Below are 288,358 nucleotides of genomic sequence, written 5' to 3'. Positions count from 1 at the left end.
CATCATCGTTTAAATTAACACGTTCAACTCGACAAGGTTATCAATTGTCACCAGCCCTGTTTGCATTGGCTATTGAACTGTTAGCTCAAACAATAAGGCAGAACGAACAGATAAGAGGGATGAGAGTTATGGATTAAGAGTATAAGATTAATTTGTTTGCAGATGATGTTTTGATATATTTAACAAACCTAGAACAATCATTGCCACATTTACGGGAATGTTTATTACATTATGGAACATTATCTGGATATAAAGTTAATTAGGATAAAAGTGAAATTTTACCAGTTGAAGAAGGAGATTATTCAGAGTATAAAAATATTTAAAAATTGAAATGGTCTGATAAAATTAAATATTTAGGAATAATTGTAAATACTGAGTATCAATCTTTATATAAGTTAAATTATGTTCCATTATTTAAAAAGATTAAAGCAGATCTAATTAAGTGGAAAGATCTTCCGTTAACTTTAATTGGTTGAGTTAATTGTATTAAGATTAATATTTTTCCTCGTATTCAATATTTATTTCAATCAATACCATGTTCTCTTTCAAAGAGTTTATTTCAGGATTTAAATAGTTACAAGAGAATTTTTATGGAAAGGTAAATTACCATGGGTAGCATTAAATAAACTTACTTGGAAGTATGCATTAGGTGGGCTTCAATTACCTCATTTTCAGAATTATTATGAAGCAGCCCAGTTGAAATTTATTAGTAGATTGAGGGATTTGGACCAGCCTCTAAGTTGTGCTAAAGTTGAGATGGCCTGTATTCCTGAAGTTGAGGTGTATCGATTTATATTTCAATGGAATGTAAATTTGTTGAGGGAATATGAAATGCCAATATTAAAACATTTATTAAAATTATGGATTAAAAAAAATAAGATTTTAGGATCAAAAGGTAAATTGTCAATTTCAACTCCATTATATAATAATCAGCTTATTTCTTTTTCAATGTTTAATAGTCATTTAAAGAGTTGGGATTTAAGAGTATAAAAACATATCAGGATTGTTTTGTAGAAGGTCAGTTTCTTTCTTTTACTCAATTGAAAGAGCATTTTGATATTGCTGAAAATTCTTTATTTGTTTATTATCAACTTTGATCTTTAGTGAAAAATATGTATGGCAGAGAGATGATTTTACCTGTATTGACAGAATTCGAGTCTTTGATTTCTTCTATACCAAAAAGGAGTTATATTTCTGTTATGTATCAAGTATAGCAAGACAATATGGATAAGTCAGAATGGGAGAAATCTAAGCCTAAATGGGAAAATGATTTAGCCTTTGTTTTTCCTGAAGATTACTGGGCAGATATGTGTCATGACAGTGTTACTAAATTGACAAATGTATGCTATGGAATGGTTAATTATAATTTTTTACATCAATTGTATTTAACACCAGAGAAATTGAAAAAAATATGGTTTTAGTCATTTGGATTCTTATTTTAGATATGGTGTATGTACTGGAACTTTTTACATGCTGTCTGGTCCTGTATGTATGTACAACCATTCTGGAATGAAATTAAGTTAATTTTGGAAAAATTATATAATTTTAAGTTACAATTAGATCTGTCTATTTTTTAAATGGGTTATATGATTCTTTTAATGGGATTAGGGTTGGGTAAATTTCAAATTGCATTTATATATTTAGCATTGTCTGTAGCTCAAAAATATGTAGCAAGTACATGGAAAGATAATATAGTGATTAATATAATGCAATGGCATAATGAATTGAAAGCTTGTATTGTTATGGTAAAAAATACATATAATTTACATGACAATTATTCTTTTTTTGTTAATGTGGTTACCATATTTGGAATATATGCATTTAGATATATTTTGATTTATTATATACTTTTAGTTTCTGTTTATATATTTTTAGCTCTCCTTAAGAGAGTTGGCTGATGGGGTGGGAAAGGGGTGGGGATTTAATTTTTTTTTTAGTTGTCTTGTTTTTTTAAATTTTATTTTTTTTAATATATACTCATAACATTTTCTTTATGGAAAAAAAGAGATAATGAACATAACTTTGTGAGGGCAGGTCATGCTTCACAAGCCTAACAGTTTTTTGAGGAGAAGAAAAAAGAAATTGATGTATGTAAGATGGTGAATGTGGTGTTTAAGGATTTTAGTCAGGAATTGACAAGGTTCCTGGTGGTAGGCTCATTCAGAAAATCATCTGGCATGAGATCCCTGAAACCTTGGCTGCCTGCAGAAAGCAGCAGATGGAACATTTTCTGGCTGGAAGTCGGTGACTAGTGGCGATATGCAAGGATTTAATTTGAGACCCCTACTCTTTCTGATTTTTATAAATTACTTGGATAAAAAAGTGGAGGGGTGCATCAGTAGGTTTGCAGATGATACAAAGGTTGGAGGTGTTGTGGAAAGTGTAGAGTAGCCATTCTCAACATTGTTTTGACAATGGTCCCCTCAGGACTCGGCTCAAAGCTTATGGGTCCCCTTCCTTGTAAAACAGTCAAGTATTTTTTTCAATTTTTCTCTCAAAATGACTACATAAGAACATTAAAAATATTTATGTCATGTGAGGTGAAAAGAAAACAAGGCTTTTACTTAAATGTGCTGTTGTCCCCAGTGTGGGGAAGGGGGGGGAGGTTGCAGGGAGTGGCATAGGGCCCCTGTTGAGAATGGGTGGCATATTGTCATATATAGGTGGGATTCAGAGCTGGGCAGAGAAATGGCAGATGGCGTTCAATCCAGTTAAATGTGAAGTAATGCATTTTGGAAGGTTAAACTTGAAGGTGAAGTATGGCAAGATTCTTAACAGTGTGGAGGAACAGAGAGATTTTGGGTCCAGGTCCACAGATCTCTCAAGGTTTCTGCATAAGTTGATAGGGTGGTTGTTAGATTAGGAACAAGTTCAACATGTCCAAGAAGCACCAAATCTGGAAATTCACTACAGGAAACCACAATCAATCACACAGAGTACGTACAACAATCACATTGGACACAATTAAATGAGCAAAAACTATAAACCATGCTAGATATAGATGTAAGGTAGAGGAAGACATAACAGTACCCACCACCCCTCAACCTAGTGCAGGTATGGCACTAAAATTCAATGATAAGAAGAAGCATGGTGCACCACACCTGTTACTGGCACACACCTTGATAGCGATACTCCAGTTTCGGTTTATGACCTGGAGTGGAGATTGAGTCCATTCCTTGTGGAAAAATAGACCCTGTTGCTCCATGCATTGGGCTTTATAACCTTCTGTTTCATTAGTTAGGAATTGAATCAATTGAAGTACATTGCATATTCCAGCTCTATAAAACTCTGGTTAGACGACACTTGGTGTATTGTGTTCAGTTCTGGTCACCTCATTACAGGAAGGATGTAAAAGGTTGTGTGAAGGTGGAGAGGAGTTTACCAGGAAGAACATATATTAGGAAGAAAACTTGTCACTTCAAGTTAAAAGTGACAAAGGATGAGGGGTGACTTAATAGAGACATGGCAAGGTAGGGTAGTAGCCAACACCTTTTTGCCTCGGCAATAATAGCAATACCAGAGGATATCTGTTTCATGTATGTGTAGGAAAGTTTAGGGGAGATGTTGGAAGTAAGGTTTTTACACTGAAAGTAGTGGGTGGCTGGAATGCATTGCTGAAGGTGATAGTGGAAGCTGGTACAATAGGGACATTGAAAATAATTTAGATAGGCACATGGATATAACAAAAGTGGAGGTTATGATTGTGAGTTAGAGGAGGATTAAATCGTTGTGGAATAGATTTACATAGGTCGGCACAACATCATGAGCTGAAGGGTCCGTACTGTGCTGTTCTATGTTCTCAAATGACCAAAATCACTGGCCAATAACTGGCTCAGAAAACTGAAATTAGACAGGGAAAAAGAGTTTTGCATGAATTTTGAAAATTACACTTGGATGGCACAGTTGACATAGCAGTCAGCGCAACACCTTGACAGCACCGGTGATCGGGACCCGACCTGCGCTGAATCCCATGCTGTCTGTAAGGAGTTTGTACTTCTCCCCATGTCTGCATGGTTTTCTCCGGGGGCTCCAGTTTCCTCCCTCCCTTCAAAAACGTAAATGTAAATTTGGCAACACCGACTCTTCAGGCTGAATTGGCCTGTTAAAGTGATGTATGTCTAATTTTTTTTAAATTAATGGAAAGTAAGATGCGATATTCCAAAATGCTTCTATTTATAATTGTTGGTCATAATCCCCATATCAGCATCAAGCCAGAAGCAGGATTCAAAATTCCTTAATATTGTGCACAAAATACACAAAATTTATTTTCTTTTGTTTGCCCTGTAAGGGCAATGTATTGTAAATTCAGTTTATTGTAACCCAATTAATTACTTTATACTATAATCCAATTTACTATAAATGTTGACCTGTCTTATATGCCTTGACAGACCCAATGGAAGAAGAATTAGGTTAATAAGAACAAATAGTGCTGGTGAAGACAAACCAAAGAGATGTGGCAGCCCTAATAATAATTGTTACTATTCAACTTCTCGATAATTATAAGGTGACACAGAAGTAGACAGTCGACAATAAGCAATATTCACTCTTACTTCACAGCAATGTACAAGAAGAATTGAAAGTTTTCCCCAAGCTCAGTCTGTCGGGTGCATTAGCTTAACTTAATGCGGATGAGAAGCCAGCAATATTTAACAATTAATACAATGAATGTGCCTTACAATGCCAAATCCTTATCACAAATTTTTCAGGCTACAATGAATAAGATATTACAAAGGACATGAGAGTTCAGCGAAAGCATGGAGGGGCACTTATCCAGCCTGCAACTGTTGGGTCATCAGTAAAGATAGTGAGGAAGTTAAGAGATCAATTGGAAATATTAATGGGGAAATGACAGATGGAGTTTAATCTACGCCTGTGTGAGTGGTGTTCTTTGCAAGGTCAAATGTAAAAGGAAAGTATACAGTAAATGACAGGATCCTTGGGAACATTGCCCCCTGAAAGTGGCTGCACAAATAGGGAGGGTGATGGCATGCTTGCCTCTGTCGGTCAAGTGTTGAGTATAACACTGGGGAAGTCATTGCTTCTGCCTCATTTGGAGTATTGTGTAGCAATTTTAATCACATGCTAATTACAGGATGGATGCACAGGTTTGGAGAAGTTTGCCTAAATGTTGCCTGATTTGGTGAAAGAAAGAAGTTGATCAAATCTGATAAAAGTGCATGAGTTTATGAGAGGCAACGATATGGTTGTCAGTCTTCTTCTCAGGGTGGAAATGTCAAATACTGGAAGGCAAGTGAGAGGAAGAAAGTTTAAAGGAGATTGTGAGGCAATTTTTTTGCACAGAAAAAGATAGATGCCTGGAACTTGCTGCCGAAATTCTGAGGTGGGGAAAGGAATGGGGGTGGTGGTGGGTGGAAGCCCATGCAATAGTAACATTTAAGAGGCATTTTGATTGGCAAGGGATCTAGATCCTGTGTAGATGGAATTACTTTAAATTGGCATCATTGTAAGTACAGACATAGTGGGCTGAATGGCCTATTCCTGTTCTGTACTGTTTTCAGTTCTCCATTGTTTCTGCCATACAATTTCTAATCATGTAATCCTTTTCAATTTAGTGATGACATCTCTTGGCCTATTTTTCATTAGTTGCTTGTGTGAGATGAGCAGATTTTTTTAATGGCTGGGGCCATTTTCATTCCTGTTCTATTGCACAGGCCAAGTCAAGGAGCTCAGCTAGCTCTGTAGGGAGCTGTCTCTTTTTGCTGACACTGTTAATCCAGTATAAAATGCTGTTCACTTGTTCTGGGATGCCATGTGCACAGCATCTGACTCGCTCTGACAGATGCATCTGACACACACATGTTAGTATCAATGAAAATGGATCAAATGTGGAGAACTAAAGTTGAGGTTTAGATTCGCCACATCTAATTAATTGATGGAAAACCTGAGGATCTAATTAATCTGTTTCTTCTCCCAAGTTTTTTTGTGATAACTATCTGGTTTGTTAATTATATTGTGGTGGTTATAGATTATTAGGATTTGAAAGTTTAGTACTATTCCTTGATTATAACATAACTACAAACATCTATGTCTGTTATTGCCAATTAAATACATGCCCTAAGCTGCATAACTGAACTACAAGCCTGATGATAATTAAGCTACAGTATTTTGAAAGAAAAAGTACATATTTAATTTTTAGACCTTTAAAAGAAGAAAGTCAGGTTTGCCTTTACTAAGCAAAGCTGATTGTGATTCAGGAACTAACACATTAAAGTGAAGAAAATATTAGAACAGAACCTTCCCCACTTGCCAGAAAAAAACGATATAATTCTCAACAGATCTTTGAAATTCAGTCTTTATAATATATATTGCAGGTCATTACTGATAGGATCTGTGGTTAAATTATAAGTGCTCTTATGGAGTAATGGAGGAAGAATTTAAAATTGTCGTCTGGATATTCAATGGTACTGAGGAACAGCCACCTGTTATAGAAACCATCTGATGCTCATTTTCATTGAAAACAATAGAAATCAAAATTGGTAGGTTCTATAATTAGCTCTGATCTGCAACCCTGGCTGTAAGCTTTCTTTTATAAATAATCTACCTCATGATACTTAGGAAAAACAGGTCCTTGATTTACATCACTAAAGTGGTTTTAAAATAAATATTTTCATTTTTAGTGAATCTAAGTGAAATGTGCACATAGCAAATACAAAATATCTGTTATTCTTTCATGCAATTTTTAAGTGGGTAGAATTTAGAAGTTCATCACATTTAATATGCACAAGTTAATTAATCTGGAAATCGTCTAGGATTCAAGTGTTTTAGATGTAAATTGATTGGACATGGCAATGATACATTAATAGATATGAAGAACTCAACATAGTCAATTTTCAGCATTTCACGCAATAAACCTTGCTATTTCCATATTCCTTAGCTTAACTTCTTACATCTGAGTCAAATGATGGTGTTCAATCTCTATTGAAGCACCCAGCTATCTATTTCAGTGTAGTACTGCAGGTACGTAGCATTTTCAGAGGTTCTGTCATCTGGACTGTTTGAAAATAGGGATCCATCATAGGACAACCTTTTTACCATTCATAAAACCACACTGGCTTAGTTTGATTATGTTCATCTTTCCTAAATGACTGTTTTTGATTATTCCCTTATCAACTCCTATCTTCTCTGCCTTACCCTTTCAACATTCTGAAGGGACTGTTTGCTTGTGACTCTGTGATCCTCCCTTCCATCTCCACTGTCACTTCTCTTATCATGGCAATGTTAAGAGAGGTAATACCTGCTTTTTAAAAATTTCCCATGTTCCAGAAAGCAAAATGGCTTTTGCAGATGAAGCAGTAAATCATCTACACTTCTTCTAAATAATATTATTGTTTCAGTACAGTACTGTAAATGAAGTCTCTGTGTTGGATAAGAACATAAGAACACAAGAAAATAGGAGGAAGAGTCGGCCATCCAGCCCATCGAGCTTGCTCCACCATTCAATGAAAACATGGCTGATCTGATGATAGGCTCATCTCCACCTACCTCCCTTTCCCCCATATCTCTTAATTCCCCTAATTTGTAAAAATCTATCCAACCTTGTCTTAAATATATTAACTGAAATCGCCTCCACTGCTTTAATGGGCAGCAAATTTCATAGTTTCAACACCCTTTGGGGAAAAAACAGTTCCGCCTCATCTCTGTCCTAAATTTACTACCCTAGATCTTTCAGCTATGTCCCCTTGTTCTAGTCTCCCCCACCAAAGGGGACAACTTGCCTACCTCTATCTTATCCATGCCTTTCATAATTCTGTACATTTCTGTACATATACGATCTCCTCTTCTTCTAAATTTCAGCTAGTACAGCTCCAGCCCACTCAATTTCTCCTCTTAGGTTAACCCTCTTATCTCTGGACTCAACCTGGAATCAACCTGGTGAACCTCCTCTGAACTGCCTCCAGAGCTCAAGTAAGAAGACCAGAACTGCACGCCATACACCAGATGCAGCCTCGCTACTACCTTGTACAGTTGCAGCATAACTTCCCTGCTCCTAAATTCATTCCCTCTAGCAATGAAGGTCTACATTCCATTTGCTTCTTGATAGCCTGGTGTACTTGCAAACCAACCTTTTGCAATTCAGGCACAAGCACTCTCAAGTCCTTCTGCATGGCAGCAGGCTGCAATCGCTTACCATTTAAATAATAATCTGATCTTCCATTTTTCCTTCTAATGTGGGTAACCTTACATTTTCCAACATTATTCTCCATCTGCCAGACTCTTGCCCACTCATTTAACCTCTCTATATCTCTCTGCAGGCTCTCCGTGTCCTCTGCACTATTAAAGATTAATTTAAGATAACAAGATAAACCAAATGTAGATGAATGACTATTTTGCAGAGCAACTTCTCTTTGGACTGACCCTAAGCTTTAATTTGCCTCTTACACTTTCCCAGTTCTGATGAAGGGTATTTGATTTGAAACATTAACTCTGTTTCCTATTTCCACAAATGCAACCTAGTCTTTGTGAGTGTGTCCATTTTGATTAATCCTCCTTGTTACTTCATCAAAAAATCTCTATCTAGTTTTTTTTTAATTTAATTTTTTATTTTTCACACCATAAATCACATTAGCCATGATATACACTATTTCTTTTTCACACATATACAGTGACTTTTTCTTCCCCCCCCCCCTCCTCCCAAGCCACCCCCCCCACCCCCCCCCTCATCCATTTTAGGTCTACAATCTAGGTTGCATTAAGCCAGTCAGACAATGTTGTCATTCAACAAAAATACACCAGAAATTCTACTGAGTCCATTCTTTTCTTTCCTTCTCCTTCCATCAACTTAGGTAATGTTTGTCCCCGGTAGGTTTTCGCTATTGTATTTAATGTAAGGCTCCTATACTTGTTCGAATATTTCAATATTATTTCTTAACCTATATGTTATTTTTTCTAATGGAATACATTTATTCATTTAAATTTAGTAGTTTCTTCCTTTTAATTTGGTTATGTATTCCATTAATATTTAAAGTCATATAGTTCAGCGTAGCCCTTTTATATTTTGTTTATCTTCTCTTTCCGTTTTTCCATCATTACCTTTCCTCCTTTTCCATTTCTGTTTTCTTATTTTCAACTCTTTATAAGACAACATTCCTACAACATCCAACATTTTCCTTATTCTCCTATTTCTATCTTATTTATCCCCAATCTCCCATTCCCCTCCTGAGTTGTCCTTTATCCCTTGTCGGACAACCACATCTCCCCTCTCCATTTGGATTTGCGAATCCACTCGCAAGCGTCAACTGATTTTGCAGTGACCGCTATTTCCCCTCACCCCGCCCCCCCCAGAAAAGATTTCACTTTTCATATGTCACAAAGGTCACTCTTTTAATTCCCTCCTTATTCTCTCTATTCCATTACCTTCCCTTATTAATTCTTGTCTATACTATCTATATTTTCCTCTAAGTACAGATACATTCACGTATGCACATTGTCTCTATTCACTCTTATACCTCTTTACCCGCATACATATCAATCGTGATCATTTTTACTCTCATTACCCGTCTTCATCCCTCAGTCTATTTTTGTCTTTACCCACATACATATCAATCGTGATCATTTTTACTCTCATTACCCGTCTATTTTTGTAATTGTTCTGCAAATTTTCGTGCTTCTTCTGGATCCGAGAATAGTCTGTTTTGTTGTCCTGGAATAAATATTTTCAATACCGCTGGATGCTTTAGTATAAATTTATACCCTTTCTTCCATAAAATCGCCTTTGCTGTATTGAACTCTTTTCTCTTCTTTAGGAGTTCAAAACTTATATCTGGATAAATGAAGATTTTTTGCCCTTTATACTCCAGTGGTTTGTTGCCCTCTCTTACTTTTTCCATTGTCTTCTCCAGTACCTTTTCTCTTGTAGTATATCTTAGGAATTTTACTACAATAGATCTTGGTTTTTGTTGTGGTTGTGGTTTAGAGGCCAATACTCTATGTGCCCTTTCTATTTCCATTTCTTGCTGTAGTTCTGGACATCCTAGGGTCTTAGGGATCCACTCTTTTATAAACTCCCTCATATTCTTGCCTTCTTCATCTTCCTTAAGGCCCACTATCTTTATGTTATTTCTTCTGTTATAATTTTCCATTGTATCTATTTTTTGAGCTAGTAGTTCTTGTGTCTCTTTAGTTTTTTTATTAGATTCCTCCAATTTCTTTTTTAAGTCTTCTACCTCCATTTCTGCTGCTACTGCCCGCTCTTCCATCTTGTCCATTTTCTTTCCCATTTCTGTTAAGGTCATCTCTATTTTATTCATTTTCTCTTCTGTGTTGTTTATTCTTTTTCTTAAATCCTTAAATTCCTGTGTTTGCCATTCTTTAAATGACTCCATGTATCCTTTAATAAGAGAAAGTATATCCTTTATCTTGCCTTTCTTTTCTTCTTCTATTTCACTGTACTCTTCCTCTTCCTCTTCTTCTTCCTCTGGGTTGGCCATCTGTTGTTTCTTTGGTGCCCTTTCCTTCTCTTCTTTCTTGTTTCTATTGTCTTCTGTGGTCTCTTCTTGCTGCAGGTGTTCTGCAGCTGTCGTTGCCGGCTGTGGAGATCGACTCCCCAGCTGGTCCCCCCTCCCGTCGGTGTGTTTTTTTTCATTCGCATCGCGCATGCGCGATGCCTCGCGCATGAGCTGCTGCGCACTTTTACTCGGCTCAGCGAGCCATTTTTGTCGTCCATTATTTACCGACCTGAGGGAGCGGGTTTCTCTCTCCGCAGCGGGCCTCTTCGGACAGGTAAGGCCTTCACCTTTTTCCTCCTTTGTCTTCTCTTCCTCTCTTCTTACCGTTGCTTTCGATTTTTCTTTTTTTGTCGCCATCTTCTTTCCACCTTTATACTCACTTTTCTTTAACTTTTATTTCTGTGCCTTTGTGTTTTCCTTTGTTTTTCCCGACTTTTCTGGAGAGGGCTGGAGTTCACCGTCCGGCCACTACTCCATCACGTGACTCCTCTAAAAATCTCTATCTAGTTAATGGGACACAAACTACCCCTAATAAATCCATTCTGGCGGTTTCTAATCAATCCACATTTGTCAAAGTGATTTACAACTCTACAAATTAATGTTTATAAAAGTTTCTCTGACATACTTTTTACAATAAGTATGTGATTAGATTCATATCTACCCAGATTAACAACTTGACAGACAATCTGCTATTACATTATCCATCCCCTTTATGTGTGTGATAATTAAATCATACTCTTGTAACATTAAGCTCCAGTTCAATAAACATCTGTTCTTATTTTTCATTTTAGAGAGAAAAACTAATTGATTATGATCAGTATATATTATTAACAGTTTTTGAGCAGTACAAATATACACATCAAAATGTTGCAATGCTAAAACAAGCGTTAATAACTCCTTCTCAATGGTTGAATAATTTTGTTGATGGTCGTTAAATTTTTTTGAGAAATACGAAATAGGATGTTCTACTCCATCACCATCCTTCTTCTGTAACAGTACAGCACCAACCACTTTGCCACTGGCATCCACGGCTAAAAAGGATGGCTTTTCAAAGTTAGAGGACAAAAGTACAGGCTGATGGCATAAAATGGCATTTAACCTCAGAAACGCTTCCTGGCATGCATCTGACCAGATAATTTTTTTCTTTCTTTCCAAGTAGTTTGCAATTGTCCAAGTAGAGTGCAATTTCTGCAAAGTTTTTATAAAATCTACAATAGTAGCAAATCATACCTAAAAATTTCTGAAGAGCTTTCTTATTACCAGGGATAGGAAATGCAGTGATAGCCAATACTTTCGCTCCAACTGGTGCCACCTGTCTCTGTCCTACCACATAACCCAGATAAATTACAGTGGCATGTCCAAACTCACTCTTGTGCAAATTCACTGTGAGGTGTACTTCCACCAGTCTCTGAAATAATTGCTCTAATTCAAGCATGTCTTCTTCCCATGTATCTGTACTAATTACTAAATCATTGATATAGGCTTCTGTGTGCTCTAACCCCTGAATTATTGCATTAATCATTCTCTGAAATGTACCAGGTGCATTCTTCATCCCGAAAGGCATAACATTATACTCATACAATCCCAAAGGTGTAACAAATGCAGAAATCTCCCTGCCTTTCTCTGTCAAAGGAACACATCAGTATCCTTTTAAGAGATCAATCTTTGTAAGAAACTTAGCCTTTCCCACATTATCTATACAATCATCTATTCTGGGAATAGGGAACACATCAGTCTTTGTCACCATGTTTACCTTTCAATAATATGTACAAAACATAATTGACCCATCTTCCTTAGGCACCAGAACACAGGGTGAACTCCAATTTGAAATTAATTTTTGGATGGTGTCATTTTTGAGCATATAATCCACCTCTTGATCCAACAATCTGCTCTTTTCCTGATTAACTCAGTAAGGACGCTGCTTCATAGGCTTAGCATCACTAACCTCCACATCCTGACAAACCACAGTAGTTCTTCTTGGAACATCTGGGAATATATCCTTAAATTTCATAAGTAATGTCCTCATTTCTTCCCTTTCTGATTTAGTGAAATGCATTAATTTGGTGTCTAAGTTTGGCAAAACTATAGAATATTTCACCCTGGGGCTTATCACTTTCAGTGCTCCATGACCTTCCCTGAAACTTATCTCCTCCTTACTTTCCTCTATGACTAGCATCTTGGTTGGAATCCTAGTCTCCTCTTCAGTCATTTTCTCAAAATATAGTTTAAGCATGTTCACGTGACAGACCCGTGTCTCTCTTCGATGATCAGGCATCTCAATGACATAGGTGACCTGGTTCATTTTTGATTTCACCTTAAATGGTCCTGAAAATTGAGTTCTCAAAGGGTTTGACTGCATTGGAAACAAAACCAATACTTTGTCGCCAGTTTTAATGTCCCTAGTTTTTGCTTTTTGATCATACCGAATTTTCATTTCTCTCTGAGCAGTTTTTAAATTTTTGCTTGCCATCTCGCAAACCTGATGTAATCTGTTTTTAAATTTGAAAACATGATCCAACAGATTTGATTGTATATCATTATGTATCCACTGTTCCTTCAACAATAGTAATGGACCCCTGACTTCATGACCAAACATCAACTCAAATGGACTAAAGCCAAGAGACTCCTGAGTTACCTCTCTAACAGCAAACAATAACAAAAGGATTCCTTCATCCCAATCTTTTTTGCTTTCCACGCAATAAGCCCTCATCATATTTTTCACAGTTAAATGGAACCTTTCCAAGGCCCCTTGACTTTCAGGATGATAGGCAGACGACACAATTTGATGGGCTCCCAATTCATACACCACTTGTTGAAATATTCCAGACATAAAATTACTCCTTTGGTCTGATTGAATTTCCCTTGGTAGGCCAAACAGTGTGAAAAATTTTAGTATAGCCTTCACAATCGTCTTTGCTTTAATGTTTCTCAGGGGAATAGCCTCTGGAAACCTTGAAGCTGTGCACATGAGTGTTAACAAATATTTATTTCCCACCTTGTTTTTGGCAATGGGCCAATACAATCCACTATCACTTTTGAGAAGGGCTCCCCAAAAGCAGGGATGGGTTGTAAAGATGCCACTGGTGGTCCTTGATTAGGCTTGCCCACCAGTTGACAAGTGTGACAGGTTCTACAAAAGTTCACACATCCTTTCTTAATTTTGGCCAGTAAAACTGTTTCCTTATCTTTTCTACCATCTTCTTCACTCCAATATGACCTCCCAAAGGTGTTCTATGAGCCAACTTTAATATTTCATTCCTGTAAGTTTTGGGAATTACAACTTGCCTTATTACTGCCCGTTTTCTCTCATAGGTATCACTTGTGGTCTCCACTTTCTCATCCATATTTCATCCTGAACAAAGTAACCTACTAGCAGAGTTTCAATTTCATGGTTAGACAGAATCTTATCTCTTATCCCAGCAAAATCAGGATCATGCCTTTGTCTGGCTATTAATTATTCTCTTGACAATAGCAAAGCTGGATCCTTAGGTTTGTCCTCAATGCTTGCCTCCACTGCAGGATCATCACAGACTTTCTCTACCTCTACTTTTTTCTAGATATGGCTCTAGTAGTGGCACTCGCAGGGTAGATTTCCAAATCCTTTTCAGACTTATAAACCAATGGCTTACTTGTGAGTTTCACCACAGGTATGACTTTACACTCTGCTAAATCATTCCCTAACAAAAGGGAAACTCCATCCACTGGCAGACTTGATCTTATCCCTATCGTAACCGAGCCATTAACTAAATCTGATTTCATCACTATTCTATGCAAAGGTATAGGCTCTGCTTCATCACCAATGCCTTTATTTAAATTCACATCTCCAGTATCGGTCTCCTCACCAAAATTCAAAACGTTGCTTAATACAAGCGATTGAGCTGCTCCAGTATCCCGTAGGATTTTAAACAACACTTGATTGGATTCTTCTTTAACTGAAATGAAACCTTCAGTCATGAATGGTTTAAAAATATCCCTAACTTTCTCACTCTGAACACAGGTAGTTGGTACCACCCCTTTCTCTTTCTTCCTTTTCAGTACAGGACAATTTGCTATTATTTCCCTGGCTTCTTACAATAGTGGCAAATAACACTCGAAAATTTTTCCTTCACCCATTTCTCTTCCTCTCTTCCTTTAACCTCACTTCTAGGTTTACTTTCTACTCTACTTGGATTATCAGCAGTATTCCTTTGAAAGGTTTTCCCTGGTGTCCACTTAGGCTTGTGGGTTAAAGCATATTCCTCTGCAAATTTAGCCAATTCTTGCCAAGTTTTTATATTTTTCTCTGCCAAGTACACTTGAATATCGTCAGGAACACAATTTTTAATCTCCTCAATCAGAATGATTTCCCTCAATAAATCAAAGTTATTTTCTACTTCCATTGCGGCACACCACCGATCAAAACACACAACCTTCCTATAAGCAAAATCCAGGTAAGATTGGGCTGCTGCTTTTTTTAAACTCCTGAACTTTTGTCTATAAGCCTCTGCAACTAGTTCATGATCAGAGTATAGCCTGCTTTACAAATTCGTAATCAGCTGCTTGTTGTGCCGTGAGACATGAATACACCTGTTGGGCTTTCCCTTTAAGAACACTTTGTAGCAGGAGTGACCACTGGTCTGGTGGCCATTTAAAATTTACAGCTACTTTCTCAAAATGCTAAAAATACTGGTCTATTTCAGCTTCTTCAAATGGAGGAATTAACTTCACTTCTCTACTGACCAGAAACCTCTCCTCCTGACCAGCAGGTTGGTTTTGGCTTCTCCATCTCCTTGCATTAGGTTCAGCTTTAATTTAGCTAGTTTTAGCTCATGCTTTTGCTCTTTCTCTCTCTCTCTTCCATTTCTACCTTATTGCTTCCCGTTCGGCTTTCCTTTCTGCCTCTCTTTTTTCCTCTAACCTTAGTTTTCTCAAAGCCAACTTTACTTCCTCTGAAGTTTTCTCCTTTGGAAGCTGTTCCAATGCAGCTTCTTAAAATACCCCCTTTCCTACATAGTGCTTAACAATTTTTTGGGCAATTTCCTTCTTTTTCATCCCAGTTTTTACTGTAAGAAGTTTTAACTTGCCAACTATAACCATCAGTGCTGACTTTTTAGCCATTTTTAAATTAACCACTGAAGGATTAGCAATGAACTGGTCAATATTCATAGTTGGTGGTTTTTCTGCTGGTGATTTATACACTCACCGTTTATTTTTGATTTCAAGCTGGAGATTGAGTCAAACTCAGACGACTGATAACTAAGCACAAGTCAATCGCCCCTAAAGCTTCCAAATTGGTTTGATCCTGGACGATGCCCCCAAGTTATGTTACAAGATCAAACCAGCAACCACAAAGAAGGCATATCACGCAGGGGTAAAGATGAACAATTACTTTATTAACAAAAAAATTCACCTTCAAACTTTAATTAAAAATCCCCACTTTTATAACAATGCCCACTGGTTACTATGCAAATTTCTATAACAGTGTAAAACTAATAAATTCCCCAGCCTAAATATAACATATGTAATTAAAGTCTAAGTTATATTTCCAACCAGCCCACAGAAAAACTTCGACACAAAACAAACACAAAGCACACAAGATTCACAAAACTTTGATCTCAACTGAAGCAAAGATCATAAACAAAATTCAGTTTGTTTGGTAAACTGAAGCCAAAAGATCTTTGAGAGAGAGAGAGAGAGAGAGAAAGAGAGAGAGAGAGAGAGAGAGAGAGAGAGAGAGAGAGAGAGAGAGAGAGAGAGAGAGAGAGAGAGAGAGAAAGAGAGCACAAAATTCAAAGTTGTCTTGTGTTGCTTGCAGAGAGATGAACCACTGGCTTGGTCTGGATCCTTCTGACTGCCTTCAGAATGTTCATCCTTTTTGAAATCCCAACATTCTAAACTGTCCTCCAGACCATGACTCATGCTCTGGGCTTTCTTCCACTCCACAGCACCCCCAGTGGTGGTTTATCTTCTAAGTTCAGAAATTTTTAGATCATTTTCTGCACATGCTCAGTCCATCCCCCACTCTCTCAGCAGTCCACCTTCACCTTGGCTCGCTTAGGCAAACTGTCACTTTTTAACATAAAACCACACAACATATAGGCCAATACACAACACAGAACTCTGTAACACAGGTTAGATGTGGGGAGAATGCTTTCCCACATTAACAAATCTAGAACTGGTGGTCAAAGTCTCAAGATAAAGTATGTGTCATTAAGGATTGAAACATACAGAATTTTCTTGACAGCAGATAGTGAATCTTTGCAATTTTCTGTCTCGAGTGATGAATTTCTGGATAATAGTGGAATCAAGAATATGGAGATAGGGCATGAAAATGTTATTGATGTAAAATATCAGCCATGATGCTGGTAAATGTTGGAGCAGGCTTGTGGAGCCAAATCACTTCATCTCCTCCTTCTATTACATTCTTCTGTTCTTATTGTGTCCAGATGAACATCAACAGATGGAAGCAAAGAAGTGAAATGAAATATAATGGAGAATCAGGATTAATCTTTTTGAAGCTGCACCTTGATTAATTGGTCATGACTCGCATGAAAGAGTCTTCATATGTTTCCTCCTCCCTTCCTCTTCTACATCCATTTCCTCTTTATGGCAATAATTGACGTGTACAACATCCTACATGTGTCCACAATATATTTACCTGCTCAGATGTGCACTGTAGTCTCCTGCAGTGCAGTGCAGAATGATAAAGCAGTATTTGAATGCAAATGTTTTCTTAAAACTTCATTTACAGGATATGAACGTTGGCAACCCCAGCATGTATTGCTGATTCCTAATTCCCTTCAGAAGTTGGTGCTGGGCTGGCTTTTAAAATTGTTGCCATCCTTCTGGTGCTGAAGTGCTACAGTGTTCGTGGGTTGGGCTTTTGAGGGTTTAGATGCAGCGAATGATGAAGAAATCTAAATATATTTCTATTGAAGGATGGTGTGTAATTTGGAGATAATCTATAAATGATGATATTCCCATGGATTTACTGGAGGTGTCTCAGAGTTAAGAGGCTGAAGGCAAGTAACTGCAGTGCATTTTGTAGACAGCAAAGAAAGTGTGAATATTTATGATGGTTGGCCATGCTTGTTTTGACTTGTATTGGAGCTGTTCTCATCATGACAAGTGAAGAAACACATTATAGACATGCTTGGATTTATGTTGGAATTTCAGGTGAATGTTTGATAGCTGCGGCAGGGTGCACACCATCACATCCTGTAGAAGGCAAAGAAAGGGAGTATCGTTAACCATGAAGCATCTCTTCTGGATGAGCTCAATGCCTTTTATGCTCCCTTTGAAAGGGAAAATATTGATGCATACTCATGAGCCCCACACCCCTGGTGATTCTGTGCACTCAGTTTTCCATTGCTGATGTAAAAAGAACCTTCAGGAGTGTGAACCATTGGATAGTATTGGACCCAGACACTGTATCTTGCTGCATCCTTAAAATATGTGCAAACAACAGGCTGGAGCTTCTGCAGACATTTTCAATTTCTCACCGCTGTGATCTGCTTCAAAACGACATCCATCATACTGGTGACCAAGAAGAGCTCAGTGACCTGCCTCACTCTGATGAAGTGCTTTGAGAGGTCAATATGGGGCACATCAACTCTCGCCTTAGGATGGACGTGGATCCATTCCAATTTACTTATCGTCACAACAGGTTGACAGTGGATGCCATTTCTCTGGCACTTTACTTTGCATTAGATCACCTGGATGACAAGAACACTTATTGTCAACAGGTTATTGTTATTGACTGCAGTTCAGCATTTAACACCATAATTCCAGCAAAACGAATGATCAGGCTCAGAGATCTGGAATTCTTTTCATCCCTCTGCAACTGGATCCTCATTTAATCGTTGGCAGACTCTAATCAATGCGGATTGGCAACATCACCTCCTCCTTGTTGACCATCAACACATGGGCACCTCAAGGCTGTGTCCTCAGTCCCCTGCTCTGTTCCCTCTATACTCATGATTGTGAAGCCAAGGTTGGCTCTGATGCAATGTATAAATTTGCCAATGACACCACCTTTGTTGGGTGAAAAATGGGAAATAATGAAGCAGAATATAGGAAGGAGATCAAAAATCTGGTTGTGCCAGATTGATAATCTTAGCCAGGAGAGTGTACTGGCTGGCTGCATCACTGTGAGGTACGTTGTTGCAGAGAAATGAATTGGAGGTCAATCCACAGATTGACAGATAAGCGCGGCAGAGAGGATCTCTGGAGTCTCCCTCCCACCCCATCGATGTGATCTACCGGGATTGTTGTCTGAAGAGGGCGTGCAAAACCATTGAATAATCCTTCCACCCTATACATAGCATCTTTCAGCTGCTCTTGTCAGGGAAGAAAAACAGGAGGATCAGAGCCAGGACCACCAGACTGAGAAACAGCTTCTTCCCATGGTCAGTGAGAATGCTGAACAACCAAAGGAGCTGCTCACACTAACCATCCGAGACTCTCATATTTATGAAAAATATATTTCTTTATTCATTTGTATATATGAATATTTTTCCTACATATGTATTGTTTATGCTTGTGTTATGTCTGGTTGTATGTCTGTATGTCTTCTCAGAGGACCGGAGAATGCTGTCTTGTCAGGTTGTACTTATGCAATCAGATGACAATAACCTTGATTTGACTTGTCTTGAATATCGGCAAGTCCAAGGAGCTTCTTGTGTACTTTACAAAGGGACCATGCACCTGACTTCATTGAGAAGGTTAATACCTTCAAATTCCTATGAGTACACATATTGCAGGACCTCTCCTGCACATCGAGGCATCTATGAAGAAGGCACTTTCTAATTTGTCTGAGGAGATTTGGGATGTAATTGAGAACTGTATCAGAGTTCTTTATGTGTACCATGGAATGTATACTGATTGGTTGTCTCATGGGTTGGTTTGAAAATTCGAGTCCTCAGGAACACAGGCTTCAAAAATTGGTGAACATAGGGGACAGAGGAGAAGGCAAAGAGAGATGGAGAGAGAGAGAACCAGGCAGAGACAGAGCTATGGGGTCTGATAGAAGGGATGTTCCAGTGGCAACCCATTTCAATTCACTGCCCTATTCCCATGGCAACGTGTCTGGCCCCCCTCCAAATGGATGAATTAACATCAACTTCTCCAGAGTTCTTTAACCCCCCCCACCCCTTACCCCATCTCTCTCCTATTCCTATTTCTCCTTTCCTCCCTTTCTCTCTCTCTCTCCTTTCCTCCAGTTCTGCATTCACAGAGCCACCCCTTCCCCAATTTTCACCTTTCCTCTCCTGTCCTCCTATCCTTGTCCAATTACCACCTGTTGTCTGTTGGCCTGTGCTCTTCCCACTGCCCTTTGTTCCCATCTCCCCAGCATTTTTAATCAGGCAACTGCCTAATATTTTGCTCGTACCTTGAAGAAGGGCTCAGACCCAAACCATTGGTTATACATCTTTACTCCCTATGGATAGAGTGAGACCTTCTGAGTCCTCCAGCATTTCTGTGTTTTTACTACGATCACAGGGTCTGCAGAGTTTTGTGTTTCACTCCAGGGCCATGAAAAGATCTACTGAAATGTCACTTTCTTTTATTCTATTAATTGTAACTGTGAATATTTATTCATCTATCCTTTGATATTTATTATCTTTTTCTGTCTTGTCTTTGTGGTCATTTAAATTTTAACTATTGTAGTTGGTGTGTCTTACATATCTGTTTGGCTAAAGGAAGTAAGAATTTTGGTGCATCTGTACATTGAACTTATGCATATAACAGTATAATAGTGTTGAAATTCTCACTGCAGGATACTCCGTTTCTGACTGCTTCTGTAGCCGCAAATTATGTCATAGGTCCAATTACAATCCTCTTCAATGATGAGGACAGGGTATTGATGATGGGGTTTCAACAATAATAATAATGGTATTCAGGATCAAGGTTCAGTGGTTAGACTCTCTCTTGTTGGAGCTGGTCATTATCTAAGGCACTGAGGCACGAGAGTAATTTGACACTTATCAATCATAGAACCATAGAACCACAGAATGCTACAGCACAGAAAGCAGGCCATTTGACCCTTCTAGTCTTTGCTGATCATCCATAACCCTCCAGACCTCTCCCATACAAGTATTTATCTAATTCATTCTTAAAACTTAACATTGAGTCCACATTCATCATATCTGATGGCAGCTCATTCCACGTTCCCATCACTCTCTGAATGAAGAACTTTCCCCTAATGTTCCCCCTAGATCTTTCCCCTTTCAGCTTAAAACTATGACCTCTCGTATTTAGCTCCCCCAATCTAAGTGGAAAAAGGCTATTCGCATCCAGTCTCTTATAATCTTGTTTGTTACTTCTGGCTATCCATCCCATAAGTTGATGACGGTTCCTTTCAGTCAGTTTGTGGGGGTTGTAATACCCCACTCCTCAGAAAGGAACAATGTGTGCATGAATAGATTTAGGTGAGTAGGAGTTTCATAGGTCCTGTCCCACCCTCTTGACATCCCCTCCCAGATCCAAAGGCATAGTAAGGTCCAAGACAGATGGGGGAAGTTCTGTAGAGTGAATGGCCAGACCAAGCTTTGATGCAAAGGATGCCCTTTCTGCGTTTCATGGCCTAATGCAACAAAACCCGGCCTGTCTTGCCATTCACCGTCTGACAGAACTAAAGGTTTACTCACCTGGCTACCCACTGCCTCACCCTTTGATGGAGTTAGGGTCAGATTGGTCCAACAGGCCCACTCACTGCCCTATGCAGCAAGACCCAACTTCTCCGGCCATCACTGCCCGGGTGAACTGAAGGTTCTAATCACCTGTTTACTTACCTGCTTACAGCTTGAAGGGAGTGGACCCACGATGCCAGACCAGACATTACTTAGCCAGGCTAGACCAGATTTCCCCCTCTACTCACCATCTCGAACAGATTGAACCCGACCACCCGCAACCATGTTACTCCGTCCCCCAACGCTAGAGATGAGTTAGGAAATGGAGAAAATGTGTTGGCATCTCAGTTAAGCTGAAAAGATTTACCTATGTAAATCAGTGGCGAGGAGCCACTGACTCAAGAAGCTCCACCATTCTAATTCTCCTCAACCTTAGTGCAGCATTTGATATGGTGGATTACGCTATTTTAATAGATCTCTTCTGGCAGAGGGTCGGTGTCGACAGTATGGCCCTGAATTAGTTTAAATTTTATCGCAGCGATAGGGCAAAATGGGCACATTTTCATCCTTGTCAGCTACCCTTTCCTGTGGAGTCCATAAGGGTCTATTCTGGGTCCCATTCTCTTCTCCTTATACATGTTTTCCCTCGGCCTCATTATCCAAAAATGTGGCATCTTCTTCCACTGCTATGTTAATGACACTCAGGTCTATATGCCCCTGAAGCCCAATCCTCAAGCAAAGATAACCAACCTCATCGACTGTCTGGAGGACATAAGGTGTTAGATGTCTCAAAACATCCTGCAGCTAAACAAAGGCAAATCTGAGATCATTCTATTTGGCTCCCCCAACTCCACCAAAGTTTTTGCCAATACTCTTGTCAACTTAGTCACTCTCATTAAACCACACACCAAGTCCCTCAGTGTGATATTTGATTCCAACTTCAAGTTTGACAAACAAGTCAATGCAGTAGTAAAAGCTAGCTTTTTCCAGCTCCACACTATTGCCAAAATCAAATAATTTTTTGTCACTGAGCCACACCCTCATTTTCTCCCTTTTAGATTACTCTAACTCTCTTTACACGGAATTAGTGAGTCATCATTATCGAATCCTCAACTGGATCAGAATGCGAGAGCAAGAGTCCTGACAGAAGCCAAGGGACCATATCACCCCTATTCACACCTCCCTTCACTGGTTGCCAGTACAGCTCAGGATAGATTTTAAAGTTCTCCAGTTTGTTTACAAAGCCATCAATGGACTAGACCCCTCTTACATCACCTAAATGCCCTCAAGACCCCTCAGATCAGCTAATTTAGGGCCCTTGGTTGCTCCACGTTCAAATCACAAACTCAGGAGAGACCGTGCTTTCGCAATAGCAGCCGCCAAACTATGGAACAATATTCCTCTATGCGTCAAATCAGCCCTTTCCTTTAACTTTTTAAAATCCAAGCTGAAGTTGTACTTCTACTCACAAGCATTTTGAAGTGATGTTGTATGTGCAATTCTAAACCTTGGGTGCCCATTTTATACTTAGCCTTAAACAGCTGTTTAAGATGTAATTTATGATCTGTATGGCAATTTGGTCAACGTGAGTTGTTTTAAATGTGCTATATAAATAAACTAAACTAATCTTGTAAACCTCTATCAAATTTCCAATCATTCTTCTTCGCTCCAGGGAATAAAGTCCTTGCAGAATATTAACCAGCTCTCAGTTCATGTAGGTTTTATTTTTTTTGAGAAGTTGTGACTGAAAGTGAATGTTGTGAAAATTTCAACTTCTGATTTTATTATGAGAGGAAAGTCATTGATCAAATCAAAACACAAAGCTGAGGAAAGTCCTACAGCGGTGACCTGGGATTCAAACATCTGGCCTCGCAAGAATCACAGTCAATTTTTTAATGCTCCAAATAGTGAAGAATTTTCCCCTTAATTATTTCACTTTAACAGGACTATTTGTTAAATGGTACCTTGATGCCAATTGCAGTCATTCTGAACTTATCTTAAATTCAGTTCAATGATGTATGTTTGGACTAAAACTGTAAATGAGGTCTGGTGCTGAATTTCTAAACTTGATTACCATATGTTGCACATGGTAGAACTGTTACATTCTCATATGTGGTGTTTAGATGGTGAGAAAATAGTTGTTGTCTCCCAAGAGCAAGGGTTTAGTTTGCTATTCTTTGGCTTGGCTTCGCGGACGAAGATTTATGGAGGGGTAATGTTTGCTCAATGTAAAAATGATTTAATTGGTAACTGGATATTTATGAATCTCTCTGATTATGATCATGGATCAGTAATGTGATTTAATTGGTAACTGGATATTTATGAATCTCTCTGATTATGATCATGGATCAGTAATGAATGGAAGAAAACTTTGATTACCAACTACAGTATCCACACATTCAAATATGACATGAATGAGACCCTACATCACTGAAAAGTCTGCAAGCCTACCAAATGCACTCGTTCCTGCCGCTTGCTGCTCTCTGCAGAGGAAGGAACATTTAGAGAATCACCTTCTCCTGGAACAAGGTCCATAACCTCCCTGTGTGATCTGTGCAATGTGGCAGCTAGCCCCTGGCTAGAAAGATTGAGAAGATGAATGGACAACGATTTTACTTGGCCAAAGGCAACGACGCAAGTAGAAGGTTGGCCATTGGTGAGAGCGGAGTCAAAGCATGCTGCAATTCTCATTTAAGGAATGAATGCATTAGAAGTAGTCCACAAGTGGTTGGCACACCGGTAGCAATCCATGAAACTGAGCATTTTGCCTACTTATTTTCAGAGATAATGGCCAGAAATTTGGGGCAGGCCACCAAAAGAATATGAAACTAGTGGAGAGTGTGAGGGAGACCTTCTGCCAGAGTGATACCTGTGGGGTGTCAGCAGAGCACAATGGAATAAAGTAATATTGCCTGCACCTATCTGTTTTCTTTTCCAAGTTGCTGGAAATGCAGTTGAAACGATCGCAGAGGAGAGGCGCTGGAAGGCGTTCGCCATTGCCCACCCCAATGGCAACTGGGGAAGCATCAGGAGCAGCTGCAACATTTAGTTCCAGATTTTAAAGTTCACCCTCGTTCCGAACTTCCTGTTGTGCTTCTGGACGACTGCAGGTGGGCGGCTCTTCAACCAAAATAGGGCATTTCAACGACAGGATGCGCTGGGTATAATTAGAAGCCAATGCGGGGAGCGGGCCTGACCTCACCGAATAATTGCTGGGCTTTGACGTCAGGGCGAGCCGGAACGAGGCGGGCGAGTCAGAGGTGGGTGACGGCGCCACGTGATGACGCGCTGACGTCTATTTAAAAGGTCCGGTGCGCTGCGGATGGACGGGGAGAAGGAAAGTGGGACCGGTGCGCGCGGGCTCGTGGACGGCGAAGGGGTGGAAGGCAGCGCCGTCGCCCAGTGATTGGAGCCTTGACCGGGGGGGAGGGGAGAGGAGAGGAGCGGAGCTCGCGCAGTCACCCTCCCTCTCTCTAGCTGCTCCAGCCGCCGGCCTCCCTTCGATCCCCACTCCCCTCCACTCCACCACCATTCCCCTCGTCCATCTCCTCCTTCCAGTCACTGAAACCGGGGAGGAGGAGGGTGGAGCGAGGACCGGGACCGTCGTCTTTCTCTGGTGCTGGGATGGCATCGGTGTCCTTCTGAGGTGGAGGTCGGATCCGCCGCCAGCGCAAGCAACTCCGCGTGAGCGAAGGATCGGCGTGGCTTCAGCCGGAGGGGAAAAATGGGGTGAGCCGCTCGGTTTCACGTTGCCTTCGGCATTTAATTCAGCGATGCTTGCAATCAGTGAGGTTCTTTCCCCCCCCCGCCCCGACGACCCCTTCCAACGGGGAAAGTCCTCTCGGGGTGATGTGGAGTCGCTGGCGCATGTGAGTGAGGCGTTTGACACTTTTGCAGCCGAGCGCAGCCCCCTCAAACTCCTGATGAGCTCCATTCCCAATCAACCCTCCCGCCTCTTATCCCCCCCGGCCTCTTATCCCCCCCCGGCCTCTTATCCCCCCCCGGCCTCTTATCCCCCCCCGGCCTCTTATCCCCCCCCGGCCTCTTATCCCCCCCCGGCCTCTTATCCCCCCCGGCCTCTTATCCCCCCCGGCCTCTTATCCCCCCCCGGCCTCTTATCCCCCCCCGGCCTCTTATCCCCCCCGGCCTCTTATCCCCCCCCGGCCTCTTATCCCCCCCGGCCTCTTATCCCCCCCGGCCTCTTATCCCCCCCCGGCCTCTTATCCCCCCCCGGCCTCTTATCCCCCCGGCCTCTTATCCCCCCCCGGCCTCTTATCCCCCCCGGCCTCTTATCCCCCCCCGGCCTCTTATCCCCCCCCGGCCTCTTATCCCCCCCGGCCTCTTATCCCCCCCGGCCTCTTATCCCCCCGGCCTCTTATCCCCCCGGCCTCTTATCCCCCCGGCCTCTTATCCCCCCCCGGCCTCTTATCCCCCCCCGGCCTCTTATCCCCCCCCGGCCTCTTATCCCCCCCCGGCCTCTTATCCCCCCCCGGCCTCTTATCCCCCCCCCGGCCTCTTATTCCCCCCCGGCCTCTTATTCCCCCCCGGCCTCTTATTCCCCCCCGGCCTCTTATTCCCCCCCGGCCTCTTATTCCCCCCCGGCCTCTTATCCCCCCCGGCCTCTTATCCCCCCCGGCCTCTTATCCCCCCCGGCCTCTTATCCCCCCCGGCCTCTTATCCCCCCCGGCCTCTTATCCCCCCCGGCCTCTTATCCCCCCCGGCCTCTTATCCCCCCCGGCCTCTTATCCCCCCCGGCCTCTTATCCCCCCCGGCCTCTTATCCCCCCCCGGCCTCTTATCCCCCCCCGGCCTCTTATCCCCCCCCGGCCTCTTATCCCCCCCCGGCCTCTTATCCCCCCCCGGCCTCTTATCCCCCCCCGGCCTCTTATCCCCCCCCGGCCTCTTATCCCCCCCCGGCCTCTTATCCCCCCCCGGCCTCTTATCCCCCCCCGGCCTCTTATCCCCCCCCGGCCTCTTATCCCCCCCCGGCCTCTTATCCCCCCCCGGCCTCTTATCCCCCCCCGGCCTCTTATCCCCCCCCGGCCTCTTATCCCCCCCCGGCCTCTTATCCCCCCCCGGCCTCTTATCCCCCCCCCGGCCTCTTATCCCCCCCCCGGCCTCTTATCCCCCCCCGGCCTCTTATCCCCCCCCGGCCTCTTATCCCCCCCCGGCCTCTTATCCCCCCCCGGCCTCTTATCCCCCCCCGGCCTCTTATCCCCCCCCGGCCTCTTATCCCCCCCCGGCCTCTTATCCCCCCCCGGCCTCTTATCCCCCCCCGGCCTCTTATCCCCCCCCGGCCTCTTATCCCCCCCCCGGCCTCTTATCCCCCCCCCCCGGCCTCTTATCCCCCCCCCCGGCCTCTTATCCCCCCCCCCCCGGCCTCTTATCCCCCCCCCCCCGGCCTCTTATCCCCCCCCCCCGGCCTCTTATCCCCCCCCCCCGGCCTCTTATCCCCCCCCCCCCGGCCTCTTATCCCCCCCCCCCCGGCCTCTTATCCCCCCCCCCCCGGCCTCTTATCCCCCCCCCCCCGGCCTCTTATCCCCCCCCCCCCGGCCTCTTATCCCCCCCCCCGGCCTCTTATCCCCCCCCCGGCCTCTTATCCCCCCCGGCCTCTTATCCCCCCCGGCCTCTTATCCCCCCCGGCCTCTTATCCCCCCCCGGCCTCTTATCCCCCCCCGGCCTCTTATCCCCCCCCGGCCTCTTATCCCCCCCCGGCCTCTTATCCCCCCCCGGCCTCTTATCCCCCCCCCGGCCTCTTATCCCCCCCCCGGCCTCTTATCCCCCCCCCGGCCTCTTATCCCCCCCCCGGCCTCTTATCCCCCCCCCGGCCTCTTATCCCCCCCCCGGCCTCTTATCCCCCCCCGGCCTCTTATCCCCCCCCGGCCTCTTATCCCCCCCCGGCCTCTTATCCCCCCCCGGCCTCTTATCCCCCCCCGGCCTCTTATCCCCCCCCGGCCTCTTATCCCCCCCCGGCCTCTTATCCCCCCCCGGCCTCTTATCCCCCCCCGGCCTCTTATCCCCCCCCGGCCTCTTATCCCCCCCCGGCCTCTTATCCCCCCCCGGCCTCTTATCCCCCCCCGGCCTCTTATCCCCCCCCGGCCTCTTATCCCCCCCCGGCCTCTTATCCCCCCCCGGCCTCTTATCCCCCCCCGGCCTCTTATCCCCCCCCGGCCTCTTATCCCCCCCCGGCCTCTTATCCCCCCCCGGCCTCTTATCCCCCCCCGGCCTCTTATCCCCCCCCCCGGCCTCTTATCCCCCCCCCCCGGCCTCTTATCCCCCCCCCCCGGCCTCTTATCCCCCCCCCCCGGCCTCTTATCCCCCCCCCCCGGCCTCTTATCCCCCCCCCCCCGGCCTCTTATCCCCCCCCCCCCGGCCTCTTATCCCCCCCCCCCGGCCTCTTATCCCCCCCCCCCGGCCTCTTATCCCCCCCCCCCGGCCTCTTATCCCCCCCCCCGGCCTCTTATCCCCCCCCCGGCCTCTTATCCCCCCCCCGGCCTCTTATCCCCCCCCCGGCCTCTTATCCCCCCCCCCCGGCCTCTTATCCCCCCCCCCCGGCCTCTTATCCCCCCCCCCCGGCCTCTTATCCCCCCCCCCCGGCCTCTTATCCCCCCCCCCCGGCCTCTTATCCCCCCCCCCCGGCCTCTTATCCCCCCCCCCCGGCCTCTTATCCCCCCCCCCGGCCTCTTATCCCCCCCCCCGGCCTCTTATCCCCCCCCCCCGGCCTCTTATCCCCCCCCCCGGCCTCTTATCCCCCCCCCCGGCCTCTTATCCCCCCCCCCGGCCTCTTATCCCCCCCCCCGGCCTCTTATCCCCCCCCCCGGCCTCTTATCCCCCCCCCCGGCCTCTTATCCCCCCCCCCGGCCTCTTATCCCCCCCCCCGGCCTCTTATCCCCCCCCCCGGCCTCTTATCCCCCCCCCCGGCCTCTTATCCCCCCCCCCGGCCTCTTATCCCCCCCCCCGGCCTCTTATCCCCCCCCCCGGCCTCTTATCCCCCCCCCCGGCCTCTTATCCCCCCCCCCGGCCTCTTATCCCCCCCCCCGGCCTCTTATCCCCCCCCCCGGCCTCTTATCCCCCCCCCCGGCCTCTTATCCCCCCCCCCGGCCTCTTATCCCCCCCCCCGGCCTCTTATCCCCCCCCCCGGCCTCTTATCCCCCCCCCCGGCCTCTTATCCCCCCCCCCGGCCTCTTATCCCCCCCCCCGGCCTCTTATCCCCCCCCCCGGCCTCTTATCCCCCCCCCCGGCCTCTTATCCCCCCCCCCGGCCTCTTATCCCCCCCCCCGGCCTCTTATCCCCCCCCCCGGCCTCTTATCCCCCCCCCCGGCCTCTTATCCCCCCCCCCGGCCTCTTATCCCCCCCCCCGGCCTCTTATCCCCCCCCCCGGCCTCTTATCCCCCCCCCCGGCCTCTTATCCCCCCCCCCGGCCTCTTATCCCCCCCCCCGGCCTCTTATCCCCCCCCCCGGCCTCTTATCCCCCCCCCCGGCCTCTTATCCCCCCCCCCCCTGCATATGATATCGACTGCGCCAAGTCCGAGCAGCCACCAGGTCTGCCGCACGGCGTCGATCTCACCCACCTTTCCAATCATTTGGATTGGGGAAATGAACCCGAGTTTTGGGTGGCCAAGAAAGTTCAGGCACCGTCCTGACTCGTATAAACTCCACAAGTTGTTACCTTGGTCGGCATTCACTCTGTCGTGTGAAACTCTCTTGCTTAAAACGAAAAGTAACCTTGCGTTGTAAGTATTCATTGCAGTTTGTTAGCATAGCTTGCAAATTAACTTTAAAGAATGGAGTGAGGTTTCAAATATTTTATGAATGACATTATGAAATCCCAAATTGATTGCATTTTTATGGCCTCAGAGGGCACAGAATTTGGCAGAAACAGCTGCATTTTAACGGTTGCTGTCCAATATGTTTCATTATTACCCCCCTCCAACAACAAAAAACCATCCTCCTTGACTAATTCCCAAAGGTTGAAAAGTCAGTGAGAGTCTGCTGCTTTGCTTAATTCTTGACTACATATTCTTAAAAGGAACATTTATCCACAATTTTCGAGATTAATTTAAAGTCGCTGAGTGATTTGTATCAAGCCAACTTGAACTGTATTATATTGCTGTTAATTTAGTCTACAAGCTTTTTGTGGTGTATTGAGATTTCAAATCCTGGCTGAATTTTATGGTTTGACACTGGGTTTTAGATTAGGCTTGATTTTTTTAAAAAAGGAATCAAGATGAGATGAATCAAAGCAAAAACCAGGTACAGGTGTGATGAAATTAAATGCATTGGTCTTGTCTCAAAGTGAATTTCTACATTTTAAAGTGGAATGGTTAACTTTGTTCTCAGCACAAATTGATGTTGCCCATTTTTCGTTAACTTGTTCTCTTGCAAAATTTTCTTATCGTCAATAGTTAAAACAATTTGGCGTGGGTTTATTTTGTTTTTTGTACAGGTGATTGGAATAGTTCTTTAAATAACTTGGCAACCCATCACAGTTTTTCTTGCATAATGAACTTTTACAGCTTGCTATTGAATTTGTGCTTGTTCTTCATATAAGAGCGGTCATGTATATTAGGCAAAGAAGTGAGCCACATGGCCCCTCAAGCCTCTTGGCTGATCTGGTTGTGACCTCAAAACTGCAATCTTGAAATTCCCTGTAAAAATTGCATTCCTTTGTTTATCGAGAATTTATTTTCTTTAACCTTGATAGTCAAAGGTTCTGCTTCCATCATCCTTTAAGATGTCTAATTATTAATGTCTCAGAATTTGAGGGGGGTATGGGTGGTGGTGGAATTGATCTCACCTGTTTTGCACCAGCAGCCATTTTTTTTAGAAAGTGCTAAATTCTTCCTCTGAGGAAATATCCTTTTTAGTTTCACTGTATCAAGATCTTCAGTTTCCATTAAATCACCCCTTCCTCAACTAAACTCTAACTTATTCAGCCTTTCCTCATGTGCCAACCATTTGTGGACTACTTCTAATGCATTCATTCCTTAAATGAGAATTGCAGTATGCTTTGAATCTGCTCTCACCAATGCCCAACATGGATCATAACCTCTTACTTGCGTAGTCCCTTAGTAATAAACAGTAATATTCTGTTAGCTTTTCTAATTGTTTGTATCTGGATCCTAGTCTTTTGAGAATTACTGTATGCCCAAGAATGCACTGAATCTCCTGCATATTTGGAATCTGCAGTGTCATAGAATATGCAGCTTTATTTTTCCTACCAAATGGAGATTTCACTTTTTCCAGCATTGCACTCAATTTGTCAGAATTTTGCTAATTCACTTAACCTATCTATATCCCTTTGTAGTCTCTTTACTCTCTTCACAGCCTACTTGCCAAATCTCAGTGCTTTCATCCAAGACATTTAACTAGCTTGTAAAAGATAATGCCCTGAACCCATTATTTGTGGTTCTTGCAACATTTTCCAAGACTCCATCTTCTATCCATGCCTAAATATTACTAACTATGCCAGAGCTTTTATTTTCCTTGGTAACTTTTTTATGCTCAACCATAATGTTCAAAAATGTACAAAGATTATAGGTTAATGGTGGCACAGACATGTGGACAGGGAGGGCCTGTCACTGGGCTGTGTCTGAATTAAACCTCCAACTGTCTAACAGTTCTTTATCTACAGCACATGTTACACTTTCAAAGGATTCCACCTTATTAGTTCCATAGTTCCACTAAGATGAGCTTTCCCAATTCTTTTGAATTTAATTCAGTGTCTTGCATCATAGTCTGTCACATTTTAAAGCCATGGAATCAGAGGTTCAACACAGAAGCTGGCTTTTCATCCCACTAAGTCCATATCCACCAACAATCACCTATTTACACTAATCTTACATTGATTCTATTTTTGTACTCTCTTCAGTTCTCAGGTTCTACAAACTAGGTGCAATTTATTAGTGTCATTTTAGCAACCTCGTGTCTTTGGGATGTGGAAGAAATCTGGAGGAAGCCCAAGGGGTTGGTTACAGGTCATGTAAACTCCATACAGCCCACAAATTCAGCAGTGAACCTGGGTCTCTGGCTCTGTGAGGAAGTGGCTTCACTGTGTTACTTATTTTCTCTACCGTATAATGAAAGTGTGGGCAGATCAATTTTGTTTGAAGCGACCTCACATTTTCCAGAACTGTGCATGTGACCATCTAAAATAGTTTCTCAATGTAATCCAATTAAGATTTGAGTTTGATTTGGGAAAAACTTCAGTTTCTTTTTAATTTTTAAAGAATAAAAAAATAATTTTATTATTTACCTTTGTATGTCTTCTGTGGAGCTTAAATTTGCCCCCAAATTAATAATTTAACTCTGCCTTAGGTTGGACTGATTTATCTTTATACATTTGACTTTCACAGCTGTATATTAGTTGTTTTTCAAAGTGATGATCTCTCTGGGAAGTGGAGGGAAGTTGTTTAGTTGGAATCCTACAACTATAAAACATTATAATTGTTTTGATTGTGTAATGCTTGAGGCAGGGAGTCCCTTGTTAGTCATGTTGCCAGTGTTTTCAATGCACCTACTAACTGGATCACACACGATTACCTGGATTTATGTGCGTTTTGTTTTTGTCCTCTGGTCAGGAGCATCCATAAAGCTGGTCTTTTCCATCAAAGTCATTCTGACTGAGGAAAAACCTCTTGGATGAAAATTCCATAAAATAAACGATCAAATATTAATCTGAAAGATACAGTCAATTTGCAGATTTTTCTGTTTAAAAAAAAACAAACAATTCTCTCACTCCTTAAATAGTGTAAAATGTGTAAGATTATTTGATTTTTTTTTTGCAGTTTAACAAGAGAATTGCTGATCTTGTTTTAGTTTGAAATACTTCCTGAGTTGTGCATATTATGTATTTAACAGAACATAGAACGTATGTGATGACATAATATATAACATTTGCATATTTTGTTCAGAAAGCCAAAACTCCATAATATTTGGGATATTACTCAGGTTGTAAAAATAGTTTAAAATCTGAATTAAATTTGACTAATAATGGAATAGATATGTGTATAGAGTTTGTTTACTTAGAGGTTACAAAGCCCAAGGTAGCAAAGTTTGTAGTGTAGTTTTCACAATTAATAAAGAATATACTTTTGTTTTACAAATTGTTTAATATCTCTATTTCTGAAAATGTTATAATTGAGGCATGTTTTGTAGTTTATCTAATTTGTCTGCTGTGGCTAATTTTTTTCTTTTTGCTTTGTTATATGCAAGCTGCATCTTTAGCTGATTTCTGAGCAGTAAAGTTAATATGCAACAGGATACCAAAAGATTTCTAATTATTCAGAATACTTTTTTAAAAGAATATAGCTTTTAAAGTGCTTCTTACAACTTGTTTAAATTTGTCCCATGAATTATTATTTACAACTGCCTTATGGATGTCTATCTAATCTTTGCAGCTAGAGATGCTTAAGATGCAATTAATTACTCTCGCCGTGCAAATTTAATCTGGAAACCATACAGTAATAACAATTTCCAAAATTATTTCTCAGATAATTTGCTTGGGCTGAAGATCTTCTCCAAAATAGACTTGGTGTGTGGTTATCACCAAGTACTGGTAGAGCCCTTCTGGCCCTCAAGTCTGTGCCAAATATGATGCCCAAATGAAAACACTACTGCTTGCCTCTTAAACATTACCATCTTATCTGCTTCCGGCACTACTGCTGGCATGACGCATATGCTCTCACACTCTTAAATGGTTGTCCTCTGGTATGTTGTATTTTTACTCTGCAAACCAATTCTGACTGTCTGCCCAATCAATGCCTTTTAGAATTTTATGAACTTCTATTGGTCATCCCTGATCTTCCATTCCAGAGAAAACAGCCCATTTGTCCAACCTCTCATCATCTTTCATATCCTCCAATTTGGACAACATCCTGGTAAATCTCTTCTGTATCCTTTTCGAAACCTCCACGTACTTCCTGCAATGGTCCAAGGAAAAGCAGAATTTTTGAATGACCCAAATATTTAATTTTATGCCATGCAAAATTGAAAATCTTTAACTAAAGATCTTTTGTCATCAAATCATTTTTTAAACAATTTCTTGTGGCCTTCTCACATTCAACATCTTTATCTAAATTTAGTTACACTCTGCAGATTACTAGTTTTACACTTGTCCTTCCAAATGCAATGAATTATTTTTGAGATCTCCCTTGTAGTTTTGATGGATTGATTGGTGGATTGAGCCACAAACAGTAATGCTGAAGGAATATAAAAGCTTAAACTGCACAAACATTATATTCATCTTAACTGCACCCACTTAGTCAAACAGTAGTCAAATCATGTGTTGCTTTGGAATGAAATGAAGAACAATACAGATTCTATTTTTCCTTTACCCAATTTAACCTTTTCCATCCAACTGCACATTCCAACTTCTACCCACCCTCTGCCCTGCACCATCATCATTCTTCTCTTATTTTTAAGTTTCTCGTTCTTTGCAATTTGTAATATAATGATTTTTTTTTGGTGGCGACAACAAAAGTTTGTATTGATAAAAACATTTAACATGGTTAAAAAAATTCTATGATAATTTACCAAGTGCAGTTAAATTATGGAGCCAGCTAAAAAGATGATAGAATTATTACAAGGCAGGTTCTAAATTTTGTAGGAAGGAGATGGAGAGATTTGGGGTGGGAATTGTATTTATTTTTTTTAAAAGAAAAGCTGTGTTAAATGAATATTACCTGTCATATTTTATACTCTTGGCAGACACTTGTTCTGGCCAATAGCGAATTGCATCCTTGAAGTTTCCACCTAAAAATGGAGTGCCTTATTCCACATATGCACATGACAGCCAGCTCTACCTTGCTGGCTCTTGACTCCTCTAAAGCACCTAAGCTTTCAAATTGCTTCACATTTCAGCCCTGGATATCTAAAGATTTTCTAAATTAAATGAGAAGATTTGTTCCTACCTCAAACTCCTTCCAAGCCACTGACTAACCCCTTCCATCTTCAATTTATTTCTGATTTTAAACTTCTCAGTCAGTATCCTATTTCACACAGTTAAGTTTCAGATGCCATGATATCTCCATTAACAAGGCCAATGTTCTAATTTTGAGTTTCATCGCTTTGGCTCATCAAAAATAAATCCAGACTTTTCCCAAGTCACAATTGATGTTGAATTTGTCATTATTTCAAACTGATGTAATTTAATATCTACAATATTGTAGTTAGTTTATCCTGCATATCTTCTTTACAGCAGAAAGCAAGAATTTAGTGCATATACCTTCAATCATGTACATACATTTTTCTATATGAAAAGTGATCATAAATAAAAGGATGAATAAATATTCCCAGTTAGTGCAAGAAAAGGTGGAGCTTCAATTGTGTTTTGTGGTCCCAGAGTAGCCAGGGTCGTCAGTGGAGGTTTGAGTGCCTGATAAATATGGCATTAAAAACTATTATCGAACCTAGATGCTGGACTTAATTTCTTTGCCTTGTGGTTGAAGGTAGCAGGGAAAAGAGGTTGTGACCAGGGTGATGAAGGTCCTTTATGATGTAGGCTGCATGTGGCAGTGTCTTGTCAAGATGTCTTGGCTATATTTGCTACTTTCGGGAGTCTTCTGGGTTTGCATTATCAAACATGGCTGTTATGCAACCAATCAGTGTATTTTCCACAGTACAAGTAAAGAATTTTGATAATCATTTATGCCCAGTCATAGAATTAAATGTTTTTCCCTAATGCAATGCTATCATTAGTCTCCACATGGAATTTAACCACAAGTGCAAAGCCATTATGATTCAGGAAGTCTGAAACATCTGCATTTACCAGCACAAGACTCACAGCTGGTGAAAATTGAAATTTTCTATTGAAAATGACAATGGAGGCCAGCAAGATTTGTTTCATAGTATAACTAGCCTATGAATTAGATTATAATCCTAAAACATTAATTTTTCATCAAAGCTGTCAATCACATGCTCAAATGTTAGTTTTCTCACTATCCACAGGTGCCTTGAGTATTTTCAGTGTTGTTTTGATTTCAAATTCCAGCAATTGCAGATTTTAGCTTTGACAGTTCGGATTGGCCAGAAGTATAAACAATGGGCAGCTTGAATGGTAAGATTATTATATCAGAAGATGTGCTGTGAAAATTTTAACAGTGTGGAGTGACTCTCAAAATGCAACATTGGTTTCATGGAAGTCTCTGCGATGTTTTGCCTGTAGGAAAAATAAATGGAAAATGCCATTTCAAGAATTGACCTCTTGATTAGTTGTACAATATTGCTCAACAAACTGAGTGCAGCTCAAGATGTTAGAAGTGGTGCTGAACAAGGGAACTTGGTCAAAAACAAATTGTTTAGAAGAGAAGATTTCAGGAATTGTTTCTTTCATTTCTAACACAATAATAAACTTGTTCGAGATTTGTATACAGAAGCTTTTATGACTTAATTTAAATGACACAACAAAGTAATTTCCTCCAGTTATTTACTGTTTAAGGTTTTAACTTGTATATGCCTGCCTCACCATAATTTCTAAACTAGTGCACCATTATTATAAACAATATAAATGTAGTACATACACTGTAAATTAATTTAGTGTTGATTGAAAGAATTTGCAGTCCAGTCAGCCCATGCATGTGCTGGCATTTTAAAGGGATTGTCCAATTTTCCTTGACACCCAACAAATGTATCCCTGAGTACACACAAGTTTATTACTGATTTATTTTTGATTCTGCTTTCATCATACTTAACGAAAATGCTTTCCAGATCAGATTACTGTTGAGGGATTTTTAAAAATTATTTTTATCTGTTTCCTTAGACAGTTGTCTTAAATCTGTATCCTTTGGTTATCTGCCCATTGTAAGATGTCAATGTTTCTCAGCAGATCATTGATTACATTATATCTGAACCTATGGAAAGATGATTTCAATGTAGCATTTAATATAGAACCTTGGTCTTTTGATCTTGTATATAACTTTTGCATCAAGTCATTCAGTAGTTACCTTTTGGACTGCTTATGAATGTATTGGGTTACCCCACTCCATGCTTCCAACTCTCGTCTCCTTTTAATTTTGCTCTGTTATCTGTTTTCTATTCATTTGTGAAGTCGGGTACTCAAATGAATTATTAATTCTGTTCTGCCACCAGTTTGCTATCTCAAATGTAGCAAGATGAATTTCTTCTTGGGTATCTACCCTAGAACACAATTTGTCTAATTTTTGCAGAAAGTTATTTGTACAAGTGGTATAAATGGTGATATCTTAATTCCTTAACAATGTGATGCATGCTTTCCACCAATAGCCTCACAAGCAGGAGTAGTCTAAATGGGAATCTTTCCATCTATGGACTTTTAATAGAGACCAATTATTGCACTCTTAATTTGTTACATAACCCCTGTCAAAACCTTGCATAAATCTAATTTGGACACATTTTGTAATTAAAATTCCCTTGGAACTTTCAAGTTTCAGAGAGCAATCCCAGTCCCTCTAACCTTTCAGTCTTTCAACTCGTATACTAGAATGTACAACAGCATAATTGGAAGAAATATCTAATATGGATCAGCCTGCTGCAACAGTAGCTGCCACATACAATGATCTGAATGCACAGGAGGAATCATTGCATTGTTAGACTTGGTTAGAGTTTGACTTAATTTTGTCACCTTGAAACGTGAAATGCTGGTCACGTTTGAACTTTAGTTGATCCCATGTTATTTCAGATGCCTGAGTTGTAATTTCCTACATTATTATAAAGTTGATCTTTTGCTTTTAAATTCAAGTATTTCTATAATGTCTGGAATGGTGGAGAAAAATGTTTCATAATTTATGACCCATCAGATTTTTTGCCTTTTCCTTTTGTAGAACATCTTGGTGGGAATAGACATTTTTAAATAAGTAATAAAACATTGTGCCACTTAACCATTGAGATAATTAGATATTTGGAAGGAATAAATTACATAAGCTAAGTTTTAGTCAAGTCTTGTACAAGCTTGTGCCCGGATGATTTTCTTTCCACTTGCTATTACTCTTGAACTTCTCATTGGTACATTAATCAAAGTTCAAATTTATTGTTGGTGAATGTATGTGAAATATCACAACCCTGAGATTTTTTTTACTGCAGGCCAGGCAGAAAAGTGTAGTTTACCTATTTGTTGGTCACTGTAAACTATATGAAGATGATGTGTATACAAAAGAGAAATGTAAACAAAAACTGTGCAATACAGAATAAAGATATTCAGTAATCTTTAAAGTAAGAGTTCTTAAATGAATCTGTTGAGGGGTAACAACTGTTCCTTAACCTGGTGGTATGAGTTTCCCTGGACTGTCTGCATTATTGCAAGTTACTTTTTGCACCAGGAATAGTGTATTGCCTGTTTTAATTTAATTCAATTAGTTTACTATTGAAGTTTTTAAGTACTTGATCAGTTGCAGCATATACGTATTGTACAATGTGTATGACATTAAACTCATTATCATTATTAAGATTCTGGCTGTGCATTTCAGATGATATTATGTGGCAGCTGCTGTTGCACCAGGTTGGTCTATAAAATCAGGAAATGTTGGTTACACTTAACTTCCCATAGATCTGCAGAATTTCTCCAGCGCATTTGTGCATTGTATTCATCCCCAGTGTCTGCAGAATTTACGGTTGAAGGAAATATTTAAATTCAGAACTAAACAATTATAAAATTATTTCCTTTTGCCATGTTATTTTCAAGCTGTAAAATGTAAAAAAAATTCAACTTTTCAATTTGAAATTTCTAGTTTGTAGGAATAAAGGTTTATATGCTAAAGTTTTAAAAAATTTAACAAGTACACACTGGGGAGACTACTCTAAAGTATAACTATTGCTTCTAATAATTTTGGGAAGAGCCCAGGAAAGAATATAATGTCAAAAGAAATGATCCTTCTGAGAAGTGACCAAAGCACTTTTAACAATTTTTGGAGTAGAATGCCTGCCATTATGCAAGTCAATATTGTAGTATTTTGGACAGAAGAACATTTGTGTTCATGATTTAGAAACATGAACCAAGATGCTGAAAGACGAGACTTTATTTGTGAATGGTGCCATCTTGTCTTGTACATCCATCAGAATTGTTTTAGGCCTTAATTAAATATATCACCAATTATGCTACTGCACTGGATTATAAAGTTGTGTGTAAATAGTAAAGATCTTTACTACTTTGTCTTCCAATTCAAAAGTGAAGATGTGATCAATTGAATCAAATTGGCCCATCTTTACTAAATGGCATTACAACTAATTAGAAACCCAGTTTAAAAAAAAAATAATAATTTTTTTTAGCAATGTGTTATCTTTGACATCCTTGGGTATCTCAAGAGAAAATAATTATCAATTTGCAGCAGTGCTATGGCGACACTACAATTCCCAGAAGGCACCGAACCAGCCATGTAACGTCAGTGCGTGATGTGTGTGGTGTGTGATTCGGACTTTTTAAAAAGTTGTGCGGGTTTTGAAGTGTAAATCTGTTTGATTCACTCTAAAAATGCATTGTGTGGTTATTTCATCGTATCCACTGTGATTCAAGTGGCCACAATTGGTGACCCTGATGAGTCCAAAAATGGTGCTGTGAAGCTGCCACCTTTCTGAACAACTGTGGTTCAAACAGGCTGAAGCACAATTTCATCTTCTCAAAGTTGAGTTGGACACCACTCGTTATTACCATCTCATCAGTGCCCTGGACCAGGCTGTCTCTCAGATGGTCGGCAACTTCCTATGGGATCCACAATGCACCAGCAAGTATGATGCTTTAAAAGCACATTATTACAGGTACATAGTATTTCCATAGGGAAATGGCAGCCAAACTACTACATCTTGATAGGTTAGGAGGGCGTGCCCCTTCAGAACTAATGGGATGAAATGCTGTTCCTGGCATCTGGCGAAAGTTCCAATGTGCTCTTCGTGCAGCTTTTTTTAGAGTGAATGCCAGATGATATTAGGTTCTTGTTATCCCAAGTCTTCATTTGAAGACCCAAGGGCTGTAGCAGCAGAGGCAGACATTTTATAGCTGGCTAAAAAGGACAGCAAGGAAAGACAAATCTACGCAATCAACCCCTCCACTCTTGACCCCATGTCACACTCTAGTTCTCTTAGCACATCACTTCCTACAAGCACACAACATCCCAAAATGGGCAAGCATCTTGATGTTATTATCACAGGCATTGGGAATAAATGCCTACAAGTGCCTTCCACCCTGCTTATTTGCAGGAAATGCCCAGGCCAACTGCCAGTAAGGGCTGCAGCAGTTGGCGAAAAACCTGCAAGCCTACTGAATGTATTGCAGTGAAAACTTCTGGGGTACATGGGTTCAGAAATTAGTGTATTTCCACCCACCAGTTTTTTCTCACACCATCCTACCCTGAACCTGCAACTATGAGCAGTTAACAATTCCAACGTTCCGACCTTTGGCACCAGGAATATGAATATTAAGTTCGAATAATCTTTACACTTTGCCATTTATTATAACAACAGTATCCTGACCCTTGCTTGGTGCATATTCTCTTCGGGCTCATTCATTCCTCATTGACTTAAAAGGGTGTCAGCTAATAGATGGAACTACTTTTCAGATCATTCTTCTGGCAGATGGCTATACCTCTGCTCTGTGCCCCCAAACATTAAGTAAACCAGTGGATGAATTCTCCAAGCTGTTTAAAGATTTCCCTGAGATTACAATTTGCTGCCTCTATTACAAAGCACAGTGTTACTTCATTTGTACTAAGGGCCCACCTATCCATACTAAAGCAAATCGCTTGCCTCCAGAGAAGCTACATTTAACTAAAGAAGGGTTTGCCAAGATGGAGGAACTGGGTACCCTGGATATCTCCATTATATATGGTCCCGAAACACAATGGAGGTTGGCGACAATGTAGAGATTATGACACCACCATTCTGGATTGTTATTTGATACCTCGTATTCAGGATTTCTCAGCTAATTTGCATGGAGCGAAGATCTTCTCCAAAATAGACGGTGCGTGGCCATCACCAAGTACTGGTAGAGCCAGAAGACATTCCAAAAACAACAATAATTACCCATTTGAGGTAACTTTTACAAATGCCATTCAGATTAAAGAATGCTGGTCAATCATTTCAATGGGTGATGGATGCTTTAGGACATGGTATGACCAAAGGCTTCATTTACCTCGATGACATTTTAGTGGCCAGTACCACCAAGGAAGGACATTTGGAACATCTTAATACATTTTTTTATTTTTCTTCAAGAATTTGGACTGACCATCAATCCAGATAAATGTAGTTTTGGAGAATAAACAATGGATTTCTTGGGATATAGGATTACTTTGGAAAGTGTGACCCCACTGCCATACAAAGTTGAGGCCATTACCAAATACTCAAAACCTGCTACAGGTAAAAGCCTAAAGAAATTCTTGGGACTAGAAAATTTTATGGTTGGTTTCTTCTGAGAACAGCTCATATCATGAAGACTTTTCGATTTACTGTCTGGAAATGCCAGAACTATCCTTTGGACTGAAGAGGGAAACGATGCCTTTTTGAAGACAAAAGATTTGCTGACTCATGCCACTATGCTCAGCTACCCAGTTTTAAATGCAGCCACCACCCTTTCTACAGACGCTTCCAATATGGCCAGAGGAGGTGTACTTCAATATGTTGACGGCCAATGGAAACTTAGCATTCTTCAGCTGCCATCTTCATGAGGCAGAGAAGAAATATAGTGCTTTTAATAAGGAGCTTTTGGCCATTTACTTGTCTATTCGATACGTTATTTTTTTTGGAGGGCAGAGATTTTACTATGTACACCGTACCGACCACAAGCCATTAACATTTGTGTTTTCCAAGGTTGCAGAGCCCTGGTCAGCTCAACAACAACGGCAATCATCATTCATTTCATAATTTTCCACAAAAGTACTACATATTTCCAGAAAGGACAGTGTAGTAGTTGATGCACTTTCCTGCTCTGCTCCACTTGAGGTTTCTTCTGTAGATCAAGATATTGACTACACAGCTTTGGCCGCGAACATGACCATGAGACAAATGTTTATCGGACTGCAATCACAAACCTGCAATTGAAGGATGTCCAGCTTGGAGCTCGTGACAAACTACTCTTATGCGATCTATCAACGGGACACCCACGCACTGTAGTTCTGGCATAATGGAAACATCGAGTATTCGATGGTCTCTCACATCCTTCAATTAGGTTGACCGTCTGTATGGTTTCTGACAGGTTGGTGTGGCGCAGCCTTAAAAAAGGCGTTGCACAAATGGCGAGGTCCTGCATTGCCTGACAGAAACCTAAAATTCAGCAGCAATCTAAGTCCTTCCCAGCAGTTACTGGTCATTTTGCGCATGTCCATGTGGACATTGTTGGTCAGTTTCCTGTTTCAAGAGGATACAATTATCATTTTATCGTAATGGACAAGTTTATGCGATGGTCCAAGGCCATAGCTATGGTAGATTTGACTTCAGGCACTTGTGCTTGGGGATTCCTCAGTTTCTGGGAATCTTGTTTTGGTTTACTGGCACATGTTACTTTGGATAGAGGACCACAATTTACTTCCTCACTGTGGATAGCCTTGTCTCGCTTGCACGGTGCAACCATTCATCATATAAATGCCTATCATCCCCAGGCTAATAGAATGGTGGAAAGATTTCAGCGACATCTCAAGTCAGCCTTGATGACTTGATTAGAGGGTCTGAACTGGGCTGATGAGCTGCCCTGGGAATTACTGGGCATTAGAAAACCTCCAAAGGAGGACCTCCAAGCTTCATCTGCGGAGCTAGTGTATGGCAGACCGTTGGTGGTCCCAGGGGAGTTCGTCCCGTACCATTTCCAACTCCAATAATGATCCTAAGGAGCTGTTGACCAGGCTAAGTGAGACTGGGGGAAAATTGACCCCTATACCACCATCTTCACATGGAGAACACTCTTCCTTTGTTCCCAAATACCTCAAAAACTGCAGATATCTTCATCCATAGAGGAACACTTGGCCAACCTTTGCAGACACCTTACGAAGGACTGTATAGGATACTCAGACAAATTAGGTCGACCTGTGTTTTGGACATTGGTGGGAAGCCGCAGTCTTTCACTATTGACAGGCATAAACCAGCTTGTGTGGACTGGTCTTCCCTACTGTAGCAGCCAACAGTTCAGCAAAGAGGCCAACCACCTAAAAGACAGACAAACCTTTCTGTTGATTTTGGAGGGAGGGGCCCATGTAGCGGTGCTCTGGCCACACTACAATTCCAAGAAGGCATCGAACCGGCTGTGACGTCAGTGCATGATGACATCAGCGCGTGTCGGGCACATGATTTAGGCTTTTAAAAGGTTCCACGGGCTTTAAAGGGTAAATCAGCTTGATTCACTCTAAAATACTTTGTGTGGTTATTTCATTATGTCTACTGTGATTCCAGTGGCCACAAATATTTTTGTGCAGGACATTCATTTTCCTAGCAGAGGTTCTGATTACATATCCAGTGCAGTTATTAATGCACAACCATTATCATAAATGCCACAGCCCACATTTCAATGAGCTTTATTTCAATATTCTTAATGAAAGACACTTCTGTATACTGTCTTTCAGTGTACTGTGGACTAAATAAGAAATGCAGAAGAATATTCATTGTCTGATGCATAAAGATTAGAATCTTCTGAACATGTATGGTAACATGTGAAAAGATACGAAATATTGACAAGCCTTGCATGCAAAATTGTTTTCAATGTAATGAAAACAGTTTTAAGAAAAGTGGTGGTTGATAATTTTGTCAATAATAAACAGTGCTGAAATAACCTTTTAAGCTTGCCTGAATGTCGAGCACTCAAATAACTTTACCTGATAAGTATTAAAGCTACAGTTGGGTTTCACTTCAAATATTGAAATAAGTGTTTGCAAAATCCAGCAAAGGTTTTGTAAAACAGTTTGATCAATCATTCTTCCAAACAATTTCCACATTTTGTGAAGTGTCAGAACTGTTGGTCTTTTTTAAGTTCATTCTTTGGCTTGGCTTCGCGGACGAAGATTTATGGAGGGGGTAAATGTCCACGTCAGCTGCAGGCTCGTTTGTGGCTGACAAGTCCGATGCTGGACAGGCAGACACGGTTGCAGGGGAAAATTGGTTGGGTGTTGGGTTTTTCCTCCTTTGCCTTTTGTCAGTGAGGTGGGCTCTGCGGTCTTCTTCAAAGGAGGTTGCTGCCCGCCAAACTGTGAGGCGCCAAGATGCACAGTTTGAGGCGATATCAGCCCACTGGCGGTGGTCAATGTGGCAGGCACCAAGAGATTTCTTTAGGCAGTCCTTGTACCTTTTCTTTGGTGCACCTCTGTCACGGTGGCCAGTGGAGAGCTCGCCATATAACACGATCTTGGGAAGGCGATGGTCCTCTATTCTGGAGACGTGACCTACTCAGCGCAGTTGGATCTTCAGCAGCGTGGATTCGATGCTGTTGGCCTCTGCCATCTCGAGTACTTCGACGTTAGGGAATGAAAGCGCTCCAATGAATGTTGAGGATGGAGCGGAGACAACGCTGGTGGAAGCGTTCTAGGAGCCGTAGGTGATGCCGGTAGAGGACCCATGATTCATTACTCTGCTAGTAAATGGCTTTCTTCTGTACTGCTGTGCAGTAAAACTGGAAGTTTCAAGATTCACTACCTGATTTTGAGGTGCTATATATAATTGGCTTGAATTCGGGATTTGCAAAGGTACAAAAATAGTCGGTTAGCTAATCTTGGCTATGAATCTTTTTGTAATTTTTTTAAATTGTCTTGGATTTTGTTGCAGTTTCTGTCTGCCTCTTTCCTCTCTCTACAGCAAATTCAGTTTAGGTTTTGTGGAATCATTCCCAGAGTTGGCTGGTAACTCCAAAAGAGGGAAAGACTTATTGAAAAGGAGAACGAGTTAACAGCAATGGTGCTTTAGCTGCTACTTGGATAGAATTTGTACCTGTGATGCAGATTTAGGTTCGTATGTTGTCGGAACAGATGCCCACTTATTTAAACTTGATTCCATTGGGATAGCATGATTAATGTAACAGTTAGCACAATGCAATTACAGTGCCAGCAGCCCTGGGGTTGGAATCTGGTATTGTCTAGGCAGTTTATGTTCTCCCTGTGACTACGTGGGTTTCCACTAAGTGCTCTGGTTTCCTCCTGCCTTCAAAACGTATGGGGGTTGTAGGTCAGTTGGGTGTAATTTGGCAGCACGGGCTCATGGGTGGAAGGGCCTGATACCGTGCTGCATCCCTCAACTTAAGAATTTAAATTAAAAAATATTAGTCATATTTTCAGTAACAGTAAATGTTAATAAAATGTAAAAAAAAAGATGGGTTTTTATTATAATATGCCATAATGTTGTTCATTTAAGTCTGTGATAAATTTAATTGAGTAACTGATGGTGTCTTTGCAGAATATTTCTTTTGGAGGATAATTTTGGTGGCTTATTTTGTGTTTGGAATTTTTTTTGCATGGCAGCAATAAGAGAAATTGGCATTTTAGTGCTGAGAAATGACAATTTGATACTGAAATTTACAACTGATAGTATGCATGTGTTGAGTTGAACACAATCGCAGATGTTGCGATTGTAGTAAAACAAATGCTTGAGGAACTCGGCAGGTCTCGCAGCATTCATAGGAGGTACAGATGTATAATCAAAACGTTTCAGGCCTAGTATATTGTTTGCTTCAAAGCAGACTTGTCACTCAAATTCCAATGTTAACTAATTTACAAATAATCATGTCCAGACTTTAAGCAATGTTGAATATTCAGTAAAAGTGGCAATTGGGTTTTCACTTAGATGATCAATTTAGAGTGGCCTGATAATGCAGGAATCAGATTTTGTTGAGGAGGAATGGGGAAAAGTGAACTTTCTGATGATTTTTAAAAATGTAACTGTGTAAATAAGACACATCTGAGTTAATAAAAGCTTCAATTTGCTGAATGACTTGATCCTAATCAAATATAACCTCGAGCACTCTTGTGCACATTTGTAACAGCATTGTTAAATCTTCATTTTTAATTAATTTTTAATAATGTCCTTGAGTTTCAACAGCTTGCTTATCCCCAGATATTTTATAAGCCAGGAAGATGGAATTGGCATGTTAACTAATTTTATCTTGCTCTTTAGGGGCCTTTCCAGGGTTGCATCCGGTTTTATTTATAGCTCTTATTCTCAACTAGCAGAATATGGAATCTGTTTATTTTTCAAATACTTTAAGAGTTGGTTAATTAGATTGTAGTCTCAAGTCAGTTTTCATTTTTGCTTTTTTGTCTGCAGTATCACTAATTCTATTTATTATAGGAGATTTAAAAAGTTTCAATTTATCTTTGTAATTTCTTCAATTTTTTTTAGTGTTGAGCCATGAGAAAATGTAGTCTTTTGATTCCATAGAATTTGAGTTTCTTCAGTTTATTCCCGTGGCTTAAAACCTCTTGAAGATGAGAAGATACAACTTAACGAAGTCTGATAGCCTCATTCTGTTCAATTGGCATCTTTAATTCTGCATTCAGATACAAATTTATTTTAACTTTATGTACTGCAATACTTTTGTAACTATTTATCATCAATTTTGTACAATCTCTTCTACAGGTTGTCTGAACCTAAAGAGCTCACTTTAGTTTTGAAACATGTTCCTCAGAACTAAATTTTGATCTAATAAAGGTAACTGCCAGTAATAAACCATGCACAAACTTAAGTTCCTTAATGAGAATGGTTTAAATTAAGCGATTTGCTGTGGCTTGGTAATTACCAATGACTAAAGTAAATTGGGGGTTAGATTTGGTGATTGTGGGATATTAAATCTGTGCCAAATGAGCATCCACTAACTTGCATAATTTTTTAAAGTTGTATTTCTTGCTGAATCTGAATTAGATTTACATAGAAGAGGAGATCTGTCAAAATAAAGGTACCAGCAAATAAAATCATTTGTATCAGATTCCATTATTTCATGCCTTCATAATCATTCTCGAGATGCTTCAAATCTGAGATGGGGAAAGAACATTTTCTTGAGAAATTCAGAAAAAAATAGATTGATGGGGTTGAATAGTATATGAAAAATTTGTGACCCATTAAATTGTTAGTAGCCTTGCTTTAATATCTTTAGCAGAAGCCAACAAGTTTGGTTTGTAGCATAACAATGAACATTCAGGTAGGCAGTGAAATTATTAGGTGGAGCTACAAGTTCCGACAAAACTATTTTCCTTTGTCTTCATTTGTCCCCTTGTTCCTTCATTCAAATTTCCTTAATTTTCTCATTTTCCACCTGATTTGGCCAGCTCTTCTGTTGATTTTTTTCTTCTTCAACTGTTGTATTTCCTCAGCCAATACGATCGCTTCTCGATTCCAAACTTCAAATCACACATTTGGCCAGTAGCAGTATAAATTGTATTGGAGCTAAAGTCGGAAGAAAAGGTTAAACTGCAACTTGCAGAATGCTTCACTTAAGCAAGATTTAGTTCAAAGTTTAAATTTATTGTCCAAGTATATGCATGACATTGCATACAACCCTTAAACAAGTCTGAGTTCATTGTTGAGGAGTCTGATGGTAGAGGGATAGCAACTGTTTCTAAACTTGGTGGTGAATTCCTTCCCTACAGCTACCAGACTCCTGAATGAAGCCCATGTTCTTGTGGTGCCCTTGGTGTTGATTGATCTTCATTTTTGTTGTAATCCTATACTCTTCTCTACCCAGCTTTAGGTAATGCTTGATAACATTTCTTCACAGAAGAATCCTCATTGTACTGGGTAGTTGTGACAAATAAATGATACTACAACTTGAATTCCTGTCTTCAAAGCTTATTCTTGCTTTATACAATTAAATGGAATTGTCTGAACTTGATAAATGCTGATTAGAATTTTGAGAATGAATCAGTATTAAGATGAGCTGGTTCAAAACGCAATGTGATTCTGTTCCATATATAGTTCATGATCCTGCTGTGTCTGAGCCCAAAGTGGAACATTTGTAGTTGCCATCTATTTAAAGTACTTGACGTCCTGTTAGTTAATAATCTCCATCAGTAAATCCTTAGTTTCTGGCATCAAAAAATATCTGGTAATAAAATTAGTAGAACTTTTTGCAGAAGAGGCCTCTGAGTTGGTTACCCACCAACTAGTTCCAGCTCCCTTTCTTGTCCTTATTCATACCCAATTCTTTAGTTCTTGTTGAGTATATTGTTCTAAGGAAAAATTGCTTTAAATGTCTGAAGAGTTTACTAAGCTTGCATGCTTTTTAATACTGAAAGGAATTCCAATTTGAACGGAAGTATTTAATATTGGTTTTATTATTGATATGAATTGGGACAGATGGAACGTGCGCAATTTAATTAGTGCCAGTTCTTTTGAGCAATCCAGTCAGTCTCATTTACTCCATCTCCCAATATTTTTGACACTTGTTTATCCAGTTCCATGATACTGAACTCATTTTTCTCAGCATAATTCTAAAATTAGAAGATTTTCCCTTTGTGGGCCCTGGATCGTTACCAGTTATCGACAAGTTGTATTTTCTGCTCATCAAACATCCAGTCATTAGAAATAATTTATTTAGTCTTTATTTATTTTATCTTAACCCTTCATTTCAAATAGTTCACTCTCCATATAAAAAAAGGTCATTCGCTGAAATCTATCCACTAAATGTTAATCTTCTATCTCCCCCTCCCCCTGTTTACAGTAATCCTACCAATTCTGTGAAAAGCTGCTTGTGTTCACGATCATTTGGTACCTGGAAATGAGCAATATTCTCCAGTTCAGGCCACACTTTCGAATTGTACCGTCCATTGTATTTTGTTTTATTGTCTACCTTTTCAACCCTGTTCTGGCACCTTCAAAGATGTCTTCAGTAGGCCAGCACACAACTGAAAAGTGGCAAAGCAGCAGGTATGGATGGAATCCCCCCAGAGGTCTGGAAGGCTGGCGGCAAAACTCTGCATGTCAAACTGCATGAGTTTTTCAAGCTTTGTTGGGACCAAGGAAAGCTGCCTCAGGACCTTCGTGATGCCATCATCACCCTGTACAAAAACAAAAGCGAGAAATCAGACTGCTCAAACTACAAGGGAATCACGCTGCTCTCCATTGCAGGCAAAATCTTCGCTAGGATTCTCCTAAATAGAATAATACCTAGTGTCGCTGAGAATATTCTCCCAGAATCACAGTGCGGCTTTCGCGCAAACAGAGGAACCACTGACATGGTCTTTGCCCTCAGACAGCTCCAAGAAAACTGCAGAGAACAAAACAAAGGACTCTACATCACCTTTGTTGACCTCACCAAAGCCTTCGACACCGTGAGCAGGAAAGGGCTTTGGCAAATACTAGAGCGCATCGGATGTCCCCCAAAGTTCCTCAACATGATTATCCAACTGCACGAAAACCAACAAGGTCGGGTCAGATACAGAAATGAGCTCTCTGAACCCTTCTCCATTAACAATGGCGTGAAGCAAGGCTGTGTTCTCACACCAACCCTCTTTTCAATCTTCTTCAGCATGATGCTGAACCAAGCCATGAAAGACCTCAACAATGAAGACGCTGTTTACATCCGGTACCGCACGGATGGCAGCCTCTTCAATCTGAGGCGCCTGCAAGCCCACACCAAGACACAAGAGAAACTTGTCCGTGAACTACTCTTTGCAGACTATGCCGCTTTAGTTGCCCATTCAGAGCCAGCTCTTCAGCGCTTGACGTCCTGTTTTGCGGAAACTGCCAAAATGTTTGGCCTGGAAGTCAGCCTGAAGAAAACTGAGGTCCTCCATCAGCCAGCTCCCCACCATGACTACCAGCCCCCCCCCCCCCATCTCCATTGGGCACACAAAACTCAAAACGGTCAACCAGTTTACCTATCTCGGCTGCACCATTTCATCAGATGCAAGGATCGACAATGAGATAGACAACAGACTCGCCAAGGCCAATAGCGCCTTTGGAAGACTACACAAGAGTCTGGAAAAACAACCAACTGAAAAACGTATACAGAGCCTTTGGAAGACTACACAAGAGTGTGGAAAAACAACCAACTGAAAAACGTATACAGAGCCGTTGTCATACCCACACTCCTGTTCGGCTCCGAATCATGGGTCCTCTACCGGCATCACCTACGGCTCCTAGAACGCTTCCACCAGCGTTGTCTCTGCTCCATCCTCAACATTCATTGGAGCGCTTTCATTCCCTAACGTCGAAGTACTCGAGATGGCAGAGGTCGACAGCATCGAGTCCACGCTGCTGAAGATCCAGCTGCGCTGGGTGGGTCACGTCTCCAGAATGGAGGACCATCGCCTTCCCAAGATCGTGTTATATGGCGAGCTCTCCACTGGCCACCGTGACAGAGGTGCACCAAAGAAAAGGTACAAGGACTGCCTAAAGAAATCTCTTGGTGCCTGCCACATTGACCACCGCCAGTGGGCTGATATCGCCTCAAACTGTGCATCTTGGCGCCTCACAGTTCGGCGGGCAGCAACCTTCTTTGAAGAAGACCGCAGAGCCCACCTCACTGACAAAAGGCAAAGGAGGAAAAACCCAACACCCAACCCCAACCAACCAGTTTTCCCCTGCAACCGTGTCTGCCTGTCCCGCATCGGACTTGTCAGCCACAAACGAGCCTGCAGCTGACGTGGACATTTACCCCCTCCATAAATCTTCGTCCGCGAAGCCAAGCTAAAGATTACAGGTTTGAATCCTGTAAGGAGTTTGTTTTACCAGTGTCTGCATGGGTTTTCTCTGGGCTCTTCCTTCCATCCTCCAAAACTTGGGGGTTGTGTAGGTTAATTAGTGTATTTGGGTACCCTTGCTGTATCTCTAAATATAAAATTTTAAAAAGTGATTTTTATCTCTTTAATGCCTTAAAGAGCAGTTTTACTGGAGGAGAAACAAATACAGTACAACTCCGATGATCCGAAATAGGATTGTACCTATGTTGGATAAAGCTTTTTTGGAGAACTGGTCATTTTTCTAAAAAAAACAGCCCAGTAGCAACAGCAAATCACTTGTATAAATGTTTAAACAACAACCAACAACAAGGGAAGACTTTTTAAAGCATTAAGATGTTTAATTCTTACCAAAAATTGCTGGCTGCAGCCAATGCCCAACCACTGCTGCTGATGCTCTGGAGGGTTCCCGGGCCGGTGGAATATTCACTAGCGAGTCAGCAGGCACCTTTCTCCCCAGTCACCAGAGCTCCCGACCCTGATGCCTGACTCCAGATTCTCCCATAAGCCTACCACACGCACACCGAGGAGAGAGGGAAGGGTTGGAACTGCCACTGAGCCACACTGTTAACGCTGGCATTTGTGGCCAACTGGAAGCTAATGATCTCAATAGCTTGCTAGACCACTTTTGTGTGGTTTTAAATTTTTTGTTCTTTTTTTTTAAAAAAAGTTTCCCCAAACCCTTGAGTCAGTGTTAGTTATGTGGATCATAAATTACAAAACAAAAGATAAACTTATCCATTAAATAGAAACATGGAAAAAAATATAAATATAATAACCATGTGTCTATTTAGACCTCTAATAGCAAAAAAAAACTAACTGCTGTTCATATGCTTCACCACAACATCCATCACTATTTCCACCAGGAAACCCATGTCCAATTTATCAAACTGTTTGTAAGACCTGCGTTCAATCGCTGCCAATTTGGCCCTTTCTAAGGTATACTCCTGAAATGATGGTCCCCCAAATTCTTACAATCTCTAAGTATAATTTGTCTTGCTACCATTATACTTCTCTGAATCCAATTTTGAGAGTATTTATCCCCAAATAATCCGAGTGTGTCTCTTGAGACAGTGTCTGGAGCAAAAAGGAATTTGAGTAGCTGAAACTTCACCAATAAACTTAAGTATTATAATCTAAAAATTTTGAATTCTGGGATAAGACCAAAGAACATTAACTAAGTCCCCTTTATCTGCCTCACAGTGGCAGTTTTCAGGGGGTATTTTTCAATGCTAGACCACTTCTAAGGATATTGAACTAAGAATACAATCCAGGCCAGACTGGATAAGAATGGCAGATTTCTTCCCCCATAGGATAACAAACATGTTTTTAAATGACTATCTGATTTTTTTTGTGGTCATCATTAAAATTAGTTTTATAAATTTCAGGTTATTAAATTTAAATTCCACAGTGCTAGATTGAGGTTTGAGTTCTGGAAAGCAGATTGGTCCAAGCCTCCATGTTACAAGTCAAGTCATGCAAAAGCAACACTTTTTTTCTGTTCATAGTTAGACCACACTTAAAGTATTGTGTTCTGTTCCAGTTGCTTCATAATAGGAAGGGTGTTGAAGCTTTAGAGTGAGTGCACTTGAGATTTAGTAGGAGACCTGCTTGGAATGGACATTTCTTATGAGGATTTTCTCTTTTGAGTGACAGACTAGCGTATGAGAGGTGACTGACTAGAGGTGTATGAGAGTTTGAGACACCACCTTTTCCCTCGGGTGGCAATGGTCAATGCTAGAAGACATCTGTTTGAGGACAGTGGGGGGGGGGGGAACGTTTAGGGGAGATGTCAGTAGGTTTTTTTAGTGGTAGGTACTTGGAACACATTGCTAAAGGTGGTGGTGTGGGAGGCTGATAAAACAGGGATATTTAAAAGACTTATTCTTCCTGCCCCCCCCCCCCACAACATTATTTGGGTATCTGCCTGATTTTTGACATTACTGAAGGACTATGGTGCAAATGTCAACTGCCCATATTGCTTTCCATGGATGCTGTCTGATCTACTGAGTTCCTTGAGTATATTTGTGTGCTGCAACTGTTACAATTTGTTGCTTCAAATCCCCAGAGACCTGAATTCAATCATAATCTCTGGTACTGCTTGCATGGAATTGCATATTTTGTGACTGTGTGGATTTCCTCATTGTAAATGTGTGCTTGATGGTCTATAGTAAAACACAAAGGTCTGCAAACACTGCAGATGAAGTAAAAACACAATGTTGGAGAATCTCAGCAAGTCAAACAGTGTACTTTATTTTTTTTCTTTGGCTTGGCTTCGCGGACAAAGATTTATGGAGGGGTAATGTCCACGTCAGCTGCAGGCTCGTTTGTGGCTGACAAGTCCGATGCGGGACAGGCAGACACGGTTGCAAGGGAAAATTGGTTGGTTGGGGTTGGGTGTTGGGTTTTTCCTCCTTTGTCTTTTGTCAGAGAGGTGGGCTCTGCAGTCTTCTTCAAAGGAGGTTGCTGCCCGCCGAACTGTGAGGCGCCAAGATACACGGTTTGAGACTATATCAGCCCACTGGCGGTGGTCAATGTGGCAGGCACCAAGAAATTTCTTTAGGCAGTCCTTGTACCTCTTCTTTGGTGCACCTCTGTCATGGTGGCCAGTGGAGAGCTCGCTATATAACACGATCTTGGGAAGGTGATGGTCCTCCATTCTGGAGACGTGACCTACTCAGCGCAGTTGGATCTTCAGCAGCGTGGATTCGATGCTGTTGGCCTCTGCCATCTCGAGTACTTCAATGTTGGAGATGAAGTCGCTCCAATGAATGTTGAAGATGGAGCGGAGACAACGCTGGTGGAAGTGTTCTAGGAGCCGTAGGTGATGCCGTTAGAGGACCCATGATTCAGGCTGAAGCTGGAAACGTTGGTGATGTACCTTTATCGTTGCTATATAAAGTACACTGTTTGACTTGCTGAGATTCTCCAGCACTGTTTTTACTTGGTCAGTCTTGACTTGGTGTAACAGAGGCAGTTTCATGCTCTGTCTGTAAACAAATGAGAAATCAAAGTATTTTGCATTGGTAGTTTTGTAATCTACCAGAAAAATAAATGAGCTTGAAAACTGAAACCCCATGGATTTCTTAATCTATGTTCAAGATATTGGAGGGATAGCTTTAGAAATGGGGAACCTAGAATTCCACAGATTTTGGAGTGGTTCTTGAAGATTGGTGGATAGCATGTGTGTTCCTACTTGGAAGAGAAGGTGAGAGCATACTGGTGACTTGTTATCCTGACATTTTTAATGGGAAAACTGTAGTAAAAGATTGGATATTGGGTCACTTTGAAATACAATTAAATAGAATCAACAAACTTGTGAAAGGGAAAGCACATTTAATTAATCGGATTGCACCTGTAAGATTTACCCTATAAAGTAGATGTGGAAAATCAGTGAATGTATTGTTTGTAGATTTTCAGTGGGTTTTCAAGAAGTTTAGGAATTGAGCAGTTAACTAAATTTGTTGTTTATAACAATAAATTCTGATTCTGAATTTGAATTCCTGGGAGTCACCATCTCAGAGGTCCTTCCCTGGACATAACACTCCTGTATCCCCTTTTCCACTAGCACCTTGTCCCAGGAATTGATGCCTCTCCCCCTACTCATATCCCTGGCATCAACTGACGCTGGCATGCTGATTAAACCAGTGGAGAAAGGACAACTTCCATCAATTCCATTCTAAGGTAGACTCTCCGATCCCAGGTGGTGAGTGTGTTCAATGGAACAGCAGTCAGTGTCCGAGTTAAAGGTAGACCAGTGGAAACAGCGCACATGGCTTCCTATCCTGAGACACTGTGCAGCCAATTAACTGGAATGCCAGTGGAAAAATAACTAATGATTTTTGTGAAGAAAACATGTCAGCACCTCTTCTGCCTCAGGAGTTTGCAGAGGTTTGATATGACATCGGAAACCTTGGCAAACTTCTACAGATGTGTAATGGAAAGTGTGCTGACTGGCTGCATCATGGCCTCGTATTTGTTCACCCTCTTCACCTCTGATTTCCTTTCCCACCCCATTTCCCACAAAGTGATCATTGGATCATGCATCTCTGGTTTTCCCTTCCTTAAATCCACAATCAGCACCTTGTTTTAGGTGACATTGAGTGCAAGATTGTTCTGCCAAGTTTCCAGTCTCCCTCGTGCATGCTGACTCAGCGCTCCCTTTTATAAAACCCACTACCGTGGATTTGTCAGAAAATTTGTAGATGATGTTGTCATTCTGAAATACTTGGGTGTAAAATGAGTAAAGCAGAGGGCTAAGAACAAAGCTTTGGTGTTCTAATACTGATGGAAATTATGGAGATGTTCTCTCTGATTGGAGTCTGCAGATGAGGAAGCCCAGAATTCAGTTCCTCAACTAATGAAGGCCTACACACTATACAACATTTTAGCCGCTATCAATTTGATCAACAACCTCGAGAGATATATGAACCTTGTCCCCAAGATTTCTCTGTTTCTCCGTACTTAAGAATCCTGCTGTTAACTACTTACTCTGCCTTCCAGTTCGGCCTTCCAAAATATATCCACTTGATACTTGTCTGCATTGAAGTTCCAATGATAGAATTAATCTACTCTTTGAAAGAATCTTTCTTCATTGTCTGAAGTCTAATTTGCAAGAAATGTGCTATGTAGAAAACTTTCTTGTGGGAGTAATTGTTCAAAATATGGTTCAAATTTCATTGTAGAATTTCAAAATCTTGTTTTAAAGTACAAGCAAGTCTTTTGTGTTCCAGAATATTTTTATCAAATACAGTAAAACCCCTGGAATCTGGCACCTATGAGGATTATTAGATGAATTTACTGGTTGGTTGAGCTTGCATGGTGAACTCACTGCGAGGGAGCATCAATTTTAATCTTTTGTATTTTTTTTAACCTATTTATTTTCGGCAAGTTTTTGCCAGTTGCTTGAATTCCAGATAACGGGGATTTTACTATCTTGCTGCAATATGTATTTTTGTACAATATACTTTAAGTGTTGGACTGTACAACTCTGATTACTGAAGATTTCGGAAAATCCGATTTCAGATAATCTGAAATGTTAAAAAAAATTCAGATAAATGAGGATATCTGAAATTTTTTCGGTGGTGAACTGACCGGGGATCTCAGGCTGCTGGCACTAGTGGGGCCTTGGTGGGGAAGTGTCTGGTGATCTGTTTTTTTGAAGAGAATTAAACATTATTTTAAAGCTTAAAAAGCCTTACCTTGTTGTTTATTGCTATTTAAAACACTGTTACAAGTGATTTGTTGCTGCTACTGGGCTGTTTTTTTTTAAAAAAAAAAGACCAGTTCTCTGAAAAAATGCTTATCCGAAATAGGCCCTGTCCTGACCATTTTGGATAATCAGAATTGTACTGTATTTTGGAGTAGTTCAAAATAACACATGAATTGAAAATTCATTATGGCGCTTTCTCATATTTTGGATGAAAGCAAGAATGATCTTGATTTTTTTTCTTACGACTTTTCCAACCCCCCTACTAATGTCTCTCTGCTGACCAATAAATTGCCAATTGTGCAAACCATTTTTACTGTGTGGTAACCTTTTATTGTGAATCCTGTGGTTTGATTTAAGTAAATTTGTACTGAGGTCAGCAACTAGTATGCAAATTGTGCGCAAGATGATCAGTAATTGCTTGTTGGCATTCAGTGCAATTTCCCACTTTACTGAACCGACACTTTCAGCGTTTAATATAACTATGCAGAGAAAATGGATTGCAGAGCCCAGATTAACCCAGTCATTTCATATCTGTCAATGGCAGCCTTATGATGACAGATGATATTTGCATGGAAACCTTCTAGTTTTTTTCCCCCATAGCACAAACTTTTACATGCTTAGAAATGCATCTGGCTTATTAATTTTATTTAAAATGAGCTACCTTTGAAAAATTTAATCAGAATTTTAAACTATTAAAGTTTTATGATCCTATTTCATTTAGATGCAACTTTGTTAAATAAATTGTATTGCAAAATTAACCAACGATACTTAAATTTTAAATACAAAATTATTCTTGCGATTCAAGTAAGGAAGGTTGATGCATTTTGTCCTTCATTCCTGTCATTTGTTTAGATGGAACTCAAGTTATATGCATCTTTTTGAAGAGTTTTTTAAAATCTGTTAAAGCTGGGGTTTTCATCTTGCTGGGAATAAATTGTTTTTAGAGGTTAATTTCTCTCTGGAGAGGAGGGACAGAGTTGTGGTAGTGACAGGATTTGATTTTAATGAGGAATAGATGCAACTTAATCTTAAGTTTCATCAATTTTTGCATTAAGTATATGGAAATTATTTGTAGTCAAGACTTTAAGATCATTCATTATTGAAGCTACTTTTCGTTGTTACCATGTTTTGCTTTTGTTTTCAGATCCACATATTTTATTTCTCCACATCTAAATCATAGCATTATCACTTGTACACTGTTTATTGCACGCTCTGGTCTCTTGCTAGATCCTAGCATGTGGTTTCCCAGTAGATGGTGTATATTACTTCCAGTGGAAATAATGACCCTGCACTCAAGGGATTTGATTACGTTCTCCTTTACTCTCCCAGGCTATTCCTACCCATGTTTCTGGTCTTGGTTATAGGTCTTTGGTGGCATGGTTGCTGTGAATTTTTATAGGTTGGCAATTGTGGAACAATTCTCAGTGGGGGAGTCATGGGGAGTGGATACTAACAGCTGGAGGGAGGAGGTGGGGTGTGTGGAATGGAGGTGATGGCATGCAAGGGAGATGAAAGGGGTCAGATAGAGGCTGAGAGGGGAATGGGGAGGGGGTGTGCTGAAGGAGAAGAGCTGAGGGAAGTATGTGTCCTTGATGAGTTAGGTGTTGGAATACTGTATATCTGTACTATGTGCATTTGCTTGTGTGTACTGAATCTGTGCAGAGCATGGGCTCCAGTGATCGGCCTCCTGACCATAAGGCATAAATCACACTATGTCAAGATGCCGTGGTAAATGATGTACTGTAGCGGCAGCTACTCTGCTCCTTGAAGAACACGCACAACCAGTCGGGTTGAGCTCATTGAGCAGACTAGTTTATTGCAGGCTGCTGGGCTGTACTTGTACTCCCAGCCCAGACCTGGCTGAGAACCGTGCTGGAGGGCACTGATGTCACCCGGGCGTCACGTGGTCCCCCAGCGCGGGCTTCAGAGCCCCGTGCTGGGAGGAAGGGAACACCCCCAACGGTGCCATTTTGGCCAGCTGCCCCGCTGCGTGGCTTACAAGCGGGACTGGTTCGCCTGCCTAGTGGTGAGCCGCCACAGTACACTATTTGCCACACATTGAAATAAATCCGTCTCAGTGGCAGCAAGTTGTTGTTGATCCCAAGAGAAAAAAATGAAACTTAAAACATCTGAATAATTAACTGCTTGAATTAAATAAACAATTTAATTTCTAAAGTTTCAAAATCTGCATGTAAGTAAATGTGAGATATTAATTATCAAATGGATTCATTGAGATGAAACTCTAGAAATGTTAATTGCTGAATTGCAATTGGGAAGTGCAGAAAGGAATGGCTTCAAGTAGCTACTGAAGTGATGTGAACATTAAAATTAACAAATGATAGAAAAATAATTCTCCAAGTCTTCCATCTGGAATAGGGAAAGTAAATGGATCAGTTTCTAAGATTTAAATAAAAATGCTTCAGGATGTGCTTTAAATCACAACTTTAAGGATTAGCCTGAAAGGTATTCTAAATTAAATGGGCTTCTAAAGTGAGACCTCCTGACTTCCATGAGAAGTTCCAGGAGCTTTGATTGTAGTAATTTGTGCTACAGCTGTGTTGCAGTCACCTGTAGTAATTTTACAGAATTGAATGAAAATCTTGTCTTTTTGTTTAGCTGCAATTTTCTGCAGTGAATTGAATGGATAAAGAAAGCCATGCTGTTTCTAAATATCCTTACCAGCTAAGTAGTTGTAAATGATATTTTATGGTCAAATGCATTGTCGAATGTATATGTGCACAAGTATCTTGCTGCAACTGAACTGATACTTTGTTTTTATAATGTGTATTTTTTTTACAATTACAATAGTATCTTAATTGAATGAAAGAGAAAAGTACAAAAAAGTGATAAATGTTAATGCAATTTGTCGATATAGTGGAAGTTGAACATGGCTATGTAGTTTCATTTCAAGAATTTTGGTTTACTTTAAAATTATATTCGGAAGGTGGGAAAGCCAAAATGGTATCCTAAAATTAATTGCAATAATTTCCAAATCAATGTGAAACTATTTTATTCTATTGGTTTGATTTTTTTTTTGCATGAATTTGCAGGATCATTGTACTGCTAATAAGCAACATTTACAACTCATCTTATTGTCCTTCAAGGTGTTTCTTCACTGTTGCTCTTGTCCCTGTGGAGAGAGAGGGTGAATGTTTTTGCAGCGTACAGTTAAATGGAAAGCTTTGGAAATGTGATTCAATGAGGTTTTGGAGGCACAAGAGGCTGAGAATTAATTCCCAGTCTCTTCACTGTTCTTATCACTGTAGCATTTGTTCCTGATCCAATTAATTTTCTGTTCCTTTGAAGTACTAAAGATGTTGATAATGGTGGTGGATTCAGCATCTGCAAGTGGTCAAGGTGGGCGGTGGTGGTGGCAGTAGTGAGGGACTCATTAGAGATTTGGGAATTTGCCTGGTATAGATATGGTTGAGATTTATTTCATGCCAGTTATCTACTCAGGCTTGAATTGTTGTGGATGTCATCAATACTGGAAGAATTGCAAATTAAATTGAATTGAGCACTTCAATGAATGTTGAATGATACATTGTCACGGCCTATAACCATTATGTACCAAATTACCTGGACTGTTGCATCTGATAAGAAATGCTATCTTATGAATCAAAGTAAAGATTTTTTTTCATTTTGGGAAAAACTACAGTCAAAAGTCTCAAATACACAATTGTACATTATTTTTCAATGCTCAGTACTTTGATATACCTTGAATGATGATTTGGATCAAAAGTTTACTTAATTCACTGACTTTGTTACTGGTTAGTTTTCTATTATTACATTTTTTTGAAAGTGGTGCCAACTAAAAGTCATTATAAACGGAAAATGTTGGAAATACTCAACAAGTCGAGCAGCACTTAGAGAGCAATGATTAAGATTTCAGGACAGTGACATTTTTCAGAACTGGTAACATTTAGAAAAGTAGCACGTTTAAGCTGCTCTGCTGGTTTATAGAGAATAAAGGATAGAATGAGACCAAGATTTAAAAAATGGGACTGTTACTGATTAAGTCATTGTGGAGAAAATACGATTGTACATGTTTGTCATATGTAAATGGCCTGACCTTTCCTGGTTGCCCCTGCTCTCACTGGCTGGCTCGTAAACTCCTCCCCTTCCCCATAAAGGCTGTCATTGCCACAAGCCTGCCCCCAGTTCGAGTTCGGGTCAGTGTGAGCAACCAACGCAAGGATGCTGTCCATCTCTTGCAAAAAAGCCTTCAGTTTTGGCAACTTCAGTCTTTGTGTAATTGTGCATCAGTCATGAATGGTGCCTAATCTTTGTGAAGATTGGAGAACAACAAGAATAAAAATAAACAGCATGTGCTGCATAAATATGGGACAGAGCAGTTGCAGATGATATGAAATGAAAAGTGACTGCTAGGAAGGTCCAGCAGGTCAGGTGACATTTGAGGCAAAACAAAAGTTATATCAGAACTGATCTGAAATTACAAAACTACAGATGCTGGAAATCTGAATAAAAGAAAATTGCTGAATAACCTGATAGGCCAGACAATGTTTGCTGAAAGAAATAAAACCAACCTCAGACTTGAGACCTCTTTCCTACCCCACCATCACTTCAGCAATTCATCGCCTTAAAATTCCAATATTGATAACCACCATTGATGACCAGCCATGTTTTCTCTGCTGATCAGTCAGATCTCCAGAGATCTGTTAAGGTTGGCAATATGAAGTGGATGAATTCTGAGTGGGGCAGTAAACTCCAGTCTGTCTGGACAGATATTGCTCCTTGAACAAAATAGGAGGTCAAAGAGCATCCACAATTCTTTGCATTTTAATATCAAGTCATGTTAGAATATCTAATAATTTCATACCTCGCCATGATAAATAAACTAATTAGATGGATAATTGCTGGAATATTGTTGGCCAAAACTTTGAGGAACTGGTTGTGAAATAATGCATATTGAATAAGTGTTCTGTAGCTTTAACAGCTGGTTTAGTAAGTAACTTGGGTGATGAAATGAATTACATATGTTTGTATGAAGTCAAAATCGGTATGGATGTTGATTAGAACTTGAGTACTGTGGTGATCTGACAGGAGCTTGCAGAAGGACTTAAAGAAATTGCGAAGTGCTGTTCCATCTCTTGGCTTTTTGGCTAAGATCAAGTGTAGTAACTTGGTATGATATGAAATTAAATCCAAGGTTTTCTTAAATGTTTAACACTGAGTGATTGTCCAGATGATTTGGAGAAAATTGATGAACGTAAGTGCTGATGTATCTGTACAAATTTTGCATTGCTAACTTTTATAACAATTTAAAAATAAGACACCTATTTATTCAATCAAAGAATCCTCATTAACCAGACTGCAGTTTTTGACACAATAGAGGACACCAAGTTGCTTCAATTACCACTCAGCTTCCCCCATCACATCACTTCTTCTCTTTCCCTTACCACCACAACTGCGTTCACCTATTTTGTTTGTCCATGTAATCACAGCCATGGAATTGCTAGCTCTTCTTCCTGCAAAGATCTAATCTTGTCCCTTCAGTTCCCCATCCATTTTAAATTTTAGAAGATTGATTCACACCCAGCTCTAACTCTTAGCTTTTCCAGTTTTCAGTTTTTCGGATTACTTGTTTGAACAGAAATATTCTCCAAGTAAATATTGGAAAGACCAAAGCCATTGTCTTATTATTAAAAAAAAATATTTTGAGGTTTAATTAATTGGAACCATTTTTGTATGGTCATGAGAACACATTCCTAAATATCAATGAGAAACATTGATAAGGTACACAATTGCATATGGTTGAGTTTTATTCTGGCAAGTCTCTAGTTATTAAATGTGCTGTTTGCCAAGCTGAGCAGTGTAATTGAGCAGACAATTAAAGTTTTCATTAATTTTATTTGATGTCAATAGAAAAAATGAATTGATTTAACTTGTTTTACTTTTCAGGGAACAGCCCATTTTCAGCACACGAGCCCATGTCTTCCAGATTGATCCCACTACAAAGAAGAACTGGGTTCCCACCAGCAAACATGCTGTTACAGTGTCCTACTTCTATGACAGTACAAGAAATGTCTACAGAATAATCAGCCTTGATGGGTCAAAGGTACAATTCCTAATACTTTCATAGCCTGGGGCTCCCTGTATCTCCATCAATCAATTCAAGTGCATAAGAAATTAAGAACATAAAATCTAGGAGTAGGCCATCTGGCCCATTCATTTCGATCATGGCTGATCTGAATGTAAACTTGGCTCCACTTACTGGTATGTTCTCCATGACCCTATATTAACTTGATCTTAAAATCTATCTGTATCTCAAACATATTGAGATTGCCTCCTGTTGCTTCCTAGACAGAATTTCACATTTTCATTATCCTCTGGCAGAACCAGTTCCTCTTTCAATTTGCTTCTATGTACCTTGGGGCAATGTCCCCTTGTTCGTCTTATCTGCCAGTGGAATTGACTTTCCTAATCCTATCTTGCCTATTCCTTTCATAATTTTTTTTAAATCTGAGATTCTCTCTCCTCTCTCTCGTTTCTTATAAAATCCAATGAATATGGCCCCAGGCAACTAAATTTATGAAATCGACCTGGTTAACCTCTGTTCTGCCTTGAAAACTAGTATCTCCTTTCAAGTAAGGAGACCCAAACAATGCACAATACTCCTCATGTATTCTCACCTGTACCCTGCACAGTTGTTAAATTCAATCCCTCTTGCATTGGAGGCCAACATTCCATTCACCTGCAAATAAACTTTATGAATTCATGCAAAAGCACTTTTAAGTGTTACTGCACAACAGCATTCCACAATTTTACACCATTTATATAATTAGCTGATCTGATATTTTTTCTAAAGTGAATGACTGTTTATTGATGTACTCCCATCTGTCAGATTCTTGCTCACTTGTTACATCTTCAAAGAACTGCAGTGTAATTAGTTTAAAAATGACCTGTCCATCCTGTGTTTGCTTGAAGGAAAATCCAGATAAAACTATCTCATTATTTCTTAATGATAGCTTAAAGCATTCTTCTCAACTCTGGACATTAAACTAACTGGCCATGGTCAGTCTACCTTTGATCAACCTTTTTTGCCCAAACAGTGGTGTGACATATGCTGTGGTCACATCTGACTGGATCTGTCCAGAGAATTTTCGTGAACTACCACAATGCATCTGCTATAACTTTTTTTCAGTGCCCTAGGCCGCACTCCATCAGAACCAGATGATTTGTCTAATTTTTTAGGTCCATTAGTTTGCCCAGCACTACCACTTCAGTTATTGTATTGAAGTTGTTGTCTCCTTAACATCAATCTTTGGCATGTTGTCAATGCTAACCATTGTGAAGACTTGACACCAAATTGCTTGTTCAAGGCCTCAGCCATTTCCACATTATCCATTATTAATTCCCATTTTGTTCTAAGGGACCCATGTTTATTTTAGCTATTCTTTTTACTAAAGCTTCTCCTCAGCCTCTGCTCGAGAGAAGACTACTCAGTTTGTCCAACTTGCTCATGACTTCCAATCCAGGCAGTTCTGTCCTTTCCAAAGCTTCCACATCCTTAATGTAAAGGGCAACCAGAATTGCACTGAAAGTACTCCGTGTAGCCTCGTCAAAATTTTGTATAACTGCAACGTGACTTCCTTAATCTTGTACTCAGTGCTGTGATGAATAAAGGTAAGCTTGCTGTATGCTGCCTTTACCACTCTATCTACGGTAATTGTGTGCCACTTTCAGGGACCTATGGACCTGATCCCCAAGCACATCAAGGGGTTTTAGAGTCCTACCATTAATGGAATCCTTTCCCTTTGTGAAATATCTCACATTTGTGCAGTGTTGTATTCTTTGAAATCTGAGTGGTTTGGGTTTTATGATCAGTATACACAAGATTATTAATGGAGAAATATGATTCTTTAAGCATCCTTTTCATTTGTATGATTTTTAAAAGGTGTATTTTTCTCTTTCAGGCAATAATAAACAGCACAATTACTCCAAACATGACGTTTACAAAAACATCTCAGAAGTTTGGTCAATGGCCGGACAGCCGTGCAAATACAGTCTATGGTCTAGGCTTTTCTTCGGAGCATCATCTGACAAAAGTATGTAAAACTATGTATTATGGTTTTTTGTTGTTTGATGTATATTGTTTACAAACTGCATTATTTGCAGGAAAATTTTGAATGTTTATACTCATCTAGTTGTAATTGAAATAGAATTACATTTAAGATATGGAAAAGTTGAGTGCAATTTCCAGCAAAAAAAAATCAATGTCAAAAATAGATGGTTCTAAATGAATTAGAAACATTTTTGGATAGTTTGGTAAGTTGTATTTGTATAGTAAGTTGTTACAGGTTATTTTATGTATATGTATGTTTGTATACCGGGCTCAAATGCTGATAAAGATCTTTCAACGATTGGGTTTGGAGCCTTGGGAGAAGTTGATTTTTACAAGCAGAGAGAGGAAAGAAAAAACAGATTTCTCTTGGAGCGAGAGAGAAGTCAGTTCTGCAGTACCTTTTGAGGCTACAACATGGCAAGCTGGCAGGCTTGTTGAAATCCCCATTTTGAAGACAAGTCCTGTTCAAAACCCTTGTAGTCCTTACAAGAGAAAATGGCTGGCTAGAGTGTTTCTCCTGAAATAAGGGAAACCGGAGGAACTCTGTGGTGACCTAGAAGAAGAGGTTATCATTTAGAAAATCCATGATGGGGCAAGTTTCTTTGGCAAGATACTGAAGTGACTGATTGGAGGAAATCAGTTTGTGTGTCCAACAAGCAACAAATCTCTCTCTGAAACCAACAAGAACATTCCTGAGTGGTAACCATTTACCTTCCAGCATCAGAGCCTGGTGAAAATTCATAAATGTTAAATTCTGTGCACAGTATCAGAATTGCCTGATGCTGGTGAACTTGGAAAAGTGAATGATTGGGACTATTAAAGCCAATAACTCCCTGAACATGTGCACATTACATACATGTGCGCTTAGAATTTGAAGGGTGTTAAGTTGATAGTAATAAGTTGGTTTGATCCTTTTTTTTAATGTTTAAAAAAAATTAAAAGCAACTTTTGTTTAAGTAACCATTTGTCTCGGTGAATTTCTATTGCTGCTGGGTTTTGGGGTCCACTGGGCTCATAACAAAGTTAATATTTGACCTCATTTATCCAGGATGTTGAATTGCATTTTGTGATTTAGCAATCGACTTCAGGACATCAATAATTTGATGCCCCTGTTGCTCCAATCAACTGATCTTTATTTAGAAATACAGCACGGTAACAAACCCTTTTGGTCTATGAGACAGTGCCACCCAAATACAGTCAATTAACCTACAACTTCCAGTATACTTTGAACGGTGAGATGAAACTGGAGGAAATCCATGAGGAGAATGTACAAACTCTGTAGATGGCACAGGATTCAAATCCTGATTGTTGCTGCTATAACAGTGTTCCATTGACCACTATGCTTACTGTGCGGCCATGTAAAATATGAAGCATTTTTACCAACTCTCTTAAACCAGTCTGGACTATTTCTTTAGCTCATAGATGATGCAAAACTCGGTAGAAAGTTTATTGGTGAAATTACTTTGTTTGTTCTGCATCATCTTGATAAGACATGAATTACAAGTTCTTCACTTAATCCACACCTTTTGGGAATAGAATAAACAGCTTGTCAAATCAAGATGATATTTGTCTTTTAATATTATAAATTAATGAATTAGAAAGCAGTAGTTTGGGCAGCATATTTAGTGTAGTAGTTGGTGTTTTGCTATTACAACGCCAACGACCTGGATTCAAATCCAGCACCTCCTGTGCAGATGTGGGTTTCCTCCAGGTGCTCTGATTTCCTCCCACCCTTCAAAAATTTAGGGGGTTTGTAGGCTCATGGGCTCGAAGGGTGTATGTCTTAAATTTTTTAAATTGTTACAGTAGGAATCCACACACAAATGATTTTGCAAATTGTTGATTCAAAATGGTGTCCTCTTGCTCTTCTCACTACTTGTATTTGTTTTTTGCCGAGATAGTGTAAATACCCTTACAAATAATTGAAAATGTGATTGATGGATGGAGAAGGTGCAGCAATTGTGCTGTGGCTCATTGAAAAGAAGGAAATGGTGACTGGTGCTTTGTAACAGGAAGCTCCCAATTCATCGGGGCTCTTTGTAATGTATGTCAATTAATTGTATAGAAGCCATGATAAAGAAATGATAAATGAAACAAAAAATGAGCCATGTGGTGACTGAAGAGGAAAGGTTAAACTGCAAAAAGATGTGAATGTTCAATTAATTTGAAAGAAATGGGAAATTCTGGAGAAATTAAGGAGCTTCTGGAGTCTTCAAGGCAAGAAGGGTTTAAAAAGGCTTTGGGGATACTTTCCATCTGAAATGCAGAATAATGAGGACAGTTAGGTTATGCTAGAACAGTGCTTGATGCTAGTTGAGCATCAGCTTGAGTGAAGAACACCACATTGCAGGAAAGAAGTGACTGGACTAGAGATTTACAGGTATATTGCCAGACTTGTAGTTCTGAGGAGACTTAATTTGACATGTTGTCTTAGTATTTGAATAAAAATCTTCTGCATCACCATGACAAGACACAACAGTTCTTCATTTAAATTTGGTTGATGTGCATTTAAAAGCCAGGTGCAGGGAGATGTGTTTAAACTAGCAGAACTTTTTTTTAACTGGCATTAATTAATTGGGCCAAATGGCTTGTCATAAACTAATTTAGTGTGAAAAGTTGTGTACAGTAGTTCAAGGTTTAATGGTGTCTTAAACCATTGGACTCTGTGTCCCAGTTTCAGTACTTTAATTCTGTAAAGGTTGACCCATGGACTCCATCTAGTCTAGCATATATTTATTTTACATATGGTTTAAAACGCTGGAGTCTGAAGAATTAATAATTTGAGGGAGGGGAGGAAGATGGAGATTTTACGTTGGTTGTGGGAGAGAGGAAAGGGTTGTCTTTGAACTCCAGCACAGATGGGCAGCAGAATAGAGCTGAAGGCAATTAATTTTTAATTCTACTGGTTCACCGTTGACTTGGGTCAATGACACAGGAGAAATGTTTAAGAATAGACATTTTTCCTAACTTGCACATATCCCAAGCCCTTCATTAATAATGTACTTGCATTAGCTAAGTAAAGTTTATCTGGAGAAGCTATTGATGGCAGAACCTAATTAAAGTGAATGTAATAGAGAAAGTTTATTGAACCAGCTTTGAAAAAGAAATGTATAATGGTGCCTCTGGTGGTAATCTGAGATTTTAAGATCTAGTTTATTCATATTGATGAGAAAATTAAATCTGATGCAAGTAGATGAGCAACAAAACTGCTTCATCTAGTAACAATTATTTTTCCTTGTCATTTGGTTTATCAGAAAAAATATTTGGGTTTTGCTAATGCACAAATATACTTTCTTGACCGTATATTTGTAGCCAGTTGTTTTCTTTTGTAGTTTTTGTATCCTGATTAGCAGATTACCTTTTTTAAAAGAAAACCCCTCTCCAATATAGTTTGCAGAGAAATTCCAGGAATTTAAAGATGCAGCTCGAATCGCAAAGGAGAAAATGCAAGAAAAAATGGAATTAACTAGTACACCTTCTCAGGTGAGTACCACTGTGTACAGTGGTCGTTTAATGAGAGCCGTATGTTGAATTCTAATGGTGGTAATAAAGATGCGGTATGCTGTTGCATGTTTATCCCTAGAACGTCGATTTGTGCTATTGGCTCAAACTAAGGAATCCTTGGCAAAAATAAGTTTGAGCAAATTGAGGGCTGCGATCTTAACCTTTTGAACAACCATTTAGACACTGGTATCTTTGAGTACATCAGTACTAAATAACAATTGTGCTTGATTGGTAAAGGAAGCACAAATCAAAATAACTACAGATGCTCCTCAAAGAACACCACACTTACCATTTTTTGATCATTACATTTGAATACCACTCTGAAAAAGCCAATAAGTTACACAGCTGGATGCACACTGGTCATGAAGAATGTTTGAAGCATTGAACTAAAATTAATTGGTGGATTCCCAGCATCGCGAGATATTAGTGTACCACATCTCAAGCATGGGAACAGATCAGAATTTGAAATTGAAAGTATGGATTTGAACCATCATAACTTTGAAAAATCGTAAGTAGGGGACCACCTGTATTCAAACACTTCTGGACAATGAAGTTGAAAAAGAAAATGCAAGCCTGCTTTAATAAATTTTAGCCATTTAAAAAAAAAAAAAAAAAATTCTCAATCCAAGTGCAAGCTTGTCGAAAGGACATATCCTAGGATTTTGAGAGCTTAATGTTGACATTTTATATGTCACATTTTGAGATGCCACATTTTATAAAATGCCACAAAATCTCCTGTATTATAGTAGAGAAAGTAAAGATAAGAAGGGTGATGGCTGCAACAAATTTTAAAGTTGTGGCAGGAGGATCTTTCTCACTGTTCTGGCCTGATGAGGGTTACTGCAGATGATGGATTTGGGTGAGCAATCAGTTAATCACAAAACATAGGAGCAGAAGTCGTCCCACTGGCCCATTGTCTGCTCCATGATTAAACAGTAAAACAGTGAGCAAATCAATCCTTGATGGTTTTAAAAAAAACCTTGCATAGCTAACTGAGTGTACTGGTACTCAATTTCCTCACAAATATATTGAGGCGTAGGGCACTCAGCCTTTGAAGTTGTGGAACCCCCCCCCCCCCCCCCAAAGATCTGATTGTAATCTTAAATTCACACTGTTATCAATCCCCAAGAATCTGTTTGGCCTCTGCTTTAAAAATGATCAAAAACTCTTCTTGAATTGTGGCAGAAAGTTTCAAAAACTTGCCTCCCCGAGTCTTGGAAGTGACCCCTTAGTTCTAAATTCTCCCACAGAAGAAACATCCATGTCCATACTGTCAAAAGGTTTCAATAAAGTCCATTCCAAGTGCCTTAACTTCAATCGTGTCTGCCTGTCCCACATCGGACTTGTCAGCCACAAACGAGCCTGCAGCTGACGTGGACTTTTTACCCCCTCCATAAATCTTCGTCCGCGAAGCCAAGCCAAAGAGAAGAACTTCAATTGATACAGCAGAGCTGATCTAATTTCTATCCTCCAAGGCATCAGTCCAATAGATATCCTCCAAACTGTTTTCATTGCGTTAAGATTGATCCTTAAAAGAGTAGACTAATACAGTGGCAATGTACTCTGAACGGATCTCGTCAATGACCTATGTAGCTGAACTTGTTTATGTATTCAATTTTCTTTGCATTAAGTGACATTCTAAGCCTTCCTAATTACGTTACAAAGTAGATTTTTGTAAATTGTGCAAGATGACACCAGGATCTTTTCACACCAAAAACTCTGCGGTCTCACTAGGTAATGTACTTCATAGTGGACATTTTCATGTGGATTTTGAATAAAGTTAAATGCTTCAGCAAACGTGTTAATGTGACATTATAAATAAAATGATTTTCTACAACATGGGAGCAGCTGATACCTGCCATTTAAACCCATGCTGCCCAATTAACCTATAACCATGCATCCAATGTATCACAGAATGTGTAAAATAGTTCTGGAGACTAAATTGAAAATTTATTTTAAAACTATGATAAAGAACATCAAAATTCATGTAATACTGCTTGAGAAAATTGAAGTGTTAATCAAAATGGTAAAAGCAAATGATAAATGTAACCTACTTTTGACATTCAAAATGAGGCTACTTAAAATTTGGATGTATGATGTAATGATTCAGACATGTCTTGCATGGAAATTTCTTCTAATGCAGAATGTTTTTTGTCATTATTATAGCAACATCTGAAGGAAACTACATTAAGAGCTGCATTGTGTGTTTAAATTAAAAATATTCTGCAAATTGACCTAAAGCCTTGTTCTCACAGCACATGCTAAGATTCTAGGCTCTGAATACACAATCAGTGTTAGTAAGTGAGAGATATGTATCTGACCTGATCTGGGTTTTGATTGTGGGAAGAGGGCATGACCTTGTGAGGGTCCTTCAGGACAGGCTGCTTTCTTGAGACACTGCCTCTTGTAGATGTCCTTAATGGAATGAAGACTGATGCCCGTGATGGTGCTGGCCGAGTTCACAATTCTGTTGTCTTTTCCTGTCCTGTGCATTGGCACCTCCATACCAGACAGTGATGTAACCAGTCAGAAAGCTCTCCACAGTACATCTGGAGAAATTTAAGTCTTTTGAGGAGATTAGCACCTCACCAAGCTACAGCTGTGGGCAAACCGCCTTTGTGATTGCATTGACATGGAGGCCCCAGCATACATCTTCAGAGATGTTGACACCCAAGAAATTGAAGTTCTTGATCCTTTCCACTGTTGACCCCTCTGAGGACTGATTTGTTTTCTCCTAGTTTCCCCCTCATGAAGTCCACAATCAGTTCCATAGTTTTGCTAACATTGAGTGCAGGTTTGTTGTGACACCACTCACCACTCCTGTACGCTTCCTCATTGCTGTCTGTGATTCTGCTGACAACCATGGTGTCATCAGCAAATTTGTAGCTGGCATTTGAATTGTGTTAAAGCCACACAGTTATGTGTGTAGAGCAGTGGGCTAAGTACACATTCTTAAGGTACACTTGTGTTGATTGACAGCAAGGAGGAGACATCATTTCTGATTCATACTGGCTGTGGTCTTCCGTTGAAGTTAGAAATCCAGTAGCAGAGAGAAGTGCAGAGGCCCAGCTTTTGAACCTTGCTGATCAGTGTTGAGGGTATAATGGTGTTCAAAGCTTAGCTGTAGTTGATGAAAAGTAGCCTGATTTGTGTGTTACTGCTGTCTTGGTGATCCAGAGCTGAGTGGAGAATTGGTGAGATTCCATTTGCTGTAGAGTGATTCAGTAGATGAATTGCAGTGGGTCCAGATGTTGGGCAAGTTGATTCTGGTCACGATCAACCTGTCGAAGCAGTTGATCACAGTAGATGAGTGGTACTGGGTGATGGTCATTGAGGCAGCTTATTCTGCTTTTGGCACTGGTATGATTAATGCCTTTTTGAAGCAGGTGGGACCCTCTGGTTGCAGCAATGGGAGATTGAAAAAGTCTGTACACTGCATCTAGTTTCCACAGGTTTTCAGTACCCTGGCAGGTATGCCATTGGGGCCTGAGGCCTTGAGGGTTCATCTTCTAGAAATGTCCTGTTAGTCTCAGATATCACAGGGTTTCCAGCTTCTGTATAAGTATTGGCTCTTTGAACATGTGAAAGTTTTACAATTACTGTAAAATCTGAATTTAGGAACCGAATTGAACACAGAATGGATGTAAAACAAAGTACTATACATCATATTATTTAACTTTTTCCTTTGGATCAGAACATAATATCTCATAATTCCAGAATACAATGAAAATGGAAACCTCTGTTTATGATGTAAAGAAAAATATTTCTTTTGCCTTTGTAAACTGGATCACTTAAACCTCATTCGATGGTTGAAATTGACTGTCTAAAATAGTGGGATAATTAAGTCAGTTTTTATTCTTGTGGTAAATTGACTCTATTCCAGTTGCATGTCTAAAATTTTCTTTAAAAAAAAACCACAAATAATTCCCTGAGCAAGACTTCATTTCACAAATAATTCCCTGAGCAAGACTTCATTTTCATGAGGAGAGAGGTATGAATTTAAATTCAGTTCTGTGTTAAAGGAAAACTGTCTTGAATAGAATATTTTTCTTTTCCGTGGGACTGTTTGAACCTTTGTTTTCGTATCATACCAAAAGACTCACTGAATGACTTGGAGAATACTTCTGCTTTACAGGAGTCTGCTGGTGGTGACTTGCAGTCACCTCTGACACCAGAGAGCATCAATGGGACAGATGATGAAAGGTCTATTCAGGATGTGCCACATGAATCTGATGCACGGGCTGAAATTAACCAGAGTTCTCTGCCCTTCACTCACAGGTAAATGTGAAAGGATTTTGTTAGTCCCATGGGCATTACTATTTTGCTCTGGCTTAACACAAGATCTGTCATTAAGTAAAATGTTGTGACTTTTTATGCAACACTATTTTGTATTCTTGCGTTTAATATTAGTGTACTGTTAGGTTTAAATGAAGAAATGAAAGCAGAGTTGAGTTTATAAGGATGTTCATCATCAAACAGGAATCATTTCTGCAATGTGTTGGCATTGTAATGGTCCTGAGGTTACGGTTACACAGGGATGCAAATAATTAGCTGCTGTCTCAACTTTAGCACTGGAGGTCAAGATGAAATTCAGATCACTATCTGTGGGGAGTTTGCACAGTCTCCCTGTGAGTGTGTGGTTTCCCTTGGGAACTCTGGTTTATTCCGACAATGCAAAGATGTGCAGATTGGTAGGTTAATGGACTACCATAAACTACCTCTAGTGTGTAAGTGAATGTTAGAATCTGATAGTTGATGGAGAAGGCGATGTTGATGAGAAAATTAGTGTGGGAATGAGATTGAACTATGAGCTGATGTAGACAATTTGGCCAAAATAGCCTCTTGTGTTGTAAGGAAATGTGCTAAATGGTAAATGTAATGAGTTACAGTGCTTGCTGCCAAATCAAAATAAATTATCCTTTTTTAAAAAAAAAATTAAGATATCTATGGTTTGACTTTATCTAGTTCCATTGCCATCAGGCACTTTTCAAAATTATTCCTGGCACTTTGAGCTTGTGTTGCCCAGCTCATTGAATTCTCAATCAACAGTCAAAAGCAAAACACCCAATATTTAACATAATTCAATATTAAATAAAGGAGAGTGTTCATATGTGATTTTTAAATAAAGCTGAAATATCAACATTGAAGAAACAGATTTCAAATTTGTCGGAGTACATACATGATATCCCATACAACCCTGAGATTCCTTTTCTTGCAGGCGCAGCAGAATTACCACTAATTGGTAGTGCAAAAAATAAACTGTACACAGCACAAAACATGTAAACAAAGAACAGTAAACAAACTGCAATACAGAGAGAAACAATCAATACAAGTGCACAAGAGTCCTTAAGTGATTCTGAATTTGTCGTTGACTCTGATGGTGGAAGGAGGGTAGCTGTTCCTGAAGCTGATGGTGAGTCACATGGGACCTATACCTCTCTCCTGATGGCAGCAGCGAGAATAGTGTGTGTGCTGGGTAGTGAGGGTCTTCGATGATGCTGCTCTCCAACGGTAGTACTCCATTTAGATATGCTCATTAGTGGGGAGGCTTTTGTTGGATATCCTGGGCTGTGTCCACTATTTAGAGGACTTTACACTCTGGGGTATTGGTGTTTCCATACCAGACCATGATGCAGCTGGTCAACACACTTTCTACCACACCTCTGTAGAAATTTGCCAAGGTTTCTGATGTCATACCCAACCTCTGCAAACTCCTGAGGAAAGAGAAGTGCTGACGTCTTTCTTCACAATGCCATTGGTGTGTTGGGTCCAGGAAAGATCCTCTCAAGATATGACTTACAAGAACTTAAATTGCTCACCCTCTCCATCTCTGATTTTCCCCCAGTGATCACTGGATTATATACTGCTGGCTTTCCTTTCCTGAAGTCAACAATCAGCTCCTAGTTTTGGTGATGTTGACTGTTGGTGCACCATTTAGCCAAGTTTTCAATCTCCATCCTGTTAGCTGACTCATCTCCTTCCTTTATACAACCCACTACCATGGTACCATCAGCAAATTTGTAGATGGTGTTGTTGTCGTACTGAGCTGCAGTTGTAGGTGTAAAGTGAGTAGAGCAGGGGGCTAAGAAACATAATGTAAGTGGAGAAATGATAGTACACAATATTCTCGAAAGACCCATATAGTGACTTAGGCCACCACTTCAAAACAGGAACTCCTGAAAATCCACAAAGTGCAAGTATTTTGTGCTAAAGTTAGTTTGTAAATAGCTTAACTTTTCACCTGTGATAGATCTTCCTTTTTTCCAGTGAAGAAGGTTGCAAAAAATACTGTTTGTGGAGGAATACTGAATCACTGGCAGTAATGAAAGGGTTTCCATATTAAAATGTATGTGTGGAGATCCTAAGATGGTGTTGGTGTCATAGGATGACATTGGATAGGTTAGTTCTACTGGCAAAATAGGCTTGGACTTTTCTACCTTTAGTGTTGGAGACTGAAGTGGGGGGGGGGGGGGGGGGGTGGGTGGAACCATAGATAAGGTAAATAGTCATAATTTTTTCCCCCAGAGGAATATAAAACTAGAGGGCATAGATATGAGGTGAAGGGTAAGATTTCAGATTAATTTTAAGATTCAAATTGTTTGAAATAATTTAATTGGGGAAGCACAAGACAAGTTTTGCACTTGTAGGACACTTGCCTTAGTATTTGAGAAATAAGAGAGAGATTCTTGAGTGAAGTTGCTTGTTAGAATATTGTGAAGGAGAATAAATAGTGGATCCATTTATTGGAGTGGGATTTTTGACTTCCCTCTTGTGAAATACGGAAAATATTCAGAAGAGAATCTAAAAAAAAATGTTAATCTTAAATATTGAATTGGTTAAGTCATTAACTCTTTGTCTACGTGTAGATTAGAAATGTTGCGCTAGTTTGCCACAGAAGTATTTAGCTTTGAGGTTAACAAAAATGTCAGTCAGGAGGCTAAGGATTGGTTCGAACCATCAGACCATGGAAAAGTCGGTGACTAATTCAGAAACAGCAATGATTAGAACTTTGTGAGCGAGATCTATGAATATGGATGCATCTCTTCAACATGCATCATTACCAAAAACTGTTGGTTCTTGTTTGTTTAGAAGAACTGATGACACCTTCATAAAAGACATGATTCCAAAGTTGTGATAAAACTAGGGTTCCAGGAGATGGAAATCTTTCCATATAAAGGCCATACTATACAGGTTTGTCGTAGTAAGTGCAAAAAGGGAAGAAAGTGGATACCATGTTTGCTTTTTTCATTTTAAATCCTTCTGCTGCACCATCTTAGTACTTGTACTGCTTTCCCATTGTCACCTTGGATGTATGCATTAGTACTGTAAAGTAGTGATGACTTAAATATACCAGTGTTGTTTGTGTACATGTATTGTTCTGATTGAGGATGATGTTATCCACCGCCTAAATGAATCAAAATAGTTCCTTCCTTTCGCATCTGTATTGTCTTATTTCTGCAGATGTAAAATCACAAACTTCAGATTTAAAAAAAAAATAACCCACTTAGTTCGGCATTGAAATATTTTGAGTTCAGGTCACAGATGGTCAAATTGCAGGCAATAGACCTGACTTGACCCAATTTGAAATGCTAATGCATGATTTAAAAACTTCCAAGCATTTATTGCTAATACTGAAAAGTTGAAAGATGCTTTTTATCCCTGCGTTGTGGGCCTGACTGAGCAGATGAAGAAGCAGAAGAACTATCCCACTTCCCCAATAACAGCAACAACTTTCATTAATGTCCCCTCAATTGTGAACAAATTCCTTTGTGGAGAAAATGAGAATTGCCAAAGAAGTTGGAACAGTTGCTCAAAAGCTAGATTACAATGTTGAATTTTATTTTAGTTGATTCTGAATAAAGTATGGGCTGAGCAACTAAATGCCCAGCTGCTAAGTTTGGGCCAAATGTGGGAGCCAAGAAGTGTGAGAAATGGAGTTGAGTGGAATGATGACCTGCATCCAGTGCAATCGTCAAGTCAGCAATGTATCCAAACCTATTAGAATGAAAGGGAGATGGGCTTTGGCATCTTTTACAGGGACTGTGTGAGACCTTGTGGAACAAGGTATTGATAGCTATTTTGATGGATAGCTGGAAGGAGAATTTTTCTGTGTTCAATGTCAAAGAGAAACTTTTAAGTCCTTGAAGTTTTGTTTGGTGCCTTGAACTAAGTTTATTTCTTTCTGCAGCATTACAGTAGGAAAACACTGGGAATCCGAACTAGCAACATTAAAATCCAACAATGCTAAACTTACAGCAGCACTCCTGGAATCTACTGCCAACGTTAAGCAATGGAAGCAACAACTCACTGCTTACCAGGACGAGGCAGAGCGATTGCACAAAAGAGTACGTAGTGATATGGTAAAGTCATTGTCAGGAGTTCAATAAAGTAGTTGCATTTGAAGGTGTGGCAGAATTATAGTTCACTTATTTCAAAAGCAGTTTTATTTTCTGTTTTATTCCTATTCCTTTCTAGAAAGGTGATTTTTGAATTTTTTGTGCAAGTGAACGTTTGATACACTGTAGTTCTCCGTCTAGTTCTAGGCTTGCAGAATGAGTAAAGATTGCATATCTGATGAAACAAAACATTTGTATGTGAACGTGCATTTTCATTCATGTTTTGGTTAGATATCCAAATCCTCCTATGAAGGATTTATGGTTTAAAAACTGAAACCTGCTTCCTGGGGGGGGGGGAGAAAAAATAATATTCTGTATTAGTTTTCACCTTTATCTAGAAGCTATACTTGCCTGCAGCTTTTTTTTTGAAGGATCCACAAACTGTTTCTTTGTGGATTAAAACAAGTTATTCTCTGCAGTAGTCATTGCTAAAGCTAAATGTATGAAATGAACATTTGAAAATTTGAGTTTGATATGTTTAAAACGTGCATCAATTAAAGTTGTACTGAATGGCATTCCTTGTAGAATACATCTATTAAATTTACTGAGCATAGACTAAATTTTTAGAATTGGTATGTCAGAGTTGTGTTTTTAAATTTAGGGGGAGGGACATTAATTAGCATGCAAATCTAGGTTATGACTAAATCTTGGGTTGCGTTGGACAATTTCACATCACAGACGTGGCCTTCAGAGCGGGAGAAAAGGCATTCACAGCAAGGACACATGACGCATGTGGAAGGGGATCTGCAAGACTACACTATATACAAGGGTTAGTGATGCCTCCCTCCCAGATAAACTGAACAACTTCCTACGCACAGTTTGAGGTGAAAAACGATGTGGCAACAGAGAAGGCCACTCCTCTTCCAAGCAATCAGGTGCTGTGTCTTACAGTGCCCGACGTTGAGAGAACTAGACAAAGTCAACCCAAGGAAAGCTGCTGGACCAGATAACATTCCTGGCAATGTTCGGGGGTTGTGTGGCTCAGCTAGCAGGTGTTCACACTGACAACTTTATCATCTCCCTGAGTAGTGTTGTGGTCCATATGTGCTTCAAAGCTGTCACCATTTTCCCTGTGCTAGAGAAGTCATCTTTGTCCTGCCTCAACGATTACTGCCCTGTCACACTCACATCTATTGTCATGAAGTGTTTCGAGAGGGTCATCATGGGGCACATCAAGCATCTGCTTCTTACCCCACCCCCCTCACTAGACCCCCTGCAATTTGCATATAGATTCAACTGCTCCACTGATGATACTATCACTGCCACCCTACATCTCGCCTTCACCCACCTGGAAAATAAAGATTCTTGTATTCGAATGCTGTTTATTGACCAATTCGGCATTCAACACTATTGTACCTCAGTACCTATAAGGAAGTTAGGCCTGCTGGGTCTAAACACCTCCTTCTGCAATTGGATTCGGAAACCAAAGGCATTCCAGATTGGAAAGAGCACCACCAAGACCATCACACTGCGCGCGGCCCCCTCCTTCTACCACCCCCCCCCCCCTGCCCCGGCCTGGGCTGTGGTGTGTTCAATCTACTGCTGGTCACTCTGCTGACCCATGATTGTGCAGCCCAACGTAGCTCAAACCACGTCATTGTTCGCTGATGACATTACAGTGGTGGGTCTTATCAGTAAGAACGAGGAGGCAGCATACAGAGATGAAGTGCAGACAGTAATGAACTGGTAGAGAGCAAACAACCTGTATCTGAATGCTAAAAATACAAGAAATGGTTGTCGACTTCAGGGGTCCCAGGGAGATCACACTCCCCTGACCATTGATGGCTGTATTGTTGATGTAGAATATCAAGTTCCTTGGAGTGCACCTGGTGGAGAATCTCTCCTGGTCTCTTAACACCAACTCTAGAGCCAAGAAAGCCCAGCAGTGCCTCTACTTCCTGCGAAGGCTGAGGAAAGTCCATCTCCCACCCTCCGTCCTCACTACATTCTACAGAGGATGTATTGACAGCATCCTGTGCAACTGTATCACCACCTGGTTTGGAATCTGTACCACCTCGGACCACAAGAACCTGCAGGGGATAGTGAAGTCAGCAGAAAAAAACATTGGGGAACCTCTTCCTAGCACAAAGGACCTCTACTACACTTGATGCAGACAGAAAGTAATAAACATTGTGAATGACTCCACACATCCTGCATGTAAACTGTTCTTCCTTCTGCCATCTGGCAGGAGGTTCTGTAGCATTCGGGCCCTTGCGTCCAGAGTGGAAACAGCTTTATCCTCCAAGCCAACAGGCTTCTGAACTCCCAGTACAAATGTGGATAGGGTGCTGTAGACCTTCAGTATATACATCTTAATACCTTAATATTGTAATGTGTTAACTGCTTTCTTCACTTACATCTACGGAAATAGGCTCCGTGGTCCCAGAGAAAAACTATCTCATCCTACCATGCGAGCATGGAATAAACAATAAAGCTGACTTGACATTTAGTATATGGGAACTTTTGGAGGGAAGTTAATAATGCAGTGTGAATTGTGAAATGTTCATTGTACATTATCGCATCCAGTGGTAAAGTTGAGATTGTAAAGCCAAGGTTTTCTATTTTATTTTGAATGTGTAGTACTGAAAAAAATTACAAGTTGCAGCAATTTGTTGGAGCTCCAGTAAAAATAAATTATTGGATTAGCTCCCCTATCAGTGCTGTTAAATTGACAGTCCACAGTCCTGGCATGAAGACAGATGCCTTCATAAGAAAGCTAATTTAGCTTCAGGGTTCAGATGGCATAGTTTTTAGCACTCTCTGCCAAGAGGCTAGGTTGCTAATCTTCTGCATGTTGCAACTGATGTGGATTGGAAAGGCGTATTGTCTTCGAAACACAGTAGGGTGCATCGTATTAAAAGATAAATTGGGTGAACTTTGATAGGCTTGGAAAAGAAGTGAAATAATCACATTCAAATTCTTTGCCAAAATTCAAAACCATGCAATGTGCATATCTTAATTTGCAAGATAGAATGGAAGATGATTAATGTTCGACTTGGTGGAAAAAAACTTTGAGATGGGACTTTTTGGTGACTGCCTACTTGCATGTTGCTTTGTATTGTGACTTGTTTCATCTTGTAGTTTGACTTGAGCTGGTGCTATGCTTTTAATTTTTAAGTCTTTCTTTTAAAATAATCGTCTACAAAAAAATTTTTGAAGTAAATTGCTTCTTCCCAAATCAATTCATCTTTTAATGAACTGTAAGGACAATTATAGGACTTGAGTAGAAAACAAGCCGATTATGGCATGGTTTGTTAAGTGCTGAAAGGGCAAGTTTGTTTTTGACATTATAAATTTAATTTTGATATGCAGCACGGTAAGTAACAGGTCCTTTCGACCCATGAGTCTGTGCACAAATACAGTATGCTAATTAACCTTCAACCTTGAAAGTTTTGAAGGATGGGAGGAAACCCATACAGACATGGGGATCGTACAAACCCATGACAGGCGACGCCAGATTCAAACCTGGGTTGCTGCCGCTGTAATAGCTTTACTCCACCCGCCACACTAACCGTTCTAACTGCTTATGGGATATTTGTCTTTTATGTAAAAGATGATGAAAGCTATAAAATCATTAATCTTGATGTGATTGCAATGAAGAATGCGTAATTCTAGATTTGTATTGATGAGTTTGTATGCATCAGGTTGGAAATTATTTGAAATGTACTGGGGGTTAATTGGGTGGCATGGACTTGTGGACCAAAATGGACAGTTACCATGCTGTATGTATAAATTTTAAAAATTAAATTTAAAGAAAATATTAGTTTGAATAAGCTCCATTTTTTAAAAATATAGGATGATTGCCTGAAGTTATACAACCATAACTGAATTTGTTTAGTTTTTTTTAAGTTAAATGTGTTCTGGAGTACAGTACTCTTTGTGTGGCATCAGCTGACCTAGAGACCAGCTAATTAATTGTAGGTTGAGCATTTGTCATTAGTAAGAGTTCGTGTGTTTTGAGTAGCTATTTCCTGAAGACAATTTGGGAAGAAGCAGATTTGAATGTCTGATTTTTATATATTTTTATATATTTATATTTATATATGTGTGTGTATGTTTTGTTGGTCTGCCCTCTTGTGTCAAAATTATCTCCACTTGAATGAACAAGAAAACACAGTTTTGTATTTGCACACTGAGGTAAAAGTACAGTGGAATCCTGCTATAATGCAATGGTTTGGGTCCAAAAATTTGGATCGCGATAAAAGCGGGGCTGTGTTAAATTGGGGTCACAAAAACAGCATTTTTAAAAAAAGATAATAAAGAACATGTAGAATACCTGCATTTGCAATCATCATTTTATTTAAAATAGCAATCGTGTGTTTGTTCGTTGCCTGAACGCAGCGTGTCGCAGCGTGTTTCTGAGCTGGAGGATTTTTGTGGTCCACATCCTGGGTCTCCAGCCAACATAGGCTGGCCTCGAGATACTCAATGGCTTCCGACACTTTCAGGGGAGGAGGCTCCTCATTGTCATCCTCCTGTGGTTTGGGAACCGGTGCTATAGTAATGTTATGGATGATCTGAGTCTGTCAGATGCACATATGTCGGGCATTTGTCATTGGCAGAGAAGAGAACCACTGGTGAAAATCCTATTTGCTCATTTGAAACAGTCTTCTGCACCTCACCCATCTTTTCATCTGTGAAGCTGCAGAATTCTTGCTCATCTTCTTTGCTGGATTTTTGTGATGAACCCAGACCCTTCTCCCAGCATTTTTCCACACAAGGAGCTGACTGCTGCCTAACCTTTCCCACCCAAGTGGCAAGCAAACTGCTTTATAGATAGTCTTCCAGCATTGTTGATTTGTCTACACTTCTGTGAATTCATTCACACCTGTAGCTCTGCTTGAACTAGCATCTGAATCTTCAATGTAATGTTCTTTGGGAAGTAAGAAACTCTAATCTTTCCATCACTGCTTAATAGGTTGGCAGCTGGCGGGTGGGTAGGACAGTTGTCAAGCAAAAGAAGAGTTTTAGGTTCTAGCTTTTGCTTACACAAATGAGAACAGATATCAGGGTCAAAAATTATATAAAACCAATTCTCAAAGATGACACTGGACATTCAAGCATTGCTGCTATGCATGTACTCGAACGGTAACAACTTCACATCCATATGGTGGAAACAGCAGGGCAATCTAAATTTGCCAATCATGAGTGGTTTTAACGTGTTCCAGTCTTAACACAAAACAACAATGTCACATGGTCTTTGTGTTGTTTGAAAACCTTGCATCAATGGATGTTTGCTAGACTGTGTGCGGTCTGGGATCATCTTGTAGCAGAGGCCTGTTTTATCACCGTTGTACACTTGTTCTTTGACGTAGCCACCTTCTAAGAGTTTTTGGTTCTGCTGGGTGAATTTTTCCAGACACTAACACTTGAGAAATCCCATGAAGGTGTTTAAACTGGTCCAACCATTCATTGCTAGTTTTGAGCTAAGGTTTCTCTGTTGATCAGCTGGTCAAACTTCTCGGCTTGAGCTTTGAGAATAGGTCCGGACATTGGAAGGCCTTCTGAGCGTGCTTGAATGAACCACTCGTACAACGAATCATTGAGGCTGACATCTTTATCTGTCTTCATGCATTTGGCCTTTCGTCCTGTCTCTTCCTTAACTTTCCAAAGCGACGCATATGACTTGTCTTCCTGAGATTTGCAGCCACGAAGTGTTGATTCAGATATGCCAAGTTCATGTGCAACTTGGGTTTGACTTTTATTCTTGATTGCATCAAGTGCGTGAAGTTTTTATTCACTGAAAAAGATTTTTTTCTTTGAATGGTGTTCCATTTTGATCTGGAAAACCATTTCAATTCTGTAAAGAGGGAAAAAGGAGTCCACTGGCAAATTGCGTTATATCCAGGTATGCGTTAAATTGGACTTAGTACAATGCAATATTAGAAATGTGAGTTGAATTGGAGAGTTTGTAACTATTCACTTGTTTATCTTACTAAAGAATTAAAGTACTGTATAAGGTTTGTGATTTGGTCATTTCTCCTATCTCCTCCCACATAACCATCCAAATAGTTTTGCAATGAATTGTTTATGGTTTTGAATCTTCAGTTAGGTTTTTACACTTTTTAAACCTCAGTTGACTATTCAAGGTGGGGTAATCTATTTTCTGAATTGATCAGTTATCCTAATTGTACTGTATGGTAAATCAGTGTTACAGCTTTTCAATAATACATTTATTAGAAATCATCACTGTTCTTCGAAAAAGAAACTTAATCTGGAAAGTTATTGCAGTATACTAATGATATAAAGAATCTGAATTTATTGTCACGAATGTGTCATAATGTTGCTTTAACATTTTGGACATTTAACCAGAAACTCACCCAACATTTTAAGTTTTAAGAGTTTAGGCTTTATTTTCTTTTATTGATAACTACCGTCTACTTGCACATAATCCATTTTATGGTACAAACTTAAATATCTTCGTAATATGCCATTTATTGATTGCCAGTCAGACGAAGAGGTAATATCTGCTTTTATCATGTTAATAGCAAGGGATATTCATTACACTTTCAGTTCCTACTTTTGGAGTTGAACGCCAAATTCATTTGTATATTTATCTTTTTGTAAATTCAGGTTTCTGAACTTGAATGTCTCAGTGGGCAGGCAAATGTACTCAAGACACACAAAACTGAATTGAACAGAACAATAGAAGAATTAGAGGCACAAATGAAAGACAAAGAAGAGGTAAATGCACTACAGTTTCTTCCAACCTTGTGGATTAAAACTGGGATTACATTCCACCATTATAAATTGAATTCTCTGCAAATAGTGAACCCATTGATCAATTAAGTATGTAATCAGTGTTTTGTGCGTCCATGGCCCTGAACGTGTATGACTATTTCAGAGTATTTTAAAATTAAAAAAAAATAGTTGTGTATCAAATTAGCAGAAAATAATAGATTTTGCAATTATAAATCAAATTTGCTTGTACATGCATATTACTGTACAATAGAGCTATTTTGATTAAATGAATTTCAAAGTTTTTCATTGACAGTGGTAAACAAACCACTGTCATTAAATTTTGAATAAGTATTGACTGCAAATGTGGTATTTAAAATTTTGAATTGGAACAGTAATATTCTTCTGTTAATTGATCTATCTTTTAGTATATTTTGAAGGATTTGGAAATTGGCCATTTTGGTGTTGCCTGTCACAAGCAAACAGTTCTAATCCTATTTACCCATCAGCTTCCCATATTCTATTTTTCTTATCTTTTAGAATATAGCATTGTTCCGTCTAGATGACTGACCTTCTGAGTGAATTTAACAATTTTGATGCATCTCCTATATCTCTAAATCTCTTGGCATGTTTAATCTTGTACTGACAACACCACTGCCTCATTCTTCAATATCCATATTGACTATGATAAAACTTCTTACACTTTTAAAACTTGTATTAAATAGCTCTATGATGTAGCTTACCGTAGAGGGCCAAATGAATTGATTGCCATTATGTTGGTATAGCCTCATAAGTCTCGTGTAACTGCACTATATATAGGTCTAAAACCACCTTGCTCTACTTGATATGGCATCCAGGCTGTCTCCCTGATTACCTTTTATCGTGCTTGTTTGCTTAAACTGTTTTAAAAATGGTTAAATGTTTGGAGATTACAGCAGATTTGTGGTTTATCAAAAAAAAATCTGCTGTAGCAACTCAACAGGTCAAGTACCATTAGTTGGAGATAAAATATTTTTACTCCTCCTGTTTTAGCTCCAGTTTCCATCATAATAGTCTATCGGGTGTTTCTATTATATTTTTTGTGCTGCGGCTTCTTTTTGATTTCTATAAAGTGTACCAGCATTAAACTTGAAACTTGTTATAAATTGAAGCCCTGCATCTTGTCAAACAATGGCAAGTGTATATCTTTTATCTGTCAGGATTTGTGATTGAGATTGCATTGAATATTTTAGGGGACTAAATCGAGATGGAACCAAATGACATGGAAATAGATATGTTACAAGCTCAGAAGACCCCAAAACCCAGCAGCAATAGAAATTCACCAAGACAAATTATTACTTAAACAAAAGTTGCTTTTAATTTTCTTGAAACATAAAAACAGGATCAAACTTTAACTTATTACTATTGACTTAACCTCTTTCTAATTCTAAGCACGTGTATATGTTCAGTAAAGTTCTTTGCTTTTATAGTACAGTTATTCATTCCCCACTTCTCCAAGTTTCCCAGTATCAGACAGTTCTTGTACTGTGCATAGAATTTAACATTTATGAATTTTCACCAGGCTCTGGTGCTTAGAGTTAAATGGTTACCACTCAGAAAAGTTCTTGTTGGTTTCAGAGAGATTTATTTGTTGGACACAAACTGATTCCCTCCAATCAGTCACTTCACTGTCTTGCTGAAGAAAGCCATCACAGATTTTTTTCAAATGATAGCCTCTTCTTCCAGGTCACCGCAGAGTTCCTCTTGTTTCCCCTTATTTCATGAGAAACACTTACCTGCCATGTCCTCTTGTAAGGACTACAAAGGTTTTAAAGCCCCCTCCCCGCTCCAAATACAATCCTTGAAAGATCTTTATCAGCACTTGAACCCGGACTTTGTTCCATTTGCACCTACTTCTGAAGTTGCCTACCATTGTCTTTTGCTTCAGCAAAGTTCTTGCATTTTAAATGAGATGTGAAGTATAAATATGTTTGTGGGGAGTTCAATCTAGGTCACTTCACAAGCAATCTCTTTTAAAAAAACTATATAATCCATAAAAGAATTGTAGCTAAGCAAGGAAGGTTGTCCTAGGATAAAATGAGATGGACCAGTGGTAAATTGGAGTGGGAAAAATGGCAGATGGCATTGAATCTGGACAACTGAAGTAATTACATTTGCAAAATCAAATAAATGGCAGGACACTGAGGAGCTTTGGGCAAAGGACTCTTGGGTTGCAGATCCATTAGCTCCCTGAAAGTAGCAACACATGGATAGGGTATGATAAAGGTGTATGTACAGCATGCTTTCCTTCAGTCAGGGCATTAAGTATAAAAATTTAGCAAGTCATGTTACAGCTGTATAAAAAAAATTGGATAAGGCCACACTTGGAGGATGAATTGTTCTATTTGCCACACTACAAAAATGATATGAAGGTTTTAGAGGTTGTGTGCAGAAAAGATTCACCAGGATGTGCCTGGATTAGAAGGTATTAACTATAAGGAAAGGTTGGGTGAGTGCTTTCTCTGAAGCATCAGAGATTAAGGTGTAACCTAATAGTGTATTAAATTATTGGCCTAGGTTGGGTAAATGGTCTTTTTTTGTGTGTGTGTGGAGTTCTAAAGGATACAGGTTAAGGAGATTTGAGCCAATTTTTTTTGCTTGTAGAGTGATAGGTGCCTGGAACTCAATGTCACAGGAGGTGATAGAAGCAGATATGGTATTTGAGGGATTTAGACGGGCAGGGAATGAAGGATACAGACCATGTCTTTTTAAATGTTACAGCTATATCTGCCTCTATCCCTTTGACAGTTTGGTCCAACATCCATCACCTCTGGAAAATATGCCCTTTAAGTCCCTCCCACCCCCACCCCCCCCCAATAGAACACTACAGAAGCAGAGCCTTTGGCCCATCTTGATCATGCTTCACTATTATTCTGCTGAGTCCGTTGACCTGCATCTAGAAGGCCGTAGCCCACCATACCCTTCTCACCTTCAACGTGTGACCTCTAGTTTTAGATTCCCTTGTCCTGTTTATTTAAAAAAAAACAATCTGTGCCCTCCATGATTTTGTAAAGTCTACCTATCAGCTTCCTATGCTCCAGGGAGAAAAGTCCCAACTTCTACCAACTGCAACAGTGTTTCCTATTTTTTCTGCATCCTTTCCAGCTTAATAGTATCTACCCTACATCTGGGTAAACTGAACTGCACACAATATTCCAAGTGTGGTCTTACCAATGTCTTGTAATGTTGATGTCCCTGCTTTCTGTACTTAATGCCCAAAAGGTAATTTGATCCCGTCTGGTCTGACAGGCAAAATATCACAGTAGCAGAATCCCCAATATACAATGCAGAATATTTCCCTACAATCAACAAATTTGGCAGTCATTGATGGTAGAAAAAAAATGTTTGCATGTTTTATAAGCTGTTCCATGAAGTTTCAGCTCATGGTTAAATGAGCTTATGAGGTCTTTGTGAATCCCCAAATCCTCATGTGTTCTTGGTAAAAAGAGGCAGCCATTTGGCCCATTGAGCCCATTTTAAGATGATCCTCTCAGTTTCTTTCTTCCATTTATTTATCTTTAATCTTTCTCTCATATATCCAACTTTCCCAAAATCTTCTGTCGCTTGCTGAATGATAGGCTTATTAGTGACCAATTCATATATCAATCAATTCATATATCAATCAGTGTGTCTCAGATAGGAGGAGACTGTAGCACCTGGAGGAAATGTACATAGTAAAAGGGAGAACCAGCAAAACTCCACATAGCATTAGAGGTCAGGATCAAACCTGGAACACAGAAGAGCTACCCTCTCTGTAGCATTCTGGGTTGGATGATCCTTTGTGAACCAAACATTTAATAAGGTGCTAGTACTAGGCAACAAAATAGTTCATGTAGACACAGACTGCAGTTGCTGGAATTTAGAACAAAAAGCAAACTGCTGGAGTATCTCTAATCTACTAAATTCAGTGTATTTCGAGTAGCCTCTTCTACATTGTTGAGACCAAACATAGATTGGGTAACTGGTTCAAACACCCAAGCTTTGTTTGTGCTTCTCAACTTGAACTGACTGTAACCAACTATTTTAACTCCCAACCAACTACTCAGATAGACATCTTTCTTTCCTTAACCTCATTCTTTGTCAGTGTGAGGCCAAATGTAAACTTGTGGAATAACATGTGTTCTTCCTGGAACATTAATTTGTTTCTAATTTTAGGTAACTCCATCTGGTTCCACTGTTTCCATCTCTTTACCAACTTTTGTACTTTTTTCCTCTATTTTCTTTTCTTTCTTCCTTCCTCTTCCCTTATGTTCTTCCTTATCTTTTTCTCCAACTCGCCTTCTGTCCCATACCCTATCACCTGTGTGTGTGTGTGTGTACATTTTGTCAGAAATAAAACTTCTCACACATGAGTCTCTTTAAAACTGATGACACGACAAGCTTTATTTACAAGTCTGCAGAGTTGGACTCAACTGGTTTCTCACCAGTTAAGCCCCGATACATACAGTGCATTGATTTTTATACCTTTATTATTTGCCCTTCCCCTTCTTATTAATACTGTTTTAATTGGTTAGTATTACAAAAACATTCTAAGTATAACTGCATTATTAATTATCACGTTCGTTACGTACGCTGTGAACTCTACATTCACTGAATTCTGTTTCTCACACTTCTTATCAATCCTTTGTCTCCTGCATGTCTCTCACTATGACCATGAAAAGATAGGTTTAAAAAAACATATTCAGCAGCTCCTTCTGTCCTTGACTGCTAGTAAACTCTCTGTCCGTTCTGGCTTCCCTGTTTATGATTAATCATCACATTTTAACTTAAGTCTTTTTAACCTAAATTCTCTATATCACAATCCACCCCTTTCTCTCTTTAAAATGTGTTGAATATATGTATAGATATGAATGGGGATTCTAAGCTAGGGAAGAGAAATGTTTTATGATACATTAATCTCACGCTGAAATAAAAGTCTTACAGGGTCTCCCATCCCCCCTGGTTGCATAGCTTGTTCGACCATGGAAATCACCAGGCTGCGTAGACAGGGAATAATACAGGGCAAAATAAGTAGGAGGAATAAAATACCTCCGATGACCCACAAGAAGGTACGCCACCAGGTTCCTCCAAACCATTTGTCCATCCAATTAAATTGTGGGAAAGGATGCCAGGTTTGAACCTGTACATGGGACAATGTACGAATATTATCAGCGATTTTACGAATGGCTTTTCCATTATCATCAATCTGTAAGCAGCAGTTAGTCAAATTAAGTTTGCCACATACACCTCCTTCCGTGGCTAGGAGATAGTCTAGGGCTAGACGGTTCTGATATATAGCAGAGCGCATTTGACCTTGCTGGTATGCAAGTAATTGCAGGGCTATAGCTGTTTGATTTGTAACAATTTCAAGCACTGCTTGTAAGCGAATTATGCGATTCAACATATATATAGGAGTACGATAACCCCAAGATCCATCTTGAGCCCATGTAGCGGGACCATAATATTGAATTATGCGCTCTGGAGGCCAATCATCTCTCCATTCTCCCAAATGTACCGTGGTAGAGCGGGGTTCACGATGTAATGTATCAAAGACCTTCACGCCTAATTTATGACCGTGATCGTGGGGTAGAAGGAAAAATTCTGGGCGGATTATTCCTAGGAAACAAGTTCCACTCCACTGTGAGGGAAGACGAGTATAAGCTTTATTACCACATACCCAGAATAATCCATTTGGGGATACTCCATACCCCCTTTCCCAAACTCTTTTAAGAACAGGATTTGATTGGTATGGTCCTGTGATGGTGGAAGTGGTACAATTCCAAAATTGAATACTGCTATTAGACAGGGGTAGGCAATTAGTTTTAAAAACAGTGGATAAGAACCAAGTCTGAGGTTTAGGAAACCAAGTGAAAACACCAGGCGAAATGCGAATCCATACAGCCTTGCAGGGACTTTCTCCTACTGGGTATTTGCCGGCTCATGAGAGACAATAAAAACCAGAGGGGACATTAGAGAGAGAGACCAGGTTTCTCTTGATCTCGTTCGGTTAGTTGTCCAAATGCGGGAAATCATGGTCAATGAATTGAGAGGTTCTCCCCACCAAGGCCATTGTTCTGACATCCGTGGACCCCCGCAGACCCAACAATTAGTTACATTAAAAGTTCCTGCAATTTTAGTTGCCAGATCTACAAAAAGGTTATCTCCCCCAATTACATTACCGAAACTTACATGGTTATTTGGATGGACTCGAACTAAGTCCGGCTGTCTTAAAGGGACAGGCAATTTCGAGTGTGGAGTGTAACTTCTCATTGGAACAGTACGTTGGTGTATGCAAAACCAGAGTCCATCAGGGCATGGTGGGCTTGAGTCACCTTTCCAACCGTTAAGAGGGAAAGGAGTGGTATTAGGAATCTGTATATAATGACCCATATTATTTCCTTCTTTTTCCACACAAGGGGTATATGGATGTTGGGTGGTATTTTCTGCCCAACATTTCTCAGGAACTGAGGTATGGGAAATGAAATTACCTTCCTTTCTTCCCCAAATGTGGTCCTGAAACAGGACCACTGTATCTCTGCATTTCTTACATTTCACACCTGATAAAGACATAGGCAAACTAAGAAAAATCAAAGAACATAACAATAACATTGTGAATTAAGTCTTTTTGCGAAATCGTAAGGTAAGAGGTTTTTCTCCAGGAATACAAGTCCAATCTGAGTTCGTATCAGGGTCCTGTGGCGCCTCTACAGGTCCCTTAAATCTGGATGCGTGTGTCCACCCCTTCTCTCTTGTTCGTGCTGCAGCTTCTGTAGTTAAGAGAACTTGGTATGGACCTTCCCACTGGGGCTGGAGTTTTTCAGTCTTCCAGGTCTTGATAAGAATCCAGTCTCCTGGTTCCACTTTGTGTAAAGAAAAGTCTAGTGGCGGTGTTTGTGCCAATAGTCCTCTCTTTCGTAAATCTGTAAGAGAGCGTGACAGTGCCTGTAAATAGTTCCTAACAAATATATCCCCTTCCCCCAAGGTGGGACACCCCTCAACTGTACTCCAGAAGGGAAGCCCAAACATCATTTCATAAGGGGACAGCCCTACATCTTTTCGTGGGGCAGTACGAATTCTCAATAAGGCTAGGGGCAGACACTTTATCCAAGGCATTTTAGTTTCCACCATTAACTTTGTCAATTGGATTTTTAGTGTTCCATTCATACGCTCGACCTTCCCTGAGCTTTGTGGATGCCAAGGGGTATGTAATTTCCAAGAGACCTGTAATGCATCACAAATCAATTGCTGGATTTTTGAAGAAAAATGTGGACCCCTGTCTGAGTCTATAGAATCCATTATACCATATCTGGGGATTATCTGCTCTAGGAGGAGGCGAGCTACTGTAGAGGCTGTAGTATTTATTGTTGGGAAGGCTTCTACCCATCGGGTAAAGTGATCTATTATCACCAACAGATATTTCCATCTTTGAACTTGAGGTAACTCTGTGAAGTCGATCTGGATACGTTGAAAAGGGCGTATGGCTAATGGTTGACCTCCCATGGTCCCTGTCCTCATTATCTTCTTATTAATTTTTGTGCATAGGTAACAATTTTGCACCTCTTGTTGGGCCAAGGTGTAGATTCCCTTACACACATATTCTCGAAGCACTGTGTCACATAAGGCTTGGGTGCCCCAGTGGCTCTGTTGATGCAGGTGTTTTAAAATATTGCGAGTTATTTCTTTATTTAGAACAATTCTTCCATCTGGTGTTTTCCATGTTCCATCAGGTAACTGGCTTGCGCCCAGCTGATCCATGTTCTTTTCTTCTTTAGCAGTGAAAATGGGAGCTGTCTTTATGCCTTGCCTTATTGGGATTAAAGTCAGCAAACGGACTTCTTGTTGCATGGCTGCTCTTTTGGCTTCTTCATCAGCCAGTCTGTTTCCAATTGCTGTCGGGTTATCTCCCCTTTGATGGCTTGGTATGTAGACCACTGCTATTTCTTGGGGTAATGTTAAGGCTTCTAGAGTCAGAGTAATCATCTGTTCGTGTGCCAATTCCTTTCCTCTTGATGTAATTAGACCACGCTCCTTCCAGATCTTACCAAAGGTATGCACTACTCCGTATGCGTATTTGGAATCTGTGTAAATCGTTCCAATTTTCTTTGCCAGTATTTTGAGGGCTCTCTGCAAGGCATATAGTTCACAGGATTGTGCTGACCAGCTTCCGGGTAGTCTCGTGGATTCTACTACTTTCCAAGTATTTCCTTCTATTATAGCATACCCATTTCTTCTCATTCCGTCAACACATCTGGCGGAGCCATCAATGTAGAATTCATATCCTTCTCCCAGCGGAGTATCGCAAAGGTCTTCTCGGGTCTTGGTCTGAAGATCTGTCAACTCGACACAGTCATGCTCCACCTCTTTCTCTGTTTCACTGCCGTATAAAAATTGAGCTGGGTTGCAGCTATTAATTTTTGCAAACTGTAAATCTTCTCCAACCATTAAAATGGTTTCATACTTTAATATGCGAGAATCAGTCAGCCATCGATGGGCAGTTTGTGTTAATAAAACACTCACAGAATGGGAGGTGTACACAGTCATCTTTCCTCCAAAAGTAAGTTTACGTGCTTCCTCTACCAACAGAGCAGCAGCCGCTACTCCCTGGATACACGTCGGCCATCCGCGAGACACTGGGTCCATCATTTTGGAAAGGAAAGCTACTGGGTGTCGCTGACCGCCTTTTTCTTGTGTTAAAACTCCCACAGCTGTTCCTTGGTTATGAGTGACAAATAGCTGGAAGGGCTGTTTTAAAGAGGGCAGAGTGAGCACTGGGGCTCGTGTTAGGCGATGTTTCAAGTCCTCGAACCATCCCTCCTCCTCCTGGGTCCATTTCAATGGATAGTCATTTTCATTTGTCAGTTTATCATACATAAACTTCACCAAAACTGAGTAGTCCTCTATCCATAACCTACAGTATCCTAAGAGTCCCAGGAATTGTCTTATTTCCTTCTTATTACGGGGTAAAGGCATTCTAGTGATTCCCGCAATTCGTTCAGGGGTAATCCGTTTCTGTCCTTTACTTATCTGGTGTCCCAGATATATCACAGTTTTCTCAACAAACTGTAACTTGTTTCTGGACACTCGTAGACCCTTTTTCCCCAGATAATTCAAGAGTCTAATGGTCTCTCTCCTCATTTCTTGTTCCTTGGGTCCTGATAATAGTAAATCATCCACATACTGCATTAGTTGGGAATCATCAGATTGTGGATAGTCCATCAGGATTTGTTCTAGCATTTGTCCAAACAGGTTTGGAGATTCAGTGAACCCTTGGGGCAATACAGTCCACCGAAACTGTCTCCGTCTACCTGTCCATGGATTTTCCCATTCAAACGCAAACATATCTCTACTTTCCTCTTCTAACGGACAAGTCCAGAAGGCATCCTTCAAGTCGATAACACTAAACCACTCATGGTCTGGGGGAATCCGACTCATAATAGTATAGGGATTAGGCACCACTGGGTGGCGGGTCTGAACAATAGCATTCAAACTTCTTAGATCCTGAACTAGGCGATAGGATCCATCTGACTTTTTTACTGGGAGTATAGGGGTGTTATAAGGTGACATGCATTCTTCTAATAGTCCGTCTCGTATTAAAGTCTCAATTACCGGCTGTAGCCCTTTTCTCCCTTCCAAAGAAATAGGATACTGACGTTTCCTTACCGGCTGATGACCTGGTATTAATGTGACATGTAAAGGTGGGATGTCCAGACCTCCTCGATTTCCCTCCTTATACCAGACTCTCTCGTCAATCTGCCGTTCATCCTCTTCCTTTAAAGCGCAGAGGTGGACTCGCACTTCTCCGTCCACAGGGAGAGCACCCAAACCTAGGAGAGCCTGTAAGTCCCTTCCTAGGAGGTTAAATCCAGCCGAAGGTAATAACAAGAGGTCTTATACCCCTTCTCTTTCTTCCAGTTTCACTGTTACTTGGGGAATTATTGATACCATTCTGGGAGCTCCTTCTATCCCAGAAATTGTCAAATTACTTTTTATAGGCTCAGTTCCGATTGGCACAGTTATTACACTACTTCGTTCCGCTCCTGTGTCCACCATAAACACCACCTCTTCTCCCTTGGGACCAATTTTTAGTTTTACCAGGGGTTCCCTCTTATATTTGGTCCCTAACATTTGGAACCCCTGACACCCCTAATCTTCTTCCATAAGTTCGAGGGCACGCAATTCCCTCTTGTATCGGGGGCATTCCCTCTTAAAGTGTCCTTCCTCATTGCAGTAATAGCACTTAACGAATCTCCGGGGTCTTCCCTCTCTTGGATATTTTGGATTGTTTAGAGGAAGGTTTTGTTTTCTTTCCCCTCTGGATTCAGCATTCATCTGTCAGATAGTCTGTACCATAACCTTTGTCGCCTTCTTTTGATCTTCTTCTCTCTGCACATATACTTTTTGTGCCTTTTTTAACAGTTCACTTAGGGGTTTTTCACTCCAGTCCTCCTCCTTTTCTAGTTTCTTTCTAATGTCTTGCCATGATTTGGAAACAAATTCAATTCGAATAAGCTGTTCACCCATTGGTGTACTAGGGTCCACACCAGCATACTGTTGGACATTCTTTCTCACCCTCTCCAAAAAATCAGTAGGGGACTCGTCTTTCCCCTGGTGGTTCCCAAATGCCTTGGTAAAATTGTGACCCTTTGGCACAGCCTCCCGTATCCCTTTAATTGTCCACTCTCTATATTGTCTCATACTTGCCAATCCCTCGGGTGTTCGTTTGTCCCACCTGGGTTCATTTAGGGGATATTTTTGTTCATGGGGTCTAGGGTCCCCAGGTTGTTCATATTCCCACATGAGGAGGGCAGCCCGTCGAATCATCTGCCTCTCCTGGGGTGAAAATAATGTTCCCATTATTGCCTGCATCTCTTCCCACGTATATGTGTTTGGTCCCAAGAATTGGTCAAGCTGTTCAGCCAGTCCTATAGGATCTTCCAATAACTTTTTCATTTCTTTCTTAAATCCCCACACCTCTGTACTAGTTAGGGGAACATTCACATATCCCGTTCCCCCTCCCGGTCCTCCCATAGGAACTTCTCTCAGGGGATTTAGGTTTATTGAAAACTTTGATGGTCCTGGACCAGTCTGGGATCTTGTCCAGGGTCGGTTTACCGGTGGAAGTTTAGGGTCCGACTCCCTTAATTCATCCTTTTTATCCCGGCCCCCTTGGGGGCAATCAGATTCATCACCTTTCCCCTCCGGTAATAAGCTTTCCTCGGGCGCAGTAGGCACCGGGGGAATATAAGGAGGGGGAAGGTTGTCCAGAGGTTCCCATTTCTTTTCTCCTGCCACTCTCAATTTAAAACATTCTGTTAAGGATCCTGGCCAGGGAACCCAACAAAATGCATATGCTGACTCTTCTTGATTCACCTTTGGTCTCGAATTTACATATATGTTTAATGTTTGTCTAACCCAATCCTCATCAGATCCAAATTTCGGCCACCAGACCGAGGAACCTTTAATAGGTTGTTTTGACCAAAGGAGACAATATTGGACCATCTTTTTCTTGTTTTTGTCCCGATATCTATTACTATCCCAATTTTCAAACATTCTCCCCAAAGGGCTGTCAAGGGGTACTCCCAGGAATTGTCCTGAATTTTCAGACGAGCCCTTAGATTTTGATCCTCCCATTTTCCCACCTAGATCTGTTTATCGTTGCTGAGGACCCTCTCGCTCTGGACCCTACTCCCTTCCTCTCAGACGCCTCGTCGGAGGTGCTGTCCCTCCTTCGGTTACCGCTGAGGTTTTCCTGGGGTTGACCCCTCTCTTCTCGGCACTTCGTCGGAGGTGCTGTCCCTCCTTCGGTTACCGCCGAGGTTTCCCTGGGGTCTATCCTAGAGTCCCGCGACAGGGTCCTCACACAACGACAAAAGATCTATACTTAATCTATTCCGTTAGGTTTTTATCCAAACAGGTGTATCCCGTTACACCTGTTACCCAATCCCCACACCACAATCGTAAGTCGTCACTTACCGGTGTCTTCCCGGGGATTGAACCGTCACCCTTCTCCTCTCCGTCTTGTCGTGTCACCCTGTCCGGATACCACTCGCTCAAGCCGCCCGAAGTGACGAGCAAGGGACTAGGAGCCGCTGAACTCAGCGGGGTGCACCGCCTCCGATGTCCCTCTTCTCGCCTCCCCTCACGGCCGGAGTGTAGATCCCGGACGAGCCCCCATTTGTCAGAAATAAAACTTCTCACACATGAGTCTCTTTAAAACTGATGACACGACAAGCTTTATTTACAAGTCTGCAGAGTTGGACTCAACTGGTTTCTCACCAGTTAAGCCCCGATACATACAGTGCATTGATTTTTATACCTTTATTATTTGCCCTTCCCCTTCTTATTAATACTGTTTTAATTGGTTAGTATTACAAAAACATTCTAAGTATAACTGCATTATTAATTATCACGTTCGTTACGTACGCTGTGAACTCTGCATTCACTGAATTCTGTTTCTCACACTTCTTATCAATCCTTTGTCTCCTGCATGTCTCTCACTATGACCATGAAAAGATAGGTTTAAAAAAACATATTCAGCAGCTCCTTCTGTCCTTGACTGCTAGTAAACTCTCTGTCCGTTCTGGCTTCCCTGTTTATGATTAATCATCACATTTTAACTTAAGTCTTTTTAACCTAAATTCTCTATATCACACATTTTTCCCTTGATCTTCAAGTCTTAAGTGTCCCAACACAAAACTTTGACCATTTGTATCCATGGATGTTCTTTGACTTGCTAAGTTGCTGCAGCAATTCTTAGTTTGCTGGAATAACTCAAAAGTCACACAGCAACATTGAATAATTAGAACAATGTAATCCAAAGGGGGAAGTCTGCTATTTCCCTAAAAATGGCTTTTTTTGTCAGTAAAAGATGTAGAGTATAGTTTGATTCCAAAAATTGCAGCTAGACCTAGGTTCTTGTGTAAATAGTCTTGGGGAAATTGTCCTGGTCAGCTCAACACATTACTCAAGAGGCAGGATGTGGTATGGTTTTGGGGACAATTAAGCTCTCCTTTTATCTCAGGATTGTCAGAAGTTGGAGATTAATCTCCACACAATGCAACAGGAAAATCCAATGGCCAAGAAAGCCTTTCAGTCCCTGGTGCCTGCTCTGCCTTTCAATTTAATCATGACTGATCTGTCTATAACATTAACTCTGCATTCTTTTTCATCCCTTGTTTATTTATCTCCAGTTTTAAAATAGTCAAAGATTCTGCCTCTGCTTCCATCTAAAGTAGTATCAAAGGCCAACTTCTGAGAATAAAAAAAATTGCCTCATCTCTGCTTCAAAGGGTGATCCCACATTTTTAAACAATGTCCCCCGAGTTCTAGATTTTCCCATAGGAGAGAAACATCTGCTTCTCATCTGCCATATCAAGTTCCCTGAAGAAGCATCTTTTATATTTCAATAATTCATTCATTATTAAATGGAGCAAAATGGGAGTAAAGCTTTTTAAACTGGCAGCAAAAATTAAATCGGATAATAAGAGCTTAATCCTTTTGCAATTGCCTATACCACTTTTAAGACCAATTGTGATGTAGCCATTTTGTTCACATTGTGCAATTTTGTCAATGCAGGACTTTCTTAACACTGTTTCCAGGTCAAATCATGAGGTATAAATTTACAATATTCTAATTTGGAAGCAAGAACACGATCAACTAAATAAAGATGAATTCAATGCCAATTGTAGCCAAAAATTGTGCTGCTTGAATATTTTTGGTTAATTTATCTCATCATTCTGATTTGGGGAAAATGTGATTCTTGAAGAAAATACAGAGAACTGAATAATAACTTGATTTATCCTCTTGATCACTGATGGTTAATGTCTTTTTTTAGGAAATTGAGCGACTAAAGAAGGATATTGAAGGAGCTAGGGAGCTGGGGGCACAGAGAGACACACTGTCACAACAATTGCAGGTAAAAGTTGCTGCTGGTCCCCCACCATTCAGATTCCTTGGTCACTCATGCATAACTCCTCTATAGTACCTGACTATACTGTATTTCACCTTATGGTCAGAAGTGTGCACAACCTCGATTGTAGAATTTTCTGTAACTTTATAAATTTCTAGACAATCGATAGTGCCTTCTGTTAACAAAATAACTACATTCCAAGGTGGTTCTTTCTTGATCAATGAAAACTGATTCTGGGAGAGAAAGTTAAAAATGGTTGGTTCTGAAATGAATATCTTGTAGATGGAAATATTTATACACAAACTTTAACCTCCAAAAAGCATTAATTTTTCAAGAAAATACCACCATATATGGCTCAATGTGGGGTTAACACATTTTTCTAAAATTTAACCTACTTTTCTAAGGCTGAGTAATCTGCTTGCATTGAGGGAGCTTTTAAAAGGTAGCAAACGCTCCAAAGAAACTGAACTGGTATTTCCACTCACTTGCAACTTAAATTTTAGAATGGAAGATGTCTTGTGTCTACATTGTGACCAAATGAAAACTTTTACAGTTGATCTAGTCATCCATTTGCCACGTCTTATAAACCATAATTGGCAGTGTTTCTACTTTTATTCAAATTTGGAATTGAAGGGAACTGAAAAAAGTGACTTTTAAATTAGAAATTAGACATACAGCATGGTAACAGACCATTTGGGCCCACAAGCCAGTGCTGCCCAATTAACCTACACCCCTGGTATATTTTGAAGAGTTGGAGGAAACCAGAGCCCCTGGGGGAAATCCATGCAGACACAGGGAGAATGTACAAATTCCTTACAGACAGCACGGAATTCGAACCCTCGTCACTGTAACAGCATTGCGCTAACCATGCCGCCTTAACCACTATTATTATTTGCCCTCGTAAACCATCCTTGAAAAAATGTAAAATCATTTCAAAGTTGCCATAAATTTAACTATATTTATCGGTCATGTGTAGATATTTTATAAATCTTTCCTGAGTGTCCAAATATTTCTTGCATCTTATGCAGAATCTAACCAGTGCACAGAATAAAGCAACGAGAAATGGGTTTTTTTGTGACAAAGCATGGATGATCATTTTTAATTTTATGGTTAATGTTGTAAGTTCAGAGGAGTTGGAAGCAAAATTTTAATCTCTAAGATTCAAAAAATGCTATGAATATTGTTTCAGTAACACTTTGAAAAGTATGGCAGCAAAATCTAGTTTGTATAGTAAAACAAGTCAATACTGCTATTTGTGAGTCCACTTTCTTCTGCTCTGTCTGCTGGATAATGTGACTTGAGAATAGGTTCAGTCTCCAATGAGTGTTTAAGATACATTTAACTGTTTTGTTTTCTAAAGAAAACCTTTTGTTTCTTAGTGCTTTGATTTAAAAGTCAGCTGGGATCATTATTCTGAATCCAATGTTTGGTTGGACTTGTTCTTCCATTTCCTTGTTATTGCTGTAGAACCTTCCAATTGGGGAAGGAATTCTCAATAAAATGCAAGTGGATCTTGTTCTGATTGGGAGAAGTTGCTGGATCAAGTTCACACGAGCATTTTAAAACCGTCTCTTGAATTATTTTGGACTGAGTGAAATCAATACTTGTGAAAACCTTGGCTTTTAAAGAATTCAAAAGTCATTGTTGTAAAATAATTATTTGTGAAGATGCTTTTGTAACCAAGTATCTCCAAAACACTAACCAAATCCGGCTAATTCAATTTTAAAAGAATAATAATAATGAAGCAATGTTAAATAAGTCTGCATGCATTCAATTTCTGTTGTAAACACAGTATTTGAGGTCAAACCAGAACACAGTTCAAATTAGGGAATTATTTCATTTTATAAATTTAACTGTTTAATCTTGGGTAATGTAAATGTAATCATCAATATTTTTTATTTCATTGCTGGTGCTAACATGTAACATACTGGATCAAAAACCTTTAAAACTTCGTTTGAGTTGTAATGTTGTAAGTTGAATGTTCTTCAATAATTCAAACTTCCACAAACCTTTAACTTTGGTCCAATGCTATATTTGGAATGCAATGCCAAAATTGAAGATGTTTCTGTTCCAAGTGTAGAAACTACTTGAAGGACCATATAATGTATAAAATTGCCTTGAAGTACAAAGGCAAATGAAGTTTGTTTCATTGAATTAATTGGCTCACTTTTGAAAGTGAAAACAAAATGCTGGAGAAATTCAGCAGGTCAAACAGTGTCCTTTATATAGCAAAGAGAAAAATAATTGAGCCCTTAATCAAGGTAATGAAAAAGTCAGCAGGTGTCTGAATAAAAAGGTATGATCACAAAGGCAGATAATAGGTGGAATGACCATTCACTTTGCTGCCAACTTTCACCCTGATCTCACTCAACTGGTCCATCTCTGACAACACTATTCCCTTTCTGGATTTCTGTCTCCCTCTCAGGAGATGAGCTTTCCACTGACGTATGTTACAAACCAACCAATTTCATCAACTACCTTAACTACAATTCCTCAAACCCTGTCCCTGCAAGGATTCTATTCCCTTCTTGCAATTTCTCTGTCATTCATGTTACCAAGATGAAGTCTTCCAGTCCAGATCATCTGAAATGTCATCCTCCTTTCACGAATATGGCTTCCCCTCCACCACCATCATCTCGGCCCTCACCAGCATCTCCTCCATTTCCACTCATCTGCCCTGGCCACCTTTGCCTCTTTGCTCAAGGATTCCTTTTTCCTTACCTACCACCCCACCAGCCTCTGCATCCAACACATTATCCTCAGCACTTATCAGACAATCTCCTTCCCTCTCTGCCTTCTTCAGGGACTCCCTCGTACATTCATCCCTCCATACCAATTGTCCTACACCACCTCCCTCACCACAGTTAAGGGCCCCAAACAGGCCTTTCAAGTGAAGCAACACTTGCATATCTGCAGGAATGATTTATTGTATCTGGTGGTCCATTTGTGGCCCTCTACATCAGAGAGACTGGGCTCAGACTGGGAGTTTGCTTCGGTGAGCACCTTCAGTCTGTCCACATCAGGGACCTCCCAGTGGCCAACCCTTACATTTCTATTTTCTGCTCCCATATTTGCAGTCTGTCCATGGCCTTGTACCTATCCCTCCAAAACCACCTGTAAATTGGAAGAACACCTAATTTTCTGTCTGAGCACTCTCCAGCCAGATGGCATTAACGTCAATTTTTCTGGTTTCTGCTGACCTGTTCTCTTCCCTTCCTTTGTTTACCTTACCCCTTCTTTCCCTCCGCTCTCCACCCCTTCCCTTTCTATTCATCTAGCCATCCCTTGCTACTGTGTCCTCCCTCTTCTCCACCTATTACTTCCTGCCTTTGTGACCATGCCCCTTCCCATGCGTCCCCGTTACCCTTTTATTAAGACGCCTGCCAACATTTTTCCATACCTTGAAAGAATCCAGCTTGAAATGTCAGTTGCGTTTTTTCTTTGCTATATAAAGAAGACTGTTTGACTTGCTGAGCTTCTTCAGCATTCTGTTTTTACTTCGACCACAGTGTCTGAAGTGAAAATGGTTTAAAAGTTGTAGAAGGATGTTAATAATGAACTTGTTTAAGTACTAATATTGATGTTGATGCTAGGCATTAATCTTGAAGTTGCTTGAAAGAAATACCTGAAGTAGAAATACCTAAAGTAGTTGCTGACATTCATTTCACTTTGCTAACTATTGGAAATAATCCAGGTTTGGTAAAGTAACAGAATGGCAAATTATCTGATTTTTTTTTTTTAAAAAGTATATTCAGCAATAACCACCATATGAGATACAAGATATTGGTACACCTTTTTCCGAACCTTTAGTCAATGAGCACACTTTCAATAAAAAAAATAAAGGGAAGGAAAGGCTCCCCTGCAAGGAAATTACCACACCACCTAAATAATTACAAGTCCTAAAGAATTGTGCTTGCAACTGTGATGTATTGCAAGGGCAAAGTTTTACTGGAAGTGTGATTCCTGGAAGTGAATTGCTGTAAGATGGCAATGATATATCAATTCATACTTTTTCCACTGAAGTTTTGAAAACTCATGGATGAAGAATAATGTTACTGACCCATTCTGATGTACTTTGCTTCATGAAAACTTTGGAGCTTCAGCATACCGCAAGAGAAGTTTTACTTCTTTTGCAAAACAAAATGGATCTGAAAGCAGAAAAAGCATTGCTACACTGGACAATGTCGCCACTTGCTCATGAAGGCACAGCATTTGGAACAAATGAACTGGATAGTAAAGATGCCATTACTGAGTGGCTTGAGTTGGGAATCAAGATGGATTTTGTGGATTTTTTTTAAATGTAAAATTGACAAATTCTTGGATTTTTACTGTTAAATAATTGTATGTTTAAATTCAATAATGTTAAAATATAGCCTAGTCCAAGATAAGTGTTATTCTAAAAATGAATGTGTTTAACTAGATTTTGTCTATAAATCTTGCTATTCCAAATGGGAACAATTTTAAAAAGATACAAGCAAATAAATATGGTGATTAGTTTTTTGCAAGTCCTTTGGTTAGTCTGACTTTTTCCAAATACCCATTTGCCGCTATACATTGGCATTAATATAGAAGTACAGCTTCTGACAGCTTGTTCCCTATACACATTACCCTCTGTGTGAGAAGAGGGGAAAAAAGAGTCCCTATTTAATTTCCCCTCTCACCTTAAACCTACGTGTCTAGTTCAACTCCCTTTCCTTCGTAAAGCGTCTGACCATTCACCTTTTCCAGCCACTCATGGCTTTGTACATCTCCTTAAGGTCACCCTCTGCTTCCTACACTTGGAGAAAGATCAGTCTCTCCTTAAACTTGATCCTTCCAATTCTGGGAACATTTGCATTGTTTATGGCTTAATGACATCCTTTGTATAGTTGTGAGACCAAACATGGGCACTGCTCCACCAATATCTTGTTTAGCTGTAATATTGTCCCAAATCCTGTACTCAGCGCCATGACTGTTGAAGGCAAGTAGGCCAAACTCCCTGCCAATCTATATTGCCTCTCTCAATGAACTAGTTACCTGTACCTTGAGTTTCTCTATTCTTCAACACTAAATTCCTACTGTACAAGACCTGCCTTGTCCAACTTGCCAATTGTCTTGATTTCAACAAAATGAAAAGCTGGTCACTGATTTCAGAAACTGGGTGAAGCACATTCCAATCTATTTCAAGAATACTGAGGTGGAGATGATAAGGTTTTAAAGTTTTTGGGTGTAACTATCAATAATCTATGCTGCTCCAACCACTGTTACAACAAGAAAGTGCAAAAATGGCATACCATTTTTTAATCGATGCTTTAGAGAAAGCATCCAGTATAGATGCATCACAGCTTAGTACAGAAGCTGGTCTACCCTGACCACAACAAATCGCATAGAATTGTCATGCAGCTCAAGCCATCAAGTAAACCAACCTCTCGTATATTGAGTTTGATTTGCACTTCCCACTGCCTCAGGAAAGCAGCTAATATTAAAAGAACCATCCCACGCCAGATACATTCTCTTCCCTGTGACATTGTATTGAGCAGAGGACGAGTTTGAAAACGTGCACCACCAAATTCAAAGACAGTTTCTTCCCTGCTGATGTCAGGCTTGAATTGAGCTCCATTAGTAAAATGATGGTGCCCTTGCATGTTTCATCTGAACCTTTCCCAGTACTTTTATTTTGTATTGCCTGTGGTACTCAGGGGTGGGTTGACTTGATAGCATGCGAAAAAGGTGTGTTCCATTGTACCTTGGTACATGTGACAGTAAATAATTCAAATACAATACCTCTCACCTTGGGCATTAAATTCCATTTGCTATTCAATGGGTGACAGTGGACCCTGCTCTGATCCCTGTAGCACGCCATTGGTCAAAAGCCTCCAATCAGTTTAAAAAGAAATCTCCACTGCCAACTGCCGCCTTCTAACTCCTTCCATCATGCAAATTTTGAATCCACTTGGCCAGCTCATGAGGGTTGCAGCAATTTCTTGTTTTAGTTTATTTGTCTTGGAGTTTGAGCATTTGAAAAAAAATCCCAGTGTTTAAGGATATAACTTGGTCTTTGTATTTCAATTTAGTTGATATGGATGAAAGACATCAGTGGGAGATCCTTTTAGAATGTGAAACCAGTTAATTTTTTTTAAAAAAGCAGGTGAGGAAGTTGACTCAAGCTTCTGGACCGCTTAACTTGTTGCACTCAAACATTTGCAAACCTTGAATGTGGTCCTGGAGGTTTTTTTGGGTGTTCTGAATGAAGAGCTGCATTGGACAGTGAAGCCTTAAGAAGAGTTTAAATTTTGGAAGCATGCTTGGATGATACATGCAGGATAGCCATATTTGCTATCATTTGAGATTCTTCATTCTGATTGAGATTATGATCCTCCACTTAAACTTGGTCTGGTGAAGCTTCTCTGTTATGTTGGAATTTCCTGGATCTAGACCAAATGACAATAAAGGAACAGTGGCATTTTCACAATCATTTGTGTCTTGAAAGAGAAGATGGAGGGGGTTGTATTTCTCCGTCATGCTGCCCTCTTGCTCAAGCTGCCTGAAGTCCAACTGCCCAATGACTCTTGTTCATCTGAGCTGAGCTTCAGTCCCTTTGACCTGCAGATCACAAAGGCTGCCTGCTTCCTATTTGGATAAGCCTTTGTTTCTTAACTGTTGTCTGTAGTTACAGTCTCTTTGTACATTGAATATACAGCACTGTGATCTTGTAGGGTCCAGCATCTACTTTGCATAAACTTCCTTTTCCATGTCCTTATTTTTCAAAAGCTCTCTCCTTTGTACTTTGAGAGCTAGTGACATGTTACCCTAACACAAATAGAAAGTAAAATGCTGCAATGAAGCACGTAATAACACTGTGCAAAGAATAGTAGGATTAAGTGGAATAAGCCTAAAAAATATGAAAGGGAAATCGTGCTTGCTGTTTGGGGAAGTGACCAATAGAATAGATGAGAGGAAGCCAATGAGTTTTGATAAGTCAAACACTGGGGTTTGATATATAAGTTGGAAGTATTTCTTAAAATATTTTATTAATGTTTTACAATTTAAGCAATCGTGCAATGCAATTAGGCAATGAGCTACAAGATCTGAGAATTAAAAAAATAAATTATAAAATAGTATATCAGGAAATCCTGAGCTCAATCATAAAAAAATAAGATTTAATAACTTCTATAATTTATCAATGTTAACATTATTTGGAATTGAACAAAACTGTTATCTATAATTATAAAAAAAAAGAAAAACCTGAAAAAATCTTGTAGGTCAAAACCCTGACCACTAAAGCAAGGTTTTTAAAAAACATGGGAATCAGGTGACACCAACTTGGAACGAGACAGCACAGCACCAGAGCATCTAAACACCCTCATTCTTTAGGTTAGGATACCACATCTTTTGGAAGTTAATATTTGAATCTTTAATCACATTTCTAATTTTTTCTCGACTTGGATAAGTCAATATATCACTTAAACCATTGTGTGTAGGTGGTGTATTTTCTTTCCACTTAATCAAAATTGTATGGGAAACATTTGAGTTGTGTATTGTGGATGGAGAATTTGTTGGCAAGTGTAGCAAATTGTGGGCCCCACTTCCACTTCAATCTACATCACTGTTCTATTTGAATTTGCTGCTGATACAAATGTGGTGGTGAGAGTAGAAAGGAGGCTGTAGAGTGGTTTGGAGTTGGGAAGTTGGTGGGTATAGATAAGTCGGTGAGTGATATGATTAAACATAAATGTGAGGAAAATTGGCTCATCCAGTTCACAAACTAGAAAAGTAGTGTTTAAATAGTGTGAGAATAGGAAATGTTTTTCAAAGAAACTTAGATATCCTTGGTCACAAATCAAAGCTACATGCAGGTGCCTAATTATACAAAGTGATGACATTACACATGAAGTATTATCTACAGTATTAGTCTCCTAAAATTAAAAATATATAATCCTCATGGAGGGAGTATAGAGAAGATTCACAAGACTTATTCCTTAGCTCGGTTTGCTATAAGAGGAGAGGTTGAATGGACCGGGTTGAAATTCTCAGGTTTAGAAGAATGTGTGGTTAACTCTAAAAGTTGTAAAATTTTTAAAAAAAAAGTGGCTGCAAAGGGGTTTCCCTAGTTAAGGAATTCCCTGTGAATAGTAAGGGATTACACAAGGTGGTACGTGAGTAGAAAGAAAAATTTTGAAAACCACAAAGGCGTGGGAGTTTCAGGACTGAGATGAGGAATTTCTTAAGTTGATTAATGCTTGTAATTCTTCAGATTTCTGAATGTTAATGGAATGAGTGTCAGGGATTGTCCAAGGTAGATTGTTGAGGTAGAAAATCAGCCATGATCTAGAATGCCAAACAAGCTTGAAGGGGCCAGGTGGCCTATTTCTATTCCCAAGTATGATCCCGTGTACTCTGCTACCATGAATTCTATGCTGGTTTCACTTTTAAAGTATTTGTTAATTGCCTTATTTCCTGTGATAAGTTTAAGCCCTGGGTGTTTTTTTAAGTAGCTATCTTAAGGGAGAATACAGAACTAGTGGCTGAGTTGGAGTAGAAAATTAAAAATGCCTGTTTGTTCAATTATTTCTAATCTCACAGTTGATCATTTGCACTTTTCCCAATATTTCTGGCACCTTTTGAGAGTATGAAAACCATAAATGTGAGGAGTGCATCAAATTCAGGTTGATTGGGTTCTTGCACAAACTTCATGGAACTCGAAAGATTGGGTAGAGCTACTTCTGTATTTTCTTAGAGTCCCTCGCCTCCTTTGATCCAATGAAATGTGGTCTGAGCAGATAATTAATCCTTATCATGACACCTTATTTCTGATCCAGCATCATGTTTACAATTGTCCTTTAAAAATCTTTGTTATTACCTCTTTCAATTGGACATCTTCACTCCTCTTCTCCCCCCACCCTGGTGACTTATTGAGCTTATTTGTCTCCTCTACCATTCCGCTCCAGCCACAATTACTTGGGATATGCTGCTCACAGCTATATACTTGTTCCTTTTAATACTTTTCACTATTTCATTGATGGAACAGCCATTTATGTCACCTAGATAATCATTCAAAGGCCAGTTTCGTTTATCGGTTTGAAATGTTCTGTTTTTCCCTTTTTATGTCAAAATATTTCAGAAAGGATGGAGAGGAAAAATAGGAAACCATTGTTCAATTAGCCTGGAAACTGTCAGGAGCAAAAAGCTAGAATCTAGTATTCAGAATGTAATTTGGTCATGAGAATTGTTTTATGAATGAAATGTTGTGCTTGTTAAGTAAAATGGGGATATTTGAGAATGTAATTTTATTTTCCCTTTGGAAAATCCATATATACTCACAAGCTGATTGTGTAATAAGGTTTAGGGGTAAGCTATCAGCCTCAAAGGCAGATAAGTTTCAAATAGATTTCTTTCAGGATGGCAGATTACTTAATGGTGTGCTGCAGGAGACTCATCTAAACCCTTGTCCATTAATAACTTAATGTCTTCAATAAAATAATAGCAAAAGAATTAGCTAACATATTGGCTCAATATTTGCCAAAATTGGTTAAATCTGATCAATCAGGATTTATTAAAAATGACAATCTTCAGATAATATTGGCAGATAACCTTTAGCCAAGATAAAGGTGGACTAGAGGATTGCAGTGACTTTGGAAGCTGAAAAGGCTTTTGATAGGCTTGAATGTGTTTTTTTTTATAATTTAAAACGATGGTAAAATTCAATTTGGGCCAAATTTTTATTAATTGGGTAAGAGCACTTTAGTCAAAAGCTTAAAAAAAAAATTGCTAATGGACAGATTTCATCAGTCTTTTCATTTATATAGATTGAGTAGACAAGGTTGTCTGCTATCTCCATCTCTATTTGTTATGGCAATAGAACCATTGGCTGAAGCTTTCAGAAGGAATCTAGACACAAACGGGTTTAAAGTGGACCAGGAAGAATATAAATGTATTTACTGATGATCTATTTGACTGACCCGGCCAGCTCCCTGGTTAGACTTAAAACCATACTTACATGGGAAAGTCGGGATATAAAATAAACTGGGACAGGAGTGAGATTTTACCTTTAGGTGAAGGAGACTATACCTAATATCAATATGGCAGTCAGTTTCATGGGGCCAAATCCAATATGAAGTATTTTAATAGCAATTTGAATGATCTATACAAAATTAATCATCTTCCCTAGCTGCGGAAAATTGAGGAGGACCTACGTAGGTGGTTAAACCTGCCCGTCACATTATTGAGCAGAGTAAATTTTGTAAAAATGAAGATGATGCCGAATATTCAATACTTTTTTAATCCTTACTTATCCCACTACCTAATCATTAAAATAAAATCTTAATGGACATATTCATTCATTCCTTTGGTCTTTTTTAAAATTTCCATGATAAATTGATCTGGGATATTAAATTGGTAGGGTTAAAATTACCAGATTTTTAAAAATATTATTTAGCTGCACAAATTCATTGTATTGCTGCTTTTTTTAAAAAAAAAAATGAGGCGATTCCTTCCTGGACTGTAATTGGCTTCCACATGGTAAGAGAGAAGGCAGAAAAATGTATTTATAAATGGAATTTTAAATTAATTAACAGGAAAATGAATACACCATTATTGAAAAATGTAATTTTTATTTGGGATAAAATTAAACAATTTGTGTGATTAAGAGGGATTATCCTCAAAGATGCCTCTAACTCAAAACAGTTTAATATCCACTATTTTGTGCAATGGAATCTTGGCCACTTGGTACCAGCACGGTATCAGGTGCATCGAAGATTATGATCAAGAGGCAATTTATGACTTTTGAGGGACTTAAAAATAAATATTATTTACCCAACAACACATCCTGCTCTCTCCAATTGCGATCTTTTTTGAGGAAAAAGTGGGGACAACTAATGGTCGACCAATGTGCTCAGAGATGGAAATTCTCATTCGAAAGGGGCATGCAACCAAATTTATCTCTAATATATATGCTCTAATCCAAAATCTGGACTACACATCTCGAGGGAGAGATGGGAATCGGATTTGGGCATTGTAATCGATCCACAATGCTGGTCAGATCTATTTGTAGATAGTATGACCACCTTAATTCTAGATAAATAGACTGATTCATCATCATTTTCTGCACCAATAATATCTCACACCTCGAAGGATACATAAAAATAAAGCAAAATTTTCTGATAGGTGTTTTAGATATGGTATCGATGTTGGTACCTTTTTACATTCCACTTGGTTATGCACAAATTAAGACCCTTTTGGATCGAATTGGGGGAAGTGTTGACAAAAATTGTGGGGGTGAACTTCCCTCTAGACCTGGAATTTTCTTTTGGGGAATTTGGCAGTTATAAAATTTAACTTCAGAAGTAAATCTAAATTTATTAAAACTGCATTGTCAATAGTCAGGAAATGTATAGTGGTAAATATGGAAATCCGATTCCCTACTTCACATTGATCAATGGAACATGGAAGTGCAAAGTTGATTTCCCCTTGAGTATATTACTTATAGTCTTAGGACTAGATCTTCGTCAAAATTTGGCAACCTTGTTTAGATTACTTAAATGCCCTGATTATATAAATTTATTTTGATATTTGTCATTTAATATACTCCTTATTAGAAATGTAATACTTTTAAAATACGACTCTGAGATGTCAAACTTTGCTCTGGTTGCTTTTTCCTTTCTATTTTCTTTATCTCCCTCGATTTCCTGCTGTCTCTCCCCTCTTCTTTCGATTCTGGGGAGGGGGCACAGGGAGAAGAGAGACTTTTATTTTTTGGACATTCTGATTATTTTTCTATGATTTTTGTATTCAGTGTATTATATTAATTGGGTCCTATATTCTGTATTTTCTTAAAACTTGAATAAAATTTTCCAAAAAAAGTAATGTCTTAAATAGGAAAAAAAAAGGGGAGATACTCACTTAAGCAGCCTTCGGACCATCTTGCCTTGTTCTACACATTTGCTAGTGTTGTAGGGTTTTGGAGAATCTGTTATAATGGCATGGTGTATTTTGATTGATTTGAAATTGTAGAAGGTTTTGAAGGAGGGTTGCACTGAATTAGCTTGAGAGAATTCGAATTTTGAAAGTGAGTTTGTTAGTGAAACGAGTGGTCCAATTTGATTTGGTACTGAATCTAAGGGTTTTCATCTCAAAGGTCAACTTAAATTTACTAATGTTGCAACTATGTTACTTGAGCAGTTTGATTTTGTTCTGGATTGGTGGAAAATCAATTTAGTGGTGTCTGTTACCAGGAAGGAGCAGATAGGATTCTTGGGCTCCAGTCCTGACCACCTGTTCTTGGTAATACTTGTAAAGTATTACCAAGTATGTAAAGTATGGTACTTAAAATTCCCTTTCATTTAAATCAATTTTAATTATAAAATGCATTGAACACTTAAAATGGGTAAATAGAAGTAGAAAGTTGCACATGATTTTTGGTTCTGTTCACTGAATATATCCACTTCACGTTTTTTTTTAAATTGATAAATTTTAAAGCCCCAAAAGAACTGCATCTTTATTTCAAAATGTTTAATCTGTTGGAAGTTCAGAACAAAGTAATTGAATGGACTGAAGATATTACTGTAATATTTTCACAAAGTAGTTAATTGGAAGCTTGATATGTTTTTAATTTTGAGGTGTGGTTTAAAAATCTAATTTTATTATCTCAAGCTAAATTATGTTCATTGATCACATTTTTTTTATAAAATGGTAATTTTTAGCTGAAAGTTGACAATAAACAAAAGCTCATTCTTAGCAAAATACTTGGAACTGTGAAAGAAAATTTAACTTCTCGAATGTACCAAGATGCAATGCTAGATATGGTGGGTTTATTAGCAGCAAATTAACGTGTGGTGTCGCGAAAGGGAGCTAAGCTTCTTGATGGCAGCATTTAATGAAATTTTCAGTTGAGAGTGAAGGAAATTAAGCCAGGATTTTCAGTGAAAATTTTGGGGTGAAGTCCTCAAAACAGTCACAAGGCCATTGAAGCTTTGATTCCTGAGAACCTTGAGAATCAAACAGAGAATAAGTGGTGTTAACCACTCCACTGAACCAGATACAAATTCAACCATTGCATATTATTAGGATGAGATCAGGCATGATAAAACCTGAATATGGAAAACTAAAAGATTGGATCGGGTTGGTAAATTGCATGTAAAAGCAGAAATGAATAGAAATGGAATAATTCTAGCTACATTTGAGTGGGACCAGAAGCCAGGGCAACTAAATTTGCTAGTTTGCTATGTAACCAATAAGGTAAAGAGGATTTGGTAGATGTAATCTATTAAATTTTCAGACTTTGCTTATACAGGGACAGAGCTCAAAGGTTTGGGAGTGATGCAGTGCACAGATAGAGTAGTGATCCACTGAAGATGGGCAGGATAAATGGATCATTTCCAGATTTGCAATCTGTAAATGATGGGATTTCATAAGGATCCTTGTTGTGGCGTTAAATATTTATAATCTATATTCATGACTAGGATGAAAGGACAATGTGTGTAACTGAATATAATACTGATTCCAAACTAGTGGTGTAGACAAGTTGTAGGATGGGTAGGATATTGGCAGATTGGGTGTAATGAGGGAAAAATGAAAAAAAAAATTATTAAATGGAGAGAGATGACAAAATGTTGCTGTCTGCGCAGTGGTTAGTGCTTTGCCTTTACATCGCCAGTGATCGGGCCTGGGGTTCGAATCCCACACTGTCTGTAAGGAGTTTGTATATTCTCCCCATGGCTGTGTGGGTTTTCTCCCAGGGCTCTGGTTTCCTCCCACCATTCAAAAAGTACTGAGGGTGTAGGTAATTAGGTGTAAATTTGGCAGCATGGAATCATGTGCCGAAATGGCCTGTTGTCATGCTGTATGCCTATATTTTTTTTTAAAATGCCTAAATTTAAAAAAAATGGATGCCAATATATGAAACCAAGTTATCATACAGCTGCAGCACTTAATCAAGAAGACTCAAAGATAGTTGCCTTAATTTCAGGAGGTTCAGGATCAGAATAAGGAATATGGAGTCTCTTTAGTAATGAAGAATGTGCTTATTATTGGAAACAGTCCTATGGTTTACTCAGTTGATCCTTGGGATGAAGGAATTTTTGATATGAAGAAAGATTGAGCGCATCTTCATTGATGTACGAAAAATGAGTGTTTTATTGAAGTTTACGTGATTATCAGGGAATGTGCTGAGAGAATGTTTCCTCTAGTGGGGTTGTCTAGAACTAGAATCATGTTTTTAAATAAAGGGGTACAGTTAGTTTCTTCCGCAGAAAGCAATGATGAGTAAGAGGAAGGGATTCTCTGCCACAGTGCATTGGTTTAAGTAGCAATACACTGTCTACTTCAATCTGTGTATGGAGCAATGCTTCAGTTGGCAGTGGGAAATATTACCACATGGTGTTGGGGGTGGGGAGTGGGGGGTAGGAGAGGTGCTGGCTATGACTCAAAGCTGCCAATGCCATTAACTTTTAACCATCTGCTACGGAAGCCATCGTTGTTCAACTCTCGTAGTAGTTGGGACTGTGTTAAGCAGGTGATTAATGTTTTGTTTCAAAGGTTAAACATGTCTCTATTGACCTCAGCAATCAATTTTAACAGAGGAAATATTCTTGGCAGTAGTTTTATCCAGAACATAATTTCACATATTAAAGTAGCATTTCATAAAGAGTAATAGAATTCAAAATCAGGTCCTTTGCCCAACTTGTTCATGCTGATCAAGTGACCTCCATTTGTCTGTTTGAGCCATATCCCTGTGTAGCTTTCCTATTTGTGTTCCTGTCGCACCAGCAACAAACTACATGGGTGTGGGAAAGTCACATTGGCAATAAAACGACACAAAATTTATAGCAGGTGTGGGAAATTTGCACCGCCAATAAGACTACGCGTACAATTTATAGCGGGCGTGGGAAAGTTGCACCGCCAATAAGACTACGTGTACAATTTATAGCGGCCGTGGGAAAGTCACACCGCCAATAAGACTATGCGTACAATTTATAGCGGCCGTGGGAAAGTCGCACCGCCAATAAGACTACGCGTACAATTTATAGCGGCCGTGGGAAAGTCGCACCGCCAATAAGACTACGCGTACAATTTATAGCGGGCGTGGGAAAGTCGCACCACCAATAAGACTACGCGTACAATTTATAGCGGGCGTGGGAAAGTCGCACAGCCAATAAGACTACGCGTACAATTTATAGCGGGTGTGGGAAAGTCGCACCGGCAATAAGACTACGCGTACAATTCATAGCGGGCGTGGGAAAGTTGCACCGGCAATAAAACAATTCATATAGCAGGTCGAGCGACACTACAGTTAGACGGGCCAAATCGCCACCTTAGTCGTCTGACACAAGATGGCATAGGCCCCCTTCCCTTCAGAGGAGAAGCCAGCAATTCGCGACACACATTTCCTGGGGACAGCGCTGCTTCTGTATTGTGCGCTGCTGAATGGGGAGTGATCCTGAGATGCGCTGATGTCACTTCCTAAGCCTAGTGCACCCTTGCAGGAAGTGGGTGGTCCCCTCGACCAGTGGGAGTAATTCAAAATAAAGTTCAGTTACTGGTTCACCTCGTACTGTCTGGATGTTTCATTTCGGTAGCGCTGCCATTAGTGTACGCTAAACTGATGGCTCCGACATTTCCAGTGTCTTTGGAACCCATCTCAAATGTGACAAGATGCTACTAATGCTACAGTTACAACGGCTGCGACCAAAGCTTCCTCCCACCCTTGACAGTAGTCCACTTACCGGAGTCTGGGGTAACCACCTGCTCAAGCAGTGCGATCAGTACGGTGCTGGAGCAATGGGCCGATGAACAGTGGTACCCCCTGGCTTTCTTCAGCAAACATCTCCGGACACCAGAACAGTGCGTTCAACTGCGAGCTGTCGGCCCTATACCTGGCAATATGACATTTCCAGTACATTAGAAATAAGAGTTTTTGTTGCCTACACAGACCACAAAGCACTCACCCATCCACTCATCAAGGTCTCGGACCTGTGGTCGCCGAGGCAAGGACAGCACCTACATTTCAGAGTATACAATAGACATTTGCCACGTCATAGGCAAATCCATCGTGGTGGCCAACGCACTGTCCAGACCAGCCATCGCCGCTAGGAGGGCTCGATGTTGCTCAGCGAGTCAAAGACCAAGCAGAGGATGGAGATGTCCAGGCCTACCGGACTGCCATAACCAGCCTGAAGGTTAGCGATTTCTGTCCTTCACTGGGGAGCTCAACTTCACTGTGCAAGATCCCAGACCCACGACCTGGCAATGGCAGGTGCTCGACCAAATACACGGTCTGTCACATCCTTCCATGAGGTCCGTGGTCCGCCTGCTGTCTGGGAAAGTAATAGCGGCAATAAAACAACGTACACAATTTATAGCGGGCGTGAGAAAGTAATAGTGGCAATAAAACAGCGCGCTCAATTTATAACGGGAGTGGGAAAGTCACAGTGGCAATGCAACACACACACAATTTGCAGATGAAGGTGGGAATTGGGTATATACAAAATGGGGAAAATGCCAAAATCAAATTTTGAATGTCTCCAGAATCTCTCTTTGACCTGCATACTATGGTATTCCTAGAAAAAGGATATTCTGGCTAGTGTACTGCACGTTATCAATGTTAATTGCCCAGACACAACCCCTGAGGGAGGAGATTAATATATCAAGTTCCTCTGAGACAACGGTCCCGGGCGGACCTTGCAGGAGGATATCGTCTATTTTATAGGCGATTGACATCTCTGAGGTAAGTTGAATGGGTTGTAAATCACGGGAGATCAACTGCAGCAGATAGTGTATCGTCTCCCATTCCAAGTAAATGCAAATTGCTCTTGTGAATTTGAATGTAGAATACTACACCTGCACGATATATGCCTGTGTGCGCTATACGAGAATATTTTTACATAGTTTATAATTTTCTGCACGTTATTTGCATATGTGCATTATAAGTGAAAATGCAGGTACTATACACTAAGCTAGAGAACCCTGGAAAATGGGTGGATAATGAGCACAAATGGCTTTGTTCTGGTCCAAGTCAATAAAAGTTATAGAAGATGCTTTACAATCTTCCTCCTGCAACCCAAAAATGAAAATAGCATACATGTTACAATAAAATGCATAGAAATGTTAAATATATATGCTCAGGCAAATATCTCTGCTCAGGCAGAGATCATTGGAAACAAAGCCAATACAATGTAGAATGAAAAATAAAGTGAAGCATGTGTATCTGTAATGTTTCTTGAAGTTATCATGCCTGTTTGGCTTGGCAGGGGAGGTGAGTTCAATCCAAGGAAAATTGTAATGCAACAGATATTTGGCTTGAGTAGATGGAAAAATACTTGAACAGGAATGTTAAAAATTGGCTGACATTTACATTGGCTGTTGACACCTAAATTTGTTTGAGCTGTTGTAGCACAGAGAATTCAAACTCTGGCATTTAATTTTGGAGCGGATAAGCAGTTTAATGTTTTACCTACTGTAGAATGTCATAAGCCCCTTTTCCACTGGCATCCCAATTAATGGGCTGTGCAGTGTCCCAGGATGGGAAGCCCTTTGTGCCGTTTCCACTGGGATACTAATTGCTTTTCCACTGAACACACTCATCCCCATGGATCGAAGTGTTCTACCTTCAACTGGAAATGGGTGACTTTCTGCTGTCCCTTTTCTACTGGTTTTATCATGGGATATGAGTAGAGGTAGAGTTGGTTATCCCTCGGCATGAAATGATGTTATTTGACACCGGCATTCAGACAATGTTGCTTTTCCACGGGACCCTGTCCCAGTAAATTTCCAGTTCATTCCAGGGAGGAGGGGAAGAAAATAATATATTAAGAAGGTGTGTTCAGTTCACAGCCATTTGTAACACAAACATCTAAGGACACTGCGATTGAAGTAAAACCACAATGCTGGAGAAACTCAGCAGGTCAAACAGTGTACTTTATATAGCAAAGATAAACATGTGTAACAAACATTTCTGGCTTGAGCCCTTCAAGGTATGAACAAAACGTCGGCAGGTGCCCAAACAAAATGGTGGGGGAAGTGGGGGAGGAGTGCTGACTTGTGGTAAGTTTAATGTGTGGAAGAAGAATTGACAAGTTCATGGGTATGAAAGAATAGACAACAGGAAATAAGTGGGGAGATAAGTGCCAGAACAGATTTGCGGGTTGAATGGATTATTTTTATGTTGAGAAAATGAGATGAAAATTAAAATCATGAGGAATGAGCTTCTTGACTGAGGTTGATGGAGGAGAAAAGTTGAAACCCTCTCCAGCGTTAAAGCCTTCTGTTATGACTCGTAGACTTTGATGAAATCGATCACTGTCAAAACCAAGATCTGTCCAACCTCTGTTGGACAATGAACAGAATTGACTGTATTTTGACTATGGTCTTTACTAATATTCTTCATTTTAGTATTTCAACATCTTGAAGAAAACTCTATCAAATTGCAGTGCATCAGAATGACTTTTCTACAAGTCAGTATATAAAAGGTTCATGGAGCAAAACTTGAGAGCAAAATGGAGAGTCAATCTTTTAGGTCAAGACCTGACACCAGGACTACATTTGGAGAGGGAAGATGGTCGGTATAAAGAAAAGGAGGTGGTGAGACAAGAGCCAGTATGTGATTGGCACACTGAGGGGTGAAGGATGGTGGACTGACTGAATCAAGGGGAAAGAAGGTATGGAGACAGGCAAGTGAATGATGGGTGGCAGACAAACAGAAAATAAGGCAGGTGGATGCAGGTTGAAGAGGGAAGGGAGAAGCTGGAAAGTAATAAGCAGGAACACAAAGGCTACCAGAGCTTGAATCTAATAAGTTAGTTAAGGAAGGTGATAATGGAACAATTAGGTGAAGAACGGATGAAGCCAGATTAGTGGGAATGGTTAGTAGCTGCTTGGAACCATAATGAAGGCTGGGGAGGTGGTTTACGGGAAAGGGGAGAAATGTAGGTGGATAGTGGGTGGTTGGAGAGGGAAAGAGAGAGTTGCAGGAGGCAAGGATTACCTGAAATTAGAAGACAATGGGTTAAAGCAGAAGTTCTCAACATTTTCACTCACATATCACTTTAAGTATTCCCTATGCCATAGGTGCTCTGATTAGTTAGGGATTGCTTAAGGTGTTATGTGGGTGGAAAGAAAAAGTTTGAAAACCACTGTTTAATTGTACCTAATTGACTCGTTATGGGCACAGTTTAATAACTCCAAAGGAAAGGGATCTAGAGCAGTGATTCTCAACCTTCCCTTCCCACTTACATGCCACCTTAAGCAATCCCTTGCTAATCACAGAGCACTTATGCCATAGGGAATACTTAAAGTGGTATGAAAGTGGAAAGTAAAAGGGTTAAAAGAATAAAATATGCAAGATTTCCTGCAGAATGATGTAGAACTAGTGCAGTCAAGGAATTTGGCTCAAAGTTCTGGATTGACATCTATTTGGGGTTTATGGGACTACCTATTGTTCATCAGTTGGAGGAGCCTTAAAATCTTTCCCCAATCCTCAGCTAATCATGAAATAGTAGTGAAGGAAAGTATGAATGTGAAAGAATAAGAAAAATGTTCTCAATTATGCAATAGTTCTTGTATTATTTGAGGATATTTATGTTGCATTGTATCTGGAATGGAAATTAGGCTTCTAAACTAACCTCAAATACTACTTTGTTCTGTAATAGTAAATTAGTTTGGGCTACAGTGAAAAGGAATTGTCATTTGGATTGAGCAATCCAAAGAAATAAGAGTGTCAGTAGCAGTTTTCACACTTCAGGTGAGCAATGACCCTACTTTGTCCTGGTGAAATTTCCAGGAATTCTGGACCTCCCGGGCCTTTCAAACCGTGGTCCAAATTCCAGGGAATTTCCCTCCTCAGCAATTTAGGGGGGTCCCGTCCCCAACTGATGACAAGTTATGTACTCACAGGGGTAAGATTAAGTCCACCCCTGTCCATGTGTCAGTCTCCCACTAGCTCTCAGCCCCCCACCCAGTGCTTCGGCACGTTGCAACAGTGGCACAATGCTGAATGAATGGCCAACTTTATTTCCCATAATTCCTCACGCAGCTGGAACCACTCTGGGAAATCCAGCTGCGTGAGGGATTATGGTTAACTAAGGTGGCCATTCATCCCGCATTGTGCTGCTGTCGCAACATGCTGAAGCAGCCTGCTGTTTCAGGAGATGGGTATCTTTTAATTTTAATCACCTACATGATGCAGCACTCAAGCGCTGATGTCACGAGGTTTCCCCCACTCGCCATTTGCCTTTTCACACTGCAGAATTTCCCAGGACTGCATCCCTATCTTCAAGGTAGGGCCACAGATCTGTTTAAAATTCCCAGGCCGACCTTTTCACACCACAGGTTCATGGGAGGGTTCCTGGGAAATTTTCCCTAGGATCTTCATTTTACACTGCCCTATTTGATCCGTATTTGCACACTTTAAAGTTAAACAAGGAAGTCTGCAGAGGCTGGGGTCAGGTGCAATACACAAACTTGCTAGAAAAACTCAGCAGGTCACACAGCATCCATAGGAAGTCAAACGTAACCAATGTTTCAGGCCTGGGACCTTTTTCATGTATCATTTATAACCTGAAGAAAGGCCCAGGCCCAAAATGTTGGTTACCCTTCCCTTCCTATAGATACTGTGCAATGGGCTGAGTTTCTTCAGCATATTCATGGATTGCTTGTTTTATTATGTGGAATGTTATCTTTCATTGAAATATTTAAATTCTTTCTTTATTTTTCCACAGGAAGTAGAAAGCCGTAATCGAAATCTGGTGGAGCAGTTGGCTAACTTTGAACAACGTCTAGAAAAGAGTCAGAATGAGCAAGGGGTCTTCCGCAATAACTTAAAAACACTTGTAGAAATTCTAGATGGGAAAATATTTGAACTAACAGAATTACGAGATAATTTGGCAAAGTTGATAGAAGGTAGCTAAAACAAGAACCTCCACATCAGCATTGTCATCCAGATACAGTACATATGAATGCCAGATTGAAATCTTCCTTTCTTTCCAGTGGAAGGTGGTGGAATACTGTAGGCTCCCTATAGCAACCTATAATGGCATTAGATGTGCTTTGCACTCTTTATTTAGTGTTTTGTATGCATTACTTAAGGAGAAGCAAGTACATAAAGTCTAATTATAAACGAACATTTTCCCAGATTATTTCTTCTCTTTGCTCTTGTCAAGAATTTTGTACATTTAATTTTTTTTAAATTCCCAATATTTCAGGAGATTGCATCAAAATGTACTCTAGACAATATGGAAAGGGTTATGATTAAAAAAAATTGAAACCTTTTAAATGTAAACAAATTTTTCTGAATCAAGGAGACAGTATCCCTTTCTCTGTGCAGTTATATAAAACTGTCAGTGGGGACATCCACTTGGTGTAGGATCTTAGCCAAGTTTAATTCATTTTTTGCTGTAACATTATTATGCCAGTTAAAAATGATGCATTGATGGATGCATTTATTTATGGGCTCCAAAGAAATTCTTTATAAGAATTTTTTGATTTATTAAGAACACTAGTTGTTTGAGAAGGTTTAGAAAAGGTTGAATGTGGTATATACTTTGATTCTAAGATGATCTTCAGCAAGTTGGTAAAAGGGATAATGTCTCTTTAAATTTAATAAACTTGTAGGTTTGTTATAGCTATTGTTATCTACAAAAATATGCATTGTGTTTTATTTCTGAAGTAGTGCGAATACACTATCCATTAATCCAGAAGTAAATTTATCAAAATACAAAATATATTGGGCAGACATCAATTTTTAAGATGTGTACTATATAGCAATAATCAATTGCCACTAAGTTTAAGTGTTTTATTCGGAGTATTATTTTTTATTGTGCATTTAAGTAATTTATAAGTGTGTAAACAAACCTAAATAAGTTAATTGGCTATTTACCATGACATAGAGAATATACATTTTTGTGAAGATTTATGAACTGCCTTGTAGCTTGGAGATGCATTTTTAAAAATGAAACTCTTGTTTCAGCATTAGGTGCTGTAAAGGTTTGAATTGTCATTCACTGATGACACCAATAAGTAGTTGACTTTAAAAAAAAAATGAGTGGAGGGGTACAAATTGTGAGAAATCTATCTACTGTACAGGTTACAAAAGACAAATGGTTTGGAGAGTGTACCTTCATAGATCTAATATGGTAGTATTGGAATGCTACACATTTTTAATGTTTATCAAGCTCTCTGAGAACATGTATCTGTCTTTCTATCACAATCTGTAAACTACTGAAAACGTTGACTAATGTTGCAATAATTGGCAGACAAGTTGAGACAACATTGACATGGTTTATTTAAGAGGTGCCTCTGTTGCAAGTTGTATGCAACAGGAAAAGGAACCGTGACAATGGCTATATAATTGTTGAACCATTGAGCCAAGTTGAACAGAAACAAAAATGTAACCTTAAAAATGTTGAACGCTGCTAGAATAGTAGTCTAGAATAGATCTTGATCAAGCCTGCTGAAGAGATATATATGACTTAATTAACAAATTAATGTTTATTCAAGAAATGTTTAAAGGATAATTGTACAGACTTCCTAAGACTGTAGTAAAACAATGTAAAATATTATTTCTGAGGATCAATATTTTCTCAGTCCCATTTGTGGTTTGGCAGAGTTCAGCAAAGCTTCAGGTTTGATTGGAACAGTAAACTTACTGTAGCTTGTTAATTGCTAGATGAGCACGAACTTCAAACAAAAAGGAATAACTCCATAGCAGTCAGATCTCCCACAGCAAGAATAAAGAACTGGGGAGATAGCCATCAAGAAGTTTTGGATATAAAGTGCCCTATGGCATGTTGATGAAAGATCTCAATTTTGGATCACCCATACATTTTTAAACCTAAACAGTTGGGAACAATGCTAGTGTCTGGTCTACATATAGACATGAATTTTGTGCCCAGATTAGCAAAAGAATATTGCTTTATATACATCTGGTCACGTGTAAATTTGCCCTCAATTTGGGAAAACAGAATATTCACCTACCCCTAATGAGTCTTGGATAATTGCATCATCTTTCATTCGCTTCATATGGGGTCAGATCTGTTTCTCATGTTTTTAAAGTTTATTACACTGGGCTCAGGAAATATAATAGAGCCTTGACCCAATACTGCATGCTTGTGAATCAGGGGCTACTGCATGTTTCGAGAAATAGATTGCACTCGGTTGTATGTTGCAAGCTAAATAAGATTTGATAAAGGAAAAGGAAACTGCAGCTTTATATTTTGTACTTTGTTATTGTTTTATAATGAACTCAACAGTTCCAATTGATTTTCAAAAGATGATGATTTTGATTTATTTTAAGTGAGTTTTGTAATATTCTGTAAGATCACTTTTCCAATTTGTTAATTGCAAAATAGAGGAATCTCACTCGGTGCTGGTTGATATTGGTGACTTGGTAAAAGCAGCATCTATTTTGCTGAATTGTCTGTTCTATATTCAACTGAAAAATTATTTATCTGTTGTTTCCTTTTGGGTGTCTGAGAGTGGTAATTAAAACAATAGTGTTGAAACCACAGAAATACCTACAGTTTTGTATCTCCACAAAAATCAATTTACCATTTGAAAGCAATATTTCCACAAATAGTGCAGTACACAAGTGCTGGAGAAACTCAGAGGGTTATACAGCAATCATAGAGTCCGAAAGACTGTCAGCTTTTGCTTTCTGTGGATGCTGCGTGGCCAGCTGAGTTCCTTGAGCATATTTTTACACTGCACTAGATCCGAGCATCAGCAGATGTCTTGTTTACTCTCTGCAAATAGTGTTGAACCTATATTTTGAAGGGAAGTGAAGTTATCATTATTTATGACTTGAATTATCTTAATTTTGAAATTGTCGTAGGCTGGTGGCATTTTATTACTTATGTTACCAAATGTAGCTACAGTTGCATGTTGAATCTTTGAATTAAATGGTGTTATGCTTTGACAATTCTATACAATGATGGCTTTGAATTGAATACAAGGACAGAAGTTTAAAAACACTGACTTGTACCAGGAACTTCAAGTTCACTATTCGAGTCGAGAGCAAATGGGTTCTGATTGACAAGTGGGCACAAATGTTACACAGTATATAGTACAGAGCTGTCCTGTTCCAAGCATGTAGAGTATGGTGGGTCAATGCTCTAAGCTATTCTGTTATACCACTAATTAGGTGTAACTGTACTCTCTCAAAAATGTAGCTGGTCAACAGTTGTGCCAGAATTGACAAACCCAGTGTCCTTTTTACAGAAATTGTCAGTAATTCTTTTTATATGTGAATGTCTTTCCGAATATGGAGTCATTGATTTATTGCAATACTGTAATATTCTTATGGTGTGTCTTAAGGTGGATTTTATTATTTTAGAATCCATGTAAGCCCTTGTGCCAAAAGAACCTGTTTGTACTGTATTAAAAACTGCAACACTGCAGACCTATTGCTGTTGTTTAATTTATATTAGAACAGTAGTTACATTGACGATGTCAGTGTAAAATGAAGGATGAAGAATTTAACACACAAGCACAATGAATATCACAGTATTATGGAGCACCCTGAAGACACTTCAGCGGTCAACAAACGGTGAGGTTTTTAAAATAAAAAAATTATTATAAGGGGTAATGAGTTGCATTTTGTAATTCATGTAAAATTTGGTAAAATTGATTAAGGATTCTGTTTTTATTTACAGCAAGGACCTTATCAGTAATATTCTATTAAAATAATCTCCCATAATAGCTTCATTTTTCCTCAATTTTGTACAGTATCTCGATGCTCCACTGATGATTCAGCAAATTGACCCAAGTTGCTTATTTAATGCAACAGTGGAAATTTTTAAATAAAAATCGAGCTGGAAATCCTCAAGTCATGAATCAAAAGCAAGAGTTGACATTTGGGTCACTGATCTTTCACCACAACTGGACTCTGATAGTTTATAAATACTGTGGAAAATTGATAATTGGAGAGATTTACTGATCAACCTTTTGATTTGAAAATAATTTGAAGAATTAAATGATTTGAGGTGATTTTTTTCAGCTTGATCGACAGTTGATTATACAATAAATGATTTATTGGAAACAAATTTGGTAATACTAAGTGATAATGGAATATCAGAAATGGTCACTTTTTGTGGTCAATGCATGTTTACTTGATGACTCAGGCCCATATAGTTCCTTCACATGTACAGTAAATCCAAAATTATGCTGCCCATTGATAACTATTGGGTCAAGAAAATGGCACTTTTGGTAATAAAATGGTAATAACCTAGGTCCAATTCTAATCTCTGAGTGGGGTTTGCACACGAGTTTCCCCACATATTCCAGTTTCTTGCAGTCCAAGAGATGTGCTGGCTATTAGGTTATTCAGCTTTCTGGTGGGAGAATCAAGAAGGGGATAAGAAATTATTAATGGGCATGAGAGAATTCACAAGAACTAGTAGATGGCCTGTCTCCCTACCCCTATCACTTTTCCTTCAGCTCCCACTTCCATTTATCTTCTATCAGAGAGCTTCTCTTAGCTTTCTTGCCCCACCACTTCTCAGCTATTTTCTCTGCTTCCGCCTGTATCTACCTATTACCTCTTACCAGTTAGCCTGTGCTTCTGCTTCCTTCCCGCCTCTCCTCTGTTCCTGCCCCCTTCCCTGAGTTTTTATTCAAGCATCTTCCTGTTTTACCATTTTCCTGATGCTCAAAACTGACTGCTTTTTACTTCCTTTGGATGCTCTGTGACCCAAGTTTCTCCAGCACTTACGTGGCATGCTCTGATTTTCTTATTTACCTCTAAGTAGGTGGAGTGGATTGCTCTGAGAGCTGGCATGGCGTCAAATCGCTGCCTTCTACAAGGCCCATTCTTGTGCACATTGACCATTGTAAGCTTCCAACTGATCACTGAATGTAAATCAAATACTGTATAGATGCAATAAATCTGAACAAACAAATGCTTGAACATTTAGTAGGTCAGGCAGCATCTGTGGACATACTCTGTAATACCAAATATAAATTGTTTCATTTATTCAGGATAGGCAAAAGATCTTAATCCTAAAACAGACACGCTTTCTCTTAGAGCATAAAAGAAAGGTCAGAATTAATCTGTTCAGCCCATCAAGTGCTCTGCAATTCAAATTGTGACATGCATTTTTGCTCTCAAAACCCATTTTCCTGCATTCTCCCCATAACTTGACTTCAGAAACTTGTAATTCTCTGCCTTAGATACACTCAGTGACTTGGTCTTCAGGTGTCCATGGTAGCAAAATCTAGAGGTTCACTACTGTCTAGCTAAAGAAATTCCTCTGCATCTCGGTTTCAAATAGATGCCCTTCTCTCTGGATCTTGACTCCTCTACCATGGGAAATAACTGCCACATCTCATCTGTTGAGGCCTTTCAACATTTGAAATGCTTCTGAGGTGTCTTCCCCCCCCCCCCCCCCACAACTTATTCTTCTGAATTCCAAGGAATACAGTCAATCGTTTCTCTTCCCTTCATTCCAGGAATAATTTTTGTGAATCTTCTGAACCCTCTCCAATGCCAGCACATCCTTTCTTAAATAAGTTGCCCAAAGCTGAACCCTGTACTCCAAGTGAGGCTTCAGCAGTGCCTTATAAAGTCTCGACATCACGTCTGCTCTCGTGTCCTTTTCCTTGCAATATGAAAGCCAACATAGTATTTGGTTTCTTAACCACTGAGTCAACCTGGAGGTTAGCCTTTAGGGTATCCTGCATGAGGACTCCCTAAGTCCCTTTGCACCTCCAAATTTTGAATTTTCTCCCCATCCAAAAAATATTCTGCCCTCAATGTGCATTGCTGTATACTTTCCCACATTGTATTACATTTGCTGCTTCCTTGCCATTCCAATCTATCTAAGTCTCTCTGTAGCCTCGCTGTTTCCTCTTCCATACCAGTCCCTCCTTGTAACATCTGTAAACTTGGCCACAAAGCCATTTTTTCTGCAATCCAAATCATTAACATACGACGTAAAAATAGCCCCAACTTTCACCTCTAGAGCGAAACACTGATAACAGGTCAGACTATCTTACGCCCTAGGTTGGACTGAGCATGTGGGGGTGAGCCTCAATACAACCACAAACTTCCATACCATCTTCATCCACAGGTTATTACTGAGGTGTTTTCAAATTGTAGCAGATATTTAACAAGCAATCCTTATTCCTCTTGCATTATTCACCACCACACATGTAGGCACAATTTTGTTTTTATTTGCAATGAAAGTCCAACCACGAGCAAGACCGCAGAAATTAAATGAGTTATCTTTTTGGTTTTCACTTTCTTGATGGGTCACCCACATGCTCTGCATTGTCTTTCTTCCAACAATAGGGTTGCTGAGGATCCCAGGCTCCAGAGTAGTTTTAATGTCCTGGACCCTGGGCAAGAGCTCTGTCGTGACTCCACTGCACTGCAAGGAATTGCTGCTGCCCTGGGGCTGAAATTAAAGAAGTGTATGGCGGCAAGAGTCCACTCCTGACATGGGGGGCTGGCCTGGAACCAGATCCACCCTGACATCGTGTTTCATACTTGCAAATTTTTCTTCCATTAAAAAAATCCTTTTGCATGTAGGCAAAATCCTTCTGATTTGAACTTTCCAGCAATATTTTAATTTTTAAAATCTAATTACATGCATTTTAAAATCTAGATCTTTAGAGTCACATTTTCTCAATTGACCTTTGTAATTTCACAGCGATCCAAATGATTGTCAACAGTAGCAGCAAAAATCAGAACTGAAGTTTTCTTTGCAAAAAAACCTAACATTTGAGGAAGTTATTGTGCCAAAGAAATGTGTCTAAAAATTGCCAGCCGCCTGACAATCGACAAGGCAGCGAGCCAATGGAAAATGAGCTCAGCGGCAGACACCCAATGGGAAGTGTGTAGGGGAGGGGCCACTATCATTCGGAGGGCTCCTGTGGTGTGTGTGGCTGGGATTGGGAGAATTGCTCAGTGCCATAAGACTAGCTCTTCAACTACGCCCTAGGCAGTTGCCTAGCTTGCCTAATGGTGCACCAGTCCTGACTGGTTATCAGTAGCTAACCAGAATAGGATGGCTCTCTCCTTCCTAGCACTTAATGCTCCACCCATGCTAGAATTCTTCCTGTAAGTCTATGGGCTCTCCTCTTGTTAAGCAGTCTCATGTGCAGCATCTTGTCAAGGGCCTTTTGCAAATCCAAATATGCAATATCCACTGCATCTCATCTGTCTCGCCTCCTTGTGCTTTCCTCAAAACCTTGTATTAAGCACTATTTTCCCTTCAGGAAACCATGCAGACTTTGGCCATTCTTGTCACACACCTCTAGGTACTCCATATAACCTCATCCTTGATGTTCGACTCCCAACATCTTCCCAACAACTGATGTTTAGGCTAACAGGTCTAGAATTTCCTTTCTGCTGCTTTCTTTCCTATTTAAAAAGTGGAGTGACCTGCAATTTTCCAGGCCTCCAGAACAATACCAGAATATATTGATTCTATGGCTCCTTGATCTCTTTTGCTACTTTTTTTCTCTCTCTATTGCAGTCAATGTATTTACATTACTTTGTTTAATGTGTACATTGTGTACAGTTTTGCATTAACAGTAAGTGGTAATTCTGCCTTGTCTACAGGAAAAAAAATTCTCAGGGTGTGTATGTACTCTGACAATAAATCTGAACCTAAGGGTGCATTCCATCTGGTACAGGAGACTTATCTACCCCAAGTCCATTCAGCTTCCCAAGCATCTCTGGTGATTGTGACTGCACTCAACTCTCTTCCCTGGGTATACTACTGCCTTCCACAGTGAAGAATGATGCAAAATACTTTCTCAGTTCCACTGCCACCTCTATGTCTCCCATTACAATATCTTCAATGCCAGTTTCTATCTGTTCTAAGCTGTTGCCTCTATTTTACTCTTAATATACTTTTTTCTTTAAAAAAAAAGCCTTTGCTATCCTTTTTGATATTATTTTTGAGCTTTTAATCTTTTCCTTCCTTAGGGTCTTCTTGGCTGACTTCTGTGAACTTTTTAAAGCTGACAATTAATTTTGACTACCTTATATACCCTTTCTTTTGCTTTTACTTTGTCCTTTACTTGTCAGCCACAGTTATCATTTTTCTATTCAAATATCTTGTTTGGAATATAACTATCCTGCACTTATTCCCTACAGAAACTCTGCCACCCTCCCTGTTACACTATTAAATTTTATTTGGAACACGGCAGAAGCTGATTCCAGCCATTTAAACCCACAACACCCAAGTAAAACCCGTACAATTTGGAGGGTGGAAAGAAGCCAGAGCACCCAGGGGAAATCCACGCAGACAAGGGGAGAACTTACAAATTCCTTACAGATAGCACTGGATTCAAACCTGGGTCGTTGGTGATGTAATAACGTCACGCTAACCGTGCCTTTCCAGTCAATTTTGGCCAGTTCCTCATACTTCTGTAGTCTCCTTTGTTCTGCTGGCATACTGACAAAACTGGTACTAGTTTCTCCCTCTCAAACTGCAGGTTGAATTCTTTCATATTATTACTGCCTTATAAGGGTGCCCTTATCTTCAGCTCTCTTATCAACTCTGATTCATGATATACAGTAATACCCAATCCAGAGTTCCCCTTTCTCTGGTTGGCCCAGCCACAGGTTGTTTTAGGAAGCCATTCTGGTGAAGGCTTGTTAAATTCCTTCTCTTGGGATCCAGCACCAACTGGGGTTTCCCAATCAACCTGCATATTGATATTCTACATGACTAATGTAACATTGTCATTTTTGCATGTCTTCTCCATCTCCCTCTGTAGTTTGCACACAACACCTCTGGCTACAGTTTGGAGTCCTGTATACAACTCCCATCATAGAACATTACAGCACAGAAAAATGCCCTTCTAGTCTGTGATGAACTATTTTTCTGCCTAGTTCCACTGACCTGCACCTAGCCCATAGCCCTCCATTCCCCTCCCATCTGGCCAACGCCAGATAACAACACTGATACCTCCTCTTGCCCCTCCAAAAGGACTCCACCAAAACTCATCAAACCATTGTATCATTCACCTGTCTCTGAACTCATCACTTCTGGTCACCTCCCTGGTACAGCCTCCAACCTTATTGTTTCCCAACCCTGTACCACCCTCCTACTCAAGATCCACAAACCCATTTGTGCTGGCAGACCCATTATATCCACATGCTCCTGCCCCACCAAATTGGTCTCTGCTTACCTTGACTCTGTTTTGTCCCACCTGGTCCAGTAAATCCCCACTTACATCTGGGACAATTCACAAGTTCCAGTTCCTCAAACTCAATCACCTCATGTTTACCATGAATATCCAATCCCTAAACACCATCATCCCCCATACTAAAGGCCTCAAAGCCCTTCATTTCTTTCTGGACAATAAACCCAACCAGCCCTCCTCCACCACTACCCTCCTCTGGCTGGCAGAACTTGTCCTCTCCCTCAATGATTTCTTCTTTGACTCATCCCATTTTCTCCAGGTTAAAGGAGTAACCATGGGTACCTGCACAGCCCCCAGCAATGCCTGCCTTTTTTGTTGGCTACAAGGCTGCACAGGCCAATCCCCTCAACTCTTCCTCCACTACATCGATCACTTCTTTGGTGCTTCTTCATGAACCCATGATGAGCTCGTTGACTTCATCCACTTTGCTGCCAACTTCCATCCCGACCTCAAATTCACTTGGTCCATCTCTAGCAACACACTCCCTTTCCTCGATCTCTCTCTGCCTCCATCTCGGGAAACAAACTGTCGACAGACATCTTCTTTCAACCCACAGTTACCTTGACTACACCTCTTCCCACCCTGTCCCCTGTAAGGATTCTATTCCATTCTTTCATTTCCTCTGTCTCTGTTGCATCTGAACCCAGGATGAGGACTTCTAAGCCACATCATCAGAGATGTCCTTCAAACAACTTTGCTTTCCCTCTACTCCATTCAACTCTGTGCTCATCCGCATAACCTCTATAACCCACACATTTGCCCTGGCCCCCTCCACCCCCACATGCAGCAAGGACAGGATTCCTCTGGTCCTCACCTACCATCCCACCAGCCTCCACATCCAACATAACCTCCTCCACCATTTCTGCCACCTACTACATGATCCCACCACGAGATGCATATCCCCTCTGTGTCTTCAGCAGGGACTGCTCCTTACTTGACCTTCTTGTCTACTCCTCTCTCCCCACCAATTGTCCCCTTGGACATACCCTTGTGACCATAGGAGATGCTTCACTTGCACCCACACCTCCCTCACCACCATTTGTGGCCCCAAAGAGTCCTTCCAAGTGAAGCAACACTTCACTTGTAAATCTGCAGGGGCCATTATTGCACCTGGCACTCCCATTGCGGTCTCCTCTACATCAGAGATACTGGGAGATTGTTTTGTTGAGCACCTTAGCTATCTGCTGCAATAACATGGATCTTCCAGTGGCCACACATTTCAATTCTCATCTTGCCAACATGTCTGTCCATGGTCTCATGCACTGCCAGACTTAGACCACTCACAAATATTGGAGAAACAACACCTCATATTCAAACTGGGCACCCTCCAACTTGATTGCATTAAGATTGACTTCTCTGGCTTTCATTTAAATCACCCCCCCCCCCCAGCTCTTCCTCATCATCTCTCCATTCCCTGTCTCCTTTTGCACAGACAAGATAAATTATTGCCTTGTTCTGTATCATATCTAATTAACACCATTGTTTGAATTCTGAGTTCCTGCTTCTGGTTTATTCTGCTTATTCCTTGAAGGGCTCAGGCCTGAAATATTTGGCAATATATCTTTGTCTCCTATAATGCTGAAAAGACCAGCTGAGATCCTCCAGGATTTTGGTGTGTTTTTATTACAAACCCATCTACCTGTGACACCACTTTCAGGGAATGTGTATCTGTAGTCCCAGATATCTCTGTTTTACCACACTCTTCAGCAGCCCGACCATTCACCGTGTACGTCCTTTCTTGGTTTGTCCTTCCAAAATGCAACACCTCACACTTGTCTGCATTAAATTTCATCTGCCATTTTTCAGCCCATTTTTCCAGCTGGTCCAGATCCCTCTGCAAGCTTCAAAAGCCTTCCTCGCTGTTCACAATGCCTCTAAACTTTGTGTCATCTGCAAACTTGCTGATACAATCTATCACATTCTATCCAGATCCTTGACATTGAAGACAAACAACGATAGTCCCAGCACCGATCACTGGTCTCCAGTCTGACAAGCAATCATCCACCCCCACTCTGCCTTCTCCTCTAAAGCCAATGTTGAATCCAATTTACTACTTCACCATGAAACCAAGCATCCTGACTAACCTCCCATGTGAAACCTTGTCAGAGGCCTTACTAAAGTCCATGTAGACAACATCCACAGCCTTTACTTCATCAACTTTCCTGGTTACCTCCTCAAAACTCTTGACTATCCCCAATAGGTCCTTGGCTATCCAAATACATGTATATCTGATCTCTTAGGACACCTTCCAAAAATTCACCTACTACTGATGTCAGGCTCACCAGCCTATAATTTCCAGGGTTACTTTTGGAGCCTTTTTTTTAAGCAGCAGGACAATGTGAGCTACACTTCAATCCTCCAGCACCTCACCCGTGGCGAAGAACGTTTAAAATATTTCTGCCAGGGGCCTTGCAATTTCTACACTAGCCTCCCTCGTGCAATTTCATCTTTTTTTTTGGACTTGTATGAGATGATTTGTTATGTGTTTTCCTTAAAATTTTGTATGCACGTTTATATGTTAAATTCAATAAAAAAAATATTTAAAAGAGAAAATGTATTTCATGCTCACCAACAGTCTGCTTGTGGCTTTTTGTTTAACCCTTTTTATGCTGTGTCCTAGTAACATCTTTGTTTCAGAGACTCTGCCAGTTTATCTCTACTCACCAGGAGATGAGAGTTTCGTTTCTTTTGTTCTGTGAAATGGAAGATCCAGAGAATGTTCTGACATATACTATTGACTGTCTAACAAAGTTTAATGGCATCTAACAACATTAAACGGATTGTATAAACATTTAGCAGTTTTTGAAAACATTAACAATGTTTAGTATCATTTAATAAACTATAGAAAACTCAATTTAACATTAGTATGAATCTGTTTGAACATGGTTATAGATGGCAACAACCCCCTTATAGGGGTTTTTATGCACAAAAGCTGCCTTATCGCCTGTTCAAATTTTTTTTAAAAAAGCTGAACTTACCGTTTATGCAGAGGATGGAAAAATGGCTAGTGCAGTCCGTTAATGTAGCTTAGAGCAGTGCAACGGCTTCCCAGGGCAAAAGGGGCAGGATGTGTAGAACAGCAGCAGCTGACCTGTGACAGCCCCTGCCACTCCACCCCCGCGCCACTGCCTGACAGCCCCGTCAGGAGCAGGTGGCATGAGAGAGCACAGTGGGTGAGTGGGTTGAGGGAATGGGGTGGGTGAGGAGTGGGGCAGAGTGAGCAAGCGCAGCCTGACAGCTCTTCCAGCTGCTCTGTGACAGTGCAATGTCAATCATCTTACCTTCCTGTTTGTAGCTGCTTTCAGTGGTAATCCTTTTATGCAAGAGGTGGAGCGACTTCAGCTCTGAGTGTACCCTCTGGATGGATCGAGTTCACCTGCTGAATCTGCCCTCTGAGCTTTCATGAAAGTAAATGGAGCGATGTAAAAACAGAGAATATCTGCCCTTACATTCTCTTTTTTTTTATTATAAAAAGGCAACAAGATTATTTTGTCCTCCGAGCATCTATAATGGAAAGTAGTCGATACAATTTAAGTCAATAGAATGTTGGAAATTGGATTTGGAATTTGGATTGGATCGACTGGGCTCTGTTTAGAGCATTTTGAATTCATGGAAGCATAATTGTCCACAGCAGCATCAAGGTGATTTGAAGCAGTAAGCCTTACTTAAGGATTCATCTGTGAGTTTATTGCAAATTTGAAGTTTGGAGAAAAAGCTGCTTGTCCTTTGAAGATTGTTTTGGTTTTTGAGTCATTGTTGTGCAAGCTTGATGCCTGAAAATCAGGCTGGGTAGATAAGGATAATGTGAAAATCAGAAGAGGGGGATCAGAGGTGGAGAGGATGAGCAAATTAGGTTCTTGGGAGTCACTATCTCAGAAGATCTTTCCTGGAACCAACACACCAATGGCATCATGAAGAAAGCCTCTACTTCCTCAGGAGTTTGCGGAGGAGCTAGTGGAGTTATTCAAGTGAACCAGTACGGACTTGAAGGGCCGACGTGGCCTGTTTCCATGCTGTAAACGGTTATATGGTTGTATGGCAACCACCACTGACACTCTGCCCCTGAGGAGCGATGTATTGAGAAGATGAAGGTCAAGGAACTTGGAGAAGGATTACAACATCAGGAATTAGACAAGTGGAAACAAAACTGAAAGAGGGAAGAGAAGCTTAAAGGGTTTGGCTGATGGGAATATAAACCCCACAGAATTACCGCCAAAAAAAATCAACAGTATCCAAGATCAGCCACATGAAAATAGCTGAAAATGTGGCACAAGATGGTGATGTGGAGGATGGGCAATTCAAAATGCAGAGAGAGAGGGTCAAATATTAAGGCAACATCTGACGTGCTGGATGACATAATACCAAGTGACTGTGGGCCAAATACTGGAAGCAGGAGAAGCCAAAGAAGTTCTGGAGAAAGCTCCATAGTTTCTCATACTTCAAGTACTGCATCTGCAGGTTTAAAGAATCAGACTGAATTGGCTGCCCTTGTTGCAGAACAAAAATTACTCCAATATAAGTTGGTCTCATAAGAGCAGGAGGCGCAGCTATGGAGGGGAGAGATGCAGCTAAAGAGGCAAAAGGATTGGATGGAACAGGAAACAAAACTTGTTAATCAGGCCAAGGCACTAGGAGGCTGAGCTATCTGGTGTTCAAAGTAAATTGTCCAAAGCATTTAATGTTATGGAGTCATGTTTTGAGGAAGGACAATAGAAAAATAAATTTGAATCCAGACTTGGACCATGACATCCTTCCTATTGACGGAATGTTTGTTCTACAATGGTATGTTTGCTCTGATGTTTTTAAGTTCAAGATTATTTTGAAGGACTGACCTCTCACAAGAAGGGGGATTTGGTCAACAGTCAGTTTGATATTTGACCCTCCAGGAAATTGGCACCAGTAGTCCTAACTGCCAAGAAGATCCTGCAAGATTTGTGTAGGAATAGGATTGGTTGGAATGATGCGATGCCAGACTCCATTGGACAAGAATGGACGTGATGGATTCAGGATCTTTGCAAGTTGGAAGACTTCAAGATAGATAAATGCTTCAAATCCACAAATTTTGGAACTGTGACATCTGCTTAATTGCATCATTTTGTTGATGCATGTGAAGACAGTTTCAGAACTGTTAGTTCCCTGTTCCTGCATGATGACCAGGATCAGGTACACTGTGGATTTGCAATGGGAAAGGCCAGAGTGGCTCCATTAAAACCAGCCACTATCCCTTGAATGGAGTTGATGGCTGATACCAAAAAGTGACTCAGCTGTGACCAATGGAGTCAAAGGCATCCCAAAATGCTACACGTCTTCAAGGAAAAGAAGAATACAGAAAAGGAATAAACAACAAGAAAAGAAGCAGATGGAAACTGTGCTGTAGCGTCGGTACAGACAAATGGTCTTACTGGGGCTGGTGGGTACAAATGCAAACTTTTGATAGTACGTGCGCAGGCCAAGGCCAAGAAAGGAAGTGAAATAGTGTGTACTTAGGCATTTCTTGACCCAAGTACATTGCATAATTTTGCACCATGGGATGAATAAGATTAATCTTCCAGGAAGAAGGTTAAAATTTCTATTGAGAATTATAGGTCAAGTTAAAATCATTAAAACCAGCATTGTTTTGAGCTTAGAGATCCCTGGAGTGGATAGTAATGAATTTTGTGAACTCCCAGGTCTATGCACTGTTAGGTCTGCTTTGTTCATGAATGAGTGAGTCAGACACCAGACTGAGTCGAAATCAAGGTTCTTTGTTCCTTATTGCCGGATTGTAACACTTGCAACTAACAGTGTTAGTTGGAGAAGGCGCATTCTGCCGTTATCAGCAAGTGGTGGTTTTTTTATACCTCAGGATACGTACTTAGTAAATTATCATACCATGACATTGTCCAATGAATTAGCTGTTGCTACCCTTCTCTGTTAGTCTGCTGCTCATCAGCTTGTTAGTGCCAAGCTTATCTTGAGTGTACAAGGTCACATCTGCATTCTGTTACTCCTTGGTACTGGGTGACTCCTTCTCCGGTCCCATCTCATGATGTTTCTACCTTACAGCACTCAGAAAACTATGCCTGTGCATAAAGGCAACATCCCACGTCAAAATGACATTGAACTGTGGATGCATTTGAAAACTGTTTGTTTACGCAAAATCAACTCTGAGATTGATTCAGGTGTACCAAAAGCTCTGGAACCACTAGATATCATAAGAAGTGTGGGAGCGGACCTCATGCCGTCAAAACTATGCATGGTTGGATGATTAATGGACTATTTGGAGGAAGAAATGAGGTCCAGGGCCAGTCAACTCTGTGTCAACTGGATACTGATTGTGAAGCATGATGATGAGATGCGGGAGCAGCAGTTCAAGACGGACTTTCCTGAGCACCTCGGGGACAACCAAGAACTTTCAAAGGAAGAGCAGCAGTCCTTGGATCTGGTGTCAAAATCTGCCAAGCTGGTTAACGGTCATTATTGCATTGGATTACCCTGGAAGAAAAAGGAATTTTGCATGCCTGATAATAGAAGTGTTGTCGAACAACGCACATTGAATTTAAAGAGAATATTCAAGAAAGATCCTTCCTTTCATTCAGACTACACCAAATGCATGTCTGACATGAAGATTAAAGCTTATATAGCGAACATATTAGGGGATATCTTGGAATGCAGTGATGGTTTAAAAAATGGTTCTTAACACATCATGGGGTTTTGCATCTACAAAAGATAAAACTTCAAATGGTGTTTGTTTGTGGAGCAACCTTTCGGGGTCTTTCACTACATATTCAGCTCATACGGGGTCCATATTTGACCAGTACGTTGATAGGAGTCTTAACTAGATTCTGTGAAGGACCTGCTGTCATCACTGCAACATTCCATCAGGTGAAAGTGCAGTAAGGAGACTGTGACTTGTTATGATTCCTTTGGTGGCCTGATGGAGATTAGTCAGAATATGGTGGAACACAGAATGACAGGGCATCTATTTGGAGCGACTTCTTCATCAAGTTGTGCGAATTTTATGCTTAGGAAGTGTGCTGAGGACAATATGGAACAGTTTAGCTCTCAAGCTACAAGCACCATCGTGAATAACTTCTATGAGGATGACCGTCTCACTTCAGCAGCTTCAGAAAGTGAAGCAACAGCTCTTTATCATGAATTGTAAGGGAGGCTTTCTACTTACCAAATGGTGAAGTAACAGTTGCATGTGTTGGCTGTTGGACCTGATAGAGAGAGGACAAAAGGAAAGGTCTAAGATTAAGTGCAATTCACACCCGGGAAGGTACGAGGTGCCTATAGCGAACAGGGTAAAAGTAAATCTGAAGGGTTTTTACAAATATGTAAATAGCAAAAGTTAGAGTACAGAATGCGAGAAATAATCAGGGCCCTTTGTTAAAAATAACAGGGTGTTTCTTTATGCTGATTTGAGTCAAGCTGTAATTCAATGTCATAAAGAATTTAATTCGGCTAAAGCTGTTCTTTGGAAAAAGGGTTATAAATTTGCTTTTCGTTACCCTGCTGTGTTAAAAGATTTTTATGGAGATTATCAGTCTCAACTTTTTTCTGATGATGCTGAAGCTTTGGGAGTTTGCTAACTCTTTACCTGATAATAAGCAGGGTCAAAATCCAGATAAATTTCCTCAGCAGCTTATTATTCCGAAGGGGAAGAATGGTAAATGAGAGATGGAATCTCAGCATTGATGATGATCAAGTTAATCGAGACTTAGAAGAAGCATTTCATACTTGAGACGATTTTCTGTATTATTGATTGTTCTGTTTGGTGAGGGATGGTCCAACTGCAGATCCTTCCAAAGTAGTCAGCCACTTTGTGGCATTTGTCACTCCCGTGTAACTGAGGGGGTTAATACCATTGGGTATTTTTTCTTATGTTGGGTTTTTTCTCTATGGGGGTTTCTTTTTTCTTTGTTTCTTTCTTGAAGGAGATCTTTAGTTTTTTTGTGTATTGATGTCATATGGAGATGCTTCACCATTTATGGTTGGATGGTTATAGAGATATTATATGGCTAATTTAAATTTTGTTATTTTTAATGTTAATGGGCTGAATAACCCGATTAAGAGGAAGAGAGTATTGCCTTATATTTAAAAAATGAAGGTAGATGTGGCTTTTTTGTAAGAGACCCATTTGATAAAGAACATCAAAAATTAAAAAGAGATTGGATTGGGCTGTTTATATCATCTTTTAATTCTAAAGCAATGGGGGGTTGCCATTTTGATTAATAAGTAGTTACCTTTAAATTGGTATCAATTTTTGAAGTGACTGGTAGACATTTGATTGTTTACTGTAAAAATATTTTTGAGTGTTGGACTTTAATGAATGTTTATGCTCCAAATACTGATGATAAACAAATTATGGCGGACTCTTTTCTTAATTTGAATCAGGCTTATGATAAAATTATGATGTTAATTGTTGTTTAGACCCATTATTGGATATATCTCCTAAATTGGTAATCAAAACTAAGATGACTAAGCAGTTGATGGCATTAATGAAGGAGATGAAATATGGAGGAAATTGAATCCTAAGGAAAAAGATCTTTCATTCTACTCATTTCATCATGATTCTTTCTCTAGAATAGATTTTATTTTTAGTATCAGCACAATTGCAAGGTCAAATTTCTGAAGCTGTATACAGACCTAGGATTTTATCTGATCATTCCTTGTTGTCGATTATTTGTAGTGCTTCAGAGAGGGTGGAGAATGTTTATAGTTGCCGCTTTAACTCTTTTTTTATTGAAAGATCCAGAATTTTGTAAATTTTATACAAGACCAAATTCAGAGTTTTTTGAAAATAAATGTAGGTTCAGTTGACTCTAAATTTGTTTTGTGGGATGTTTTGAAGGCTTATTTATGAGGATAAATCATTAGTTATATGGTTAAAGTTAAGAAACAACAAATGGCTGAAGCTGATAAGCTGGAGAAGGAGAAGAGATTTTGGAGAAAGATTTACAATGCTTCGACTGAAGACAAAAATACGATTAGTCAATTTGAAATTACATTATAATTTATTACAAATGTATAAATTTGAAAAGGTTTTACAGAGGACTAGGCAATGGTACTATGAGTTAGGGGAGAGAGCCCATAAAGTATTAGCATAGCAGTTAAAAACAGAACAAGCATCTAGAACAATAAATGCTATTTGGCATCATTCAAGAATTTTGTATAAACTGCAAGAGATTAATGATGAATTCTGTATGTTTTATGAGAAATTGTATACATCTGAGGTAGTGCAAAATAAGGTTAATATTGAAGAATTTTTATTTGGTTTAACCTTACCTTCTTTGAATGATAAGGATGTTAAGGAATTGGATGCTTGATTTACTGTTAAAGAATTAATAGACACACTTTGATCTATGCCGGGTGGTAAATCTCCAGGTGATGATGGGTTTACCTCTGAATTTTACAAGGAATTTCAAGATTTATTAGTTCCTTTGTTGATGGAGATTTTGGATCAGGTGGGGAAAATCAGCTCTTTTCTGGATTCTTTTTCTAAAGCAATTATTACTGTCTTTCTTAAGAAAGATAGAGATCCTTTGAAGGCAGGATCTTATAGACTATAACTATAAGACTATCTTATAACTATTTCTTGGTTAAATGTGGACATAAGATTGTAGCCAAGGTTCTGGGTAATAGATTGGCTAAATGTTTACCTGGTTTGGTTCATGTAGATCAGGAAGGTTTTATTAAGAACCGTTATTCAGCAGACAATGTGGTAAAATTGATTTCTTTAATTAATATTTCTCGGCTGCAATCTGATCAACCAATGGTAATTTCTTTGGATGCAGAAAAGGCCTTTGACAGATTTGAATGGAGTTTTTTGTTTAAAGTTTTGGAAAAGTTTAATTTTGGTCCTCTTTTTACTGGTTGAATTAAGACTTTGTATAAAAATCCCACTGCAAGAGTGGTGACAAATGGACAGATACCTTTACCTTTTACATTATACAGATCAACCAGACAGCTCTATTTGCATTAGTTGTTGAACCTTTGTCACAGATAATTAGGCAAGATAGTGCTATTAAAGGTATTAAGGTGAATTCTGATGAATATAAGATGAACTTGTTTGTGGATGATGTCTTGATATATTTACACATCCCTTGCAATCTTTGGAGATTTTGCATAAACATTTGGAACAGTCTGGAGTGTTATCTGGTTATAAAGTAAATTGAAAAAAGAGTGGAAATTATGCCTTTGGCTGCTATGGACGATTAATCGTTTAGATAAGTTGTGAAGTTTAATGGTCTTATTGTATTAAGTATTTGGGTATTATTATTGATAGTAATTATTTGCATTGAATTATTTACCATTATTGATGAGAATTAAATGTGATTTGAATAGGTGGAAGGATTTATCTATAACATTGATAGGACTGGTGAATTGTATTCAAATGAATAGCTTTTTCCAAATTCAATATTTGTTCCAATCACTTCTATGTAAGATTCCTCATTAATTTTTTAAAGATTTGAATACTTTGGTGAGAAAATTTCTGTGGAAAGATAAAATGGTGAGGATTTCATTGCAGAAGTTAACTTGGAAATATGCATTAGGAGGTTTACAACTTCCTAATTTTCAAAATTATTATGAATCAGCTCAGTTAAAATTTAGGATGTTTCAAGTGGATAGCCCTCTGGTATGGGCTAATATTGAATTATCCCAGATTGGAGAAAAGAAGATGGAATCTTCAATTCTCAGTTATTAAGTAATTATAATTTACCAGTATTGAAACACTTGATGGAGTTATGGATTAATAAGAATGAAACTATAGGTACTCAAGGGAAAATCCGAGCTAAAACACCTTTGTTTCAAAATAAGTTCTTTCCCTTTACAGCTAATAGTCAATTTCTGAAGTTATGGGAACAAAAAGGAATTAAATTGTAGAAGATTGTTATGAGGTGGGTTATTTTATTTCTTTTAAAAGAATAAGAGAGAAATATGAAATATCTTTGAGTTCTCTTTTTTATTATTATCAAGTTAAAGCTTTATTGTTAGATAATTTTGGACAAACTTTGAGGCTTCCTAGAAGCCCTAAATTTCAGATTTTGCTTACCGATGGTGGTAAGAAAGGTTTTATATCGGATATGTATACTTTATTCCAGGCTAAAATGCCCAAGCCAGATGTTGATAAAACTAGAGTGAAATGGGGAAAAAGATTTGGAAATATCTATTTCCCCAGATGATGGGATGTTGATATGTGAGGATAGTATGACTAAAATTGTGAATGTAAGATATAGATTGGGTCATTATAATTTTATTCACCAATTATACTTGACTTTGGAGAAATTTAAGAAATTTAAAGATATTTCTTCAGATCTATGTTTTAGATGTCACAAAGAATTGGGAACTTTTTTTGCATTCGGTTTGGTTATGTGAGACAGTTAAACCTTTTTGGAATAAAATCAAGGATTTTTTGGAGGTTATGTGTAAATTTAAAATTCCACTTGATCCTATGATATTTTTATTGGGTCACATTAAAACATTCAGCTTTGAATTGAAACTAGATAAATTTCATAACGTAACATATAACATAACAATTTACAGCACGGAAACAGGCCATTAGGCCCTTCTAGTCCGCACTGAACCAAACACCCCTCTCTAGTCCCACCTCCCTGCACAATGCCCATAACCCTCCATCTTCTTCTCATCCATATACCTATCTAACCTTTTCTTAAATAATACAATTGACTCCGCCGCCACTATTTCTCCCGGAAGCTCATTCCACACGTCTACCACTCTCTGAGTAAAGAAGTTCCCCCTCATGTTACCTCTAAACCTCTGCCCCTTAATTCTTAACTCATGTCCTCTTGTTTTAATCTTTCCTCCTCTTAACGGAAATAGTCTATCCACATCCACTCTGTCTATACCTTTCATAATCTTAAATACTTCTATCAAATCCCCTCTCAACCTTCTACGCTCCAAAGAATAAAGACCTAATCTGTCCAATCTCTCCCTATTCTCTAGATGCTTAAACCCAGGTAACATTCTGGTAAACCTTCTCTGTTTAGATCCTTCCTATAATTAGGCGACCAGAATTGCACACAGAACTCCAAATTAGGCCGCACCAACGTCTTATACAGTCTCAACATCACCTCCCAACTCCTATATTCCATGCAATGATTGATAAAGGCCAGCATACTAAAAGCCTTCTTCACCACCCTATTCATGTGAGTTTCTACCTTCAGGGAATGATGTACCGTTACTCCTAAATCTTTCTGCTCTTCTGTATTCATCAATGCTCTCCCATTTACCACGTATGTCCTGTTCTGATTCTTCTTACCAAAATGAAGCACCTCACACTTATCAGCATTAAATTCCATCTGCCATTTTTTAAGGCTGGCTTTAGTAAGGGCTAGGAAATGTCTTGTACCTGCATGGAAAAATCCGACTAAATTGAATTTTCAATGATGGCATGTAGAGATGAGATCATGTAATCCCTTTAGAGAAAATAACAAATAATTTATGAAATAATTATCCCTTTTTATTAAAAACTTGGAGCCCGTACATGGTACGGATGTGATTAAATAATTAATTTTTTTCCCTATATATTGGTGGTGTGGACCCAATCCATGGCATATAATTGAATGTATTGTTTTAGTAGATCTCTTCTTTTCTCTTTACGTTTTTGTCTTTTGGGGTAGTTTAGAGGGTGCTGGGGTGGAAGGGATAGGGTTGGGGTGGGGGGGGGGGTTTATGAGATAAAATACTATGCATTGGATTGTATTTTGAATGTATGATTATTATTTATAAATAAAATTTTCAAAATAAAAACAGGGTGAAAGTAAATCTGAAGGGTTTTTACCAATATGTAAATAGCAAAAGGAGAGTGAAGGATAAAATTGGTCACTTAGAGAATCATAGTGGACAACTGTGTGCGGAGCCAAATGAGGTGGGGGAGATATTGAATGAGTTCTTTTCTTTGGTATTCAATAGGGAAAAGGATATGGAATCGTGTAGGATAAGAGAAGTGTAAGGGGTGATTATGAAAAATATAGGGATTAGGAAAGAGGGGGTTTTGAAACCTTTGAGGCATATAAAGGTAGATAAGTCTCTGGGTCCCGACGGTTTTCCCCCAGGATCTTAAGGATAGTCATGGAGGCTCTGACAATGATTTTTCAACAGTCACTGGAGGGCGGCAAGTTGCTGGAGGATTGATGTATCGTAAACGTTGTTCGTCTGTTTAAAAAGGGCTCCAGGTTTAGGTCCAGCAATTATAAGCCAGTAAATTTGACGTCGGTGGTCGGTAAACTAATGGAAACTATTCTTAGAGACAATATATATAAGTATCTAGAGAGGCAAGGATTGATCAGGGACACTCAACAGGGGTTTATGGGGGGGGGGGGGGGGGGAGGAGAAGGTCATGTTTGACAAATCTTGATGAATTTTTTGAGGAGGTGACTAGGAAGGTTGATGAGGGTAGAGCAGTAAATGTGGTCTATATGGATTTCAGTAAGGCCTTCAATAAGGTTCCACATGGAATGTTGGTAAGGAAGGTTCAGCACTAGGTATTAATGTTGAGATAGTCAGATGGGTTCAATGGTGGCCAGAGTTAGATGTCAGAGAATCATAGAGGATGACTGTCTGTCAGGATCAAGGCCGATGACAAGTGGTGTTGGGTCCCTTATTGTTTGTCATTTACATTAATGATTTGGGTGATGGGGCGGTAAATTGGGTTAGTAAATATGTGGACGATACAAAAATAGGGGGAGTTGTGGATAGTGAAGATGGTTTTCAGGGACTACAGAAGGATTTGGACTGCTTAGAAGAGTGGGCTAAAAGATGGCAGATGGAGTTTAATGCAGATAAATGTGAAGTGCTTCATTTTGGGAAGAATAATCAAAACCGGACATATGCATTGAAGGGGAAGGCATTGAGGAATGCAGAGGAACAGAGAGATTTTGGAATAACAGTTAATTGTTCTTTGAAAGTGGATAGGGTGGTAAAGAAGGCTTTTGGTGTGCTGGCCTTTAGAAATCAAAGCATAGAATATAGGAGTTGGGAAGTGATGTTGAGACTTTTCAAGGCATTGGTGAGGCCAAATTTGGAATACCGTGAGCAGTTCTAGTCCCTAAATTATAGGAAGAATATCAATAAGGTAGAGGGGGTGCAGAGAAGATTTACTAAAATGTTGCCTGAATTGCAATATCTAGAATACAAAGAAAGATTGCATAGACTGGGTGTTTATTCATTGGAGTGTAGAAGGTTGAGGGGGTCTTTGATAGAGGTATTTAAAATTATGAGGGGGATAGATAGAGTAGATGTGAATAGGCTCTTCCCCTGAGGGTAGGTGAGATTGGAATGAGGGGTCATGAGTTGAGGGTTAGGTGGCAAAAGTTTAGAAGTAACATGAGAGGGAGCTTCTTCACTCAGAGAGTGGTGACTGAGTGGAATGACCTTCTGGAAGAGATGGTTGCATCAAGTTCAATTTTGTCATTTAAGAAAAAGTTGGATAGATGCATGGATGTGAGGGGATTGGAGGGTTATGGGCAGGGAGCCGGTAAGTGGGACTAGAGGAGATCACTTAAATTGGTGCGGACTAGAGGGGCCAAGATGGCCCATTTCCGTACTGTAATTGTTATGTAGTTGTATAATAATTAGAGACGGGTATTGTAGGGGTTAAAATGTATTTCATGCTCGCAAGCAGTCTGTTTGTGGCTTTTTAAACTTTTTTATGTTGTGTCCTAGCAACATCTTTGCTTCAGAGACACAGCTAGTTTATCTCTACTCACCAGGAGATAAGAATTTAGTTTCTTTTGTTCTGTGAAATGGAGGATACAGAGAATGTTCCAACTTATTCTATTGACCACCTAATGATATTTAACGGGTTAACAACAGTTAGAAACTTATGATAATATTAACAATGTTTAATATAATTTAATAAATTTTGGAAAATTCAACTATAGTACAAATTTGTTTGAATGAGTCATAGATAACAACAATATTCTTTTATCCTCTTGCTACTATATGGAAAGTAATTGCTACAGATATTATTATCACTGGACCTAAAATGTTTCCCTGCACAAACATCTGTCACTTGTCCTGTCTTGTTCCCTAATAGGAGATCCAGTATTGGACTCTCTCTAGTTGGTACCTCTAGATATTGATTTAGAAATCTTTCCAGAACACAATTGACAAAACTCCAAGCCATTCAGACCTTTTACGGTGTGGGAGTCCCAGTCAATATGTAGAATGTTAAAAACTCCTATCATAACTGTTTCTTGCAGCTGTCTGCTATCTCCCTTCAGATTTTCTCCTCCAATTCTTGTTGTCTATTTTGCAGGCTATAATACAACCCCATGAGTGCGGTCATACCTTTCCTGTTTTTCAGCTCCACCCATATGGTGTCAGAAGACATGCCCTCTGGTCTGTCCTGCAAAAGCACAGATGTGATATTTTCCCCGATGAGCAATGCCACTCCTCCCCCATTCACCACTCCACCCCACTCTCTCCCATCTTAAGAAACAGAACCCAGGATCATTGAACTGCCAGTCCTGCCCCTCCTGCAACCAAGTTTCACTGACGGCTACAATATCATAATTCCACATGCCAATCCATGATTTAAGATCATCTGCCTTTCCCACAATATTCCTTGCATTGAAATAGCTTCACCCGAGAAAGTTTCCACTATGTACAACCCTTTGATTTCTGACTATACGTGCAGTCTTTGCATCATTGTTTTCCTCCTCCACTCCTCTATCTGCTCTGGCACTCTGGTCCCTATTTCCCTGCAAATCTAGTTTAAACTCCCAGAGCAGCACCAGCCTAAATGGACCACGGCATCTGGGTGCTCACCCTCCCTCCTAAGAATGCAGTGAACTCAAATCGGAGATATTTCTGACCCTTGCACCAGGGAGGCAATATCCAGGATTCTTGATCTCTTCCACAGAGCATCTTATCTATTTCCCTACCTATGAAATCACCTATCATTGCAGCTCACATCTTCTTTTCCCTTTCCTTCTTAGCTACAAGACCAGACTCCACGCCAGAGGCCTGATCACCGTGGTTTGTCCCTGGTAGGATGCCTCCCCTGCCCCCCACAACAGTATCCAATATGATATATTCGTTATTGAGGGGAACAGCCACGGGTGCCCTGCTCTGCCTGCCTGTTCTTTTTCCCTCTTCTGATTGTCATCCAGCTACCATCCTCCTACCATTTAGGTGTGATGGTGTCTCCGTAACTCCTGTCTATCACTCCCTCTGTCTCCCGAATGAATTGGAGTTCATCCAACTCCAATTTCGTAACTCAGTTTGTCAGGGGCTGCAACTGGATGTGCTTCTCGCAGATGAAGTTGTCAGGGATATTGCTGGCTTTCCTGATGACCCACATTCTGCAAGAGAAGCACTCCTCTACCCTGGCTGCCATCCCCACTGTCTATGAAACCTTGCCTCAACTCCTGCACCTTCTCCTTAGCCTCATCTTATCATAGTCTCGTGAATCAAGAAGAGATCCCAATGACCCACAAATCTGAACCCCTGCCCTCTGCACCAAATCCTCAGCCATACATTCATCTGCCTCCTCTCACTGGCGCATGCCACAGCAGAAATTGCTTAAGGTGGTATACGAGTTGGAAGGGAAGGTTGAGAATCACTGCTCGAGACCCAATTGTTACTATTTTGCTTGAGAAAAATTGCCATTGGCCCATTTCCTGTGGAGTTATGTCAATTAAGTATGATTAAAAGAGTGGTTTTCAAACCTTTTCTTTGAAACCACATACCACCTTAAGCAATCCCTTACTAATCACAGAGCACCTATGGCATAGGGATTACTTAAAGTGGTATGTGAGTGGAAAGAAAAAAGTTGAGAACCACTGTTCGAAAGCCTCACCATTACACCTTTGCAGTTTTATTCTGGTCCTCTTGAAATGACTGCTAACAATGCAATTAGCTTCCTCTCTGTGGATTCAACCTCTAAGTTGACCTTTGGGGAATCCCACACTTGGATTCCTAAGACATTTTGGATCTCTGCGTTTTGAATTTTCTCTCTATTTGGAAAATAGTCTACGCATTTATTCCTTCTCCCAAAGTCCACGTCCCTATGCTATATTCCATCTATCAATTCTTTGCCGATTTTCCCAAAGCAGATCTGCTTCCTAAACACTTCCTCCACCTATCTTCATATCATCAGTGAACATGGCCTCCTATTTTGGCATTTGTGCTTCCTGTTTTTGATTGGGCTAACAGGGTACCATACTTTTAACCTCCGATTTCCTTTCTATTCCTCTCCATCTTTCCCCCTTTACGATGTACTTTAAAATGTACCTCTTTGTCCAAGCATCCGGACTCTGCATTCATATCATTTTGTAGCTTTATGTTTGCAAGTACTGCTGGGAAGTGACGTGATGTGTTTACCCTCTTTAAATCCACCAGGTAAATACAAGTAAATGCTGTGAATCTTGATTTTAAATAAAGCTTATTTTAAAAATAGCTTTTCATGCCTGGCTGCAAAACTACAGAAAATAGCAAACATCTTGAAAAATGTGACATATGAAGGTGGATAAATCCCCAGGCCTGACTTTAATCTTGAGGAAGCCTAGTGTAGAAAGTTTAGGAGCGCTGCCAGGTATAGTTAACTCTTAGTCATGGTTGAGGTGCCAGATGATTTAGACATAGGGCACATTAACAGGTTATTTTGGCCCATGAGTCCATGCCGCCCAATTTACACCCCATTAACCTATACCCTTGTTACGTTTTTGAACTGTGAGAGGAAACCCACGCAGACATGGGGAAAATGTACAAACTCCTTATAGACCGCACGGGATTCGAACCCCGGTCCAACCACAATGCTGACGTTGTAAAGGTATTGCGCTAACCGTGATACCCCCTCAGTATTATTTTCTGGTTTATGCTTTGTTCTTTCTTTGATATGTTTGTCCCTTAATAGTCAATTTCTGTTTTCTGGAATTTTTTGTGGTCCAGGTCACAACCTGATTGGATGAAAGTGGTACAACCTGCAGTGGGTACATTATTGTAAAGTCGAAGATTCCTTTTATTGTCACATAATAATGCATTAAAAATGTAATGTACATGATCTGTTTCAAGGTAAACAGCCACCATGTGCATTTCCCGGTGCCCCTAACAATAGGAGAAAGAAAAACAAAAGACAGAGAGCTGAATGTCTGTTGATTCCCCTTTAGATTTCCACACCCTCTGCAGTTGCACAAACTCCAGTCTGAACCATTGGCCACCTGAGCTCCAGATCCAAACCTCTGATGCCATCTGGAAGCCTTCAGGAACCCTTCTTGCCCTCAGTACTTTCTCAAATCCCAGTTTCGATGCCTGATTCCCATGACCCAGTCTCTAGCAGCCTGTGTGAGATCAAAAATAAAGTATTATTGGCTGCTTTTACAAACATTTTAAAGCCTTCATAGAAGGTGCTTGGATAGACAGGGACTGTTTAAGTATAGTAAAAACTACTTTTTGCATGGTAGGTCATGTTTAACTAACCATGTAGTTTTTTGAGGTAGTTAGCAGGAAAGTTGAACGAAAGCTGTGGATTTTGTGTACATGAACTTTAGTCAGACCTTTGACAAGGTCCAAATTGGGAGGTTAATCAGGAAGGTTGAGTTGCTTAGTGTTCTTGCTACGGTGGTAAATTGGATGAGACATTGGCTTTTTGGGAGAACCAGAGAGTGGGGGTGGATGATTGCATCTTTGACTGGAGCCCTGTGACTAGTGGTGTGCCTGAAGGATCGGTGCTGGGTCCAAATTGTTGTTTGCCATCTATATCAATGATCTGGATGATAATGTGGTAAATTGGATCAACAAGTTTGCAGATGATACAAGGATTTGAGGTGTAGTGGATGGCGAGGAAGTCTTTCAAAGCTTGCTGAGGGATCTGGACTAGATGGATAAATGGGTTGCAAAATGGTAGCTGGAATTTAACAGACATTTAATATAACTTTTTTTTATATATTTTTTATTTTTCACACCATAAATCACATTAGCCATGATATACACTTTTTCTTTTTCACACATATACAGTGACTTTTTCTCTCCCCCCCTCCCTCCTCCCAAGCCACCCCCCCACCCCCCCCCCTCATCCATTTTAGGTATACAATCTAGGTTGCATTAAACCCGTCAGACAATGTTGTCATTCAACAAAAATACACCAGAAATTCTACTGAGTCCATTCTTTTCTTTCCTTCTCCTTCCATCAACTTAGGTAGTAATGTTTGTCCCCGGTAGGTTTTCACTATTGTATTTAATGTAAGGCTCCCATATTTGTTTGAATATTTCAATATTATTTCTTAAACTATATGTTATTTTTTCTAATGGAATACATTTATTCATTTCTATATACCATTGTTGTATTTTCAAATTATCTTCCAATTTCCAGGTTGACATAATACATTTTTTTGCTACGGCTAGGGCTATCTTAACAAATCTTTTTGTGCATCCTCCAAATCAATTCCAAATTCTTTGTTTTTTATGTTACTAAGGAGAAAGATCTCTGGATTCTTTGGTATATTGTTTTCTGTTATTTTATTAAATATCTGATTGAGATCTTCCCAAAATTTTTCTACTCTCTCACATGTCCAGATTGCATGAATTGTTGTTCCCATTTCTTTTTTACATCGAAAACATCTATCAGATACTGTTGGGTCCCATTTATTTAACTTTTGAGGTGTAATGTATAGTCTGTGTAACCAATTATATTGTATCATACGTAGCCTCGTATTTATTGTATTTCTCTTCGTTCCAGAACATAAATTCTCCCATGTTTCCTTTTTTATCTTTATATTTAAATCTTGTTCCCATTTTTGTTTAGTTTTACCATTTGTTTCCTCATTCTCCTTTTCTTGCAGTTTAATATACATATTTGTTATAAATCTTTTGATTAACATTGTATCTGTAATCACATATTCAAGGTTACTTCCCTCTGGCAAACTCAAATTGCTTCCTAATTTATCCTTCAAGTAGGATCTGAGTTGGTAATATGCCAGCGCTGTACCTCCAGTTATATTGTACTTATCTCTCATTTGTTCAAAGGATAAGAATCTACTTCCTGAAAAACAATTTTCTATTCTTTTAATCCCTTTTTTTCCCATTCTCTAAAGGAAAGGTTATCTATTGTAAAAGAGAGTAGCTTATTTTGCATCAATATTAGTTTTGGTAATTGGTAATTTGTTTTATTTCTTTCTACATGAATCTTCTTCCAAATATTGAGGAGATGATGTAATACTGGAGAAGTTTTATGTTGTACCAATTTTTCATCCCATTTATATAATATGTGTTCAGGTATCTTTTCCCCTATTTTATCTAATTCTAATCTCGTCCAGTCTGGTTTTTCCCTTGTTTGATAAAAATCTGATAGGTATCTTAATTGTGCGGCTCTATAATAATTTTTAAAGTTTGGCAATTGTAAGCCTCCTTGTTTATACCATTCTGTTAATTTATCTAGTGCTATCCTCGGTTTCCCCCCTCTCCATAAATATTTCCTTATTATTTTCTTTAACTCTTTGAAGAATTTTTCTGTCAGTTGTATTGGCAATGCCTGAAATAAGTACAATATCCTTGGAAAAATGTTCATTTTAATACAGTTTATCCTTCCTATTAGTGTTAGTGGTAGATCTTTCCAATGCTCTAAATCGTCCTGTAATTTTTTCATTAGTGGATTATAATTGAGTTTATGTAATTGGCCTAGATTTTTGTTTATTTGTACACCTAGGTATCTTATTGCCTGCATTTGCCATCTGAATGGAGATTCCTTCTTAAATTTTGAGAAATCCGCATTATTCATAGGCATTGCTTCACTTTTATTTACGTTTATCTTGTAACCCGACACTTCTCCATATTCCTTCAATTTCTTATAAAATTCTTTTATTGATAGTTCTGGTTCTGTTAAGTACACTATAACATCATCCGCAAATAGACTGATTTTATATTCCTTGTCTTTTATTTTTATTCCTTTTATATTATTATCTATTCTTATAAATTCTGCTAGTGGTTCTATAGCTAGCGCAAACAATAAAGGTGATAGTGGGCATCCCTGCCGCGTTGACCTGCTTAAGTTAAATTGCTTTGATACATGTCCATTTACTGTCACTGCTGACGGTCCCTTATATAATGCTTTAATCCAATTAATATACTTCTCCATTAAACTGAATTTTTGCAATACTTTGAACAAATAATTCCATTCTACTCTGTCAAAGGCCTTCTCTGCGTCTAAAGCAACTGCTACTGCAGGTGCTTTATTTCCTTGTACTGCATGAATTAAGTTAATAAATTTACAAATATTGTCTGTTGTGCGTCTTTTTTTGATAAATCCAGTTTGGTCTAAATTTACCATTTTCGGTACCTGTTCTGCTAATCTGTTTGCTAATAGTTTAGCTATTATCTTATAATCTGTGTTTAGCAAAGATATTGGTCTATATGACGCTGGTGAGAGTGGATCTTTCCCTTGTTTTAGTATTACTGTAATTATTGCTGTTTTACATGAATCTGGTAAGATTTGTGTTTCATCAATCTGGTTGATTACATCCAGGAGGGGCGGAATTAATAAGTCTTTGAATGTTTTGTAGAATTCTATTGGAAATCCATCCTCCCCTGGTGTCTTATTATTTGGTAATTTTTTTATTATCTCTTGTATTTCTACTGTTCCAAATGGTTCTGTTAATTTATTTTGTTCCACTATTTGTAGTTTTGGTAGTTCAATTTTAGTCAAAAATTCATCTATTTTCCCTTCTTTCCCTTCGTTTTCAGTTCGGTATAATTGTTCATAGAATTCTCTAAAGTTTTCCTTAATTTCTTTTGGATTATATGTAATTTGTTTGTCTTTTTTCCTTGATGCCAATACCATTTTCTTAGCTTGTTCTGTCTTAAGCTGCCCTGCTAGGATTTTGTGCGTTTTTTCACCTAGTTCATAATATTTCTGTTTTGTCTTCATTATATTCTTCTCTACCTTATATGTTTGTAATGTTTCATATTTTATTTTTTTATCAGCCAATTCTCTTCTTTTAGTTGTATCTTCCTTCATTGCTAATTTTTTTTCTATATTTACTATTTCCCTTTCCAACTGCTCTGTTTCCTGATTATAGTCCTTCTTTATCTTGGTTACATAACTTATTATTTGCCCTCTAATGAATGCTTTCATTGCATCCCATAGTATAAACTTATCTTCCACTGATTCCGTATTTACTTCAAAATACATTTTTAATTGTTTTTCAATAAATTCTCTAAAATCCTGTCTTTTAAGTAGCATGGGGTTTAATCTCCATCTATACATTCTTGGAGGGATGTCCTCTAGCTTTACTGTCAATATTAAGGGTGAATGGTCCAATAGTATTCTAGCTTTATATTCTGTTTTTCTTACTCTATCCTGCATACTAGCTGATAACAAAAATAGGTCTATCCTTGAGTATGTTTTATGTCTAGCCGAGTAGTATGAGTATTCCTTTTCTTTTGGGTTTTGTTTCCTCCATATATCCAAAAGTTTCATTTCTTGCATTGATTTAATTATAAATTTGGTTACTTTGTTCTTTCTGTTAATTTTTTTCCCCGTTTTATCCATATTTGAATCCAAATTCAGGTTGAAATCCCCTCCTATTAGTATGTTCCCTTGCGTATTAGCTACCTTCAAAAAGATATCTTGCATAAACTTTTGATCTTCTTCGTTAGGTGAATATACATTAAGTAGATTCCAAAACTCCGAATATATCTGACATTTTATCATAACATATCTCCCTGCTGGATCTATTATTTCCTCTTCTATTTTAAATGGCACATTTTTACTAATTAATATAGCCACTCCTCTTGCTTTTGAATTATACGATGCTGCTGTTACATGTCCTACCCAATCTCTCTTTAATTTCTTGTGCTCCAATTCAGTTAAGTGTGTTTCTTGGATAAATGCTATATTAATTTTTTCCTTTTTCAGTAAATTTAGTAGTTTCTTCCTTTTAATTTGGTTATGTATTCCATTAATATTTAAACTCATATAGTTCAGTGTAGCCATTTTATACTTTGTTTATCTTCTCTTTCCGTTTTTCCATCATTACCTTTCCTCCTTTTCCATTTCTGTTTTCTTATTTTAAACTCTTTATAAAACAACATTCCTACAACATCAAACATTTTCCTTATTCTCCTATTTATATCTTCTTTATCCCCAATCTCCCCTTCCCCTCCTGAGTTGTCCTTTATCCCTTGTCGGACAACCACATCTCCCCTCTCCATTTGGGTTTGCGAATTCACTCGCAAGCGTCAACTGATTTTGCAGTGACCGCTATTCCCCCCCACCCAGCCCCCCCCAGAAAAGATTTCGCTTTTCATATGTAACAAAGGTCACTCTTTTAATTCCCTCCTTATTCTCTCTATTCCATTACCTTCCCTTATTAATTCTTGTCTATACTATCTATATTTTCCTCTAAGTACAGATACATTCACGTATGCACATTGTATCTATTCACTCTTATACCTCTTTACCCACATACATATCAATCATGATCATTTTTACTCTCATTACCCGTCTTCATCCCTCAATCTATTTTTGTAATTGTTCTGCAAATTTTCGTGCTTCTTCTGGATCCGAGAATAGTCTGTTTTGTTGTCCTGGAATAAATATTTTCAATACCGCTGGATGCTTTAGTATAAATTTATACCCTTTCTTCCATAAAATCGCCTTTGCTGTATTGAACTCCTTTCTCTTCTTTAGGAGTTCAAAACTTATATCTGGATAAATGAAGATTTTTTGCCCTTTATACTCCAGTGGTTTGTTGCCCTCTCTTACTTTTTCCATTGTCTTCTCCAGTACCTTTTCTCTTGTAGTATATCTTAGGAATTTTACTAAAATAGATCTTGGTTTTTGTTGTGGTTGTGGTTTAGAGGCCAATGCTCTATGTGCCCTTTCTATTTCCATTTCTTGCTGTAGTTCTGGACATCCTAGGGTCTTAGGGATCCAATCTTTTATAAACTCCCTCATATTCTTGCCTTCTTCATCTTCCTTAAGGCCCACTATCTTTATGTTATTTCTTCTGTTGTAATTTTCCATTATATCTATTTTCTGAGCTAACAGTTCTTGTGTCTCTATAACTTTTTTATTAGATTCCTCTAATTTCTTTTTTAAGTCCTCTACCTCCATTTCTGCTGCTACTGCCCGCTCTTCCATCTTGTCCATTTTCTTTCCCATTTCTGTTAAGGTCATATCTATTTTGTTCATTTTCTCTTCTGTGTTGTTTATTCTTCTTCTTAAATCATTAAATTCCTGTGTCTGCCATTCTTTAAATGACTCCATGTATCCTCTAACAAGAGAAAGTATATCCTTTATCTTGCCTTTCCCTTCTTCTTCTATTTCACTGTACTCTTCCTCTTCTTCTTCCTCTGGGTTGGCCATCTGTTGTTTCTTTGTTGCCCTTTTCTTCTCTTCTTTCTTGTTTCCATTGTCTTCTGTGTTCTCTTCTTGCTGCAGGTGTTCTGCAGCTGTCGTTGCCGGCTGTGGAGATCGACTCCCCAGCTGGTCCCCCCTCCTGTCGGTGTGTTTTTTTCATGCGCATCGCGCATGCGCGGTTGCGCACTTTTACTCGGCTCAGCGAGCCATTTTTGTAGTCCTATTTCTACCGACCTGAGGAAGCGGGCTTCTCTCTCCACAGCGGGCCTCTTCGGACAGGTAAGGCCTTCTCCTTCTTCCTCCGTTGTCTTCTCTTCCTCTCTTCTTACCATTGATTTTGATTTTTCTTTTTTTGTCGCCATCTTCTTTCCACCTTTATACTCACTTTTCTTTAACTTTTATTTCTGTGCCTTTGTGTTTTCCCTTGTTTTTCCCGACTTTTCTGGAGAGGACTGGAGTTCACCATCCGGCCACTACTCCATCACGTGACTCCTCCCCCATTTAATATAACTTTGGGCAGGTATATGGATGTGATGAATATGGAGGGATATGGATTTGGTGTAAGTCAGTGGGACTAGGCAGAATATTAGTTGAGTGAAACACGATAGGCAGCAGACACTGTGATTGTAGTAAAAAACACCAAAATGTGGGAGGAACTCAGCTGGTCTTCTTTGCGTCTATAGAAGACAAAGATATATTGCTGACGTTTCGGGCCTGAGCTCTTCAAGGAATAAGCTAAATGAAGGAAATCGAGAAAGTCTCAGAATTCATAAAATGCTGGCTGGGGGAGGGGGCTCAGACCAACAAAAGATGTTAATTGGATATGATAAGGGAAGATGTAACAATTTATCATGTTTGTTTGAAAGAAGACGGAATGGAGAGACAGAGATTAGGAAAGGTGATGGGGAGGGGGGGGGGGGCGTGTTTTAATTAAGTCAGAAAAATCAATATTAATGCCATCTGGTTGGAAGGTGCTCAGTCAGAAGATTAGGTGTGGTTCCTCCAATTTGCGGGTGGCCTCAGTCTGGCAGTGTATGAGACCATGGACAAACATGTCGGAAAGAGAATGGGATGGGGAATTGAAATGAATGGCCACTGGGAGATCCACGCTGTTGTGGAGGACTGAGCTGAAGTGCTCAACAAAGTGACCTCCCAGTCTGAGTCCAGTCTCTTTGATGTAGAGGAGACCTCAACCAGAGCACTGGGTGCGGTAGATGACCACTGCAGATTCACAAGTGAAAGGACTGTTTGGGGCCTGAATGGTGGTGAAGGAGGAGGTGTGGGGGCAAGGGTAGCATTTCCTGTGATCACAGGGGTAGGTACCAAGGGGACGATTGGTGGGGAGGGAGGAGTGGACAAGGGAGTCACAGAGGGAGCAGTCCCTGTGGAAGGGAGAGAGGGGAATATGTTTCTAGTGATGGGATCATGTAGTAGGTGGTGGAAATGGCGGAGGAGGAAGTGTTGGATGTGGAGGCTTCTGGGGTAGTAGGGGAGGACAAGAGGAATCCTGTCCTTGTGTGTGTGGGCGGAGAGGGTCAGGGCAGATGTGTGAGAAATGAAGGATATGCAAGTGAGCACTGAGTTGATGGTAGTGGAGGGAAGGACACACTTTTTTGATGAAGGAGGGCATCTCTGATGATCTGGCATGGAAGTTGTAATCCTGGGTGCAGAAGCGACGGAGATGGAGAAATTAAGAGAATGGAATAGAATCCTTACAGGGGACAGAGTGGGAAGAGATGTAGTCAAGGTCGATCTGGGAGTTGGTAGGTTTATAAAAGATGAGAGTTTGTCTCCAGAGATGCTGTTGTTCAGATTTGTGTGGGTCCCACAGGTTAAGAACCAGACCAAAGTTGAAGTACAAAGCACACTTTTATTTCGGGGATGCAAACGGGACAACAGGGTCGATATGCTAGGCAAACCTATATACACATACACGCACAATATGCAAGGGGTTAATGTACACTTTAGATAATGAGGGAAAAACCAACAGAAGACTGGGGGAAATTACATGAACACACACATTCAACCATCAGGATCAAGGTGATACTACGTGGGCCCACCTCTTGACCGGTACGGACATGGCTCTTGCTACTTCTCCTCGAAACTCATCCCAACCCAGTGTGAAAGGTGCTACTTACGTGGCACGAGGAGTCAAAAGAGGCAGAACAACTGGCACATGGTCCTTTATAGTTCTGCAGGCAGTACTGGGGGCCAATCACTCAGGGTAGGCTAGACCCCATTGGCTGCTGTTGCCAATGGCTCAAAGCCAAGTACAGGGGCTCAGCAGGGGGTCAGCTGAGGTGATTCACCTGGGCCAATTGATTGAAGGCCAGGGCTGAGTCTGGGCAGGTTACCTGGACTGCAGCACCTGATGGTTTAGGTGGGCCAATCGCAAGGGTCACCTTGATGGCTTAGGGTGAGTCTGTGAGCTTGATTGGCAGGTAGTGTGTCCTCCAAACAGGAGCACAGCAGCACCACCAGGTGGTGGATGCTGCCTCTCCATTACAGATGAAAACCGAGAGATTGAGGAAAGGGAGTATGTTGCTAGAGATGGACAAAGTGAATTTGAGGTGGGGATGGAAGTTGGCAGCAAAGTGGATGAAGTCATTGAGCTCATCATGGGTTCCAAAGTAGTGATCGATGTAATGGAGGAAGAGTTGAGGGGCCTTGCCTGTGTAGCCTTGTAGCATGGATCGTTCCATGTAGCCAACAAAAAGGTAGGCATAGCTGGGGCCCATGTGGTTACCCATGGCTACTCCTTTAATCTGGAGAAAGTGGGATGAGTCAAAGGAGAAATTATTGAGGGTGAGGACAAGTCCTGCCAGCTGGAGGAAGGTGGTGGGGGAGGGGGACTTGTTGATTCTATTGTCCAGAAAGAAACAAAGGACTTTGAGGCCTTCAGTATGGGAGATGGAGGATTGGGATTGGATGTCTATGGTAAATATGAGATGATTGAGTTCAGAGAACTGGAAGCTGTTGAAGTGATGGAGGGTGTGTGGTGTCCTAGATGTAGGTGAGGAGGGACTGGACCAAAGGGACAAGAACAGTGTCAAGTAAGTAGAACAATTCGGTGAGGCAGGAGCACATGGGCACAATGGATCTGCCAGGACAATTGGGTAGGAGGTAGAAATGGGAGGTATGGAGTTGGGTAACAATAAAGTTGTAGGCTGTGCCAGGGAGTTGACCAGAAGTGATGTTCAGAGATGGTGCATGATTCAGTAATTTAATCAGTTTTGGTGGGGTCCTGTTGGAGGGTTAAATCAGAGGAGATGTCTGAGATCTGTCGTTTGGCTTCAGCGATGAAGAGGTCAGTGCACCAGACCACAATAGCACCACCCTTGACTGCAGATTTGATGGTGAGGTTTGGATTTGTGCGGAGAGTGTGGAAGGCCAGGTGTTCCAAGGGGTGAGATTAGAATGAATGAGGGGAGCAGTGAAGGTGATGCAGTTGATGCTACAGCAGCAGTTGAAAATATATATGTCCAGAGCAGAATAGAAAACCAGTATGAGGTGTCCAGGAGGAGGAGGAGGAAGGCTTAAAGTAGAAAAGGGATCTGCGGTGTGTGTGGAGGGTGGGGGGTTGGAGAATCGTGGTTGTGTAAGTAGGCATGGAGACAGAGCCAACAAAAGAAGAGTTCAGCATCATGGTGTGCACAGAACTCGTTAAGGTGTGGATGAAGGGGAACGAAGATGAGGTCTCTATTGAGGACAGAGCATTCAGTCTCCGAGAGGGGAAGGTTGGAGGGGATGCTGAAGACCAGGCATGAGTTAGGGTGAGGTTATATGGGGTTAAGGGTGTTGGGGAGGGGAGAAGGATGGGGTGGACCAGGAAGTGGAGGGGAGGAGGGTCCAAGGGAGGGTAGGAATGGTTGGGAAAGTCAGAGTGGAGGGAGAGAGGCCAGTGTGCTCCTGGATCCAGGATGGGAGTTCGCGACGGAGGCTCAGTCATGTAGGTTGCAAGGTCCAAGGTGGAAACCTGCATCTGAAGCTTGATACTGTAGGTCATCAAGACAGAGACCCATCTTTGAAGCCTGGTTCTGTGGGCCGGTGGGTTCAGAGTGAAAGTTCATGTCGGAGGTTTGATCTTTTAGGGCTATGGTGATCTATAGTTCGCATCAGCATTTTGAGTCTCTCAAATTTTTTCTGCTTCCCATATCCACATGACTCCTTGCCTGTGCTCCTGTCCCATCTTCCCTCTTCTCTCCCCCCCCCCCCACCTCCGCCCCCTCCCACACCACCTGCTTTGTGCTCATTCCTTGATGAAGAGATCAGACTCAAAAAATATATAACACACACCTTTGGACGCTGCATGACTTGCTGAGTTTCTCCAGCACTTTTGTGTATTGAACAAAATCTAATTGTGTTTTAAATATATTAATATATTTAATGAGAAAGCCTCTACTGCTTCTTTGGGCAGATTCACTACTCTCTGTGAAAAGCAGGTCCTCTTCATTCTCACTACTAAATCTACTCCCCTGAAGCTTGAGTCTATATACCCTAGTTTTGTTCTCGCCTACTTGTGGATACCACTTTCCTGCCTCTATCTTATCTAATGCTTTCATAATTTTATGATTCTATAAAATTCCCTGTCTGAATTCTGATGAGTGGACCCAGGTGACTCAGTCTCTCCTCTTAGGCTAATCCCCTTCATTTCTGGAATCAAACGGATTCTCAAATCTGCACCACCTCCAATTCCGGTACATCCTTTCTCAAGTAAGTATTCCCATGTCAACTCACCTGCACCCTGTATAGTCACACACCCGGCTCTAAAATTCAATCCCTCCAGCAATGTGGGACGGACATTCCATTTAACTTTTTTGATGATCTGTTGCATTTGCAAACCAGCCTTTGGCAATTCATATACAAGTAGTCCCTCTGCACAGCAGAGTGGTGAAATTATTTAAATTTGTTTTTAAATAATAATCTGATCTTTTATTTTTCATTCCAAAGTGTACTCCATCTGCCAGATCTGAACTCTTATTTATTATCTCTCTCTAGATTTATTCTCTGCACAATTTGTTTTCCACTCATTTTCATGTACTCGGCACACTTTGATATGCTGCACTTGGTCTCCTCTTCTGAATCGCTGATGTACACCATGAACAGTTGTGGGCACAGCACTGACCCACGCAGAACTCCATTCACCACTGATTGTCAACGAGAGAAACTCCAATTTATCCTAACTCTTTGCCTCTTATTGATTAACCAATCCTATGTCTATACTAATACTTTAATCTTAACTCTATGCACCCTTAGGAATAGGCCTTTTATTTGGCACTTTATCAGATGCCTTTTAAAAATCCTTTGGGTTGAAAGATAACTTCCACTCTGAGTTCCGAAATTGATCAGGTATTGGGCAGGTGCCTGATAGGTGGGCAGCTTTGTCATTTGTGAGGTGGTTGTTATTTGTATGGACATTGGAGGTCTTAAGATCCAATAAGCTAGATTGGCAAAGCTCCCAGTTTATGGCTTCTGGCACTTGGGCATATTTCAAACCTTTGTGCAAGGTAATCTAGAGAAATTGTTCCTTTTACTGTATTCAGTGCTCTTGCCAAAACAAAAACAATTTACGGAGATGATAACTATTTTAAATTTTGCAATTGATTACGTTCTCTCAACAGCAAAGTGCTAGAAATAAAAAGGGTACCTTAGCAACACAGTAAATGGTTTTCAAGTGCAGGTTTATCAGCATTTCTACAGAATTAAATTTCAGGCAATTGAAATGGAACACTACAATTGTTTTGTTTCCTCTTGCACAGAATTATTTGGTTTTTAATGAAAATGAAGTTGCAAAATGTTATATTACAAATCAAAGATATTGATTGACTAGTTTGGTCTGCATGCATGAATAACAGAACTAAATATATTTCATTTGAACAAGTGTAATTAAAAAGTCATTGACATAAAAAAAATAAACTGCAAATGCTGGAAACGGGAAGGAAAAATGTTAAATTCATTTTTATTTACTGTGATTTTCAAATATTCAACAGGAAATTATATTGGTGAATGCATTTCCAAAAGAGGTAACTTGGCAATCAATTATAATCTACAAAGTGTAATATATACCACAAGCAAGGAAATAGTAGAGCTGGTGTGTTCAAATGCTGTCAATAAAATCAGGATTAATTACAATACCTAATAGTATATGAACCTGGTGGCCATTAGTTGATTTCTAAGGACAGTAAAGAATCAGTGGGCTAAGTAATGACACAGATTTTGTTCCTGAACCAGACAGAACAAAGAAAAGCTGGAGGGACTGGGCGGATCAGTTAGCATTCATGGAGAGAAATGGTCAGCGAGCATTTTGGAGATGGAAACTGTGAAACTAGATTGTGGTAGGAAGTTACCTAAAATTAAAATTTCAATGTTCGTACTGTTGGGGTTAAGGTTATCAAGGAAGAATATGATGTGTTGTTTCTCAAGTTTATGTTTAGCCTCACGCTAAGGGCAGATCTATATTTGTGGAAATTATTGGGGGAATTAAAATATCTGCCAACTGGAAGCTCCAGCTTGGAGCTGCAGACAGCCTGCAGGTGTTGTCTCCATGGTGCCAGGGTCGAGGATATCCCTGAGAGTGTACAGTACATTCTGAGAAGTTACAATAATAGGGGTGTATTATAGACCACCTAGCGGGGAGCAAGAAATGGAGGAGCAAATGTGTAAGGAAATAGTTGAGATTTCTAAGAAACACAGGGTTAGTGGGGGATTTTAATTTTCCTAATATAGATTGGGAAACACATTCTGTGAAGGGGCTGGATGGATTAGAATTTGTAAAATGTGTGCACGATAGTTTTTTGCAGAAATATGTTAAGGTACCCACTAGAGAAGGGGCAGTGTTGGATCTACTGATGGGGAATAAGATAGGGCAGGTGACAGGTAGGCGTTGGGGACCACTTCGGATCCAGTGATCATGGTACCATTAGTTTCAATATAATTATGGAAAGGGATAGGTCTGGTCAAAAGATTAAGGTTTTTGAGTGGGGGAAAACCCAGATTTGAAGAGATGAAAAGGTATTTGCAGGGAATGGTTTGGGATGATTTGTTTTATGGGAATGAGGTGGAGGTCATTTAAAGGTGAGATTTTGAGGGTGTAGAATCTTTATGTTCTTGTTGGGATAAAAGGTAAAGTCAAAAGTTCGAGAGAGCCATGGTTTTCAAGGGAGATTAGAAAGTTGGTTCGAGATAAAAGGGAAGCCTACATTAAATAAAAGAAACAAGGTATAAACAAAATGCCTGGAAAATACATGGATTGTAAAAAGCTTAAGAAAGAAATTAGGAAAGCAAAAAGAAGGTATGAGGTGGCAATAGCGAACAGGGTAAAAGTAAATCCGAAGAGTTTTTATCAATATGTAAATAACAAAAGGAGAGTGAAGGATAAAATTAGACCCTCAGAGAATCAGAGAGGACAAATGTGTGCAGAGCCGAATGAAATGGTGGAGATATTGAATGAGTTCTCTTCGGTATTCACTAGGGAAAAGGACATGGAATCGTGTAGATAAGAGAAACAAAAGAGGTGATAATAGAAAATGTAGGGATTAGGAAAGAGGGGGTATTGGAACTTTTGAGGCATATAAAGGTGGATAAGTCTCTGGGTCCTGACGGGATTTTCCCCAGGACCTTGAGGGAAGTCAGGGAGGAAATAGCAGAGGCTCTGACAATTTTTGAACAGTCACGGTGGTGGGGGGGGGGGGGGTGGGAGGTGGGGGCGGGGAGATGATGGTGCCGTGGGATTGGCATATCGCAAACGTGGTTCCTCTGTTTAAAAATAGTTCCAGGTGCAGGGCCAGTAAGTTTGATGCCGGTGGTTGGTAAACTAATGGAAAGTATTCTTAGAGATCATATGTATAAGTATCTAGAGAGGCAGGGACTGAACAGGGACACCGAACAAATCTTGAATTTTTTGAGGTGACTAGGAAGGTTGATGAGGGTAGACCAGTAGATGTAGTATATATGGATTTCACTAAAGCCTTCAATAAGGTTCTACATTGGAAGGTTAGTAAGGAAGGTTCAGGGACTAGGTATTAATATTGAGATAGATGGATTCAATGGTGGTTAGAAGGTAGATGCCAGAGTCATGGTGGATAACTGTCAGGATGGAGGCCGGTGACAAGCGATGTGCCTCAAGGATTGTTGTTGTGTCCCTTGTTGTTTGTCATTTACATTAATGATTTGGATGATGGAGTGGTAAATTGGGTTAGTAAATATGCTGACGATACAAAAATAGGGGGAGTTGTGGATAGTCAGGATGGTTTTCAGGGACTGCAGAAGGATTTGGACTGTTTAGAAGAGTGGACTGAAAGGTGAATATCAATGTGTAAAGCGCTTCATTTTGGGAAGAATAATCACAACAGAACATAGGCAGTGAAGGGGAGGAATGCAAAGGAACAGATCTTGGAATAATGGTTCATTGCTCTTTGAAAATGGTTTCTCATGTGGATAGAGTGGTAAAGAAGGCTTTTGGTATGCTGGTCTTTATAAATCATAGAAAATAGGAGCTGGGAAGTGATGTTGAGAATGTTCAAGGCATTGGTGAGGCCAAATTTGGAATATTGTGTGCAGTTCTGGTCCCCAAATTATCAACAAGGTGGAGAGGGTGAAGAGATTTACTAAAATGTTGCCTGGATTGCAGTATTTAGAATACAAAGAAAGATTGATTAGACTGGGTCTTTATCAAATCCCTCCTCAACCTTCTACGCTCCAATGAATAGAGGTATTTAAAATTGAGGGGGATTGATAGAGTAAATGTGAATAGGCTCTTCCCCTGAGGGGTCATGAGTTGAGAGTTAGGTGGCAAAAGTTTAGAAGTAACATGAGAGGATGCTTCTTCACTCAGAAAGTGGTGGCTGAGTGGAATGACCTTCCAGAAAGAGGTGGTTGCAGCAGGGTCAATTTTGTCATTTAAGAGAAGGTTGGATAAGTGCATTGATGTGAGGGGATTGGAGGGCTATGGACAGGGAGCAGGTAGGTGGGACTAGAGATCACTTAAATTGGTATGGATTAGAGGGGCTGAGATGGCCTGTTACTGAAATTGTTATATGGTTATAAGGCGTACAATATCGCAAAAATCAGCTGGAAGCTAGGGGATTGGAATTTTTAAAAAGCTATCAGAAGGCAACTAAAAAGGTAATTAGGAGATAAAAGATGTAATACAAAGATACACTAGCCAATGACATAAGACGTGAGAATGTTTTTGTATGAAGAGCAAAAGAGAGGTGAGAGTGGACATGGGACCAGCGGAAAATGATGCTGAGGAGATAGTAAATGGCAGACAAACTCCAATATCTTAAGGGTAGTTGAGCAGTCCATATAGATAGTAATGACGTAAGGAGGAATAGAGATGTCCTACAGAATTGTTTCAGGGAGCTAGGTAGTAAATTAAAAAGCTGGACTTTGGGGAGATTTCAACGATTGTGGGCATGTGGATAAATTATTTGAATTTGTTATTATAGGACTTGAATTGTGCATAACAATTAAAGCAGTGTGGCACCAGACAACACAGTCAATAATTTGCTGGTGTTCAGACTGGAGTTGATTCAAATTTTCAAAAAGTCTGAAGCAACATTAAGGAAGACATCGGGTGACCTACCTTATTACCATTTATCTTTTGGCATTTAGTTTTTGAGTTTGAGTATTCCATATAAAGACTGGGACTTTTTCCTTGAAAACAAGGACAATATTTGTCTCTCCAATGAGATAACGTGGGTCTCGGAAGCCAATGACAACCAAATACAACTCTTTAGTTTATTTCAATGCTTCACATGATGAGAGCTCGACTCATGACCACACAATGCTGGAGAGGGGCTTTACAACATGGTATCTAATGTAGGGAAAATAAATCCGTTTTAAAGATTTACCCCAAAAAGCTGAAATTAAATTAAATATCATATTTTATTGAATGAATCAAGATTTCAGCACCAAAACAGTGAATGGAACGTTAAAAGGGATGATTACACAGTTATGAGAACTTTAGCATTAAACATATAGATAAATAGAACTTAATACCAAGATTAAAATACAGATCTTAGAGAAGATAAAAGTTGTCTCGAGCAGCCATTTTACATAATATTGCTGTGATTCCTTAAGTTTCAAGATTCATTTTATACTTGTGTTGCTCAATAAATATTTGATTATTAAAAACGTATGCACTGATTTTTAATTGTAACTGTTCAGTATACAATCTGCTTTTTAAAAAATATATTAAATGCCATAAAGTTTAAACATTGTGCTAGAGTGTTTCTTCTTTGAGTGAATTCAAATATTGCACAAGGCCAGTCTCTTGTCAGTCTTACTCTTCACCCATTTGCTTCAGATAACTAGAGCACTGCAGCTTCTGAGTGTCTAGATTTGCAAATGCTGTAACCTGGGTTTTACAAGCATAGTATACAACTGCACCATACAGTAGGTCTTTTCTTGGCCACAGAATACTATATAATAAGTGCAAAGTGAAACAATGTTAAATAATTGAACTGATCTGAAGTTCAATTGTGGGATGATATAACACAAAAACACAGTATATACTTTTATGAATGCATCAAAAACAAAACAGCACAATAAGGGGACAAAAAGCAGAAAGATTTGTAGTCCAACTACTTTTAAAATTAAACAAAAACAACTAGTAGTTTGGATCAAAATTTTCAAACCATTTTTAAAATAATTTTTCAAACATGCCACAATTTCAGAAGAAATATTGTATTACTTTGATATGGATATGTTTAGGTTACCTATTCTAAAATTATTTTAACATCCAGTTCAAGGGAAAATGCTTACTGTAATTTTGCAACTCAAATTTGACGTGATATGATTAGAAAGCTCTTGATTAGTTTAAGCCAGAGATTACTGCAGAAAGTGCCGAAGGAATTTTCGTTCTTTAGAGCAGTGGTTTTCAAAGTTTTTCTTTCCACTCACATACTACCTTAAGTAATCCCTATGCCATAGGTGTTCTATGATTTAGTTAGGGATTATTTAAAGTGGTATGTGAGTGGGGGGAAAAGGTTGAGAACCACTGCTCTAGACCCAATTGTTACTGAAATATTTTACTTGAGAAAAATTGTCATTAGCCCATTTCCTTTGGAGTTATGAAACCGTGCACATAACGAGCCAATTAGCTACGATTAAAACAGGGTTTCCAAAGTTTTTCTTTCCACTGACATTCCACCTTGAGCAATCCCTAACTAATCATAGAACACCTATGGCATAGGGATTACTTAAGGTGGTAGATGAGTGGAAAGAAATACTTTGAAAACCACTGCTTTAGAGGTTCTGATCATGAAATCCCAGTAAACGGATGTTCTCACTAGGAACATAGATCAGAAAAAGAGCTTCAAGATTACACTCAATTTGTGATTGGCTCTCCCAGTTTAGTTCCCTTATAAAACTGGAGATCTCACGCAGTCAATTATTCCTTCCAAACAAACTCATTACACGAGATTCCCTCACAATTGCTAATTATAACTAAAGAGTTGAGCAATAACTGTACATTTGTTAAAAGTCTCATCAGCTTTTAAAACACCAAATCATTCAGTATAATTTCAAACATGCAATTAAAAAAAAATTAAAATCATATTTATAAATGCAATTCTTTTGGAATATAGATTTAACACTATGATTATGTGAAAGAAAGATCAAAATCTGTTTGGAAGCGTGGAAAGATTTAAAAAAATCAACTCACCAACCTATCTTATGCTCTGCTATCATTTTATTATAATGCATATTCAGCGTTATTTATAACAAAATACGCATTCATCTTTCTTCCAAACTTTATCCTGTAGCTACTTTATTTTGTCGGCTCTGAATAATTGAATGATGAAACATATCAATGAGCTCAGACTAGTTCCTCATTTCTGAAGAGTGAAACAAATTCAAAATTAGCCTCAATGCTGAAATAACTCGTATCTTGATGCAAAATAAACTCACATTGATAAAAATATTTTCACTATTTTGTTTCTAACGCAAATCTTATTTTAATGATCTTAAATCACCAAAACACTTCCAATTCCAGATTGTTAGTTGCCTAGAGGAATATATTGCATATCGAAAACTCAGGTCACATGGAGATCCTCGGGTTTGGATGAATTCATTTAATTGCCAACCACAATCACCTCTCTCTGGTCTTAGCTTCCACTTACTATTTTACTTAAGTTGGTTAAGAATCAGTTTGTGCAGCAGAAATAAATTACACTGATTTTCAGAGGAAGGTCTGTATATTTTTCCAGTGGTTTTTTTTGTACAACTACATTATAGCGTATTAATGTAGTTCGCATTAATGGAGTCCTGTCCAAGACTCAGAAATATACTCCATGGCTTGATCATTTTCCCAATACTATTTTCAGTACATCAGGGCAATGATTAAATAGCCATGATTCTATTTGACAACTTGAAGCTTCAATTATTAGAGAAAAAGTGGTTTCTGTCACAAGCATAAAGAACACAAACGCAGTTCTTAAATCCTTTTGTTTGCTCTCTGGTAAATTCAAAATGCCATCAAATAGTGTCAAGTTTAACACCATATGTTTTGTGTAATTTCAAACATGCAACCAGTTTTACATTTCATGATTTCAGTTTTCTCTGTCCCCAATTAAATATTTTGCGTCTTAGTACTTTTAAGTTAAGCGAGACTTAGATGTACAATTAAAAGTCCAAAAGATAAATATTAAAATAGGAGCAATTAATCTGGGCAAACTCTTACAAATACTGAGCAGCATCAAAATGGAAAAGTTCCTAAACTTCTATCTAATCTGCTTTAGAGACAATTTGACAAACTGTTCTTGGAGGATAATCCTCATAGGTAATTGGGAAAAATGCATATTTCATATCCCATTATAGCAGTTCTACAAGAGTTTAATAACACAACAATTAATTCATATTACCTGCTGAATAAGCTGTATCCTGGAAATATTGTTGGTATCAGAATACTGACTATCCCCATGTTAATAAATTATTATTAAAATTAACCTCTTTACAACATGAATACTTCAGGATGCAAATAATTTTCATACACGTGTAAAGGTAGTAAATAATTTCATCTTTAAAAAAAAAAGACTTATAAACCGATTTGGGCAATCATTCAAAAACATGACAACTCAAAGGAGGATTTAAAAAAATATTTTCTTGTTAATATTCAAGTTTCATTACCACTTTACACTACTGTGATAATTGAGGGAAGCCACTCTACCAAGGTGTTTATCAAGATTTGTATAAACAATTTTCTGACACCTATCCTACATTTGGACTTTTCCACTTTAAGCCACAGTTAATTTTCTTGGGCAACAAATGTCGGCAGCATTTTACAGCTTGAGGTCATATTTTAAATTTACTTTTTTCAAAGCCCACATATGCAGATTGACATGAAATTGCAATGAAGAAATACTATAACTTTCTTTGCTCTGCCAATGGAAAAGTCATAGAATCAGACAAATTCATTTTAAAGCAACAGGTCAGAACCATCTAAACAAACCTCAATGGTGCAAATATTCGAATGAACATGGTTGAGGTCATTTCTATGGAAAAAGTACATCCTACTTAATGATATTGAGATGGAGAATAGGTCAGCTACTTGTGGATCAACTCAAGAGTAAACATTATGACACACTTTAAACTTGTGTGAATTAGACATTTATTAAAGAATTATGAGCTCTTGTTTAAAAGGGAAGCTGATATGTACCTTCACGAAAATGTAAAAATGAAATGGTATAATCATTATCTGTGGCTTTGCCCTCTTTGGAAATATTATTCCACATAAAATAAATCAAATTCTGACCTAGTTCAACACACAAGATAGAGGTGGGACACCTTTACAACCTATATTCTGTTCACCTATTTTATTCATTTTAGTTCCCATAAGATTAAGATATCACTGTCATCAGAATTATTCTTCAAGCGTTGTAAACACTGAATCATAATCAACTTATATCATTAATTCCCAAAGAAATAGAAGCAGACCGCTAAACCCCTAGGATTCCTGCCATCCATCAAGTCCATGGCTAATCCTTTACCTCAGTGCCACTTTTCTGCACTAATCCTCTATTGTTCCATTCTCTTACAATCTATACATCCATGAGTCTCTTCAAATTGTAAGATTGCAACCTACTTCACCCTCCATTTACTTACCACTATATCTTCAGATATTTTTTGCTACATTGTTCTTGAAATAATAACATTTTCCATCAGTCTACATGACAATTCTGTTTTAATGGCAGCTCTACAAATTCTGAACAATTAATAATCAATTTTCGTTTCAGAAAAAACAGTGTGAAGATGGCGATCCACAACTCTGGTAAAGTTTATGCCTAATCAATTTTGTATAGAAAATTACCTGCACTTAAAGGCTACAAATTTAAAATATATTTATCAAACAGCTTTTCAAAGAGAAATATTCAATATTTGGTCATTTTTTTAAAGGAGAAAGTGAAAGTATTCTCCTTCAAAATGCACATCTTTCACTAAATGTTTGAAATATAGGAAATGATTCATTTCAAACATGACACTTATTAGAGCAGAATATTCATGAGCAACAACTAATTTTGTACTTAGGATACCTAAAGGCTATCAGGTAGGATTACCTGAATTTAAGCAAGATGGATATAGATGTTGGCAGAGAAATGATTTAATCTGGACAAGTGTGAAGTGCTGCACTTAGTAAGGTCAAATGAAAGAAAACGTACAGTCCCAATCGTTGGTTTCTATAAAGCACTGACGTGCAGAGGGATCTTGGAGTTCAGTTCCATAGATCTTAATAAGTAGAGTGGCAAAGAAGGCGTATGGCATGCTTCCTTTTGTTGGACAGGGCAGAGTATATTAAAAAAAAACATTTTTTTTGTCAGGCTGCATTTGGAGTATTGTGTGTGATTCTGTTCATCCCATTATGGGAAGGATGTTGAAAGGGTTTAGAAGAGATTTACCAGGATGTTATGTGCATTAGAGGGTATGAGTTAAGTAGAGAGGTTGGACAAATTTGGGTTGTTTTTCTAGAGCGGAGGCTGAGGGGATGCCCGATAGAAGTTTATAAAAATGTGTGAAGTATAGATGGAGTAAACAGTAAGAATCTTTTTCAGGCTAAAAATACTAGAGGAAAGGCGCTTAAGGGGCAGTTCAGAGGAAATGTGCAGGATGTTTTTCCCCCAGAGTGGTAGGTGCCTCGAACAGGCGGCCAAGAGCAGTGGTGGAAGCAGACACCAGGGGAGTATTTAAGAGGCTCTCAGAAATACACAACTATGCAGGGAATAATGCAATTTCTATCACGCATATGCAGTAGAATTTTAGTTTAATTTTGGCATCAAGTTCTACACAGACATGTTGACGGAATGGTTTGGTCCTGTGCTGTACTGTTCTATGTTCTACACATTTCAAAGTAGGCACTTTGGTTATATTAATATAACCAAATTAAAATATTGTTTTTTTTCAGAAATGGTGTTCAAAATCATTGGTACAAGATGAGCACTTGCATGAAAATATTAATTGTACGAATTTAACATTTATTTATTTAAGCAATTTGGAGCTCTTGTGCATCTGCTAGTTTATCAATTAGCATTAGTTACCAAGTATCACTTTGGTTTATCAAAGCCTAGTCTTAAATTTTACATCAGTGATCACACAAGGGGAAAGGATTACAAACAGTGAAAGAAAGTTACTAAAATGCCAATCTCACAAAAATTAGCTCATATGCTACCCACAAGCAAATTGCTTTTATATTTGGTTCGAACACATTAAAGCCCCCCCATATAAACACTATCAGTGACGGATGTAATTCTGAGGTGGTTTCCCTAACACATATATTTTGGTCCTGGCCTTCCCTGTGAAAAAATATTGGAAAGATAATTATTTCAGCAGTTTTGATCATTGACCTACAAACTCATCCTATTTACTGCACTTTTTGGACGACCATTTTTGGACTCTGGCCACTTATCTGCTTCAGCTTGTTGTGTGATTGCATTTGCTACTTTAATAACCAGGAGATCCATGCTATTCAAATGGAAAGACCCTAAACCACAAACTACATTTCAATAGTTTTCCCAAACTATAGCATGTTTAAATTTAGAAAAAAAAATTATGTGGTACTGTTGACTTGACCCTTCAGTTAAATTTGAAGAAACATGGAGGCCATTTATTCAACATTTTCATATGATGCGAGTTGATCCTTTCCAAATCCTTTTCAACATTTATTTTGTGAGTGTAGAGAAGTGGAATTAACCACAAAATAAATTAACCACAAAATCTGGTTGCCCAGATTTTGTTTTCTTTTTTGTTTTGTATCTTAGTTAGGGGGATCTTTTTGTAATAAAATTTGATTCCTTTTCATGTTTGGCCTTTAAGAGATCGGGAGGCTCAGTTTACATATGTTGCTCGATGTTTGTATATGTTAACCGTTGTTAATGCAATCCCAATCTCTTTGTATCATTCTTATGCTTATTAATCTGAAACTAAATAAAAAGAATGAAAAAGAAAGAACACGTTAAACCAACCAATGAACACTGTGCCGGTAAACATCATGCAAAATGCACAATTTCAAAAAGTTTACCAGCATTTCCTAAGCATCTCTAAAATAAATTTGTAAATTTAGCATTATGCGTTGTCTGCAGTCACACTATGAAATCATTACAATTAAGTCTGAAATTCTGAGATTATTCCACATTATTTCCTGGATAATGCAAGATGGAATCATGAAACTGGTTGATTTTCTTCCCCTTTCCCTACCTAGTATGACAAAGGCAACACATGCACATTGTATATAACTATTCTGAGTTCCAAAACTGGATGATGACATTTCAAACATTGAAGGATATTTGTTTCTTTTAACCATTGATAATTGTACAAATTATGTAACTAAATTGAGTATAGTATTACAAAACATGCAAACTATGTACAATTCCTCAGCTTGGAAACTGAATAAAACAATGTGGCATTTTTAATATAATATTGTAATAGTTGTGCTTTATCGGCCAACATGTGGTCACTTGGATATTCACTTGAATAATATAAACTTTTCCTTTGGGAAATAGTCCCATGCAAGACACTCACTATCAATCGCAGAAATTAGTACATTTACTATTTATTTCTCTTTAAAGAGGATTGCCCTGGAATTATATGTAAACAACAGAGACTTAAATAAAACTCACCAAATCTTCCAGAAAGTTAGATTTTTGCCAGTGTCAGGTATGGTTTAAAACTGTCTTATATGTAAAAATGCATTAAAAAGCAAGTTTAATCTGCCTTTGTTATAAATAAGAAAATAAAATCTGATGAACAATTCTTTTTCTAATATGAACAGAAGGCTTGTTAAAATAAATAATTGCTTTTTAAAAGACAGTTTTATGCAGTTAAATGGTCAAATGATTCATACAAATCCATGCATTGATCAAAAGTATAGAACAATCCAAAATGTACTCTCAATGGAGTATCGTGTAAAGCTATAGAGGAGTCATAACCACACAAATTGATAATTCCATCTTGTTTCAGAAGTTGTTATATTTTCTTCATTTTCAGTTTAGAGTATATTTGATCAGTGCATTAAAAGGTACAAATGGCAAAACATTTTCATATTTGGCAACTAAGCAATGCCCAGCCAAGTTTTTAACTTGATAACTTCCTCTCCTTTGAGCCATTGATCTCAAATTAATTATTTATTTTCCACAATGCACTTCTACTGGTACATCCAACAGATCTTAGTGGAATTACACCCTTTGTTAACTATATAGTAAGTAAACAATAAACAGCCAGTGAAGTAATTTGCTGGATAGTCAAAAATTCTTGCTTTTCAATACTGAGCATATTCAGGTATGTAAATCTATCAATTCCTCACATAATGGTCCAAACAAAAAGACAATTAAATCTTATTGGGGATGGGAGGGGAGGATATCCATCCATCCAATAGTTATCCCAAATTTCCTTCCTCAAAGTCTACAATATACATGTAATAAATAAAATAAATACAAATAGATCAGTTCAATATTAGTTAAAATCTAGATGTAAATCAAACACTTTCTTCATAAAGACATTTTCTAAAACTATTTCATTCTGTGCCTTTTGAATTAGGTCTGTGACAAAGCTTTGCTGCTCTACTGTATTAACAAATATCTGAAGAAAAATTCATAGATCAAAATGAAAGCTTTCACCCAAAAATATTTAAATATGCTCACCTACGTTACCCCATCTTTCAAACTGAAATTTGTGAGTTCAGGCCCAAACAAGTCACAAGAAAATATCCCCCTGAATAGATGTCCAAAATAGTTCTATGTGTCATGAAAATGAATATGTTAGCTTACAACATCAAACACAAGTCTGGTGGTACATGAAATACTATTGAAATGAATTTGTCTTCCATGATAAAGGGGGAATCGGATTTCCACATTTAGAATATGCCTGTAGACAGTGCCTTTTGTCTCCAGCCATATGACTGAAGGTTTCAGAATCATGCATTTTTCTATAATGACACTGGCCAAGTCCACTTAGAATTGTACCAAAATTTGAAAAGTTGGAGAGAAGATAAATCAAGCTGTATAGGCTAAGTATTCAGGAGATGTCCAAATTTTATCATCAAAATGAATGCTACAATGGATAAATCTTTCCTGAAATTTCTTTAAAGAAATCTTTCAGACATGCATAAGGCAATCACTTTTTGCACATATTGTTTGAACCTCCAACTTAATGGATAAAATTAATTACTAATTGAAATGAGGTCTTTAAATTATTGTACGACATAATCATTAAATACTGTACAACAGTTTTGCAGTATATAATTTGGGTTCCCATCCAATGGCTTATTTTACTATTAATATTTTACAGTCCCAATTATTGCAACTACTCAGATAAAACAGTCGGCAACTCATACAAATATACTTTTATGAAGGTTTAAGTCAAATTGAAGGCAAGGCATAAATTCAATAAAATCTTATTTTTACAATATGTAAGATAATGTGTACAATAGCTATGTCTAACATGCATTTATACTTTGTGTTTTATTAAAGCTATTGAATTCTGTTGTTCCACTTTCACTGATGTACAGAAATATCCTTTTGGATTTTGAAGAAAAAAAAAAGCATTTGGTAAGTTAAGTATCAAATTAGAATTGAGCCAGGTCAAACTATACCTTCCACTAATGCTATTTTTATTGTGCTACTGTAATTCTGGTATTTCTTTTATCCTCTTCAGTTAGCATTGACAGTTATCAATGGGGGAAATGCACATTGATCATACAGGATGTGAGAACAACTCAACAGCAATCACTAAAAAGAAGTAACTTTTGACCACAAAACTCTCCAATAGTTTGTGGAAATTCCAAATATTATGTAATATACTGTCTATTAGTTCAGATATTTAGTGACTTCATATTAGGCATAGGGTCAAAGGGAACACCGGTTTATCAATCAAGGACCACCCATTCGTCTATAGGACCACCTACACTGAACATCAGTTTGGAGGTACCAGAAGACTATATTTAAAAATGTATGTTGTATTGTCTTCACCAATGATTTAGTTATCCCATTCAGCGTATGGCAGGCTTTCATCTTCATCATCCTCCGATTCAGGGGATGCCTCTTTAATTCTCCTCAAAGCTTCATGGATGCTGCGTGTTAGAGGATCAGCATCATGCAAATCTAAGGAAGCCTCTCTCAGTGCCTCTTTCTGAACCTTTTTTAACTTCACTCCTTTCCTAATTTGTGCAAGAATATTATTGCTGTCATCTTCATCTGGAAATGGAGGCAAAGAACGGAGATCAACTTTTCGCAAATGGAAACTACCCCGCTTCAGAGAAGCTAGAACTTCATCCATTGGTGAGCTCGCTGCAACAGGGAGATGTCAATTAGTGCAAGAACAGAATGGTTTAAAAGTTAAGCAAATGCTTTCTGACATACAATCTTTCATTCAATCTTAAACAATAATAGGCAATTGGTGAAATGGACTCCTGTGCCACAGAGGCACAGGACACTGCAGATGTGAAATCTGAAGCTAAATACCCTGCTGGAGGTACTCCGCAAGTCAAGCATCATCAGTGGGATGGTGGTGTTGTGGGCCGGAGCCCTTATCAGGACCTGTGCTGTAAATCACTTTGTTTAAAAAGATGTGATTCTTGCTGTTTTCAACCAAAATAAACAATTAGCATTTAATAATAAGAAATTAAGTTGCTTAAAAACTGCAGCTTGACCAAGGAAATAGGGGATTGGCTCTTTTACCATCCAATCCTGCCAAAAATAATCTTGAAATTATCCATTCCAATAAAAGGATTGACTTTAGCAATCCGTTACTCTCTCATACTTGGTCTTGGATCATGTCATGTCCCTTCAGGCTCTTGATCTGAGAGGTATGATCCCAGTACTATAATACAAAGGTACTTTCCATGCATATTTGAGCAAATGATATATGAACTGCATCAGATCAAGTATTACTCAATGATATGAGGAAGCCATCCAAGTACAATCCAAAAAGCACAAATAAAAGCATCTTAAATATCTTAAAACATTAAAAGAAAAAATTTACCTCTCTGTTTTTTCAGCTCATCACTTGAAGCAGTTTTCTTTAATTTTTTTCTGGCATTTAGTAACTGTGTGCTGTCAAATAACTGAGGTGTAGGCAAACTAACCATCTGTGATATTTCTTTGCAGTCACCTGGCTGAACAGATTTCTCTACCTGATGCTGAACATCAGATGATTTCTCAGAAACTGGCATTGGTGGAGGAGGTGGTGGTGGAGGAGGTGGAGGTGGTGGATATACAACATTAATGCCACTGAGTTTTCCATTGCAAGGGCTTGAAAGTGAAATAGGTTGCAATGAATCCTCTTCTGTCTGGAAGGAAGCACATTCCTGTTCCTTTGCAATGCTTCTCAATTCTGATGCTTCACTGGATTTAGTTTCTGTCTTTGTAAATAAAGTTTCGTCAGGTGTTTCTTGTACTTTTGAAGTTTCTGGAAGAGGCAGCGTTTGGTGTTTGCTAGCACAAGCCTCTGTACTCTCTTTCCTTCTGACATTTGTGAAATGCAGTCTTGTGGATTTAAGTACAACTTGCCCAGAGTATCTCTGAAAAAAAGTGAATATGATATTTCTATTGAAAAGGTACAATTCAAATGCTACAAAAAAATCTTAATTTTGCAACAAGACCCTGTGCAGTAACTTCTATTCCTGCATTTACTTAGAATGTCCTTTATGACAGTGTTTATTGTTTATTTGACGAGTTGGCCATTTGGATACAGAATTGGCTTAATAGAGTGGCACTGGAGGGTTGTTTCTCAGATTGGAGGCCTGTGACCAATGATGTGCTGTAGGGAAAGGTGCAAGGTCCTCTGGTGTTTGCCATCTATATTAACAACTTGGTTAACAATGTAGTTAGAATGAGCACCTTGATGAAGGGCTCAAGCCCGAAACTTTGGTGATGTATCTTTACCTTTGCTAAACAGAGGCACTGTTTGACCTGCTGAGTTTCTCCAGCATTTGTGTGTTTTTTTCACTTAACCACAGTGTCAACAGAATCCTGTGTTTTACCTAGTTAGAATGATTAGTAAGTTTGTGGATGATAGCAACATTGGTGATAATGTGGAGAGTGAAAAGGGTTATCAAGATGAACTGAGAAAGTGGGTCAAGAAATGTACATGGAATTTAACTTGGATAAAGGTGAGGTACTGCACTTTGGTAATGACACTAAGGCAGAATTTGTAAATAAATGATAGGGCCCAAAGGAATGCTGTACAACAAAGAAACTTTGGGATACTAGTACTTAATGCCATGAAAGTTGCAACACAGGGTAGTGAACAAGGCATTTGGCACAGTTGTCTTCACTTGTCAGGAAAATGAATACAGGAGCAGGGATGTCATGTTATAAATATAAAAGACATTGGTAAGACAGCATGGAGTATTGTCATCCATCTGTAGGAAAGATATCATTGACCTGGAAAGAATGCATGAGAATGTGGCCAGGACTGGTAGGCTTGGATTATAAAGAGAGGTTACAAAGGCTGGGAATGTTCTCCCTGATCGTAGGAGGCCAAGGGGGATCATATGGAGGTTTATAAAATAATGATGTAAAAGTTGTAGCCTTTTTCCTCAGGGTTGGAGAAACTAAAACTAGAGAGCAGAGCTTTAAGGGAAGAGGAGAAAAATTTAAAGGGGACCTGAGGGGCACTTTCTTCACAGAGAGGGTGGTGGGTATTTTGAATGAGCTGCCGGAGGAATTGGTAGAAGGTTGGACAATTCAAAGGACATTTAGGCAACTACATAGAAAGGATATGTTTAGTGGATATGTGCCAAATGCAGGCAAATGGGACTAGCTCGGTCAGCACAATGTGCTGGGATGAAGGGCCCGTGTCCATGCTGTAGAATTGCATGACGCTGTAATAGCAGCCACCACGGCCAGGTCTCGCAAGAGGATGGCCATCAGCCAACTATCAGGAGAGGTTGGCCACCCTGCCATAGGTGTTATTTTCCATAGATTAGGCCCCGACTTTCACCCATAAAACGTAATTTAAAAAAAAATTTTTTACTTTTAAAAAAAAATTTGGTGTGGGGAAATTGAATACAATCAAGTAGCTATTCTTTGATCCTCTTCAAGGATCCCAATGAAAGGTAGCAAACAACATCTCATCTAAAGAAAGCACTGTGCAATTTCCTGGTCAAAAATCCCAGTGTCCTTTGCCCACAACATCTTTTTGAAAACTTTTTTTTATAATCAATAATAAATGATACATACAAAATAGAATGCAATACCTATTTTATCCCACAAACCCCCCCCCCCACCCCTATTCCAATCTCTCCCACCCCACCCAACCCACTACTAAAATACCCCAAAAAAAGAAAGAAGATAAAGAAATGGAGGAGAGCAATTAAAGCAATACATTCAGGTATGTGACATGGTTTGGGACCACCCCACCCGTGTGGCAAAATATTTTAACAATTAGAATGCATCCAAGTCATGTGTAGGCTCCAAACTTTAACAAAAAAAGGATAATTATTTTGTAAATTATATGTTATCTCCACATGCCACCATCGAGTGTTCAGTTTAATCTCATTCTTCCATGTAACTGCAAGACATTTCCTAGCTACTGCTAAAGTCAACCTCATAAAAGCAATTTGAAATTTATCAAATTTTAACTCTAAACACAATGATTTAATACTACCCAATAAAAATATCATAGGGTCAAATGCAATTTTAAATTTAAACATATCTTCCAAAAATACTTTGATTGTATTCCAAAAAGGTTTAACTGTCTCACATAACCAAACCGAATGTAAAAAGGTTCATACTTCCCTATGACATCTAAAATATAAATCTGAAGTGACATATTTAAATTTCTTCAATATCTCCAGAGTTAAATATAATTGATGAATAAAATTATAATGAACCAATCTATATCACACATTCCCTCATCTGGGGAGATGGATATTCCTAAATCTTTTTCCCATTTCACTCTAGTTTTATCTACATCCAACTTAGGCATTTTAACCTGCAGTAAATTATACATTTTCGATATAAATCCTTTCCTTCCTCCATCAATAATTAAACTCTCAAATTTAGATCTTCTAGGAAGGCACAAAGTACACCCAAAATTATCTAACAGTAAAGCTTTAACTTGATAAATAAAAATAGTACTCAAAGGTACATCATATTTCTCTCTCATTCTTTGAAAGGAAATAAAATACCCTGCCTCATAACAATCCTCCACCAATTTCACTCCTTTTTGTTTCCATAACTTCAGAAGTTGATTATTAATCGTAAATGGTAAAAGCTTATTCTGAAACAAAGGTGTCCTTAGCTGAAATTTTACCTTCCGTACCTAAAAGTTCATTCTTATTGACCATAATTCAAACAAATGTTTCAATACCGGTAAATTATAACAATGTAATAACTGAGAATTCCATCAAGAAATAAACTGATCCATCTTCTTTTCTCCAATCTGAGATAATTCAATATTAGCCCATACCAAGGGGCTGTCCACTTGAAACATCCTATTTATAAATTTTAACTGCGTTGATTCATAATAATTTTGAAAATTAGGTAATTGCAAACCTCCTAATGCATATTTCCATGTTAATTTTTGTAATGAAACTCTCGCAATTTTATCTTTCCAGAGAAACTTTCTTACCAAAGAATTTAAATCCTTAAAAAATTTATAAGGTATCTTACATTAGATTGAAACAAATATTGAATTTGAGGAAAGATATTAATTTTAATGCAATTCACCCGTCCCACCAACGTTATTGGTAAATCCTTCCACCTATTCAAGTCATCTTTAATTCTAGCCAGTAATAATAAATAATACAATGCAAATAAATGTTCATAATTATTATCAATAATACCCAAATATTTAATACGATCAGACCATCTGAACTTCACAATCTGTCTACATGACGAATAATTCATCTCCACCAAAGGCATAATTTCACTCTTCTCCTAATTTACTTTATAACCAGATAATGCTCCATACGGTTCCAAACATTTATGTAACATCTCCAAAGACCATGAAGGATGTGTTAAATATACCAACACATCATCTGCAAACAAGTTTATCTTACATTCATTAGAATTCACCTTAATACCTGTTATAGCTTTATCTTGCCTAATCATCTGCGCCAAAGGTTCAATAACCAATGCAAACAGAGCTGGTGACAAAGGACAACCCTGTCTAGTTGATCTAATTAATGTAAAAGGTGAAGATATCTGACCATTTGTCACCATTCTGGCAGTAAGATTTTTATACCAAGCCTTAACCCAACCAGTAAAAAGAGGCCCAAAATTAAACTTTTCCAAGACTTAAAACAGAAAACTCCACTCAACTCTATCAAAAGCCCTTTCAGCATCCAAAGAAATGACCATTGTAGGTAGATTGCTGCTGTGAAATATTAATTAAAGAAATAAATTTTACTCCGTTATCTGTTGAATAGTTTTTAATAAAACCTGCCTGATCCACACGAACCAAATCAGGTAAATATTTTGCCAATCTATTAGCCAGAACCTTGGCTACTACCTTATAATCCACACTTAAGAAAGAGATAGGTCAACATGATCCCATATTCAAAGGATCCCTATCCTTCTTAGGAATGACAGTAATAATTGCTTTAGAGAAAGAATCCAGTAAAGAACTAACTTTACCCACTTGATATAGAATATCCATCAACAAAGGGACTAATAAGTCTTGAAACTCCTTATAAAATTCAGAAGTAAATCCATCATCACCTGGAGATTTACACTCGGCATATTTCAAAGTGCCTCTGTTAACTCATTGACAGTAAACCAAGACACAAGAGCAACTTGTCCGTGAACTACTCTTTGCAGATGATGCCGCTTTAGTTGCCCATTCAGAGCCAGCTCTCCAGCGCATGACATCCTGTTTTGCGGAAACTGCCAAAATGTTTGGCCTGGAAGTCAGCCTGAAGAAGACTGAGGTCCTCCATCAGCCAGCTCCCCACCATGACGACCAGCCCCCCCACATCTCCATCGGGCACACTGAACTCAAATGGTCAACCAGTTTACCTACCTTGGCTGCACCATTTCATCTGATGCAAGGATCGACAAAGAGATAGACAACAGACTCACCAAGGCAAATAGCGCCTTTGGAAGACTACACAAAAGAGTCTGGAAAAACAACCACCTGAAGAAACACACAAAGATCAGCGTGTACAGAGCAGTTGTCATACCCACGCTCCTGTTCGGCTCCGAATCATGGGTCCTCTACCGGCATCACCTACACCTCCTAGAATGCTTCCATCAGCGCTGTCTCTGCTCCATCTTCAACATTCATTGGAATGACTTCATCACCAACATCGAAGTACTCGAGCTGGCAGAGTCCGCAAGCATCGAATCCACGCTGCTGAAGACCCAACTGCGCTGGGTGGGTCACGTCTCCATCACCTTCCAAAGATCGTGTTCTATGGCGAGCTCTCCACTGGCCACCGAGACAGAGGTGCACCAAAGAAATTTCTTGGTGCCTGCCACATTGACCACTGCCAGTGGGCTGATATCACCTCCAACTGTGCATCTTGGCGCCTCACAGTTCTGCGGGCAGCAACCTCCTTTGAAGAAGACCGCAGAGCCCACCTCACTGACAGAAGACAAAGGAGGAAAAACCCAACACCCAACCCCAACCAACCAATTTTCCCTTGCAACTGCTGCAACCATGCCTGCCTCTCCCGCATCAGACTTGTCAGTCACCAACGAGCCTGCAGCAGACGTGGACATACCCCTCCATAAATCTTCGTCCGCGAAGCCAAGCCCAAGAAAGAAAAGAAAACAAGCATCCAACTCCTTAACATCCTTATCATTTAAAGAAGGCAAAGTTAAACCAGATAAAAAATCTTCAATTTTGTCTTGCTCTACCTCAGATGTATACAACTTCTCATAAAACCTACGAAACTCATCATTAATTTTCGACTGATACCAAATAGCATTTATCGTTCTAGATGCTTGCTGTCTTTAACTGCCATGCTAAGACTTTATGCGCTCTCTCCTAACTCATAATACTGTTGCTTAGACCTCAGTAAAAACCTTTGAAATTTATAAGTTTGTAAAGAATTATACTGTAATTTTAAATTAACTAATTGTATTTTTTTATCTTCCGTTGAACTACGTTTAAATCTTTCTCCAGAACCTCTATCTCTTTCTCCAACTTATCAACTTCAGCCATTTGCCGTTTCTTAACTTTAACCGTATAACTGATAATTTGTCCCGTAAATAAGCTTTGAAAGCGTACCACAAAACAAATTTAGAGTCAACTGAACCCACGTTTATCTTCAAAAAACTTTGAATGTGGTCCCATATAAATTTACAAAACTCCGGATCTTAAAGTAAGAAGGAATTAAAACGCCACTAATACACATTCTCCATCCTCTCCGAAGCACAAGTTATCAACAACAAAGAATGATCAGACAAATCCTAGGCTTATACACAGCTTCTGTAATTCGACCTTGTAACTATGCCAACACTAAGAACAAATCTATTTTCGAGAAAGAGTCATGCCGAAATGAATAAAATGAAAAATCTTTTTCTTTAGAATTTAATTTCTTCCATATATCTATTAAATTCAACTCCTTTATTAACACCATCAACTGTTCAGCCATTTTAGTTCTAATTACCGTTTCTGGAGATTTATCCAATCATGGATCTAAACAATTAAAATCACCTCCTATCATAATTGTATCATAACTCTTATTTAAATTAAGAAAATAATCCACCATAAATTGTTCTTCATCAGTATTCTGAGCATAAACATACATTAAAGTCCAAGATTCAGAAAAAAATTGTATAATTAACAATCAAAAATCTACCTGCCGCTTCAAAAACTGACTCCAATTTAAAAGGTAATGTCTTATTAATCAAAATAGTGACCCCTCTTGCTTTAGAATTAATAGAAATTGATACAGCCTGCCCAACCCAATCTCTATTCAATTTCTGATGCTCTTTATCGGTCAAATAGGTTTCTTGCAAAAAAACTACATCAACCTTCAATTTTTTAAGATATGCCAATGCCCTCTTTCTTTTAATAGGATTATTTAGCCCATTAACATTAAAAGTAACACAATTTTAATTAGCCATTTAAGAATTCTTCAATTATCCCACCATAAATGGTGAAGTGCCTCCCCACGACATCAATACACAAAAAAAGTTCTCCAAAAGAGATAGAAAGACAAGAAAAACCCCATTAAAAAAAGAGATCCCTGATACAAAAAAAAGAATTACCTCCCTCAATTAAGCAGGAGTGACAGTTGCCACAAAGTGGCCGACGACTTTGGAAGGATCCGCAGTAGAACCACCCCCCTCCCCCCAAACAGAACAAATAAAAAATAATAGACATTCATCTCAAGCATTAAATGCTTCTTCTAAATCATTATTCACTTGATCATCATCGATAGCAATATCAATCAACTGTTGAGATTCCATCTCTCGTTTACCATTCTTCCCCTTCGGAATAGCAAGCTGCTCAGAAAATTTATTTGAATTTTGATCCTGCCTATTATCAGGTAAAGAATTAGCAAACTCCAAAGCTTCTGCATCATCCAAAAAAATTGAGACTGATACTCCTCATAAATTTTTTAAAAACAGCAGGGTAACGAAAGGCAAATTTATATCCTTTCCTACAAAGGACAGCTTTAGCCGAATTCTTTACGACGTTTAATCAGCGTAAAAGACCCAGTTATTTTCAACAAGCAAGGACCCCTGATTATTTCTCGCATTCTGCACCACAAGTCTCAAAATCAGTTCTCTATCTTGATAATGCAAACAACAAATCAAAATAGACCGTGGTGCCTGACCAGGAAACGGCTTCCTCCGTATCGCTCGATGAGCTCTGTCCTGTTCCAGTCAAAATGTACTGGTCCCAGAACCTCCATGATCCATTTTTGAAAACTGGACTGGATCTGGTCCTTCGAAATCCTCTAGAAGACCGACTATCTTAACATTATTCCCCCGACTCTGGTTTTCCAAAGCATCAATCTTCTTTAACAAGTCAGTCTTTTGTAATTCTCAACCAGTAAATGAATCCTCCATCTGTTCCATCTTCTCCTTGCAAAAGTCAACATCATCTTTACAATTAATAAACCCTTCTTCAATCTTTTTAAATTTGTGCTGAACTTTATCCACAGCTTTCAGACATTTAGCCACATCCATTTTAATTGTTGCTATTTCCCCTTTTATCTCTACAAGTTGATCCTTCATGGTAGAGAAACCTTGACTTATTTGTAAAGCCAAATCAGCATTAGAAGGTAAATCTAACTGGGGGGAACCAGACTCAAACTTAGAAGCCTGGCTCACCATAGGCCCACCCTGAAATGTTGCAGTTTCTTCATCTGTTAAAAATTTATCCTCTTCCTCCACTACCATTGTGAGAATAGCCGGTTCGACCCGACTGCAGGTACGGACACTCCCCCTACCCCCAGGTTCATTGGGCTGGTGGAGATCGGGTCCCCCCTGCAGCCTGGGCCTTTTCGGGCGTTGTGCGTATGGGTGAAAGTTTGCGCGTGTGCAGTTGGTCTTCTTGTTCCAAAATTGATCAATGCTGCACACTGGCGCCATCTTGCGCAAATGTACACGAGGTCGGCGCTGGGGTAGAGAAGACCTTACTAATGGACTGCCGCTGAGGTCGGGGCTGTAAAGAAATATAGTCCCCAGGCTTCGCTATTAAAGTAGGCCGAGTTTCTTGCGACATTATAGCTGATTTGGTAGCCATTTTCTTAGCTGCTTGAGCTTATGGTTTTCCTCATTATTGATAGTTTAGTATTTCAACAATATAATCTGTAATTTTTAAAACAATTTAAGCATTTTAATACGGGTTTTTAAAAGTTCTGCCGGGAGGGGGTGTTTTCCACGTCTTCTCCCTATGCCATCACGCCACACCCCCCTCCTACAACATCTTTGAGCATAAAACTCTTTATATTGTGTATACATATTTGAAATTACCCCTAATAAAGTGCACTATGCATTTCAAAACACATCTGCTTGAAGCAGGTTGATTTGCAGACTGCTTGCATAGCCTCCTGCAATGCATTTTTGCAAATGTATTATCGGCAAATGTGTAGCCAGGTCTTCCTCAATGCCTTTGTCTAGGTCACTGGTTCTCAACCTACAATCCGTGTGCAAGCAATCAGCTTACTACAGCATAACTATGTCACTGGGTCCACCATTTCCCAAAGTGGCAATAACGTGTGTTCAGTTCATGGAGTGAAAGCAGCACCTATCAAACAAATGGCCCTCAGCTATAATTCTTTGGAAGGGACGCAGGAGTAAAGAAGAGTTGGAGATTTCAAAATAAATAAAGGAAATTGCCTGATTTTCCACTCATGTGTGGACCCCCAGTCTTATTCTTAAATAGATATAATTTTACTCAGTTAACCTACAACACTGTGGCAATGCTCGCAGGGCAATGTTGGAGGAATTTACAAATTTCAAACATTCATCACCATTGAAAATTCTATAAAACATGAGGGTATTAGGATATTAAATTTTAAATTTAGAAATACAGCACAGTAACAGGCCATTTTGGCCCATGAGTCTGTACTGCCCAATTTACACCTCCAGTACGTTTTGAATGGTGAGAGAAAACCCACAGACACAGGGAGAACGTACAAACTCCTTACAGACAGTGCAAGATTCGAACCCCGGTCAGGTCCCAGTCGCTGGGTCTGTAAAGGCGTTGCACTAACCACTACACCAACCGTGCCACCATCTTCTTCTCAAGAAGTTATTCCTGAAATTTCAGCTCCGGTCTTTCTTTTCTTGAGGTAATTATACAGTTGCCTTTAGCCATTTGCTTATAACTAGTCAAATTATAGGTCTATAGGTACCTGATTCTGGATATTAGGAAGTACTATAATTACATGTACTTTAATAATTCAATCCAGCTTCAACCCTCTGCTCTACAAGTGGTAATACGTCATTATGAGCAATGTCATTACCGTTGTGACCTTAATTTCTACTTGAATTCATTCATTTGATATCCCTCATTCCTAAACAAGATATCCTTACAATCCACCATCTCCTTCTCCAATATCCACTTTACCAATAAAAGGTTTTATTGTCTTGAGTTAAATTCAATGCCTTTTCTCATTTCCAGGGAGTAATTTCCTTTAAACCAGTGGTTCTCAACCCTTTTCTTTCCACCCACATACCACCTCAAGCAATCCCTTACTAATCAGAGAGCACCTTTGCCATAGGGAATACTTAAAGTGATATGTAAGTGGAAAGAAAAAGGTTGAGAACCACTGTTTTAAACCTTTATTTCTGCTTCAGACTAATTTGTCTTGATACATGAGAAACATCCAGTTAAACAAAGGACATCACCAACAGCAATGTATCACAGCAATAAAATATCCCCAAGTCCTGAAGCAATAAAATAACTATTAAAAATTTAACACATTTTATATTATGCATAATTGAGAATCAAACAAGTGCAGCCCTTACATCACAACATTCAGTAAACTGTAGGTCACTTTTTTTCTGAATTGGAAATGAAAAATCAGATGTTGTTCCACTTTCACTAAAGAACTATGCATCTTAAAATCTCTTTTTGGACTGTGTTACCCCAAAAGGACTTGGAAATTAAAAAAAAACACATGTTTAAAGAATGGGTACAACATATTAATGTATCTTTGAATTCAGACCATCTTCACCTGTTTGAAGTTACGCAACCTATCCAATGTTTTCTGTCGCTCTTGACTAATCCATTTACTGCTTTTGTCATCTTCTTGTTGTTGATCCCGCAACTGAAACAAATCCACAAAATAGAGTATATTAAATATACATTTCATCTGAACAATTATTTTTCCTAAATTTCAAAAATATCAATGTTCATTGAGCTTAAAATGAAAAATTATATTCTGAATGAAATATTGTGCTCAAGGTTTACCTCTGAAAGAAACAAACAAGCCTTTCTCTGAACTAGAGAGAGTTGATTTTCAACACTTAGTATTAGTATCAAACAATACAATTTAGGAGAAGAAATTATCAAACGTTATTTGATCAAGTCAAAGAAATTTACAAGATGCAATTTACTCCATCATTATGCGAGCAAAAAGAGGCCAATTCATATTCCAGCTCAGTTAACTTCATATGCTTATCCAATTATCTTTTAAAACATGGAAAGTCTTTACATCCACTAACCTTATGGCAGTGACTTCCACTGTGATTTAGAGAAAGGTTGAAGAAACTATTTTACATCTAATTCTGCTACCAATTGGCTGGTTATTGACTTCCTGCTAAAGGAATTATTTCCTTTCTCTAAATGCACAATTAAATTTATTCTCAGCCTCTACAGAAAACACTACAACTTCATAACTTCCTCATTAAAGTTCCCCAGACAACCACTGATCTAAACAAAGAAAATTCATAAAGTGCCTTTCCACCCTTTTCTCACTTCAATCAGATCTCTCCTGTTATACGGTGAGCAGAACCGTACAAACTGTTGTACGTGACCCATCTGTTCCAACATTCTTTATCCTGTCTAAAGATGCATTCACTTTTCCTTCTTTAATCATCTTTTCTGCCTGTCTGCTATCTTCATGGAATAGCAAACATAGATTCTGAAATCCATTGTTTTCTCGTTCTGCCCTGCTAAAATATTAGATGTTATATATTGACAGCACCACCTTCCTGCTCTTGCATTCAATCGCTCATCCAAAAAAGCTAAGGATCTTTTATACATTTTCAACTATCTTAGCTATCTATCCTGCTACATTCAGGGATCTGTGGCTATATATTCCAAATTTACTCTCTGTATCTGTACACAATTTGCTTTACTTGAAAAACAAAACTCTGCAGATGTTATTCCTTCGTTTTTTTTCTGCTCTCCCCACTCTTTTCTGGATTGGATTTCATTTGCCACTTTTTCCTCAACACCCAGCACATCAATATTTTCCTCCAGCCTACAATTGTATTCCTCATTACAAGTTACACTGACATCCTTGATATCATCTGAAACTTTTTCAATAATGATCCCTGCATATGTCCAAACTCTTGCTCAATAATACAAAATGCATGGAATTTAACACTGCTTCCAATCTTTCTGTCACTAAGATGGCCATTGACCATCTGAGCCAACTTTGGATCTGATTTGCCATTTTACCTTGATCATTCAACACATTACTAGATTTCTGATCAGTCTGTCAAGACACCTTGATTTTAGATCAAATGAGTAGCTTCCTTTAGTTATCACCTTGTTCTTTTCCCTTGTCTGATTCATCCTTGATTAACCTACAGCTTTCTAAATAATGTATTCTGATACTCAGGTTTTCTAATAACTTGCTTTTTCATCACCTCCTCCAAAATGCATCCCCATTGTCCCTTACACCTGTTCAATTTATCTCCTAAAATGAGATCCATGGCTGTTCCTCTTGTATTCATTTTGCTGGTATCTATTAAAGTTTTTATATTGAATACACATCAAGAATTCTACACCTTCACTACCTGCTGCTCTCTATTTTCCAGTTACTATTCAGAATCTTCATTCCATAATTTTTGCCTTTCTCATAAATTTGCCCACATATGTGCTCTCTTAATCCCTCCGTTTCTGTAAAATTTTACATCCAGCACAGTTTATTGGGTTTTGATTTTTTCACACTTCAAGGTGACTAATCCATTTCTATCAATTTCATAACATTAGCTCATTGCAATTTTAAGCATTCAGTAATCAGAAATGAAGTGGGATTCTAAACAATGTGCATCTTGTAAAACAGCGCATAACTCATGCTTATTTTTACAAAAATATTCTTTGATCCATCCAAATGTGTGTGTGTGTATATATGTTTAGCTTGTAGTGTTATATGTTATACAATGATGAACAATATTTAAAAAAAACCAAATAGGCTCTGCAAGAGGGGTCCAATGGCACTTGAGCACAAGTACTTAAGTGGCCAAGAGACATCATTTGCAACTTTCTCACAGAGCAATTTCAGGAAACCCGTGCATTACCTGAAACTAATCCATACTGGTTTTAATAAAGTAATGATGAAATCGATTTAGATTTAAATACTGCCTCATGTCGGAGATTGGCCTGTAAGGTTACAGCGTGTGAAATTGGGGATAGTATGTCGGCATGGACTGAGAATTAATGTGCAGATAGGAAAGACTTGGAAAAATAATTTGGCTGACAAGTTATAATTAGTGGAAGATTCTATTTATTATTGTTTGGAAGTGAGTCATTCACAACCTACACAGGGTATTAACCATTTGCAATGATATAACCAGTCATCATATTTGCAAGGTTTTCTAATTATATGAAACTAGGTTCATTTTAAAGGAGGGAGGACAATGTAAAAAAGCTTCAACTGGATATACAAAAGCTAAATGAATGGGGAAGAATTGAGGTCATCTATTTTATTGGATAAAACAGAAAAACAAAGCATTTTTAAAATGATGACACATTGAGAATGACTATGTTCAAAAGCACCTAGATGTCTCTGCACACAACCAATGAATATTGTCATATTGGTACAGTTATTAGGAAGAAAATTGTTAAGTTGGCTTTTATAACTAGAGCACTGGATGATGCTTTAGTTTCCTTTTCATAAAGGATAGAGAATGCAACAAAGATTTACCATATTGGAACCTGAGATGGCAGCTTTGCCATATAGGAAGAGATTGTGTAAACTAGGCCTGCATAACTGAGCTTAGGTGCCTGAAACACAAAATTCTTAGGGGGCTTGAGTAAGAAACCAGACTGTTCTTCCCATTTAAAGAACCCCAAAAAACCAAAAGTTTAGGCAAAACACAGGTGCTGCTAGTAGAGCCTGCTGCCTCACAACACCATAAATCAGGATTTGATCCCAAATGTGGAATTTACACCTTTTCCCTGTAGTCATGTGGGTTTTCTCTGGGTTCCACTCACATCTTAATGTGTTGGATGGTAGGTACTATAAATTGATGCTAGTTGATGGACAAGTGGCAGAACCTGAGGGTAGGTGATAAGAATGTGGGGAAAGTAAGATAATGGGATTGTCAACACTGATTTAGAGTTCAAAGGGCTGTTTCTGTACTGTATCGCTCCATGACTCAACCTGGGAAACTATCTAGCATTGAAATGAGAGAAGTTTCTTCATTCAGTTAACCACTGGGATTCTCTCCCTGAGGTCTGTATAACGTGATCTAAATTTGGCTGGTTGCCATATTTGTTTAGAAAGCTACCGTTCTCTAGTACTACAGCGATCTGTTCAACAGCAGACTATTCTTGTTTGTGGGAATGAAAATTATAAATCATTTATCCTTTCATAATTGGAGCTCCCCTACAGTCAATCATGTGTAAATTCCTCCACCCTAAAAGAAAAATACTGTTTGGTAACAAAAGAGGAATTTCTGGAAATCAGCAAGGGTGATGAATCAATAGGCCCTTTTATAGAGAAAAAAAGGCGAATGTAAAGACAGAGAATCTCCATCTTTACATTGCTGCACTTACCTCCATTAAAGGCCCAAAGGCGGATGGACTGCTGGAACATGCTCCAGCTTCCATCCGCCTAGGGGAGTACACTTAAAGGTGGAGTGTAGTCGCTCCACCTCCTCCATAAAAGGAATGCCGCTGAAAGTGGCTGCAAAGGAGAGGGGGCTCAGTGTGTTCAGATACAGGGCAATAGCAACTGTGATTTGTCTCTAAAGGATCAATATTCAATTCATATGAGTGATGGATAAAGTTTTTTGTTCTTTTGGGTGAAAGAGAATGCCCATTTTAATTTTTCACTTGCAACGTGTATGTTTGACGTCATGGTGGTACTACTGCACCACTCGCCCCACCTCCCTCAGTTCTGAAAGATGGCTCCCGACTCTGCTCTCCATTATAGGCCGTCACCATAAAAGGTAAATTCACCAGAGGAAGAACATACAACTTTTTTACAGGTAGCGTTGGATTCGAACCTGGGTCACAGGCGCTATAATAACATTATGCTAACTGTGCAGCCAATAAGGAACATTAGGAACAAAACACTACAAATGGAAATTTCACACACCAGCTGAACTGCACGATGGGATTTATAATCTTCAACTTGTTTGTGTTGCTTCATCTTGTCATTGTGGTTTTCAATACAGATTTCCTATAAAATAAAGATTAGTAGGAAATTAACATATTAACATCCAATATTCAGCTGCTTTAAATTAGTTTGAGTCGATATTTTCAATGATTTTCTGTCTGCCAAGACCATTTGTAAGAGGCATCTAAAAAGCAGTAACTTTGCTGTCCAGCATTAAAGGTACTAAACTTATTCACAAATATTCCTCTATTGGTCCAGAAGAATGAGATATGTGGCAGCTTCTAAACCAGCAATGCTTTGAGCAATGAATCAAAAAATAATGAACATAATCAAGGGAATTCTAGCATTTTTTGTTATATCCCTCAGACAAAAGATGTGTCATTTCCTGACCTCACACCATATCCAGTTACTGACAATGGCCCAAAATCTAGCTCTGGCCAACCAGTTCCACACTGAGGCACTGGCATCACCCTCCTTGCAGAGATAGATACATCCTTGATAAATTAAGGAGTGAAGAAAACGTATAGCAAGTAACAGAAATGGAAAGTCACAACCTTATTAAATGGTGAAGTAGCAGTGAGGTACCACAAGATCTACCCTTGCTCTTAATTTGCATATTTGCATGTCTGTTTCTCTTTAATGTCTACATTGGATGCCAAAGTCAGATATGAGTTGGAGGTCAAATTGAGCCAAGGAGCTTTGTGGTCTTTTGCTGTGCACAACTGAGTGGCCCATTTTCTGAATTAAGCAGACTTCAGAAATTGCTTCAATGTCAACTTGATTCCAAAGTCTTTGGGGTGTCCTAAAATGATGGGAAAGAACCACAACATTGAACTCTTTATGGAGTAAAGCAATAGATCACCACCTTCGTGATCAATAAACTGGGTTTTGAACTTGCGTCAGTTTTTAAATATTTTCCAGTATATTAATATTTTATTGAAGATTTAAAATTTCCAATAATATTCAAAACATTTAATAGCACGATCAATTTCTTTGAGCTTTTGATTAATTTTGAATCTTAACATTTGCACACATAGAAAAATTTTAAGAGCATTCCTAAGGCAAGACTTTCTATTTTTATCTTATTGCCAATCAACAGCTACCACTGAAGACCTGGATGGTGCATTAGAATTGAGTTAATCGGTCATAAACATATATTTGAATGTAGCAGTTGACATCTAGAAAGGTCAGACCAAGAAGAGCCTTACATCATTTCATAAAGAAGGAATTTATTTTTCCTACATTAAATATTGGGCTCTGGTCATCTAATCTATTAAAGGTAAAGGTTTCATTATTGTCACATAATACTACATTTAGAATTGAACATGCATGAAATTCTTTAATTTTGTCTACTGTAAGGAAGTCGCCTCTTTGTCCAGCACCCCTCACAGAAGTGAGGCCCCAGTGAGGAATGAACTTGCAACCCCGGTTTACAAGATTCAGCTTGTTCAATGTAAGAACCACTGAGCTATCGGAGCCTCCTGGTAAGTGCCAGTGGCTCTGTGTGGTTGTGCATTCAAGAAGGGTAGTATTAGATTGAAGGAAGAAGTAGATATACTAGATATCTGCCATCATCTAGTTTACTGGAAACTCATACAGTAAAACCCTTGATATCCAGCACCTATGGGGATTGCAGATGCAGGATAAGCGAATTTTCCAGTTGCTTGAGACTGCGTGTTGCGTGAATGGAGAACTAACAGCGAGATGTGCCAAGTTTAAACTTCCATATTTTTCACCCATTTAATTTCAGCAACTTCTTTTGCCAGTTGCTTGAGGTTGCCAGTTGCTTGAATTCAAGATAAAAAGGGATTTTAATGCATTTGGGCAACTGAATACAATTGTTGAAGACAAAGGCTTAAAAAGGTGAGACTCAGCAGAGTTGCTAATTGGACAATTAAGGTCAGGTGAAACAAGCATCACTATAAGTGAGGAACTGTGTAGTGGAGCGATCATCGTTGGAGTGGAATGAGTCAAAGTGGAAAGTCTTTAGCAAATAGGGGCTGAGATGGTGGTGCAGGAGTTGAATTAAGGGCCACCCCATTTTGTGGAACAAAAAGGATTCAGCAAGGCAGGCACAGGTAAGGTCAGGTTTTATATACCACATTTTTTTTTCCTCTAGTCATAGACATTGGAATGGCAGCCACAGCAGAGGAATGCTCCTCTTGCAGAATATGGGTCATCAGGAAACCCAGTAGTATCTCTGATGATTTCATTTGCGAAAAGTGCATCCAGCTACAGCTCCTGACAAACTGAGTTAAGGAATTGGAGATGGAGTTGGATGAACCGAACCATTTGGGAGGCTGAAGGGGTGATACACAAAAGTACAGGGATGCTATCATACCTAGGAGGCAGGAGGAGGGTAGCTGGGTGACATTCATGAGAGGGAAAGGGTAAAGACAGTTAGTGCAGAGCATCCCTCAATAACAAGTATACTATTTTGGATACTCTTTGGGGGGGTGAAAATGACCTACCAGGGACAAGCCATGGCGATCAGGTCACTGGAATGGAAACTGGTCCTGTGGCTAAAAAGGGAAGGGAGGGGAAGAGGTGAGCTGTAGTGATAGGGGATTCCATAGTTAAGGGGACAGAGAAGAGGCTCTGTGAAAGGAATTAAGGATCCTGGATGGTACGTTGCCTCCCACGTGCCAGGGTTCGAGATACCTTAGATTGAGTTCAGGGCATTTTCAGGAGGGAGGGTGAGCAGCCAGATGTCATGGGTAGGAAGTGTGAGGAAATTCTGCAAGGAGAGTTCAGGGAGACAGGTGCTAGGTTGAAGAACAGGACCTCCAGGGTTGTAATCTCAGGATTGCTACCCATGCCACATGCCAGAGGTTAGAAATAGAAGGATCATGCAGCTTAACTCGTGGCTAAAGACATGGTGCAGGAGGGAGGGCTTCTGATTTTTGGATCATTGGGCTCTCTTCCGACAGGACAGTTTGCATCTGAACTGGAGGGAGACTAATATCATTGAGGGAAGGTTTGCTAGTGCTGCTCTTGGGGGGAGGTTTAAACTAGATTTGCAGGGAGATGGGAATCAGAGTGCCAGAGCAGATAAAGGAGTGGAGGAGGGGAAAGATGATGTGAAAATTACATGTAACATTAGAAGTCAATGGGTTGTAAGTGGTGGAAATGTTCAATGTAAGAAGAAAGAGAGACGATCTTAGAGCATGGATTAGCCTGTAGAATATGACATTGTGGCCATTAGTGAAGTGGTAGCAAGAAGGGTCTGGATAGGCAGCTCAATGTTCTAGGCTTCTGTTGTGATAGAAAGGGGGGATGAAAGGGGGAGGAGTGGCATTACTCATTAGGGAAAATATCACAGACCAGAGGGCTCATCTACTGAGGCTATATGGATGGAGCTGAGGAACAGGAAAGGTATGACCACACTCATGGGCTGTATTATAGACCACCCAAAAGTCAGCAAGAATTGGAGGAGCAAATCTGTAGAGAGATAGCAGACAGTTGTAGGAAACATAAGTTTGTGATAGTTGAAGATTTTAACTTTCCACATATTGACTGGGACTCCCATACCGTAAAAGAGTTGGATGGCTTGGAGTTTGTCAAATGTGTTTAGGAAGGTTTTCTAAATCAATATATAGAGGTACCAATAGAAAGAGTGTAATACTGGATCTCCTATTTCAGAATGAGACAGGACAGGTGTCAGAAGTATGTGCTGGGGAACATTTTGGGTCCAGTGATCATAATGCCAGTAGTTTCAAGTTAATTATGGAGAAGTATATGTCCAGGCCTCGGGTTGAGATTCTAAATTTGTGAAGGCCAATTCTGAGGAAATGAGAAAGGATCTAGAATGCATGGATTGGGATAAATAAACTGTTTTCATGCAAGGACATACGAGGTAAATGGAAGACCTTCAAAGGTGAAATTTTGACAGTACAGAGTTTTGTGTGTTCCTGACAGGATTAAAGTCTGGAAAAAGAAATTGTAGCGGGCCAAGCGACCGCAAGATTAGACGGGCCGAATTGCCACCCCAGTCTGGAGGAGAAGCCCATGGTTGACGCCATGTGTTTCCCAGGGGAACTCCCCGCTTCCATGTTGACGTCCCTTCCGGAAAATGGCACACATGTCACCCGGAAGTGGGCATTCCCTTCTGCACAGCATGAGGAATTCAAATAATAAAATCAGTTTCTAGTTCATCCTTGCACTGTGTAGACGTCTCTTTATTCCGTAGTGCTGCCGTAGCAGACGCTACAATGGTGACCCCAACGGTTCCAATGTCTTTGGAACCCTCATCAAACGCGACAGGGTCCAGGATACTGCTACCACTACAGTTGCAGTGGCTGCGACCAACATGGTGGACGTGCATTTGCCGCCCTTCTGGGCGAGCCAGCCCAGAAACTGGCTGCAACTGGCTGAGTCACACTTCTACATCAGAGGCATTGTCTCAGAGGACACCAAGTTCTGGCACATTATCAGCGCTTAGGACGACATCACCGCAGCCAAAGTAAGCTCCTTCGTGGAGAACCCTCCCATGGAGCATAAGTAGGAGCATTTCAGCGTTTCCTCCTCGATTCCTTGGAACTCAACCGGAACTAGTGCGCCACTCGCATCATGAATATGCAGGGCCTGGGCGATAGGAACCCCTCCAAATTCATCCATGACATGGTGGCCCTGGCAGACGGACACAGACTGTTTCCTTTTCAAGGTCCTGTTCCTTTCCAAGCTGCCGGTACATGTCTCCTTGGCAGTTTCTGACATGGATTTCGGATCCCTGCACCTGGTAGCCAAGGAGGCAGACAGACTTTTCTGCACCCCACAGCAGAGCTCCATCCATGTGCAGCCCGTCTATACTGTTGGTGCCACTGCCTCAACAACCCCACTAGACCCCCCAGCAGTGGCTGCAGCACAATCACAATGCTACAGGCGCCCAGAGAAACAAACGAATACAGTTTCTATCACCGCAGATGCGGCCAAAATGCCTGGCGGTGCACCCCTCCGTGCTCCTACCCCACCGCCAAACCAAGCATGGCGACAGGAAGCAGGGAGGCCAGCGCCGATAGTGGCCTCGGCGGTTGGTGCTCATAAAGGCCTACTCTACCTCAAGGACCAACGAACAAAAAGAGACTTCCTAGAAGACATGGGTGCAGAGATAAGGCTCATACTACCATCGTATTTTGAGACCAAATACAACCCCAAGGGCCTCCCACTGTAAGCGGCCAATGGCTCCTCCATCCACAGCTAAGGAACCCACCTGGTCACAATCCACGCAGCAGACACAGTTTTCCAGTGGAAGTGCACAATCGTGGCCATGGGTTAGCCCTTACTCGGAGCAGACTTCCTCCGGGCACATGAACGTTTGGTGTATGTGATGAGATGCTGGTTGGTGAATGCTACCACTTTTCAATCGTTCCCCCTCACCCTGCGACAGCACCCTTTTCTGCCGTTAGAAATCCATGCCCTGGAACAAAATGAGTATGCCTGCCTACTGGCTAAGTACCTGGCCCTATAGCACCCAATTTCCACAATGCCAAGCTGCCACATGGCATGGAGCACCCCATTGAGACTGCCGGGACTCCAGTGCACACACGGGCCTGGGGACTCCCACAAAGGGTACCACCAGATCTTGGTGCATCCCAGCGACGTCCTGAAAACGGCCATCATCACACACTTCAGCCTTTTCAAGTTCTACTGATGCCCTTTGGACTGAAGAACGCAGCCCAGACGTAATACCAACTAAAGGACATGGTCAGTAGGGACTTCATCTATCTGGATGACGTCCCCATCATCACCCCCAAAACCAGTACACACAGGACGCACATGACCTGCTTTTTTGGCAGACTGCAGCAGTTCAGACTCATGGTGAACCCAGCCAAGTGCCAGTTCGGCCTAGGGACAATCAACTTCCTGGGACACTGCATCACCCTAGAAAGGTGATTCCTTTTGCCAGCCTTTAATCCTGTCAGGAACACACAAAACTCTGTACTGTAAAAATTTCACCTTTGAAGGTCTTCCATTTACCTCGTATGTCCCTGCATGAAAACAGTTTATTTATCCCAATCCACACATTCTAGATTCTTTCTCATTTCCTCAAAATTGGCCTCCACTGCCGGACAAGGTAGAGGCAATCCAGAACTTTCCCAAGCCGAGCATGATCAAAGACATGCAGGAGTTCCTGGGGATGGTAAATTTCTATCATCGCTTCCTGTCGGGAGCGGCCACCCTCATGCAGCCCCTGTTCGACCTCATCAAGTTCAGCGACAAGATGCTCCAGTGGACACCGGACACCACAGAAGCGATCCAGACCACGAAAGCAGCACTGGAGCAGGCCACATTCCTGGCACATCCAGTCTCAAACTCCCCCCTGGCCCTTACAATAGACGCGTTGAACAGAGCAGTGGGCGCAGTGCTGAAACAATGGATCGACAAGCACTGGCACCCCCTTGCCTTGCTTTCTTCAGCAAACTCCTCCAGACGTCAGAGCTCAAATACTGCGCGTTCGACTGCGAGCTGTTGGTCCCGTACCTGGCGATACACTTCCAATACATGTTAGAGGGAAGGGTTTTCACCACCTACACAGACCACAAACCACTCGCCTATGCACTCAGCAAGGTCTCAGACCCGTGGTCAGCAAGGCAGTAGCGACACCTCTCCTACATCTCTGAGTACACCACGGACATTCACCACATTGCAGACAAGTCCAACATAGTGGCCGACGCATTATCCAGACCCACGATCGTTGCAATCTCAGGGGGACTCGACGTCACCCAGCTGGCAAAGGACCAGGCGGAAGATGTGAGCGTCTTGGTCTACCGGACTGCCATCATCACCCTGAAGGTCAGCGACTTCTGCCCCTCAACAGGAGGCCCATCCCTATTGTGCGACGTACCCACAGGGTTCCCTAGACCCATCTTACCTGCGATCTGGCGATGACGGGTTTTCGACCAGATCCACGGTCTGTCCCACTCCTCCATAAGGTCTACAGTCCGCCTGTTGTCTAACAATTTCGTGTGACACAGCCTCCACCAAGGCGTGACCCTGTGGGCTAAAACTTGTTTGCAGTGCCAACACAGCAAGATGCATAGTCACACCAACGCCCTACACCCGACTTTCGAGTTTGAGCACATGCACATAGACACTGTCAGCCCACTCCCTGTCAACGGTTATCTGCTTACAACAATCAACTCTTTTACCTGTTGGCCAGAAGGCATACCCCTGTCTACAATGCGACACAGAGACGTGCACCAGAGCCTTTTTACCCACCTGGGTTGTGCTTTTCACAGTCCCGACCCTCGTTACCTTGGACTGCGGAGCACAGTTCACTTCCTTATTCTGGGCTAACCTAACTAAGTTCTGTGGCAGCCAGTTGCACCACACCATGGCCTACCACCCTCAGGCAAACAGCCTGGTTGAGCATTTCCACCACCACCAGAAGGCAGCCCTGAGACCTCGACTACAAGGCCCAAATTAGGTGGACAAGCTCCTGTGGGTGCTCTTAGGCATCTGTACAGCACCGAAGGAAGATCTACCAGCCTCGTCTGCCAAGATGGTGTATGGTTTCCCAACTAACATTCCTGGGGACATTCATTTCAAACACCCCCCTCCCCACCCTGGCCCGCAGCCAAGCACCTTAAGATGTCCTCCAGAGGTTGAAGGTACAAGCGGGTAAACAGGCGCTCCTGACAAAGCTCTCCACCCTGCCACATCCCTGCGGATCTACAGTCCACCGAGTACATCTTCGTGTTGAGAGGACAAGGAACACCCCTAATGTGTCCCTACTAAGGCCCATTCAAGGTGTTGCAGAAAGATGGTGTCGTGTTTATACTGGACATTGGCAGACGACAGGACAGATTCACAATTGACCGCCTCAAGGTAGTGCAAATGGACTCAGACTTTCCGGCCCCGAACTCCCAGGTCAGGCGCAGAGGCCGACTGCACAGAGACTGTATGGAAAACTGCTCGGAGGTAGCAGCGATTCTGGGTGGAGGGGGGAGGGGTGGTGTAGTGGGCCAAGCGACAGCACAGTTAGACAGGCCGAATCGCCGCTCCAGTCAGCTGACTCAAGATAGAGCGAGCCCCCCTTCACTCCCAATGAGAAGCCTGCAGTTGACACCATGTGTTGCCCAGGGGAACTCCCCGCTTCCAGGTGGCGCACCACTGGCCAGGTATTGATGCCGCAACATGATGATGTCTCTTCTGGAAGCTGGCCCACACGTTACCAGAAGTGGGTGTTCCCTTATGCGCAGCGCGAGGAATTCAAATAATAAAGTCAATTACTGGTTCACCCTCGCACTGTACGATGTCTCTTTATTCTGTAGTACTGCCGTGGTTTTTGAGCGATATTGTGGATCTGGTTCAGAAGAAGAGAGGTGTCTATCAGGTATAGGCAACATGGAGCAAATAAGGTACTTGAGGAGTATAAAAATTGCAAGAAAAACTTCAAGAAAGAAATTCCTAAGGGTTTCTACAGGTATACTAAGAGCAAAAGGATAGTAAGGGTCAAAATTGGTCCCCTCGAAGATCAGAGTTTACATCTATGTATGGTGCTAAAAGAGATGGGGAAGATCATAAATGTTTTATTTTGCAACAGTAGTCACTTAGGAAATGGGCACAGAGTTGTGGGAAGTAAGGAAAACAAGCAGTGAGGTTATAGAACCTAAACAGATTAAAGATGACGGGGTGCTTGGTATCTTGAGCATATATGGCTTGACAATATATTCCCTCAGACCTTGAGGGAGGCTAGTGAGGAAATTACAAGGGCTTGGCAGAAATATTTAAATGTCCTTAGCCACAGGTGTGATGCTAGAGAATTGGAGGATAGTTCATGTTGTTCTATTGTTTAAACAAAAGGCTCCAAAGGTAACCCTGGAAATTACAGGCTGGTGAGCCTGATATCAGTAGTAGGTAATTTATTAGATGTTCTAAGAGATTGGATGTACAATTATTTGGATAGCCAGGGACTGATTAGGGTTAGTCAACATGGCTTTGTGCATAGTAGGACATGTTTAACCAATCTTAATAGTTTTTTGAGGAAAGTTGATGAAGGAAAGGCTGTGAATGTTGACATGGACTTTAGGAAACCCTTTGACATGGTCATATGTGGGAGGTGACTTGTCAGCCACAAGCAAGCCTGCAGCTGACGTGGACATTACCCCTCCATAAATCTTTATCCACGAAGCCAAGTCAAAGAAAGAAGATGTGGGAGGTTAGTCAGGAAGGTTCAGATACTCGGTATTCATGGTGAAGTAGTACATTGGATTCGATAGTGGGTGGTCAGGAGAAGCCAGAGAGTGGGGGTGGATGATTGCTTCTCAGACTGGAGGCCTGTGACTTGTGATGAGCCTCAGGGATCGGTGCTGGGACCATTGTTGTTTGTCATCTATATCAATGATCTGGATGATAATGTGGTAAATTGGATCAGCAAGTTTGCAGATGACACTAAGATTGGAGGTCTTACTGACATCAAAGAAGGTTTTCAAAGCTTGTAGAGGGATCTAGACCAGTTGGAAAAATGGACTGAAAAATGGCAGATGGTATTTAAGACAGACCAGCATGAGGTGTTGCATTTTGAAAGGACAAACTAAGAAAGGGCATACATGGTAAATGGTAGGGAACTGAGAAGTGCGGTAGAACAGAGTGATCTGAGAATACAGATTCTTAATTCCCTGAAAGTGACGTCACAGATAGATAGGATTTTAAAGAGAGCTTTTAGCATATTGGCCTTCATAAATCAAAATATTGAGTATAGGAGTTGGGATGTTGTGGTTATGTTATACAAGACATTGGTGAGGCCAAATATTGTGTGCAGTTTTTGTCACTTAACTGCAGCAGGAAAGATATCAATAAGATAGAAAGAGTGCAGAGAAGATTTATTGGTATTTTGCCCAAACTTCAGGAACTAAGTTAAATAAGGTTAAACAAATTAGGCCTTTATTTCCTGGAGCACAGAAGAATGAGGGGAGATTTGATAGAGGTATTTAAAATTATGAGGGGGATAGGCAGAGTAAATTTAGATAGGCTTTTTCCACTGAGGGTACATGAGATACAAAACAAAGGGCATGGATTAAGAGTGAAAAGGGAAAGGTTTAGGGGGAACATGAGGGGGATCTTCTTCACACAGAAAGTGGTGGGAGCATGGAACAAGCTGCCAGCTGAAGTGGTGAATATGGGCTCAATTTTAATATTTATGAAGAATATGGACAGGTACATGGATGAGAGAGGTATGTAGAGCTATGACTGGGTGCAGGTCAGTGGGACTAGGTAGAAAAATGGTTCGGCCAGATCAGAAAGGTCGAAGGGGTCTGTTTTGTGCTGTAATGATATGGAAGCAGAAGCTGCTGGACAGAAATGACCATGGGGCAAATATTGTACATTAAGATGTAAACACAAAAATAGGCTAAAATATATTTTTTGACATAAACTTCCATATGATATATTCAGTTTCCTAGTATATAGTTTAATAACACCATGAGCCACCAGCATTAAATCAGATGAAAATGTGGGTATTAATACTTTGACAATACCAGTAAATAACTTTTTTCCCATGGTGGGAGAGTTTAAAACAAGAGGCACAATGTCAGGGTTGAAGGGCAACTGCTTAAGAGGAATTTCTTCAGCCAAAGGGTGGTAAATCTGTGGAATATATTGCCACAGGCAGTTGCAGATGCCAAGACACTGCATGTATTTAAGGCAGAGATTGATAGGTTCTTGATTAGCCATGGCATCAAAGATTATAGGGAGAAGGCTGAGCAGTGGGGCTTAGTGCGAAAATGGATCAGCTCATGATTAAATGGTCAGTCTCGATGGGGTCCTACTGTACATCTTATGATCTAAATACAATTAACTGTCTTTAACAATATGCTATAGATTTTCTTTTACAATGTATCAAGATATAAACATAAGAAACAATTAAGTCTGTGAATAACTTGCTCAATTATATTATTTAAAATTATGATTGTGCATTTTTAACAAATGTTCATGCTTAAAATTTAGAGTCTGATATCAAAATCAATTTAAATTATGGAACTGGTGGACAGTACCACTTATCTTGCTTAATTACTCTAGCTCAAAAAAAAATCCATTTTAATTTACGACACATCAACACCCATCTTCAATCTAATGTAGATAAAACGTAGGCTAGAGAGATGAAAGTTCATGATTCTAACATGCCACATTCCAGCATTATTTTTCAATAGGCAACTCACACAAATAAAAAAGAATCAAATCCATTGTAAAAAATTTTAGACTTTCCAGTTTATGTTCTGGACTGAAATCATAATTTATTCTGCAACATTTCTGCAAAAGTTTAATTATTTACCCAAAACATTCAAGATCAAGTTTTGTGTCATACAATTCTACAAGTACAACCTGACAAAATAGCATTCTCTGGTCCTCGGTGCAAAAACATGCAAAGACACATCCAGACATAATGCTTATACAAACAAATGATACATATGCAGTACATATATACATATATAAAAATAAATAAATATTGTTTAATAAATAGTAGTCATGGGGAGGGTTGTAATGAGCAGTTCTTTTCAAGATTCAAAATTCAATTTATTGTCATGTAATAAAAACAGTGCCATATTTCATGAAATTGACTTTTGCCTGCTGCAAGGCAGACAGATTCACCATCTGCAGAAATTGCCTGAAGTGCCTCTAACAGACATAAAGTGAAGCAAAAGAGCGCTCTCCCCAGACTCATCAAGAGTCCGTGGATTCGCCACCAGCGCTCCTGCAGCCTCTGCAGTCACACAGAGTCCAATCCAAACCATCAGCAATCCGAGTTCAAGGTCTGATCTCTGACACGATAAGGAACCCTTATGTGCATTGGCACCCTCTTGCATTCTGGTTCTGATACCTGATTTTAAATAAAAACATCTTTGACTCCTTTAACAGGGCATTTAAAGCTTGAACAGAGCTTTTGGCAGTGAGACTGGGTGGTTGGCTCTTGTGGGAGTGCTGTGTCTTTGCTTCCTGCTCTCTGCGGGTCAGCAGCTCCGGCAGCGCCACCATTTTCAGTCGTTCAGCAGTCTTACTGCCTGTGATAAGAAGCTGTTTCTCAGCCTGGTGTTTTTGACTCTGATACTCCTGTATCTCTTTCCCAATGGGAGTAGCTGAAAGATGCTGTGTGCGGGGTAGTTGGGGGACAGGGGAGAGACCCCAGTGATACCACCTGCAGCTCTTATGGTCCTGTGGATTGACTTCGAATCCAATGTTCTGCAGCAAACATACAGCACCACACTGTAATGCAGCCAGCCAGAGCTTTTGATAGAGTTCCTGTAGAAAGGTGACAAGATGGTTGCCAGTAGCCTTGCCTGCCTCAGTCTTCTCAGGCAGTGCAGTCACTCTTGCACCTTCCTAACAAATGAGATGTTGTGTTTCCGAGGAGCTTGGTGCACTCCACTCTCTCCACTCCCAAGCTATTAATGTGTAGTGGAGGATAGTTGTTCCTGGTTCCCCTGAAGTCCACAATTATCTTTCTTATCTTGTTCCTGTTGAGACTCAGGTTGTTATTCTCATACCATATCATGAGATTTTCCATCTCTTCTCCTTTTTTTTGATTCATCATTGTTGCTGATGAGGCCAACATTATCATGTCATCTACAAACTTGATGACTCTGTTGGAGCTGGATCTGGCATTGCAGTCGTGGGTCTGGAGTGTGAACAGAAGAGGGCTAAGCACACAGCTCTAAGGTGTGCCAGTGTTCAGCGTGACAGTGCTTAACATCTTGCTGCTGACCTGGACAGACTGTGGTCCTTTCATTAGGTAGTCTAGAATCTACTCAAAGAGAGGATGTTGAGTCCTAGTGAGGAACAGCTTCTCCACCAGCCTCTGGGGAATGATGGCATTAAACGCTGAGCTGAAGTTGATGAACAGCAGCCTGACATATGAGGTGTTGTTCTCTAAGTGGGCCAGGACAGAGTGGAGGGACAAGGCTATAGCATCTTCGTGGAAAGCTATCTATAGGAAAATTGATTATGGGTCCAGTCTCTCTGGGAAGTGTGTGCCATCACAAGAAGCTCTAAGCATTTCATAATGGTGGAGGTCAATGGGGTGGTAGTCAAAGAGGTCTAATCCTTTGGAACCAGGATGATGATGGCTGTTTTGAAACCCACAGGGAAGATGGACTGCTGCGGTAACATGTTGAAGATGTCCGTAAGGACCTCCGTTGGTTGGTCTGAGCAGTCCTTCAGTACCCGACCAGGTGCGTTGTCTGGTTCCGATGCCTTGTGTGGGTTCACCTTGGATAGTGTTCACCTCTTCTCGGCTGCAACTATGCAAGAAGCCCGTTCATCAGGGATACAGAGCTTTTCTTGGCTTCAGCCTGTTCTTCTCATTGAACTGTACATCAAAGATAGTTTAGTTTGTACAGAAGGAAAGCATCATCATCTTTAACTCGCAAGGTTATCTTATGATCTATTATGGTCTTGTTCCCTTTCCACATGCGTCTTGTGTCATCGGTATCACACAACTGTCGATGGATCTTCAGTTCATACCCATGCCTTTCAGATTGCACGGGAGAGTTCAGTCCTCGCTGTCTTAGTGCCATCTTGTCTCTTTTCTTGATGAGAGCAGCATGAGTTCTGAGAAGTGCCCAGGCCTCTGCATCCAACCATTGTTTCTGGTTGGCCCTGATTGTGAAGCATTTGATTTCGCTGACATCCTCAATGCACTTGCTGATGTTGCCAGTCAGAGTTTGTGTACTCCAGGATGTTTACATGATCAATACAGGTGGCTGCCTCCCTGAAACAACTCCAGTCTATGATTAGAAACCAGTCCTGTAGCAATGCTGTGGCCCCTCCCGGCCATGTCCTGATTTTCCTGCGAACTGGCTTAGTTCATTTAGCCAGCGGTCTGTATACTGGGGTAAGCAAGACGGTATGTCATCTGAGTATCCAAGGGCAGCCTTGTACACCCGATCCATGGTGTTCTCTCCTCTGGTGGTGAAGTTGCCACGCTGTTGAAACTGTGGTAAGACTGTTTTCAACCTGGCGATGTTCATCATGAACTTTCATATAAGACAATGTCTTTCAAATGAAATTATAGTTTGAAATTAACTGTCTCTCTGGCAGAGTTCTTGATCCTAATCTTAGTTTCAAGATCATTCTAGTCTGTCTATTGTGACAATCTCAATCAATGACCAACAGAAACCAACTGGTTAAAACAGTGAGCAAGACAGTTTACATACAAAAATCGAAAACTCCTTTGGAAATGTATTACATTTTGGTATGCAAAATAATATATTTGTAGACACAAAGTTTACAACATAAATGCTGAATCCTCTGGTTTTTACAACTTAATAAATTCAAAAATTAGATAAAAATAGGCTGTACAAAAACAATAAAAAAAAGCCAGTTTGTTCAGACGGTGTATTTACCTTCTTGTTTCTGAGGTAAGCTTTCTTGGCTGAAGTGCGACTCCGTCGAGCCTCAAGCTGCCGCACTTTCTGCTGCAGTTTCAGCAGCTCCACTTTCTGTGGGAGCACTGACGATGCCAAATCTTCGGTTTCTTTCATGGCATCAATGCTTTCATAAGTGTCATAATAAACAACTTCCTCTCGCTTCTCTGTGAAACAAATATCACTGATCAAACGATTAAAATGGTTTTAATTTTTTCAACCTGTGATGAGAATACTTGAATTATGCAAATGAAGTTAACAGGTATTATTTTCCTCCATTTCAAAATTACCATAGTTCTCAATAACTCACTTTCCAGCCCTCCATACTTGCAGGTTATCACCGTGTTTCCAACTCTCTTTTCTCCCCAAATCTTTGAATATGTTGTCACCTGCCAAATTAAAATAATTTTTCCAACAGATTTCCTGAATGCCTTCAAATTTTCACCTCTAGCTTTGCTCTGTCAAAGGTTTCACTCTACTAACTTAGGAAAATAAAATGAAAATTACTGCACCTTTCATTTAAAAATATGTAACACTTTTAATCTATGCATTTTATTTCAAATGCAAGTACTGAGGATAATGTAAGTTTTATGAAACAAATACAGATACAGTCGTTCAACAGAATCGCGCGCAGCCACAACAGTTAAGCAAGCGCATTACCAGAGTGCGTAGCCTCCAACGATGTCCCAGTCCTCCAGCTACAAGCCAGGCACCAGCAATTAGAAAAAGTGCGCGAATAAGAGCCCGCGCTTTTTATGACACCCGACACCCGAGGCCGGAAAGTGATGTCACCACCGCATCTCAGAAGGTTCAGCATGAAACGCACAGAGGGAACTATAAAAGCTGTGGTTAAACACAATAAAGGGACTGATTCCTGACTCTACTGTGTCCAGTGTCATTTATTGCCACTTGCGTAAGGTAGTGTCATCGGATTGGCCACTACAGTACCCCATATCTGAAATGCTTGGGACCAGACATTATTCAGTTTTGGGTTTTTTTGTGGTTTTCAGAACAAAACTGAAAAAGCCCCAAAACAGCACAGTAGCATGAGCGGTTAAACAACAACAAACTACGACATGAAAATTTACATGAAATAATGTTTAATATGTACCCAAAAAAAAAGCGATCTCTGCCGCTGGTCGCCAACACCTCCCAAATGTCACGGCCTGTTCCCAACTACAGTCCCCACTCCTGCCCAGGTGCCCGAGGTTCCCACTCCTGCCTGGGAGCCCAAGGTGACTTTTCTGATGTGGATGGCACAGCCCCCGGTGTTGAGAATGGAGTCACTGTTGCCAACTTCGGCCGAAGCTGAAGACTTAGACCCAGTTCCGTTTGGAATCTTCCCAGCCAGAAACAAAGATTCTGTTTTTTTTAAACTTTTATTGTAATCAAATCGGCGCTAACAGAGCATCAGAGCCTAACATGGGGAAGTCAGGTGTTGAATTTTTTCCACTTATGATGTCATATCGACCACTGAAAAAAAGTTCAGGTTTTGAATATTTTCGGTTTTCAGAACTTCGGATTTGGGGCCCGCATGATGTTTTGCCGGTTGCCACATTTGACGGCCATTTCTTGTGTCGGCCCAAGGTGTGGGCTGCTATACAATCCCCCTCCTGCCCAGAACTGGCAATCAGGGCACTTTTTAAGGCCGACCCTTGCGCCGTAGGGTCAGATGGGTGATGGGCTGGTCAAAGTCCAAGTAGGCCAGTTTCAACTGGTCAAGTGTGAAAGTCTCTTCCCTGCTGCCAATGTCCAAAACACAGCCGTTGTTTCTGAGGACACTGTATGACCCGTTGTAAGGCCGCTGTAGAGGTGGTATGTGAGCCCCATGCTGAACAAACATGTATTTATAATCAGTAAAGTTCTTTGGGATGTAAGTATAGGGTGAGCCGTGGGGTCTACGGTTAGTGTGGGCCAGGGTTCCTAGGCGCTCGCGTAGTCGGGACAATGTGATTACCAGGGGCTTCCCTAAGTCTTCAGGGGGTGTCACGAATTCGCCCAGTATAAATAGGGGAGCGCCGTAGACTAATTCGGCAGAGGATGCCTTGAGATCCTCTTTGGGTGTGGTACGAATGCCTAACAGGACCCAAGGGAGTTCGTCGGCCTAGTTAAGTCTGGTAAGCCGTGCCATTAAGGCTGCCTTAAGGGTCTGTTGACCCTTCTGAGAAGGTAAAGAGTGCCTCTGGATACGGGTAGGGGCTCCACAATGTCAATGTGCACATGGCTGAAGCAGTGATGTGCTGGTTCGAATGTCTGTGGTGGAGCTTTGATATGAGTCTGGATTTTGGATGACTGGCACAGAGTACTAGTCCTGGTCCACAGGGTGGCCTCTTTGCGGAGGCTGTGCCAGACATGACTGTAGTCCTGATGACGGGATGAGCCAAGTTGTGGACCGTCGAAAACCCGCCTTTTCCATGCAGCCGGAATGACGGTGAGGTTTACCTGTCGAGGTATTGCAGAGCAGCATGCGATTGGCAGGGGCGATCTGAATGTCCTCCAGTTGTAAGCCAGTGAGCACTGTCTAGTACGCTGGAATATCAGGGTCTGCTGGCTGCACATCAGCCAGGGCCATGTAGTCGATGCCAGGAATAGGGTCGTGCACCCCACCAAAATAGCCGGACAGGATAGGGTGTCAGCTACCATGTTGGATTTGTCAGCTATGTGTTCAATGTCTGTTGTAAATTTGGAAATGTACACCATGACAGCTGTGCTGGAGGCATCTGTCATGATGGTGGTCTCAGTGTCTGTCTGCGGGTGAAGGAGGAGGGTGGCATTGGCTAGGGCATTTTTGGTTGCCTGGAAGGCCTTGGTCGCCTCTTGGGTCCATTGTAAGTTTTTATTGAGTCCTGCCATGAGGGGAAAGAGAGGGCTCAATGCTGTGGGCTGTTGAAAGTATGAAGTGGTGATAAAAGTTGACCATACCTGCAATCAGTATAATCCTTTCATTGTCGATGGCACAGAGTAAGAGCGAATAGCATCCACCTTAGTGGGTAACAGTCTGGCTCCATGTTGGTCGATACAATGGCCCAGAAAGAGAATAGTATCTCAACCAAACTGGCACTTGGCTGGGTTGATGGTTAGGCCGAAATCGCTCAGCCTGGAGAATAATTGTTTTAAGTGGGCAACAAACTCAGTGTGGGTGTGGCTGGCGATGTCATCGAGATGGACAAAGGCAAAATGCAGATCGCAGCCCACTACAGCCTCTGAAAAGTCTGAGCCGCGTTTTTTAACCCAAAAAGCATGCGGAGAAATTTAAACGATCCAAAGGGGGTTATGATGGCGGTTTTTGAGATGTCTTCGGGATGTACCGGGATCTGGTGATAACCCCTGATAAGGTCCACCTCTGAGAATATCTGTGCCCCTTGCAGGTTAGTGGGATATCTGTCTGGTATAGTGGCCTCATTGAGGCGGCAGTAGTCTCCGCAAGGCCTCCAACCACCCGCTGCCTTGGGGACCATGTGGAGAGGGGAGGCCCAAGGACCATTGGAGCACCGCACAATGCCGAGTTCCTCCATCTTTTTGAACTCGTCTCTGGCTAGGTTGTTTTTCATCGGGGAGATGCCGTGCCCTGGCATGGAGGGGAGGGCCCTCTGTAACAATTTGGTGCCTCACCCCATGTTTGGGTTCTGCTGAATGGAAGTGAGGCGTGGTGATGGAGGGAAATTCTGCTAGGACCCAAGTGAATTCGTTGTCAGCAGTACTCACTGAGTGCAGGTGGGGGCTGGTGAGTTCAGTGCCCTTGAGCGAGAGTTACTGAAATGTCCGAGCATGATAACCACCAGCAATGAGTTAGCCTGCAGGAAATCTGCACCCAGTAATGGTTGTTGCACGGCTGCCATCGTAAACTTCCAAGTGAATTGTCTGTCCCCGTGGCGTAATGTTCGGATATTGTAGCCGTTTGCTGCTCGGAACTCCCGGCCCACTTTGCCGCATTGGGCCTCCAGGCTGGTCGGGGGAATGATACTGTATTGTGCCCTAGTGTCCACCAAGAAACATCAATCCGACAGGTAGTCTTGAATGTGTAGCAGGCTATGAAGTTGGCCGATTGTTGCAGCTATTAACGATGGTCGGCCTGTGTATGATTGTGAAACCTGAGTGAAACTAAAAATAAATGAACTGAATTTACAAATGAAAGGATCGAATTGGTAAGATACTGAGCACTTTCAACATACTGAAAAGGTACCAGAGTGCAGCAAACTGCAGGGCAGATTGCTGGAGATGTGTGGGAGGCTGTCAGAAGCACTCTATGAGAAAACAGAAACGCAGCAAGGTGGGCCAGCATCAAGGTTAGACTTAGACCCATGCTCCCATTGATCTTACTCGCAAATGTAAGATTGCGAGAGAAGAAAATGGATTACCTGAGGCTGCATCTGAATCACAAAGAACTGCAAGGCTGGTATGGTCTGGTGATTACAGAAATGTCACTCCAGCACTCCATTCCAGCCTCAGTGATCCAGCTTCTTGGCCTTATCTCCCTCAGGATGGACAGGGATGGTGTAGCTTCAAGCAAGACTCGAGGAGAGAGTCTATGGATTTACATCAGCGAGAATTGGTTCTCAAATATCTCTGTTGTAAAGACGTTTTGTTCAGCTGGTGAAATGCAGACCCTTCTATGCGGCCAGGAAATTGTAGGCCATGCTGATTGCCGCAGTGAGTTTTGCCTTCAGCAAATTAGGGTGGAGCAAAGACAGATTTATGGTGCCATTTTGAAAGCCCAGATATCCTACCCTGATGGTGGCATGATTGATTGTAGCTGGCAGCTGCAACCATGCCAACCTGAAAACTTCTACAACAGTTTCAACATTTCACCACCAGTGGATAGAATACCCTGGATCAGGTTCACCAACATCCCTTGTGTATACAAGGCTGCCCCTTAATATCACCTTGGTTACTCAGATCACATAACTGTTCTGCTAACCCTTGCATACAGACCACTGGCAAAACGAACAAAACCTGTTTGCAGTGAGATCAGAATATGGCTGGTGGGGTGGTGGGGGGTGCACCACAGCATTGCTACAGGATTGCTTTAGTCGACAGTCTGGAGTGATTTTTGGGAGGAGGCAACCTACAACGGCCATTGAGGAGTACACAAATTCAGTGACTGTGGACATTAGCAAGTGCATTGAGGATGTCACGGAGATCAAATGCTACACAACCAGAAAACTTGGTTAGACACAGAGGTCCATGCACTTCTCAGAGCTCATCATGCTGGTTTCAGGACAGGAGCCAAGATACCAGAGCTGAATTCTCCCATGCAATCCAGAAGGCAAAGCGTAGTTACACATAGATCCATAGTCAGCTGGGCGACACCGACGACATGTGGCGCATGTGGCAAGGGATCACCATAACAGACCACAAGACAAGCATGCGATTCAAAGACTACACCACCTCCCTTCTGGACAGACAGAATACCTTGCACGCAGTTTGACAAGGAGAACAGGCTGATGCCAAAGAAAACTCCGTCTCCCCCTGATGAATGGGCCCCTTGAAGAATCCACTCAAGGCACCGGGACCAGACAGCAAATCCAGTCAGGTTCTGAAGAACTGTGCAGACTAACTGATAGAGATACCTACGGACATTTTCAACATATCGCTGCAGCAGTGCTTTGTCCGTGTATCAAATAGGACACAGACCCCCACAAATATGAAATGCTTTGAGTGTCTGGTGATGGAACGCATCAAAGAGACATTGGATCCACTTCAATTTGCCTAGACGTAATTGTTCCACTGATAATGCTAAAGTGGGGTGGGCAAACTATGGCCTGCAGGCCTGATCCAAACTTATCTGGCTCACAGGCATGAAGGCTGCGGACTAGATATCCAGCCCATGATCTCAATTTATCCGGCCCGCAGGCCTTCGGATATGGCCTGCAATTTAAATTTATCAGTATAGCGCTGCCACCATCTCCCTCCCCCCCCCCACAGTCCAACACCGCCAAAAAATTAGTGTGGCCTGCAATTCAACCACTGACTCACCATCTCGTCCACACCCATGCCCTATGCTATAGCCTTGTCCTTACATTCCATCCTGCCTCACCTGGAGAATGAAGCCTTTTATGCCAGGGTGCTGATCATCGACTTCAGCTCAGAATTCAACATGGTCATACCCCAGAGGCTTGTGAAGAAGCTATCCTCACTAGGACTCAAAACCCCTCTCTGGAACTGGATTCTGGACATCCAAATGAAAAGACCACAGTCTGACCAGGTCAGCAACAGAACAACAACCACCATCACGCTGGACACTGGTGCAACTCAGGGCTGTGTGCTCAGCCTGCTCCTGTTCACACCACTGATCCAAGACTGCAATGCCAGATCCAGGTCCAACAGTCATCAGTTTTGTAGATGGCACAACAGTTGTTGGCTTCATCAGCAACAACGATGAGTCGAAATAAAAAGAGGTGGAAAATCTCGTGAAAAGGTGCGAGAAAAACAATTTGAGTCTCATTAGAGAGAAGACAAATGAAATGATTGTGGATTTGGAAAACCAGAGTTGACCACTCTCCAGTACACATCAATAGCTTGGCAGTGGAGAGCACTAAGTTCCTTGGAGTCTACTTAAGAAGTGATCTATTTTAGACACAAAACATCTCCTCACTTGTCAGGAAGGCACATTAATGACTGAACTTCCTGAGAATACTGAGGTGGGCAAATCTATCAGCCACCATCCTGTTAACTTTCTACAGAAGCTCTATTGAGAGCACCCTGGTTGGCTGCATCACAGTGTGGTACTGGTGCTGTAGGGCATCAAATCGGAGGTCAATCCACAGGATCACTGAGGTCTCCCTCCCCCTCAATGATGGGATTTATCAGAGGAGTCACGTGATGGAATAGTGGCTGGTAGGAGAATACCAGGCTTCTCCAGGAAAGAAGAAATAAAGTGAAGAAAACACAAAGTTCAAGAAACACAAAACACAACAAATAAAAGATAAAGGTGTGGAGAAAAGAAAGAAAATGGCACCCAAGAAGGAAAAAGCAAAAACAACAGGGAAAAAAAAGAAGAAAAGACACCGGAAGAGAAAGGAGAAGGCCTTACCTGTATGAAGAGGTAGGGAGCCGCCACGGAGAGAGGAGCCCGCTCCCCGAGGTTAGCGGCGACCCCGCAGAGTTGCGACCTCCCGACCATGGGACTTCAAAAATGGCTCTCTGAGCCAAACAGAAGTGCGCAATGCGCACACTAAGGAAGAGGAAAACACCGACGGGAGGGGTCCCAGCTGTGGAGTGAACGTACACAGCATGACCAGCTGAGAGATGCCCGACAGCAGGGCTCTCAGCTGGAAGAAGAGGAAAGTGACAGGAAAGGGAGTGATAAGAAAGAAAACAGTCAAACTGCAAGAGAAGGAAAATAATGAAATAAGCTATAAACCCAAACAAAGGTGGGAACAAGATCTAAACATAAAGATACAAAATGAAACATGGGAAAAGCTATGCTCCGGAACGATGAGAAATACAATAAACACGAGGTTACGCATGATACAATATAATTGGTTACACAGGCTATATATCACGCCCCAAAAGTTAAATAAATGGGATCCATAGATGTTTTCGCTGTAAGAAGGAAATGGGAACAACAGTACATGTAATTTGGGCATGTGAGAAAGTTTTGGGAAGATCTAAATCAGGTATTAAATAAAATCACAAAAAGCAACATATCAAAAATTCCAGCGATCTTTCTTCTAAGTAATATAAGAAGTAAAGAATTAGGCCTCAAACTGGATGAAATGCAAAAAAGATTTATTATGATAGCCTTAGCTGTAGCAAAAAGATGTATAATGTCAACTTGGAAATCAGAAGAAAGCCTGAGAGTACAGCAATGGTACATAGAGATGAATAAATGTATTCCATTGGAAAAAAAACATATAATTTAAAAAATAAAGTCACATTATTTGAACAAATTTGGGAACCGTACATGGAACACAATAGAGATGGCTTGCCTCGAACCCCCTAAAATGATAAAATGATAAGAAGACAAAATGACCTGATCCAGTGTGTAAAAGTAGATGACACAATTTTCTTGTTTATTTTCATTGTGTGATGACATTGTTTAATGGTTGTATTGTATATGTTGAACGTTTAATAGGTTTGGAGGTGGGTGGGAAGGAGGGAGGGAAAGTAGGGGGGGAAAAAATGGGAGAAAATGACACTGTGTATATTTAAGAGGGAAATGTTTGTATGTATTTTGATTGATATGGTTCATAGTGTGAAAAATAAAAAAAATGGTGGGATTTATCGGGATCGTTCTCTAAAGAGGGCTCGCAAAATTAGTAAGGACCCTAGCATCTTGCACTCAGCATCTTTTAACTACTCCCTTCGGGAAAATAAATGCCAGCACCTTTGGAGCTGCTTTAACAACAGAGCTGCTGCTTGTGCAGACCCAGGGAAAGTGGGGAATGGAGACACTGAACTCCACGGGGTCCAACCGCCCAGTCCGACTCCTCCACACAGGCTTTAAATGGCCCGTTAAATGACCCAAAGGTGATTTATTTCAAATCTTGCGACCATGGGGTTTGGGTCTAAGATTACGGCGCTTGTGTTTGGCAGTGGCCTCTAAGAGTTTCAGATGCCGGTAGAGCATGGCACCAATAACAGGGAGAACATCCTCATTGAGAAGGAAAAGTAGAGACTACTCCAAGGACAGCGAACACAGTGATGGGCTCTACAGCTGAAGGGCACACTCAGGAAGTGAGCTGTTAGTGACTAGTGGCGAGGAACCCATACAGGATTCGGGCTGGCAGAGACGAGGTCAAAGGACTCACTCCCGGCTGCGGGCTGCTGGAGAATGGCTCATGAGAACTAGGTAAAGTAACCGATATTCGAGAACATGTTGGGGGCAAGGAGGGCTCACAAATACCCTGGACGCTGAAGGTTTCCTCATCATATCGGAGGTTTGGATGTAGGCTCGGGCTGCCAGTGGTTTGAATTGAACTTGAGTCTTGTGTGGCTGCAGAAGCTATGGAAGTGCTGGGGGTATATCCTCGAACACTCTGATTCTGATAAGACTCTCTTTTGCTTCTCTTTTTTTTAAACTGTAAGGCTGCCTGGCACTGCTAATACTGATGGCAAACGAAAGGCAATTTTGTGTAATATTACAATTTTGTTGAATTTAATGATAATATAGAGTATTAAAGCTAGAAACTAGGTTGAGAAACAGCTTCTTTCCATGGGCCGTAAGACTGTTGATGACTGATGAAGTGCTCATAAATACTCTCCTTGACTCAACTGTTTATTTAACTAGTATGTTGCACCATAGACCAGAGAATATTGTTTCATCAGGATGTACTTGTACAATCGGATGATAAATAAACTTGAACTTTAACTACGATAAGGAATTCAAAGTTCTGTTGGATGGTGTAAACAAATATAGATACAATATAAAAGTTTTATTCCAAAGTTATCATTATTATAATTATAAGCAGAATATGAACAGGATATATATCTCAGTGGCTACCAACCAACATGACTAACTCCCGACCCAAAATTGGATTAAATCGATTTGTCACTGTACCTGTAATGAGCCTTTTAATGCTTTCAAGTTGGGCTGTTAACAGTAGTTCCTCACATTTTAGGATCTCAAACTGCACCTCATACAACTGAAGCTGCACGTCATAATAGTCAGCCTCCAGTCGGTCCAGCCGTGTAATGGCATCAGTGCTATTCTGAAGACTCTGCATCTGTATTACAAAATAAATAGTATTAAGATAAGAAATGTCAACTGTCAGTTTTTAAAAAAAAACCAAATTGTTTGATAAACTGAAGTGAGGCGAAGGGCACAAATAATATTAGGCTAACACTTATTGTGATGTACTTTTTATTAAAAAATAAAAAATGGACAAGAGACCAAATTGACCATTTTATGACAGAATTTAAACCAATACCAATCTTTGAGAATGATTAATTGATTAACATCTCAAATGCACACATTATCATCTCAAATACTAATCATGGTTGAATTGAACAATGTATATTCAATTAAATTATTTCCACTTCAAATGAGGGAGTTCACCACCATCATCCTGGTCGCAGGCTAACGTCAGGCTGGCACTCGAGGGACTGTGATAAACAGCCATGAGACAGCACATCCTGATGTCTTCCCGATCATTGTAGGGGACTTCAATCAGGCCAACGTGAAGAAATCTCTGACAAATTACCACAAACAGGGGAGCCAACACAGTCGATCACTGCTACACCACCATGAAGAACACCTACCAAGCCATATTAGGACTGCACTTTGGTAAGTCTAATCACCTGGCTGTACTTCTACTCCTAGCGTACAAGCAGACACTTGAGGACCACAGGACCAGTAGTGAAGACTGTAAAAGTATGATCGAGGGTGGTGGAGGAGCACCTGCATGACAGCTTTGGATTGGTGGACTAGAATATATTCAAGAACTCATCCATAGACTTGAATAAATATGCAACAGATGTCACTGATTTCATCAAGACCTGTGTGGGCAAGTGTGTGCCCATGCACACATACCAGATGTTCCCCAACCAGAAGCTTGAGTGAATCAGAGGACTTGCAACCTGATGAGGGCAAGATCAAGGGCTTTTAAGGCCAGGGATCTAGAAACTACCAGAAGTCCAGGTACGACCCACATAAGGCCATCTCTGAAACAAAGTGGCAATTCCAGGGGAAGCTAGAGACAGAGACAGATACACGCCAGCTATGGCAGGGAGTGCAGGCCATTACGGCCTACAAAATGAGGGTGAACAAAATAAGGAATTCAAAGTTCTGTTGGATGGTGTAAACAAATATAGATATAATATAAAAGTTTTATTCCAAATAAAAGCTATGATGCTTCATTACCCGATGAGTTAAACACCTTCTATGTCCGCTTTGAGAAGGAGAATGAAACACCTACTAGAATCCCTGGAAAGGCTAAGGACTCCGTGATATCTATCAGAACATCATTCAAGAGAGAGAACCCTCACAAGGCATCAGGCTCTGATGGCGTACCTGGCAAGGTACTTAAAATCTGCACCAGCCAACTAGCTGAAATGTTTCCGGACATTTTCAACTTCTTACTGTGGCTGTTAGAGGTTCCCATCTGCTTCAAAAGGACATCAATCATCCTGGTACCCAAGAAGAGTAATGTGAGCTGACTCTATGACTATCGCCCAGAAGCACGAACTTCTACTGAGATGAAATAGTTTGAGAGGATGGTCATGGCCAGAATTAACAGGTACCTAAGCAAAGAGCAGGACCACTGCAAATTGCCTATTGTCACAATCGCTCTACAGCAGACGCAATATCGCTGGGTCTCCACTCAGCTCTGGATCATCTCGAAAACAGCAACTCTTCATCAACTACAGCTCAGCCTCCAACACCTTTACTCCCTCAGTGCTGGTCAAGAAACTCTGGGCCTCTGCATCCCCCTCTGCAACTGGATCCTTGACTTTCTCATCAGAAGACCACAGTCAGTATGAATTGGAAACAATGTCTCCCCCTCACTGATTATCAACACAGGTGCACCTCAAGGATGCGTGCTGAGTGCTCTACTCATTATACATCCATGACAGTGTCCAGGCACAATTTCAATGCTATCTACAAATTTGCTGATGACATCAGCAGAATCACATGGGAATGAGGAAGCATACAGGAGGGAGATAGATCAGCTCCTTGAATAGCGGCACACTAACAACCTTGTGCTCATCCTTAGCACAACCAAGGAAATAATTGTGGACTTCTGGAGGAAGTCAGGGGAACATGACCCAGTCCTGATCAAGTGCTCAGTTGGGGAGAGGGTCAATCATTTCAAATTCCTGGGTGTCAACATCTCCAAGGATCTGTCCTAGAGCCTCCATGTCGATGCAATCATGAAGAAGGCTCACCACCGGCTATACTTTGTGAGGTTTTTGAGGAGATTCGTTATGTCACCGAAGACTCTCGAAACCTTCTACAGGTATACTGTGGAGAGCATTCTGGCTGGTTGCATCATTGTCTGGTATGGAGGAGCCAATGCTCAGGACAAGAATAAACTCCAGAGGGTTGTTAACTCAGCTTGTGACATCACAGGCACCAGACTTCACTCCATCGAGGACATCTAGAAGAGGAGGTGTCTTAAAAAAGCAGCCTCTATCCTCAAAAACCCCCACCCCCCATGCCCTCTTCACTCTGCCACCATTAGAAAAAAGGTGTAGGAGCCTAAAGATGAACTCTCAGTGGCAGAAGGACAGCTTCTTTCCTGCTCCCATCAGATTGCTGAACAATCAATGAACTAAAGACACTGTCTTACTTTTCATGCACTATTTTTAAAAATTTATTGTTGTAGGGTGGTTTATATGAATGTTTGCACTTTGACGCTGCCACAAAACACTGAATTTCGTGACTTGTTCATGACAATAAATTCTGATTCTGAATAGTTTTAGACAGCAAAAGATTTATAACGTTCTTCCTGCTTTCATTGGAAATTGGTATGTTTTGTCACAGATCAAAGTTAATTTCAAACAATCAAATTAATGCCTCTGACCAGAATCACAGGTTTGCTTTTACAGCTGATTGTCTGACAAAGGTGTGTCCTTCACATCAATTCACATAACTCTTGGCATTTTAATAATGCTTCAATTTTGGATGATAAAATAATGCTTCTATGTCACATAATTATAGAATCATTTTGTATAGATCCCACAAAAATACTCTCCAAAGTATTTTAATTTATCTACAATACTTATTTTTATCTTCTTCATTAATGTAATGATACAATCATACTTCGTCCTTAAGTGTCTGCTTTTTCTGATCCAAACAGATTTCTTTTGCTCTCATAAGCTGCAGAGTTTCCTTTGCAACTGCATATTGAAGTTTTTCCATCCTTTCCACTGCCATGGCCCAGGCTGCCTTCCCACATTTCTTCTGGTCAGCACGCATTCGATCATATACAGCTGAAAGAAAATCAATATGATCCGTTACAGGAATACAAATGATGATTCTGTAACTCTGTTGCACCTTTATTGTGGTACAACAAAAATATAAACTTCATTTTTTTAATGTTTATTTTGTTTCTACTCTTGATACAACTATTGCTAACTTCCCAAATGTATTACAATTTGTTGTACATCAGACATGGAGTAGATGCCATGATTGTTTCCAACTACCATGTTCTACCTGTACCATAATAGGTCTCAGCAGAACATATGCAACAATTCTTGGCAGACTAACCAAAAAGAAAGATACTGGGGGTGTTTTTTAAAAAAAAAACACAGGGGAGGGAAACGACAGCAATGGTATGAACTTGGCTAACTCCTCTGAATGATCAAGTCAGAAGTCAACTGTTTAAGGCCGAAGGGTTATGAACAAAGTAACAACCAATAGTGTAGATTTTATGGACCTAGAAGGATCACTTATCTCTTCCAATACCAATCTGGAGGAAAGACAAAAATATATAAAAAGATTATCTCCAACTCCTTTCAGTAGTGGAAACAAGTTGGGGATATTTTCTTCTTCAGCAGGAAATACGACAAGGTTTCATTTAGAAAAATTATGATGTTGCACCTGTAGCATAAACTGCAGCCTATCCAAAAATTCCATTTGAAAACCATCTTCTGAAATCTATGCCAAAGGTAACCGAACAAAACTTAAAAACTTAATAACGGTTCACTCAAACACAATCTATTCTCTTCATTGTTTTCTAAGACAACAATGAATCAGTCTTGAATCTACATTTCTCTTGAGAAGAGTTCCCATGTCTCTCAGCCTATTTTTATAACCAAGATGTTTTAACTGCTTCCTTTTTAAAATCTTGCATCTACCACATGCAAAACACACAAGTTATTATAAATAAAGTGACCAAGTGTTTGTAGTTAAGTATTTTATATTCATTGGTGGTATAAATGCATCTCAAAGCAATTGTCTCCAGATAACATAGTGCTGTGTTCCTTTGTGCACTAGAATCCACAATTTTGATCTACACATACTTCTCTAGATATATTAGTATTAAAATACTTTAAGCATCATTTGCCAATAGCAGAGTCAATCCCTCAGTACTTCAAGAGAACTCTGAGCTATTGAGCTTTGTCAATACTCCTAACCTTTGTCGAATCTTCATAGCAGCCACAAATTATGAGATCATTTATTAAAATATTAAGCAACCATACTAACACCTTGGATTATCCCTACTGGCAGGTCTCCAAGCAAACACAATGCCACTTACAAATATCTTCAGCGTTTGGCAATCCAACTACTTCTAAATTCAACTTAATACACAACCATCAAAGACCGATATTCCAGAGAAAGCTCTTAAGCAGTCCCTAGGTAAGATAGCACATAAATTGTAAAACAGTAAGCAATGGAAGAGCTAAATGACTGAACAATCAAAGCTCACCTTTCAGTTTATGAGTGATTTTGATAGAGCCCAGCATGTGACTGCTAATAACTAAAGCACTTAATGAATAGATACTTTTCATCTTTGATTAGAAGATGGCAATCACAGAAGAAAATCTTTTCTGTGGACACCAAAAAACATCTGAGAACACCAGATACAGCTAAAGCTGTAAGGATAGAAAAGATCCCAGCTAAATCTAATAGCCTGCACTTCAGTAAACATCAACCTTCTTGCTGATTTCAATGCAGTTACAACAATGTCATCATTCTGACAAAGTGGAATATTGCTTAGTTAGACCTGTCCTGTTATAAAAAGCACAGAAAATCCAATATGGCTAATTTGAATCACTCCAGACACCATGCTATAGGAAAGATAGAATGTAGAACATAGAGCACTACAACACAGTACAAGCCCTTCAGCCCTATATGTTGTGCCAACACATACATTCCTTAAAAAATAGTAAACCTTCCCAACCCCATAACCCTCTATTTTACTTCCATCCTCGTGCCTGACTAAGAATCAATTAAATACCCCTAATGTTTCAACCTCCACCACCACCCCGGCAAGGCATTCCAGGCACCCACAACTCTCTGCATAAAACACTTACCCCTGATGTCTCCCCTAAACTTCCCGCCCTTCAATTTGTACACATTCCCCGGGCTTTTGTATTCCTTGGGTAACAGGTGCTGGCCATCTACCCTATCTATGCCTCTCATAATCTTGCAGATATTTATTAAGTCTCCTCTCATTCTTCTACACTCCAAAGAGAAAAGCCACACCTTTGTTAACCTTCCCTCATAAGACTTATTTTCCAGTCCAGGCAACTTCCTGGTAAATTTCCTTTGCACCCTCTCCATAGTTTCCATATCCTTCCTATAACGAGGTGACCAGAACTGAACACAATATTCTAAGAGTGGCCTCACAAGAGATTTGCAGAGTTGCAATATTAACTCTCTACCTTTGAACTCAATCCCCCTATTAATGAAGCCCAGCATCCCATAGGCCTTCTTAACTATCCTATCAATCTGTGCAGTGACCATGAGGAATGCATGGATATAGGTTCCAAGGTCCCTCTGTTCATCCACACTCTTAAGTAACTGACCATTAATCCTGTACTCAACCTTTTGGTTTGTCCTTCCAAAATGCATCACCTCACACTTATCCAGATTGAACTTCATCTGCCACTACTCCGCCCAACTCTACATCCAGACTATGTCATCTTGTAACCATTCGGCAAACTTCAGCTCCACCCACAACTCCTCCAACCTTCGTATCATCTGCAAACATACTGACCCATCCTTCTGCCTCTTCATCCAGGTCATTTATAAAAATGAGCAGGGGTCCCAGAACAAATCCTTGCAGTGCTCCATTAGTCACTGACTTCCAGCCAGAATAAGTTCCTTCCAGTACTACTCTCTGCTTTCTACCTGCAAGCCAATTTTTTTATTCACACAGCTAAAGTTCCATGAATCCCATGCCTCATGACTTTCTGAATGAGTGTCTCATGGGGGACTTTGTCAAATGCCTTGCTAAAATCCATATAAACCACATCTACCACTTTACCCTCATCAATTTCTTTTGTTACCTCCTCAAAAAACTCAATTAGGCTTATGAGGCCCAACCTTCCCTTTTCCAGTCTGACCTCACCCTGATCAAGGCCATTTTTCTTCTGAATACTGAAGCAAAGTATTCATTTACGATCTCCTCAACCTCCTCCATCTCCAGGCATATGTTGCCTCCTTTATGCTTTAGCGGTCCAACCTTCATTTTCATCACCCTTCTGTTCTTCACACACACATAGAATGTCTTGGGGTTCTCTGTAATCCTACATGACAAGGCCTTCTCATGCCCCCTTTGTGCTCACCTAAGTCCTTTTTTAAGCTCCTTCCTGGCTACCATATACTTCTCACAAGCCCTTCCTGTTTCCTATATCTAATCCTATATCCTTCTCCTCTTCACGAGTTTTCTCACCCACAGTTCCCTTTACCTACCATCTTTTCCCTGCCCCAGTGGGACAAACCTATCCTGAACCCAGCACAAGTGCTCCCTAAACTTCCTCCACAATACTTCTGTGCTTTCACCCTTGAACATTTTTACTCTCGTTAGTTCCTGCCTCATCCCATTGTAATTAGCCCTTCCCCAATTACCGTAAATATTCATGATTAATGTATTCCGTGTATAATGCGATCCCCCATTTTTGAGGGGAAAAAGGGGGAAACATTTTTTTGTATTATACATGAATATTTACGGTAAACACTTTCCCATTTTGTCTGCTTTTATCCTTTTCCAAAACTATGCTAAAGCTCAGGGAGTTGTGGTCACTCTCACCAAAATGCTCCCCCACCGAGAGATTCGCCACCTGACCAGGATCATTACCAAGAATTAGATCCAGTATGGCTTCTCCCCTCATCGGCAGGTCCACATACTGTGTTAGGAATCCTTTTTGAACACACCTGACAAATTCAGCCCCATCTCTCCCTCTTGCAGTCAAGAAATGCCAGTTAATATTAGGGAAGTTGAATTCTCCCATAACTACAACCTTGTATTTCCTACACCATTCCAAAATCTGCCTGATTAACTACTTCTCGGTGTCCCAATGGCTATTTGGGGGCCTATAGACTACTCCTAGTACAGTATAGCACCCTTCTTATTTCTGACCCACCAAAACCGACTCAGTGGACACCCCCTCTAATCCTCTCCTCCCGTTCTACAGTCGTGATATTATCCCTGACCAGTAATATTCCTACTACTCCTAGTGTTGAACCCCTCTAACTGGCTACTTTTATATTCCTCACCCACTCAGAATGCAGAACATCATGCTTTTGTCCTTCTACCCTAATCTCTGCACTCACATTGTGATTCCCACCCCCCTGCCAAACTAGTTTAAGCCCTCCCCAACACCTCGAGCAAACCTGCCCGCCAGGATATTGGTCCCTTTTCAGTTCAGGTGCAGCCTGTTCTTTCTGTACAGGTCAGACCTTCCCCAGAAGAGATCCCAATGATCCAGAAATCTGAACCCCTGCCTGCAAACCAACTCTTCAGCCATGAATTCATCTGCCACAACTTCCTGTTCCTACCCTTTCTGGCACATGGCACAGGCAGCAATGCTGAGATTACCACCCTTGAGGGCCTGCTTTTTTTTTAAAACTTATTTCCTAACTACCTATATTCCCTCTTCAGAACCTCATCCCTACCCCTATCTATGTCATTGGACCTCATGTGGAACACAACATCTGGCTGCTCATCCTCCCTCTACAGAATTCTATGAACTCAATCGGAGATATCCCTGAGCCTGGCACCTGGGAGGCAATGTACCATCTGGGAGCCTCAATCTCATTCATCAAGCCTCCTATCTGCTCTCATAAACCATAGCTCTCCTCTTCTCCCCCCTTCCCTTCTGAGCCGAGGGGCCAACCTCTGTGCCGGAGACATGACCAGCACAAATGGTCCCTGGTATATCAATTTCGCCCCTCCCCCCCAACAGTATCCAAAACAATATACTTGTTGTTAAGGGGAACAGCCACAGGGGTGTTCTGCACTGTCTGCCTCTTTCCCTTCAATTTCCTAACAGTCACCCAGTTACCTGTCTCAGGTTCATTCAGCTCCAACTCCTTTACACGGTCTCCCAAGAACTGCAGCTAGATGCACCTCTTGCCGGTATTGTCATGACATTCTGCTATCCCAGATTTCCCATATCCTGCAATCGGAGGATTCAACTGCCCTAGCTGCTGACTTAATTAATTCTTCCTAATTAAATTCAAAGATCTTACTTTATTGGAATCAAGCATGTCCTCAGTAGGTTTTCGCTATTGTGTTTCATGTAAGGCTCCCATATTTGTTCAAATATTTCTATATTATTTCTTAAACTATATGTTATTTTTTCTAATGGAATACATTTATTCATTTCTATATACCATTGTTGTATTTTCAAATTATCTTCCGATTTCCAGGTTGACATAATACATTTTTTTGCTACGGCTAGAGCTATCTTAACAATTAACAAATCTTTTTTGTGCATCATCCAAATCAATTCCAAATTCTTTGTTTTTTATGTTACTTAGGAGGAAGATCTCTGGATTCTTTGGTATGTTGTTTTAATATTTGGTTTAGATCTTCCCAAAATTTTTCTACTTTCTCACATGTCCAGATTGCATGAATTGTTGTTCCCATTTCTTTTTTACATCGAAAACATCTATCAGATACTGGGGACATTCACTACCTAAATTAACGAAAGGAGAAGGAAATGAAAAGAATAGACTCAGTGGAATTTCTTGTTTATTTTTATTGAATGACAACATTGTTTGACTGGTTTAATGTATCCTAGATTTTGTACTTTAAATGGACGGGAGGGGGGAGGTCGGGAGGGTGGGATGGGAGGAGGGGGGGGGGGGGAGAAAATGGCACTGTATATATTTGAAAAGGAAAAAGTATGTATCATGGTTAATGTGGTTTATGGTGTGAAAAATAAATTTTTTTTTAAAAAAAGCATGTCCTCAGCCTCCGCTCACTGAAGCCTCAAGAGCCAAAGCCTCGACGTACCATCTACCCATACATTTTCCAGGTAACAATCATCAGAAGTTTCCATACTAAATATCAGTTTATGTGCTATTATCCACCTTACTTGCAAAAAGAATTTCAGGTGAAAGAAAAATCAAATGTACAGAGGATTACATTGACAACCAGAACTTTTAAGTCATTATATGTTGCAAGGACCCAGAAGATTGAGATGCCTTTTGGTGTTATTTTTATTTGCACCCTTTAGTTGGATTCAAACAATATTTTTAGCAGCAGTGGTGTCCAAATTGGAGCAGGTCTACTTTATTAGTTTTAATAACCGGCAACTTTGTCAAGACAATTTAAATAAGAAAAGTTCCAATTTAGAACAGAATGTCATGACAATACCGGCAAGAGGTGCATCTAGCTGCAGCTCTTGGGAGACCGTGTGAAGGAGTTGGAGCTGAATGAACCTGAGACAGGTAACTGGGTGACTGTTAGGAAATTGAAGGGAAAGAGGCAGCCCTGTGGCTGTTCCCCTTAACAACAAATATATTGTTTTGGTCAATGATCTATCTCAGAATGATCATTTCAATGAAAACAAACATTGACCCAAAATTCTACATCTCTTGCTTTAGATGCTGCCTGATCTGCTGAGTATTTACAATTTCTGCTCATAAAAAGTTACATTCTTTAATTTTCTGTAATGGACTAAATTGTGCAGAGGCATCAGGAACATTTAAAGTGAAGAAGCTGCTTGACTTTCATGTAGAATAGATTCATAATGCCAAAGCCATCAGTACCCTCATCTCTGGACACTGATGGAAAGGTCCAATTAAAAAAAAACTGGCCTTTTGGGTCAAGGATTCCAAGGACGAGAGTTTATTGTCATACATGCAAGTACTGATGCTCCAAAATTCTCTCTTACTGAAGCCACACAGAAACACAAGATCCATCAAAAATAATAAATTAAATAATGCATCACAGACATAATATAAAAAAATTAATAAATATTCACAGTTGATATCTATAGATTGAGGAGAGCTCTTTTATTAATCTGAGAAATTAAAGTAATGGTGCACTGCCCCAAAATGTTTATGAATGCCCATAAACATGGCCCCTTAGCAGTAGTACATCTTCCAGTACTTCAGAATGGTAGGCTTACAAAGAGCCGGTTGAACTAAAAAAAAACAACTTTTGACAACCAGTAGATCCTGACATCTACTCTCTTGAAACTCAAAGCTGCCAATGCAGTTGGATGTTTAAAATGGTGGGGGAAAAAACGTACTGTTCAAAAGTCAGAATTTTTTCATCAATTTTTTCTCTTGAAATTATAAAGAGCATACCCAACCACTGAAGATTCATTTTGAGATCAATAAATTTAATGAAACAATAAAAATACAACTGTTTACTTAGGAACCTATTTCTCTCATTCATTTGAAGGGGAACAGCTCTGTTTGTACTAGTTTTAACTCAGTACAAGTGTAGGGACAGACTTCCCAGCTTGAGAAGTCATGCTGCAACTACAGCAATCCAGAAATAACTAACAGCACAGTGGAAAATACTGTGATAGTATTACTTCAAAATGGGCCTTCCATGAGAATGTGCAGCTAAGTTCTAGCATTAAAACTAGAATGAAGGCTAAAATATCTGCCCAATAAAATAACAGAAAGAAATGGGCAAGTATTTTAGTTTGGTTAGCAAGACCATGTGATGCATGAAGTAAGATCTTGTGTTTGAGCTAAAGAGAGAAGCTCTATTCAGGAGCCTCATTTCCAGAAAATAAGAATGGTTGCTGTAAAAGAAAATGAGTAACTTTCCCTTCCAGCCCATAAGTCCATTGTGCCTAAAATACACCAATGTGACCACAGTGCCCATATGTACTATAGATATTTCAGAAGCATGGCAGTAGATTAAAGCTTAACTACTAAATATTTGTCTTAAAAGTATTGGCTGTAAAGAAAGTATTGGATAGTTAAACATTTTCACCTTCACCTTCAGTAGCACGATATTTAAAAAAAGGATTTTCCCCTCTTTTTGCTTGTGGATGTTGAGAACACTATTATTTAACACTGAAGTTTATGAGCAAAATGGACACCCACATTCCAGTGATGTGGACAATGTGGAGAAAAATTAAACATCTAGATTTGTATAATCATCTCCCTGAAATTTGTTGTCTTATGATTCAACTTCAAATTCCTTTCTAGATTCAAACACAATACTGAACACAGCCTATGATTAGTTAATGGAGAACTTTAGGTTAACTACCTTTCTGAGCTTTGGCTGTGATCTCGAAGTACTTCACTGTCAAATCCTGTATTGACAGTACAGCTCTATGGGCTTTTCTTTGCCAATCAGAATCCTCTTTCTTCAAACTTTCAATTCTTCGTGGACCAAGATAATCATTCTCCAGTGAGATCTGTACAATAAAAGAAATATATTTCTATTTTAAAAGACAAGTGGATAGATGCAGTATTTGCAAGTTTGGATTTCAGCATAATTTTATATTAAAGATGAGAAGGTGCTTCAAGAATCATTAAACATTCTCATAAAACTTTGAATTGCTCAGTTGAGCTTTCACGAAGCATTCTGAAAGACAAAACTAAGTATAAGTGAATATCTCAAAATCGTCCCACCACAAACCACCAAGCTCATATCTGTTCATATATGCTCTGTAACTGTAAAAGCTTGCCAAAATTCAAGTGGATAGTGCTTGACTATTTCATGATATAATAACAGAAAATATTTAACTTTAAGTTCCAAAATAAGATTAAATTCAATACTTACACAAGACTAATAAATCCAATGGGAAAGCATTCAAATTCTAATCAGAAGATTGCTGGTTCGAACCCCAGACTAATTCATTGAGCTAAATATTCTTATTCAAACTACTAGATAGAGAAGAAAAGCAGGTTTCTTCAGCATGGAAAATCTCATAAGCTTTAAATTATTTTGCCTACTAGCTATTTTGAGGCAGAATACTGAAAAAAGCTGAAAAAGGCTCATTGGTGACATAAACATTGGATATTAAGGAGTGGATTCGAAATCCATAATATTATTGAGGAATAGAACATGTTCCTAAAAAAACGAACTTCTCGCGATTGTGCTAAAAAACATCACAAAAATAAAGAGAGATGAAGGAAGACACATGATTGATCTACTTCATTCTGTCACAGATGTATAATGGTGAGCATAATTTAATCAGAGCACAGATCGACTTCCCCAACAATTCAAACTTTTGGTTCCTCTACTTTAACCAATCATCACATGCACTTGTGATGATTGCAGCGGTGGGCAGCATGGATGGCGTAGCAGTTAGCGCAACACTGTAACAGCACCAGAGATTGAGACTGGGACTCGAATCCCGCGCTGTCTGTAGGAGTTTTATATTCTCTCTGTATCTACGTTGGTTTTCCCCGAGGGTTCCGTTTTCCTCCCAACGTTCGAAATGTACCATGGGTCAAAATGACCTGTTCCATCCTGCATATTTAATTGTTTTAAATTAAATTCAACTTTAACTTACGAGATCTATCCACATACTTTTCTTAAACAATAAGAAAAAAATATCAAGTGTTATGTAGCTGAGGTTAAACTTGGAAATATTACACAGGATTCAAGCTTTCTTTTACATTGAGTTGCTTGCAGACATCACCTGCCTAGATATTGTAAGGTTTTGAACAGTCAGCTCATAGTGGGCCATCAATCATTTTAATAATTTTGTTCAGAGACAAACAGCATAAAAAACAAATGGCTGAAGGCATCAATGGAAGGAAATGAACCGTTGATACCCTGCATCAGAACGGAGTTAACAGGGAAGGTAGCCTGTATAAAGAAAAGAGTGGTAGGGATGAGACAAGAGTGAAAGTTGTACCGAGCAAATGTGAGGAATGCAAGACAGGTAGAACAAGGTGGAGGAAGGGGAGGGGTGGAGTTGAGTGAGAGGCAGGTTGATGTTTAGTAAGATCAGAAAGGCAACAAATGATGATATAAGGAAGGTGATGATAGGAAACACTTAAAGAGATGGGTAGATGGAATTGGATGAGGAGGTTATCCAGTCTCATTCCATTAGCCCAACCATTCTTTTATTTTTTTTGAATATTTAAAAAAATTTTCCATTCATGTAGTGATAATTTTTTATAATAAAGATTTCAAAAAACAAAAATAAAGTTACAACAAAATTGTTTTACCCCATCTCGCAAACCCAGTCCTACTCAACCTTCCCCCTCAAAAATATAATAGATACTATAAACCTATAAGTATAAAAAGTAAAGAGAAAAAAGAAACAGAAAAAAATTTGGGATTGCAGAAAAAAGCAATGTCTGGCACACATCTCAAAATTTTTCATAACTACTCAGAGAAGGATCTTGCAGGTCTGGATACATAGATAGGATATCATTACAATTTTAATCCCATTATTTGGGTGGACAGGTACAAATTTTGTATGAACATAGAATACTTATTTTTCAAATTATATGTAATTTTTTCTAAAGGAATACAACTTTGAATCTCTGCATTTCACCTTAACATTCCCAAATATCTATTTCATGCTAATTTCTCTATGGAGACTTTTGACATTTTATCTTGTCATAAAAAATGTCCTTACTTGTTTATTTAATTCTTGAAATTTTTTGGAGATACTAGAATAGGTAATGATTGGAAAAGATATTGTATTTTTGGAAATATATTCATTTTTATACAGTTAACCCTTCCAACTAAAGTTTTGTCAATGTATACATTTTTTCAAATATTCAATCTTTTTAATTAAAGATAAATAATTCAATTTATATAAATTCTTCAAATTTCTAACTATAGGTATATCTAGATATTTAATACCCACTTTTGGCCATTTGAACTGAGTATCCCTTTGACATTGCCTATAATCACCTTCCATTAAGGATAACATTTCACTTTTATCTCAATTTATTTTATACCCCAAAACTTTTCCATATTATTCCTACTGAACATATAATCTTTATAAAGATGTCTCAGGATCAGTCAAATATATTAAAACATCATCTGCAAATAAACTAATTTTATGTTCTTCTTGATTTATCCTGAAACCCTTAATTTGTAAATCAGAACAAATTACTTGGGCAAGTAATTCTATAGCTAAAATAAATAAAGATGGGGATAAAGAACATCTTTGTCTACTAGATCATGCCAATTTAAATGAAGTGGATACTTGTCCGTTAGTTACCACTTTAGCTTTATGATTATTATATAATGCTCTAATCCAATAAAAAAATTAAATCCAAATTTCTCCAACACCTACCTTAAATTTAAAAATTCCCATTCTAACCTATCAAATGCTTTTTCTGCATCTCTCTTTTGCGCCAAATGAATTATACTGAGCAATCCAGCTACGTTTTCTGATGATTGTCCCTTTTTAACAAAACTTTTCTGGTCCATATTTATTAATTTAAATAACAGATTATTCATTCTATTTACCAAAATTTTTGCAACAATTTTACAATCTGCAATTAATAATGAAGTAGGTCTATATGATGAAGGCATTAAAGGGTCTTAATCTTTTTTTGGAATCAATGTAATCAAAAATGATTCTGGAAAAGTATCGGTTTCTGAAGCCTGTTCTAATACTTGCATAAATATAGGTATTAGTAAATCCTTAAATTCTTTATAAAATTCAGGTGGAAATCCATCTTCTCCTGGAGATTACTCCATAAGGAAACTATAGCTTTCCTTACTTCTACCTCAGTAAATGGGGTATTTAAGCTCAGTCTACTCCTCCAGACTTAATATAGTAAACATTATCTGCGATAAATAAATATTTATAAGTAACTACATTAATATATTTTTTAAATTCGATTAATTAAAGGCCTGCTCTGTCTTTAATTGCCAAGCTAATAATTTATGTGACCTCTCACCTAATTTATATCTTTTATTTTGTTCTTATAATTGCATTCTCAGTCTGTCAGTTTGTAATGTATTATACTGAAGTTTTTTTTAAACTTTATTCATCCGTTCAAAAAACAAATGATATATGACATATACGGCAATTAAACATGAACATTTTTTTTAATATATAAAAAAGAAAAAAAGAAAAAGAAAAAGGAAGAACCCCCCTTCAACCAACTCTCCTAAGGAGAGTCATAAAAAATGAAAAAAGAAAGGATATTTAAAAAAAAGTATATATACATATTAAAATCGAATCAATATAAATTGAAATGTAAATATTCCAAGTATAACAGCCACTTATTAATAAAAAAAATTATAATTATCATGTGAAACATTTGTAATTTTTTCCATTATTAAACAATATTTAATCTCATTATGCCATCTATTAATATCTGCCTTTGTTTATCTTCAGAAGTACGATTTTGAAGATCCTTTTCCAAAATTGTAATTTCTTTATTTTTAAAAATAAAACATAATTTGACCTATTAAATATGCTTTTAAGATATCCCATATAATAAATAATCTTTTTCTCTTGGATGAATCCTTCTCCACAGATCTAGTAAATTCAAATCTTTCACCAAAACTAATGTTGCTTTAGCTGCTTTTGTTCTCGTCATTGCTTGGGTAGATCTATCTAACAATGGATCCAAACAAAAATTAAAATCCCCTCCTATTAAAATATTTTCATGTGCTTCTGCTAAATTGAAAAATGTCTTGAATAAACTACTCATCATCAACATTTGAAACATACAAATTCAAAAAAGTCCACATTTCTGAAAATATTTGGTAATGTACTGTTATATATCTCCCTACTGGGTCTGTAACCACATTTTGAATTTTAATTGGAAGGTTCTTTTTTTTAATCAAAATTGTCACACCTCTTGCTTTAGAATTAAACGAAGATGACATTACATATCCCACCTAATCCCTTATTATTTTAAGATTTTCTTTTTCAGTTAAATGTGTTTCTTGAAGAAAAGCTACATCGACACCCAATTTCTTAATATATGTTAATTCTCTCTTTCTTTTAATTGTCCCGTTCAACTCATTAACATTAAAATTTACAAACTTCTTCAACTTACTCATCTAATAAAAATGAAATCGATCCCCTTCCATCACCTCCCCAGCAAGTCTCCTCTTATTCTAACAAATAATATTTCATGTGTCAAGACATACTGTCTCTAGCAATCCAAAAAAAGAAATAGAAATAAAAATATAAAAAATATGTAGTTATAGTAATACAAAAGAAAACCCTCCCAATAAGTGTTGTCTAAAAATACAGCACCAACTCCTTCCATTTTACGGGTCGTGACCAGTCACAAATATACACATAATCCCATAGTAATCAGCACTCCTCACTCTCCCACTCCCTTGGTATATTCAATATACAAGATTTAATCTCTTTATTAATTGAAATTTAATCAACTAATTAATTACTTAACCACAATTAAAATAGCTTCCCAGAAATAAAGAGAAACAAATTTAAAAAATAAGATTATTCTTCAATTTCTTCCACCTTACTTATAAAACTAGAATTTAAAAAAACTAATTGCATCAAAGACAGAGCACCTTCCAGAGACTGAACTCCAGGAAGACTCCGAGCCAATTTTTCCACTTCCATAGAGTTAACAAATAATCTTCAAAGTCGCAGGCTAATGAAGGACAAATTCGTATCATTTATCAAAAAGGACTTTCTCAGCTGAATTGAATTATTTTCTTCAGCAAATCTTCACTCAAATCAAGATAAAACAAAATTCGATCCCCTTCTCATAACAATGGGCCTTGATGTTCCCCCATTCCTTTGATCGCAAGACTTAAAATTTTTGCCCTTACCTTGTAACGCAGAAATTTTTTAATATGGAATGTGGGCTTTGATTAGGGAGAGGTTTTAGTTTCAGAGGTCTATGAGCTCTCTCAATTTCAATTATATTTTCAAAATTCTGCTCTCCCAAAACTTCAGGAATCCAATCTTGAAACAAACTAATCACATCTGGACCTTCCTTTCCCTCTGAAAGATTTACTATTTTAATGTTATTTCTTCTGCTAAAATTCTCCAAAACATCCACTTCATCTCTAAAATCTTTTGGTTAACAGTTATTAAAGCAGTGGCAGTATTTTCCACAGTAGACACCCTGCCTTCAACATGTTGCAAATCATCCTGAACTCTTGTAATTTTTTCATCTATTTTCTCCAACTTATTCTTCATTTTATTCACAGCATTTAATATCTTATTTGTTGTTTCTTCTTCTTCATCATCATCAAACGATCCTACTCTGGAGCCCAATTCTTCTTCCTCAGATGCTGAGGGCAATGTTCCCGACTTTTTGGTAACTGCTTTTCTCCCAGTAATGCTTTGGGTAAGGCTAGAAAGCACATGCGTCATTCAACCACGGGTCCCTCTCCGACGCCATCTCTCCATTGTGGCGGATGAGAGACAGCGGCAGAAGTCCCCTCTAAGGATTCTTGAGATCAGGAGACAGCACAGACTTCGGCTCTATGTTTCATTGTTGAGGTAGGCCTCATTTTTTTTTCTTCATCTTCCCGTCGGGCTCCAGAAGTGGTCAAATTAGTTTTTTCTTTTGTCATAGGCATTGTAGAAGAAGAGAGGTTTAAATATGTTTTAAAGATTTTATTAAAACATATTTAAAGATATTATTCACCTTTGGAAGACTACACAAAAGAGTCTGGAAAAACAGCCAACTGAAAAACCTCACAAAGATTAGCGTATACAGAGCCGTTGTCATATCCACACTCCTGTTCGGCTCCGAATCATGGGTCCTCTACTGGCATCACCTACGGCTCCTAGAACGCTTCCACCAGCGTTGTCTCCGCTCCATCCTCAACATTCATTGGAGCGACTTCATCTCCAACATCGAAGTACTCGAGATGGCAGAGGCCGACAGAATCGAATCCACGCTGCTGAAGATCCAACTGCGCTGGGTGGTCACGTCTCCAGAATGGAGGACCATCACCTTCCCAAGATCGTGTTATATGGTGAGCTCTCCACTGGCCACCGTGACAGAGGTGCACCAAAGAGGTACAAGGACTGCCTAAAGAAATCTCATTGACCACCGCCAGTGGGCTGATATTGCCTCAAACCTTGCATCTTGGCGCCTCACAGTTCGGCGGGCAGCAACCTCCTTTGAAGAAGACCGCAGAGCCCACCTCACTGACAAAAGACCTTGCAACCGCTGCAACAGTGTCTGCCTGTCCCACATCGGACTTGTCAGCCACAAACGAACCTGCAGCTGACGTGGACATTACCCCTCCATAAATCTTCGTCCGCAAAGCCAAGCCAAAGAAGAAAGATATTATTAAAATTAAAACAGCACTTATGTGGCATTTTTAAAAATAATTTCCCAAGGGAGTCACGAGTCTCCATGTCAATCCTATGGCATCACACGACTTCCCCCAACCCACCCATTCTCAACCTATTTCAGCTATGTCTCTGGGCCTCCCCTCTCCCCCACCCCACCCCACCCCACGCCCCCCACCCCACCCCCAGGACTCTGTCCAGTTTTGGTTTCTTCCACATTCTACCTAGTACATAAAAAAAACCAAAAAATATTTATGTTGAGGTGAAAACAAGGCTTTAACTTAAATGTGCTATGGCCCCCAGGGGATGACCGTAGGACCACCATTGAGAATGGGTGCATTAACCGATATGAGGCCAATACAAAAGTTAAAATGAGCAAGTTCAAGATAACCTAGAGCACCGCAGTGAGTGAAAAAAGACTGACGATCTAGTTTAGGCCATATTTATTTCTCTACAAGAGGCCTGATAGTTAAGGCAGATTAATTCAGGGCCTAGATTGGGACATGGAACCGCTAATATTGTAGCTATTATAAAAACATAGCTTTGGAAGGGATAGGAGTGACAGCTCAATATACTGGGGATATAGAAGCTAAAGGTGTGGCTGAGGTGGAGGTAAACATAGAAACATAGAAGATAGGAGCAGGAGTAGGTCATTCGACCCTTCGAGCCTGCTCCGCCATTCAACGAGATCATGGCTGATCTTAAAGTTCAGTACCTCGTCCCCGCCTTCTCTCCGTAACCTTTAATACCCTTATACTGAAGAAATAGATCTAATTCCCTCTTAAATATATTTAACGAACCTGCCTCTACTGCCCTCTGTGGCAATGAATTCCACAGATTCACCACCCTCTGGGTAAAGAAATTCCTCCTCATCTCGGTCCTAAATGGTTTGCCTATTATCCTCAAACCATGGCCCCGGGTTCTGGATTTTCCCATCATTGGAAACATCCCATCTGCATCCACTCTGTCCAGTCCTGCCAGAATTTTATATGTCTCTATGAGATCCCCTCTCAATCTTCTAAACTCCAGCGAGTACAATCCCAATTTGCGCAATCTTTTCTCATAAGTCATTCCTGCTATTCCAGGTGTCAGCCTGGTGAATTGCCTCTGCACTCCCTCCATTGCAAGAACATCCTTCCTTAGATAAGGTGACCAAAACTGCACACAATACTCCAGGTAGGGTCTCACCAAGGCCCTGTACAGCTGCAGTAAGGTATCCTTGTTCCTATACTCAAACCCTCTTGATATGAAGGCCAACATACCATTTGCCTTTTTAACTGCCTGGTGTACCTGCATGCTCGCCTTCAGAGACTGATGTACAAGTACCCCTAGGTCTCTCTGCACTTCCCCATCTCTTAATCTATTGCCATTCAAATAGTAATCTGCCCTCCAGTTTGTATTACCAAAGTGGATAACCTCACATTTATCCACATTGTAGTGCATTTGCCATGTATCTGCCCAGTCCCTCAATTTATCCAAATCACACTGGAGCTTCCTGACCCCCTCTTCCGTGCACATAACCCCTCCTAGCTTAGTGTCATCTGCAAATTTGGAGATATTACATCCAATCCCCTCATCCAGATCATTAATGTAAATTGTGAACAGCTGGGGTCCCAGTACAGATCCCTGTGGTACCCCATTGGTCACCGCCTGCCACTCAGAAAACGAGCCATTTATCCCAACTCTCTGTCTTCTACCTGCCAGCCAGTTCTCAATCCACATCAATACTAGGAAAGTACTAGGAAAGAAAGGGGAGTTATGTTTTGATTAAGGAGTGCAATCGGTTTATGTTTAATTGTCACAAAATAGCAGGTACAGAGAGAATTGTTTGTCTGTGGACAGACTAAAAGATTATCACCTACACTCATACAGCCATGTAAAGAGCAGAGAACAGGACTGAAATTAGAGCGATGATCAATTAGCACCATGTAAGGGTAACATGAGAGCACTGTTATGGGGTTAATTCAGAAGCCTGATGGTTGTAGGGGGAAAAAAAAACTATTTAAACATGTTGAAGAGTGCTTTTTATTAAGCCTTCTCCCCAGTAGGAGGAGGAAGACGAGAGTGTGTCCAGGATGTGACAAGTCCTTCAATCTGTTTTCTGCCCTTTGTTTCTGGGCAGCACGAGATGTAGATGGAGAGAAGTTTGTGTTAAGTTCTGAGTTATATCCTCTGCTTCCCGCAGTTTTTTCCAATCAGAGCTAAGTAACTCACATACTGTGCTGCGATGCATTCAGCAAGTATACTTTTAATGGTACACCTGTAGAGGTTGTTGATGGAAAAGATGATATACTGAACTTTCTTAGTCTATTAAGAAAGTAGATACGCTGTTGTGTTTTCTTGACCGTCAAATCGACATTGTTTGTCCCAGGTCAGGAAGGTTTTCTCAAGCATGATGTAGATGGTCCTACAAGAGAAGGGGCAATGTTCAACTTCCTCTTGGGAAGTAAGGCAGGAAAAGTTACTTAAATATCTTTGGAGCACATTAAGGGAAATGTCTTAGAACATACTCACATTACAAAAATAGGAGGTGCTCGTTTGAAAGCATATTAAGGAGGATGAGATGAGCCAAAACAACTTTTCCATCCTGTACAATACAACGACTACCGGTAAATCTCAATAACCTTCTATTTTAATATTCATCAATGTCATAAATTAAATCTATGTGGGGAGCCTGTTCATCGAGGGACTTGGAACTTTATTTGGTATCATCCTGTTCTTCTCATAAAACCTTGCATAGAAAGTGTTCAGTCTGTCTGGAAAGGAGGCGCCATTGTCCTTAATTTGCAAGGTTGACTTGTGATCCTAATAGTCTTGATCCCATGCCATATGTGCCTCATGTCGCCAGTGTCACACAGTGATCTATGGATCTTCTGTGCGTCCCTCGCTTTGCCTTCCCGATCTTAGTGCCATCCTATCCCTGTCCTGAAGACAGCATCATGAGCTCTGAGAAGGGCCCAGACCTCTTCATCCAACCATGTTAGCCCTGGTTGTGAAGCATTTAATCTCAGTGACATCCTCAATGCACTTGTTGATGTACCCAGTCACTGAGCTTGTATACATGACCATCATAGGTGGCTGCGTCCCTGAAACAGGTCCAATCCATGGTCTCAAAACAGTCTTGCAGTGCTGCTATAGCCCCCACTCGCCCCCCCCCCCCCACCCACACCCAGCCAGGATCTCATAGAGACATATAAAATTCTGGCAGGACTGGACAGAGTGGATGCAGATGGGATGTTTCCAATGATGGGAAAATCCAGAACCCGGGGCCATGGTTTGAGGATAATAGGCAAACCATTTAGGACTGAGATGAGGAGGAATTTCTATACCCAGATGGTGGTGAATCTGTGGAATTCATTGCCACAGAGGGCAGTGGAGGCAGGTTCATTAAATATATTTAAGAGGGAATTAGATATATTTCTTCAGTATAAGGGTATTAAAGGTTACGGAGCGAAGGCGGGGACGGGGTACAGAACTTTAAGATCAGCCATGATCTCGTTGAATGGCGGAGCAGGCTCAAAGGGTCGAATGACCTACTCCTGCTCCTATCTTCTATGTTTCTATGTTTCTATCTCCCTGAAAACTAACCTAGTTTGCTTTGTCAGTGGTTAGCAGGACAGATGTGTGATGACGTGCTGACGATGATCCAACTTGGCTGTGAATTAAACAACATTTGAATTTTCACCTCTTCAATCTTGTTCGAAAACTCCTCCACGGTCCTTCCTTATCTATATATTCTACACCAGCCATTTACCTCTCAAATCTACTGGATTTCCTGCAGTTCTGTCCTTTGTCCTCAATTTAATCACTTCAGCAATGACAGCTATGCTTCAAGATAGCAAAACCATAATTCAGGTACTAGCTTTTCAAATCTCTTACATTTTCTGCTTCTTTTTCTATCTTCATGACCAAGATGTTATCCCATGTTCAAGCTTTGATAATTTGCCATTATATCAAGTAAATTAGTATAAAAAAAACTTTGCTCCTACATCCCCAGGATATTTTGGTACATTAGAGACACTAAATAAATTTGTTTTCTGTATAGTCCTTGCTACTTAAGGTGGCCACAATGGCATTAATATGATTAGTCTACATTATATATACATTTTCAACAGTTTACATAAATCTGTCCGGTTGTTCGCTTTTTAAATTCTATAACATTTAGGAAATACTAAATGTAGATTCATAATTTTGTCTTAAAAAAAATCAAACCAAGGAATGAAAGCTGGCTTCCTTCCCATGTTTGTTCACACTAAGCTCATGGAGTGGAGGTGCTAATATATCTTAAAAAGGTTGAAATAACTTATTTGAAATCTTTTTCAGCCTAAACTAGCTAATGTGAACTAATTAGTAACTTTGTAATTGACAGTAATGATTGATGTCATTTGCCCAATTAAACATTGGTGTTTTAGGTGATGGTAACACCTTTCTTTGATAGTTGGTATCTTGCATTATATGAGCAATGAGGTGTAGGATTCATACTAATAGATTTTTTTCAGCCTTTCCCACATGCTTTTTAACTGTTTTGTATTTCTTTAATTTGTAATATATGAGCAAGATGTATTTACCTATAGACAAGTGTTTCTTAGAAAAAAAACCTTTGAATAATGTGAAGACAATTACTTCATTTGATTCTCAGCAATTTTTTATGAACATCTGATCACATTGTTAGAATGACATATTCTGTTGCATCAACTGCCATGGAGGGAATGTGAATTATGACTGGTGAAATAATTATTACAAATGAGAAACTGGACAAGTATTCTAAAGGCTTGACAGGAAATAATTAATGACCAATGATTCCCGAGGCCAGAACATAGAAGAATAAGGGAAGATTTGATAGAGTTTACAAAATTTTGAGGGGTATAGACAGAGTAAATGCGAATGGGCTCTTTCCATTTAGATTAGGAGAGATAAATACAAGAGGACATGGCTTTAGGGTGAAAGGGGAATTGTTTAGGGGGAATTTCTTCACTCAGAGAGTGGTGGGAATGTGGAATTAGCTACCATCTGATGTGGTGGGTGTGGACTCGATCTCAAGTTTTAAGAATAAATTGAATAGATAAATGGATGGGAAAGATCTGGAGTGTTATAGAATGGGAGCAGGTTATTGGGACTAGCTGAACAATGGTCAGCGTGGACTACAAGGGCCAAATGGCCTGTTTTCTGTGTTCTATTGTTAAAATTACAATATATAAGACATTTATTTAAAAGCCTAAAGGGTATAAAAATGTTTACATATAGAGTTTAATGGCGCTCTTGAAAGGGAGAAAATATTAACCATCACCAAGAGATTAGACAAGGTTGACTTCTATGTAACGTGACAGAGTCCAATATAAACAGGAAAAAATGACGATGAATGAAATGACAGAAGACCAGTGTGGGATGCTTGAAGGATAATTCAACTCAATACAGAACTAGTTTATTACTCTTAGAGGCATCATCTCTCTACTATTCCAAAAAATGCCACAGGCAACCAAAAAGTAAATTGAAAAAAAGTAAAACAAATCAAGCAGAGAGGACGAGATACATACAGACATATGGAAGCAAAACAAATTGGAGCTATAAGAAATATGGAAAAAAGTTACAAGATTTTTTTTATAACTGTTAGAGGAAAGTTTCCTTAAAAACTGACAATGATGATATTTTAAATACAGTACAACTCTGATGGTCGGTACCGGGCCCATTTCGGATAAACATTTTTTTTCTCGGATAACTGGTCATTGTTAAAAAACAACCCAGTAGCAACAGCAAATCACTTGTAACAGTGTTCAAACAACAACAATCGACAAGGTACGGCTTTTTAAGCATTAAAATAACGTTTAATTCTCACCAAAATAAAATGCTGGCCACTGCCGATCACTGACACCGCCCCATCAAGGCCCCACTCGTGCCGAGAGCCTGAGAGTCCTGCTCCGGGAGCTTGAGGTTCCTGCTGTTGCCGCCGCCAGGAGCCTGAGGAAACAGCGAGCAACGGCAGGAACGCCGCCCAGTCAGAAATCGGCGTTGTTGTGACGTTACTTCTGATGTCCTCAGCGAGGAGTGAGTATAAGCAGAATTGCCAGTGAAATAAATCAGTCTTTGACTTCAATTCCTCGTGTGTGTGTCTTCTTTCGACACTTCGCGGTAGCGTGCATGTTACATTGGTGACCCAAACAGGTCCAAAGAGCAGTTGGACCCAAAGATGGCGGAACAAGCAGCCATGTGTGTGGTTTGAACAGGCCAAGGACCAGTTCCACCTTCTACAGATCAATGCTGACGACACACGTTACTACTACATGGTGAGCTTGTTCGACCTAGAGACAGCAGCAAGGATCATCGAATTCCTACGTGAGCCTCCAGAGCAAGGCAAATATAATGCCTTCAAGGAGCTATTATCCTGCACCTTCAGGATCTCATAGCGCGAGTGCGCCACCCAATTGCTGCATATGGACAGTTTGGGGGACAGGCCCCCATCCATGCTCATGAGTGAAATGCTTGACCTTGCTGAGGGACACAGGCCTTGCCTGCTCTTCGAGCAGTTTTTCCTGGTGCAGCTGCCTGAAGATATCGAACTCTTGCTCGCTGACGAGGATTTCAGTGACCCTAGGAAAGACGCAGCCTGAGCATACATGCTCCGGAGAGTGAAGAAAGAAAATAGCGTCTCGGTGGAGCAGGTCGCTAGGCCCCGTACACAGCTGGCAACAAGACCACAACAAACAAAGGGGCAAGTGGACCCTCAACCCAACAATACTGCTATTATAATCAGCAATGTGGTGTGGGGGCCCCGTCGATGCCGTCCACCCTGCACATTTCAGGGAAATGCCATGGCCAACCGTCGTTGATGGCTGCGGTAGTTGGCCACCGTGACAGCCTCCTCCACGTGTGGGATTCTGTCAGGAAGGCACTTTCTCGTTGACACCGGTGCCAAAATAAGTGTCCTCCGCCGCCCCCCCCCTCCCCCCCCCGGCCCACAACACCTGGAACGGCAAACTGGTTCTGGCACTGAGGGCGATGAACAGCATCACCATATGAACGTTCGACACCCGCACCGCCCTCTCCGCTTTGGCAGCAACCAGTTCACGTGGACATTCATGATTGTGGTGGTGGTGCAACAGTTCTTGGGAGCCCTGGGAGCCCATTGCCTGCTGGTGAACCTTAAAGGGTGGCGATTGGTGCATGCCAGGACTTTTCAAACCACACCCCTGGGGGAGTCAAGTTACTTGCCCCCCACCTTGACTCCGTTATACTATCTGACAATGCATTCATGCAGATCCTAGCAGAGTTCCCTTCGATTGTGGTGTCACAGTTTTCTGCCACTGAGCCGAAGCACAGGATAAGACATTATATCCAAACCGAGGGCCCCCACTCCACGCCAGGGGACTCTGCCTTCCCCCCAAGAAGCTCACTCTCGCCAAGGGGAAGTTTAAAAAAATGGATAGTGCACCGTTCTAACAGCCTCTAGGCCTCAACCCTGCACATGGTTCTGAAGGCAGCAGGAGAGTGGAGGTCATGTGATGAGAAGCCTCAATGAGGCCACTACACCTGACACGTATCCCGTGCCCCACATCCAAGTTTTTACCGCTAACTTACAAGGGGCATGGGTGTTTTCAAAAGTCAACCTCATCATGGGCTATGATCAGATCCTAGTCCATCCTGATGACATCCCCAAAACTGCCATCATTATCCCTTTCAGACTCTTTAAATTACTGAGTATGTCCTTTGGACTTAAGAACACAGTCCAGACATTCCAGAGGCTGATGGATGTGGTGGGTTGGAATCTCCCTTTCGAGTTGACGATATTCTTATCGCCAGCCACAACAACACGGAGCACACGACCCACCTGAGGCAACTGTGCGCCTAGCTGCAGGAATTTGGGCTAACTATAAACCCTGCTAAGTGCCAGTTCTGGTTGGAAATCATCGACTTTCTGGAGCATCGGTTCAACGGTCACAGAACGATACCTATGCCTGAAAAGGTAGAAGTCGTTTGGCGTTTCACAAAGCCCTACACAGTGAAGGGGTTACAAGAATTCGCTGGTCTAATTAACTTTTATCACCAATTCATACTATCAGCGGCTCACATCATGCACCCTCTTTTTGCGCTCATCTCAGGAAAGGGGAAGGACATTGCCTGGACAATGAGGCCTTGGAGACATTCCAGAAGGCCAAATGCGCCAACTGCCCTCACAGTAGATGCCTCCAGCACAGCAGTAGGGGGCGAACTGGAACAATTCATCAAAGGGAAATGGCAATCCTGGCCTTCTTTAGCAGGAACCTCCAGCCACTCGAACTCAAATACAGCGCTTTTGACCAGGAGCTATTGGCATATGACCAGGCAGTCAGGCACTTCCGGTATTTTCTGGAAGGCAGGTAATTCAAGGTCTTCACAGGCCAAAAACCGTGATCCATGGTCGGCCAGGCAGCAGCAACACATCTCATATGTGACTGAATTCACCCTGGACATCCAACATATTGCAGGTAAGATCGAGTCCATCCAGGCCCTGCCCCAGGGAATAGACTATTCTGTCCTTGCCAAGGCACAGCAGGAGGACCCTGAGATCCCAGCATACAGACAGCAGTTCCCAGCCTCAGGCTGGAGGATGTCACCTGACAACTAGAGGTTCCTCTGCGACATCTCCACCAACAAACCCCGCCCCATCGTTCCAGTAGCATGTAGGTGGCAGATCTTCAACACAGTGCACAACCTGGTGCACCCAGCCATCAGGACTTCTGTTAAAATGGTGGCCAGTAGGCTCGTCTGGCATGGCCTCTGGAAACAGGTGAGTCAGTGGGTCAAGACCTGTGTGCTCTGCCAGACATCCAAAGTGCAGGCGCACCCCAGACTTTCGAGCCAGCGTGACATCAGTTCAGCCACGTCCACATTGACATTGTAGGGTCGGTGCCAGTCTCCCGTGGGGCGAGGTATCTCCTCACCATGATTGACCACTCCACGAGGTGGCTAGAGATGGTCCCGTTGGCTGATACTACCATCGAGACCTGCACTAAGGGATTGAATAACACCTGGCTGTCGAGGTTCAGAGTCCTGGGGCATATGACCTCCGATAGAAGTACACAGTTCCCTTAGGGGCTCTGGGTCACTACTGACAGGCTCAAACCAGCACATCTGGACATTAGCCTCCCCACAGCCCCCGCACCACAGAGGTAGGCCACCGAAAGTGGCGAACAACGCTCCTTTTTCCGGTTCAGAGGGGTGGGGGAGACTGTGCAGACCCCACAGGGGCTGACGACCTTTGTCCCAGGTGACCACCCACATGGCGGGAAATGGCAAGCAACAATAGGAACACTGCCCAGTTAGGGATCAGCACTGCTGTGATGTCACTCCCAACATCAGCACCAAGGAGTGAATATAAGCAGAGCTGCCAGTGCAAATAAATCAGTCTTCGTCTTCGACTCCTCATGTGCGTGTCTTCTTTCTACACTTCATGGTAGCTTGCATGCTACACCCTTAAATTTAAGCAAGATAGAAAAAAGAGACAAGGGTATGAGAATACTGACCAGAACTATTCCCAGTTAGCAATTATCATAATATCAGAAAGTTACCAAGTTCTATAATTAAGGATAGCAAGAATTAATATAGTGGATTTTTTCAGAGAGGCAGGAAGAAGAAATAATGCATGTCTTGCTTGTTAAACATTTCGTATTCTTCTAAGGAAATTCCATGGGATTGAAGGTAGATTACTTATATTCTGATTCTGTAGTGATTGGTGAGACCAATAGGGAAACCATAGACTCTTCCATATAAGTGGGCTGATGGGGCAAACAGGTGGTTGGTTTAATAGGTGGCGCTCTCCTTCCACTGCTTATGCTGAGCTTCAGTGTTTTCCTGATTCATAGACTGCATGTTTCTTGTACCATCTCAAATAGCCATTCTCTGCTTTAAGCAGTCATGAGCCAGGGATTTCTAAGAGTTTGAGGGCATGGTATTTTTCCAAGGAGGTATTGGAACATTCCCCTATCCACCAGGTAATCATTTCTCATGTCAGAGCTCAGAATAGAGTGTTTCAATAATCTGGTGATGAGGATAAGCATGACTTGGCCTGTTTAAGAGGAAAAGTATATTCAGAGACTTAATGTTAGGGTTTTGGTCTAGGAAGGTGATGACTTTGGTTCATTTATCCTGCCAATGGACTTATAAGTACCATTATAGATTACATTTTTCTAATGCCTGTGAAGGGAGGCCGAATTTCAAAAGCAAATAGGACAGGATCACCTCTTATAAATCATACACTAGAACATCTAGATCCCTCTGCATCTAAGAGCTTTGTAATCTTTCATCAATTAGATTTTGCTTTTATTTACAGAAAGGAAGATTTAGTTGAAATATTTGTCAAATTGATCATTTTTTATCTCTTTGCTGCTTCTTTAATTCCTCTCCACAACTTACTTTCCTACCCATCTTTGTCTCATCAATTAACTTAGCAATAAGGCATATTTATAGAGTGCAATGAAGTATTATCAGATTGTTCCTGAGATACATTAATTTAGATTTTCCTTACAGCATAGGAAAATGAACATTTAAATCGAGCCCTGTCAAAAGAAAAAAGAAGTGGTCCAATTTAACCCTTAGAGTCATCATTGTGTACTTCAAAACAATTTAAAAAAACTGCTCACAGATTTTGGTCCTTTTACTCATTTTGTATCAGTGCAGATGCATTTAATCTTGTACGTGCTACCTTTTTGAAAGACTGGTGAAAAAGCAGTTGATGAAAACCAGGAGTGGCAAAACCATAGCTTACAAACCATGTAATGTGTGACTTGCGGAAGTACAATGGCTGGAGGAGATTTTCCAGAGCTTCCAAAGCCACCCCGGGACACTCCAAATCCCTGCAGCCAGACAAGGGGGTCCTGGGACAGACACAGCCAGGCTGCGTGACAAGGAGAGGGAAGAGGGAGTGGGCACTAGAGGAATGCCCCTGCAGAGGAGCAGAGCGAGCAATGGACGCCAGAGTCGGGTTCTCCTCGCTTGGGCCAGGCCACATCACAGCTGAGTGCTGCCCACGTGGGGTGAGCAATAGGAAGGTTGGGCAAAGTTGAGCATCCTCTGCAGGGAGCAGCTGCAGAGATCGGGAAGCCAGGGCTGGGCCAGGAGAGTTCTAATGAGGCATGGCCTTCCCAGAAGTGAGATGCCGGTCCAAGGTAGGCATTCGTACAGGGGGGAAGCAAGATAATGAAGATGGGAGGAGATGCTCACATTCCACCTGAAACAATCCCTATGCAATAAGTGCTCTGTGATTAGTAGGGATTGCTTTAGATGGTATGTGAGTGAGAAGGGAAGGTTAAGAACTACTGCTCTCGACCCAATTGTTACTGAAATAGTTTGTTGTTACTGAAATAGTTTGCTTGAGAAAAATTGTCATTGGCCCATTTCCTTTGGCATTTTGAAACCATGCACATAACGAGTCAATTAAGCACAATTAAAACTATGGTTTTCAAACCTTTTTCTTTCCACTCACACATCAGCTTAAGCAATCCCTTACTAATCACAGAGCACTTATGACATAGGGGTTGCTTAAGGTGGAATGTGAGTTTAGGTGGGCAATATGAAAACCACTACTGTAAAGGGTCCTAATGAGGACTTCATCCAGGTGCCAAGACAGGACAGAGTTGGAGCTGGCAGCAGCAGTGAAGGTCCTGTCAAGAGGCCATGGGCAAGTCCTGGCCCCACTGGATGGAGAGACAGCACCAGGAAGACTCCATACCCTAGTCTCTGCTCCCAGCAGCTGCTACCCCCATCCCGCTGGTGACTGGGAAGAGGGGAGCAGAGGGTGGGACACGGAGGAACAGCGTGTGGGCCCCCGGCCTTTCCCTGCCGCAGTTTTGCATCGGGTCGTTTCCCACATCGTGCACTCGGATGTTGGTGCTGCAATGGTGTGGATATCTGCAGTGACCAGTGGCAGAAGCACTCCTGAAAACATCAGAAACAGGAGAAAGAGTTGTCCAATCGGCCCATTGAGTCTGCTCCCTCATTCAATGAGATCACAGCTGATCTGGCCATGGACCCAGCTCCACCATTCCCCCATAACCCTTAATTTTCCTACAAAAATCTATTTTGCTGTATCTAAAATATATTTAATTCGACAGTCTCTACAGCTCCCTTGGGGAGAGATTTCCACAAATGTGTACCATGATTTTGAAAATATTTAGTATGTATATATGTACTTTTTGATAATTGAAACTAACACTAATTAGCAGATTAAAAACTACATACATTAATAAATATTATTATATTGTATATTATATTATTATTCTTTCTTTGGCTTGGCTTCGCGGACGAAGATTTATGGAGGGGGGTAAATGTCCACGTCAGCTGCAGGCTCGTTTATGGCTGACAAGTCCGATGCGGGACAGGCAGACACGGTTGCAGCGGTTGCAGGGGAAAATTGGTTGGTTGGGGTTGGGTGTTGAGTTTTTCCTCCTTTGCCTTTTGTCAGTGAGGTGGGCTCTGCGGTCTTCTTCAAAGGAGGTTGCTGCCCACCAAACTGTGAGGCGCCAAGATGCACGGTTTGAGGCGATATCAGCCCACTGGCGGTGGTCAATGTGACAGGCACCAAGAGATTTCTTTATGCAGTCCTTGTACCTCTTCTTTGGTGCACCTCTGTCACGGTGGCCAGTGGAGAGCTCGCCATATAACACGATCTTGGGAAGGCGATGGTCCTCCATTCTGGAGACGTGACCCACCCAGCGCAGCTGGATCTTCAGCAGCGTGGACTCGATGCTGTCGACCTCTGCCATCTCGAGTACTTCGACGTTAGGGATGAAAGCGCTCCAATGAATGTTGAGGATGGAGTGGAGACAACGCTGGTGGAAGCGTTCTAGGAGCCGTAGGTGATGCCGGTAGAGGACCCATGATTCGGAGCCGAACAGGAGTGTGGGTATGACAACGGCTCTGTATATGCTTATCTTTGTGAGGTTTTTCAGTTGGTTGTTTTTCCAGACTCTTTTGTGTAGTCTTCCAAAGGCGCTATTTGCCTTGGCGAGTCTGTTGTCTATCTCATTGTCGATCCTTGCATCTGATGAAATGGTGCAGCCGAGATAGGTAAACTGGTTGACTGTTTTGAGTTTTGTGTGCCCGATGGAGATGTGGGGGGGGCTGGTAGTTATGGTGGGGAGCTGGCTGATGGAGGACCTCAGTTTTCTTCAGGCTGACTTCCAGGCCAAACATTTTGGCAGCTTCCGCAAAACAGGACGTCAAGCGCTGAAGAGCTGGCTCTGAATGGGCAACTAAAGCGGCATCGTCTGCAAAGAGTAGTTCATGGACAAGTTGCTCTTGTGTCTTGGTGTGAGCTTGCAGGCGCCTCAGATTGAAGAGACTGCCATCCGTGCGGTACCGGATGTAAACAGCGTCTTCATTGTTGAGGTCTTTCATGGCTTGGTTCAGCATCATGCTGAAGAAGATTGAAAAGAGGGTTGGTGTGAGAACACAGCCTTGCTTCACGCCATTGTTAATGGAGAAGGGTTCAGAGAGCTCATTGCTGTATCTGACCCGACCTTGTTGGTTTTCGTGCAGTTGGATAATCATGTTGAGGAACTTGGGGGGCATCCGATGCGCAGGTGATGTAGAGACCTTTGTTTTGTTCTCTGCACTTTTCTTGGAGCTGTCTGAGGGCAAAGACCATGTCAGTAGTTCCTCTGTTTGCGCGAAAGCCGCACTGTGATTCTGGGAGAATATTCTCGGCGACACTAGGTATTATTCTATTTAGGAGAATCCTAGCGAAGATTTTGCCTGCAATGGAGAGCAGCGTGATTCCCCTGTAGTTTGAGCAGTCTGATTTCTCGCCTTTGTTTTTGTACAGGGTTTTTGTATATTGTATATTATTATACAGTACAAAGCCGATTATCAAAAATGGTCAGGACCATTTAGGATATTTAGGATAAATGTTTTTGTTGGAGAATTGGTCATTTTTTAAAAAACATCCCAGTAGCAACAGTGTTTAAACAATAACAACAAACAACAAGGAAAGGCTTTTTAAGCATTGAAATAATGTTTAATTCACACCAAAAAATTGCTGACCACCCGATCACTGACTCTTCCCGACCGAAGCCCAGCTCGTGCTAGGAGCCCGAGGGTCCCGCTCCTGCCCGAGAACCCAATGTGCTCGCTGCCACCACCGGGAACCCAAGATCCATTGCTGTCACTACCGCCAGGAGCCCGAGGTCTGCTGCTGCCGCTGGGAGCCCGAAGTTCCCATTGCCACCTGGAATCTGAGCTCCACTGCTGCCGCTGCCGGGAGTCTGAGCTCCTTTGCTGCCACCGCCGGTAGCCCAAGGTTCCTGCTGCCACTGGGAGGCTGAGCTCCACTGCTGCTGCCACCAGGAGCCTGAGGTTCTCGCTGCTGCCGAGAGCCCAAAATATGCTGCTGCCGCCACTGAGGGCCCAAGGTCTGCTGATGTCTCCACCAGGGGACCAAGGTCCTCTGTTGCTGCTGTCCCCGGCCAGTTCAGCCCCCCAAAAATTTTGGATAAATGAGGAATTCTGATTTGTTCCGGATATCCTCATTTATCCGATTTTTAAAAAATTCATATGACTGAGGATTTTGGACAATCCGATTTCAGATAATCAGATTTGTCTTGTATAATATTTTTGTAACAAAATACACGTGAGAATAAAAACGTGTATGTAATTTCTTTTATATCTCAGTTATCCAACATCTGAAGTTTAAGCAACCTTGGTGATCCCTGATGTATATACAATCTTTCTGTTAACTCTTCAAAGAAAAAAATGAATCAAACACAATTTGTCATACAATGCTTGTTATATTTTCCAAAGTGATCATTTTTATTCCAGATAAGAATCTCTTAGATTCACCACTCACTTTAGAAAGACAGCCTGCATGGTTATAATGGTTGCATTATTCTCCCATTTTTGGAAAGGCATGTAACATTTAAAAAGTAGTCCTCCAATATACAAAGTGATTTATAACATTGTAATCAGAGCTTCTGAAATATGCACACTTCCCTAAATATCCCAGATGCACTAAATCAAGACCTGGAGACTTTTCAGCTTTTGAAAAATGCTGACCTTTAAACAAGTCCATCTTTACCCTAGAAATAGGTCTATGGCAGATGCCATCTCACTGGCTCTACACAAAGCCCTATAACACCTGGCCAGCAAAGATGCATACATCAGAATGTTCTCTATCGACTACAGTTCAGCATTCAACAATATTATCACCTTAAAAGTGATCAGCAAACTCCAAGACCTGGGACTCAACACCCCACTGTGTCATTGGATCTTGGATTTCCTCACCGATAGACTATAATCAGTGAGGATCGATAGGAACATCTCCACAATCTCTATCAGTATTGAAGCACCACAAGGTTTCATTCTTAGCTCCCTGCTCTACTCGCTATATACCAATGACTAGGTGGCTCGGTACGACAACAACACCATCTATGAATTTGCTGAAGATACCATGGTAGTGGGTTGTATAAAAAAGGGTGATGAGTCAACATGTAGGTGGGACACTGAAAACTTAACTGGATGGTGCACGAACAACTACCTTGTACTCAATGTCACCAAAACCAAGGAGCAGAAGACTTTGGAGAGGGAAAATAAGGTGTACAATGATCCGAGATCATTGGGAGATCAGAGTTGGAGAGGGTGAGCAAATTTAAGTTCTTGGGAGTCAATATCTCGGAGGATCTTTCCTGGACCCAACACACTAATGGGATAATGAAGAAAGCACGTGGTGCTTCTACTTCCTCAGGAGTTTGTAGAGATTTGCTATGACACAGGAAACACTGGCAAATTTCTACAGATGTATGATGAAAGTGTGCTGACTGGCTGCATTAGTCTGATAGGCTGTCACACAGCCCAGGACATCACATGCAAAATCCTCTACACTATTAAGAACATCTCCAGGGAATACTGCTGTCTAAGAATAGCAGCAATCAACAAGAATCCACATCCCCCAGCACACACTCTGTTCTCAATGCTGCCATCAGGAAAGAAGTACAGCTAGTCCTCAATTTACAATCGTGTTCCATTCTGACCGACTGGTCATATCTTGAAATTAATGCAAGTTGGAAATTTTCTGCATCTGTTTTATCATTCGTCAAATACAACCTGGCACCCACCACTCGTGAGAGGTTGGCCACCCCTGCCATAGGCAGTATTTTCCATGGATATGCCCCTACTTTCACCCCAAAAGTATAATTTTTATATTTACATATATTTTTTATTTTATTTTTATAAAATTTCATATGGATGGCCGTAAGTTGCATAGGTTGTAAGTTGGAGAATATCTGTTTAAGCACCACAAGACACACACCACCAGGTTCAGGAACAACTGCTAACCCTCCACCATCAGAAGCCTCAACCAATTCAATCAGAGACTTATTTAAGGACCCTTCCTTTTGCTTTTTATTGCTTTTTCTCTCCCTCTGCATTGCACAGTTTATTTACATTTCTTTATTTGTTTACATGCGTATGTTGAGTACAATTGTTTTGAATTACCAATAGGTAGTAATTCTGCCTTGCCGGGCAGGAAAAAGAATCTCTGGGTTGTGTGTGATGTCATGTACCTACTCTGATAATAAATCTGAATTCTTTGCTACTTTTTCCTTAACTATAACTTAGCCCTTAGTAAAGACTAGTGTAAAGTGCTGCTGTCTGAGCAGCGACATGGATCTGTTCCAAGTTGCCTACCATAGCAATAGGTGGATACCATCTCACTGGCTCTACTCAAAGCCCTGGAACATCTGGATAGCAAAGATACACATATTAGAATGTTCTTTATCAACTACAATTCGGTATTCAACACCATCACCGTTTCAAAATTGATCAACAAATTCCAAGACCTGGGCCGCAACACCCCACTGTGTAATTAGATCCTGGATTTCACCTCCAGATCAATCAGTGAGAATTTTTTTTAATTTTTTTTATTTTTCACACTATGAACCATATTAACCAAAATACACACAAACATTTCCCTCTTGAATATACAGTGTCATTTTCTCCCCTTTATCCCCCCTCCCTTCCCACTCCCCTCCCTACACACTAAACATTCAACATATACAATACAATAAACCCATTAAACAATGCATCACATAATTAAAATAAACAAAATTGTCATCTACTTTTACACACTGGGTCAGTTCATTTCGACTTCTTCTCATTCTATCATTTTAGGGGGTGGAGGTCTGCGGTAGGCCCTCTCTGTTGTGTTCCATGTTTGATTCCCAAATTTGTTCTAATAATGTTACTTTATTTTTTAAAATTGTACGTTATTTTTTACAATGGAATGCATTTATTCATTTCTATGTACCACTGCTGTATTCTCAGGCTCTCTTCTGATTTCCAGGTTGACATTATAAATTTTTTTGCTACAGCTAAGGCTATCGTAATAAATCTTTTTTTGTGCTTCATCGAATTTAAGGCCTAATTCTTTACTTCTTATATTACTTAGAAGAAAGATCTCTGGATTTTTTGGTATGTTGCTTTTTGTGATTTTATTTAATACCTGATTTAGATCTTCCCAAAATTTTTCCACTTTCTCACATGTCCAAATTGCATGTACTGTTGTTCTCGTTTCCTTCTTACAGTGAAAAGATCTATATGATACTGTTGGGTCCCATTTGTTTAACTTTTGGGGCGTGATATATAGCCTTATATTGTATCATACGTGACCATGTTTATTGTATTTCTCATAGTTCCGGAGCATAGCTTTTCCCATATTTAATTTTTTATCTTTATGTTTAGATCTTGTTCCCACTTTTGTTTGGGTTTACAGCTTATTCTCTTTCTCTTGCAGCTTGATGCACATGTTTGTTATAAATCTTTTAATTAATCAGTGAGAATTGTTAAGAACATCTCCACCAGCACTGGAGTACACTCAGCACATGCTCTGTTCTCGCTGCCACCATCTGGAAAGAGATATTGGTGCCCCAAGAATTGCACCACCAGGTTCAGGAACAGCTGCTACCCCTCCACCATTAGTCTTCTCAATAATAAACTCAAACAAAAGCTCATTTAAGGACTCTTACCTTTGTACTTTATTGTCACAAGCATGGATGAAGAGCCACCTTATCTCATTGAGTTTGGCATTGGGATTAATCCCAGTAAATGCATTTTTAGCGCTGATGATCTTATATTCTTGGGACATATAGTTACACAACATGGTATTTTGCCTGATGAATCGAAAGTATGAGAGATTTGAGAATTTTCTACGCCTGTTATGTTTGGCCAATTGCGAGATATTTTTTGGGGCATGATGAATTTTTGTTGCCGATTTCTGCAGAATGGCATCATCTCCATTACCCCTTACTGAACATTTAAAAGGATCTGATAAGTCTGTGTCCAAAAGGCCATTAACTTTGGGGGATGTTGCCATGTGCGTTTTCAACTTGTGAATGCCATGATGCTTGTACATCAGAAGCCCAAAGCCTTGCTCTCCCTTACTACAGATACATCTGTCAGTGCCGTGGGAGCAGTGTTCAAACAAAGAGTTCGTAGACAATGGGAGTCTCAAGCATTTTTTTCAGTCAAGCTGTCACCAGTTCAATCAAAGTATAGTGCGTTTTGTCGGGAATTCTTGGCTATCTATCTCTCAGTGAAACATTTCTTATTTTTACTGAAAGGTTGTCTTTTCACCATTTATACAGACCACCAGCCTCTTACATAAACCATCAGTACAAGCTCACATCTCTACTCCCCCAGAGAAATTCGTCTTACAATTTTCATGCTTTGGTTGATGCCCCTGTTCAGGCATAACACTGATGCCTTATGTACAACTACTGCCATTGATTTCACCACCATGGTTCGTGCACAGCACACCAATTCCAATCTCATCCAGTATTACCAGATCAACTCTGGACTCCATCTTCAAGATGTGATCCTGGATGAATCAGGTGAAAAGTTAGTCTGCAATTTTTCCACAGGAAGGCCTAGTAGGTCTTTTTTGCCAGTGGCTATGAGATGGGAGATTCTTGAGCCACATCACAATCTGTCACATCCTGGAAGAAGAGCATAGTTCAAACTAGCTACGAAACATTTTACCTGGCCTCACATTAAACAGGATTTTGGATTATGGGCTAGGACCTGCTTGCCGTGTCAACGGTCAAAAATCTCTAGACACCCAAAGTTCAAGCTTGGGAATTTGGTTGTACCAGATTTCTGTTTCCAGCACACGCAACTAGACTTCTACCATCTCAGAGATACACGTATCTGCTCACGTGTGAAGATCAGACTACTAGGTGGCAGGAGGCCATTCCTGTCACTGAGATCTCTGCGGAGACAGTCGCTAGGGCTTTTGCGGATCATTCTATTCCATCTTTCGGTGTTCTGGACACTATTACAACAGATCGAGGGTCTCAGTTCGAGTCAGCATTGTTCCGAACTCTCACGGGCTCTACTCGTAGTCACATTACAGCTTACCATCCGCAAGCCAACTGCCTTGTTGAGAATTTTCACCAGCAATTGAAGGCAGCATTGACATCAGGTGGTGATGTATCTACATGGAGCAAATGTTTGCCCATGGTTCTCCTTGTTGTACATACTGCTGTTAAGGGAGATCTTGGATGTTTGACAGCGGAGCTAGTACATTAACCTTGCCAAGCGAATTTGTGAATCCAAGTCCAAGCACAACACTCTATGATCTGGCTAGTTATACTGATCGTCTTTGGGAAAACATGAGATTACTCAAAACTACGCCTACCCGGCAGGGACCGCCTGAAGTTTATGTGCCGAATGACTTACTCATGTATTCCTTCGGAATGATGCTGTGGCAGTGATCCAATGAGAAGATCAGAGGGGTGTGGCTGGGTGGTGTTTGGGAAGTTGAAGAAGTTATTGTTGTGTGTAGTGGAATAAAAGAAAGGCAACTTCGTGGTGTGAGGGAAGAAATGAGTGAGTGTATTCTTTGTAAGCTGTGATAAATCAGTACTGCTACAGATTCACAACTGAGCTGTGATTTTCTGAAGACTGGCTCATGATAACCACGTATTGGGATGGTAGATCATGAGGGTGTCGGTGGTAACAAGGGCTCCTACAGGTCTCAAGTCTCCTGAATTGCATCGGAGGACTGAAACTAGGAGTTCAGGTTCACAGCTGGAATGAGCAGGAGGCTGTCTGGCTGCAAAGGTACTGGAGGCAGATCCATGCACAGTGTCTCTGATAAAACTCTCTTTTGCTTCTCTTCTTCTTATCGGTGGGAATGAAACTCTTTGTGTATCTTCATGATGAGCAAAAGTTGGCTAAGTTTGTGTATTTGTGTACATGACAATAAAGGAATCTTGAACCTATTTGTGGATTTGCACACTAAACAGTACAAATGATGTAACAATGTAAAACTTTATTTTGAGAGAGTCAGTCCATTTATTCTAGGATAATATCAAGCCCCAACACCAGATTCATGCAGATTAGCAAGGGGAAATCATATTTTACATAATGATGAGTATTTTATTTGATCAGCATCTTAATTACTAAAAGAAATTGAATATAAGGTGATGCAATATTATCCAGATTGATAAATTGATTCCTGCACAAGAATTAGAAGTCTAAATTAACGGCTTAAATTACAAGCAAAGTTAAAGTGATTACTCAGTGATATCTGAGCCCAAGATTATATTGCAGCATGCATTGTTAAATTACCCATCCTAATTGTCTGAATCATTCAGATGCTAATTTGAACAAGTTGTTTCACTGCTGAAGAAGGGTTCAGACCCGAAACATCGACTTTTTATTTTCTATGGATATGTGTAACCTGCTGAGTTTCTCCAGCACTTTTGTGTACTCCACTTGACTCCAGCATCTGCAGATTTTCTTGTTTACCTCAAGTTGCATCTTCCTTTTTAATGCTTTGTATAGATTAATTATGCTTATTACAATAATTAAAACATATAGATACATACAGGTATATATATTTTTAGTATTGGTCATCATACGCTCCTTGCAAGCCTGCTTTCATTTATAAATATCACAAGGTTAGTTTAACTCCTTGAAATGTGACAGCAGGAAGAATACATTTGCAACATAAGATCTTACATATTGTTCATTAATTGCCACTGCATGTTCAGTTTCCCTTGACATAGGCATTGTGTGCCTTTACTTAGCTACAGTTGCACCTGAGCATCAGGGAGCAGGCATCATGATTGTCATGTTCCATCAATTTCTTTAAAGCTGAGAACTTAACACCGATATGGAAAGAGATAGGTTTTTGATGCAGGAATCTAAACCACAAAGAGCCTGTTTTCTATACAGGCTGCATTGTAGTAAGATGCAATTAATTTACCAATTGACATAGTCATTCTCTGGCCCCAAAATAGGTTAGACAGGAGCAGTTAAGCAGAAGCTCTGAGTATCAGAGATTAAGAAAATGGTAAGATGAAAGGAGACACCTGAGACTCAACAACCAAAGGAAACCAAAGCTTTTAGGTAGCATATCAGATTCTGCCATAGATCTGCAACCTACTGCAATGCAAATGCTATAACTGCTTGCCTCATACATTTTTGCAATAATATTATAAATGTATTTTTGATTTAATAAAATTCACTGTCAATCCAATTAGTGATGGCAGTTAGATCTTGAATTAGGCTTAAATCTTACAATTATCACAAATAATAACTTGTGTTTTTTTTTGTTTTTCAAACTAAAAGAACATATTTCTGCAAAGGTACGCAGTTCTTTCTATTAACGCAAAAATTGTGTCAAGACGTACAGCAAAACATTTATGACAGAAGCAGTATTGTATCTGTCCATTTTGCAGTAGATACCATAATTATCCAATTTTTAAAAAACTCAAAAAGACAAATCTCAAAATTGGTTATAGAAGCTGCAGCTAATGACTAAAGATCTTTGTAGGGTTTAATCAGAAAATACCATGTGGATCTGGAACCCAGTTTTTAATACTGATTTCATAGATGTACCAATAAAGGCTCCTGGAGCACTTTCCTGGTCTGTATCACTGACACTATTCATTTAATACATATTGCCTATTTTGTTATCTTATTCCTATGTGCACTATTCCATTATCAATTATTTATTGACCCACTGAAGATTCAATCTTTCTAATCTCCTGGTGTTCTTCTTCAACAATTGAACCACTTCTTAAGTGTAAATCACATTTAGCAATCTATTCTGTGTGCTCAGCCAGTTCCTGTTCACGCTACTGACCCACAATTGCAATGCCAGATCCAGCTCCAACAGAGTCATTAATTTGCAGATGACCTCATATGCAGTAGTTGGCTTTATTAGCAACGAGTTGCACGAGAGAGGTAACAAATCTTGAAAAATGGTGCATGAATTACAATTTGAGTCTCAACGTGGATAAGACAACAGAGATGATTGTGAACTTCAGGAGAACCTGGGATGATCACCCTCTACTATACTCAGTAGTGAGAGAATGGGGTCCATTTAAGTAATGACCTATTCTGGATACACATCTCCTCACTTGCCAGGAAAGCGCAACAGCAACTGTTTAAGCATTTTTTAAGGAAGCTACAAGCAGGCTGGACAAAGGAGATGCAGTGGATGTTGTATATTTGGACTTCCAAAAGGCATTTGACAAGGCACAAATGGCTGCTTCAATAAATGAGAGCCCATGGAATTACAGGAAAGATACTAACATGGGTACAGCATTGGCTGATTGGCAGGAACCAGAGAGTAGGAATAAAGAGAACCTATTCTGGTTAGGACTGGTTACCAGTGGTGTACCGCAGGGGTCAGCGTTGGGGCCACTTCTTTTTCTGTTGTATGTTAATGATTTGTATTGCAGTATAAATAGTTTTGTGGCTAAGTTTGAAGATGATAAGAAGGTAGGTTTATGGGCAGGTAGTGAGAAGGCAATGAAGAGTCTTAGGAGAATGTATTTCATTTGCCACCTCTTTGCCAATGTTGGAAAGTGTACGGTTGTGCACTTTGCTGGAAGGAATACAAGGGCAGACAATAGGGATCGGGAGAAAATTCAATAATCAGAGTTGCAAATGGACTTGGGAGTCCTCGTGAAGGATACCCTAAAAGTTAACCACCGGCCAAATGCAATGATGGCATTCATATCTAGAGGAATAGGATGCAAGAGCAGGGATGTGATATTTAGGCTTTATAAGGCACTGGTGAAACCTCAGTTGGAGTACAGTTTTGGTTCCTTATTTAAGAAAAGATGTGCTAGCATTGGAGAGGATTCAGAGATTTACAAGAATAATTCCTGGAATTAAGGGATTGTCTTATGAGAATGTTTGACGGCTCTTGGACTGTACCCTTTGGTGTTTAGTTGAAGTGGGGGGACCTCATGGAGCCATTTCGAAAACTGAAAGGCCTGGACAGAGTAGATATGGCAAAGTTGCTTCCAAAGGTTAGGGGAGTCAAGAACAAGAGGGCATAACTTCAGGATTGAAGGACGCCCATTTAAAATAGAGGATTTTATTTTAGCCAGAGAGTGGTGAATCTCTGGAATTTGCTGTCACGGCTGGGGAGGCCAAATTGTTGGGTTTATTTAAGGCAGAGATTAATACTCTGACTATTCAGACACCAATCAAAGGTTATGGGGGGAAGACAGAGAAGAGAGGCTAAGTGAGAGAATGGATCAGCTCATGATGGAAAGGTACAGCAGGCTCAAAAGGCTGAATGGCATACTTCTGCTCTGATATCTTAAGGCCCTGGAACAAGCTCCAAAGTAAGTGGAAGAGATGGCTACAATTATGATTTTTAAATGGCATTTAGATAAGTATATGGATGGAAAAGGGTTCGAATAAGGGCCAAGCAGACTTCAATCAGTGTTCATTGGCAACATCATCACCTCCTTGCTGGCCATCAACACAGGGGCATCACAACCCTGTGATCTTAGACCCCTGCCCTATTCCCTATACACATATGAAAGTGAAACCCAAACTTGGCTCCAAAGCAATCTACAAATTCAGTGATGTTGTCCGAATAACAGGAAACAAGTCAAAATATAGGATGGAAATCAAGATAAATAAGAAAGTCTGCAGATGCTGAGGTAGAGTATAATGCTTCTTTCTTCTTCTTCTGGCTCTCCATCCCATAGGATGATGATGGTTCCTTTCAGTCAGTTTGTGGGGTTTGATATGAATATGTCCCACTCCTCAGAAAGGAACAGCATGTGCGTGAATGGATTTAGGTGAGTTGGGGATTGCACAGGCCCACCACTTGACATCCCCTCCCGATCAAGTCGCATGGTGAAGTCCAAGATGGCTGGGGGAAGTTCTGTTGCAGTGAATGGATTCTGCACTACAAGAGGGTTTGTTCGCCCTTTGACATGTCTTGTTTTTCATCCTGCAGGGTGTCTAGACACCCTCTGCACCAGGCAAGCCTGGTAGGGGAGCTGGTTTAATCGCCAAGCACCCAACTCTGCGATAGGTAGTACTGGGTTACATGGTACCAGTAGTACTCAAACGAGTGACCTAACAAAAATGCAATATTTAGATAGCTTGAAAAAAAATTCTTGGAAATTACTTCAAACCAAAATAATTGCATGTGGCAAGTGAACTGACTCCCAAAATGGCAACATGTACATTGCTTTCTTTCATAGCTCAGTGGGTAGTACTTCACTACATTGGTGACCCCGAAGGTCCCGACAATATTTGAACCCAAGGATGGAGAACTTTTCTTCGCTACGAGCAGTTTCACTAAAACTGCCAACATTTTGAACCTCACAACCACGGGTGTGGTTTGATCAGGTGGAAGCCTAAATTCAGTTGCGGCAGATAACATCGGATTCCACAAGGTACTACTATGTGGTGAGTGCCCTGGATTGGGAGTCACAGGCAGGGTCTCTGATTTCCTCCCAAAGGCCCCAGAGGAGGGCAAGTATGGGGCACTCAAGGAACTGTTGATTCTCACTTTTGGCCTCTCACGGTGCGAGCAAGCGGCCTGCTTGCTTCACTTGGACAGCTTAATAGACAGCACTCCTTCCACGCAATTGAACGACATGTTGGCACTAGCAGATGAACATAGGCCCTGCCTGATGTTCAAGCAGGCCTTTCTGAATGACAGCCACGTTACTAGCCAACGAGGATTTCAGTGACCCATGGAGGGTCGCGGCAAAGACATGTGTACTGTGGCGGGCTAAGCAGGAAAGTGGGGCATCCGTGGGACAAATCACCAAACCCCACACACAACAGCAGAACCAATCAAACCTGGCAACAGACCGTCGTACAGAAGACAAAGGTACGAGGATAACCTGCAATGGCATTTCCATCACCAAAGGTGGGGTGCAGAGGCTCACTGCTGTCGCCCTCCCTGCGCGTTCCAGAGAAAAGCCGGGGCCAGCCATTGCTAATGGTTACAGGGGTTGGCCATCCAGACAGTCTCTTGGATGTCTTGAATAGGCATTCCAGCTGATGATTCTAGGTGGATACAGGAATTGAAATCAGCGTGCTTCACCCGTCAGGGCAGCATACCCGCAAAAGAAACCCTGGTCCGCCATTAAAGACCACAAACACCAGCAATATTTGGACATACGGCACGTGCACAGTCCCACTGCAGTTCGGCACCAGTCGGTTCTCATGGAATTTCACATTGGGTGTGGTTGCGCAGCCACTGCTGAGTGCTGATTTCCTCTGGGCACACAGCTTACTCGTCAATTTAGAAGGACGATGGCTAACCCATCCCAAAGCATTCTAGACTTTCTCCCTAGAGGAGGCCAGATTACACTCTTGGAGAATGAGTTTGCCAGGATGTTAGCAGAATTTCGCTAGATAGTAACACCACAATTCACCTCAGCATGGAATGCAGCACCACATACTGACTGAAGGACCACCACAGCACGCAGAAGCATGCAGGCTTCCTCCAGATAAGCTCTGTCTATCCAAAGAGAAGTTTAAAATGATGGAGGAGATGGGAATTGTATGGCGGTCTGATAGTTCCTGGACCAAAGCAGAGGGCAGATGGAGACCTTGTGGCAATTACCGCCAGTTGAACGAAGTTACCGCACCCTGTGCCACATATACAAGACTTCATGTCTAACTTGCACGGAACTTGCATCTTCTCAAAGGTGGACCTTGTCAGACGATATCATCAGATCCTGGTCCACCCGGATGAATTCTCAAGATGGTCCTTATTACCCACCAGCCTTTTTGAGTTCTGGAGGATGCCTTTTGGGCTCAAGAATGCAGCACAGACATTTCAGCTGTTAATGGATAAGGTAGGACCTGATCTGGACTTTACCTTTTTATACCTGGACGACACACTTACTTTACACGGTAGGCTATATTCAGGATTTTCAAGCTTTTCCCCATTCTATACTGGGTGGCACGGTTGGCGTAGTGGTTAGCACATCACCATTACAGAGCCAGCGATCGGGACTGGGGTTCAAATACTTTGCTGTCTGCAAGGTGTTTGTATGTTCTCCCTGTGTCTGTGTGGGTTTTCCCTGGGGTCTCTGGTTTTCTCCAATCATTCGAAGTGTACATGGGGTGTAGGTTAATTGGATGGCACAGGTTTGTGGGCAGAAAGGGCCTGTTACCATGCTGGATATCTAAATAAATTTAAATTTTATATTTTCTAAGCTTTTTCTCTGTTTTCTTAATTACTGTAGTTGCATCAGCTACACTCAATCATCAATTATCATGAATTCACCACATTTATAAACATTCCAGTTTAAGTTTCATTGGTTTCATAAATCAAGGGTGGGAAATTGCATATTGAATATCTTGGTACAGAGAATTCTCCAAGCAAAGTGAAGACACATACCAATGGCATTACAATGTAAAATAAACAAACTTTGATAAACGGAAGGAATTATTGCAAATTGTAATCAATACCCATTCATCTAAAAGGTCAACCAGCAAAATAATAAAAGAGCTATCTTCGTAGCTTTTAAATTTTTTTAAATTTAGAGATACGGAACTGTAACAGGCTCTTCTGGCTCACAAGCCTGTGCTACCCAAATGTACCCATTGACCAATTAGCCGATCAGCCAAATACATCTTTGGAATGTGGGAGGAAACCACAACACCTGGAGGGAATGCAGACACAGGGAAACATACAAACTACTTGGGAGACTGTGACAGATTCGAACCTGGTTTCTGCCACTGTAATAGCATTATGCTAACCACTAATAATAAAGGTAAAGCTTCCATTATTGTCACATAATACTATTTAGAATGTAACATCCATGAAATTCTTTAACTTTTGTCCACTGTAAGCCAGACAGAGAGTCTCCACTTTATCCAGCACCTGGTGTTCATAGGCATTCTCCCCTCCAAGTACTGACCAGGCCTGAGACTGCTTAGCTTGCGAGATCAGACAATCTCAGGCATATTCAGGCTATTAGGCTTCTAAATGTGCAACCCAGATGGTTCAGAAATAAAGCTTCTTCAACAAGAGAATTCCATAGGACAGGAAGGGTAATTAGTCCAAGATCTTGACTGCATGTGCATTATCATTAGTTGAGTCTTGGAATGGCCTCTAAAAGTCATCCTTAATCAATTCATATGCAAGTTTTCTGAGAAATTAAACTCTGTAGAATGCTTTCTGATAAGAAAGAAAACAGAAGAATCAGGAGAAAGTAGAAGTTACAACAGAATTGCTCCAAAAGGAAAACTAAGCACTGGAATCTCAAAGCAAAACAAGAAAAGGCTGAGGTTAATTTATACTTGGTACTACAATATTGCATTACTTTACCTCTGCCCAAAGTAAGCAGATAGTTTACCATAAATGAGGGAGGGGTTACCCAAAAAAATGACATCTGTCATGATTCCTGTTCCCAATCACAATTCAGGGATCCATTGTTGGAAAGATCATGGGCAGAGAACCCACAAATAGGAAGAAGTTAAAGGAATAATCTGCAGTAAAATAAGGGAACACATTGTATACAGTTCTAGAACAGTAATGCCAAAGGTCTGAGAGTAGAACATTTTGATCAAATGTGGAGTCAGGAAAATATGTAAATTGATTCAATTCTTAGCATTACAAATCTGAAAAGACGTTCTAATTTAACCATTGCATACAATATCTTGCCATGGGTTGTTTCTTTCCTTCTCAATGTGATTCTGAACCTCAGGCCCAACTACATTGGCTGAGCACCATCTGTTTTCTAACCATCAGAACCACTTTAGGGAAATTAGCTCCATATTGTGTGTTGCTCTCAGAAGGCCAAGCAGGTCATGCTGTAGCAAAGGCGAGCAGTGGTGAACATTTAAAGATGAAGATGATTTTTGAGATGGCTCTTGCAAGGCATAGCATACATTTTGACCAATCAAATGGAATAGCACAGGCAGAAAATAAAAGAAGCAAAACCCAACCTGGTGTCAAATTTGAGATATGATGGGTGTCTAATCAGTAAATGCCAACACAAACCAAATGTACTCATGGCCAGCATTCCAGCTTCTATGAAATTATATTTACAGTTTCCACCATCCACTATCCTTACTTCACAATTATGTTCATGTGGAGCTCTGTCGTGCTGTTAGTGCCAGTCTGGTAACATTAGTGAGCGACTGAAGGAAGTTGGCAGGTCAGGTTGCACATGGGGAGATTGTCCTTGTTACAGGTAACTCCCTCCTCTCTCGCTATTTCTTCTTTACTTGGTTCTCCGCTGTCCCTAGAGTCAGAAAAATCTAAATCTAATGGGGGGGGTGGCAATAGGTTAATCATAGGGGGAGGGAGGATGGGAGTAGGAGCACCAGCGTCAGACAGTGTGGGGTAAGGGGGAAAATCGAAGCGGGACATCAGGATCCCAGGCAGGATTGGTGATTGGTGACAGCGGTGGGGAGGAATCTGGATTTGGAGTGGGGACCTTGGGCTCCCGGGTAGGTTCAGCGACAGCAGTGGGGAGGTGTTGGGGATCAGCGACAGCAGTGGGGAGGTGTTGGGGATCAGCGACAGCAGTGGGGAGGTGTTGGGGATCAGCGACAGCAGTGGGGAGGTGTTGGGGATCAGCGACAGCAGTGGGGAGGTATTGGGGATCAGCGACAGCAGTGGGGAGGTGTTGGGGATCAGCGACAGCAGTGGGGAGGTGTTGGGGATCAGCGACAGCAGTGGGGAGGTGTGGGGTTCAGCGACAGCAGTAGGGAGGTGTTGGGGATCAGCGACTGCAGTGGGAAGGTTTCAAGGATTGGCAAAAGCCAATACAAGTATTCTGCTGGTGCCACTGGGCTGCTTAAAGACATTTCTCAAATATCCAAACAATGCAGTTAACCGATACACATCCAGTCCCGAGCTTTTCAGATAATCGGAAATGTACTGTAGAAGGTTACAACAGAGTATAGATAGGATGCAGAGTTGGGCAGAGGCAGACAGAACTGAATCCTGTTAAATGTGAAGTGACGCAATTTGGAAGATTGAACATGATGGCAGTGTACATCGTTATATGCGGGAGGGTCTTGGGATCCAAGTCCTCAGATCCTTCAAGGTTGCTATACAAGATGAGGCGCAAAGCTGGGTTGGTCTTCATTAGCTGGATGAGTGAGTTCAAGAGCCATGAGGTAATATTAAACTCTGTTTGGACCACACAGAATATACTGTTTAGTTCTGGTTACCTCATTACAGGAAGGATATGGAAGTTTTTGAGAGGGTGCAGAGGAAATTTACCAGGATGTTGCCTGGGTTGGAGAACATGTCTTGTGAAGCAAGGGAGACCGAGCTAAGCATTTTTTCTTTGGAGTAACAGAGGTTGAGAGGTAATTTAATAGTGGTTTGTAAGATTACGAGCAGCAAAGATCAGGTGGATAGCCAGCACCTTTCTCCCTTGGGTGACAATAGCAAATACCAGAAGACATCTCTTTACAGTGAGTGGAGTACAGTTTAGGGGAGACATCAAAAAAGTTTTTTAAAAAAGTGTTGGGCACCTGGAATGTATTGCAGGGGGTGATGGTGAAGGCTGGTACAACAGGAATATTTGAAAGACTCTTAGATAGGCACATTGATGTATGAAAAATAGAGGGTTATGCTCTGTGAGGTTGGGAAGATTAGATTGCTATGGAGCAACATTAGATTGGCACAACATTATGGACCAAAGGCCCTGTTCGGTACTGCACTGTTCAATATTCTATTAACATTTTTTTTTAATTTGTAGAAATTAAAAAGTATTTTCCTTGTTAATAGAATAACAATGGAAGAGAAATTGCACAAATTGAGATTAGTTGCCCTTGTTTTGCTTAAAAACAAGCACTCTGAATGAGAGAACATCATTTTTGAAGAGCACAATTGAAATAGCTACCACAAATAAGTGAACATCACTTGCAATATACAAGACTAAAAAAAGTGCATGGCTGGCCAATCTACTACAAGTAGTACGGTGTTCACAAATATTACAAAAGCAGGATCTTGACATCATTTTCATGGTGAGGCAATATTAAACCAAAGGGACCAGGTTTCCTAAACTCAAAAAAATCTATCCACTCAAAGGACATGAGATGAATCCAAAGTGAGTTTCATTTCAGCTCTCCTAACTGAGTAAAAGCAGGATGTTTTCAAGCCCCTAACCCAATAAACTGCAACCTGGGCTCCCCAAGGGGTCAACACCTTCTCCCTCACTCCTCCAAATTATCTATTGCTCCTACTGTGGCGGCTCACCACAAGGCAGGCAAACTGGCCCCATTTTTAAGCCACACGGCGGGGCAGCCGGCCAAAATGGCGCCGTCAAGGGTGGGGGGGGGGGTTTCCCTTCCAGCTCTGGGCTCAGAAACCCGCGCTTGGGGACCACGTGACGCCCGGATGACGTCAGCGCCCTCCAGCGCGGTTCTCAACCAGGTCGGGGCTGGGAGTATAAGTGCAGCCCAGCAGCCTGCAATAAACTAGTCTAGTCTGCTCACTGAGCTCAACCCGTCTGGTTGCGTGTGTTATTGCAGGAGCAGAGTAGCCGCCGCTACACTACCAACATTCTCCTCTAAGTTTGGCCTTTTAATGCAGCCTTTGTTCTCAAAGACCTCTACTTGCCAGTCTGTTTGAAAATGAATCCCATAAATGATATGGTAGTTAATCCAGTAGTACGGGTTTCTAGAGTTCATAATACATATTCCACACCCAGAATCGCCCACCCTCCCAGCTACACCACAAAACACACCTGCAAAATAAAATACAAGTATTAATGCTTTCCTCGGAAGTTATTTTCTTATCTAGTTTTACATTGTCAGCAAATCTCTACCCTTTTGTCCCAGTGATTAACATAGCTCATGAGTAGCAGAGAGCCGAACAATTATTGGAATATCCTACTATTGACATTCTGAAGACCTGAAAGTAATCATTTATTCTGTCCATCTAGTTCTTGCTATTCCTGATGAAAAGTTTCTGGCCCATAACATTGACTATCCCTTGCTTTCCACAGACTGCTTTTGTTTCTCCAGCACTTTGAATGTTGCTCCATTCACATGTCCCATCTCCATTGTTGGCATGCTGGGACAGCATGGGGTGTCCATAGGCATTTCTGCCCACGACGGTCGCAGCTCCAGGGTTGGCATGCCGTCATGAGGCTGGCCACTGGGGTCCTCCTCCACGGTGTCCTCCAACTTACCCCCACCAGCCTGAGGACTTGGCTCATAGGGGACCTTGGTCACACTGGGAGTGGATGCCTCAATGGGACATTCCAGCTGTCCAGGTTAGCTATCAGGGAAATAGGGGTTGAAGACAGGCTGATGCCCCAGATATGATATGCCTGCTGACTGTAGGGCCAGTCCAAGCACCCTTTTCCACTACGACTGTTGTGGTCGGTGACCTGCATAAATCTTTTGCGCAGGTTTTCAGTTTATTACCTGTATTTTTGTCTTCTTGTAACTTGCCTCCGCACAATAAGGTCGTACATATGACTGTTTTTTACAGTACGAGATAAAAGTTTACTTTATGGAGAGCAGCTCTCTGACCTCACCTTCCAATCAAATGCCAGCATTTACTCAAATTAGCAAAATTTCTGATTGAGATGTTATGATTGAATATCACCAAAGACGTTGCTGGGATTCTGCTACAATTTACTTTTTCCTGCACAATCCACACAAGGTAAGCCAGATGATCTGCACTGAAGTGGAATAGTCTGCAGGTTAAAAGCTTGGATAAAGTCCCTTTCTTTAAATGAGCACCCAACACAGTGCCACTGTAGCTGAATCTATCACCACAGATGAAATGAAGTAAAAAATTTGAACCTTACAATTCCTGAAAAACACGTTTTAACCACATTATAATATCCCCTTTCACTAACCTGCACTGCTGAGTTTCTCCTCTTCATTTGAACTTGCCACCAACATGCAGCCCGGTGATGCACACACGCAAGCGCTGACATTACTGGAATAAGCAGGTTGGCCACTTTCATTTTCAAATCGCCGGTGGACGCAATCTAGGTAAGTTTAACTGGGTTCCCTGACTACCTCTGAGGTAGGTCAGGGACCCAGTTGGATTAGGACCATACTGACCGGGTTGGACCCTTTCTAACTGCCATGTGAGTGAGGCACTAACCAGGCAAATTGCCCTGTTAACCCCATTTTACACAGCAGTTTGAAAGGGCCTACTGATTATTGCAATATCCTATGAATAACATTCTGAAGATCTGAAAGTAATCATTTATTCTGTCCATCCAGTTCTTGCTATTCCTGATGAAAAGTTTCTGGCTCATAACATTGACTATCCCTTGCTTTCCATAGACCACTTAGTTCCTCCAGTACTTTGGGTGCTGCTCCATTTGTTCCTACTCCTGGTTTTGTTTAGAAACAATCCATGAACCATACTAATCTTCTATTCCAATCTCATGAGTCCCTTTCTCATAAAACCATTTTACTGAATACCTTATGAAACTCCAATTATAGTAGTTTCATTTCATCCCCTTCATTATCCCCCAGATTATATTCTCAAAACACTAATGAATTTGTTAAATACACAAAAAAATTTTAAAAAACCATTTTGGTCCTATATAATACAGGTATACCCAGTTTTACAAAACTAGAGCATTCCTATGGAACCTTTCAGAAGCTGAAATGGTGTAAAGCGAAGAAGCGATTACCACTGATTTCTATGGGAAAATCTTCTGAATGTTCCAAACTCAAAAAACCTACCAAACCTACCAAATAACACATAAAACCTAAAATAACATTAACATTTATTCAAAGCAGGAATTATATGATAAATACACAGCCTATAAAGTAGAAGTAATGTATGTACAGTGTAATTAGGCTAAGTATTCGGAGATAGGGGTGGTGGGAGGTACAGGAGACTCCGATGTAGGAGAGAGGAAGAGCTGCTTGGGGTGTACGTTCAACGTTTATAACAGTTTGCTGCTTTTATAAAACCGTAAGTTTTTTCATAAAAGCAAACAGGTTTGTTTGTAAAAGTGAATTTGTGTAATTTGCTGTGGCCTAGTACCACTTCCTTATTAAGATTCCAGCATTTAAGATTGTCACAAAATACCTAATACAGTGTGAAAGATTCTTCTGTAAGCAGACTAACAGGTTATCTCTAATATTCACACAGCCATGTAAAGAGCGCAATTACAGATTATGGGATTGCAATGAAAGGGATTATCAGTTTGCACAAAGCAAGAGCAGCATGAGAGCACTGTTATGCAGCTCATTAAGGAGCCTGATGGCTGCAAGGAAGAAAATATCTTCATGTGTTTGGTGTATGCTTACGTACTCTTATACCTTCTCATCAATGGAAGGAGGGGAAAAAAGTGTCCAGGGGTGACAGGTCTTTCAGTATGTTGGCTGCCATTCCTAGACAGGAATCCATGGAGGGGAGGGAAGTTTTTATTATGTTCTCAGCTGCATTCACTACCTTCTGTAGTTTCTTCCGATCTTGAACAGAGCAGATTTTATACCATGCTGTGATACAACCAGCAAGTATGCTTTCAATGGTGCACCTGCAGAAGCTGTTGAAGGAAATGGGATATGCCAAACTTCCTTCAACTTCTGAGAAAGCAGAGACATTGGTGCATTTTCTTGACTGTTACATCAATGTTCTTGTCCATCAGGTCATTGGAGATAATTATTCCTAAGAACTTGAAAATATGCATTTATTCTTTCCACCTCCACCCAGGTCGCTGACGTTGTAACAGCATTGTGCTAATGTGTTGTTACCTTCATGTTGTTTCTCAAGCTCCAAGGACATGATCGACATACTTTATACAGCTTTCTGACTTGGAATCAGATTTCATTCCCAAGGATGCAGCACTGCTTCTTTTTTCATTTGGATGAAAACACAATAATCAAGAAGCTTCTCTTGTACATCTGTGAAATCATGGAGACTGGGAATCTGCTCCTCACTGCGTTGCCTTGCAGCCTCCTGACGGCAGGACCTCACCCATGGATTGGTGGCATTAATCCATCTGTAGAAGGGACTGCTGCAAGCTGCCCCTCCAGCCTCAGCAGCCTGTTCTCTCCCCTGCTGCCCTTGAGAGAGAGTTGTTATCTTAGCACCACGCCACTAGATCAGCCATTCTCAACTGGGGACATACACACTCCCCGTCTCCCCAAAAGCACATTTCAGGGGGTGGGGGGTGGGGGGGGGCACAGACAGAAATCAAACCTTTATTTGTAATTTTTATTATTTTAAAATATTTAACGATCAACAAACAATCATACCAAATGTAAAAAGAAACATTTTGGATGTTTTTATGCAAGTACAGAAGAAACCACCTAAACTTGACTGCTTCACAGGGAAATGGGCCCATAAGCTTTGAACAGTCTTAAGGGGGCCATAGCCAAAACAACATTGAGAATGGCTACACCATTCAATCTCTTTCCTGTATTCAGAATCGATATTTTGATACCCTGACAACAACTGTGGTGACAGCTGAATGTTTAAAGGTGGTGGAATGGAATTTAGCTATACAGTCTTGGGTGCAGAAGAATATAGTAATGGATTGAATGCATATCTTTGAGGCGCACTGGTGTTGAGTGCAATCATGGAGGGTATTCCATCTTAAGTGATACTGTTTGTTAGACAGGAAGACAAGGATCCAATTGCAGATAGGGGCACTGAGATCTTGATCCTGAAGTTTGGGAATAAATTTGCCAGGGACTATGGTATTGAAGACAGTGCTGTAGTCTATGAATTATCCTTAGCATCCAGGTATTATATGACTCAATGGCGAGCTTGGGAGATGCCATCTGGTTTGGGTCTGTTTGGCTGATAGGCAAATTGAAGTGTGTCAAGCATAGCTGGAAGGCTGGAATTATTGAATCAAGTTGGACTTTGGCTTGTTGTATGGAGCAATTAAAGATCTCTGCCAATATGATGGCCAGTTAATCCATGTAGGTTCTCAGGACACCTACTAGGACTCCATCTGGGCCAGTTGCTTTCTGCAGGTTCACCCATTGGAAGGCTGCCTTTACTTCAGCAATAGTGACCATAGTGAAACATCACTTGTAGTAATTGACATTTTGGCATCTTATTTGAAATGAGCTCAAAATATGTTTAACTCATCAAGATGTGCTGTCTTGTGGAGGGTCAGGTCACCTAACTTGAATGCCACTACCTGGACTTCAGTAGCAAGATGACTTCCCAGTTCATCCATGGTTTCTAACCTTTATAATCTTCTTGGTCACATTCTTCTGTATTTTACCCATTTTTGACATTAGGTCATTTATATTCTCCTGCTTTATCTTTGTTGCTATATTTTATTGACTATATTTTAATCTACAAGGACCATTCTAGAATCTAGGAAATTTTGGAAAACTAGGGTAAATGTCAGGATTTAGACCTATTAATTTCTCCATTGTTTTCTCTTTCATTAATGCTGCAAGTGTCCACTGCAAATATGAATACAAAATACATTTAACATCTCTACCGATGATAATTTTCTATCTAACCGGCAGGGACCAACATACACTCATGCTACTTTCCCCTTCCGGTAAAACTGACTGTTCATATCTGATTGTTAGGAAATGCTGATGGTTTGCACCTGAGAGAACAGAATGGAGTCCCAACAAAGACATGCGAGAGAATAATGGAGACACACACTTATCAATGTAGTTTCATCAATTTTCTCATTTTTAAAAAAAAATGCTTACATGTATACAAGATGATTTGTTATGTGCTTTCCTTAAAATAAATTTGTATGTAAGTTTACATGTTAAGCTCAAAAACATTTGAAGATTTGTGACCCATTGATTGAAGAGAGGTTTTATTATCTCGGACCCATATCTCTGGCACTAGAATCCAAGACTTTAACCCCTTGATTTAGACAATACAAACAGAAAGATCCCGTCAGTATCCAGTCCGTCAAGTCTTAACAGAATTTTCTAAATTTCCATTAGATACAACTTATTCATATTATATGGCCTATTTTGATGAAGGACAAGTCCAAAATGTTGGTTATGTATTTTTACATTTGCACTATAAAGGACACTGCTTGACTTGCTGAGTTTCTCCAGAATTGTGTCTTTTCTTCAACCGCGGTATCTACAAATTTTCATGTTTGGCTTCTTATTTTGCATTTGCCATGTTTTTACCCATGATTCCAATTCCTCCAGTTTTAAAAAATTCATTCTCCACAACCATCGATTTTAACCAACTTTGTCTTTACGCTATCAACATCTAATTTCTGTCACATGCTTCTACTTGTTTGATAAGCTTGTTATGTTTTTTCTTTGGCTTGGCTTCGCGGACGAAGATTTATGGAGGGGGTAAAAAGTCCACGTCAGCTGCAGGCTCGTTTGTGGCTGACAAGTCCGATGCGGGACAGGCAGACACGATTGCAGCGGTTGCAGGGGAAAATTGGTTGGTTGGGGTTGGGTGTTGGGTTTTTCCTCCTTTGCCTTTTGTCAGTGAGGTGGGCTCTGCGGTCTTCTTCAAAGGAGGTTGCTGCCCACCAAACTGTGAGGCGCCAAGATGCACGGTTTGAGGCGTTATCAGCCCACTGGCGGTGGTCAATGTGGCAGGCACCAAGAGATTTCTTTAGGCAGTCCTTGTACCTTTTCTTTGGTGCACCTCTGTCACGGTGGCCAGTGGAGAACTCGCCATATAACACGATCTTGGGAAGGCGATGGTCCTCCATTCTGGAGACGTGACCCATCCAGCGCAGCTGAATCTTCAGCAGCGTGGACTCGATGCTGTCGACCTCTGCCATCTCGAGTACTTCGACGTTAGGGATGTAAGCGCTCCAATGGATGTTGAGGATGGAGCGGAGACAACGCTGGTGGAAGCGTTCTAGGAGCCGTAGGTGGTGCCGGTAGAGGACCCATGATTCGGAGCCGAACAGGAGTGTGGGTATGACAACGGCTCTGTATACGCTTATCTTTGTGAGGTTTTTCAGTTGGTTGTTTTTCCAGACTCTTTTGTGTAGTCTTCCAAAGGCGCTATTTGCCTTGGCGAGTCTGTTGTCTATCTCATTGTCGATCCTTGCATCTGATGAAATGGTGCAGCCGAGATAGGTAAACTGGTTGACCGTTTTGAGTTTTGTGTGCCCGATGGAGATGTGGGGAGGCTGGTAATCATGATGGGGAGCTGGCTGATGGAGGACCTCAGTTTTCTTCAGGCTGACTTCCAGGCCAAACATTTTGGCAGTTTCCGCAAAGCAGGACGTCAAGCGCTGAAGAGCTGGCTCTGAATGGGCAACTAAAGCGGCATCGTCTGCAAAGAGTAGTTCACGGACAAGTTTCTCTTGTGTCTTGGTGTGAGCTTGCAGGCCCCTCAGATTGAAGAGACTGCCATCCGTGCGGTACCGGATGTAAACAGCGTCTTCATTGTTGGGGTCTTTCATGGCTTGGTTCAGCATCATGCTGAAGAAGATTGAAAAGAGGGTTGGTGCCAGAACACAGCCTTGCTTCACGCCATTGTTAATGGAGAAGGGTTCAGAGAGCTCATTGCTGTATCTGACCCGACCTTGTTGGTTTTCGTGCAGTTGGATAATCATGTTGAGGAACTTTGGGGGACATCCGATGCGCTCTAGTATTTGCCAAAGCCCTTTCCTGCTCACGGTGTCGAAGGCTTTGGTGAGGTCAACAAAGGTGATGTAGAGTCCTTTGTTTTGTTCTCTGCACTTTTCTTGGAGCTGTCTGAGGGCAAAGACCATGTCAGTAGTTCCTCTGTTTGCGCGAAAGCCGCACTGTGATTCTGGGAGAATATTCTCGGCGACACTAGGTATTATTCTATTTAGTAGAATCCTAGCGAAGATTTTGCCTGCAATGGAGAGCAACGTGATTCCCCTGTAGTTTGAGCAGTCTGATTTCTCGCCTTTGTTTTTGTACAGGGTGATGATGGTGGCATCACGAAGATCCTGAGGCAGTTTACCTTGGTCCCAACAAAGCTTGAAAAACTCATGCAGTTTGGCATGCAGAGTTTTGCCGCCAGCCTTCCAGACTTCTGGGGGGATTCCATCCATACCTGCTGCTTTGCCACTTTTCAGTTGTTCGATTGCCTTATATGTCTCATCCAGGGTGGGAACCTCATCCAGCTCTAGCCTTAGGGGCTGTTGAGGGAGCTGGAGCAGGGCGGAATCTTGGACTGAGCGGTTGGCACTGAAAAGAGATTGGAAGTGTTCTGACCATCGGTTGAGGATGGAGATCTTGTCGCTGAGGAGGACTTTGCCGTCTGAGCTGCGCAGCGGGCTTTGGACTTGGGGTGAGGGGCCGTACACAGCCTTTAGAGCCTCGTAGAAACCCCTGAAGTCGCCAATGTCCGCGCTGAGCTGGGTTCGTTTGGCGAGGCTAGTCCACCACTCATTTTGGATCTCCGGGAGTTTGCGCTGAAGATGGCTGCATGCGCGACGGAAGGCTTGTTTCTTCTCCCTGACAGGACGGCTTTGTAAGGTGAGCCTGGTGGGCAGCTCGCTTCTTTGCCAGCAGCTCCTGGATTTCCTGGCTGTTTTCGTCAAACCAGTCCTTGTTTTTCCTGGAGGAGAAGCCCAGTACCTCTTCAGTGGATTGCAGTATGGTAGTCTTCAACTGATCCCAGAGGGTTTCAGGGGACGGGTCCGTGAGGCGGGTTGCATCGTCGAGCTTTGCTTTGAGGTTTGCCTGGAAGTTTCCTCTCGCTTCGTCTGACTGCAGGTTTCCAACATTGAACCTCTTTCTGGGGGCTTTATTGTTCCTGGGCTTTGGCTTGAAGTGAAGGTTGAGCTTGCAGCGAACCAGCCGGTGGTCAGTGTGGCATTCCGCGCTAGGCATGACCCTGGTGTGGAGCACATCTCGTTTGTCACTTTCTCGCACCAGGATGTAGTCCAGGAGGTGCCAGTGTTTGGATCGGGGATGCATCCAGGTGGTCTTAAGGCTGTCCCTCTGCTGAAAAAGGGTGTTTGTAATGACAAGCCGCTGTTCTGCGCAGAGCTCCAACAGGAGGCGCCCATTGTCGTTGCACTTGCCGACGCCATGCTTGCCCAGGATTCCTGGCCAGGTTTCTGAGTCTTTGCCGACACGAGCGTTGAAGTCGCCCAGGATGACAACCTTGTCGGCTGTAGGGGTGCGTTGGATGAGGTTGCGCAGGTCGGTGTAGAACTTGTCCTTTTCTGCTGGTTCCGCCTGGAGGGTTGGAGCATAGACACTGATGAGGGTGATGTGACGCTTGTTTTGAAGGGGGAGTCGCATGGACATGATTCGGTCCGAGAGGCCTGTCGGAAGGTTTTCGAGTTTGGAGGCAATGAAGCTCTTGACCATGAAGCCTACACCAGATAGGTGTCGTTCATCCGAAGGCTTGCCAGACCAGTAGAGTGTGTAGCCCGCGCCGCGTTCTTGGAGGCTGCCTACATCTGCCAGGCGGACTTCACTGAGAGCGGCTATGTCGATGTCAAGTCTGAGGAGTTCATGTGCAATGAGGGCAGACCGACGTTCAGGTCGGTGGCTGTCAGCCTTGTCTAGCATGGTTCTGATGTTCCAGCATGCTAGCTTGAGTTTGTGAGCATCTTTTGAGGGGGAGGACGTGGAGGGGGAGGACGTGGAGGGGGAGGACGTGGAGGGGGAGGACGTGGAGGGGGAGGACGTGGAGGGGGAGGACGTGGAGGGGGAGGACGTGGAGGGGGAGGACGTGGAGGGGGAGGACGTGGAGGGGGAGGACGTGGAGGGGGAGGACGTGGAGGGGGAGGACGTGGAGGGGGAGGACGTGGAGGGGGAGGACGTGGAGGGGGAGGACGTGGAGGGGGAGGACGTGGAGGGGGAGGACGTGGAGGGGGAGGACGTGGAGGGGGAGGACGTGGACCTGTCCTCGGGCCTGCGCAAAGGAGCTTTTAGGTGGAGTGCAGTGCGCACAGTACTGGCCCCACCCTTTACACCCATGGTTCGTGTGCCGTGGCCAAGCAAGCTGGGACGTGGCAGCGAGGTCCTTGGGTCGTAGGTTTTATATCGGAGTGGCCTTCTCCTATGCAGGTTTCTTACCCGGGCTGGAGGGGCCTGCCTCCCCTCCTAGGTCGGTCCATACTGCCCGGACCGGGGCCGAGGCCGCCGCAGCTCACCCTGTGCCTGGACTGGGGCCGGAGCAGGAGCAGGAGCTCCTGCTCGGGCAGCTCCTGCTTGTTATGTGGCATCTTGTTAAAAGCTTTCTAGAACTCCAAGACTACATTACTTTATTTTCACACGCCCTCATTCTTTAGTGATCACCTAGTTTCTCACTGGCCAAGGTGACATTTATATTACTTAATCAAAAACTCTATTATGATTTGCCATCACTGCTGGTTTGTCTTAATTAATCCATTTCCCTCAATGACCATTAAACATGCCCCAGGAAGCTAGTCTCCCACAGGGGTTAAATTGTTTGGCCTATAGTTGCCAGTCTTATCTTTTCTCTTTTTTTGAGCAAGGAAATAACACTGTGGCTTTCTAGTTCTTTGGTACCACCTCCATATCCATGGAGCACTAGAAGATTACAGTGAGTCTTACTTTATTTTCAAACTCCCTCATTCTTTAGTGATCACCTAGTTTCTCACTGGTCGAGGTGACATTCGTATTACAGGCGCAAGGCATTGGGGTTGCATTCCTACAAATATGGTGCCTTTGTGATTTTGCATAACGCAAAGTTCTACATCAAAAACTGAGGTTGAAATAAAAGGTGTTAATTTATTTATTCCTGGGCAGAATCCAGGAGTGAATTTTATTCCCCATCTTAAAACTTGGATAGTGATTTGTGAATTCTACAAGAACATTTTCCATGACCTGAATGACTGTAATGCAGGGATTGCCTGTATTTACAACCACCACCTTTTTTTAAAAAAAAACTTTAGTTACTCTTGTATCTCTTTTGTCATCCAAAAAAAGTTTCTATGTCCTTTCTTTACCCCTATTGAAAAAGTAACTCAACCATCTCTTCCTTAAATTCATTCCATTGTTCTTTTATAAATTTGGCTATCAACTTTTGATTTCAAAATATCTAGATTAGATCAACTCTCACCCCATTTTAAAAAGAAAATCAGCCTTCTGCAATTAATTATTTTTACTTTTCTTTTTCTATGGTTAGTTATGATCACTGTTTCATTAATGTTCCACTTAACTCAACTCAATCCTCAGAGTCAGATCCAGAATCATTCCCATGCAGTGAAAACAAAAATCAACTCCAAAAGAAATGTTATCCTAAAGTAAAATTCAAAAATTGGAAAGGATGGGTAAAATATATTTTGCATTTCCAATCACAGAGATGATTCAGAGAAAATTAGCTACCATATATTTCGGCGTACAAGTTGAGTCTTGAAACCCTCAAAAATCTCTATTTAAAAAAAAGGGTCAACTTATATGCCAGATATACTTTTGAGATGTTAAATTCAACTAAAAAAAACCACAGGACGCTTATTCAGTGTACAAGTTGACCAATGAAAACTGATTTGGCATACAAGTCGACTTGTGAAAAACCAAAAATAACCCAACTACAACAAATACCAGTATATTAGAATGAATTTTTTTTATTGGAAAAAAAACTAATTTAGAAGCCTTCAAAATCTCTATAACTATCATAGTCGGAGGCAAAGATTGTGGCAAGCTCATCCATATGCTCTCTGTTTAAACAGTCATCATGTGGGTCCCAGTCAGTATCTGATGAGACGTCAGTGTCCCACAATAAATAATCTTCCAGACCATCAGTTGCACAAGAGATACCACACTTTTTACAACAATTTTATTAGTCTCTACTTTCACTTTGTCCCATGCTTTGAGCACAAAGTCACACAGCACATCAAGTGATGCAACATGCATTGACCCGCCTTTTGTGAATGATTTTTCTGCATTCATCATCCATTTATTCCATTCTTCACGCAAGTGGTCTTTGAATGGCTTGATCAAGCAGACATGGAGCCACCCGGGATTACTGCCATGCAAGTTTTATTTAGTGTTAATCTACTTTTAGTCTTCTCAATTAGGTGGCTACAAAACATATCCCAGACCAGCAAACTCCATTCCTTGCATAAACACATTGTCTATCCATAGTTTTACACCATTTTCATCCATCCATCCTTTTTCATGAAAATGTACAAAAATATCTGCAAAGAATTTTATTAGGTTTAAGTTTGCACTTGAAGTTATGGCCATGCATAATAACACCAATGTAAACCTGGTCCTCTCATGGCTTGTATTTCTGGTTTAAATTTTTCACATCTTTCCTATTCTTTCCTGTTCTATTGCCTACCATGTCAAAATTCATGGAGGTTTCATCCATGTTTCCAATAGTTGCCAATATGCAAATTGGTGTTTCTGCTGGTTACGTATAATAAACTGGTGAAAATTTTATGATCAAGATCTTTTGGTAGTTTCTGAACAATTTTTGTTTTTGTCATAAATAACAGATTTTTTCTGCTCATGAAAAGGGGTGCACCAGCCTACTGTAGCTTCCAAATCTTTATTGAGGTCTGGGTGTGACTTTGCCCACTTCAGTGCAAATGTTCTTATCTTGCCTCTGTTCACATACCAATGCTGCAACATGATTCTCCAACTCTGGCCAACAAGTGATTCCTCTTCTCATCGAGCTTTGTCTTTTTGGTATTTTTTCTTTCTCCAATCCCTTACCAACTTCTCATATACATCAAATTTTCTTGCAGCAGCTTAGTTGTTCGTTTTTTTTGGTCACTTCTATTAACTCGCTTCATACTTTTGTTGTTTTGCTGGAGCCTCCAGGATAACAACCAACAGCTCAGCCATCTCGATTTTTGGGGGTGGGGGGGTCGACATACACTTGATACACGATAAAACCATTAAAATGAGGCTGTAAAAGGGGTCTCGACTCATCTGCCAGTAAACTTAATACATCGAAATATACAGTATGTAAATTGGAGTCATGTATTCCAAAGAATCAATGACATTTCTGTAAAAATATGCAAACTGAATTGTTCCAGGAGGAAGCAATTTTACTCAATTTAGTACTAGCCCTTAGCACTTATCCCTCGTAGCCCTGCAAATCATTTTCCTTCAGATAAATGCCTTTTAAAATTGCAATGGACTTTACAACATCATTCCAGAGCCCAACTTTCCAAATGATAATCACTTTCTTCATAAACCCCTACATTTGTTGCCCACTGTTTAAAATTTCTGCCTTCTGGTCTCATGCAAATTACTAATGGAACAACTTCTCATTTCTTTCTTCTTAATTTTTTCAGTGTGATTACGGTCTTGAAAACTAAAAAAATGGGATTAATGTAAATCGGTGGTTGCTAATCAGCATTACCTTAGTGGGCCAAGTGCCCATTTCAACGTTTTTGAATCTAAGATGTTCAAAGTAGAAATTTATGCTTTTCAAGCATTTACTACATAAGTTTTGTGACATGCACTGATCAATTTGGTACTACAAATTAAATATAACTAGAATCACAGTTTTTGTACCATTCTTCTTTAAAATAATTTATTTGCAATTGTTACCCTTAAAATTTACAGACTCATATTGAACTTAAATCTTGCACACTATCAGGTGATCAGTGCCAAATATGAAAGAGTTACAAGCTGAAATAAACTATTACTCCTGCAATAAAAGAGGCTTCTACTGGTCAATGGAGAGAATAAGTATTAGTCAATTCTTTTATTTTGCATTCATACATGGGAAAAAGTCAAATGCAAATAAAATATCAGTCCTATCGCTAACAACAACTGTACATATTATGCAAAACAGAACAGAGACTTTAGAACACTCATCAAACTCAGGCCCGCGGGCCAAATTTGGCCCGTGATATAATTATATTTGGCCCACAAGATCATATCAAATATGTATTAGAGCTGGCCCATTGGCCGCCGTGCCAGTATAGCGCATGCACAGCTAATACTACAAATCCCAGAATACTTTGCAAATGCGTTGGCGCCGGCCCGTCAGCCTGCTAATCGCCCCCACCTCCTCTCTTTACTTTCATTAGCATCTGCGACCTGTCGCCCAACTCACGTGTAATAAACCCCTTACGAAAAATGGCCAAACAAAAGACAGAAAACAGGACCTTTCAAGACAGGTGGGAGGCCGACTATATGTTCATCATTTTAAAAGGCAAACCTGTTTGTTGTGTGTGGAGCCAGCGTGTCTGTAGTTAAAGAATATAACATATGACGACACTATGAAACGAAACACCAGGACAGGTATAAGGATCTGAATGAGAAGCAAAAGCTCCAGAAGGTGGAGGAGATGAAAAGAAGTCTGGTTTTACAGCAAACTTTATTTTATATTTTATTTCTCATTTGTTAATGCTTCTTCTGGAAAGAGTTTAACCAAAACTATTATTAAACATTTATTTTAATAAGAAAAAGTTTAACATTACACATGTTGAAAGAAGAGAAAACATGCAGATGTTGTGGAAAATTTTCAATAAATATTTAGTTTGGCCCACGACTTAGTCCAAGTTTTTAATTTTGGCCTTCTGTGAATTTGAGTTTGACACCCTTGCTTTAGAAGATCTAACACGTCAAAGGACAATTCTTTGCACTTTTCAAATTTTACAAATGATAGGCTAGGCTAGTGTCACTGGAGTGAAAAAGAGAAAAAGGTGACCAGAGGACGTCTACCTCAGAATACTCTTGCTCTAACTTCACCAATGAACAACCCCATTCTCCCAAGATTTTGGCTTCAGTGCCAATCTCGTAGCTGGATCCACGACTTAAGTTTTTAAGTTTATTTGTCACAAAATACATAGTAGTTCTTCTGTGAGCAAACATGCAGGCTATCTCTACGTGTGTTTTCAAACCCTTAACCTTATATGTGCAATCCAACTCATAAACCTATTCATAAAGCACAGTTACAGAGAGAGATCAGTTACAACAGAACAAAAGCACTTTGTTTTACTAATGAGATTTGTTCAGGAGTCTGATGATGTCAGAGAAGAAACTGCTTTAAGCAGTTGGTGCGTGATCTCATGCTCTTGAATCTCCCTCCTGTCAGGTGGAAGAAGAAATAGGGACTGGGGTTGGATGAGTCTTTTACTATGTAGCCTGTTTTTCTGAGGCAGCAGGAGTTGAAGGAGAGGAAGAATAGGCTGGTGCAAAGGGCTGATGTGCATTCACAACTCTGCAGTTTATGGTGTTCTTGGGCTGAATAGCTCCTTTCCCAGCAGTGATGCATAATGATAGGATATTTTAGAGAGTGCATTTGCAGAATTGTTGAGGGATAAGATGACATTCCAAGTAGAGGTGCTTTCTAGGACACTGGATTGATATGGTTGCACCAGGAAAAGTTGTTAGAGATGTTTTCACCTAAAAACTTCAGCTCATTGCTATTGAAATTCTACTACCCCTCTTTGACAAGTCTATGATCCGCTACTTTGTCTCGCTGACAATGAGGGAACGGCTGTGCCCTTGAACTTGGCTAATAGTCTCTACATGCATCTGCAGACTTTCATGTTTCACTAGTCTCTCGATCTCCCTGCGAACACCATCTGCATAAGCTCCTCCAAGTTGAATACAGTCCTAACTTAGAAATATTTGTCACTGGGTCAACATCCTGACATCTTGTGCTGGGAGTATACAATCTATAGATATCAATGACTCAAGAAGGCAGTTTGTCAGAAGTTTTCTGGGGCTATTACAAATAGCAAGAATCCACAGAAGCTCAGTCACATTTGTACATTCAGTACATTTGTCTAGTTTTAGGTCAACAATAACTATTGTAGTTAAAATTCCTTTTAATTTACATTACATCTTCATTAAAAATCATTCATTTGTGAACTTCATCCCTTAAATGTGAGTTTATGTTTCACAATGATCATTTCTGATCATCTCTCATTACTCTCGAATGTATCATTACCCTTCCGAAGTTTAAGTGCATGCTCTCCTGCAAGGTGAAAGCAAATGGGAGGACAACATTATCAACCTTCTGCCCACTTCTAGTTATCCAGACAAGATCGAGGTCAACTGTTGTCTCTTACCTTTATCTGCTGACGTCTCAGCATGGCCAGCTCTCTCATATCTCTGAAAGGCTGTAGTAGATATTGATAGAGTTCAGTAGTTGCTTCAGACAAAGCAGCATACGCATCATCTTCTTCCTGGTATATTTCTAGCAATTCCACCATAACATCTGTGCTCTTGTGTTTCTCCAGCAACTACAGGTAAATCGGAATTTGTTTTATTAAATTTGCACTCTATTCAATTGTCAAATATACTTTTAGGTTTGTTGCACAATTCTAAAAATTCTATGTTTAATATGAAACATTTGAAAGTAAATTCCAGTATCCGGGTAGGTACTGTATTATGCTCACAACACAACATTTCAGTACAATCTTATATTTCATATGCCAACATCAACTACATCATTGGTGACAGACTTCGTTAATCAGGGTGTCTGCTTAACCAGACAGTAGCTTATTGAAGATTTAGTGGAATAAACAATTAAAAAATAAAGAACAAGGGTGGAAAAAAAATGTATTAAATTTTCAGCAAAGCGACAAAAAATGTTGTTTTTCAAAAAAATATGAAAGGCTTTATTCAGTTCCAAAATTATAATCAGAGACAAAAATGTTAGCAAATACAAGGTTTGATTTGGGTATTGGGATGAAGGTGTAAAGTGATAGTGAATAATTTCCATTACAGCCAGGTCTTCAAGTAGAGGATAATCAACAGCAGTTAGTGGAATCAAAAGGTCTTTTAAACTTCAATCAGCGACTTGATTGACTTAACTTGAAAAAAGCAGCAAATAATTCTCAAAGATCACATCAAACCAATGTGCACAACAGGTGCTTTCGGGTGGCCAGAATACCCGAACGCGACTATCGGGAGGCCATCTGAAAGTGGAGAACCCGGTCCAGAGGAGGACTTATCTAACCATCCTCGGGGAGGTATATTCTCCAGCTCTGAGCACTCCCCTTAGGCACCTGAAAGCAGCAAGGAAAAGTAGCTAGCAGCTTTCAGGTGCCTAGCAGCAGGTGGGCTCTTGACAGTCAGCTGGTGATCCGCTGACACCTACCCTCCCCGCTGCCTGACAGCTCTCCAGCTCGGGACTAAAGGGCTGCGGCGGCCAGCGCGGGACTATGGGGCCCTAACATCCCGCGCCAGCCGCTCCAGCCCCGTAGTCCCGCGCCGGCCACAATAAGGTGTCGGTTTATAGAGAATGAGGAAGGCTTGTTAGTTGCAGTTAATCTTTCATATTGATTTTTGTATTCTGGAGAGAGTTCTACATGAGCATCTCTCAACCTTTGCGTCCTTAAACCTGATAAACCGAAACCCGCAGAAGTTCTATCATAAATTATCATTGATCAAGAGCAAAGGATGCATCAATAGGGAGCAATACGTAGAGATATTCTCCTCATGAAAACAAATCAACAACTGTTTTGTGGGCAACAATTAAAGCTTATTTCTTTTCTATTATTTTCATTTAGTGCTGCTTCAAGATGCTCCATAAACAAGCCGTGACTACAGCCACAGTCCACAGGAGCCAGCATTCGTTCGGACGCAGCTCTCCTTCAGACGGCACGTTCAGGTGACAGAAAGGAGTCTTCTCCGCACCCACATGAACGTCCCAGCTGCACTCCCCCAGCCGCGTTTACTGGCGCATTATCTGCGTCCGAGCACCTGAAAGCGGCTAATGGCTCCCTTAAAGGACAATCCTTTGTTAGCTTTGTAACTTACACCTACCTCGTTAATTAGAGGTAAATTTTACACATTTTCTAATTTTTAAACTCCAATATGAAGTTACAAATATTAACACTTCCCTCAGTTCTTCACTCCAGATCATTTCTGTATTTAGTCAGTCAACAAGAGCCACTCATATTCATTTGGATTAACAGCATGCATGTTTCCAGTTCAATAATCTTCAACTCAGCTCTTTCATCTCATAGCAAATTCTCCCTTTTTCCACATATTCTGTGGTACTTTTTCCATATGTCTTGATAGTTGTATCAAGATAGGATATATCTACATAGAAAACAGCACAAAACTGGAAGAACAAAGCTTTATACATTTACTGCAATATAGGTCTTAAATTGCAACAAAGATAAGTCAAATACCAATATGAACAAGTTATGCAAGGTGTAGAGAGGTAAACTAGAACCACTTCAAGAGAAAGTTTCTCCTAAGCCAATAGAAGCTCCTATCCATGAATAAATCTACGTGAGCCACTTCCTTAAGAAGGCAACCAACATCATTGAGGACCCCATTACCCTGGTCATATCTTCTCACATATCTTCATGCTGAAGTTCAGCACCTCTAAGTTTGAGAGCAGTTTTATTCCACCTTTCTCATACTATTCTAATCATCACACTACTCCAGAATTATCAAAAGATCCATCTACACTATGCAACCTCAGATTCTTTTTGCATTTTAAATGCATCTTTGAATATTTATCTATACTCTTATATTTATTATCTTTTTCTGTTTCATGGTGCATTATGGTATTTTAATTATACTTGTTATTTTTTCTTTTTAAAATATGGAATGCTTCATGAATTTGCGTGTCATCCTTGCGCAGGGTCCATTCTAATCTTCTCCGTATCGTTCCAATTTTAGTAGATGTGCTGCCAAAGCGATCACAATTAATACTCTTGTTGGTATATCTTACGTACCTGCGTAACTGCAGCAAGAATTTCAATGTATCTGTATAATATATTTATGTATATGTTGACCTCACCAAAGCCTTCGACACTGTGAGCAGGAAAGGGCTTTGGCAAATACTAGAGCGCCTCGGATGCCCCCCCGAAGTTCCTCAACATGGTTATCCAACTGCACGAAAACCAACAAGGTCGGGTCAGATACAGCAATGAGCTCTCTGAATCCTTCTCCATTAACAATGGCGTGAAGCAAGGCTGCGTTCTCGCACCAACCTTCTTTTCAATCTTCTTCAGCATGATGCTGAAGCAAGCCATGAAAGACCTCAACAATGAAGACGCTGTTTACATAAAGTACCGCACGGATGGCAGTCTCTTCAATCTGAGGCGCCTGCAAGCTCACACCAAGACACAAGAGCAACTTGTCCGTGAACTACTCTTTGCAGATGATGCTGCTTTAGTTGCCCATTCAGAGCCAGCTCTTCAGCGCTTGACGTCCTGTTTTGCGGAAACTGCCAAAATGTTTGGCCTGGAAGTCAGCCTGATGAAGACTGAGGTCCTCCATCAGCCAGCTCCCCACCATGACTACTAGCCCCCCCACATCTCCATCGGGCACACAAAACTCAAAACGGTCAACCAGTTTACCTATTTCGGCTGCACCATTTCATCAGATGCAACAATCGACAACGAGATAGACAACAGACTCGCCAAGGCAAATAGCGCCTTTGGAAGACTACACAAAAGAGTCTGGAAAAACAACCAACTGAAAAACCTCACAAAGATAAGCGTATACAGAGCCGTTGTCATACCCACACTCCTGTTCGGCTCCGAATCATGGGTCCTCTACTGGCATCACCTACGGCTCCTAGAACATTTCCACCAGCATTGTCTCCGCTCCATCCTCAACATTCATTGGAGCGACTTCATCCCTAACATCGACAGCATCAAATCCACACTGTTGAAGATCCAACTGCGCTGGGTAGGTCATGTCTCCAGAATGGAGGACCATCGTCTTCCCAAGATCGTGTTATATGGCGAGCTCTCCACTGGCCATCGTGTCAGAGTTGCACCAAAGAAGAGGTACAAGGACTGCCTAAAGAAATCTCTTGGTGCCTGCCACATTGACCACTGCCAGTGGGCTGATATCGCCTCAAACCGTGCATCTTGGCGCCTCACAGTTCGGTGGGCAGCAACCTCCTTTGAAGAAGACTGCAGAGCCCACCTCACTGACAAAAGACAAAGGAGGAAAAACCCAACACCCAACCCCAACCAACAAATTTTCCCCTGCAACCGTTGCAACCATGTCTGCCTGTCCCTCATCAGACTTGTCAGCCACAAACGAGCCTGCAGCTGACGTGGACGTTTACCCCTCCATAAATCTTCGTCCGCGAAGCCAAGCCAAAGAATAAGCTCTCATATCATATCTATAGATTCATGTCATTCGATATCAATATCAGATAGAAACATCAAAAATAAGTTGATAAATAAGGCATTGAATTAAAAAGCATTCATCTTGCTGGGGGAACCAAGATGTTCACTGAACAAAGAAAAACGAGATACAAGGTCTGATCAAATAAATGCAATTCTAATCAATTAAAAAGTGATATCCCTCAAATTTAAATTTGTAAGTCTTTTTCATTGGTGAAAAAGATGATCGTTTACATTTCACGTCACTCCAGAAATACCAATCATTCCCAATTGTCACATATGTGATACATGCCAGTGTTGCATACAAGAGCTTCATTTCCTGTATGAAGCTCCTCTTGAAGCACTGCAGGGATTGAGGAAACCTACTCCCAGCCCAAATGATCTCAGAATCCCCACCCCAAGTCTCTCAGCCCACAGAAAATCCTGATCTTGCCGATCCCACATCTGATGCAACTATCAGTCCGTTTTCCACCCTTTCAAACAAACCACCAGTCCTGAGACTAGCAATAGCCTGCCTCTTTTCAAACATACTGGCAGCCCGATGAATAATTTGTGCAGATGCTTTGCATAAATACGAGACTGCAGATGGTGAAAATATGGAGCAACACACAAATTACTTAAATTAAATTAATATTTTTAAAAAATTATATATACAGCACGGAAACTTTCAGCCCACGCTACCTAATTTATACGAAATTAACCTACACCCCTGGCACATTTTTGAATGGTAGGAGGAAAACAGAGCCAAAGGAAAAAAAAACATGCACACACACAGGAAGAACGTACAGAGAGCAATGGATTCAAATCCCAGTCACAATCGTTGGCACTGTAAAGGTGTTGCCAAATCAGAAAGCATCTATGGAAGGCAATAGATGGTCAATATTTTAGGCTGAAACCCTAAGTAACCAAGACAAATGGTTACTTAAACAAAAGTTACTTTTAATTAGGTTTTAATTAAGAATAGCAAGAAACAGTCAGAATCCTAAGAGGTGGGGGAGGGGAGGTAAATACAGGTAGAAAGGGGAAGAAATTGGGGGAAAAAGCTAAGAGGCAGAGGCAGAAAGCAGAGGAAGTCAAACAAGAAATTCTGCAGATGCTGGGGTCAAATGTGTATAGATGTGCTGAAGAAACTCACCAGTCATGAAGCATTTTTAGGATGCAAAGGGTAACCAACATTTTGAACCTGAGCCCTTCATCAAGGCATGAGCATAAAAAAAGGCAGGCCTCTGAATAAAAAGGTGCAATTCATTGCATTTCATCCATTTTACTTTGAGACTAGGATGGTATGAAGGTATGAATATGAAGAAATTCTAATGAAATATAATCGAGAAGTCAATGAAAAGATTTTAAAATAATGCCCCATCACACAATCATAAAGCAATGGGATTACAGGTTAAAATACATCTGAAGCTTTGCTTATGTAAAATATCTCTGAAATTCCATAGATTTTTATTTTATTCTGTGATTAGTAAATTATAAAAATTACCATCGACCCAAGCATGCCACACTATCCACACCAATCATCCGTATGGGCTTTTTGAAAGTTACTGGTCCTAATTCTTACACAATAGCATTGGGAAGGGACGTTCAGGATTCCACACCATTATATAAAAGTTAGGTATGGTGTGTGATTTGAAGATTAATACACACTGATGGTGTTCTTTCATTAGCTTTACAGAGATGCTAGAATAGATCACTTAAATTTATATACAACTCCAATTATCCAAAATGGTCGGGACCTGGCCTATGTCAGATAAACTATTTTTTCCAGAAATTATAATTTTTTTAAAACTGCCAGTAGCAACAGCAAATTACTTGTAACAGTGTTTAAACAACAACGAGAAGGGAAGGCTTTTTAAGCATTAAAATAATGTTTAATTCTCACCAAAAAAAAAATTGCTGGCTGCTGTCGATCACTGACACCTCCCCACCGAAGCCCCGCTCCTGCCGGCAGCCCAATGTCCCCACTCCAGCCAGGAGGCCGCTCTCCTATAGGAATTCTTTGAGTCAAGCAGCAGCAGTGAGAGAAAAAGAACTTAACATTTCAAGCCAGAACCCTTCACGAAGACCAGAAACAAGTTGGTGAAGGGTTGCAGTCCAAAACGTCAACAATTATTTTTCTCTCACTGATGCTACTCAATTCACTGAGTTACTCCAGCATATTGTTTTGTTTACCTGTCCTGATTCTAATCAACTGTGTAACATTAGAATGACAAAACAATTATTGTACTGGAATTTAGATAAACGAATTTATATTGGTCCCTTTCATAGTTAAATTCAACTTTAAAATTCTGCACTCTTGCTGGTCTTCAAAAAAGCTCATAACAAATGTTCCAAAAGGTGAACTTTTCGTGACAGAAGCCTGTCACTATACTGATAGTAGAGTCACAAATCTGAAGATAAAGTAACAGTACTTGAGGCTTCAGAATTCTTGCATAACAATATTGAAATAGTCAGTGACCCTGTGTATATAGTTTTTTTTAAATTATGTAAAGGGACAACCTGTGATTAATTCTTATTATTGGTAGAAAACTGATATCCAAATATGTGAAAATCTAAAATGGCATTTTTAAACGATTCTAAAAAAATCAAATACATTCAGAATCACAGAAATTACAGCAGAGAAACCCAATATATGGCTCACTCATATAATTCCCAAGTTTTTTTTTCCAATCTGATGGACAGTCATTGATTTGAAGTGTTAACAGTTTCTCTATCTATAACTTTACTTTTAAGGACCAAAGTTAAGGCATTTCTTAAAGTTGTACATTTGACCAATTACAACAACATATAAGCAAAACGCAAACAAAATAAAATGCACAGAATTAAATCAAAAGCACCACAGATATGCCAAATGGCAAAACTGCTTTCTCGTACTGTAATTCCTATTTTGAAGTTAATTTATTTCAACTAAAATTAACTTTATTCTATGGATGGTACAAGTATCATCATTAGTGGTATCCCAATTAAAATTTTGGTCAATGTCACAACACAGTGTAGCCCCATTATATTGCGATCATTGAGGTCCATAAAATGTCATCATGAAAAAAAGCAGGGTCACACTAAATCAGGGTTCAAGAAAAATCAGCATTTTCAAGAACATTCAAAAATAGTGGCAATCATCATTTACAGTTTATTTCTTACAAAAAAGTGATCGAGTCTTCCTTGCTTAAACACCTCTTGCATGTCACTGGTTGCGAGCAAAATCTAGAATGCTTCAGAGTTGGAGAACTTTTATGTGGTCCACCTCCCTGGGTCTCTAGCCTCGAGGTGTTCAATGGCTTCAGACACTTTTGGGGATGGGGTGGAGGCTCTTCATTATCATCTTTTTGTGGTTCAAGAACCGGTACACTGGTCCGTCAGTGCTATAGTTACATTACAGATTATCTCGGCGCCTGTCATTTGCTCATATGTTGGGTATTAGTCGTCCGCAGAGTACTCCTGGTATAGCTCTTCTTTGCTCCATTCAGACAGCTTCTTTCTTCACACTCATCTACTGTGAAGCTGTACAAATCTGGCTTGTCATCCTCTTCCATGATGGATTGTCGTAATGAAAAGGCTGGTCCCAGACCCTTCTCCCAGCATTTCTCGACAAATGACAAGCTGACTACCGAGTCCAATCACTCATCATGTTATATCCGAATTCGCGTTAAATCGGAGTTTCATTGTATTCCTTTTAGGGCCTGTGTACTAAGTAGCTATTGTAATTATTACACTAAAACAACTCTATTTTCAATGGACTAAGCTCTGATCCCTGAGGTACATCACTAGTCAATGGCTTCAAGTCAGAGAGGAAATCATCTAGTACCACTCTCTTGGCTTCTCCCATTAAGCCAATGTCTAATCCAACTTACTATGTTATCCTGAACACTGACCAACCTCCCATACAGGAAAACACAAAAATGCTGGAGGAATCAACAATCTCACAGCATCCATATTGGAGGTAAAGATATATAACTGACGCTTCAGCCAGAGGCCATCTTTATTGTATGAGCAAAAAGCAGGCAGACATCTGAATTAAAAGGCTGGGGAGAAGGAAAGGAGCAGGAGAGGTACACAGACCAACAGACAAAAGATGATATTTGGACATAGATAAGAGGACAAGAGAGGAAATGTGAGTACTGATCAGGGGAGGGGGTGGCTGGGTGAATGCAGAGCTGGAGAAAAGGAGAGAGGGAAAATGGAAAGACAGAGAGCCAAAGGGAAGGAGAAATAGGGACAGAAGGGAATGGAGGAGCTAATGGAAACCAGTTAGCTCTCTAATCATTTGGCATCTCACGCATGGCGAAGGACACTTTAAGCACCTCTGCCAGAGCCCCCGCAATTCCTGCACTAGCTTTCCTCAAGGTCTGAGGGAATACCTTATCATGCCCTAGGCATTTATCCACTCTTATTTACCTCAAGATAGCAAGTACCTCCCTTTCTATAATCTGCCTACAAACCATGCCCTGAATGCTGATTTGCCTCACTTTTTGAGTAAAAAAAATCCATACAAAATCTCCTCCATCTCTTTTATTTCCATAATTAGATGGCCACTCTGATCTTCAAGGCTTTGCTATTCTTTTCCTTTTAAAATATTTGTAAAAGCCCTTGTGGTTTTCCTTCACCTTGTCTGCCGGAGCAACTTCAGGTCTTTTTAGCCCTTCTGATTTCCTTTGTGTTTTCTTGATCTCTTGTATTCCGCTGGTACTCCAATTTGCTCCTTGTTGTCCTCATCAACTATGCATCTTCCTCTTCTTCTCAGGCCATCAAGATCTCTCAATAACCTGTTCGTTTTGCCTCCACTTCTGACAGGAACACACAAACTGGATGCCAAGTAGAACAGGAGTTTTTTTTTTAAATGGCATTTATCCCCAAATATAAACTATGACCTTCATCCAAACTAATGGCAACTATAGAATCAACAGAATGGGGCAGTGAAATTATTTAGTTTGAATGGTATTGAGATACAAAGTTCAGGATGTGAGATTGCTCCAGTTTAAGGGTCTTTAAAAACATCAACTCTAACTCTCTAAACACAGATGCTGTCTAACTTGCTGAGTGTTTTCAACATTTTCTGTTTTTATATTAGTCAACACCAGCCCCAGGCTACTCTATGGTGATACGTTTGTGTTTGACCTCACAACATCGTACATCACGTTTCCTTCTTCAGAAGTCTAAAACAAAGAAACAAAGGATCAAATGTCTATGTTGTGCTTGACGAGGAAGTACTTGCCTTCAGTACGTTGGAGGATTCATTTGGACTCTATAAATAGGATCAAGAGTGTATTGTTAATTAAGGTATAGTCAAATAAATCAATTTTTAAATGCAAGTTCCAATGCTTTTTTGTTTCTCTGAGGTCAATTTTCCGTGCACATTAGACGCCATACAAAAGTACTTGCCAACCCCATCATGAGAAATGGTAGGTTGTTTCTGAACTGATTAAAGAATTAACTTTATACTAAGAAAGGGATAGGATATTCAATCCAAGTGTCCATAATTAGTCCAAGCATGAAGGTCAGCATGATGAAATTGTTAACAGATAGCTTGTGTTAAGAAGGTTACTTTTTAAAATCATATAGAAACATCAGGTTATCTTACCTCCTGCAATCGTTTCTTTGCTCTCTGCAGTACCTCTTCATATCCTTTTTGTCTCAGTTCACTCAAACTCTCATAATACTCATCTGGATTATCATTTTCAGTAAACAAGAGATGAGAGAGGATTTTCCACCCACAAATATCCAGAGCATGACCAAGATAGACCTGAAGCTGTAAGCAAAGCGCATCCATCTCTTCGTCAATCACTTCGGAGGCTCCAAACAACACTGACCACATCGCCGAAGGCTCTTCGGGAAATACTGGCAAACACGGCTCCAACTCCGAATTGACAGCGCAAAGCTGCTGATGGATAGACCTCAGATCCTGGAAGGAGTACAGTCCGGCCCAACTGCTGTCGTCAGCAGCATCTCGATCTTGGTCCTGGGCACAAGTGTCCACTTGATCCGAATCTTGATTGAGGGTCACTTGACCATGGTCCGAACCCCCCGGACTCTTGAGCCCGGCGTCGCCTGGGGGCGAACTCTTGCTACTCGCCCCTCGTCGGGCTGTCCTTCGCACTCCCCTGCGAGCCGGGCTCTTGATCCGAGCGGGCCCTCGAAGCGGGCTCCTGATCAGGACATCCTGGGCCTCGTCTTCCGCTCTCGAACCTGGATCCCGGACCCCGATTCTCTTCCTCTGCACCGTCCGGTTGTGACACGTTATGGCAAACTTTCCTTCCACTTCGTTCCACGCAGCAATAAAAACAAACTTGTGTTTTTCCTTCTCGTCGAAAGCGTTGGGTCGAACGGCCACCCAGTCGGACTCGAGGTTGTCTTCCACGGCGAACGACATCTCGGACTCTCCAACAAAAATGGAAAGAAGCTCCACATTCGTTACAAGTTCGAGGCCGGACCCGCCATCTTGGTCGGAACGGTTCCGCCGCCGCCGCCGCCTCCCCCTCCTCTCATCTGAAAGGAGGCCACCATCCAGAGCGGCGGCGCTCTCCGTGGGCCGCGGCTCCCCACCACGGGATCCTTCCCCTCGCCGGTTCGCTCTCCACAAGGATCTCCGAGACAATGCGGACGGTTCACATCACGTGTCAGCATCTGTTGACAAGCTGACGTGCCAGCGCGCGGCGCCGCGTGCCTCCTCCAGTCTGCCGATGACGACGGCGCCGGACCTTGGCGCTCAACTCCGGCGAGCCCCGAGACTTGGGCGCCCCGCCCCGCCCCGCGAGCGTGACGTCGACCCTCCCCGCGCAACCCCCTCCTCAAGCCTCGCTGCTCACCGCAACGTTGTCCTCCACGAACGCGGGGCGACGCAAGCGATTGTCGTCCGCGGGGCGTCCAATGAGGGGCGAGGGAAGGCTGGGCCTCCTCACAATCGGGCCACTGTCGTGCAGTTGGAGGCGGCTCTCGCCGCATGACCGTGTGCTCCGTGGCGTGTGCGGAGGAACAGGCTTTAAAAGGGTTGACTGGAAGTCTGTTGATAATGAACTCGCCAAGAACGGTGGAGACCAGTTCAATGACACAAAGGTGGGTTGTAAAAAAAAATGCGCGGGTATCATTCATCATTTAATTGGCGAGAGTTTTTCTTTTCCTCCCAGAGAGGACGGTGGAGCCTCCTGACTGTCAGAGGTACTTTGAAAAGATTTGATTCCTTGTCCTTGAATGTACTTTTGTCCTGGCAACTCCACAGTACTAGCGGCGCTTGGGTTCTTTAATACCTTCCTTGGAAGTGGAACTTCAGATTTCTCCACTGAACTGTGTGTGGTGCATGTGTACAGTGTGTGTGTGTACATGTTCACGCGCATCCACACACGTGTGTATATATATGCATCCACACACGCGCGTGTACGTGTTCCCGCGCATCCGCACACGCGCGTGTACCTGTTCCCGCGCATCCGCTCGCGCGCGTGTACGTGTTCCCGCGCATCTGCGCTGTGCGTGTGTGTGTATATGTATAATGCTGTCCTGTATTTGCTACAACTGTGGCAGAGCTTGCCGTTTTCGGATCGGTCTCCATCACCACTGTGGTGATGTGTAATTACACAAGGTCATCCTGGTGACCTTGTCTATAAAGCAGTCCAGAGCTACATTCTAGCCTTCCAAGTTCTCCTTGCAGAGTGACAAGACCTCTTAGTGTACATATTAGCTTATTAAAGCTGTTTTATACTCGCACTGCTGGTGTGGTTATTGTCAGTACAATTTAATAAACTAATATGATAGTACTGCTTCTGCTCCAACGCACATTCCTGACCACCTGGAGACTCTTCCTAAGGAATGGAATCCAGGGACGACGAGCATGCACGTGCATCCGGGGACAGAGACGGCGAGGGACCGCTGTACTGAAATCATGGTGGAATGCGAGGAAGACCACAGATAGGGCAGGTGATAAACGGCCAAGAGCCCTGCCTGCCCGTGGGATCGCCGGTACAGGTGCCGCCGACTCTAAACTCTGGTTCGATCAGAAAGGGGCCACAACAAGCACAGGTGGAAGGATCTCCACAAGTCGTGCTCCTGATCACCACGTATGTGCAGAATTCCCAACCATTCCAGAGCCAGGGAAAGCAGATACTGCTACAGTCACTCCCCCAGCAGCAGTTTCCCCAGTATCACGGAGACCTGACACTACCGCTGGGATTCCCCCCTAAGTCCACTGCAAATGTCCCAAAGCCAGAGACTCAGCCTACAGCCCTAAGCACCCAGGTTACTCCTCCAGCAGACACAAGCCCCACAGAGGCTCTACCAGCAGCTCATAGTACCCCAGGGTCTGCCCTTGCTACACCTAGACCCAGAGACCACGTGGAGACTGGGAACAACCCCCGGGGTGTCCCCACATTACCTAAGGGACCAGAGACTGCGGCTTAGCCTTGTGTTGCGACCAGACAGGCTGGAGCTCAACTCCAGAAATCCCGGAGCCGGCACACACTTCGGCCGCTGGCAGAGATGCTTTCTGAATTATGTGGAGGGTGCTGAGGCATCGGATAAAGAGCTAATAATGCTGCTGTTAGCGCTTATACAGGATGCCAAGTCCTATCAAGAGGCAATGAGCACTTTACAGAGGCATTACAGTAAGGGGCATAGCGAACTCCAGTCCCGGTACAGGCTCATTACCAAGTCAGAACAAGTAGGGGAGTCTGCCAGAGTCTTTATACTCTCCCTGAAAGACCTGGCGAGAGGCTGTGTGAGAAACAGAAGAACCTTCACAGAATTTGCTCGAGACAAAAATTGAGAACAAAGAACATTTATTATACAACAATGCAAAGTTGGGTGCTTCCCCTTACCCTGGGAATACACACACATACTGGGGCTCACCCAACTTTTATACAGTTCATTTCAGTGTAGAGGTACCCTCCCCCCCTAACATTCTTCTGCCTCCTGGATGAGTTTGGCATTAGGCAATCCTGTCTGCCTATGTGCTGCTTCTGTGAACTTGGAGGACCAGGGGGTATCCTGTCAGTGTCCCATCACACCTTCCTGACTCTCAGGGCTTACTAACTTATATGCTGAACTTGCTAATTCTGTCTTGTAAGGTAAAACATCATGAGATGGGAATGTGTAGGGAGTTACCCGGTACAGGGCTGTAACAAGAAGGGGAGGTGTCCTTGTACTCCTGTTAGGTAAAACATCATGAGATGGGAATGTACAGGGCTGTAACAAGATGTGAATGCATCCTTGTACTTACAAGATAAGAGAGACATTGATGGATTGAGAGGCAGGAAGCTAGCAGGGAAAGGATAGCAACAGTTTTAGTCATTGGACAAGTAATGATATGATGATGTTCTAAGCACATATCCAAGGGTATAAAAAATCACCATTTTGCTGATAACGGCAGAATGCATTCTCCGACTAACATGGTTGGTCGCAAGTGTTACAATCCGGTAATAAAGAACAAAGAACCCTGATTTCGACTCAGCCTGGTGTTTGTCTCACTCATTCATGAACAAAGCAGACCTAACAGTCTAAGGCTAGACAGACTAACTTTATTCAGACTAACTTTACTTCCTACATTCTATTATCTATCCTTATCCTATTCATACTGGCTTTATTCATTACACATATATCCATACTAGTTTTCTTCATCTTTCATATTTTCATATTAGTTTTACTCATCTCTCACAATCCTCACTTTTCTTTTAGCTATGCTTCATGAATTCTCAACTGGAATGTATTACTTGTAAACTTGGTCTTTTTCCCAGCGGGTCAGTAAATGAACTGCAGTCTCAGCATCATCAGACAGAATTTGGGAAACATACATCCTTTGGGTTATAGTGATCTGACGAGGGGTTCGTTGAATTAAATACTGCACGCAAGTCTTTAGGCAGGGGAGCACCATAATGGCCAGAATAGCGAGTCCAGCTGCTATAAGGGCTGTGGGTATCAGACTCCAGTTACCAATAAAAAGTCTAGTCCATCCCACACCGGACCAAGGTTGCCAAGTCTGAACCTGGGCATGGGAAGATTTTCGAACTCCTGAAGAAGTGTCTTTAACCGCCTGACTGTTGTGAACATTGTCATTAACCAGTCTTTCACAAACGCTGTCTTCAGCAGCCAACGAGTAATCGAGAGCCAGGCGGTTTTGTTGAACTGTGGCTCGTATCTGTCATCTTTCTTCAGCCCATAAATTCAGGGCCATCACTGTCTGTTCGGTGATAATCTCCAAGGCTGGAGTCTGATTAAACGATTTAAATGCCAAGCAGCTGTGGTGTTCTGGAGCAGCTTACGTTGTTTACAACTGGAACTCCCCTTACAGTGGTGGTTCTTAACATTCCGAATGTCTGTGTGACCCAAAGGATGATTTACAGGAGACCAAGTTGGGGAGGGGTGTTTCTTGTCACTTAACCTGTGAGTTGCAGCTTGTCTGCGAACATTAGCATAAGTATCACTGAACCTGTGAGTTGCAGCCTGTCTGTGAACATTAGCATATGTATTCACTCTATCTCTGCTACA

At 40.6% G+C, this 288,358-nt stretch overlaps 2 protein-coding genes and 1 non-coding gene across 7 annotated transcripts; 1 reads left to right on the top strand and 2 right to left on the bottom strand.

The window, feature by feature from the left end:
- The first annotated feature begins 24,382 nt into the window (after positions 1–24,382).
- Positions 24,383–119,841, top strand: homer1b (homer scaffold protein 1b). Of its 2 annotated transcripts, none has more exons than XM_069938433.1 (9): positions 24,383–24,805; positions 60,811–60,967; positions 62,826–62,957; positions 66,365–66,457; positions 70,614–70,756; positions 74,667–74,823; positions 81,448–81,558; positions 95,405–95,485; positions 116,167–119,841. In XM_069938433.1, exons 1-9 carry the CDS (start codon positions 24,801–24,803, stop codon positions 116,353–116,355), a joined length of 1,068 nt encoding a protein of 355 aa, XP_069794534.1. In that variant the 5' UTR covers positions 24,383–24,800; the 3' UTR covers positions 116,356–119,841. The 2 variants fall into 2 exon arrangements, with proteins under 2 accessions (XP_069794534.1, XP_069794524.1); XM_069938423.1 differs by having other exon boundaries at positions 74,667–74,838.
- Positions 119,842–159,636: 39,795 nt separating this feature from the next.
- Positions 159,637–284,634, bottom strand: jmy (junction mediating and regulatory protein, p53 cofactor). 4 transcript variants are annotated; one of them, XM_069938372.1, is made up of 12 exons: positions 283,470–284,634; positions 273,851–274,024; positions 220,766–220,916; positions 212,395–212,564; positions 209,191–209,356; positions 199,668–199,855; positions 185,308–185,391; positions 180,988–181,080; positions 170,379–170,916; positions 169,367–169,684; positions 161,578–161,749; positions 159,637–160,333 (listed from the first exon to the last, which is right to left on the bottom strand). In XM_069938372.1, the coding sequence occupies exons 1-10, from the start codon at positions 284,256–284,258 to the stop codon at positions 169,374–169,376; spliced, it is 2,664 nt and encodes an 887-aa protein (XP_069794473.1). In that variant the 5' UTR covers positions 284,259–284,634; the 3' UTR covers positions 159,637–160,333; positions 161,578–161,749; positions 169,367–169,373. The 4 variants fall into 4 exon arrangements, with proteins under 4 accessions (XP_069794473.1, XP_069794481.1, XP_069794490.1 ...); XM_069938380.1 differs by having other exon boundaries at positions 161,578–169,591; XM_069938389.1 differs by lacking the exon at positions 169,367–169,684.
- Positions 276,340–276,446, bottom strand: LOC138752121 (U6 spliceosomal RNA). The gene has a single exon (XR_011350393.1). It is a non-coding gene; the product is annotated as a U6 spliceosomal RNA (small nuclear RNA).
- Positions 284,635–288,358: the final 3,724 nt, after the last annotated feature.

The sequence above is a fragment of the Narcine bancroftii genome, chromosome 1, assembly GCF_036971445.1.
Source record: "Narcine bancroftii isolate sNarBan1 chromosome 1, sNarBan1.hap1, whole genome shotgun sequence".
Taxonomy (NCBI): Eukaryota; Metazoa; Chordata; class Chondrichthyes; order Torpediniformes; family Narcinidae; genus Narcine; species Narcine bancroftii.
Note: the sequence above shows the minus strand (reverse complement) of the source record. Positions and strands in the feature narration are given on the sequence as shown.

Coding starts and splice junctions, on each gene's coding strand:
- homer1b (XM_069938423.1), top strand. Junction 60,968..62,825: donor TCAGCCTTGATGGGTCAAAG/GTACAATTCCTA, acceptor TTTCTCTTTCAG/GCAATAATAAACAGCACAAT. Junction 95,486..116,166: donor CACTGTCACAACAATTGCAG/GTAAAAGTTGCT, acceptor ATTTTTCCACAG/GAAGTAGAAAGCCGTAATCG.
- jmy (XM_069938372.1), bottom strand. CDS start 284,258: ATGTCGTTCGCCGTGGAAGACAACCTCGAGTCCGACTGGGTGGCCGTT. Junction 220,917..273,850: donor TGAGACGTCAGCAGATAAAG/GTAAGAGACAAC, acceptor TTTATTGTACAG/ATCTCACTGGAGAATGATTA. Junction 199,856..209,190: donor CATTAAAAGGCTCATTACAG/GTACAGTGACAA, acceptor TTTGTTTCACAG/AGAAGCGAGAGGAAGTTGTT.